Source organism: Chelonia mydas, chromosome 6 (genome assembly GCF_015237465.2).
Source record: "Chelonia mydas isolate rCheMyd1 chromosome 6, rCheMyd1.pri.v2, whole genome shotgun sequence".
NCBI classification, from domain to species: Eukaryota; Metazoa; Chordata; order Testudines; family Cheloniidae; genus Chelonia; species Chelonia mydas.
Window position 1 is genome coordinate 110,006,483 of NC_051246.2, and position 288,358 is coordinate 110,294,840.

A 288,358-nucleotide genomic window follows, 5' to 3' on the forward strand; every position below is an offset into this window, starting at 1 on the left:
TTGGTTCCATTATTAGTTTGCAATTTAGCCCATAGTAAGGGGCAGTACATTGTTGCACTGCCCTGGGAGCAGCCTGGGAGGAAGACTGTCACTTGGGGAATCACAGGCTCCCTTCTGGTCTTCCTGCTGCTCTATGGAGGGAATCAACTGTGAGGGGTCTATTGTAGTGTATGCCACCTGCTGTCTTGGTGTAGCAATGCTGCTGGGTGCAATATGGAAGGTGGAGTCAAGGCGCCACCCACTCCCTGCCTCCTCTTTTCCCTTCCCACCAGCTCTGCAGAACCTGCTTCCTCCATGCACGGGAAGAGGTGGTGTGGTGCACTGGTGCTAGACAGTAATGAGGCACCTTTCACCCTTTCTACTTCCTTTTGCCAGTGGACAGGATGGACCACTATCCAACCCAATGATAGCTGTAAAAATATAAAGAAAAAGAGGGAGACCTCTCTGCAACTATATTGATGGCAGATTTTCAAGATACACATTTTTAAAGTCATTAACATACAAGATGCAGTGGTTGGCATTAAAAAGTCAACATTTCCCAAGAGTTACTTACCACACAGTGTAATCTGAAATTATCACAGTTTCCCTCTAAATTTAGAACTGGTGATGTCTCAATAAGGTTCCTGTATGGTAAAGACGGTCTACCCACACCCTGCTCCTCCCAACCACTGGTTAATTTTAACAGGTGAATGGATGAGGTAGGCAGCCACTGTACTGTGTCTGAATTTCCATCTACCATACGTTAGTTAACTGAAATCTTCTCACTATCATTTGACACATTTAGCATACTGTGCTTAAATCCTTTAAGAGCATTTGTTCTTTATGAGAATCTCATTTAGCTGCACAGATTTTTATTTTCCCTATAATTCATTTGACATCTATGCCTTCATATTTGTAGTTAACCTTTTGGATGCCAGTATAAATCTATTTGTCTTACTGGAGTGTTTCTTATTTCTCAGGTGGATTTCTGTTTTCTTAACTACTTTGAGCACACATTTTCTTGTAACTCACTTTTGGTTCATTCCAGTCCTCTGTGAGTCTTGTACTTATTAGTGTCCTGCCCCATTAACTGCTCTGGCTTCAATTTCCATTTGCCATGATGACTTTTTTGCATGTCCTGCTCTACTATACTGTTGAACGCTCCAATTTGTTTCTCCACCATTATTGCCTGTGGTGATTTGAAAGTATTAATCAAAGTGAAAAGCCTGATCTACGTACATACAAGTCTTTCATGCAAGCTTGAATTCCCTGAACCTTTGCCATAAAAGAGTCTGTGCTGTTTGATGGCTTCCCACATTAGCAATTCTATTTCCTGTGGTAGAAAATTAGGTTCACGCCTAGCTTGGAAGGAGCCACTTTGGAACAAATCCTCTGCTATTGGACTTCAACAGAGCTTTGTATGCACACAATGTACACCAGCTGAGGAGCTGCCCCTTTGTGTCTCTGGATTCACATGATCTTGCAGTTGTAGCAGGAACACCATGCCCAACAAAAATACCAGTCAAAATCAGATTTGCAATAATAAAAGGATGAAAATAAGATGCTTCAGGAGTTATTCTTTTTTTAGAGACCATCCTGACTTGTAAGTGTCCTTGAGAGAGCGAGCACTACATGTATTGTGGACCCTGTTTATAGCAAACTAGTTGAATATCCATTTAAGTTCAATATGAGGAGATACACCATGACCTCACAAAGTACTAAGCATGCACCTCTCATAGCCTACTCTATTTTAGCTAGTGTTAAAAATACTTCGCCTTCTAAACCCTTAGCAGCTCTTAGGTCTACATTTAAGTCATGTTCTTTGTGTGATGAGAAAGCACAGCATTGCTAATATCATAGTGCATCTGATGAACTGAGTAATTAATCTGTAGCAAAACCTACGAAGAAAGAGTTTTGAAAGCAGCATAAAGAAAGTTGTTCAGTTACCTTTAGTGACCTCTAACTGCATACACCAACGATCTGTTCATTGATAAGGGGTTCTCAGGTGATTTGATTCCAAGCTAAAATAAATAAGAAGTGAAAATATGCAAAAAACAAAACAAACAAATGAACATAAAGAAAAACCACCAAGCAGGCATTTCCTGGCATCCCAACCTTCTTACATCTTAGACTTGTCATGGATCAATTGCTAGAGAAGGGAACCTCTTAGTCAAAACTAGAGTTGGTAGAAAAATGAAAAAATAGTTTCATGAAAAAAATGCAATTTTTGACGAGTTTGAAATCGACCCATTTTATATTAAAAAAGATACTGAATTTTTAATTTTGTTCTCAATTTTTTTATTTAAAATTTGATCAAAATGGTTATCAACATTTTCTATTTACTAAAAATCTGGTTTTCAAGAAATGAAAAATGGCAGGAAACTTTTTGGCAACATTTTTGATATACATTTGATAAATTCAGCTGAAAATACCAGAATTTTGTTTTTGCAAAAATAAGAAAAATGTTGATAGTACTGACAATTTTGCATGAAAACATTTGTTTTAAGAAAAAAGGTTATTTTATAATGAAAAAAATATTTTGTTCAAAATACGTTGCCCAAAACTAGTCTACAGTCTTGCATACTAGCATGTATAAACTGTGACCAAATATGTTGGAGGCTCCTATAACACATTTGAATGAGGTATGTAAGCAAGCATTGACACCGCATTAGAGTGAAAGAACAGTAAAATCTTTTAAACAAGCAAGCACATAAAAGCTTGCATAGTATAAACCTAATTGTCCATAAATTGCTAAGGGTAGTAGTTACATAAGTATCAAATGATGAATGATAGTAATGAGGAATTAATAAACTCCTGGCTTCTGATTCAGTGAACATGAAGATTTATTGGCCTGAGAATTAAATATCGACTTGACACAATGTAGAGGTCAATTTTTACCTCTTGCACTAAATCTTCATATTCACTGAACCAAGAAATCAATATATTGTCTCATTCAAATATGTTATCACCATTTTTAAAGACTGGCTGCAATCCTATATCTCTGAATGAGCTTGCAGTAAGAATTTTTTTCAGTTTCCATTAGCCTTTTAAGGTTAGAGGGTTAGAAAACTTATTATTCACCTTGGGCCTAAGTCTGTCACACTTATTCATACTGGTCACAGGGTACATTATGCCATGAGCAATTTGGTGGACTTCAATAGGCCTATTCTCAGAATAAGGTGCTAGTCAATATGAGTAAAGGTGGCAAGATATGACAGCCCCCAACAGCAATATTCTTGACCTTCAAAGAACAATGGGAACTTAGTGCCAGATTTTCTAAAGAGCTCAGCAAATACTTAGGCACATAAATAAGGGGCAGTTTTAAAGAGCTGAGAACACAGAGAACAATGGGGGCTGTTGGTGCTGCGTGCTTGAAAACCTGGCCTTGAGTGACTCATCAGTTTTCAGCCAGCCGAGACAATATTTTCTTCTAGTATGTAATATGAATTACATTGTTAGTTAAGTTACCCGAGAAGTATTTTAGCTTTCCACTCTTAGCACATTGGGTATTGGGTCTATATTACACTAAATAAGGGTCCTCTATTCAGGGGCACCATAAAAGTGTGTGGGGTTATACACCATATGAGATGAAGTCCGTGGATATGACTGGGTGACATAAGGACGTAGAGCCACATTCTGCCACCCTTACTACAGCATCGAGTCATATCTTATTCCATGAGTACTTCCATTAAAGACGAAGGTGAAGTCCATGGGACCCACTTTCATGAATCCTTTTCCTCTTCTTGTTTCTTCTATCTCCCTTCTGCTACTCTATGAACAGTACATTGTTAAGTGGAGGGATTGCAACAAAAAGAAAATTCTTAGGGACAAATGCAAAAATTACGAGTGAAATCCTGGCTCCATTGAAGTCAATGGCAAAACTCCCATTGACTTCAATGAGCCAGGATTTTACTGTATGTCTTTAAATGTTTCTATCTTTGAAAAATACTGAACCACACAAGAAAAAAATATTACCTTTGGGTTGCATCCAGTCATGGAACATGCCATCCCCAAAGGAATTGGTTTGAGAAAGTCGTAATTACTGAAGTAGGTGTTTGAAGGGGGGGGGAGGCGGGGTTGGTTTTCACCACTAACTACAGTGCTCATTATCAGTGCACACTGCACTATCCATCAAATCCTATTTGTTCAATTCAAATGAATATTAAGGACCAAATTCTCCTCTTCAGCGTGTACATCGTCTCCCACAGCTGTTTTGTCTTGTCCTCTTTCAGGCCGTTTTCTGCTGCTTATAATGAAATCACCCTTGCTGCAGTCATCCCTATTTTGTGGAATAACTCATCTGTGCCTGAGACTTTCATTCTTATAATTAAAAAAGGAAAACAAAGAGAGAGCGCCACAAAAGCAACTGGTGAGGCATACATTTATTGGATTTTATATTATCTGGAGATTTTCCTTCTTTAGGGTTAAATAGGGCCTGATTCTCTGATACTTTAAGGTGTTGAGTAACCCCAGCAGGGTGCTGGGTGCCCTCAACTCCCACTGAATTTAATGGGGAACCCCTTTCAGGATTGATCCCACAGAGAACAAATGTGAATAATTGCATCCCCCAGGATATATTTTAAAGAGGACAAAATCAAAATATTTCCACTGGTGTCTTTTATTAAGTAATGCAAAATACAGTACTAATTATGACACTTCATGCATTTTAGACAATATAAATGCAAGCCTACAGAAAATATGTGACCAAGAAACCCTCAATTACTTTGAGGTAGTATACAAGGGAAAGTAGGAAAGCAGAAACACAATGGAATAAAAGAAGAAAATAACTGTATTATTTTGTGTGTACATTTTTCACTCAAATACATTTGTATGAAAGAACTTAGGGTTCATTTCTGTTCTCATTTAAAAATATACTTTTTTAAATTCACCATTTTCATACACTTCAGCTTCACTTGACACAGAGTTGATGGTATCTTATCGAGTGGGTTTGACTTTTGTCATCACAAGGATGATTTTACCCTCTTCCTCCAAGAGTACAGGCACTGATGGCCTCATGCACAAAAATAAATAAGAAACCTGCTTGAAGGAAAAAGGTTGCTGCTCAAATAGCTTAGATTAAGGATAATCTAATAAATACCATTTTGTTTATAAAAATATTTCAGGTTTATAAAAGGGGGGAAAGGATGGTCTTCCAGGGGGAAAGGATGTTGTGTGAAAAATGCTGTGCAATGGTTTTGTACAGATTGTTGTTTTAAACATACAGTACCATTTTGAATATATACTTTATAATAATCCTGTTTCTTAGACCCTGTCATTCAAAAGAAATGTCAAACGTTGTTTGTTTTTTTCTTATTGCAGTTTTGGAAGCTATTTAATTTAGAAGGGTTCCATATAACTGTGCTTTTGTAAGACTGTCCTTCCGACTCAAACCCGTACTCCCAGTCCGTTGAAACTGCTGCTGTTTGCTGTGAAGACCTGAATGGCTTCCTTGCTCCTTGGAAGACTGATGGATCTCTGAAGCCTCCATTGAACTCTGATTGAGGGATTCTGCTGAGCTGTTTGGGCTTACATCAACGTATTCTCTTTTCAACACGGGGCTACTGTCGATGTTTTTGCTACTGCACAACTGCATTGTGATCCTGTCATTTTTTGGGTCTCTTGGTTCTTTTGTTTTGTAAGAGGGCAACTTGTCCTGTTTACAGCTAGTGCAGATGTCAACGTTCAGGCCACTGTCTGTTCTGAGGAAGCAAGAATCCACAAGTCTATTTTGACAGATATCTTCTCCCTCTGAGAAGCTATCTCCTTTGTAACCAGCATAGATGGGGCTTGTTCGGCTCTCTGTTTTTTTTACAGGGCTGCTGTAGTACTGCTCCGAAAAGCTACAGGGTGATAGTCTGCCAGCGTTCCTATAAGAATATGCACCAATGTCCTCTACGCTCAGCTGCCTCCACCGCCCGGGTAAGTCTTCTTCTGAAAGATGGGTGCTCAAGCAGTCGTTACGCATTTTCTGAGTTGCCAATGCCTGTTGCGTCGTTATGGCTGAGAAATGAAAAGGCTCATTAGCATAAGGTGGCAGAGTCCTAGTAAAAGTGGGAGAGTTCTCATTGTTATCAGCAAGTTCCATTTGCTGTACGGACTTCGACTTGGCAAACCTAGGACTTCCCTGATGTTCATAACTAGAACATGACTTTCTTTCAAACATTTCATCTCTGCTGCCCAGGTAGATTGCTTGCTGGGAGGCAGTCAGAGTGCTGGCCTGGGCATTCTCTTTTTCCTCAGAGGTAACGCTGAAACTGGAGTAGGAGCTTGAGGTTGGTAAAGAGGTAACATATTCCGGGAAGGCTTCATGAGAGAAGCTAGAATGGAAGCCATCTTCTTCTACAGTGCTGTCAGTAGAGTTCTGGGACCTCAAAAACCCCACATCTTTTACTTGCATATCAACACTTTGTCTCCTCTCCCTCCTCCTCTCCTCAGGGCAATAAAGGGCAGTGTCACTGCAGTAGATGTCAGACTTATATTGGGGCCTTTGGCCAAGCTTCCCAACAGAATCTTGAAAAGAGTGATCCCTTGCAGATGTACTTGACAAATGTGAAGACAAGCTGTTTGGGTCTGGTTTCTCCAGTACCTTAGCGATGACGCAAGTTGGTATGTTGTCAGCAAATGATGTGTGACACAAGGGTACAGAAAGGCTGCATCCGTGCTTTTCCAGATGGAGGCTGACTCTCTCCTGAAAGTCAGATGGCAGCTGTAACATAGAGAAGTGGTAGGGGGAAGGAAAATAGGAAGAAAGTCATTAATGGTGTCTAGCTGCGCTTATGGAACACAGGTGAATGAGTGAACCAGACAGTATTATTTATTTCAGTGTGTACAAGGTGTAAATCATTGTAGCTCCATTGATGTCAATGAGCTGTGCCAGTTTATGCCAACTAAGAATCTAGCCCTTGGATTCTTACTTGATCCCCAAACACTGAACCTTTTGAGATTCACACATCACTATTCACCCATACTTTTTTACAACCACGACCAAATACCAGAAATAAAATTCTTCTGCTCCTTTATATCAATTATACAGTGGTCACTCTTAAAAGCTTACCAGTTGCATTATATCATTACATAAGGTCATTACTAAATAAAGAGCCGTATTTCCTACAGTACCATAAAGAGTACTGCAAGTATTGAAGTAAGCATCCCTATTACTCTATGGCAAAAAGCTTTTAAGGGTGAGCACTGTGGATAATGATTCCACATTGTATAATATATGGTTCCTCATTTTCCAGCTTCACTTGAGAGCTTTTATACTTGGTTTAACCCAGAGACCTTAAAGCATTCAAAATATGATGTGATGTGAAATGGCAAGCCTGTTAGTTTGGCGTAAGATGACCGTCCTTTTTAATCTATACACCTTCCATGATATTTTAAGTTAATTCACATGTTGTTAATTTAATCCATGTATCCTCCATTTGAAATAAGGTCTGTAATATTGCTGTTACTCTGGCAGATAGAAATATTAGTAATAGTATTTACAGATGCAACAAAGATTGAAAGAACAAGTTGTAAAATAAGATCATGTAAATCACCATAAAGGTGTGGTTACTATTGCAAAAGAAACAGATCATTTAGCGTGAAACTACTATGCTGGATAGGTGCCATTTTTGTGAGAGCATACTGCAATAATTACACTACTGTTTGATCTATTTTATGCATTATTTATATATTTATATCCTGAAATATTTCAAGGAAAAAAAGAACTATTGACCCCTTTTTGGCTATCATTCACTGAGGCTGGAATTACTAAAACGGTATTGATATCATGTTAGTGGTACGCCATACCACAGCTCACATTCTTGTGTCATCTAAAATTGCTTGTTCATGGATTTGTCAAGGTATTCAATGTTTTGCAATGAATCCACTTATTTCATCTTTTTAAAGAAATAATTGTTCCTCACAATATACTCAGAGTTGCTGAGTAATAAATGCTTGCAGTGATAAATGGAATATTTGCCTCTTCAGCTGAATAGATGACAGAGCTTTTGGAAACTAGGAGGGAAAAAACAAACAAAAACCCAACTAACCAACCAACAAAGCCTCCACCACAACACACCACCCTGGATACTTTTCAGTAAGTGTTGGGTATATGTGGGGCCCAGTCCTGGAAATGCTTGGGACCATATACAGTGCTCACCACATTGTTCTCAGCTGCAATCATTTGCAGGGTCAGGACATTGGAGAATTTGGAAGCTCTGCCTCTGTTCCAGTAAGTCATTGTCCTTATTGACCAGATAGCCTCAGTTACCAGATGTGTTTAATATCTCTCAGCATTATACTGATATTGAAATAGTCAGTACATTTAGTATTTAGTTTTGCGCTAGTCTATCAAAGAACTGCATAAATGAGGCAATTTGAGAGCACTGTGCTAATGAAACTGCTAGAAGAAGTTGGTGTGTTAGTAGCAATAACGTCTGCCATACAAACATACATCTTGGCGGTGCTGCCCAGCGTAAGACCATTCCAAAAGTTGGTCTAGAAAAAGACCAATCTCCTGCATTGAGATACCCATCCATAAGAATGAAGACTAGACCGGTAAGTGCCTGATCCAGTGCCTGTTAAATCCCATTGATCTCAGTGAGAGTAGGATCAGGCCGACAGTGTCTCAGAGGTCATGAGATGATTTAAAACCCTGGGGTGAAATCCTGTCACCACTGAAGTCAATGACAATCTCATTGACTTTAGTGATTGGGGCCAGGATTTCACCTTAGGTTGTGGACATGTGGCTAAATGTTCATATTTTTTTCCTTATGTTTTGCTGTGATTTGTACCATGCCATGACACAAATATAGCCCTAATCACGATTTTTTTAAACCATTTGCCTCAACTTGAAAGGGTCAGTTTCTCAAACTTCTGCTGCTTGGAAAGTTTAGGGATAAGTCTAATTTAACCAAAGTTTACACTCTGGAAATCAAAGAGGGTTTTCTGTTTGCCTTAGAAAAAGATATCCTTTCCCATTAGCTTGTTTTAAAATTGATTTTTGGAATATAGTTGCAGGTGCTGGGCAATAGCTTCATGGGGAAAATTGATCCTGGAAAGATACCTTGATGGAAAGACACCTTGATGCCAGCAGGATCTCATTGTTTCTTTTATCATTTTACATTATAGTAGCCTGAACATTCTTAGCGCTTTGATTATGCTAACATTTTTCTTTTTGCACAAGATCAATGCAGGCCCATTCCAATCCATACCAGCGCTTTTGGAAAAGAATATATCATCAATTTCATCTGAAGCTGGGATTTTGTTAACAATTCCCTCAACTGAAGTGGTGTTGGAACAATTTGTATAGTGGGGGTGCTGAGAGCCATTGAACAAAACTGTAAATCCTGTATATGATGGAAACCACTTCAAGCCAGGGGGTGCTGCCGTGCCTCCAGCACCATTAGTTCCAGCACCTCTGCTCAGCTGTACAGAAAACCGACAGATATATACATCCCTTTCTGTTTCTTAAAGGAGAAAAAATCAGAGCTATAAAGGCAAACAGGTTTTGGGACTGATCACGCATGAATATTCTGTTTTCCAAGAAACATTATTTCTTTGCATATTCATTAAGTTTGATCACATTACCTCAGAAAGCTTATGTGCCCTGTCGTAATTCTTGCTGCCCTGGAGCAGCTGAGCAGCTAAATTGCAGTCCTTTCTATAGAGCTCCTAAAAAACAAAAAAAGCCTGATTTTTATGGCTTGCAACTAACCTAAGGCTTTGATTCTTGTTCCCATTTCTGGACAAACTTTGTATGTTTTACTCTGGGAAAATGCAGAGCACATTTTATTTTTCTAATTCATTAGGTTTCTGTTTTTCTTACATGCTCCTGAAATGTTGCTCTGTTGGTTATCAAAGGAAATGTTGGAGGGAAAAATGGATCAGAAAGAGAAATTTTAAACAGTATTACTTAAAAAACACCAGTCTGCAACTTAGTGTATTGGGTGAATACTTACCATGGGGAACTCAGCATTACATAGTAAGCATGCCTGAGAGACTGAGTACTATAATAAAGGTGAACTCTACAATGAAAAGGAAATTTGACTTAAGCATAAATATTCTGTACTGAATATCCCCCCAAATCACTTACATACCATTTTAGAGATACTTAGAATAGTCTCATCAGGTTGTAGGGGGGAATTCATCACAGATATTGTTTTAACGTTTTTTTTTTATATTTTTGTTGTCTCTTTCTTCCTTGTGTGAATTCCCCTTGGTACTTCCTGGTTCACTAAAGATATCCCAAAATGCCTCATTTGGTGACATCAAATACTATGGCTTGCAATGAGACTTAAGATATTTGCAATTTCGTTACATTCTGCACTACATTTAATGAACCAGGAAGTAGCAAGAGGATTTCACACTGAGGAGAAATAAATGGGTTAGTTATGTTCTTTCTGTGCTGATTGGCTCGTTCAGCCTGTTTAGTGGGGGAATCCAGAACAGAAATCTGTGCTTAACTCCATATTCAGTCTTGCTTTGTACTATTTTAGCACACGGCTATCCTCTGATGCAGCATCTATAGGGCCACTGATATACAACCTATGCAATGTTCCACTCTGTTAAGGTGTGATTACTGATGAAGCTTATTTTCAGAAGTAAGCCTTATAGTTGTGCAAAGATGTGTCACAGAAAGGATTAAGAACCCTACAGACGCCAGGCCATGCAAAACTTGTAAACATTTTATAATGTTTAGAGAGAAAACGTATTTGTGATTAAAATAGCTTCATTTGTTTTTCTGGTGCTAATTCTGTAATTTCATTGCACGCAGACTTCTCCTTTCTATTTATTCTCTTAAAAAACGTCAATTTTCTATAAAAGAACAAGGGGCAAAAGTCTCTTTTCTGAATACCTCTTTTGAGAAAATATAGTTAATATGCAGAATCAGTTCCACAAGAAGCTCCTGGGATCACCTTGCTATGAATGTGGGAAAAACCAAAGTAGATTTTCTTTGGTCCTGTTGGATCTACATTGGCAGACTCAAATGCCCTTAAACAATATTTGCAAACTATGATGCTTTATTTTATTTGGCTTTCTATATACCTCTCACTGTCTACCTCAAATATAAAGACTATCATATATGAGTAAACAACAGTTACCAGGTAATTCTGTTTTTAATTGGATGTTAGTGACTCAGACCCTGACTCTGGAAAACAGATGCAAACAGTAGGAATCCAAACATTTAATTTAAAAACAAAATCTCTGTTGCATGTGCATATGGTTCTGACATATTTTACGTACGTACCATACTTCCAGCATATTGCTGCACAATATAAAACCAAAGACAGCTACTTTAGATTCCTAATGGCATAATTTGGCACTCAAGAATGAAATCGTTCTATGTCTCATCCTTTATTTCAAGACTGGCTGCTTTACTGTCTGTGAAGACATGGCCATAGAAAGTGTAGAACACATTTTTGAGACTTTTTTTTATATTAAACATCTTCAAAAAAATGTCTGAAGAATGTATGTAGAAAATTGCATTAGTTGAATGTAGTGGATGTACCTTATCCCCAGCATGATGGGATACACTATCTGACTGGGATCAATCATCTCTTTGAATACAATATTAATCTGGATGCGAACAAGCCAAGAGTGCAGCAAGTAGAGCAATAATCAATAAGTGGCATCGGAGGGTGTCTCATATTCCATCACATATTTTCTGAATTTAAGGTATTGTTCACTAGTGATCCCCATAGTGTGGGGGGAAATATCATCCATTTAAGAAATGTCAGCAGGGCAAGGATACGCTCTTTGTCTCATAAGGTGCTCGACAGCTTCTCTAGTTAACAATTATGTATAATATGGAAGATCTATGTGGTAGTTCTTGAGCACAGTACACTGGACCAAATTCATCCCTCAGGTTCACCAATGCAGCTCCGTTACCAGAGGGCAGGATTTTGCCCAACGTGACTCATAGGGTATGAGGAGATGAGTACAGGCCTCAGTCTTGTCTGGGGCCTATAGGCTCTGATATAATACAAATACTGAATAATAATAGTGATAACAACAACAGCAGCTTCTTGGAGGATGCTCCATATTCTAGTTCAATCCAATATGACTATTTTTAAATCACCACAATTGAAAACTGCAATTGGTTCACATGTGGGATCAAATCCTGCTCTCATGCAATCCCATGGATGTCAGTGGAGTTGCAGGGGTATAACTGTGGGCAGATGTTTACCCAATTTCATTTATACCAGTGTAAATCTGGAAAAATTCCATTGACTTCAGTGGAATTACACCATATTTACATCACTATACTTGTAACCAGAATTAAGCCTATTGCACTTACAGGGTTCTTTTAGTTACAGGTATTAGAATAGTGGGAATAACAAATGTATTCCATTTTTCTGACACCCTTATTGCGGTACAAATTAAGGGCCAGATTTTGAACTCCTTGCTCCCATTAGTAAGATGTTACTTGTATGAGTGGTCCTATGAAACTTAATAGGGCTATCTGTGGAATAAGATACTCTCAAATATGACTAAGGGTTCATAAGTACACATATGGGACCATACAAGAATGTCCTAAAAAGACTAGAATGCCTTCTCTAGTATAAGAATTTTTTTTAATATCTCCATCTGGGGAGTGGGATTATAATGAACTAAACACATGCAATCTGTCTGTCTCTGCCAGATATTTTGAAGTTTGTACAGGAGAACAATTTCATGAGCTTGTTTGCCAGTTTCAAAATGCATGATAATTTTCAGCAATATTTAATGAGATGCATGACAGTTGCAAAGGACATTTCATGTTTCATTTCATACAGAGATAGATACAACACTACACCATGAGCTAGCAGGGGAAAACCTAAATTCTGGGTCTAAGGTGGGTCAGTCCTGCAACATTCCTTGTGCGAACAGCGCTTACTAATGCTAGGAGTCCCATTCCAATGAGTAAAGATTTGCTGATCTGATCCCTTTTGTGAGATGAAAAGATCAAATGAAAGGTAGCAACATTTAGGGCCATATATCGAGACCATAATCATCTGTAGAATTCTCTTTGACGCTCATGTGCAATGCAGGACCTTCACCATACAGGACCTAGGGACATATGCTTCCATCAGTCTGCCCAGTGACCTCCGCTGAATCTTACATAAAACCCAATAGCAGAATAACACCTTTTAAAAGTATTTAGAAAGCTGCATTATAGCTTTATTTAAATTTAGTGTCCCTAAATCCTTATAATTTTTTGCATAGAGGAAAAACCTGAAGGAACAGTCATAGCAACACAGTAATTGAATTGTAAGAAAAGCTAAAATTATACAGTGAAAGAAATTCCAAACATAGTAATGTTTCTGATCCTAGAATTGACAAGTCACATTTACTGTAAATAATAGGTAATGATTCTATAATTACATATAAAATGTACTGCCTAATTCACTTTCACACATAATCTTGAGACGTATCCATAATTAAATACTTACATTATCTTCTGATAACTTATCTATTGTCACCTTGGCTTCTATTAAATGATTATTGAGCGCTATTATTTCGTGGCTTAAAGCCCTTTTTTCCTCTTCATAATGTTGACCCTGTGTATAAAAAATGGATTGGTCAGTATTTTTTCCCCCTGTGATATAATTCCTGAAAAATACTCATAGCATGACGCCATTTTCAAAGCCAGAGGGATGCACAACATAAACCAAGTATGTTCCCTATCGGCTGCCAGATAAGCTGCTACTTTCACTCAGCACACTAGGTGATCTGCTGTGTAAATATGAAGGCCAAATGTATTCAGAAAAAAAAATTTAGACAATGGGAAATAAATTGCAAATGAAAGACCATCTGGATTGATCATCCTCTACTATCCATAGGCTGCACTTGGGTTTCCAACCTGGAGAGGTGGATCAACCCTGGCTTTCACGCTAACAAATTCTCCAAAAAAAATGTTCCAATCACACCATTTTCTTCTATCTTCACCAAGCAGGAGGAGCAAATAGTCACAGAAAATAACAGGACCATTTACTTTTCTGGGAGGTCCCAGAGATAGACAAATCAGGTTGTTTGTTTCTAAAGTTCATTTCCAAGATGAGTGGTTTACCTGATGAGCGGAGAGTGGAACATCTGGAGTAAGAGAAAAAAATTTGAAATGATGGGAACTTTTTTCTCCCCACTTTCTTTTCTTCCCACTGGGCTGATCACATTGCAAGGATACCCATGATGTTTATAGCAACATTTTGTGATTGAAAACAAATCAGCACAAAAGATGAGGTGCAAATGGCCCGTAACCTATTGTGTCACCTCTTAATACTTCAGCATTTCTTCTACTATGTAGAATAAAAATACTATCTTAATTCTATAGATGGGGCACACAGATTAAGTGACTTGCCCAAAGCCACATAGATTCTGTGGCAGAGATGGTAACTGTGAACCCAGATTTCTGAGTCCCAGTCCAGTGGGCCTTTCGCCCTTCCTCACTAAGGCTCTGAGTCAAAGCCCACTCAAGGCAATATAGGTATGTCTTCACTGCATCGGGAGTGAGCCTGCCAGCCCGGGCCCACAGACTTGTGCTAACGGGGCTTGCACTAGTGTGCAAAAATAGCTGTACAGACGGTGCTTTGACATTGCAGCTTGGGCTCTGAAGCACATCCGCTCCCTCCCCCCCGCCTCCAGACTTCAGAGCCCAAACTCCAGCCCGAGCCACAACATCTACACAGCTATTTTTAGCTCACTAGACTGAGTCCTGTTAGCACAAGTCTGTGGAGCTGGGCTGGGAGACTTTCCAATGACTTCAATAGACTATGGCTCAGACTCTAACGCAGACAAAACTGACTTCAAAGTGAGCTTCGCCTGTGTAAGGACTGCTAGGTTAGGCTCTTGAAGCGGTGGGGTGAGAGATTCCAATCACAGGAAGTTAGCTCTTTTGTTGTGATCCCTTCAGCATAGCTGCCTGGGAGAAACATGCAAGACAAACCTGAGATGTTGGGTTGGGGACACTGCTCCTTCACCAAAATACTGCTCACAGCAATTATCTAGTAAGATCTTTTTTAAAAAGCCACACAGCAAATCAGAATACCAAGCAAGTTAACCATTGACCTACTTCTTTTCTGCTTTGACTCCTCACTCTAGCCATGGGTCCAGGACCTGACTTTTCACTCTAGATTTCTTTTAAAAAGTTGTGAAGGGTTTTCTCCAACAGGCAAACTGTATTAGATAGTTAAATTTCCCAAGTGCCATGTGTGTCAGTGTGACAGAGTCAAGGAAAAGGCTTCCATCACTACAGGCTCCGCGTTGTCTGATAATTGACAGCAGTGGGAGTTAGGTGTCCTGAGGGCACCGAACAAATAGCAAGGTTAATTATCTGGTTGTGGAGCAGGTGGCTACCATAAAAAGAGCTTATAAAAGCAGAGAGTGGCGAACTTTACATACTAAGCAGCACTTCAAAGAAAAGCACATTCTAAAATCATCAAAGGGAACTTGGTTCTTGTTTTAAAAAGTGTCAGGCTGACTGAAGCTCCCTTCTTATCAACAAACAGGGACAGGACAGGCAACGAGAGTCCAAGAGTCTCCAGACTATGTCGGCTTCTTCGGACTGTCCCATCCCCCTGACCTGGAATGGTCATTTATGGGTAAAAAAGGGTAGTTCAGTCTCCAGGACCATTCTGGCCTTGGCCTCGCCGAGCAGACCGCCAGTCAGACCGGCAACTAGTGCCAGTGTTGGTGATGGCTTGTACATATGCCGTGGAAAAGCCAAAGGATAAAAAGCTCCTACATCTTATTTTTCAAAAGAGACTAAGGCCGGTAGGAGCCTGAGTCCCACTGTCTTTCCATTAGTCGTAGGCTCCTAAGGGACAGATTTTAAAAGATATTTAGGTGCCTAGCTCAACGGAAGCATGGTGCCTAGGTGCTTTTGTAAATCCCACTAAGTACCTTTACAGATCTGGTCCTTAGTCACTTTAGGGTTAGATTTTCAAAGACATTTAGATGTCTAAAGATGCATTAGGCATCTGGTGGAACTTGCAAATCTGACCAGAAAATCAATGGGAGTGAAGTGCCTAACCTGCTTTGGCATTTTTTAAAATCACAGTAGGTGCCTATCTGCATTTTTAGGCATCTAAATACCTTTGAAAATCTGGCCTTCGGCTCCTAAGTCACTTAGGTGCTTTTGAAAATTTTACCCAAGGTCTATTGTATGCAGATTTAATTTTTAAGATATCCCAGTGTACTATAGACACATTGCACTGAATACCGCTTGCAGCTGATGAATTCTTAACCAGCTGGGCTTCCATTTGCTCTCAGTCTCCCTGAATTCAGTAGTTGCTACTTCTGTGCAATAGAACTGAATTGGGCCCCATTATATTTTCCAATGTTGGAAGGTTGTGGACAAACTAGGATTTATATCCTGTATCGATGGCTGCATATGAAAAGGACTGGAAGATTAAAGTGGTCTGGCAGCAATACCTTCCGCTACATTGAATAATACTGAATACGGTTGAATAACGGTTTCCATTTTAATTTAGTTACTGATAGCTTGTCATTCTGACATTTTCCAGCTTTGGTGTCTGCCCAAATGCGACTGATTTATTAAAAAAGTTTCATAGATTCTCATAATTAGAAATGACATTATTAATGTCAGCAGTCCTGACGCAGAGAGATAGGGACAAATTCTCTGCTGGTGTCAGTTGGCACAGCTCTATTGAAGTCAATGGTGTTTACACTAAAAGGGGATTTGGTCCATAATATCAACACAACACAGTGTCAGGGTTAGCAAAGAGGTGTGAGGTGTGGTGTTTTAAGTATGCTGATGACACCAAATTCTGCATGTGGGACTTGGACAATGCAGTTCAGTGCCTCAGCCAGCATCCAGCTGTGATTGGGGCATGAATAAAAACAAGCTGGTTGAAGCTCAATCCCAACAAGACTGAAGTGATGCTGGTACCACTGGAAGAGATGGCGGAGGTATTATCAAAGCCTTTGACTGAGAGAGTATGTCCACTATTTGTTACGGCAAGTTGCAACTTAGTGGTGATTTCAGACCCCCAGCTGCTGTTCGATGATCATTGTGCACCAGTAACGCAATCAGCTTTTTACCACTGAATCTAGTTAAGAGATTGTGACTTTTCCTTTCAGACATGGACCTTGCCACTGGTATCCAGGCCCTTCATAGAATCATAGAAGATTAGAGTTGGAAGAGACCTCAGGAGGTCATCTAGTCCAACCCCATGCGCAAAGCAGGACCCACCCCAACTAACTCATCCCAACCAGGGCGTTGTCAAGCTGAGCGTTAAAAACCTCTAAAGATTCCACCACCTCCCTAGGTAACCCATTCCAGTGCCTCACCACCTTCCTAGTGAAATAGTTTTTCCTAATATCCAACCTAGATCTCCCGCACTGCAACTTGAGACCATTACTCCTTGTTCTGTCATCTGCCACCACTGAGAACAGCTGAGCTCCATCCTCTCTGGAACCCCCCTTCAGGTAGTTGAAGGCTGCTATCAAATTCCCCCTCACTCTTCTCTTCTGCAGACTAAATAAGTTCCCTCAGCCTATCCTCATAAGTCATGTGCCCCAGCCCCCTAATCATTTTCTTTGCCCTCCACTGGAATCTCCAATTTGTCCACGTCCTTTCTGTAGTGGGAGCCTAAAACTGGATGTAATACTCCAGATGTGGCCGCACCAGTGCCAAATAGAGGGGAATAATCACTTCCATTGATCTGCTGGCAATGCTCCTACTAATGCAGCTCAATATGCCATTAGCCTTCTTGGCAACAAGGGCGCACTGCTGACTCATATCCAGCTTCTTGTCCACTGTACCCTCAGGTCCTTTTCTGCAGAACTGCTGCTTAGCCAGTTGATCCCCAGCCTGTAGCAGTGCATGGGATTCTTCCATCCTAAGTGCAGAACTCTGCACTTGTCCTTGTTGAAGCTCATCAGATTTCTTGTGGCCCAATCCTCCAATTTGTCTAGGTTACTCTGGACCCTAATCCCTACCCTCCAGGGTATCTACCTCTTCCCCCAGCTTAGTGTCATCTGCAAACTTGCTGAGGGTGCAATCCATCTCATCATCCAGATCATTAATGAAGATGTTGATCAAAACCGGCCCCAGGACTGACCTCTGGGGCACTCCGCTTGATACCGGCTGCCAACTTGACATTGATCCATTGATCATTACCCGTTGAGCCTGACGATCTAGCCAGCTGTCTATCCACCTTATAGTCCAGTCATCCAATCCATACTTTTTCAACTTACTGGCAAGAATACTATAGGAGACCATATCAAAATCCTTGCTAAAGTCAAGGTATATCACGTCCACTGCTTTCCCCATATCCACAGAGCCAGTTATCTCATCATAGAAGGCAATCAGGTTGGTCAGGCATGACTTGCCCATGATGAATCCATGTTGACTGTTCCTTATCACCTTCCAGTGCTTCAAAATGGATTCCTTGAGGACCTGCACCATGATTTTTCCAGGGACAGAGGTGAGGCTGACTGGTCTGTAGTTCCCTTTTTTAAAGATGGGCACTATATTTGCCTTTTCCCAATCATCTGGGACCTCCCCCGATTGTCACGAGTATTCAGAGATAATGGCCAATGGCTCTGCAATCACATTATCCAACTCCATCAGCGCCCTCAAATGCATTGCATCCGGCCCCATGGACTTGTGCATGTTCAGCTTTTCTAAATAGTCCTTAACCTGTTCTTTCACCACTGAGGGCTGCTCACCTCCTCCCCATACTGTGCTGCCCAGTGCAGCAGTCTGGGAGCTGATCTTTTCTGTGAAGACCAAGGCAAAAAAAGCATTGAGTACTTCAGCTTTTTCCATATCATCTGTCACTAGGTTGCATCCCCCATTCATTAAGGGTCCCACACTTCCCCTGACCTTTTTCTTGTTGCTAACATACCTGTAGAAACCCTTCTTGTTACCCTTCACATGCCATGCTAGCTGCAACTCCAATTGTGCTTTGGCCTTCCCCATCCCTGCATGTTTGAGCAATATTTTTATATTCCTCCCTAGTCATCTGTCCAAATTTCCACTTCTTGTAAGCTTCCTTTTTGTGTTTAAGCTCACTGAAGATTTCTCTGTTAAGCCAGGCTGGTCTCCTGCCATATTTGCTATTCTTTCTGCACATCGGGATGGTTTGTTCCTGCGCCCTCAATAAGGCTTCTTTAAAATACAGTCAGCTCTCCTGGATTCCTTTCCCCCCCCATAATAGCCTCCCGGGACTCTGCCCATCAGTTCCCTGAGGGAGTCAAAGTCTGCTTTTCTGAAGTCCAGGGTCCATATTCTGCTGCTCTCCTTTCTTCCTTTTGTCAGGATCCTGAACTTGACCATCTCATGGTCACTGCTACCCAGGTTGCCACCCACTTCTACTTCTCCTACCAATTCTTCCCTGTTTGTGAGCAGCAGGTCAAGAGGAGCATGGCCCCTAGTTGGTTCCTCCAGCACTTGCACCAGGAAGTTGTCCCAAACACTCTCCAAAAACTTCCTAGATTGTCTGTGCATTGCTGTATTGCTCTCCCAGCAGATGTCAGGGTGATTGAAGTCCCCCATGAGAACCAGGGCCTGTGATCTGGAAACTTCTGTTAGTTGTCCGAAGAAAGCCTCATTTACCTCATCCTCCTTGTCTGGTGGTCTATAGAAGATGCCCACCACGACACCACTCTTGTTGCTCTCGCCTGTAAACTTTGGGTTATTTACTCTAACCCAAAGACTCTCAACAGGCTTTTCTCCAGTTTCGTACTGGAGCTCTGAGCAATCATACTGCTCTCTTACATACAGTGCAGCTCCTCCACCTTTTCTCCTCTGCCTGTCCTTCCTGAACAGTTTATACCCATCCATGACAGTGCTCCAGTCATGTGAGTTATCCCACCAAGTCTCTGTTATTCCAATCACATCACAGTTATATCAAGAGTATCCTACTGCACTGCACTTTCATGGGTCCATTCCTTTAAATCATTTGGAGGTTCAGGCTGGTGCAGAACTCAGTGGGTTGTTTCTTGAGTGGGACACTTCACTGGGAACATGACACCAATGCTCTGGGACCTGCACTGGCTGCCTATTGGTATCTGGGTAGAAGTTATGGTGCTGGTTATGACCTATAAAGTCCTAAAATGGCCTAGGGATGGCCTCCCTGTGCCATAATGCCACTGCTGCCATCAGCAGGGGTGTTCAAATTGCATCCCTTTTATTAAAAAAGGGAAGGGGTACCTGGCAAATCATTCTTGGTGAGGGTGCCGAGACTCTGGAACTTGCTTCTTCTTGGTCCAAAATAGAGAGAATTTGGTACCTCTGTTGGCATGCTGCAAAAGACACCTGTTCCACAGGGTTTTTGAAAGGGCTTTCCCTAACAATAAAGGGGTGGAAATGAGTTTCTGTAGGTGTCTGACTGGCTGAGTTCATCACATTGTATAATTAGCAAAGGTGCTAAAGTGCCTAGAGCTGTGGATAGACATCTTATTTTTTAATAAAAAATAGTTTAAAATACAAATAAATAAAAATCATTCATCCAAGTATGGAGCTGGTCAGTCTACTGTCATGGCCTGGAGGTTCCTGTTCTCAGCTCTTAATTCTTCTGCTCCTGACCAGCAGCTTCAGTCTCCTGATTTGGAGAGCTGAGGTGATGCCCTAGGTAAGAGTTGCTCTAGGCAGGATTTCTATGGTTACAGCCTGAGACCCCAACCGGGAGGGTTCTAACTCATAGTCTCCCAAATCACCCATGGCCATAGACTCAGAGCTATGCCTGGAGCAGCATCGGACAGTGTTCTGGCCATGGGAACCTATGACCAGTAACGATGAGTCAGCAACCAGAGACTCACCCCAGCCAAGGGATAGCAGGCGGGGAGCCAGAGCCCTCACCACCAGAAATCAAGGGGCAAGAAGCAGCCAGAACTTGACCCTCTTAGAATCTGGCAGCCCAGACAGAGCATCCTCAGCAGATGACAGGATGCAGCCAGATCCCCCTTCCAACCCAGAGCAAGCAGCAGGCAGTACGAGGGCTAGCAATCTGACTGCAGTCCTCCACCCAGTGCAGGACAAGGAACAATCAAGGGCAGAAGTCTTAAAGAGCAGCCTGAGTTATCAGGGCACCAACCCAAAGAGATTGCAGAATCAGCCAGGAACACCACATTTCCTGTGTCTCTAAAGCTTGTTTCATGGCGCAGCCATGTCAGACTTAAATTCTGCTATCTAGGACATTTGCTGTCACTTACATAAATGAGGCAGTGCATAATAATAAAACATGCAAATTTTCAAATTAAGGCATTGAGTCATTTGCATATAATCTTCAGATTTCTGGACCCTGAGCCTTAATAGGTATGAAAATACACTTTGTGAGGCAGAAGTACAACATACCACATCCTTGTTATAGTTTGATAGATTGTTACAGTGTATGGTGGGAATTTCAAAAACACTCACCGTTAGCCTAATTATGCAGTGGGAGCAAAGATAGATCAGTTCTGAGAGTTTTTGAAAATCTCATCCATATTATTCATAGGTTATGAAGTGGCCAATTAATTATGTAAATGGAAAGCAAACCTTAATAGACATATAACTGTCAGTCATTGTGCAGCAGAGACCTTAGACTACAAAGGGACTGGAACCACTTCAGGTTATAAATAAGCAAGAGCCTTCAGGTCAAAGCCCAGCTCACAGTATGTGCAAGGCAACCTCACAACTACCAGTGAGCATTAAATCTGGCTTCTAGCATCACTGTGCAGTGCATAAATGATTGTGGCAAATAAAAAACCCCAAAACAGTGTTTGGGTTTGTCTTCAGATTAATGAACCATTTATGTTTGGTGGGTTAGAATAAGGACCACTATATTTAGACTATCTGCTTCTGGCTTTTCATGTGCATAACTGTGAACGGGCATAAAGAATTCAAGGGATTAAGAATATAAATGAGTATCAAAAGCTGAACAAAATGACCTACTTAATACTCTAATTGTTTGTCAGTGGATCTGTGAAGGCTCATACTATTGTCCTTCAAAGTAAGTGAAGTCAGCCAAAAAGTTATCTCTTTGATACTAACTTTTAGACTCACTTCAGTGCTTTGAAGGACAACGATTTCAGCTGTTGGAGGAATTCCTCCAATAAAGTTCTGTCATCCTCAGAGTCAAGATCACTTGCTGACTTCCTTGCCATCCATGGAGAGCTTTGAGGTGTGCACAGACCCTTTGAAATCAGTCTCATTGATGCAAATGAAAGGGCTGGCTTGTGGAAATGTCACATTCAGTTTGGCAGGTATGAAAATCCTGTTCTTGATGTTCCCTTAAGGGGATCATGTTGCAAACCTCATTTGTGCAGGCATTCTACCATCTCTCAAAACTGAGCAGTGATTGATGATGTCCAAAGCTTGCTAAAACTTTAACTGCATAAAATGAGATGAAGAAAGGCAGCTGGTCAACAGCCTGCTCTTTAGCCTAGTGCTTAGGTAAACGGGGTCAATCGTTGTGGATTTCTTCTGAAGCATTTGAACATTTTCTTAAAAACAGCTTGGGGTTTAGGCTGTAAGACGTTAGAATGAGCTGGCCATCACTACATAACAATCTATGATTGGCTTTTCCAGAGGGTGACAGGTTGAACCCTGATAAATCTTGTTGTGTGTTATTAATATTCAATTACTTTTATATTGCACATAGAGATGGTATTGGGTAACTACTGATTTACTTACACAGAATGAGTCTTTGTAGGAGGAAATTTGCAGAGGCACAGATGACAGATAAGCATCTTAACTCTAATTGACTTTCAAGGGGAATTAAACACCTAACTGCCTTTTGTCTTGAAAATCTCCAGCATAATTATTAATAGGGGTAAAACACTTTGTTCGTGCAAATAATTTGCAGTAATGTTTAGAAAGTGAAAAAACAGTCTCTAGCAAGTAACTACCAATCAATTCACTTAGGGCCAGTTTCTAATACATTTACTTATACTTTGAAGTTAATGGGTCTTGCACTCTTAAGACACTTAGGCACTTCTGAAAATCCCACACTCTGGTGCCTTCAGAGCCTAAGTACCAGCATGGACTTCAGAGCCTAAGTACAAGGCTCCTATTTTGAAAAATTTGGCTGATGAATACATGGAATAAGGTTGTGGCTGAACATGAGTGAGGGTCTAAGTTGTGATGATGTCTAGCAGGTTGCCTGTGTTAGATCAGTTCAAAGGGAATGTTAATGGCATTGTCTTCACTTATCTATAAACCTGTTGATTGCCATCACATTACATTATGTATAAAGAAAAGGAGTACTTGTGGCACCTTAAAGACTAACAAATTTATTTGAGCATAAGCTTTCGTGAGCTACAGCTCACGATGCATTCAGACATTACATTATGTATGTCCCTGGACTTAAATAACCCTAGATCAAAATGTGAGTATATTCAGGTGTTAGAACTTCATGAATACTAATGAATGATAGTCGAATTGCTTCACTTATCTATCCCTCTTATAATGTATTGGCAGGCAATTGCATTATGTATATCACTGTAAATGAATTACTTGTGAATGCCAGAAAAAAGAACGCTAACTTCAAAGCAAGGGTCGTTGTGTGAAATTCACAGACTCAATCTGCAATTGCTATTCATCAAAACCCATGTGGGTAAAGACACTGTTCAGATTCTAGATTATAGAGCAGGATCTATAAATACTGGTTTAAGGGAATTATCCTGCATCTCCGGACTGATGGATTCTGACAGGGTAGAATACTGAGCAAGTGGACAGAGATCCCCAAGCTTAATTTGGGTAGCCCTGAGAGACTTATGGAAAACTAGCAGATCACTACATTTCTGCTATCAGAGTGGATTTATAAACTTTGACTCACCTGTTAAGGTATTTTATCTGCGGTAGCCTCTCAATAACTTTCATTTCTTTTTCTTAGTTAATAAGAAGTTAGTTTACTAGAGAAACTAGTTAGTAACTTTCTAGTTAGTTTACTAGAGAAATTGACTGTCAGCGTTTTCTTTGATATCAGATCCAGAGTTATCTATTGACCTGGGGAAAGTGACTGACCCTTTGGGGTTGGAAGTAACCTAATGTGAGGTGATTTTTGGTTTTAATAAGCTTTCATCACAAAACCCAGTTCATCTAGGTAGTAAGGAGGGGTTGAAGAGCTTCAGGGGATTGTCTATGTCTCCATGGTAAGACTAATAAAGTAATCCAGGAGCACACATTTGTTACTGGCTTGGTGAAATCTAATTATAGAATATACCAGCAGTTTGGAGTGTCTGCCCTGTTTTCTGACAGTCTGACCTGAGATTGGCACTCTTGGGTAAGCTATACCAGGGTGACATAAGTATTGGGCCCTTTCTGAGCAATTCTTCTATTTACTGCATGATATTTAGATGCACTAACTTACAAATGGCAGCATTACTTTAATTAAATAATAAAAATGGATCAACAAATTTCCAATTATGTTTTTTAACATTAAGTAATTTTTAGGAAGCACAGTTAAACAACAATAGAATTGTTTTACTTTGCCTCCGTGGCTATGAATCACTAATATTTTTAGTGTAGTTGTACATTTGTAGGCGATAACTAAATGCCCCATTCCCACCCTCCACTCCTAAATATTTTCAAATATCAGCAGTTACTCCCTAGTTTCAGATGTCAAATAGTCCGCAGAAGCATATAAAGTATATTAAATTAACCTACTGTTCTTTCACCTCTAGAGACCTGGATTTGACCTTAAGTCCAGATCTTGAATATATTTACCACCAGTCAATGGGACTATTTATAGTATTAAGAACTATGCCTGGTGGCAAATGTCTGTAGAATCAAGCCCTTGGTTAACAAAGGGAAATGGTTTGCCAGCTGGCATTAATAACCGCTCCCTTTTATATGCACTATGGGTCTGATCCTGGTCTCATTGAAGTTGTTTGCAAAACTCTTATTGACTTCATGGAAGTAGGACTAAGCCATAAATACAACAATGTTACTTAGAACTTAGTGCTTTCATCCTAAGACTTCAGACAAAAGTGAGGAAGTACCATTATCCCCATTTTACTGAAGCAGAAACTGTGATGCAGAGAGGTTCAGTGAATTCCCTCAGACCACACAGCGAGTCAGTGGCAGAGCTGGGACACTTAACTCCCATTCCCTTGCCCTTCCCAGTGGACCATTCAAAAGGAACAACAACAAAATGTCCATATTTTTGTGGAAATTATGATCAGTTTTTCAAGGAGCCCTAATCTGGTGTCATCTGAACCAGCCATTCATTGTGGATTGGATTGCACAGGGTCACCCATAGTCAGTCACTACCTGGGCCATTCAAACTTTTTGCCACTCCCACAGGGCATGTCACAATATAATTTCTGAGAAGGAGGAATCTGGGATATCAATTTGGGAGATCAGTGGGACTTCATTTGTGATATTCAAAGAATCTTTATAGTATTTCCACAGTTCACTCATCAGCCCTTTTGTTGAAATCATCCTCAATCCAGCCATCTGTTTTTATGGAAAAATATAGGCTCTCCTTCTCACTCTGCTCTGTATTATATTTTAGTGCAGTGATTGTAGCAACTAAAATAGCCTCCTCTTTGAATAGTTACTATTTTCGTATTTTAATTCTATATAAGGAGCCCATTAAGTGGGATATAAGGTGACAGAGCAATAGCTTCATTTCCTGAAATACAGACTGAGCAAGGAAATCTGTGAATTTGTTGTAATAAATATGTCAACCTCCTGGAAGCATTTGCCAACATCTCACTGAACTGGGGGATGGATTAGTAGAGAGTTGGGAGTACATATATTAGTCATAGGAAGATTATAAAAGCAACATTACGTCAGACAAAATATATTGTAGATGCACTGCGTGAAATCCTGGCCTGACAGAAGTCAATGGATATTTTACCACTGATTTTAATAGGCAGAGATTTCACTATGGGTCTGTGCAAAGTCAGGTCACAGGAATTTGTGTGAACTCTTTTTTCCTTTTTTGTTTGCATGGTTTTGCAATCGTTGAGTTATGCTTAGACTTTAAGGGATTGACTACACTTGGAAATCACATTGTGTTAGATCACAGCCTTAAGCAGTCATGGTAGCTAACCCTGTGTCAAATATTCAGTGTAAACAAGGACTCAGATGGCCATGATTAACCTGAATTCTTAAGAGGACAATGTTAAGCATGAGAACACTCAGTGTTGACAGGGACTGAATCACGTTTAATATTGTGCTACATACCATAATTCTCAGGTTTGTGTTCTAACATGATGCAAATTTTCCAGTGTAGACAAGTCCCTAGATTCATATAAAATCCTGCTTCATTCAGACTTTCAAAAGAAAACAAATAGCCAGTATTCTGTCTTGTGTGGAAACCAGAAAAAAACATTGAGTTTCATGTAATTTCTACTTGGAAACATAAATCAATCCAGAATCCCCCTAATCAAATGCCAAACTCTCTGGGCCTGGTATCTTATTGGGCCTCTTTCTTTGAGACTATAGGTGCAGAAAAGACTCTGTCAGGTGGTAACAATTGTTAAAGTACACTGGGATGAAAAAGTTTCTGATCACCTTATCTAATATAAAACTGGACCTAATATAATTCCTACTAATATAGATTTAAAAAAATTCTTGGCAAGATCCTTACCTCGTATAATTTGACATAGCTCAATTAAAGATAATGGAAATACACCAGTTTACAGCAGCTGAGAATCGGGCCCCCATATTTAAAGTATGAATATGAAATAAAGCTGGAAACAGCTTGATGACATCTATCAAGTCTGGACATCAAACACGGGAGACAAAGGGAACAGAAGGAGTTTTCAGCAGCTCTTTTTAGATAAGCTCTGTATTTTTTCTGTGGTTTAAAAAGATGTCATTTTAGTATGTATGTTCATCTTGTGAAAACCAGATGTCCAAGGGTAACCAAAAGAGCTGTAGAAAAATCCTGCTAATCTCCATGTGTCTGATTTTAGCTCTGATCTTCCTGCTCTGATATACACCATCAAAGTGTACTTCCTGTTGCTATTATCATAAAAATGGCAGCCCTGGGGATTACACAGCTGCCCATCTCATATTAATAGAGCTTTTGAAACATTTTCAGGGAATTTTAAACACTGTTTTGAAGTTTCTTTGTTCAGTTTACATATCCTGAATAAGTACAATTTTCTGTAGCTACCAAGAAGGAAGAACTAAAAATCACTGTACTGACTCACTAACTTAATTCATTAGGACAATGGGAGAGTCACTCATAATGAGTTTAAGGTTAGCCCTTCTATGGGGATCCTCCCTTGCTTAAACTCAATATAATTTGTAGCAATACAAGTGTGTCTTAACTCATTTTCCTTGTGGTTGTTGATGCCTCTGCATGCTACATAATACACATAATGACCACTGAGGCAAATCAACAGCATTCCTGCTAATAGCCACAAAAAGCACTAAGCAGATGTAGTTCTTTCCAGGGGAGAGAGATACACAAGCTTTGACAAAAAGTATAGTCCATGTTGCCTTCATGTAATATGTACCCTGCAACCTGCACATGCTGGCAGAACTAATATCACTTACTTGATGGGGAATGTAAGTGGGATTCTTTTTTTGGCCTTCACTATTGGCTTTTTTGTGTGTTAAGAAAGAACGAAGCTCTGACAGAAGAACTGTTCCCTAAAGGCGACATTTTAAAAACCGTGTGTACATTTTTAGCATGTTTCCCATTAAAATCATGGGGACTGTGAAGGACCTAGAGAGAGCTGCTCTGTAATGTTTTATGAACATGATATATGACTTTACTATTGGGATAGTAACTGTATGGCTATAAGAAAAGGAGTACTTGTGGCACCTTAGAGACTAACCAATTTATCTGAGCATAAGCTTTCGTGAGGTACAGCTCACTTCATCAGATGCATACTGTGGAAACTGCAGAAGACATTATATACACAGAGACCATGAAACAATACCTCCTCCCACCCCACTCTCCTGCTGGTAATAGCTTATCTAAAGTGATCACTCTCCTTACAATGTGTATGATAATCAAGTTGGGCCATTTCCAGCACAAATCCAGGTTTTCTCACCCCCGCCCCCCCCAACCCCACTCTCCTGCTGGTAATAGCTTATCTAAAGTGACCACTCTCCTTACAATGTGTATGATAATCAAGGTGGGCCATTTCCAGCACAAATCCAGGGTTTAACAAGAACGTCTGGGGGGGGGGGGGAGGTAGGAAAAAACAAGGGGAAATAGGTTACCTTGCATAATGACTTAGCCACTCCCAGTCTCTATTCAAGCCTAAGTTAATTGTATCCAATTTGCAAATGAATTCCAATTCAGCTCATGAAAGCTTATGCTCAAATAAATTGGTTAGTCTCTAAGGTGCCACAAGTACTTCTTTTCTTTTTGCGAATACAGACTAACACGGCTGTTACTCTGAAACCTTTTTTTTTATAGATGCTGTTAATACAGCTCTCTCTTATCAAGGTGAAATCTAAAGGAAAACAGTAATCACTCAGTGAATTGTCCGTTGGTAGAGTATATGTGTGCTCTCTCAGAAGCTCCACCCACCAGATTTGTATACATTCCAAAAGTGGAGGGGCAATAAAGTAGTTCAGTTCAAACTTGTGCACCCTCTAATTCCCATCCAGGTGCACCGTAATCTCAGTCTGAGCACAGCACAACTTTGAAATGCTCTGTTTGAATCAAGGGACAGCCTAGCTAACTGGCAAAGACTTAAAAACAAACAGAGAAGGGGAAAAAAAAGAAAAGAAAAGAAACAGGCAGGCCAGGGGCATATCTTGCAATCTAAACAGAACAAGAACAAAATCTAGTGGTGGAAATAAAACCTCTTTTTATTGTAACTCTTTAAGTTAACAGAGATTCTATTCACGATGCTTCCCTAAAGGCCACATGCCTAGTGTATGTGTTACTATTTTACGCATAATCAAAATATTGTTTAGATTTGTATATTTTACTGAGTATTCACTGCAGTAATTCAGTTTTACTGGGTATTTGCTGCAGTAAGTCAGTTTATACCAGTTGAGGATCTAGCACTGAATATCCCCCAACCCCATACACACAGAAATTGTAATAAAAATATGGTGACCTGAGAGACTGAAACCAACAAATAATGACAAAAGTATTTTTAATGAACATCGGAGTTATGTCAATTTATACCAGCTAGCGATCTGGCTCTTGGAATGTGAGATTCACTATTGGTCATTTATACACTGACATTCAAAAAGCATTTTTTTTACTTCTTTGTCTAATATTTTTCTATGGGATTGCAGCAAAATTGGTACCCAGAAAATCTGTGTATTTACAAGTGCATTCAACCAGCAGGGGTCTAGTTAAAGAATACACATCTTCACTGGCAATTGAAAAAACACAGTCAAATTGGTCTATTCATTTACTGGGTATTTGTCAAGTTACAAACAGCAAAGCGAGAACTTGTAGAGACCGGTACACAGAACGTGACAGCCTCCTGCTTGCGCTTTTTGATGTATCACTGTGTCATCTTGGCTTCCCCCTGCAATAATTCCCAGGACATTGATCCTTATTTCAACACCTCTTCATAATGCTAATAAAGCCTGGCTTTCAGAAATACCATTACAATTACGGCAAAGAGTAATTAGTAATTCATTATATTTGTTCTGCGGCATATCAGATATTTGTCTGAAGTGGTTTACTATTTTCAGACTGCCAAAGCCACAGGCAAGGCTGTATTCTGTGGAGACGAATTTACAGCATTAAAGATGTTAAAATATTCACTTTCTGGGAGGGTCAGAGAAAATAAATTGTTAATCTGTCTTGTGCCAGAGGGCCCTACCTGTTGCAGAAATTGAGTTTTTCCACTTAAAGACGACAGGGGCAAGAACTGTGTTTCAAGATAAACAGTCTTTGTTGTGATGGGGAGATGCCAGGGCAAACAGGTGAAGGGAGAGATGGCAGCCATATCTAAACTGGATGGGCTGAGATGAAATGTACTTGCTGTTTGTTTTTCTTTGGATTTTCAACAGTGTACCCATCCAATGCTCAATAGCTAAATATACTTACATAGCTATAGTCAAATGAATATAGCTCTCTGTGTGTGGATCTTTGAACAGACCAAAGTAAGTTATAACTATTATGCTTTTTTCCTACTTTATGTTTAATAAAATCAAAAACCTGTGCACAGTTTAGCTTCACTTTGATGGATGGCATGGCTGGAAGATTCAGGGAGCTAGGGCTGAAGTTGGTTCTTCCAAAACGCCAAGAAAATAGGTCTCCAAGTCCACTATAGCTGCAAAAGTTTTTGAGATTTCAAAGATTTTTCCATTCCACATCAGAACCTTTAAAAATGTTGATAACATGCTGAATCAAGGACTTGAACCTGGTCTCCCACATCCTAGCTGAATACCCTTACCATTGAACTATCAGGTATTCTGGGGTGTGGCTTCTCCCCCTCCCTTGTTTTATTAGAAAATTCCCAACCATTTCTACTATGCACCCTGCCAGGCATCTTGGGTATCTGCCCTTAGTAGTATCTTCAGGGGGAAGGTCTGGTGGCCTGACAACCACTAATAGTTGTCTGCTGGGGCTGGGGGCTTCTGAATATGAAAGACGGTTTCATGCCCAATTTTCATTCCATCTACCAGCCAGCTAACTGGAGTCTTGTTTGCATAGAGCCCATTTAACTGAGCCCTGCAACTCACAGTTCCTTGTGTAGTACATGTCCTCTTTCTTATTATAAAATATGTTGTCATGGCAATGAACAGAAAAAAAGGAGAGAGTGAGTACTACACCGGGCTACTGCAGGGTCTGCACATCCACATTTTGCAGCTTTAACTATCTTTATAATGGCTGAATTACCAAAAATGTGGGGTTCAGCTACAGAGTTACATCTGACAAGTTTGGGAGTCCTTGCAGCTGAGGTTTTGGCTTGAGACTTTGCTTATGTGGGGATGTGGAGAGAGATTTGGCCGTTTCTCTGAATAAAGAAGTGAATGAATTCGGAAGGAACTGTGAAATACTGAACTTTGGAACTTGCAATTCATTAATATTTATCACAGATCTCGTTAATATGCAAATACATTTTAATTAGATTCAGCTACAACAACAAGGGTCAACCTCCCATTCTAACTAAACAAAACCAAACCCAGAATATTTACCACACTTTGTTCTGCTGTGCGGCTGTTTGGATTCTCATTTCCCAGCCCCTTTTTGACATATATTTTTACTAAGCAGGTGGGCAACAGGCAAATGAAGCTCTCCCCTGATTTTTCCTCTAACTGCTGCCTCAAAATAGACTGTTTAGCTGAACGCTCTCTTTGATGGCAGAGATATTTATTGTTCAGCAAGCACTTTTCTCTTGTGCTATGGCTGATGTCAATCTGCAGTAGATCCCACGCTGAAATTTCCTCCCCATCTATGGACTCTCTCTACATCCAAACTCAAAGGGCCACTGTTAGAAGAAGAAGGATGATCTTGTGGGTAAGGCATTGCATGGTACCTGGGAGATCTAAGTTCATATTCTTGATTCTGCCACAGACTTCCTGTGTGATCTTGGGCAAGTTAATCACTCTCTGCCTCAGTTCCTTGCATATAAGATGAGAATAATAGTGCTTCCTTTCTTCCACCATCTAGATTGTAACCTCTTCGAGGCAGGGAATAGCTGTTACTATGTATACGTGTATAGCATGCTAGCATGAAACTGCTAGGTGCTGTTGCAATATTATCATCAAGTTGTTTATTTCTGCCTTTAGACGACACATAAATACACCTTCAGAAACCATCCTTTCTTGAAACAGGCTCATATGCATATGTATAAACCTTTGCATGTGCCAATATCACCCATGTATTTAATATAAATTTGAATATCCAGTGGAAAGATTTCAAATCTAGTTTACATATTAGCAGTGTGAATGGATGTAGAATCTCCAGGCTGCTTAGTACAGGGAACATGCTAGATGCATTTATGAGTCTTTTCTGTGTGAATTAGCCCCTCAAGTTTTATTTTTGTTTTTTGTTTTTTCCAATCTCAGTTATCTATTTTGAACAGCCTCACTTCAGATAGTACTGTTTAAGATTCCCCCCCTCATCAACTTAAGCTCCTTAGAATACATAGAACAAATCCCCATAACCAGTTGTTTTTCAGTGGAGAGCAAGGAAAGTTCATTAAGGTAAACTGTTCCATTGAAACCTCCAGGCTCCGCCAGACCCTTCTAAACATAGTAGCTTTTTTTTAGCATTGCTCCCATTCAAACCTCCCATTGCCAAGTGTAATAATGTTAAATAACTAATGTGGAATGTAACAGTGTAAAAAAGGAAAAAGCCTCATTATGTAAATTGCTTGAGTGTAGAGAGAATTTTGCTCTGAAGTCTGTTAATACATTACCCATGTCTCATTTTTCTCCTAATTCAGCTTTCCCCAGAGCTGTTTCAGATTTAGCTGTCTGTAATATTTTTCCATGGCTTTAATGCTGGCACTTAGCTGCTGCTGGGTGGATGGACTGATTAAACCAATCTCGCAGAAGACTGATGATATAGATTAGGTTATCAGTCACATGGGGCTTTGCTGGATATAGCAATACAGTAACATTGCAGCCACATTTCAGGATCACTGCTTTTGCTGAATGCTATTCTTGTATAAATGTGTTCTTCGTATCCTAAAGGAAAGTTGCAGAATTGGACACTTGGTAGGTTAAGTCTTGCTACAAAGGAAATAGAACATGTTTTCTGGCCTGAATACTGGAACCCAAGTCCAGAGAAAACAAAATGCTGGACCCATTTATGCATAGGTTTGCATTGCATGTGGAAGCCAATTTTCATATCTGCTCCTAAAGTTATACAGACCAACACCTAGTTCTGTCTACTCTTTGGGCAGTTGTCTGAATTTCTTATAAAAGCTTTTTACTTTGACAGAGCTGTGACTTAGGAATACCTTCCTCTCTGTGTTTTGCCCCCTTTCCTTTGCCACAATGACTTGTAACTGTGTTGAAATGGGGTGGAATGAAGATTTACCTGCATTTATTTGTGCATCTGACCGTAAGAACACAAGAACAGCCATACTGGGTCAGACCAAAGATCCATCTAGCCCAGTATCCTGTCTTCTGACAGTGGCCAATGCCAGGTGCTTCCAGAGGGAATGAACAGAACAGGTAATCATCAAGTGATCCATTCCCTGTTGCTCATTCCCAGCTTCTGGCAAACAGATGCTAGGGACACCATCCCTGATCATCCTGGCTAATAGCCATTGATGGACCTATCCTCCATGAATTTATCTAGTTCTTTTTTGAACCCTGTTACAGTCTTGGCCTTCACAACATCCTCTGGCAAAGAGTTCCACAGGTGGACTGTATGTTGTGTGAAGAAATACTTCCTTTTGTTTGTTTTAAACCTGCTGCCTATTAATTTCATTTGGAGATCCCAAGTTCTTGTGTTATGAGAAGGAGTAAATAATACTTCCTTATTTACTTTCTCCACACCAGTCATGATTTTATAGACCTCTATCATATCCCCCCTTAGTTGTCTCTTTTCCAAGGTGAAAAGTCTTATTAATCTCTCCTCATATGGAAGCTGTTTCATACCCCTAATAATTTTTGGTGCCCTTTTCTGTACCTTTTCCAATTCCAATATATCTTTTTTGAGATGGGGCGACCACATCTGCATGCAGTAGTCAAGATGTGGGCATACTATGGATTTATATAGAGGCAATATGATACTTTCTGTCCTATTATCTATCCATTTCCTAATGATTCCCAACATTCTGTTAGCTTTTTTGACTGCCTCTACACATTGAGTAGATGTTTTCAGAGAACTATCCACAATGACTCCAAGATCTCTTTCTTGAGTGGTAACAGCTAATTTAGACCCCATCATTTTATATGTATAGTTGGGATTATGTTTTCCAATGTGCATTACTTTGCATTTATCAACATTGAATTTCATCTGCCATTTTGTTGCTCAGTCATCCAGTTTTGTAAGATCCCTTTGTAACTCTTTGCAGTCTGCTTTGGACTTAACTATCTTGAGTAATTTTGTATCATCTGAAAATTTTCCTACCTCACTGTTTACTCCTTTTCCCAGATCATTTATGAATATGTTGAACAGTACTAGTCCCAGTAGAGACTCCTGTGGGACACCACTATTAAATGCTCTCCATTCTGAAAACTGACCATTTATTCCCCCCCCACACACCCCATGGGATGTTAGATTTAATAATGTTATGGCCACTATTACCAAGTGGTTCAGCTATATTCACCTCTTGGACCAGAACCTGTGCTCCATTTAGGATTAAATGTAGAATTGTCTCTCCTCTTGTGAGTTCCATAAATAGCTGCTCCAAAAAGCAGTCATTTGAGGTGTCCAGAAACTTTATTTCTGTATCTTGTTGTGATGGGGTAGTTGCCCCTCACTGGCAGAAAATGGGCTAAAAGCAGCTCTAGGGAGGCTGCGCAAGGGGCAGCCAATCAGGACCAAGCAGGCCCATATAAAAAGGGAGATGCAAGGCAGAGGAGTTCAGTTCTCTGCTGGGAGCCCAGGGAGGAAGGACTGTGTCTCTGGAGGGTTGAGAGAATTGTCAGCACCCTGGATACAGCAGTGCTGCTAGCAGGAACCGGGGGAGTGAGAGACAGCTCCTGGCTGGCTGTTGGGGTTTGCAGGCAGAGGCCCTGAGGAAGGGCAAAGAGGATGCTGGGGCCACGAGGAAGTGGCCAGACAACTTGCTGCAGTAGCCACTAAGGGAAATGGTTGAACAATGGACTGCAGGTCCCCGGGAAGGGGGGAGCACATTGTGTGGCATGGCTGGAGTACTGTGTTGCTGAAAAGGACACCACGGTCCTTGGAGAGACATGGATCCTAGAGCAGGAGTGATGGCAGCGAGGCACTACCCGAAGAGGGCGCACTAACACGTAGAGCTAATTCCCAAGACAGCCAGCAGGAGGTGCCACAGTGGTGAGTGAACTCTGTTACACCTGTCCTGAGGTGACATGTATGCAGTCTATATGGGTATAGTTGAAATCCCCCATTATTATTGAGTTTTTTATTTTAGTAGCCTCTGTAATCTCCCTGAGCATTTCACACTCAGTATCACTATCCTGGTCAGGTGGTCGGTAATATATCCTTACTGTTATATTTTTATTATTAAAGCACAGAATTACTATCCAGGGAGATTCTCTAGTACAGTTTGGTTCATTTAAGATTTTTACTTCATTTGACTCTATGCTTTTTTTCACATATAGTGCCACTCCCCCATCAGCATGACCTGTTCTGTCCTTCCAATATATTTTGTGTCCTGGTATTACTGTGTCCCAGTGATTATCCTCATTCCACCAAGTTTCTGTGACAACTATTATGTCAATATTCTCATTTAATATGAGGCACTCAAGTTCACACATCTTACTATTTAGGCTTCTAGCATTTGTATATAAGCAGAGTCCGAATGAGCTCTCCCCTGACATATAGTGATGAGCTGCGGAAGAAGACTTCAGGAGCTGATCTCATTTGCATGGGCACACCCACCCTGTCTAGATGCTCAGTATGATGGGATTGCTTGCCCAAATGATCACTGGTGTTGGATCCCCAGTCTCCTTTGTTACTGAGGCAGAAGTAATAAAGCGTTGTTATCCTTGTTGTGTGGCTCAAGGGCAGTAGGATTGTACTTGGCACATCCTGATTAAGGGACTCATCCTCAACTAAATGACACTCCCTAGGTAGGGGACATGGGTTCCAAAGCCCAGTGAGCTGAGAGAGGATGGGCCTTGCCTAAGGGTTCCAGACACCATTTGGCCTGTCCCCTCATCACTGTATAATAACAGAGCTAATTTAGACTCAATTGAGAGTCTTGTTACACACCGCAGAGATGAAATCACTGATACCGGCAGCATAGGTGCAGGAACTAGGTGTGCAGGGAGGTGCTGCAGAATCCCCAGGTCTCCACTTCCCAGACCAGAGCTTGGGTCCTGCTCCCCAGCCACTGCTCCCAGGGGCCCAGCCACTGGCCCTGCAGCTTGGGCTCTGCTACTGGCCTTGCATGCGGGGTCCTGGCTGCGGGCCCCATGTCTGGGTCTCTGCTCCTGGCCGTGTGCCCACCCTCAGCCTTTGCCCCCTTACTCCTGTCTGTGTCCCCTCTCCTGGAGACAAGGCACTGCTTCCAGGCCCAGCTGGGTGGGGGTTGCGGACAGGGATAAGGGAGCTGGCTTTCAGTACCCCCACTATTAAAAGGGTTCCAGGACCACTGCCTGGCAGGGCAGATGGTGAAGGGGAGTGCCTAGCAAGTGTCTGGGCAGTGGAGCAAGTAAGGTGCCTTCTTACCTCCCCCCTCCACCGAGGGCGGGAGGTGAACTCTGCAGATGCACCTCTGGGTCTGCACTGACCAAAGACAACAACTGTGAGTGGGGTTCAGAGAAGGGACGGACATGTTAAAAGGACTTTTGGTTGCTGGATTTAAGAACCTGAGCGACCAGGACACTGCCCAACTTACTTGGGGTGAGTCTTTTGCTCATGGCTTTTGAACCCTGTTTGTGGTGTTTTCACAAATTAATGCTGCGTTACTTCCATCCTTTTATTAAAAGTTTCTTTTCTACACTCAGACTCTGCTTACGAGAGGGGAAATATTGCCTCTTAGAGACACCCAGGAACCAATCCCTGTAACAAACCCTGTTGCCTACTCTGTCCCCATATCTACTCTAGTGACACCATCAGAGGACCCAACGACATGAGCCACACCATCAGGGGCTCATTCACCTTCACATTCACAATGTGACATATGTCATCATGTGCCAGCAATGCCCCTCTGCCGTGTACTTTGGCGAAACTGGACAGTCTCTACCTAAAAGAATAAATGGACACAGATCAGACATCAGGAATGGTAACATACAAAAGCCAGTAGGAGAACAAACTTCAGTCTCCCTGGACATTCTATAACAGATTTAAAAGTAGTCATACTTCAACAAAAAAACTTCAAAAACAGACTTCAAAGAGAAACTGCAGAGCTACAATTCATATGCAAATTTAACACCATTAATTTGGGCTTAAATAGGGACTGGGAGTGGCTGGCTCACTGCAAAAGCAATTTTCCCTCTCTTGGTATTGACACCTCCTCATCAGTTATTAGGAGTGGACCACATCCACCCTGCCTGAATTGGCCGTGTCAACACTGGTTCTCCACCTGTAAGGTAACTCCCTTCTCTTCAGTATATTTATACTTGCATCTGAAATTTTTACTCCATGCATCTGAAGAAGTGGGTTTTTTACCCATGAAAGCTTATGCCCAAATAAATCTGTTAGTCTTTAAGGTGCCATTGGACTCCTTGTTGTTTTTCCAGGGTGTGTGTGTAATTGCCCCAGGTTACTGAGTGGGGGCTCAATCTGTTTTTGTGTTGTATTGTTGAAGAGGAACCCCTAGATATTGAAACCGGCCCTTGTTGCTGCCAATTCCAACGGGCAGAAGGGTTTCATGAAAATAAGCACTTTAAAAAATTGTCACTTTTTAGCTGTCTGCCATATAAGTTTGATTTGATTAATAGCTGTACTTGAAAGGGAGCTGTTTTAGAATCAAACAATAGTATTATTAAAAAGAAAAGGAGTACTTGTGGCACCTTAGAGACTAACCAATTTATTTGAGCATGAGCTTTCGTGAGCTACAGCTCACTTCATCGGATACAGACTAACACGGCTGTTACTCTGAAATAGTATTATTGACAGTTTAAATCCAGCATGAAGGGAATAAAATCTCCTAGATCTATTATTTAGTTGGCAGATCTGACAGTGTCTTTGTAAGCTGGTGGGCTATATCGCAAACCTAGGAAAGTACAAGTACTACTCCTGCATCCATTTCAGGGCCTTACAGCAGGGCTCAATTTATTGTTTAAGCACAGAAACTTATAAGTTGCACAAAACCAAAGAGATTCCCTTGCACAGAGGCTATTCCCCTTGCCTCTCTCCTCCATGGAACGAGGACCTACCCCATCTTTAAATCCTCCGCTGAGGCATGTGTGGGGAAGGTAGCCTTTAACCTTTTTCTGTATGCTTTACCCTGCCATTTTCTCTCAGTAAAAAAGCCATTTAACTGTTTTAGATCTAGAGCTGGTCATTACCATTCTATTCTCCTCATTGCAGTGATATGAATAGAGCATGTGCCTGAGCCAGTACTATTGAATGGGATTTGAAAAACATCCTTTTTACAGAAAACTAAGGGGTTCCAATGCACTGGTATGGGTGTGTTCACCTTGCAACCATTGTTGGGCGGCTATCAGCAGGGGAAGCAAAGAAAGCAGAGTGGGCAATTCAGCAGTGTATCTTCTAGAATAGCGGTTCTCAACCGGGTATCCGCAGCCCCCTGCGGCTCCATGAGCCCTTTCAAGGCGGCTGCAGGGCCCTGCGGGGCTGAAGCCCTGATCCCTGGCGTCCCCCTGTGTGACTGAAGCCGGGAAGCATGGGGCTAAATCCTAGAGCCCTGAGCCCTGGTGCTCCCCCTCCCTGAGGTACTCCCCTGCCTGCACACAGCTCCTAATACCCCTCTCCCTACACGCTGAGCTACGCCCTGCCTCCACACAGCCCCTAGCCACTTCCCTCCCTGCACCCTGAGCTACACCCCAGCCCCCATACAGCCCCCGCTACCCCCTCCCTGTACCCTGAGCTACCCCCGTGCCTGCACACAGCTTCTAGCCCACCCCCTCCTTGCACCCACAGCCACCCCTGTATATGCACAGAGCCCCAGCTACCCCCTCCATGCACCCTAAGCTGTTTTCAAACTTTTTGAGCTAAGTTCCTCACCTGCGTTATAATTTTTAGTTGTGGCCCTGCCCCCCAAACCAGACAGGCGGGTGGCCTGCTGAGGTGAGTCAGGGTGTGGAGCTGGCACTCCCGCCCTGGACCCCACCATGTGGAGGTGGCTCAAGTCCTGCTGACCCCCGCCCAATAGAAGTCAAACCACACCTATGCCTAAGGCCCCTGCCGGGCCCTGGAGTTTTTATATCATGTCGAGGGGGGGCCTCAGAGAGAAAAGTTGAGAACCCCTGCTCTAGGAAAGGTTCAGGATTCGGTCACTAGAGAGGTGGGCTTCCTCCTTTGAGCAGCAGACACGCCTTCCCCAAAACAAGCTTATGAGGATGCAGGTAACTGGAGAGGTCAAAGAGAGAACAGGGATCCTGGTCCATCTTCCCTATTTGATGCTCAACAAAGTGTGTGTATTAGTATTGGTCACAAGCTGCCCCAAAAAATACTGTGGCAAGGTACCTTCTTGGCCTCACCAGCCTCAGCTGTTTTTACCCTGTGAGATGGGCTTGGGTAAAACAGTCCTCCTAAGAGGCACGGGGCAGTCCGTTCCTTCTCTCAGCCAGTCTTTTGGGCTTGTTTTTCTTCCCTTATGGGAGGGAATGCAGCCTCCCCTCCTGGTGAGGCTTGCTGTCTTGCTGCTCCTAGCCTACTGGCAGCTTGACTCCTTCTCTCTCTCATCCTCCCCTCTTCTTCCAAAATGGGAGGGTTTAAAAAGGTCTCAGGCAGCCCTTAGTTCGAATCAGCTGATCCTAACTGACCTCAGGTAACTCCCTCGCAGCTGATCCTAATTGATTTTCTGGTAACCCCCTCTCAGCTGTACCTGATTGACCTGTAGTTACCCCTCCTCAGTTGATAGGGAGGAGGGCCTTTTAACCTTCTGGGACTGTTTTCTCCCTGTCCCTCCCTTGCAGCTGTCTGTCCTGAGTTTATCACAATACCCATATGTCAATCCCACAGCCCAGCTGGCTTCAGGTCTTGATGTTTTCTGTCTTGGTCAGTATAAATGCTTTAGTGACATATTTTACTAGTTGAGGAAAGTTCATAGGCCTCAGGTTCCTCTTTCTCCATCTCAGCTCCCATTCAAACAAGAGGGGAAAACCTTAAAATTTTCCTCCAGGACACTGGATAGGAAGATTTCCATGTTCCAATTCTCCCCGTGTCCGATGACTCCTGCTGACATCAATGGAAGTGAGCCTGCAGTGGGGGGATATCCCATCCCCTCTCACACGTTTCCCAAAGTGTCCTGAAATTACTTCAGATCCTGGGCCAAGGGTTTTAGAACGCTCCAGGATATAAAACAATGTTCGCCTTATCTACATTTTTAACTTGGCCCCTCTCATTCTGGTTGGAAATATATTTAACCAGCACAAAAACAGTTGCAGCACCAGTATTCATAGTGGTTTGGGTTAGAATAAAAGCATTGTGTTTGTGACATCTGATTTAGGCCTTTTGATTTTTATCTTCATTTCATGGTTCACTAAGTGTGTTAGTCACGTCCCTGCCTCGCTAATAAATTTATGCAACTTGCACTGGTCACATCATTGTTTTTTTGTGCTTGTTAGCCAGCTGTGATGATGGATGGAAGTTTCTTCCAAACAGTTAAAAAGGACGAGTTCAAAGAAACTAAAAGGGGAACAAAGAGAGAGACAGTAAATGCTCCTAGTGAAGAGCTGCTGGCAATTAACTGTGCATTTTGCATAATGTGCAGGAATAACGCTCTAATTTCTGGATGGCTTCTAGACCTTGAGCCTACAGAATGAACTTTTTAAGGATGACCAGTGCTATGGTAAGAAGTGGAGGTTTATGAGCCCATCCCTTTGGGAGTGTGCTCATGTTTTGGAGCACACAAAGGCAACACTGCAAAATGTCAAGTCTTATCTACGAGGTCTGCAGCTAGAAGATTCGAGGTGCTCCATGGAGTCAGTCCAATGATGCCCTATAGGCCATACCTGAGACCCAAGGATGAGCTATGTGGGTGGACCTTGGAATAGGTTAACCAATGTGTATCTAAGAAGGTCTATCTGAGACAATGTAGTGAGCCTTAAATGGATTGATTGGCAGTAGCTCTGATGATTCTTGAGGCTGAGACTCTTTTATCTCTCACAAGGGTTATTCTGAGACAACCTGGTCTGATCTCTCTCTTGCCTGCCCTTTTATTGAACAGTGGGAGCCTGATGGATCCATACACCTTCCTGTGTTGGACCACAACTGACAGCAAAAGAGAAATCAGTCTCCAGAAGGGAGTGTCCCAAGAACTCTGCCTTTTCATTGCAATGAGTAGACTATATCTGCCTGACTTATGTGGAGAGTGAGATTCTCACCCACACTCCAGCTGATGTACACCAGGTAAAGGGGATGGAGTGTTGTAGCGGAGATCAAAAAGCCCCAGCTCTGTCTGACAGAGAATATCCCTAGCATAGGGACTGAGCAAGGTAGTGGCAAGCAGTCTCTGAAGTCAGTCAGGCAGGGGGTACATCTGAGTGGGAGTTGGCAGGGCCACAGCACACAGAGCTGCAGAAATTTCAGGTGAAATTATTGGGGCTTCTCAGTGCTGTAGCAGTAGTGTGCTAGATGTACTGTGACGCAGAGGCAAATGCGATAGGTGATTCAGCAGCTAGGCCTTGCGTGCACTAGCCCTGGTGGGTCCCAGTAACCACTCAAATGCATGGCTAAGAGAGAGGGTATTTTACTAAGGTTGGCAGGAAAAGGATAGGTTGCAAATACCCTTGGATACAAAGGCTTAAAAAGTTATAGTTCAAAGTGAGCCGTAGCTGTTAGACTTCTGTAGGACGTTTGATTTTTGTACCTCACAGCACCTTGATTAAAAAAACTAGAATGATATAAAATTAACATGGCACCCGTTAAATGGATTAAAAACCAGCTAACTGATAGGTCTCAAAATTAATTGTGAACAGGGAATTGTCACTGGGTGAATGTAATTCCAGTGGAGTCCTGCAGGGGTCAGTTCTTGGTCCTATGCTATTTAACATTTTTATCAATGACCTGCAAGAAAACATAAAATCATCACTGAAAGTTTGAAGATGATACAAAAATTGGGGGAGAGGTAAATAAGGAAGAGGCTTGGTCACTGATTCAGAGTTATCTGGATCTCTTGGTAAACTGGGCACAAGCTAACAATATGTGTTTTAATATGGCTAAATATAAACGTACAACAAAGAATGTAAGCCTACTAATAGGATGGGTGGGGGGACACTATCTTGGGAAGCAGTACTTTGAAAAAGATTTGGAGGTTGTGGTGAATAATCAGCTGAACATGATCTCCCGGTGTGACCCTGTGGCCAAAATGGCTAATGTGATCCTAGGATGCATAAACAGGGGAGTCTCAAGTAGGAATCGAGAGGTTAATTTACCTTTATGTTTGACACGGATATGACCACTATTAGTCTAGTTCTTGTGGCCACAATTCAAGAAGGATGTTCATAAATTGGCGAGGATTCAGAGAAGAGCCATGAGAATGATAAGAAAACAAGCCTTATGGTGATAGACTCAAAGAGGTTAGTCTGTTTAGCTTAATTGCGAGATTACAGTCTATAAGGATCTACATGGGGAACAAATATTTAATAATGGCCTCCTCAATCTAGCAGAAAAAGGTATAACATGATCCAGTGACTGGAAGTTGAAGACAGACAAATTCAGACTGAAAATAAGGCGTAAACTTTTAATGGTGAGAGTAATTAACCACTGGCACAATTTACCAAGGGTCATGGTGAATTCTCCATCACTGACCATTTTTAAAATCAACACTGGATGTTTTTCTAAAATCTGCTCTAGGAATTCTTTTGGGGAAGTTCTATGGCTTGTGTTATGCAGGAGGTCAGACTAAATGATCACAAGGGTCCCTTCTGGCTTTGGAATCTATGAATCAATTCTTGTTTGGGCCCCGGGACTCTACTCAAAAGTCAGGGGTCTTCAGGCCTAGTGCCTCGGGTGCCCTCTTCAGTCCTTTCTCTATTGTGGCAAAAAGGAGCTTCAAGGTTTCTGAGTCAGGCTCAGTTAGTGTCTCTCACTGGAGCTTTCTGCACCGTCTCTCCACTGCTGCACCCCCAAAGCCTCAGGCAGACCTGCACCCAGCTGTTATGTCCAGCAACCACAACCAGTTCCACAGGCAGCTCTGCATACAGTTTCTGGGAGATCCTCTGTGTAGTTTCTGCCTTACTATCTGGTTGCTGCTTTCCAGCAGAGCTCAGCCTCTTCCTGGTTCAGGACCTTTCCCTTGCCTGGCCAGAGAAAGGGGAAGTGCAGTGGGGTGGTGCTGTTGGGACCTCTAGTCCCCTGCTTAGCAAAACCACCACACTGTTGTTGTTGTTGCCCATAGCCAGCCAGGGACCCTAATACTACAAGGATCTTGTAAGTCTCCACTGTGAAGTGTATAATATACTTTCAATATATGTCTCTGCGAAGCATAGAAGAGATAATGGAAACCATATTTATAATAAGCTTTTCACTATCATTTTTATATTCATGAATTCTTTTTTAACCACAGTGTGTGTTTAGTGACATCACTCTGAGGGTTAATTACTGCTTTCAGCTGATTCATTTATTTCCAGACAGCTCTTCAGGGGAGATGGGGGGGAATGTAACTTCCCAGGTATACACACTGTGTTAATTGAATTGTTGTTCATTTGTTCTCAGTGTAATCTGTTGTTTCCTTTCTGTACAGTACATGCACTTCAGTTACAAATGCTAAAATCATTTAACAGATTCTCTCTCTCTTCCTACAGAGGTAAGGCGAGGCTGCGTGTAGGCTGTAGTATATCCTCTGGCTTCCGGAAAATGCAGTTTAGATACAATAATCACCCCAGAGGCAAGTCCAGGCTGTTGAAAATAAAACCTTTTTAGAAAATTGCTTACTGAAATATGTAAGTACTGTAAGAGCTACTGAGGCCCTCTGAATCAATCATGGAAAAGGTAGGAAAGCTTTGTCAAATTGGCTTGACAGAAAATCTTGCAGTTAAGAAATGCTTTGGTAGCTGTCTATGGTTTTACTCTCAGTACAAAAGTGCACATAAACTCTGCTTAGTGTGAGCTATTCTAATGATGATGTTTTGGGCAAAATGATTGAATATAAAAAAGGCAAGTTTTTGAACCAGTCAGTGTAAATTGCCACAGGTTCGTTGGAGTCAATGAGCTACCCTGATATATAACAACTGGGGTCTGGACCTGCAAATGAAACCCCTACATTTCTCATAAAAGGGGCTGCCCAGATATTGACCATATAGCAAATCCTGCACAGTTTGTCACAGGAAAGGAAGCCTTTAGGGATAGTGCTCTTGCTTACTGTTTGAAGTCCACCTTTCACCCTATAAGTGTCTGCACGTCACTGAGGTGTGGAGTGATCCCTGTATGTTGCTTGAAATCAACTTTGTGGACAAAAGACATTATTCTAGTGTCAAGTTATTATTAATAAGTGAAGTGCTGTGTGTTTGTGTTCATGTTAGATGCCAGCTACAGGCTCTTAACTTATTATCCCTTTTTGAGATCCCACCTAGGGGAGCCAAGAGCTGAAGGAGGAGGGTCATAGCAGAGCTTTGGAGCTCCTATATGTGCCTTTTGTTAGCAATATCTCCCGATTCCCTTCCACGGTATGGGTTGGCTATGTGCAGCCCTTGAGAAACCTAGAGCCTTAGTCTTAACCTCAGCCATACCCTGGTATCTACTCCAATCTGTCTGGCTTCATATACCTCACCCATTAGCAGTATGTCATAGGTAGACTGCAGTATCCGTTATTTTTCCTTTATCCCTCTGTATTGTGGGCTGGGTATATGCATCTCTTTGGAAACACAGAGACATTGAGCTCAGAGAAACCTTATTATCTAATCTAATTTAATCTAATTTAATCTAATCAATCTGGCTTCTCCCATCACCTTGGCATCTGTCTGCCTGTTATGGCTTCTTTTCCTCTGCCTCTTTGTACTTTCAAAATGGTCTGTCTTGGGGTGGGATGTGCCAGCTTGTGCAGCCTGGAGCGCTGCATTCTATTTTCGTACCCAGAGGTTGTACCCAGTTTGCGGGTCCTTTTTCTGGCTTCTTGTAATTTAATTTCCTGTCTAAAGTGCTGAGACACCATTTGCTTTTCAGCCTTTCAAATCTCTGTATTGAAGTAAATGTGCTAGTGTGGAGGGGTGTTTAAGCACTGTAATGACCGTGACTTGTCATAAGTAATTTGTGTGACAAGGGTTTAGGCAGTCATCGATTGTCCAATCTATTATTTTATTCTTCTGTCAGCTACATCTGAGAATCCTACCTTATGTCCTATTCTAGTCTGTCACTCTAAATAAGAGAGTGAATACATTCTACATGTGTGGATATATCGATCAGGTGAATGAGAGGCTAACCTCCAGATGACCTAACAGCGTAGGAGCAACAATGCACGTTGCTGCACAGGTGCCAAAGTTCAGGAGCAGCCATAGGTCTCACTATCAGGGCTGTTGGGTTGTCAAGTGTGGTCTGGATCAAAACAAGTTTAAATGTCACTCAAACACTTGAAGTCCTGCAGTGTCTGGCTGCCCTGAGTTACATGATGCAAATTCTGCTGCATTATGTCGCATAAAGTGGTTTGGGGCAATCAACAACAATATGTTCCTCTTTCCGTCTTACCTCACCTGCTATTGCTTTAGGTAAAAATAAGCTAATATAGATTTTTTTTTGTTCGTTGTGGGCTGGGAGGGAGTGTCACTCTAGGTAATCCATAGCTTATGGTATCCATATGCCTTCAGGGGTCTAGTTTGAGCTGCTTGCTGCAGTGAGGCTAGGCAATGCAGTGAGATGCCATGGGCATTTTCTTCCAGAAACATTTTCTTCTTTTGTCTGGTTTCTTTCAATGTGGGCATTGATTTCAAAACCCATACTTTCCAGTTGGTTGAAAACACCAGGATGATTTTGAAATAATGGCCTAATTGTCATAGGAAACACAAAAGGAATGCAACTTGTGAACAAATCACGGAAGTCTGGGTTAGATTTAGGACCTCTTGACCCCTCTGGCACAGAAATCCACCTTTCAGGGATATTTTGGAACGAAACCTCTCACTTTTTAGAGATCTAGTAACAACAAGAAGTTGGGCTTGTTTTTCACAATTTTTTTTTTTAAGGGCAGAAGGGACTGTTGTAATCGTCCAGTCTGAGCTTCTGCATAACACAGGCCATTGAATGTTACCCAGTTACTCCTGTAGTGGAGGCATTCATTCTTTCCTGACAATGCTGAGGATCCTTGTAAGTTAGAAACTGATCTGACATTTCATCAGGTGGTTGTTACCACCCTGAAGGCTGATCCTATATCTGCATATTCAGGGTGCAGATGCAATAAGCTGTGTTTCTCTGTGTGAGTAGCTGAAGATGGTCATCTGAACACCTTGTGCTCCTTGGGCTGGGTATGCTGTGAAAGCGGTGCACGTAGCCTCTCTGTAGAATAGAACCCTTTGGTTGCTTGAGGGACCACCCTCTGATCATCTTTTGGAAAAGCTTTCAGAGGTGCCAGAAGACAGACAGGTTGTCATGAAGCAGGGCCCTAAATGAGGTCAACAATGGAGTGGGGAATGGGAGTGGAGGGGAGGGAGAAGAGGGGAAATGGAGCTGAGACACGATAGTTATGTAGAAAGGTGTCTAAATACATGTTAATTTTCACTATTCATCACCACTGAATGATCACAGACTTGCTACAGATTCAGAATTGAGAGCCTGAAAGCCTTCTCTGTAGGAACAAAAGCAGTTGAATAGTGCCTCAGTCTAAATGGTTCCTTCCACAGTTGACTCTCTTTTGCTATTCATTACATAAAGGGACCTATGATATCAGCCTGCTAGTATACAATCATAATCTATACTGACCTATTTAATTTGAGTTTTTACAAATCCCTAATTAGAATTGGTAACCTCTGGGAACAGCCATTCCAAAGGCACTTCAGCAGCGATGCTCATCTACATCTAAGCTTGTGGCCCTCGCCAGCAGCCCATTAAATGTACATCAGAAAAGATGGCAGCTGATTTTTAATTTTGGATAATGAACATTAGAATCGTATTTGCATGACTAATTTAAGTAATGACATTTCAAGAGCATCTGAGCTCTACTTTACGGAATTGTCTCAAAGAGCAGGAGCAGAGTCAGACCTGCAGGTTAAGAAGCTGTTCAAGTGTTCTGTGAGTAGGAAAGGATAGATCAGACCAGCACAATACAAAGACCTGGATCAGCTGCTAAAAGAGACCAGGCTTCATCCCTGTCAACACTTTAAATAGAACTGTGTTTTTGTAACCAGCTTGTGGCACCCATGTAACCCAGTTGCAAGAAATGTGGTTGAGTTGTGGCCACACAGCAGACTGTTTTCACAACACCACCATATAGCTACTGTGCCTTCTGCAACACTGAGGGCTTTTTTCAAGCTATGGAAGTTTTGTGCTTCTTTTTCCTGTAGCTAGCCAGGTTTAAAAAAATGTGGTCAGAACATTTAACAGTGAGAAGGGTCTTATCCTCTTTGCACTCTACTTGTCCATAATGCAAAAACAGCTGAAGAGATTTTGCTCAAACTTCTAAAAGCTTCCTTTCAGGTAGAGAATAAACATGAAAAACTGCAGGTCCAAGGATGAATGTTTCAAAAAGTTACGAGCAGGCAAAACAGGGGACAACAGTAGGATCAGTGTTGCAAACTTAACTTTAGAGGGGACTAGTAAGTGCCTGCTATACAAACTAGTTGCACAGCACTTCTTTGAAAGAGAATTACTTAAAAAAAATCTCCATTGTAAGTATTAAAATGTCACTGCACAGATAGTGAGTAAACTAACTTATCAATCCTGTTCTTTTGAAAATGAACAGGATTTTTCAAATAAACATGCAATAGAAATAAAAATTATACAAGATGATATATAAACGCACACACGCCTATATACAGAATATATGTATGTGACATTGTGTTCAATCCCCACACACTGATGTGCTGCATTCACACTTGTTCTCCCAGTGGCCATGATTCAGGAAAGCACTCAAGCATGTACTTAAGTCTATCTTTATTGAGTACTTAGGCACAGGATTGAGACCCAGTCAGACGTAAGCATATGCCTAAAGTTAAGCATATGCTTAAGTGTGTTGCTGGATAGCAAGGGACTGCTAAATTGGGGTTAGTGTGCATATAGCCCTGTGATGCTAGCATTAGTCCTACAGATATTTTTTAGCATTGGAGGTAATGAGAGCAGAGAGGCAGAAAAGTATGAATGGGGGTAGTACAGGGGCACAGTAATGGGAAGAGAGGCTCTTGACTGACATTTTAAAATTTCACTTTGGCCCTTCGCATCTTTTATCTACGCAGATCCCAAATGGAAAAATATAGGCAACTCTTAACCAAAAAGCAGGTAAGCCTGCTCACAGCAGAGATGGAAATCCAAACTGATCTGGCTCGCCTCTGTACCACATTGATATATATGAATCCTCTCTCAATTGTAGCTCTCATGGAGGGCCAGGAACCCCATGGTTCTAGAACAAGCCATAGCATCAGGGGAAGATCCATTGCCCGCCCCTTCCATGAACATATGTGTCACAGTGGACATGGTAGGCACACAAACCTGCTCACCAAAATACCAATGTTCAGATACCTGCCTAAGACCTGTAATATGAACCGATACTAAATGGCGGGAACTAATGTCATCTGTTGAGGGTGAGGAACCCCAGTGGGCAACTCTAGTCCCTTGGTCCACCAGGGCTATCAGCTGGCGGCTCCTCCATGGAGCCGTGAACACGGGGATGTATTTTGTGCAGTTCACTCCTGTCCCTGAAACCTGCCCCTTCTGCAGCATGAGGGAGACCCTGGTGCACGTTTACCTTGAGTGCGCCAGGTTGCAGCCCCTTTTCCAGATCTTCCTCGACCTCCTTTCATGTTTTTGGCTGCACTTCTCCCTCCATCTCCTTATATACGCACACCCTATCCATGGCCCCACAAAGTTGTGGGACCTCCTCGTCAACTTCCTCCTAGCGATGGCCAAGGTGGGCGTCTATAACACCAGGGAGAGGAGGTTGGCTGAGGGGGTTCTCTGCAACTTTGGAGTCTATTTCTGATCCTCCCTCCATTCACGCATCCAGGCAGAGTTCCTCTGGGCGGCGTCCACTGGCTCCCTTGACACTTTTGAGGAGCAGTGGGCACTGTCCGGGGTTCTCTGCTTGGTGCCCCCTTCAGGTTCCCTATTTTTGACCTTTTGACCTTCACACCCATCCTTGTTGGGTTTTTTTCATTGTCCCCATAATTTCTTGAATTTTCAGGCCCTGTGGCTTATCCCCATAGGCTGGGGGAGGGTCCTTTAGCCTGTGGCCGCCCACCTCCTTGGAACCCAGTAGGACCTGTAATATGAAATGATGTAGTTCAGTATGGGATGTTGCTTTCTCCCTTTATCTTCTGTTCTTTTGACATCACTTAAGCAAGGAAGGCTCCAACTGTAGCTGTGTATCAGGGACAATATTTGAGTTTTACGCAGGAATAGTTGCCAGCAACAAAGACTCTTTTCGGACCAAAGACTTCCATGAGATTACAAAAACCACCCGTGTCCTTTGAAAACCAGGGAGCATGTGAGAGCTGCAATGGGGGATACCAACCCCAAACTGAGCCAGCAAGGGTTAACAAGGTGCTGTAGGCCTACTCAGCTGTGCCCTGCTATGCTGGGACTTGCTGTCAGGTGATGAAGGGGCAGTTAAAAAGGGGGAAGAGAGCAGCTCTCTAGTTGGTAGATAGTTGAGTAGGAAGGAGAACAAACCTATTATTCCTCCTTTCTTGGGGGAAAGGATCAGCTTAGAAGATCTGCAGAGACTGCTTGCTGCCTGAGCCCCTCTGGAGAAAGGTAGGCCTGGCAGTAGACTGTTGAGTTTGTTTTCTGCATGGGACTTTTTCTGTATTTTATTATAAAAAGACTATAGGGCTTCCTGGGAGAGCCCTGAGGAGCCTAATCAGCCTGTTACAAGGAACCCCTGCCCAGGGTAGGTGTGGGGCACTCCCTCAGTAAACTCTGTGGACTCCTGTACTCTACTCAAGTCTCCTCTTAGTTTGTCTGGACCCTGAAGAGCATGGTCACACAACCGTGGGAACCCGTTTCCTCATCAACAAAGTTACCACTGTCCCGAACAGTGGGAGACAGTCTGCAGTAGTATGGCACAGGCAATAAAATACAATAACCTGTGGAGATGAAACACTGTTCTAAATAAAAAGGCGTTTATGAAGTGCTCTTGCACTGAGACCTCAAATAGAAAAACACAATGTATGTGAATGAGCAGGAAGGCGACAGCAAGGACAAAAATAGGATTCAAGATTCTATTCTACATGGCACCCAGATCTGAATTAAATTTCCATCAGTATCACTCATGGATGGGTGGCATTTCTCAGGTCATTGTCCAGATAACTGCTTATATCTAGAGGAGGTTGATAAGCAATTTTGCCAAAGGTTTACAAATGGTTTCCATTTCACAAGGTTTAAACTAGATCCATTTCCCATTTTGACAATTTCCATGACCTTTTAACTGTAAAGTTAACCCATACTTCTATTGAAATCACTTAAACTTTGTTTCCCAAACTGCCTTCCAGTGAGAAAACACTGGTTTTAGTAAATAAAAAATTTCAATTAAAATAAGGGTAAAATTTTTGATAAAAAACAAAGCAGAAAAATTCCCCGGAAGCTGAACCCTTTAAAATGTCAAGATTCTTTTTCTAAAGTTTTTTTGGAAAAAGGTCACTTTTTATGACATCCCTCAAACAAATATTCGCTGCCCCATTTTTCAAAAGAATAGTTGAATAGGTATTTCCTTTAGACTGTTATACAGGCTTTTGCTTGAACGTATGGGAACTTGAGTGACATAGCCTTGGATTGCTGTGAAGGAAAAGGTTAGTGCTTCTTAAACCTCTTTTCCGAAAACTGGTTCTTATATGAAATCAAGACAATTAAAATTCTCACTCTGCCTTTTGGAAAGCTTAAAATAATGCCAATAATGATCAAAAATGCAAACAGAGAAAATAGAGATACAATAGAGTGTTGCAGCCCTGCAGGTGCAGTATGGGTCTAATCCAAAGCTCACTGAACTTAATAGGAAAACTCCCACTGACTTATTCTTTTATTGTTTATTTGTATTGCAGTAGTACCTAGAAGCCTCAGTCATGGTCTAGGACCCCATTGTCCTAGGATCTGTAAAAACACAGCAAAAGAGATGGTCTCTGCCCTAAAGAGCTTGCCATTGGTTTTGGATCCGGCTCTAAATCACTCATAGTATGTATGTTGGAGGGAGGGTTACATGTAAATTACTCTTTTGCTAAAATTAAAAACCTTTCAAATTCTCTTTTGCTTTTTTTGTTTACTGAATCTATGTGGCACTCCCTACACCTGGAACAGCTTTTCTGACACTGGTCTATCTTCTTCCCCTTCAAATTCCTCCTTAAAACGCACTTCTGCCAAAAAAATCGGTAAGCTCTTGTCCTTTCCATAACAAAGTATAAGCGTTAACAAAACATCATACACAACTCAAAAATTAAAACAACATATGAATAAAAGCCATGTAACTTTTTATGAGATGTGCTAAATCTGACCACTCAATTGCTTTGCTTTTCATTGCATCCCTACCCCCATGTTTCCGCAGCATGCTGTTTAGATTGTAAGCTCTTTGGGGCAGGGACTGTATCTTTTTTACTGATGCCCTGGGCCTGATTTTCAGCACACACAAGCAGGGCTAGATTTTCAAAAAAGATCAGCCCACATATAGACCCCAAAATGTAAAGCCATATTTTCCAAAGAGCTTAGCACACTGGTAATAGAGGGCAGGGAGGGGGCAGAGTTGGGGTGGGGACTTTGGGGAAGGGGTTGGAATGGGGGCGGCGAACGGGTGGGTAGGAGCAGGGCGGGGCCAGGGTCAGCGTGGGGTGTGTGTGTCAGTGATGTGGCCCTCGGGCCAATGTACTAGTCCTCATGTCGCCTTTATGGTGATTTGAGTTTGAGATCCCTACACCAGACAATAAACTGGGGATCTCTGGAGCTGAGAGCCTGAGATGGAGAAACAGGCCCTGTAGTTAGGGTTATACCTCCTCCAAGGACACACACTGACCAGAGATTGTTACACATAGTCAGTTGGGATTATTTAGATCAGAGGTGGGCAAACTACGGCCCACGGGCCACATCCGGCCCACAGGACCGTCCTGCCTGGCCCCTGAGCTCCTGGCTGGGGAGGCTACCCCGGGTCCCTCCCCCACTGTCCCCCCTTCCCTGCAGCCTCAGCGCACTACGCTGCCAGCGCTCTGGCCCGCCGCTCCTGCTGCTCTGAGTGGCATGGTAAGAGAGTGGGGAGAGGGTGGGTTGGATAAGGGGCAGGGGATGCCAGGGGGCAGTCAGGGGACAGGGAACAGGGGGCAGTTGGATGGGGTGGAGGTTGGGGGGGGGAGTCAGGGTACGGGGAACAGGGGGCGTTGGATAGGTGTGGGAATCCCGGGGTGGGGGTTTGTCAGGGGGCAGGGGTGAGGATAGAGGTCAGGGCAGTCAGGGGACAGGAAGCAGGGGGGGTTGGGTAGAGGGTGGGGTCCTGGGGACAGTTAGGGGCAGGGATCCCGGATGGGGGTGGTCAGGGGACAAGGAGCGGGGAGGGGGTTGGATGAGTTGGCAGTTCTGAAGGGGGCAGTCAGGAGGTGGGAAGTAGGAGGGGGCGGGGGCCAGGCTGTTTGGGGAGGCACATCCTTCCCTACCCAGCCCTCCATACAGTTTTGCACCCCCAATGTGGCCCTTGGGCCAAAAAGTTTGCCCACCCCTGATTTAGATGCTTAAAACGAGGCATGAGCCGGAGTACTTTGTTGACTGTAGAATCATAGGGTTAGAAGGGACTGCAAGGGTCATCTAGTTTCTAGTCTATTCCCCTGCCAAGATGCACGGTTGTTGTGTCTAAACCACAGAAGACAGATGGCTATCCAGCCTCCTTTCGAAAACCTTCAGTGAAAGTGAGCTTTCACAACCTCCCTAGGCAGTCTGTTCCATTGTCCCAGTTATTACAGTTAAGAAGTTTTAACTACTGACAAGCTCACCATTCCTTCTTTCTTACCACAGATGGTAAAGCAGCACATTGGAGGCTTCTCCTTCATAGTGTAGGATTAGCTAAACCTGAATGAGACCTTTTTTCCCTCTCACCATATTCTGAGCTGGTTTTAGCTGGTTGTACTATATTAAAACTGTACTGGGACTCCAACTAGCTTTATAGGAACTAATTAACAGGCAGTGTTTCATAAACATGCCACTGAAAGCAAATATTTATCCTTAACTTTGTTTCTTTGACAAAATTTTCTTTTATCCTGATTGTGGGGGGAGGAGGGAGACTCAGTTACTAACTGATTCCCTGCATCTCTTAATTAGGCTTCTGAAGGTTTAGATCAAAAGCATTCTCTTCCATAGTACAGTCTATAGGGATTCATCAAGATGAGATTAAACCTTCTACGGATAACTAGCAGCACTAGCTTTGAGGCTTGTAATGAAGGATGATCTCTTAAACTACCTGGAAAATTCCCTTAAGAGATGCTTCACAATCTGAGGATTAATTTGGACCACATATTTCTAGCCCACTTGAATTCTTTAACCCTTTGCTCACCAGACTAGAAAATAACTTTCTGTTCAATTATGGGGGCGCATAATAACACACTTTAAAATTAGGCACTTCCCTCATTTGGAGGGCCTTTACAGTTCTTTTACAGCCTCTGTGGGCTTCAAGCTCATAGGAACTTATGTACAGTACAATCTGGTAGTTTAAGTAGGGTTGTGGGAATAGTGGTGGGAAAGACTGAACAAATAAAATGGAACTAGTTCGTTCATCAGTTTAATAGCACTTATCTTGCCTCATAAAGAAAACTGCAGCTTTTATTGCTCAGCAGAGAACTTATGCCATTGTTAAAGATGGATGCTTCAGCTGCTTCCTCTATCTACTGCGGATTGCATGGAAAACTTCAGTGTCCTGTATTCTATTTACTACCTTCCTGGTACCATCTAAATACTAACTGAGAGAGCAAAGGGTAAGGGCAATGTTTGGAAACAGGAATTTTAATATTTAAAATGTGCTGATAGAAAAGGGACTGTGCATAAACGGCACCTTCTTGCTCAGCAAGTCTGGCTCCTGTATGTCTTTTGAGCCAAAGGTCCCACTTAGGATAAGGGTTTCACTGTACATGGTTTTGTACAAACTAAGATATGAGCACTACTGTGAAAAGCTTATCAACTAAATGGATAATGCAGACAAACAATAGTGGACAACATATAAACAAAATATCAATGAAATATCTTGTTAGTTACATTCCTCCCCCAATCCCTCTGTCTATGTGCCTCAGCAAAAATGCTGCCCTGGTTTTTAACTTGCCCTCCGTACACAAATAGATTCAGGGTCAATGTTGTGGGGGTGGAGAGAAAAAAAAGTGAAAACCAAGAACTTTGGGCTGAAAACTTTAAATTTAAAACTTTACTTCAGACATGCCGTTGTGGTGCCTTCTGGGAACTGCAGTTCAAATGCCACAAGCTGCCATTGTCTTCCATGAATTGGGCTCCAGGGCTGGAGTACATCTCCCATGGTGCACTATGATATCCCTTGCTGATATCCTACTGCAGTGCACCATGGGACACCCTGGTCATGGTGCATCATGGGAGATGTAGTTCAGCTGGGGAACCCAGCCAATTGAGGAGAATGGGGGCGTGACACACCCAAAGAATTCCACTGAGGCACAGTGGTGGGATTTTTTGATTCAGAAGTTTTTTGGTTTTTCAGCTGAAAATAAAAATCTTGTTGGCTTTGGGGTGTTTGATTTTTTTTTCCTTAAAAAGTTGAAAGTTTCCTGGAAAGTGGATACCTTTTGCAAACATTTTCCTTTTGTCAAAAATTTCCTATTTGAAAAACACTTTAGACAGAATTTTTTTCACCAGCCCTACTAAAGGTCTCATGGCCTCTCCTGCCCTTCTGCAGTGTTTAGTAGGGGGAAGCACAGATGCAGTTGCTAGGGAGTGGCTGGGGATGGGGAAAGGCAGTTCCCTGGATTGCTTCCTGGCATAGCCTCTCCTGACCCTCTGCAAACCTTACTGGCATATGCACCTTTTCTCTATCTCTGAAGGAGCTAGCGTGGTTCCAAATTCCATTGCGAGGGCTACCATGATCCATAGTAGGGACTAGCATGGCCTCTGCTGTCCTTGCCAGCAGTTCCAGCCTCTCTTCCTCCCCATCCCCACTCCTCCCCATGTAGGGTTGGAGACTCCCATCTCAGCCCTTCTTAGCTTGTGGATCTTTTTCAGGCTTGTGCATCAACAGAATTTGTGAAATTCCCCTGGTATATTTTCTTATAGCAAATTCTTTTTTTTTTTTTTGAATGTAAGGTGCTTTGGGGGCAAGGAACCTGAGCCAAACGAAGGGGTTACTGTGGTGGATGTAGCTATAGGTATGACTTCATTTTCTCTGTACTGGTTCCTTGTATTTCTAAGGAGTGTCTGCATGGAAATTTATCATGATGTAAGGCAGAGTTGGTGGAGCACATTAGAGGAGAGACATGCATGGTGCTCTCTCATACAGGTTTAAATTTCCTGTTCTTATTTTCCCATAAGAATGGCCATACTGGGTCAGACCAATAGCCCATCTAGCCCCGTATCCCATTTTTCAACAGAGGCCAGTGCCAGATGCTTCAGAGGAAATTAACAGAATGGGGCAATTTCGAGTGATCTATCCCATGTCATCCAGTCGCACCTTCAGGCAGTTGGAGGTTTAGGGACACCAAGAGCATCGGGTTGCATCCCTGACCCTGTTGCCTAATAGCCACTGATGGACCTATCCTCCATGAATTTATCTAAGGCATTGGCTACACTACAGCTTCAATCGGCATAACTTATGTCACTCCGGAGTGTGAATCAACCATCCCCCTGAGCAACGTAAGTTACACTGACATAAGTGCTGGTGTGGACAGCGCTATGGCAGTGGGAGAGCTGTCTCCTGTTGGCTTAGAGCAGCTACATTAGAGAGCTTACAGCGGCAACTCTCTAGTGTAGCGTGCCCTAATTATTTTTTGAACCCAGTTATACTTTCGGCCTTCACAACATCCCTTGGAATCAAGTTGCACAGATTGATTTTGTGTTGTGTGAAGTATTTCCTTATGTTAATTTTAAACCTTCTGCCTATTAATTTCATTTGGTGAACCCCAGTTTTTGTGTTATGTGAAGGGGTAAGTAACACTTCCCTGTTCCTTTTTTCCACATCAGATTTTTATAGACCTCTATCATATCGCTCCTTAGTCATCTCTTTTCTAAGTAGAACAATCCTAGTCGTCTTAGGGCATGTTTTAGTCTCTCCTTGTATGGAAGACCAGGCCTTAGTCTCTCCTTGTATGGAAGCTGTTCCATACCCATAATCACTTTCATTGCCTTTGTCTGTATCTTTTCCAGTTCTCATACCTCTTTTTGAAATGGGGCAATGAGAACTGCATGCGGTATTCAAGGTGTAGGCATACCATGGATTTACTTATTGGCATGATGATATTTCATTATCTGTCCTTTTCCTAATGGTTCCTAAGATTCTGTTAGCTTTTTTGACTGCTGCTGAGTGGATGTTTTCAGAGAACTATCCATGATGACTCCAAGATCTTTCTTGAGTGGTAACAGCTAACTTAGACCCCATTGTTTTGTACGTATAGCTGGGATTGTTTTTTCTGGTATGCATTACTTTGTATTTATCAACATTGATTTTCATCTGTCATTTTGTTGCCCAGTCACCCAGTTTAGGAAGATCCCTTTGTAACTGTTTATAGTCTGCTTTGGACTTAACTATCTTGAATAATTTTGTATCATCTGAAGTGTCAGGAGAGTAAGGTTGTGTGAGGAAAAGCAACCAATGAGAAGGGAGCAAATAGTCTCTTCTACAGCTCCTGCTGCTTAGTTTTCCTGATTAATCCCCTTTGGCATGCAAGTTATCCAGCTTGCGCTTACTGGGCTAAACTTTTGTCCCATTGAAGTTGGGGAGTTTTGGCATTGGCTTAAATGGGAACAGGATTTGGCTCAGTGGCACCAATTTACTGATACAACATGTATCATCATTTATACCACACTGTAGATTTAACCCCAAAACTTTAAGTTCCCTATAGCATTGGACAAATTATTAGAGTTCAGCAAATGTATAATAATACCTAACTGGAGAATCTCTATTGTGGGTGATGATGGGGTGAGCCAGAAAGGACACACCTTGGCCTTCAGATCACAGGTTGGGTTTGCAGGGCTGGCAGTTAGAAAAAATACACCTTAGACTGAGAAAATTAGTCTAGAAACCACTTAAAGTTAGTGAAGATTAAGCCCCAGGATGTTATTTTTAAATGTTTTCCCCTTAGTTGAAAAATTGCAAATTTCATTTTGTAGGGAAGGTGTGAGGCTACCTCTGGCTTCATAGGTCAAGACCAACTTGTTTAAACTCCACCTGGAAGCCAGCTGGCTGTCAGTGCAGGTCCTGGGGGCGAGAGGGGGTTGGTCCCAGAGTCATGAGCTTCATTGAAGAGTACAAAGAAGAGATGTGTACACCTAACTTCCATTCCTTTTTGATGGTTTTCATTTTCATTTTCACTTAATATTGGGAAAATGAACAAATGGCAATAAGAAACTTATAACACACCTTTCCCTTTAGGGACCGGTGTATAAATTCATAGGTTCACTTCCTATGGTTGATAGTGCAGGCTGATCTGGCCAAGCTGATTTTCAGTGGAAGCTTCTTTTTAGGTTAGAAATCTTCCTGTGAGAGGAAAAAATAATAAAGCCTAAGCAATTAGGATGATATTCACCCCAGGGCAAAGAGCATGCACAAGGTTCTACTTAGCACTTAAGCTCCTGAATTAATGACTTACAGGGTTATTAATGGTGCACAGGGCTTTGTTTGGACTCTCTCTATATAGTGGTGAATTATCCCCATTAAGTGTGTGAGTGCTTGCATTGCACTACAGAGCTCTTGAATCATATAACAGACATTTCCTGTACCAGAATAGCTGATGGCATCATCTCGGTTCCTGATGATATGAAACTTTTTAGCAACAAGGAATGGATTAGCTGTGGAGTATTGAAGTTCAGAGGTTTATAAGACTGTGCAATAATTCCGTTTAAAAAAAAAACTTTCTCCTTTAATTTTTTTCTTAAACATTGGGTAAGCACGGTAGCTGAGAGATGATGGAGAATCAAAGGCTTTTAAAAATTAGCTGCACAGTGAAAAACCCCATGGGAATCAATATACTACTGGGACTTTCCTCTTAGTATTTTAATATCTTAAGTAATGGAAGCTTCTTCCATTAGCCCGTACTTCTACTACAAAAGCTACTTCACACTCAGTCACTTGAGGGTTTTGTAAAGTTTCACAGAAAATTTTTGCATGTGTTACTAAAATTCACCATAATCACTTGTTTGTCTTTCTCACTGTGTGTGCTAAAAAGTCAGTGCACAAACTAAGCTAATTCTCTGTTTAGGTTTGTATTAGCGGTGGCTTGAAGGGGTTTCAGACAATGAGTCCTATAATATTCTATAAAAAGAAAAGGAGGACTTGTGGCACCTTAGAGACTAACAAATTTATTTGAGCATAAGCTTTCGTGAGCTACAGCTCACTTCATCGGATGCATTCAGTGGAAAATACAGTAGGGGGATTTTATATACACAGAGAACATGAAATAATGGGTGTTACCATACACACTGTAAGGAGAGTGATCAGGTAAGGTGAGCTATTACCAGCAGGAGAGCGGGGCGGGGTGGGGGAACCTTTTGTAGTGATAATCAAGGTGGGCCATTTCCAGCAGTTGACAAGAACGTCTGAGGAACAGCAGCGGGGAGCGGAATTGGCACCCTGACAGCAGGATTGTCTGGCTATGTAGACTCCCTCCTCAGGCCCTACCCTACCAGCACTCCCAGCTATCTTCGAGACACCACTGACTTCCTGAGGAAACTACAATCCATCGGTGATCTGAAAACACCATCCTAGCCACTATGGATGTAGAAGCTCTCTACACCAACATTCCACACAAAGATGGACTACAAGCCGTCAGGAACAGTATCCCGATAATGTCACGGCAAACCTGGTGGCTGAACTTTGTGACTTTGTCCTCACCCATAACTACTTCACATTTGGGGACAATGTATACCTTCAGATCAGCAGCACTGCTATGGGTACCCATATAGCCCCACAGTATGCCAACATTTTTATGGCTGACTTAGAACAACGCTTCCTCAGCTCGCATCCCCTAATGCCCCTACTCTACTTGCACTATATTGATGACATCTTCATCATCTGGACCCATGGAAAAGAAGCTCTTGAGGAATTCCACCATGATTTCAACAATTTCCATCCCACCATCAACCTCAGCCTGGACCAGTCCACACAAGAGATCCACTTCCTGGACACTACGGTGTTACCAACTACAGGACAGGCCCAACAAAGAAAACAACAGAACGCCACTAGCCATCACCTTCAGCCCCCAACTAAAACCTCTCCAACGCATCATTAAGGATCTACACCCTATTCTGAAGGATGACCCATCACTCTCACAGATCTTGGGAGACAGGCCAGTCCTTGCTTACTGAAGCAAAAACTCACCAGCAACCATATACCACACAACAAAAACACTAACCCAGGAACCTATCCTTGCAACAAAGCCCCTTGCCAACTGTGTCCACATATCTATTCAGGAGACACCATCATAGGGCCTAATCACATCAGCCACACTATCAGAGGCTTGTTCACCTGCACATCTACCAATGTGATATGTGCCAGCAATGCCCCTCTGCCACGTACATTGGCCAAACTGGACAATCTCTACGTAAAAGAATAAATGACACAAATCAGACATCAAGAATTATAACATTCAAAAACCAGTCGGAGAACAATTCAATCTCTTTGGTCACTCGATTACAGACCTAAACGTGGCAATTCTTCAACAAAAAAAACTTCAAAAACAGACTCCAATGAGAGACTGCTGAATTGGAATTAATTTGCAAACTGGATACAATTAACTTAGGCTTGAATAAAGACTGGGAGTGGATGGGTCATTACACAAAGTAAAACTGTTTCCCTGTGTTTATCCCCCCTCCCCCCCGGCTGTTCCTCAGACGTTCTTGTCAACTGCTGGAAATGGCCCACCTTGATTATCACTGCAAAAGGTTTTTTCCCCCCTGCTCTCCTGCTGGTAATAGCTCACCTTACCTGATCCCTCTCCTTACAGTGTGTATGGTAACACCCATTGTTTCATGTTCTCTGTGTATATAAATCTCCCCACTGTATTTTCCACTGAATGCATCCGATGAAGTGAGCTGTAGCTCACGAAAGCTTATGCTCAAATAAATTTGTTGGTCTCTAAGGTGCCACAAGTCCTCCTTTTCTTTTTGTGGATACAGACTAACACGGCTGCTACTCTGAAACCTGTCATAATATGCTGTGCACCCCCAACCTCTTTCTTTATGAGCAAGACTAAACACAAGGTTATTCAGCTGAAGGTTGTAATTTCTGGAGAACTCCAGCCACAGAGCAATTTGTCATCTATAAAGGAAGACTGAAATATAAGCAAATATTTGGGTTGTGTGCATTTATTTTTTATTTTAAAATATATAAAATTAAATATAATGAGGTCTTTTGGCCTTAAAGTCTATAGTCTGATTTCCTGTAAAACATAGGCTATAAAATTTCAACCCTGTATTGAGCCCAATAACTTGTGTCTGACTCAAGCATATCTAAACTATAGGCAAAATGTGTTATGCCTCTGTCAAGATGTTAGAGTGGCTCTTGGTGTCCCAAAGTATGTTCCAGGCAATATGTCCCTGAGCTTGTTCCCGTTGAAGTCAATGGTGACAATCCTATTTACTTCAACAGAGCAGGATCGGGCCCTATGAGAATAACAATATTGCTGATTTAGGTTCAGTCACTTACCTCCTGCATACCCAATTTTGTTTGCAATTGAATGTGCACCTATTTCCCTGGACCATGGATAGTCCTTTTGGAAGCTTCAGTTTTAGCAAGACTTAAAGCTTATATTCACTTGCATTTCCTGGAGTTGCGTTTCCAATTATGTCTGTCCTCTCTCTTTCACCTACCCCCTCAATATCTTTTCATGGAGGAAAAAATAAATTATACACCTCTACAATGTGTGAATTCCAGTTAGCTATATTTTTAAATTCCTTTACATGGTGCCACTCTTCAACTAATGTTCTCTTTCTGAGACCGATATGTGGGAGGTTAGTGGCAGGGGTCAGGAATCAGAGCTGAGAGTCAGAGCCAGATTACTGGAGTGAGGCAAGGCAGGAGAAGGGCTGGAACAAGCAGACACAGGAGATATTGCAGCTGGTGAACAACTCCTGCTGCTTTTTATATTTTATGGCAAAGCAGACTCATCACGGGGAGGGACAGCTCAGTGGTTTGAGCATTGGCCTGCTAAACCCAGGGTTGTGAGTTCAATCCTTGAGGGGGCCATTTAGGGATCAGGGCAAAAATTGGGGATTGGCCCACTTTGAGCAGGGGGTTGGACTAGATGACCTCTGGAGCTCCCTTCCAACCATGATATTCTATGATCTACTGCATCGATAACTGCCACCGACTATATTCTTCGAACATTCATGTCACTACACTCTCACCCTGCTCTAGGACCTTAAAAAATACAATAGACCTTTTTTTAAATTTTACCACACTTTCCAGATACTCTCACTAAACTTCTTATAGTATATTCTGTCACCTTAAAGTATCTAAATTGCATAACAATGATATCTTTCCTGGGAATACTCCCTGCATTCTCATATCAGGTGATCAACATTTTTTTTTTAACCTTACCTATGTCTCATAACTAAGGCTAAGATTTTGTCATGCATATTTTTAGTAAAAATCACAGACAGGTCACAGGCAGTAAAGAAAAATTCACAGAAGCCCTGTGACCGATCCATGACTTTTACTAAAAATATGCATGACTATCCCTGGGGGCCTGGCTCTGAGCTGCAAGGCATCCCCACCACCACCCATGGCTCCGAGTTGCAGGACACCCCCGCTGACTGCTGCGGCCAGGGGGCACCGGCTGGGAACTGCAGAGCACTCCTAGGGCACTCTCTCCCCAGACTGCAGCAGCTATGAGCTCAGGGTCCCACAATTCCCGGCCACTATGGGCAATGGGGGGACCCTGCAGCTCCCAGCCGCTGCAGGCTCAGGTCATGGAGGTCTCTGGAAGTCATGGATTCTGTGACCTCTGTGACAAAATCATAGCCCTATTCATAACCCATCTTTGTGCCTATTCAATCAATATAAATTATTATGCAAACACAATGACCAGTTAAGTCTAAATATGAGAACTTCTCTGATCCTTTTATAGCTTTGGAGTAGTGCATCTTCCTCTATTTTGGGGCATACTTTGTAGAATCTTCTTCCCCTTTTCTCCTTAGTCCACAATTCTTGCCATTCCTTTTAAAATCCTTTTAAAACTAAACTTCTAAGTTCCTGTGTACTCAAAGGAATCTTTATATCAACTTCATTTTTTTAAAAAGCATTTTTCGCTTCCTTATCCACCATTTCATTGCCAGGTATCCCAGTATGTGCTGGAATCCAGGCTAGTACTATGATCACAGCTGAGCATACTAACTCTCTTGTCAAAAACCGTATTTCATTGATTAGAGCACTCCTGCTTTCTGAGGCACCCCTTGTAATTGTCAGTAGAACTGATAATGAATCCAAAAAGATATTCACTGTGGTAGGCTGTACATCCCTCCTCTAGTTCAATTCTAACATTATTTCCACCAATTCAGCTGTCATAATGGCTACGCAATTCGATATTCTTCTAACTCCCATCTCAGGGATGCAAAAGCCTGCTCCCACTCTACCTGTTTTTTCATCTTTAGATCTGTCAGTATATATTTGGCAACGGTGACTCTATTTACCATATATAAACCTTATCTGTCATATAGGATGACTTTCTTTCCCTTCATTTTATTATACAATTCTAAATCCACGTCCACAGAGACTATTTCCAGGTATAATTTACTGTCCCATAACCATAAATTTTAGTCTCTCCTAGTTCTTCCTCTTCAGTTAAGATTTTTTGTTAAAACCCACCCACATTTTAACCCTAAGAGCATGAGGGACTTTATTGTGCCTGGCTATGTTTTGCTCGCTTAATTCCCAACATTCCTCATATACCTGTCCAATATTCTTGTCTCCACTATTTCCTTTGACTTTAGCCCAGAATGTCAGATCTAACGTTTATGCTCTTAAATTGATAGGCATTTCTCTGGAAGCTACCTGCATTACACTCAATGGTGTCATAAGAAATGCACCACATGCCATCTGTAGCACTTGAGCATGAATTGATTAAGCTCCAATCTGGATTCAGAACTAAAGGCTTGAGACCCATAATCTATGACTGATCTCTCTAACGCTGTACATGCTTTACTGCTGGGCTTAAGAGCTGGTTTGCTGACTCTGGCTGCACTACCTGATTAGTAGGAAATCAGGCAGCCTACAGGTTAGCTGTGCTCATTAGGTTGCCTAGAGACTGGTTTTGCTGCAGGCCCTGATTCCTGACACTGTTCTGTCAATGCACGAGTTCTGCTGTTTATGGGAGGGATACAGTCAAGGCTGAATGTATGCTATAGGCTTTCTGCACAGGGGAATACAGAGTAAACTATACATTTGTTGACACCACTGAATTCAACAGGGTTCAGATACCACAGAAGAGCTCTGTGAAAGCTCAAAAGCTTGTATCTCTCACCAACAGAAGTTGGTCCTATAAAAGATATTGCCTCACCAACCTTGTCTCTGTAGATATGTTCCTAGACCAGGGGTGGCCAACCTCTGGCTCTGGAGCCACATGCGGCTCTTCAGAAGTTAATATGCGGCTCCTTGTATAGGCATCGACTCCGGGGCTGGAGCTACAGGCGCCAACTTTCCAGTGTGCTGGAGGGTGCTCACTGCTCAACCCCTGGATCTGCCACAGGCCCTGCCCCCCCTCCCCTGAGTCTGCCGTACCCTCACTTCCCCCCCCTTCCCCCCAGAGCCTCCTGCATGCCATGAAACAGCTGATCAGGAGGTGTGGGGAGGAAGGGAGAGGCACTGATTGGCGCGGCTGCTGGTGGGTGGGAGACACTGGGAGAGCGTGGTGGGAGCTGCTGGAGGGCTGCTCACATATTACTGTGGCTCTTTGGCAATGTACATTGGTAAATTCTGGCTCCTTCTCAGGCTCAGGTTGGCCACCCCTGTCCTAGACTTTCTTCCTCCTCCTGCCTAAGTTGGGAGCTACTGTGATGATTCATGCTTTGATCACTTCAGGGCTTCATTATCATCATTACTAATTTTACAGGCTTCCTAAAAGAGGTCAGTCCAGACTGCATCCTGTATACAATGTTGCCTTGAATGTTTCCTACTGATTATTAGCATTTCCAAGATATTTCTCTAGTCCTGCAGTTCTTGCATTGATTCTACCAATCCCTATAATAACTATATATGTATTTAAAAATCTCAGCACCCCCAAATTCACTATCATTCAGAATTTCTTATGTACTCTAATGAGTCTTGCTTTAATGTCTAATTATATTGGCCTTTGGTGATCCTTAACACTAGTGATTAAGTCTTTTTGGTCAAGAGCTTTTATCCCAAGACTCAAAATTCCTTCTTGTGTAGCACAGTCCTCCTGAGAAGCTTATGATTTAAATCCTCTGTTTAATTTGACTCTTATGTAAATATCTGTGCTGTTGAATTTTAATTCTTTGTACAGTATCTTGCCTGAAAGACATTGTAGAGCGGTAATCTGAATGATTCATTTGGCTTCTATAAAATTGCCATACACAAATGTTTTATATAAAATTCTAAGAGAACCTGTTATGATCATATTAAATTGTCCTGGTTTCTTCAAAAAATCATGTCAAAAATTGACAGTAATTAAACACATTAGAACTACAAGATAACAAAAATTAGCATGTTCTCTTCCCCTTGGCACCTTTCTTTGGGATAGGATGGGGTTCAGATTATGGCTGATGCCCATGTCAGGAATTTTAGCAAACCCATGCCAACAGACCCTGACCACATTCTTCAATTTCACCATCATAGAACTGTAGAGCATATACAGCAGTTTATAACATCATTCTATTCCTGCCTCATTCCTACTGGCAATTCCCTGCCTTTCCAACTTTCCTTCAAATTCTCAATCTGTTGTGCTTTCCCCCCACTTGAGACCAGCCTTCCTACTAACAAACTTAGTGTGGACATCTTTTCATGGCAAAACTATTGCCTATTTCCTTTGTGGCCATCATTCCTCCATGTTGGAGGGTAATATGTGTGACGCTGGCAAACCAGGGGCCAGCTCATGTCAAGGACTTTAGGTCTCAACTGAACACTGACAAATGCATAGCTGGAAACCAGCCTGTCTGACTTGTGTGCTAGTATTATTAAGATAGGTACTGGACTTATATCAATGTGTTTATGTAACCCACACGCCTCCTGGGTGTGGTGTTCTGTCCCATCTAGTGGTGTGGGGAGGGAGAGAGAGGCGGAGGGAAGAGAGAGAAGAAAAAAAAATCTGCTCTACAACCTTAGCTAACAGCCAATTGGCTTTGAGCTCATGCGGTAGAGGCTCATGCACTAAGCTCCAGAGGTCCCCAGTTTGATCCTGCCCACTGATGACCAGGGTCTGTTGGCATTACATTTAGACTTTATGAAATGCTTGTAAATTGCTGCATTCATGAATGTCACTTAAAACCTCTCTATCCCATGCTATAAAGTAATAATTAAATGTTTGTTCTATAACTGTAAAATATTTGTTCTGAAACTAAGTAACTCACCAAACAGGAAAAAAAAACCAAACTTCACCTAATGCAACATACTGGATTCCTACAGAAAGTGTGATCTCCTGCCCATCAGGAAGGATTACTGAATCCAAATGGGCCTTTGTGGAACCAACACTTTGTTGATTGCTTTGACCAGAACCCTGCAGAGGTTATGTACCCACGCCCTCTTCCCATCACAGATTGAATGCTGGGGGAAGAGAATAAAAATGTCTGTTAAGGAGAATGTATCATTCCTATGCTGTTGAACCCTGAGGGGCAAGGATTTCTAAGCATAAGCAGGGAGTCCCCAACTGTTTAGCTTGGGATAGCCCTAAAAAACAGATAGAGTTTGCTTATTATAAAAATTTCTATTATTATTTGGAATGTAAGACTGTAACTCATTTGTGTGTGTGTTGCCTGCTTTAATCTTGTAAATAACTCCTATTTCCTAGTTAATAAAGCTTTGTTAGCTTGTTACAGGATTGGCTACTATCCTTGTCTTTAAGCTGTCTAGGTACAAATTGACCTGGGGTAAGTGACTGGTCCTTTGGGGCTGGGAGCAACCTGAATATAGCTGTATGCAGTGTTGTTGTATCCATGTTGGTCCCAGGATATTAGAGAAACAAGGACCAATTTCTGTTTGTGAGACAAGCTTTTGAGTAGTTCAGAGGCATAGACTCTCTAAGGAGATCTTTGCAGGGATTGTCTCCTTCTGAGCTCCCTCCTGAAGGTTTACCCATGGGAGAGGATGATCCAGGCCCTAAACCACTTGCAAATCAGAGCTCATCAGATTTTGCTTTACAAACCACAGGGCCTGACTACTTTCAGTTTCATGCCACTGAGTCACCTTCCAAGTTCTGCAGAGCCTTTGTACAATTAGAGTTAAGTCTGATCTCTCCTTTAATAATGGAACAAAGATTTTTATACTCCCAGATCTAGCTACAGTAGCTTTTTTTACTTTAAAAGCCCTGCTGGAATTACATACAGGAGGCAAAGCATGGGATTTTGCACCCTGCTAAGCTGAAAGTGACTTTTAGTAATGATACTCGTATACTCACAGTTCTGGGGCCCTATACTCTTACCCAGAGGTGGAAGTAAGCCGGTACGCCCCGGTACGGCATACCGGCAAGAGCCGGTGCGCCGTACTGGGACCGCCTTTCCCAGATGGCAATTTAAAGCCCTGGGGTAGCAGCGGCGGCGCTCCGGTGGGGATTTAAAGGCCCCTGGAGCTCCAGCTGCCGCTACTGCCCTGACCCTTTAAATCCCCTCCGGAGCCATGCTGCCGAAGCCCGGGGGTAGCGGCGGTGGGGCTCCAGAGGGGATTTAAAGGGCTGGGGCGATAGTGGCGGCTGGAGCCCTGGGGCCCTTTAAATTCCTGACGGACCCCGGCCGCCGCTACCCCAAGGCTCGGGCAGCAGGGCTTAGGCAGGGATTTAAAGGGCTTGGGGCTCCAGCAGACACTACCACAGTGGAGCCTCAGGCCCTTTAAAGCTCTGCCAGAGCCCTGGGGTAAGCCGTGGCAGCCGGGAGCCCACAGGGCTCCTCAGTGATTTAAAGGGCCCAGGGCTCCACTGTGGGAGCAGCAGCTGGAGCCCTGGGCCCTTTAAATCACCTCCAAGCCCTAGGGCTCCCAGCCGCCTCTGCAGCTGGTAGCTCGGGGGTGATTTAAAGGGCCCGGGGCTCTCAGCTGCCACTACCGCAGCTGGAGCCCAGGGCCCTTTAAATCAAGATTTAAAAGGCTCAGGGATTTAAGGCCCTGCCTCTTCCGGTTCAGGCCATGCCTCTTCTGGTTGAGGCCATGCCCCCTGCTCAGGACTCCGGTGTACTGGTAAGTCCTTTAACTTACTTTCACCCCTGCTCTTACCACAGGGTACTACCCTGTAGCAACTCTTATTGAGGTCAGTAGGAGCTACTCATACCTCCAGAGATGGATAATTGCCCATTGTACAAGCACAAATATTTAGACAAACTGTATAAAGAAAAAACTACTCCCCTCTCATCATGAGCAATATTGGCTCACAGAAAGAACAGCTCGTTATCTTCATACAGCTTCTGATTTAATAGTGCTTGACTATATATCCAGTAAATATAAAAAACATATTGTAGGAAAAGGAGAGACAGTTCTGTCCTTTGACGAAAGTTGGCATCCTCTGCCTGTACATTTTGATAATGATTCTTAGATTGTTTTTAATAATTACTCTAAAATATTTCCCAATTTAATTACATTGTTTAGGAGTAAAGTTACAATCAGTCTTTTCTTCTCAAACTATCAACCAATAACTGTATTTTGAACACGTCTTGGATACCACTAGATAGTTAACTGAGTAGTTTATTTGAATCATCTTAATATCCAGAAGCTTCAAAGTAGACATGTGGGGTGGGATATTTCCAAAGACCTCAGTCAATGGTAAAACTCCCAGTGATATGAGGTCAACATTGAGCCCTTTTGATAATCCCAATCCAGCTCTTCATAATAATACCTGGCTCGTATATAGCACTTTTCATCAGTAGCTCTCAAAGTGCTTTTCAAAGTAGGTTAGTATCATTATCTCTATATTACAGATGGGGAAACTGAGGCAGGGGCAGTGATGTGAATTACCCATGGTCACCCAGAAGGCCAGGGGCAGAGCCAGGAATAGAATGCAGTTCTCCTGAATCTTAGTCCAATGTGCTTTCCACTAGGCCAAAACTTCCTCAGATAACCAAAGACCATTTTCTTAAAAACACAGAGGCACACGATTGTGTGCCTAAAACAAAGTGTGTATTTCAGACCTCCTTTTGAGAAAAAGCCCTTGGTGTCTAGTCTTGTTGTTCCTCTTGGTAGCCATCTCATTAAGGGTTTACATAAGTTATAATTGGGCCGGAATCTCAGCTGGTGTAAATCAGGAAGTCAGTGAAGCTATGAGAAAAGGAGTACTTGTGGCACCTTAGAGACTAAAAAATTTATTTGAGCATAAGCTTTCGTGAGCTACAGCTCACTTCATCGGATGCATGCAGTGGAAAATACAGTAGGGGGATTTTATATACACAGAGAACATGAAACAATGGGTGTTACCATACACACTGTAAGGAGAGTGATCAGGTAAGGTGAGCTATTACCAGCAGGAGAGAAAAAAAGCCTTTTGTAGCGATGATCAAGGTGGGCCATTTCCAGCAGTTGACAAGAACGTGTGAGGAACAGTGGGGGCGGGGGAACATGGGGCAGCTGAGATTCTATTCCCTGTGCAGTGTCTGCTGCACAGAACACATATTAACTATCTGATGCTTGAACCTCATTTCTCTTGCTTTGCACATCATGTTAGACTCCTGTTTGACAGAACACACTGCTTTGAGTTAGGAAGAGAATATGTATTAAAAATTCATCAGCTAGATCATGCCAAAAAAAAAAAAGCCTTATTCTTCTATTCAACCCCTTGGCTATAGAGTTAAAAATGCATCTGCACACATATAAAGCCACTCTCTATGGCCTGCTCTTTGTCCTCGCCTGTCTTTTGGTCCAATTAGCTCTTGTGTTTAGAATTTTTCAAATGCTGCAAGTCTTTGGGTTTTTACCCTTTTGAGTTGGCAGTGTGCAAGGAAACGGATCCAATTCATTTGTTAGAGTCAAAGCTTCCAAGCTTTCCTCCTCCAAAAGTGTAAGCTCATTCTTCACTTCCTTAGCACATTAAGATTTTGCTTCCTGCAATATACTTCAGTGCTTCAAAATATGAGTGATTTTTTTTAAAGAGGATGTTCATAATGCTATAGCATTTTGTAACTTGTGTAGCGTTGGGTGTTCATTACAACGGGGCAAATCCCTCCCTCCCAGGCACCAAGCGTGGGTAGCTAGGTTTAATATGAGGAAGACCGATGAGGCTTAGGGTTGCCAGTTTTGTTGGATGTATTCCTGGAGATTTCATCACATGACATAAGCTTTAATTAAAGACTAATCTTTAATTCCTGGACACTCCAGACCAATCCCAGAGGACTGGCAACCCTAATGAGATTTGAGAGATAAACCACTCTCCTCCCAGGTCCAGACAGAACCATTTTGGGATTTTAACTAAATTTCTAGGCTGCAGTGATACTTGCAGCACCAGGGCACCTTACGTGGTGGAGAATGACCAGCAAATCCCTGAGGTCAGACACTCCTCTAATTCCGCTCTGTGGCTATGAACAGGAAGACTTAGTGGAGCTGAGCTCCTTGCTGCACATGTGACACCTTATACACGCTACCGCTCGTGTCGGTATAACTTATGCCACTCAGAGGTGCGAATAGGCCACACCCCCTGAGCGACGTAAATTACACCAACCTAAGCACCGGTACGGACAGCACTATGTCTGCGGAAGAGTTTCTCCCACTGATGTGGCTACCACCTCTCGCGGACAGGAGAGCTCTCTCCTGTTGGCAGAGCATCTTCACCAGACTGGCTGCACTTTTAGTGTAGACTAGCCCTAAAACAGACCCTCTTAATGGAAAAATCTAATCCTGTCTCCCAACCTTGTGTAGCAGAGGAGCACTGGTTCTAGTGCAGTCAGAGTCCTGCAAGAAAGCAGGATACTAATCTGTTTTCAGACAATCCAATGAAGGTAGGTAATGTATCAAATCCTCCTTATTTCTATTCTCTTCATCCTTATAATTGCACTAAATCAGCTCAAAGGAGAGTAAATTTAGAAACTCAATATGTACATGAACTGTCACTAGTGGAAATAGCTAGCAAATCTACATCCCTCTTGCAGTCTGACCAATATATGCTGAGCTAATATCTATCTGTCACATTATCAATATGTATTATTCGCACCTCATATAGTAATATGCATTAAGCACATAATATCAATATAAATGTGGTGTGTGTGGGGGTGTGGGGGTGTGTGTGTATATATATATATATATCTATATATATTTCTAGCAGTTACATGGCCTGAATTGGCCTATGTCTTTCTATAATCCTGTTCACTTATGCTAAGCATCCCATAACACATTGCAAAGCTGAAGTCAACTTTGGTATTAGAAAATAAGAAACTTGTCAAAGGCAAAATACATTTAATGTTCTGCCCTAGTACGAGATGGGGAGGTACCTTCAAAGACCTGCAGCTGGAATGCATGTGCTCAAAACAAAGAGATAAGGTATACACCGGGGTCCAACAGAAAGAAGGCAGAAAGATAATTGGTTAAATCTAGCCCCAGATGATGCATTCAGTACTTTGTTACTTATAAACAGGTTGGGTGTAAAAAGGCTAGATTTATGGGTGTATGTCTGGAAGCACAACTCCTGCATAAGGTGAATTTAACAATGCTACATAAGACTGCTTCCTGGAAATTGATTTTTCCTGTACTTCCCTGTGGTCAAGCATCTGACTACAGAATTTACCAACAAGTCTTTTCTCGAGGTCTCCTGGCTCCTCTTTTCTTTTCCACATGGAGCATTTTCTAGCTCTTGTTTTTTCATCTTTGGCTATTTATTCAGAGGGATGAATTCCTAGAAGCTGAGAAAGAGGAAGCCTGAAGTAAGGGTTTCATCAAAACCTTATTTGAAGAGAGAAAATGAATTGCTTTTTTCATCAGCAGGTAAAACAAGCCTCATTCAGAGGAATATCCTGTCTCATAATGTTCTTTTTAAAAAATGGTACTTTCCACTGCTAAAATGACGGTGAGAACTGGTAGTAGAACAAAACAGGCAGTGCGGAGGCCTCTGACAGGGGACACTTCTCCAATTGTGAATGAGCAAGGGGGCAGCGTTTATCCTTGGCCTAAGTGCCTTTGAGCTAGGTCTGTTGGTGCCTTTCATTTGGCTCTTACCATTGCAGGCACCAGCAGCAGGATATTCCCCATGCCCACTCCTCTCACACATGTCCAAAGAGGACACATGCAGGCAATAGGAGACGAGTGGATGAGCTGAGACACTCGGCCTAAGAGTGGAGCAGGGGATGTGCTTTTATCCTTAGCCTGGCTAAGGATCAAAAGCTCCTCCCCTGCTCCACTCTCACTGTGGAGCCATGGGAGCGGCATTGATGTGGCCCTCACACCTTGCACCAGTGGTGCCAGAAGGAGGCTGCAGCCAATATTCCAGCCATAGACTGGAGTAATGCCTGCATCTGGTCCTAGTTGGAGTAGATGGTTTTTACCTCTCTTGCACTTCATCTGCATAAAGGTAGATTACTTGAGCTTTATGTGGAGGAAACAAATGTTACCATAAAACATTCACCATGGCAATCCTTTCCTATGTCATTGTTCTAAAGAGACTGTTGCCTGTATTCTGGATAAAGCAGAAATCCCCTCTTCCTGTGACAATGTGTGTGTCATAAAAATAAAGGGAAGGGTAAACACCTTTAAAATCCCTCCTGGCCAGAGTAAAAACCCTTTCACCTGTAAAGGGTTAAGAAGATAGGATAACCTTGCTGGCACCTGACCAAAATGACCAATGAGGAGAGAAGATACTTTCAAAGCTGGAGGGGGGAGAAACAAAGGTTCTCTCTGTCTGTGTGATGCTTTTGCCCGGAACAGAAAAGGAATGGAGTCTTAGAACTTAGTAAGTAATCTAGCTAGATATGCGTTAGATTCTGTTTTGTTTAAATGGCTGATAAAATAAGGTGTGCTGAACGGAATGTATCTTCCTGTTTTTGTGTCCTTTTTGTAACTTAAGGTTTTGCCTAGAGGGATTCTTTATGTTTTGAATCTGATTACCCTGTAAGGTATTTACCATCCTGATTTTACAGAGGTGATTCTTTTATTTTTTCTTCAATTAAAATTCTTCTTTTAAGAACCTGATTGCTTTTTTATTGTTCTTAAGATCCAGGGGTTTGGGTCTGTGTTTACCTATGCAAATTGGTGAGGATTTTTATTAAGCCTTCCCCAGGAAAGGGGGTGTAGTGTTTGGGAGGATTTTTGGGGGAAAGATGTTTCCAAGTGGGCTCTTTCCCTGTTATATATTTGTTAGACGCTTGGTGGTAGCAGCAATAAAGTCCAAGGGCAAAAGGTAAAATAGTTTGTACCTTGGGGAAGTTTTAACCTAAGCTGGTAAAAATAAGCTTAGGGGGTTTTCATGCAGGTCCCCACATCTGTACCCTAGAGTTCAGAGTGGGGAAGGAACCTTGAAAGTGTGACTCTCTGATCCCAGGAGATTAGTATATATGCAATGGTGTCCCCTCAGCTTCTTACTGTTCAACAGACTCAGATGTCTAGGCTGCCCTATAAACATTTCTGAAATTCAACCAGTTCTTTCCTTCTCACTTAATTTGCTGGGGGGAAAATTCCATTATTCCAAAGCAGAAAAAATCTGCGAAGCATACAAATGGTGCGTTTCAGTACTGCCAGTTGGTCTGTGTATCCAGTGGTGTTCCCAGGATATTAGACACCCAAGATGGGTGAAGTAATATCTTTTACTGGACCAGCTTCAGTTGGTGAGAGACAAGCTTTCGAGTGTCACAGAGCTCTTCTTCAGATCTGGGAAATTAAATCAGAGTGACACAGCTAAATACAAAGTAGAACACTTTGTTTAGCATAAGTAGTTAACACAATTCAAGGGACCATTCTAGGTAAAGTGGCCTGTTAGCACCCCTCCAGTCAGGGGGAGGAAACTGGGGGGGGGGGTTTGTAAGTGGCTACAGATTTTTATAATAAGCCATAAATCCAGTTTCTCTGTTCAGTCCATAATTTTTAGTGTCTAGCAAAGTGATAGAGTGCTGCGGCCTGACAGGTGGGTTGGCATGCTGATTACTGAAGCCTCAATTAGCTTCTCCAGTGACTGCCAACTGAGCAATGAGCTAATCAGTAGGAGAGGCTGGGGAGGTAAGGAACTAATTAGCCCTCCGCTGGCTAACCTGATAAAAGCCAGGAAGGAAGCATGATAAGTGGGGAGGACAAGGCTAGCTGAGTCTACCAAAAGAGCCCAGGCTAGAGAGATCTTTAGGCTAGGGCACTAGTAAAGAAGGACTGAGTGATGTAGGGATTTAAAACTGTGAGGCACTGGTGGAAGGGTTTGGCATAAAATGCAGACTGAACCCTACAAGAAAGTGGGTCTGAGCAGTTTCTGGGGTATCAGAAGATGGGGACTGAGCACTGCCACATCCCAGTCTGACTGGGATACTTAATGGGACTTGTTTAGGGGAGGTGGCTCAAGGGCCTGATTCCCCCTGTAACATTTCTTAGATGAATTGAGCCAAGGGTGGTGCTAGTCAGGAGATTGGTAGAGCTGAAGATCCTCTAAATGTTAGCTGGTGTGAGACTTCAGTGTCCCCATGATGGATTGCTGTAGTGTGTTGCCTCCTGCAGTGGGAGAGACTCAAACTAGAAGAAAACCTTAGTTTGCCCAATCCCACGAGTGTATTTCCTGCAGAAGTGTTTGGGGCATGTTGGGACCAGGATGAGTGTTTGAGGGCAAAACCCCAAAGTGGGTAATTAGGGCTATCGGTGCCTAGAAGTTTAGGCCTGCATTTTCAAAAATGTTTAATGCTGACTACCTTGATTTTTTTTGGATGTCCAGTTTGATATATCCAGTCTTCAACAATGTTAATCAGCATAATTCCAGCTGGAGTTCTTCAGGCCTGAGATAGCTGAAGCATCCCAAATCTGGAGCAACCAACATCAGTGGCAACTTTTGAAGACTTAGACACTTGCTTCCCCTTCGCTCCCACAAAATATGAAATCATCTCTGCCTTTAATTATCTTTTTAAAATAGATAGGCCCAATAGATAGACCCAGCAAACCTTGACCATAGTCTTTTTTAATTTAATTTTATTTTTTTTAAATGTCTCAAGAATTTGTGGCCCTGATCATTGAGTCCATCTGAAGTGTGGTTGGCGTAGAACCCTGGTATGTTGATGGGAGGCAGGAAGGAACACACAGTTGATTTTACACTATCTTCCTCCTCTTTCAATCGCTGGGTTGCCAGGAGCAGAGAGCCCCCAGCATAATTCAGAGCACCCTGAAACTCACAGGAGGCTGCAGGCTCTGGGGATTCCTAGCAGCTTCAACCAGACCACAGAATGTACCACAAACCAGGGACTATGGGGAAAGGTAGGGTGTGGCTCTACATCCCCAAGAGAGCTCCTGTGTCATGGGAATTTCAATGGAACTGTCTAAACTGGTTTTTAGACTACTTTGCACTGCTGGAGCAGAGTTCATTTAGCCCCATCTCTTTATTTTTGGAGATCTAATAAAACTGAAATCATCCTTCTGTCTGCTCATTAGTGATCTGATTAGGGGATTGATTCCACCTTATTTAAAGGAATTTAATAGTAAATTCATTTGATGACTTGGACATCTCTGATAGCATTTGATCTGCTTTCCTTACATCTTGTGTAGGAATGATATTTTTACTTCATTTGATGTCTCTTATTTTTGCATGCACTCATGTTTCTGTATACTTGCTCTGTGAAATTGAAAGAAAATCATTAGAATTAAATAGAAAATTATGCAAACTTTTTAAAAAGTAGCGTTTAAATATCAGGACAGAACAAGTGTCAGTTGCATTGTGCCATATTAAGTTCAGTTAGTTCTGCAAAATGTAACATTAACTTTTGTGGCAAAACAACCAATAACTGCTAGTTAGATCACCTAATATTAGAGTAAGAGTTATACAACCCGCTAGTGCATAAGATTCATTCTGTAAATAAATTTCAGTTTACATCTTCTATTGAGAGACCTGAGCTAAATTTGTTAGGGATTTTCATTGATATTTTTTTGGCCAGTACTTGGATAGCTTCTTTATCGTTATGTATGTATTTGATGCTTACACACTTGACTGACACCCACTAATGTGTTTTTGTTTTAATAATCACATCATCCTTAATTGAATTTTATTTAGTCAGACAGAACATATAATTAAATCATGTCTTTTCTGATCCCCATCCCGCCAGATGGTGCAGTGCTATGTTTACAAAGGTAGAGTCAAAAAATATAAACCCCCAGTAAACTGGTTTAAGTTAATTAATTTTTAAGTCCTCCATTATATTGTGAGTTCTTTTAGGATGAATTTGGAATCACTACCATACATTTGTTTGAACGTGGGTTTTCATTCTGAAAACGACTGTTGAACTTTTGGGATATACTTACTTACTTATTTATCAAAATAAAGAGAATATTTTCACTTGAGTATGCCCTGCAATGATTAGGAAGTGCAGCATTGCTGCAAATAGGAAGGCAAAGATTTTGAGACTGCCATTACACAGCTGCTTGTGAAATCAATATACTTCATGACCACAAAATAATTAGGCAAGTTACTTTAGAGGTGATTCAGAAAGGGAAGTAATTCTAGGAGTTGTTGAGATGAGTGGGGATAGTATGGAGATATGTTAGGGGGATTTAACCATTGTAGTTTTGAGTTGTAGAGTGTCTTGGTCAGGGGTGGGCAAACTCCTTGGCCCGAGGGCCACATCTGGGTAGGGAAATTGTATAGTGGGCCAAGAATGATCATGAAATTGGGGGTTGGGGTCTGGGAGAGGGTGAGGGCTCTGGCTGGGGGTGTGGGCTCTGGGGTGGGGCCAGAAATTAGGAGTTCAGGGTGCAGGAGAGGGCTCCGGGCTGGGGCAGGGTGTTGGGGTGTGACGGAGAGGGCTCTGGGCTGGAACCAAGCAGTTTGGAGGGTGGGAGGGGGATCAGGGCTGGGGCAAGGGGTTGGGGCATGGGAGAAGGCCAGGGGTGCAGGCTCCGGTTGGTGTTTACCTCAAGCAGCTCCCGGAAGCAGCAGCACGTCCCCACTTTGGCTCCCATATGAAGGTATGGTCGGGTGGTATGCTGCCCTGTCCACAGGCGCCACCCCTGCAGCTCCCATTGGCTGTGCTTCCAGGTCAATGGGAGGTGTGGGGGCAGCGCTTGGGGCCGGGGCAGCGTGTAGAACCCCCTGGCTGCCCCTACGCATAGGAGCTGGAGGGGGGACATGCCACTGCTTCCGGGAGCCACGCAGAGCCACAGCATGTGCGGAGTGGGGCAAGCCCCTGACCCCATTCCCTGGTTGAAGCTCGAGGGCCATATTAAAAGGTCTGATGGGCCGCATGTGGCCCACAGGCTGTAGTTTGCCCACCCCTGGTCTATATCCTTAACAAAGAGAAACAAATGGCTGTGTGCATGGGCTTTCAATAACCATTGTATTAGGGAACCATACTGTAGCTTGAAAATGTTACTCGGATGATCTCATGTGTAAACATTGGTAACTTCTTATTCAAAAGAGAATGCTAGCAATTTCAACAGAATTGCTCTCTGAAGGCCACTTTTTTAAAACCTTGCACAAGGGGTCAGTGCACTTCCCATTGCATAGGAATAAATCTGTATTTAAGCAAGTAAATCAGGTAAATGCAAGTGCAAATACGTAGTTGTCCATACAGTTTGCACAGCTTATCTGATATATGTAGCTTTAAAATCTGTTTTCCTTAATGTTATACAGCAGCATGGAGTTATTGAACTACTTGTCCAAATCTGTGTTCATTAGAGATTCAAGCTACAAAGTTGGAATTCTGATCTAGAGTGAAAACCCCATGGACTATGGGCATGTTCAGGTGTACCATACTTGAAAATCTTTATTAATAATAGGAGGACCTGGATGGAGTAGATTTGATACAAGTTCACTTTCTATATCCCTAACGCATACTATTTTGCAACATAGAGACATGTAAACAAAGAAGGAAATAATGCCTCAAATCTGAGTTACTGACCCAATCTAATTGTGGGACAGGGTGAGTGAGGTAATCTCTTATTGGACCAGCATCTGTTCGTGAGTGAGAGAAGCTGCAAGCTCAAAATCTTGTCTCTCTCACCAACAGACATTGCTTCAATAAAAGTGATTACCTCACCTACCTTGACTCTAATATCCTGGGACCGACACAGCTACAACAGCACTGCATACACCAATCTAATTGTGTCCATCAGAGTTAAATTATAGAATTTAATCTTCTTAATAATAACCAGTATGTCATTTGTTTAAAAATGACCTTGGGCACAGTCTGATTTATGTTCTCTATATCTAAACAGTACAGCATTATTTAAAGGTAACTTGGAAGGGTCTTAGTGATTTATCTAAGGCTTTGGCTCTCATGCTCTGACACTTTAGTGGAAGAATTACTTGCTCTTCACTTCATATTTAACTACATACTAGAAAAGGCCTCAAAGGTTTGTTTCCTTGACTACCAAATGTCACAGATTCAAAAGTTAATTTGCATGGTGTATGGTTAAAAAATTGTGTATAATTAATAACATATAACAGAAAGAAATGGTGTTATGGAAGTGCTAAGATGCAGCTTGTTAAGCAAGGAGCTTGAATAATATTGGGTCACTGTTTGTTTGTCCTTGTTCTGTAGAGAAGTAGTGGTGGTCAGTATTTTTCCCATAGGGTGCAAGCCTGCTTGTACTGAAGTCAAATAGGAGCTTTGTCATTCAGGAGTTGGATCTGGTCCACTTAGTTTAGTTCAGTTACAGAGAAATAATCCTACACTGATAATCCTAATACACTGATCTCATCAGGAAAATAGAAATATTTCATGTTAGATCAGGTCTGCTTGAATTGAAACACTTTGTTTTGTCACCTCTTCTCAGGCCATCCAGAGTTTGGGTGTGCAAGACAAAATAGGCCCTGTACCCAGTTTTCTCTACTCCTGTGGGCCAGTTGTCTCCACCTCCTGGAGAAGGATATGTGGAAAGGTGATGTAGAACAAGCAGCAATTAAATGGTGCAAAATAAGGAAACGTGTGCACCCACTGAAAGTCCACTGGAGGTTGGTTTTTTTTTTTTTTTTTTCCTACACTCTTCTGTTTTTCCCCAATCCTAGATTAAGACTGTAGCATTCTGTTAAAAGTTCCTTTCCTGTTTATAACTGTTTTGGCCTGTTCTCACAGGGCTATTTCTCTGCAGAACTAGCTGTTTCCAGCTTTAGTTATGTTTATAACTGGATGTAATTCTATTTTCTATCCTACATAATTTTTTATACCACACGTATCACTGTGGTATCTGGGTGCCTTCCAATACTGCATTAAGCAACCTGACAACACATCTGGAATGTCTTTCTCCTATCTTTTATTGGACCAGCTTCTGTTTGGGGAAAGACAAGATTGCTTCTCTCACCAGCAGAAGCTGGTCTAATAAAAGATATTACCTCACTCATCTTGACTCATATCCTGAGACCAACCCAGTGACAAAGTACTGCAAATACCTTTCTTGTCTTCTCCTCTCTGCAGAAGGAGAAGCATGTGTCTTATTTTGATTTTTTTTTCTTTTGCATGCAAACTATACCTACTGCCATGTGCTTATAGTACAGAAAGAAAGGTCAAATTGCCTAACCTTGCCCTTAGCCACACCATCCAGATAAAACCATACATATAGTTTTCATCTGACATCACCTTCCCACCATTGTTACTCTGCTTGAAGAAAGACGTACCCTAATTTTCATCTTATTAGTAAGAGTCTTTTCTTGAACCAGCTGGTCTACCTCCTGGTCTATGCGGCCACTGCTTCTAATTACAAGCAAATTTTGTTAATTTCACTTTAATCTCCCTGCATATCAGTGAATTTAAATGAACAGCCTGGATTCCTAGGGTAGAGCAGTGTTGGGTAATAATGTACTAAATGCATTTTAGCTGGAGGGACGAGAGATGGTGCTGATTCATGATAATCCCCTTGTGTCAATTTAATAACATCTTCCGAGAATGTTACAATGACACTAGCTTGAAAGAAGAAATATTTGTTTCCTGTAAAAGAGGCAAGTAACTAAGTCTATAGTGAACAGAGAGGATGCTGCTGGAGACAGTCACTGTAATAATAAAACTGACAAATGTCATAACAATAATGATTCTATATACGATTCTGAGTGTACAGGATTCAATTATTAGAGATCCAATATTCAAGCTAACCTTTCTCCCTCTTTTTTTATATGTGCCCCCCCAAGTCATTATCTTCTTCCTATCTCGATTAATTTCATACTCCCTCCTGTGCAGTCAAAATTACATTGTTTTGAACTCTGTAGCTGCTGGGCTGTCTGTTTCTGTGAGGTGTTTCTTCTTTCATTGAAAAATAGATTTTTTGGAAACAATTGGTAGAAACCACTTCTAGAGACAGGGAACCAGACTAAATGGATTCCATTCAGGTATGTTCTTAGGCTATGACAAACACTGCCTGTCTATTTTTCATCTGTATTTAAAAAAATAGTGATTAAAAACTGGTGGAAAGCTGTCTCATCTCCAACTGTGCCTGTCATCTATCAATATCCTAGAGGCTATGTGGTCCAGTAGATAGGAGACATGATTTATATTCCCAGTTCTGCCACTGGACTGCTGGGTGACCTTGGTCAATTCACTTCACCTTCCTGAATCTTAGTTTCCACATCTGTAAAAACTGGGTTGCTGATTCTTGTCTTCCTTTGTGAAGCATTTGAGATGACAAGTGCTACATTAGAACTAGGTATTATTCTTAGGTTTTATTCTGGGATGAGGTGCACAAACATTTGCTGGCAGCCAGTCTCCTCCTAGTCAAGAACAATGGGCAAACATCCATACTCGGGGATTTTTCTGAGCTCTAGAAGGGGTCAGCAGTTGCCCATTCAGTTGGTTATGATCCTTCAGCAGAGGCTGACCCTGGATGATCACAATGGGCAAACACACCTTTGCCTCCAGAACTCTCACTCCTGGAATCCCACAAGACTCCATTCGCTCCCCCATATAATTCAATGTGTACATCAAACTACTGGACATGGTGACTGTAAGACATCAAAGCCTTTAACATCAGCTATATTCATGTGGCAGCCATCACTTTAAATGCAAGCAACAGGTTCATGAATGAAAAGAGAACCTGGATGATGAGTACTGGCTGAAGATAAAGCTAGGTAAGACACAGGTGATCCTAGCAGGAAGAGGAAACCTAATATCACTTTCACTAAAGAGTATTTGCCCCCTTTCCTTTATCAAAATGTTATACAGCCTAAAGGTCTTCCTGGACTCCTCACTAATAATGGATTCACAAATAATGACAATGGACCCAGGTTGGTGTTTTTAAAGGAGCCTAAGCGTGTTCGATGCCTAACCCCTATTTCATGGGATTTGGGCACATAACTCTCTCATGCTTCTTTTGGAAATTCCAGCTGAAATTACCTTCCACCTGCTGGCCAGGAGACAGGCCCTGTATTCTGACACAGACAGACATGGCCATGGAAATTCAGGTACCAGGATGAAATGGATGGCTTGAAAAACTCAGTAAACAGGAACATATCCCAGGATACTTAAAAACAACTGTTACTAGAATATTCCCTGAAAATTGGAACCGTCTGGTCATTTAGTACCTGGAAGCAGAGAGAGTCCAAAACCCAGGCAGATGCTTAGTAAATATAGAGCAATCACAAACTGGAAATAGAAACCAGGAGACATGCAGCATGTTGGAAAGCAAGGAGGACCTGCTCTGTAATCAGTGTTACAAAAAGAAAATTGAAAGTGAGATGTCTTCTGTCGCCATACAAAACGGTGACGAGAGAGGTTCTGTACGTCCTCAGGCTGTCAGAATTAGTGAAAGATTTCCTACTGGGGATGGGGAGAGGAAGAAAAGTTCTGACTTTGGGAGAAAGGAAGGAGACTTTAGAAACAGCCTTCCATTTTGTTATTTTCAGCCACTGAGTCAGAACTAGCAAGTGCTGCAATATGAAATGGACATGTGGGATCAATCCATCTACTGTGTCCAGTTTTGGGCCCCACACTACAAGAAGGATGTGGAAAAACTGGAAAACGTCCAGCAGAGTGCAACAAAAATGATTAGGGGACTGGAACACATGACTTATGAGGAGAGGCTGAGGGAACTGGGATTGTTTAGTCTGCGGAAGAGAAGAATGAGGGGGGATTTGATAGCTGCTTTCAACTACCTGAAAGGGGGTTCCAAAGAGGATGGATCTAGACTGTTCTCAGTGGTAGCAGATGACAGAACAAGGAGTAATGGTCTCAAGTTGCAGTGGGGGAGGTTTAGGTTGGATATTAGGAAAAACTTTTTCACTAGGAGGGTGGTAGAGCACTGGAATGCGTTACGTAGGGAGGTGGTGGAACCTCCTTCCTTAGAGGTTTTTAAGGTCAGGCTTGACAAAGCCCGATTTAGTTGGGGATTGGTCCTGCTTTGAGCAGGGGGTGGACTAGATGACCTCCTGAGGTCCCTTCCAACCCTGATATTCTATGATTCATCTATGCCATTACTAGTGGAAAACTAACTCCTGTACACACACACAGAGAATGAAAAATGAATCTGTGCCTACTCAAATCATGTGCACAGAACAGCTGATGTGTACGCAAGTCTCAGATTTGTGCATGGATATGCATTTACATCTCCACAATGCTGACAAGTGCATGCAGCTTGGGCCTGGGTAATTCATGTGTGCAAAAATGCAATTTCGGGCCTGGGCTTTTAAAAGTTTGGTCTTGTGTGTATTCATCTTTGGCAACCAGGGCCGGTTCCAGGCACCAGCTAAGGAAGCACATGCCTGGGGTGGCCCCTGTGAAGGGGCGGCACTTCGGCGGCTCACCGGCCACCTTTTTTTTTTTTTTTTGGCTTGGGGCGGCAAAAAAGCTTGAGCCAGTCCTGTTGGCAACAGCTGAACACTTTGTCATGCTGGTGAGGTTACTGAAAAGGATTTGGACAGAGAAAAATTGAATGCAGAGTGAATTTGTGGGGAGAAGAAGGTGTGTGAGAGCAATAGATAGACATGGGTTTTGGGAGTAAAGAAAAGTGGCTCTAAGATAAAAAGAAAAGGTCTTAAATCATCTAGGAAATTTTCAATAGCTATTTTTATAAATTATTTGGCATTTAGAGTAATTTCGTCCCAAGAAGAAGATTTTTAGGAATTTTTCTTGGCTCTCAGAAACACACGCTTTCTCTGGATTCTGCCCTGACTAACTATCCCTCTAAATGTCTCTGAAAATTTCACAACTGTCCTCACTGAATGTGAGAAAATGAGCCTGTCAGGTAGCGCGGACTCTAAATTTTCTTGTCTTTGGGATGCAAATCCCTTAAAGTATATTTAGGTCACCTCCATTTCACTTTCATCAGGCATTCAGCAAAAAGAAAAAATGCAAGTGCTGCTTAGTGCAGAAAAAAGAGGTGCTCTAAATCACTCCAACTGCTCAAAGTCACCTTCAAAGTCGTCATTCTTTATGCAGGAGCAAAATCACATGCTGGGTTTTCGGAGTCCTTAGGTATAAGTCAGAAATAGCCTGACATTTCCTAGTTGTATCCATCTTCCACGTTTTTTTATCTAAATACTAATGGCTGATTGGTAGCTGTCATGGGAAAACCAGGTACAGATTTTTATTCTAAAGTCAATGCCTTGGCTCACCCAGAGAGACAAGGTGGGTGAAGTCATAATACTTTTTTACTGGTTTATTGCCTTGGTTGAATCCGTTTGTTAGACGTTTATGCAAAAACTGAGGTTTCCAACCAGATTCACCAACCCTTCCCCTGACTCTTCAGTTCCATTGCCCTGGCCTCTCACAAGTTGAGCTGTTTTGGGGATTCTCTGGCAATTCTCAAAAACTGGGGAGGGGAGAAAAATCATTTCAGGTCAAATGAAATGTTGAATGCTTTATTTTTGACCATTTTAAAACATTTAATTTAGTTTTTAAAAACTAAAAGGAAATGTTGAAATGAATTGTTTTGAACTGAAAATTGAAATGCTTTATTTAAAAAAGTCAACTTTTTCTAACTTTTTTTTTCCATTTTTTCTCCCAACTGAAACGATTCTGTGAAACCAGAGCTGTAACTAGGCATTTAGGCATTCTGGGTGAACAAGTATATTTGCACCCACTACCGTTTTTTTGAGTTAGGATATTATAGAGTAATAGCGCATTTATTTTTGCGTATTGGTACAGTAGGTAGACAATAAAAGCTACTGTATGATTCTTTTAGGTGCCACATTCATTTTCACATCCTTTAACATCCTTATAGCATCCTATATATCCTGTAAGTAAACTCATTGTTGGGTACCGAAAAACAACATGGACTGAAAATAATCATAACATAAATATGGATTCTGCAATGACTTAATAGCATAAAACATATTCAGAAAGACAAAAAGTTGCTTTTCTGTTTATAAAAGAAGCAATACTGGTGGTTTTCCATCACCCCGCAGCGAGACTGTGGCTAGAATAAACAGCCACTTCTCTCAGTGACACAGTGGAGAATAAAAGGGGCTCAAGAGTAAACAAAGAATGAATCTACCATGGAGGAGGATTATCTAGCAATTGAATTCCCACCATAGCATCTGACTCTGTATAAGCAGAAGCCATCCTTTCTCTGGCCTTTATATGATAGAGTCAGCCATTTTAGGGTGGGGGAGGTTATAAGATTTGCTTTTTACCTTTTGCATTGTGATTTTATTTTTCTAAGAAGAGTATTGATTATTGTTTGCTTCCTAGTACAATATTATGGTTCGTTTATACCTGATCATTTCTCCTGCTGAATCCTGCCAAGCAAATTGTGATTATGTCCCTTTAAAGGTAAAGGATTATAGCAGCATGGCTTGTTTGTATAAGGCCAGTGTGGGAAGTATCATTCAGTTGTGGAAGCTATGTTGTGATAGCTGATAAGAGGCATCATACATCCTGCATCTTGGCAAGAGGTTAGATTAGATGACAGTTTGGGGTCCCTTCTAACCCTATGGTTCTATGGCATTTAAATTCTGGCCAGGCAAGGCCCCTCACACCTAAGTGTGGGGACAGAAGAGAGTATATGGCTGTGGTGATTGTGAAATCAGATTATGCGGTGCTTCAGTGTAAGACCATGCCAGTGCCATGGTGTAGCGGGGTGGTCACCTGCTCCAGGCCTGAAAGGGTTACAGCCAGCCCTGGGAGAGGGCTGGGGCTGTGAGCCAAAGACTAGGCTGATGCGGAAGGCAGCCACAGCTGGGGCCACGCCCCAATGAGGCCACAGCTGGCCCTATAAAAGGCTGAGAGCCAGGCACTCAGGCAGTCTCTTTCTAACTGTGGAGAGAGGTGGGACTGGCTGCTTGGGAGCTCACTAGGGTACCTAGAGTGAAGCAGGGCTGGGGAAAGGCCAGAGGAGCTGGGGAGCTCCAGGCTGGAAAACCCCCAGCGTGCAGGCCTTGCTGAAGGCCTAAAGCAGGTACTGGGGTTGCAGAGGGGCAGCCTAAGGGTAGGCAAAGGCAGCAGGTCCAAACCCTCCTTGCCGATGATGAGTGGTACAGACTGCAGTCTGCCCCAGTGTGTGGGAGCTAGATGAGGACTGGCAGTAGCCGCTGAGGCAAGGTGGGGATTCCCCGGGGCGGGGAGACCCAGAGACTGCCAGGAGACTGCAGAGGGCAGAACACTGAGGGAAGGGGCACCGGGGTCTGGGAGGGACACTGGGGCCTGAAGCAAGTGGGACACCAGCCTGCAGAGGGCACTCTGGAGGCTGGAGAGCTAATTCCCAGGATGACCAGCGGGAGGCACTGTGCTGGTGAGTCATGTCTTGCCACACATGGTTATAGTGAGTAGATGGACATATCACCAAGGTGATGGCGCTGGTCTCATAGAGAAGGGTGTCAGGAACAGACTGGCTGGATCACAGCCTAGAATGCTACAAGGACCGGTCACAGTGGACCTGTTCCTTTGCTAGTGCATATCTCACCAGCAGCCCCAATCCAGATTTGCACCTAGTGCAGATTTCCCTATTGGTCTCTTCACCTGTGCAGTGAATGGCCTGCATTTTTATCTGTCCGGGCACAACTGAAAATTGTCCGTAGCCCAAAAGTAGAGACCTTCTAAAAGAAAAGCCAAGGTGTGTTCAGCATCCTTGGCCAGTTTGCCCTGAAGGTGTCAATTCCCTGATGTGTGAGTGCACCTTGCTGGCCAAGGGATGGAGCATTATAACAATGGGTCAGAGGGAGGCTTCTTATTCTGTTCTCTGTAATAACAATTGAATCAGGCTGGGGCAGCAACAGGCAAGGGTAGGTAACAGTAACAGGAAGACACAGCTCAAGGAGGGAGCAGGGCATGTTTTACCCCTTCTGAGGGCTGACTAAAAGGGCATGTTTTACTTGTGCAGTGTTTACTTTCTTTATTTCTACTGTTGCTTCCCCTAACTGCAAATCACAAGTGGCCCAGGAGGTCTTCGTTTTTCTTGTCTGAACATTTTCTCCTAAGCATGGAAGATCCCCTCTGTCCTCCCTCCCCTTTTTTGCCAAGCAGGGCAGGTGGCTCATCCCATCGGGGTAACTGTTACCCACTCTGCCCCATCCTGTGCCGGGGCTTTGTCCTCTGCCACTATGTGGCAGCGCCTCACCCCTGGATGAACCCTGGCTCCTAACCCCTGCTATTTTGCTCCTTTGCCCCTCCCCTGCCTCTACTTCCAGCTGTTTGCCCCCCACCCCCATGCAGTCAGTTTCCACCCACTGCTCAGACCCTACCTACTCCCGCATTTGCTCCCTTTGCCCCCCTTTAACTTTTTAAATCCCCAGAGAGGGCAGCGGCTTCAGCAGACATTACTGCGCAATGAGCATGCTCAGTAGGAGCCAAGCAGCACTCAGCGCACTGCCTGCCTGCCACCCCGCCCAGGGTCCTAGTGCCTGGGAGCCTGATCCAGCTGGGATCACTGGGCCTGCAACCTTGCGGGCAGAGGAGGCCCTGAGCATCCTGGGCTCCAGCCAGACGCTGCTGGGCCCAATCCTATGGGGGTCCCTGATGCTGCTGGGCCTGATCCTGAGGGCTTCCCCATTTCGTGCCCCTGGCGGCTCAGCGCCCCTGGTCCGCTGCCCCACTCACCTTGCCCTAATTATGGCCCTGTATGAAACTGACACTAATTTGCAAAATGTTGCAGTATCACGGAATCTACTTTTTTGACACGAAATGTCTTCCAAAAATGTTTGTCCAACGAGACCTGTTTCTTTTAAGTGATATCTCCATGACAGACTCACCTATCCTTGAGCTCTGGACATTGCTAAACTGTAGTCATATTTCATTCATCTGGAGGTTTCCCCTGTTGGAAATGTTGGAGAATGAATTATGGACATGAGACTAGATAAGCCCCAGAACATGCAAGATTTGAATAAAGCAGTGTCTGGAACCCCAGAGCTCTGCTCCTCACTCATAGACAGGAATCAGAATAACAATCAGTGGAGTGCTCAAGTGTCTTAACACATTTTGTGGCCTGACACTCATTTATACTGATCTCTCTTTACAATGGGTATAAATGTAACTTCTCTCTATTTTACATTGCAAGAGTCGCCATAATATAAATGAGAATCGGGCCCTCATGGCATACTAGTACCTGAAACCCTAACCCCACTCCCTGAAAATGGCTGAGAACTTAAAAATTGGACAGAAGCAGACTGCAGTTCCCAGTGATGATTGAATCTGGTGATATTCTAAACCAGTGTTTCCCAAATTTGGGATGCCGCTTGTTCAGGGAAAGCCCCTGGCGGGCCGGGCCGGTTTGTTTTCCTGGTGCGTCCGCAGGTTCGGCCGATCACGGCTCCCGCTGGCCGCGGTTCGCTGTGCCCAGCCAATGGGGGCTGCAGGAAGTGGCGCAGGCCGAGGGACGTGGTGGTGGTTGGTTGAGTTTCCTCTGATATCCCAATGTATGGCATAGATAGATACATGCCTTGCTATAGCTGTAGACCACCTGGGTGTAATTTCTGAAGTCAAAATGGTGAAGAACTTAAAAATTGGACAATAAAGACTGAAAATCCCAATGATTTGAACCTTGTGATATTGTTTGTATTTTACTTCTCTACAAGTTGATGATGACAGGAGCATGCAAATCTTCTCCAAATCCAGATCTTGACTATGCTATGAACAGATGTTTGTAGCACCAGAAGCTGAAGTTCTTAATCTGTTAGCTTTTGGTGTAACATGAATTTAGTATGGCAGTGCTTATTTAGACCATACTAACATTGATTTTTTTATCTGAATAAGGACCGCATGTTACAAACCTTTAGCCACGTTCAGCAGGGATACTATGGATTACGTTTTGTTTTTGGACTTTCAGTTGGGCAACAATACTTGGCTAGAGTCACAAGGTTGTTAAAGTTTTTTTTTTAAAAAATGTTTTATAGGTCAGTATTTAAAAGCAGGCACAGGTTAGGAGAAAAACAACTGATACATAAAGAAAAATCTCAGTTTTTTTCTATTTAATGGAACTAATTTTTACGCCACTTTCAACAGTAGGCACAAGTGAATTTAAAATTCCGGATTCCTCCAAAATAGGGCAGTTACTAGATTTGGTTTTTTTTGCCTTGTCCACCTAATACTTTTCTTTTCTGTTTTTTTTTTTTTGAGGGGGGAGGGTAGATGCAAAAACAAAGCAAATTTAGGCTCCAATCCTGCACCAGCAGAGAAGCGTTCAGAGTCCTTTGTCTGAGCAGCATTCCTTTAACTTCAATGGGACTCCACCTGCAGACATGCTGTTGTAGGACTAGGACTGTAAAAGTATTGCCTTTGTTCCCCAACCACCTCCCTGTTCATTCCATTTGGATATGTTAACTGTTCAGTACCCAAATATGAACCAAAATATATAGGCAAAGGTAAAGCAAGGCTTGCATGAGTTTTTTTTGCCTATTTTTTAAGTTTATTGGGATTTCTATAAAATATAAAACAGCACCATCCATCCAGAGGCTTTAAATGCTTTTGAAATACAGTGAAAAACAAACTGACCTAGACAACAAAAATCCGTCCCGCTGCTTCCCCAACACAGAAAGTGGGGAGAGAGAGACCTCTGTGATCCAAGCCTACAATAATAGCCAGCTCAGCTTTTAATTCACCCCACTCTTCCCAAAAGCTTGGGCTTTGCAATGTGCCCTGAAAATCAAATGATTTGGGCCATTTGAATCAAGCATGGAACACTATCTGCTACACTCCTCCTTGTTTTTATTAGTTTCCATTTGATTTTGTCTGGTTTTGCCAACAGGTTCTCCTGTCTCAGTGTTCCAGAAGACAAAGCAACTCTGAGATTAAGTGCTCCATAAAGCCTTGGAGATCCTCTTCAGTTCCTGTGAATCAGTCTTCACTTCCTCTCATGCTGGAAGGAATAAAGAAAGGTGAGGGTCTCCACTGGGACCATGTCCTGTTCCACTCACTGCGAGATTCTCTTCTCATGCTTTAAAGCACAGATTCTCTTGTGGGTCTGAGAGCTCATGTTTATTCCAAAGTATCTGATATGACCTAGAAAACTGTTACTTCCTATGAGTGCCTGGAGTTACCTCTTTCTTTTTGTTTACCAATTGGGATTTTGAAGTGTCATTATTTAGTTGCATTGTGGTCGCAATGACAACGTGCTAGATGCTGTCCGAACGCAGCTGGAGACACAATCCCTGTTCCAAGGATCTTACAATAAAAGAAGAAATGAGCATATCATGGGTGGGGGACAAGGATATAATCAAATATATATAACTTAAAAACAAATCTGCTCACTGTCTCCATCATTGCCCCTCACTTTATCCATTGTTTTCCAGTTACTAATGTCCTGATGTTTTATTAACTATGGATCACATCTTGCATCCTTTATTTGCCCAAAATTCCTGGGATACGAATGGGTCCAAGGATATTTGGAGCCTGGAAGAGAAATCTTCAGATTTAAGGTTCTGTTTCCAATTTCCTGTTTAGGGCTGGGGGCGGGGGGGACTTTAAATTGTGCATTCCTGGATTCCCTCCCTATTTCACCCTCCAATGTCTAACAATCCATTTCCTGTCGTCCTCTTTTTCTAAATCTGAAATTCCCCCATCTTCATCAGGCACATTGTCAAGCCCAGATTGTTTTGCATAGCTCCAGTCTGCCTCTTCATTCAACTGTTATATGCTATTCTGTGCAATATGCCCCAGGTGCTGCACTAGCATCCTTAAAGGGCTGTGTCTGCGTTAAGTATGTATGTGCACGCATGAGGGATTGTTAAAGGACCAGAAAGGAAGGTGAGTTGGGAATGGATGGTTACAAGGTCGATGTGAAGGGTCCAGGAAGGGTAAAGACCTGAAGACCTTCTGAGATCCAGGCACTGCAACAGAATTCCTCACAACACAATGTTTACAATTGTTGTTCCATGCATATCCCTCCTCAACATCACACCCACATTTCTCTTTAAAATCTTCCTAGAAATGAATATTATGTTAAAAGTGCATTAACAAATAAGCATCACCACTAATGAAATTACAGGGTATTTTTACAGCTCCTAGCAGAGTGTGACTGTATGTTCATGTGGTTTATTCATAATGCTTATAAACCCAGAGGCCCATACCTGGTGCAATAATTTCTCCCCTCTTAGTTACTAACTGGCCTATGGCAGTAGGACCAATGTTGACACAGAAATGAATATACTGAGACTGACTGATAGTTATGACAGAATATGAAAAGACTCTCCACGCTCAATTAAATCACTTGATAAAGCTGAATGAATGTACCAAAGAGCCACGAAAAATTTTTCAGTTTGGTCATTTGGATTGCCTCATTTAAATCTTTTTTTCTTAATTAAAACCTAAATATTACAAACCTAAGGAAAAAGAAGATATTAGCCAAATTAACCAGAATTCTTTTAAAGCCAAAATTGTCCAGCCAGATCATCAACTGATATAAATTGACACATCTTTGTTGAAGTTAATAGCACTATGCAGATATACGCCAGCTACAGGGCCGGCTCATTAGATTGATAAAGTCATGCTCCCTGGTTTAGTATCCCCTTGTGTACAGCACAAGCTTAATCATACCGGTTATGCAGCCATTTGTCCTGTAACTTAAGAACCATAAAAATATATTTAATTTTTTTTAAAAAACTTACCATCCTGTAAAGTTTATCTTCCAAGTCCTGATTAATTCTTTGTAAGGCTAGGTAATTGTTTTGTATCCTAAAACAAAGATGATATAATATAATTAGAAGTGTTTGCATATTTCTTTTTACCTGTATTTTTGCACCTCAGCATAAACTTGGGCTCCCATTAATATTAAAGTATATTTACTTCTGCTGCCTATCAATGGTTAGGAGTTTAATGACTGGAAGATAGCTAATGTAACCCCAAAGGGCTCTAGAGGTGATCCCCGGCAATTACAGACCAGTAAGTCTAATGTCCGTACTGGGAAAATTAGTTGAAACAATAGTAAAGAATAAAATTGTCAGACACGTAGAAGAACATAAATTGTTGGGCAAAAGTCAACATGGTTTCTGTGAAGGGAAATCATGTTTTACTAATCTATTAGAGTTCTTTGAAGGCGGTCAACAAACGGGTGGACAAAGGGGATCCTGTGGACATAGTGTACTTAGATTTCCAGAAAGCCTTTGACAAGATCCCTCACCAAAGGCTCTTATGTAAATGAAGTTGTCATGGGATAAGAGAGAAGATCCTTTCATGGATTGAGAACTGGTTAAAAGACAGGGAACAAAGGGTAGGAATAAATGGTAAATTTTCAGAATGGAGAGGGGTAACCAGTGGTGTTCCCCAAGGGTCAGTCCTAGGACCAATCCTATTCAACTTATCCATAATTGATCTGGAGAAAGGGGTAAACAGTGAGGTGGCAAAGTTTGCAGGTGATACTAAACTGCTCAAGATAGTTAAGACCAAAGCAGACTGTGAAGATCTTCAGAAAGATCTCACAAAACTAAGTGATTGGGCAACAAAATGGCAAAAGAAATTTAATGTGGATAAATGTAAAGTAATGCACACTGGAAAAAATAACCTCAACTATACATACAATATGATAGGAGCTAGTTTAGCTACAACTAATCAGGAAAGAGATCTTGGAGTCATCGTGGATAGTTCTCTGAAGACGTCCGCACAGTGTGCAGCAGCAGTCAAAAAAACAAGCAAGATGTTAGGAATCATTAAAAAAGGGATAGAGAATAAGATGGAGAATATCTTATTGCCCTTATATAAATCCATGGTATGCCCACATCTTGAATACTGCGTACAGATGTGGTCTCCTCATCTCAAAAAAGATATACTGGCATTAGAATAGGTTCAGAGAAGGACAACTAAAATGATTATGGGTTTGGAATGGTCCCATGTGAGGAGAGATTAAAGAGGCTAGGACTTTTCATCTTGGAAAAGAGGAGACTAAGGGGGATATGACAGAGGTATTTAAAATCATGAGTGGTGTGGAGAAAGTGAATAAAGAAAAGTTATTTACTTGTTCCCATAATATAAGAACTAGGGGCCACCAAATGAAATTAATGGGCAGCAGGTTTAAAACAAATAAAAGGAAGTTCTTCTTCACGCAGAGCACAGTCAACCTGTGGAACTCCTTGCCTGAGGAGGTTGGGAAGGCTAGGACTAAGACAGGGTTTAAAAGAGAACTAGATAAATTCATGGAGATTAAGTCCATTAATGGCTATTAGCCAGGATGGGTAAGGAATGGTGTCCCTAGCCCCTGTTTGTCAGAAGGTGGAGCTGGATGGCAGGAGAGAGATCACTTGATCATTATCTGTTGGGTTCACTCCCTCTGGGGCATCTGGCATTGGCCGCTGTCAGCAGACAGGATGCTGGGCTGGATGGACCTTTGGTCTGAGCCAGTATGGCCATTCTTATGTTAAAGCCCAAGGCTTTAGCAATATATTTACCATCCACTTCTTGAGAGAACCACTTTGTCATATTTTCTTACTATATTTAGAGGCAAATTGTGCCAGAAGCCCTGAAAGTCAGTGCCATTCCCGGGCATAAGTATGCATAGAGCACCAGAATGTGAGAACCTGAACAGAGGGACTGTATCCTGTGCACCATGCTAAGGAATTTTGGTGGTGGAGCTGGGGAAGAGGCATGGTCTGCAGATTATCAACTGCATGGATTCACAAACTTTTCAAACCTGATCATTAAGTTCCCAATGGCCCCTACCTGCATAAAGAAGGGGCCACTGGCAACTTAATGTTCAGGTTTGAAAAGTTAATCTAAATGCCTGTCAAATCTCTGCATTGGACATCTTATGGGAACAGACCTAAGGCCTTCTTCACTATGATGTCCTAGGCAATGGACCCTGCTAATAGTGCACTTGGATATAATGAACAACTGGGCCTAGGCTGAGAAGTCTGAATCTGAATTCAGCTTCCCCAAAGTACAGTGGGCCTAGAGCCAATGGTTTTGGTTTGACCGATTATAGAGATAGGGAAAAGCTTTGAAATGAGGACTGAACTGTGGATTCAAACTGCCCTAGAGTTGGGTGAGGGGATGGTCAGGCCTATCTCTGATTTAGAATGAAACAGAATGGCATCTCAGACCTATTTCCACTGCTTTGTGCTGTAAAGATTTTCCTTCCAATTATATGGCAAAATTCCCCATTTAGAGACTGCACCAGCAGGTCATAATTCTGGGATTGTGCTTTCCCTATGTGCCCAGAATTATTCTGGGGTTGCAGGGTAGGGAGAATAGAATCTAGGTGTTAAGATCTGTGAGGAAAAATTTTGCCCCTAGTAAAGCCGTGGAAAAAGAAGGACTTCCCTTTGGGGGAAATTGCCACCGGGGGGGGGAGGGGTCAACTCAAGGCCCTTGAGCCCTATTTTGAGAGCCTAAAGAGGGCTAAGGTGCTGTACAGAACTTTTGCTGGCCAGCTACACAGAGGTGAACTTCACCCTAGAAAAGGGTTCTGTGGTAATGCTGTCTGCCAAGTGGATGACCAAATTGGTGAGAGAGCGTGTACAACGAGCCCTTGTACAGGACTAGAGGTCAGTTCATGAAATCACCAGCTGAACTGATTACATGTCTTGATGTCATTGTTACAAATTTCTAGGTGATTAAATGGCTTGGCTGGAGTTCACAGATCTCTGTATCTTCTCTATTCCTATCACATGCAGCAATTCATATTAAGCCTCCATATAGATGTCTGCTTCTGCAGCCACTATATATGCTGTCACTGCTAGCCAGATTCAGCATGACAAAGAAAAGTCTGAGGCTGTATTACACCCTACCCACCTTCCTCCAGCAAAAGCAATAGAAGAGAGAGAGAACAAATGCTACAGGTATGTCTACATAGCAAAGAGAAATCTGTGGTTGGCCTGTGCCAGCCGACTCGGGTTTGGACTGTGGGGCTGTTTCATTGCTGTGCAGACTTCCAGGTTCAGGCTGGAGCCCGAGCCCAAGCCCTAGGACCCTCCCATCCTGCAGGGTCCTAGAGCCCAGGCTCCATCCCGAGCCCAGAAGTCTACACAGCAATGAAACAGCCCAGCAACCCGAGCTTGAGTCAGCTGACATGGGTTTTTCTTTACTGTGTAGACATACCCTAAGAGGCTGCCTGTCTACACCCTTAAGAAAGTTGCAGGCATAGAACATGACCTAATGCTTCTCTAGCTTGTTAGTTATCTATGCTGTTCAGATGGGGGCATATGATGGAGAGTAGCTGATCCCTGTGGCTTTGCTCCTAATCGATCACAGGCCTGATTCTGCACTGTTTTGCTATTGACTTCAAAGAGCACAGGAGCACATTAACACAACTCTTCCTGTGCCACATAATAGTCTCCTGTGGGCTGTAATATTTTGGTCTAATTTTAGTTGTTGGGCTTAGTGTGGATGCTGGGTGGTGTTGGTGGCCTGTGATATACAGGAGGTCAGCATAGGGCCTGGTCTACACTAAGAATTGACACTTCTGAGCAATGCACTTAAACCAACCCCCCGGGGTAGGCAGTGTTAGGCCGACAGGAGAATTCTCCCATCGACTGAGCTACTGTCTCTTGGGGAGGTGGATTGCCTACACTGATGGGAGGGTTTCTCCTGTTGGTGTAGAGTCTTCACTGGAGCGCTATAGAGGCACTGCTTTGGTCGCACCACTGTGCTGCAGTAGCGGTTTCTGTGTAGACAAGCCCTAGGTGATCTGGTGGGCCCTTCTAATATTAAACTCTTCACTCTGACAGTGCCTCCACTCCATGGGGTTCAGTAGGGATGTGCCATGGGCCACTGCTCCCTGCTTCTCCTACTCTTAAATCCCTATTTCATTTCCATCCAGTTTTGCTCTATCCACATGAGTTAGTGGACTGTAGCATATAAACCCTAGTTCTCTGAAGTACTCCTTTTCAAATCAAATTTTTAGAAAATTAACAAAGCTCACTAAACAAGAGCCAAACCTCAACAAAACAGTGACAGCTGAGGTGTTTAATGCCAATTTTGTTCAGTCTTCACTAAAAAGATAAACTGTGACTAGTTATGATAAACTGTTACAATTAATGTTAATGACAAGGGGGAAGGAACACAAGCCAAAACAGGGAAAGAACAGGTTAAAGGATACTTAGATAAGTGAGATGTATTTGAGTCAACAAGGCCTGATGAAATTCACCCAAAGGTATTTGAAGGAACTAACTGAAACAATTTTAGAATCATTAGTGATGATCTTTGAAAGCTCATGGAGGATGTGTGAAGTCCCTGAGGACTGGAGAAAGGTACTTAAAAAGGGGAACCAAGAGCATCTGGAGAAGTATAGACCAGTAAACCTAACTTCAATACCTGGAAAGATACTGGAACAAATTATTAAACAATCATTTTGTCAAGTCCTAGAGGATCATAGGGCTATAAATAAAAGCCAACATGGATTTGTCAAGAAGAAATCATACCAAACCACTTTAATTTCCTTCTTTTGCAGGATTACTAGCGAGTGGATGGGGAGAAAGCAAGAGATGTGATACATTTTTATTTTAGTAAGGCTTTTGACAGGGGACACATGAACTTCTCATAAGCAAATTAGGGAAATGTGGTTTAGATAAAATTACTACAAGGAAGGTGCATAACTTGTTGAAAGACCAGAGTAATTATCAAGAGTTCACCAGCAAACTGTGGGGATGTGTCCGGGGTTGGGAAGGGGGCTTGCAGAGGTCTGTCCTTGGTCTGGTACAATTCAATGCTTCTATTCATGACTTGAATAATGGAGTAGAGATTACGCTTATGAAATCTGTGGAAGACATCAAGCTGGAAAGGGTTGCAAGCACTTTGGAGGACAGGATTAGAATTCAAAACAACCAATGAGAACTTAGAGAACTAGTCTGAAATCAACATTATGAAATTGAATAAGGTGCAGAATACTGTACTTCGGAAGGAAAAATCAAACGCACGACTACAAAAAGGGGAATAATTGGCTAGGCAGTAGTGCTGCTAAAAAGTATCTGGGATTACAGTGGATCACAAATTGCATATGAGTGAATATTGTGATGCAATTCTGAAGAAAGGCTAATGTAATTCTGGGGTGTATTAACAGAATGTTGTATGTAAGACATGGGAGGTAATTATCTTGCTGTATTTGACACTGGTGAAGTCTCAGCTGGAATACTGTGTCCAGTTCTGGGAACCACACGTTAGAAAAGATGTAGACAAATTGGAGAGTTCAGAGGAAGAGATACAAAAATGATAAAAGGTTTAGAAAGTCTGACCAATAAAGAAATGATAAAAACACTGGACATGTTTAGTCTTGAGAAAAGAAGATGGACTGGGGGAGAGGAGGAACCTAATAACAGTCTTCACATATGTTCCCTATGTCCACAGAAGGTAGGATAAGAAGTGATTTGGAATAATCTTAATCAAAGGAGATTTCCCTAATATCTAAGATAAAACTTTCTATCTATAAGGATAGTTAAATACTGGAATAAGCTTCTAAGGGAGGTTGTGGAATCCCCATCACTGGAGGTTTTTAAGAAGAGGTCAGACAAATACCTGTCAGGGTAGTGTAGGTATACTGGGTCCTGCCTCAGTGAAGAGGGCTGGACTAGATGACCTCTCAAGGTCTCTTCCAGCCTTACATTTTTATGAAACCCCCCACAATATAGAAGGAGCTGAGCTTCAGAAAGTGTTTCTATTGAGAACTGTATGCAAAGGTAGTCAAAATAAAGTAGATAAACACACACACGCACAAAACCCAAACTGGAAAAATAAAAGACCCACGGGGCCAAAAGAAGTGTCAGTACTGTGAATGGGGAAGGGGAAATGGACCCAGAAATATATATGGAAAAAAGCATTAAAGGTATGAAAGGAAAAGAATATAATATTAAATAAAATCTTTTGGCAATACATTTAAAAATAAAGCAGGAGTGGGGAAAATTAATCTGAGCTGCAATGAACAAATGGTAACATAACCCCACTTGTAGAAAACGCATTCACCCAGATTGTCTGAATTTTGCAGTGCCTAAGACTTTTAAATTGTAAATCTGGCAGCTTTGTAAATTTCAGTGGTAATTGCGTTGACTGAGCTGTGAATTCCTTTTACAAAGAATGAATTATTTGATGTGACCCTGTTCATTTATTATGTTTTTGGTGCCTTCTCTGTGTCCTGTAGTAAATTCAAATTGTACGGCCCCATTATGCTCTGTATGTGTGGGTATGTGCACCCATGCAGTGCAACTGCTCATATGTTTCTGAGGGTCTAACAAAAAGAATTCTGATCATCACTATCATTAAATATCTATGTGGTCTAATGTAGCAGAAAATACCTTCCCCTTGCAAGATAAAATTCACCCCTGTGCAGAGAGCTCATACAAAGCATGTGCACTGAGACCTCAAAATGTTCGTTAAATGGAGCATAGGCCTTGTTCCTCTGCGCAGGAGGAAATTTCACCTAGATAGCAATACTGCTTTGAAGAGTGACTGTACAAATGGCACCTTCTTATTCAACAGGTTTGTTCCTTGTCTGTTCTCTAAAGTTTTATCTACTTTCTTACAAATATAAGATGCTTTTTCTCCTACTAGCGCTGCAGAGGAGCCAACACAGCTGTGAGGCCCCTGTTTAGGAACCCACTTAAATACATGCGGAAGTCCATCCCTTTATAGTGAAGCACTTAAACACATATGTTTAAGTGGATTTTACTCCTTGTGCAGCAACAAATTCTATTCTAAATTCCAACTGGAGATGATGGGTTTTGCACAGTTGTTACTGAAGACATAATCTGAGAGTTGTACAGGTGTGGGCGTGGGCCTAATTTGACCAGCAGAACCTTTATTACTGGTAGGAGTACAAAAGAAGAAATGATTCCAGCAGGGCTCCTTGAGCTCAGTTTGAGTTTTCAGGACTGGTAGTCAAAATGCATGGTTGTTTTTTCTTTTTTTTTTTTTTTTGCTCTTAAACTGAGCACGCTCTTAAATACAACACAGGTTAGATATTGGGAAAACCTTTCTAACTATAAGGGTAGTTAAGCTCTGGAATAGGCTTTCAAGGGAAGTAATGGAGTTCCCATCATTGGAAGCTTTTAAAAACAAGTTGGACAAACACCTCTCAGGGATGGTCAAGGTTTACTTGGTCCTGCCACGGCACAAGGGGCTCGACTTGATGACTTCTCGAGGTCCCTTCCAGCCCTACATTTCTATGATTCTGATATGGAAATCATTGCGAGGCACACGGAACCCCACAATGCCATTTCAGCCACTTTTCAAAGCAGAACTATAGTGTAAGGGTGGGAATTTCAAAATTGCTCAGCACTGGCCAAACTCCGCTCCCTCTGATGTCAATGGAAGTTTTACCATTGAATTCAGTGGGAGCAGTTTAGGTCAACATGGTGTGCTTAGAAAATCCTACTCCTTTAGAGAATGATAGGCCACCAAATCATCTAAATGTGCCCTCCCTAAACAGGAGATCGTTGTCTTTAAAACAAACAAAAAAGACAGTTTGTTTTGGCATTACTATAGATTAAATGAAGGATGTGGGAGGCTTTTGAAGCAATGGCTAATGGAGCTTCCAGCCTTCAAGGAGAATGCTGCTCAGAGCAGCAGTACGAGTTTAATGACTGAAATGTTTTTTAGTGTACAAGTGGGACCATGTTACTCTGTGCTTATCTAGAACAGTTGTTCGCATTTATCTTTCTCTTCCTTTAGAAATGAACAACGTGGGAGATAAATTCTTGGTGGTGTTATATTGCTCTTACTGTTCTTTACACACTGATCTTCATACAGTTATTTTTACATGTTGCTGACACTCTTTTTGGATCATACTTTTGATTAAAATGTTTGTTTCCAGTTTGGGGATTTCTAGGTGTTTATCTTGCCTCTTTTTTTTTAATGTTTTTGCTATTCTCAATAGAAACAATTTTTAAAGCTCACCTTGTAAAGTATTTTGGGCTTCCCACATGATAAGTCTTCGGAGGAGAAAGCACCTGCCTGGAACATAATTTTTTTTGCATAAATTTTCTTCGTAATAAAAAACCAACTACCAAGTAGAGTATTAGAAAAGCTCTTAGTCATTTGATTTTAATACTTTCCATTGATAATGTTCTTTGCAATAAATGAAACACTTTATGGGCCTGATTTTCAGAGGTTCTGAACATCCACAGCATCCACTGAACCTGATCCATTGTGCACTGATGTCAACAGCAGTCTTTCTATTGATTTCAACAGGCACTGGATCTGGCTCATTGACCTGAACTGAAGTATTAGGTGCTCAGTGTGACCTTACACCCCATATTCTTCATAGAAATATTGTTATGATATGAATATGGCATAACTAAGATGTTTTATGCAAGATGGGTCATGCAAGGTATCGTTGGAAAGGTTATGATTTACTGAATGTGATTATCCAATTTGTATGCATGTATCATTTACGTAACTGAAGCTAGAAATGTTGACTATGTAATAATTACAACTGTGTTTTCACTGTGTGCCCACCAGAAATATGCAAACAGCCTGGACGGGCCATTAGAAAGGATAATAGGACTTTGAAGATACTAATCTCCCTCCTTCCTGAGAAGTTTCCTGGGATGCTGCTTTGACACTGCAGGGTCATGTGATCATGTCACCTGGTACAGGATACCATTCTGACACGCTGGTACTTTTTCATGGGAAGGGGGTGGGAGTCAAACTGGTAAACAAAGGATTCCTGCCATATACAAATCCTATTTAAGTCTCAGGAGTGAGTTAATCTAGACTCTTCTCCACTGCCTCCCCACCCAAGAAGGAAGACTGCTGAAAACACCTGAAGCAACAAAGGAATTAAGCTGGGGGAGGCAGGCGCTGAGCACAGGGAAGAAAGGTCAGCCTGTGAAGGGTATACCTGGAGATTTAAACTGCAAGCAGTGCAGTTTACCTTCAAGAAACTCTGCAACCTGCATAAAACAACATTTAGGGTGAGAAATTACTATTTGTAGCCAATTTCTTTAATGGATTCAGTCTAGTTTGCGTGTTTTGTTCTATTTGCTCAGTAATGTGCATTGTTCTCTTTGCTATACCTTATAATCACTTAAAATTTACCTTTTGTAGTTAATAAACTTGTTTTTTGTTTGTTCTAAAACCCACTTTGTGCAATTCATAACTGGAGGGGCAAAAAACTGTGCATATCTTCCTTCACATTGAGGGAGGGGGCGAATTTCATGAGCTTACAACGTATAGATCTCTATACAATGCAAGACACTATAATTTTGGGTTTACACTCCAGAGCAGTAGTGGGCAACCTGCTATCCATGGGCCGCATGCAATCCATCAGGGTAATCCACTGGCAGGCCCCCAGACAGTTTGTTTAAATTTGAATGGCTGACCGCAGCTCCTAGTTCGCCATTCCCAGCCAATGGGAGCTGTGGGAAGTGGTGTGGGCCACAGGGATGGGCTGGCCGCTACTTCCCGCAGCTCCCGTTGGCCAGGAATGGTGAACCACGGCCACTGGGAACTGAGGGTGGCCGTGCAAATATAAACAGTCTGTCTGGCGACCCGCCAATGAATTACCCTGATGGGTCGCATGTGGCCCACCACTGCTCCAGAGGGTATGCGCACAGGAGTGCGGGGCAATTTCCCAAGCTGAGTCTTCCCACACAGAGCTGATTGCAGACTGTGTGATTCTACAGCTGGGTGTCTCCCTACCTGTGTGTGTGTGTGCTGGAAGGAGGCTTGAGAGCCTGTTACAGCAGCACAGAGTAAGGAGCACCCTGGCTGGTGGGACAGGCAGGCTCAGTGAGACCCCAGTACATCAGCTGGTGGCCCAGAAGCGGGGTCCAACCCATCACACTCAGAACTTCTGAAAATCAGACCCTACCTTTATAAACAACCTGTCTACAGACCTAATATTGCAGTTTGTACTCTGGCAAAACTCCCACTGACTGCATGATTAGTCTTTTTATAATGTTCATGGCTCCTTCTGAGATCCAAATGTATATTATAAATAAGCAGAGATGGTAGGGAAGAAATTATATAGTCCTGATGGAAGGTTTATTGCACATTTTCTAAAAAGCAAAGTTGAAGCGGGTTTTATGGCAGAAGATGGTTACTATGCTTAAATACAGAGGCATGTTCCTGTAAGTATTCCAAGCATAGTGAACGAGTTACCTGGATGCGCTTTTAAAAGTTGCATCAAAAGGGAGCATCTCCGATTAATTTCAAGTCTGAATACACATTTTGTGGGAGTTTTTGATAACATGACTGAAATATCTGACTTACGCTTTAAGCAGGATGTGCCTGAAGTAAAATATTATTTCAAATCCAGAAAGTCCCAAATATTCCCTGTTCTATACCTGCGCCTTTCACTTGCCCTGCAAAATGTACTTCTTCAGGAAAAGTAATTTAATGTACAGTCAGAAGGATGGTTAACATGGCAATTTATTGGAAAACAGTGTGAAAGGGTTTGGAGAAAACCGCACTGAGAATGGAGTTACTTTGAACGGCTCCGATGTAAATGAAGCGATAGGAGAGAGGGGGAAAAATGTGCTGTAGACAGAAGTAGTGTGGACAGCTGACTGCCTGCTCTACGTAGAAGCCAGTAGATGGCAAAATTATGTAAAGCAGTCTATGCTGTATCTCTTGATTTAGGCCTTGATTCAGGAAATCATTTTTCTTAATTTTAAGCATGTGCTAACCTGATTTCCTGTACTGGTGTCTTAAAATTCAACCTGTTAAAAATTCTTTATTTATAGCAATTACCTGTTATCACTTTTATTAATGCTACAGTCCAATTAAGAAACGTTATGCACAATTTCTGTTTCTACTTGGAAAGGTACTTTTGTACCTGCATTAGGTGTGATTCACTGTCCATTTTCCTACATGATGATGCCTTCAGTAAAAGTTCAGCTGCATTTTTTCATAAATAAATGAATCTTTTGGTTCAGAGTTTTTCAAAAGTAATGATTTTAAGAGTCATGTACACACTTAAGGCTAGAGCCTGCTCCCTTTTAAGTCAATGGGGACTAGATTATTACGATTATTTATACTGATTGGGCCCTAAATTTAGAACAGGCCTGTGCCTTATTTTCTGCACAGTTTGTATTATTTTTAAATAGAAGGCTTTTTGTTTCACGTCATACTTTTTGGAAGTAAATGTAACATGTTTTACCATGCCATGATATGAAACTTCATAACATTTCATACACTGAACATAAACTTTTCTCAGCTTTGAAAAACAGGGCCTAATTCTGCTCTCACCAGCGTAAATGCAGAATAACTCAACTAATGTCAATGCAGTTACACTGTACTTACTAAAGAGAATATAAATATCCTTTGTGTTTATGATAGGTGTGTGTGTATATAATAATACACACACACACAATGTATATGTCATTAATTATATAAAGATTATATAACATACAATACACCCTATGCACACACAAATATACACACACATGTGTAACACACATAGACATATATCTCTATATATATGTGGTATGTAACAAATATATGTGTGTGTGCAATGTGTACTATAAACATGTTTATATAATGAATGGAGTGCATATCTATACATTGTTAAGTACAGCAGTTTGTATATTCCCAATGCAGTTTATTTATTAAAAAAAAATACCTTCTCAATTTTTCGGTTACTTTTTCAAGTTCTTCCTGAGCACGTCTCAGTTCAATTTCAAGATATTGGCGTGTAGAATCAAATTCTGTTTCAAGCATTTCCAGTTTGTGGGTAGTGTAGGATAGGCGCTTCCGTAATTCCCCCTTCTGTTCTTGCAAAGTACTGGAAGAACAAACACTGCAGTTATAGCATTTAGAAGTTCTGGAAGACTCTTTAATGATCCACTATTTTCAAGTGGCCTCATTATCCATATTTCCAAAAAAATATGGCTTTTGTAGCAAGAAAGAGAACAGTACTTATTCATTTGTTAACTAATTTTTGTTATTTTATTTAAAATAATCACGTTGACAATCTCTCTCCATCCATCCTTTCTAGGACACCCATCACTGGTATCCAAATGCCATCACAGGACATTTTGTGGAAGTATCCTCAATAAAAATATAATACATTTTAGAATACATTAAAAACCAAATTTTGGTTTTATGTGATGTCTTTCATTCTGAAATGATTTAAAACTACTTTACGTAATGCTATGTACAAACAGCTTCAATTCCCCATCTGTAAAACAATAATAATAATAATAATCTGGCTTTGTCTATTTAGATTACAAACTCTTCATGTCAGGGATTGTCTCTTACTTTGTCTGTACGGTGTACAGCAAAATGAGGTCCCGATAAAAAGCTGTTATGCCTAGCTGCAACTGTAATGTAATAATAATACAGACTCTGCTAGTACTTCATTGCTATGTTGGCTTTGAGTATGAGCTCAGGTCCTGATATGGTACTTGAATCCACTATGACATAGTGGCATGAATGTTACCAAATGAATCACATTGTCACCGTAATAAGGCATCTTGCCCCTTTAAGAGCCCAGGCCCTTGGGCCAGTCAGCCCTGTTCAATCAGCCCTGCCCTGCTACACCTGCACTAGGTGTTGGAGGTAAGAGGAAGGAAGCCCAGCGTGGGAAACAAACTGGAGAAGAGCGCAGAAGGCAGGTAGAGGCCTGTGGAGGACTCCAGGTAAGGAAGCCTAGGAGTGGGTCCTCAAGAAAGAGCAGGGAGTAACCTAAAGGAGCCCAGGGGGCCTGAGGGCAGAGAGGGTAAGCTGCCCACGGAGGACAAAAGCTGAGCGCAGAGGGTGGGCAGAAAAGTGAGCCCTGTACGGTCACCTTGCTTACTTTTGATATATGCTAAATATAACATTAGATAAAATAAGGGCCAAATCCTGATTCCTTTGATGTCAATGGCAAAACTACCATGGATGTCAAAGGAGCAAGGTTTTGAACGTAAACACAGCTTATGCCTGTACCTAAACTTAGTGTGCTGGGGCCTGAAAGAGTGTCAAGGGGCTACATACCATTGGTTAAAGGCCACATATAGAATTACCAGTCTCGAGAACAGAATCACCCAAAATCACGAGAGTGGAGCCCAAAATTTTGATTTTAAAAGCTATCAAATCATGTTTTTTAGGCTGTCTTTTGACTTTTTTTTTTAAACTCCCCTCCAGTCCTCTGCTAATGTGTCTAAGATGATTTAGGTTGAAAAGTCAACCTTAAAGGTATACAAAAATGTGTCTCCTGGTTGGTCAGATGGAGACTCCACTCACCCTCTCCTCACCCCTGAGGTTGGGGACCCGCCATCTGCTATCAATCCCACTCCAAGCTTATTTTCTTTGGGGAAAAAATGGGCTGGCTTGAGACAAACTGACCTAATATGAGTCACACTCACACAGAGAATTTGTTAATATGTAGGGTTGATGAGTTACAGATACGCAGATTAAAGAACTTTTTAATTTATATCAATCACTCATAAGTGATAATGTCTCAATAGAGAGACAAGATGAGTGAGGTAATTTTACTGGACCAACTTCTGTTGGTGAGAGAGACAAGCTTTTGAGCTTACACAGAGCTCTTCTTCAAGTCACGTTAAAAGAAAAGGAGGACTTGTGGCACCTTAGAGACTAACAAATTCATATGAGCATAAGCTTTCGTGAGCTAAAGCTTGTTTAGCATAAGTAGTTCACTCATATTTCATGGGAGCATTCAAGATGAAGTGACCCATTAACATCCTTACAGTCATGGGTGGGGAAGGAAAGGAGGCGTTGGAAAGGCAGCTGTGGGAGGACTTGGAGGGTTGTTACTGGGTTATAGAGTGTTGTAATAGGTGATAAATCCAGTCTCTGTTGTGTCCATGATTTTTAGTGTCTACCAAAGTTATGAATTTAAGATCCCAGGCTTGTCTTTTGAAAGTGTTGTGCAGGTTTCCTTGAGGATGGGGACTGATAGGTCAGATATGGAATGATTGCTTTGTGAATAGTAAAGGAGTACTTGTGGCACCTTAGAGACTAACAAATTTATTTGAGCTCAAATAAATTTGTTAGTCTCTAAGGTGCCACAAGTACTCCTTTTCTTTTTGCGAATACAGACTAACACGGCTGCTACTCTGAAATTTGTGAATAGTGTTCACCCACAGGTGATATCGTGTTCAAGCACACTATGGCTTTGTTATGGGATTGGGTCAGCTTTTGCAAGAAGCAACAATTCCCTGAATCTCCCCGCTACTACTTCTCTGCCCAAGACTGGGCAGTTCTCTCTGCCTCCCACCCACCCCCAATCTCCACCCCTCCCTACTGCCCCTGACATCCCCTGCAACCCATTCCCCTGTAACTCCTAAATTGCCTCCTGTTCCCCCATGCCAACCCTCTCTCACTTGTCCCATCCACCTTTCATAGTATCCATACTGCTCCTCACAGTCTATGTCCCATCAAGCCCCCTGAACCAAGAGGCAGCCATTTTGCCTGTGGGTGTGTCTTCAATCTCATTGCAAATAGAGGGGGGTGGCAGCCTCACTTCCACAAACAGGTAGACAGTAGGGAACGATGGCCATCTTCAGCCCCATTGACAGTAATAGGAGATGGTGGCCAAACTAAATCAAGGAAAATTCATGAGTTGGTGCCTTTCATCGTATTTTCATGAGACAGGTAAAATCTATTCCAGAATTGTTAGAGTCCAGATAAAATTTTGAGAGTTGGCAATATGGTACTTATTTGACTTGTCTTTTATACACTGGCTCTCATTAGTATCTCTTCTTTTTTGTTACAAAAAGAACCTACGTATATTAAAGGAAAAAGCTTTAAAATTCCTGCTTACTGTAACAGAGTAACCTAGACCTTGGAAATAGCCTAATATTTTGCCAACACTGTTTCTATTTTTATTACTTTTTTTTTGCACGATTACAGTTGTACTCGGCTTACCTCTAGTAGTTACTCTATTTTAAAAATAATATATCTTAATTCAGAGAACAAATGCTTCTCGGCTTAACACAGTGATCTGGATTTCTATTTTTCCTTTTCTTACTAAAGGAACAGTACCTTGAAGGAACTATAAACCAAATATAGGGCTGGATCCAAAGTGCATAGTGAATCTTTCCATGGACTCCAGTGCATTTTGGAACAGGTCCATAGTGGTTGCTTATAGGAAAGTATCTTTAGAATTATGCATACAGTTATAGTCGGCCTTATAATTATTACTATGATTCATTACTCTATGAGCATGTTAGGAAGACGAAAGGAGAAGAAGCAGGAATACTGTGTTAAATGGAGACCCATTTGTTGCTTATGGCCTCAGTTCAGCAAAGCATTCAAACATGTGCTTAATTTTTTGACAGATGCTTTAGTCCCCAAGAAGTCAGCTTTGAAGGGTATAAGTACTTTTGCCAAATAGGGTGGGTTATTCACTTGCTTAAAGTTAAGTACATGCTTGAATGCTTGGCTGACTTAGTACCATAGGCAACAACTATAACTATGTAAAATTGAATAGGAAGTGTTGATAGAACATATTTAAGCTACTTTCAAGACCAGGGTTACTCTGTTTCAGTAAGCAGTGATTCTGAAACGTGGGGCTGTCCATACACTGAGAAAAGGAGAGGACCATTTCTAGAGACATAACCCAGTGACCACCTTTTTGACTAGAAAGACAAAATTGTCCAACATTTACCTTCTAGTATCAACATTTAAAAATGAATTAAAAATTAACAACTCCTATTTAACATCCATTTTAACTCATTCAGATAGATAAACTGTATTGTTTTTTAAGATTTTTTTAGGAGTTAAAAAGTATACAAGAGAGTTTGCTTTAGTAACATGCAGTATATAATATATTACATTCAGGTTAAAAAATTGATGATAGGGTCAAAGGTGTGTGTGTAAAATATATATATAATTTAAAATAAAATCTATTATTAAAAACTTACAAAAAGTTTGAAAGCTGAGAAATATAGAAATAAGATTTGGGGGTGGGTGGGCAGGAAGAGAGGGAAGGGAAGAGAGAGAAAGAGGGAATGCTGAAAACCAGGAAACTCTGCCAAATGTTCACAAACAAATACACCAATAAAGCCCCAATTCAGGAAAGCACTTGAGCATGTGATTAAGTCTATCCTGATTCAGGACAACATAATGTACATAACTTTAAGTGTGTGCTTAAGTCCTATTGATTTCAATGGGATTTAAACACATGCTTAATTCTCTTGAATAGGGATTTTTTCCTGAATCGGGGTCTAATAAATCTCCAGTATTGGGATTAATAATGAAAACAGTGATGGATCCTAACGTGTGGTAGCATGGAGAAGGATTATCTCTGGCTGTATATTTCTGCATGAATGAATCACCATACACACACCTTACCAGTTTCAAGTAAAGGCCATTGCTTTTTTTTTTTTTTTTTGGCTGATTACACGCAGGCTTTACTTTGCTTCCGGTTGTCCATGGAAAAACACAGGAAGCAACGGTAAAACAAGAGACAGAAACAATGCTAGATAAGGGAAGAATATTTTCTTTCAGAAAGAAAATGTAATAGGTCAAGTTCAGAACTCGCATAACTCCAAGAGAGTCAGTGGAGTTCAGGGATGAATTTGGCACAAATTTTCTTTTTCACAATTTTAAGAATACTTGACATGCTTTCCTGCATTCTACATGTGGGGTGCAGTTCTGAAACCATTTCCCCTCACTACTGAGCACTTGTAATCCTACACAGTTTACTGCTATAATTCTTTTTCCTTCTGCTTGGTGATATAATGTTTTTGCTCTACAAATCTGGTGTCTATAAAAATAAATGTATCTTTTTGGATAGTTTCCATTGTGTATCACTCTGATTTTTTTTGAATGGTAACCCATACAATGTTGGAAAGGGTTCACTCTGTTTTGATATAGCACTGTCAAGAAGGTTTGAGAGAGAGATTGATCAAAGGTGGATTTTCAAGCAGCCATGTCAATTACGTTGCATTTTTTCTTTCCTCCTAAACAATGACCTTCCAAAAGCTCGTTCCATTTAATACAAAAGTGCCTTTCTTTTCCAGTTGTCATACACCAGTTCTGCAGAGGCATGATGACCATACCCTCTTAACTATAGAGAATCACTACATTTTAATTCAGGATTTACCTACTATTGCCAACATGCATTCACAGTTCTTCATCGCATGGCATATATTCTATATTATAATTAAAAACACAGGAAAATGATTTAGTGGGGAAAATAATTGAATGGACTTATCTCTTTCTCTCCCCCCCCCCCTTACATTAAAGCATCAGGACAAAGATTTAAAAAAAGAAAAGGCAGGAAAGGCACATTTGCTAACAACTTCAAAGACCATGACCATGTTTACACTACAAAATTATGTTGACCTAAGTTACCTCAGCATACAGCTGCTGAACTTATTAAATCACTTGTGTGTGTGAGTGTGTGTGTGCGCGCACTTGGCTCCTTGAGTTGGCAGCATGCTTCCTTACCAGGAACACTTGCATCAATGCAGAATGCAGTGCAGTGTGGGTAGGTATCCCACTGTGCAATTTGCCATATTCCAGTGCAACTTTTGGGAAGTTCTTGCAATGCCTGATGGGGCCAAAATGAGTTGCACAGGGGTGACTGGGAGCATGGGGTCAATTTCCCATAATACACTGTTCTCCATCCCATAATTTCATCTGCCGCCCATAATATTTCATGCTTTCTTTTCAAAGTCCCACAAACCCGCACATCTGTCTTTGCTGTCCACCATCTCTGACAGGAGTACTATTGTCATGAGTGTTGCAAGCACAGGGCACCTGATCCTGCAGTATTTGCAGAGCTGTAAGAGGAACTGCGGGAAACATAATGACTCCTTGGAGGCTAGATTGCTGTGGGACATAGGAAGAAACAATACAAGGCTGTTGGTGGCATTCATGAAGCAGCTGGAGATGGTGGAGCACTGGGCTCAAGAAACAAGCCCCAACTGGTGGGATTGCATTGTCATGGAGGTTTGGGAGGACAAGCAGCGGCTGCAGGACTTTTGGGCGCACAGGCCATATTCTTGGGTCCGTATGTCAAACTTGCCCCAGCCCTCCAGTGCAGGGACACCAAAATGAGAGCTGCACTGACAGCTGAGAAGAGAGTGCTGATTGCACTGTGGAAACTTGCAATGTCAGAGTCGGGAATCAATTTGGAGTTGGAAATCCACCCCATGGGCTGTCGTCATTCACGTGTGCAGGGCCATTAATCACCTCCGGCTACACAGGACTCTGACTCTGGGCTATGTGCAGGACATAGTGGATGGTTTTGAAGTAATGAGGTTCCCGAACTAGGGTGGGGAGGAGTGATAGATGGCACACATATCCCTATTTTAGCACCAGACCACCTTGCCACAGAGTACATTAACAGACAGGCTGCTTTTCTATGGTTATGCACATGCTGGTGGATCACTGGGGATGCTTTTACCAACATCATTGTGGGCTGGTCAGCAAAGGTGCATGACACGTGTCTTTGCAAACACAGGACTGTTCAGAAAGCTGCAAGCAGGAACTTTCTTTCCCAACTGGCAGATTACCATTGGGAATGTTGAAATGCCAGTAGTGATCTTGGGGGACCCAGCCTACCCCTTGTTCCCCTGGTTTATGAAGCCATACACCAGCCATCTCGACAGCACCAAGGAGCGCTTCAACTGCAGGCTCAGCAGGTGCAGAATGACAGCTGAATATGCCTTTGGTCATTTGAAGGGTCATTGGCATTGTTTACTTAAAAGGTTGGACCTCAGTGAGAAAAATATCCCAATGGTTATAGTTGCCTGCTGTGTCCTGCATAATATATGTGAAGCAAAAGGGGAAAAGTTTCTGCTGGGGTGCAGGGCAGAGGTGGAGCGGCTGTCTGCTGAATTTGAATAGCCAGATACAAGGGCTATACGAAGAGCTCAACATGGAGCTATATGGCTCAGGGAAGCTTTGAAAGACCATTTTTATAGTGAGCCAGAGTACTGTGTGTTGCTGTAGTATGCTCTACCTGGCCTTGCTCTTTTGTGGCCCAGAATAAATTGTGTAGGGATTGTTATGTATGTAGGAATCTAACATTGTCAATACACCTATTAATATTGTTTGTGAATGATGTTATGAGTTCTGTGGCACCATGCAGTAACAGGAAATGATCACTGTCAGACCTGCTCCTCACCAGCCAGCATATGTTGTGAACTAATGAAGATGAATTATGTTCCAAAAAAATAGACTTTTATTGTGTAACATGAACCAGGCAAATAAAAAAGACACTTAGCACTTAATAAATTAAGGGAACAGAACTTACGAAGGGGAAAGAACAGTCTTTTTCATTTCAGGTACAAAAAACAAGCTGTGTCTTTCACAGTAATGTCTGTAAAGCTGTTATTTTCTTTAGTGTCCCCCTGGGTGGAGGCAAGCCAGCTTACGTCAACCTAGCTGTGGAAGTGTCTTCACATAAATTGCATAAACCCCTTATGCCACATGGAATGTTGAGGGGGTGTATAGAGAGGTCCCAATGCAGAGTTTTATATGGGCTGCAGAGGAAGGTGAGCATGGGATTTTTGAACCTGCAGGTCTAACAGAGTCTGAAGCATCTCTCTTTGCTGTCTGAGAAGCGCAAGCATCTCCTGCTAAATGTCTCTCTCCTTTTCCTGAACCTTTCTCCTCTCCACCCTCTTTGTCCAGGCTTTTCTGCAAGGATGATCCTCCAGGCCCTGTGCTTGTTCTCTGATGCAGCACTGGTTTTCAGGATCTCCTGGAACATGTCATCCTGAGTCCTTTTCTTTCTCCTCCTTATCTGGCTCAAGTGTTCTGCAGGTGTAGAGAGGGAGATCCTGACTGCCGCAATGGCAGCAGCTGCAGATACAACACACAGATGTACCATTGTCAGTGTATTCACACTGGAAATCAAAACTTAAGATGCTGATCTCACTCCCCTTGTTCCTCAAAATGTAAGCACTACATTTTCACTTCTGCTTGGGACTGATAGATGTGAGTCACAGCACCAGCCATGGTGAGTATGGCCCATAAGGGGGTGAGGGAAATGAGGGGTGAATAGCTTGCGAGCATGATTATAGTTGTATAGGGCAATGGAACTGAATACCGGCACCATTTTCCACCGGTGGTGGTGATTTTAGCTGATATCTCACTCCTGAGGATAACAGAGGCAGAGAGAGCACAGCTGCTGCTGGAGTCCCAATGCCGCCTGTGCTCATATGCTGCTAGCCTGTGTATGGCAATGGTGCCTGCTGAAGTTATTGCTGAGTGGCTTGGGAAAGTGTCCTACCATGGAGGAAGATATAAGGCAGCCCTCCCCAGAAACCTTCGGCAGAGGCTTGCAGAGTCCTTCCATGGAAGTTTCTTCGAGATCTCTACGGAGGATTCACGGGGCATTCCACTGCATATAACAAACTGCTCCATGTAGCTCCCACTTCCTAACTCTAGAGGGGAATGAAAAGCAAAGAGCAACTCTACCTCTCGGTTGTTTCACTACCTCTTCTAGCACAGGTTTAAATGGGCAAATCAAAAGATGTGTCCTGCTACTTTGGGGGTGCCATCCCTGTAATTTCAAAATAAACAGCACACTTACCAGAGGTTCCTTCCCTTGCATCAGACTCGCCAGTGCTCGACTGTCGGGACAGGCTGGATTGTGGTGGTGTCAAGAACAGGTCCTGGTTTGCTGCACAGCTGGATTTCCCAGTCACCTGTCCTCCATACTCCTCCTCCACCCCCTCCTCCTTGCTGTTCATGGCAGGGGCCTGGGACTCAGGCTCCTCAGAAGAATTTATGGTGCTCTTGGAGGTGGTGGTAGTGTCTCTGCCAAGGATGGCACGTAGGTTTTTGTAAAAGTGGCAGGTCTGCGGTTCTGTACCAGATCAATTGTTGGCCTTCTGGTATTCCGGCCACAGCACCTTGGCTTTCACTCAGCACTGATGTTGGTCCCTGTTGTTGCCCTTTTTCCTTCATCCCCTGAGCAATCTGCTCATAGATGTCAGCGTTTCTATGGCTGGTTCGAGCTCTGTCTGCAAAGCCTTTTCTCCCTACAGGTCCAGGAGATCCAACACCTCCTGTGTACTCCAGGCAGGAGCGCCTCTGGAGCATGTAGCAGGCATGGTCAGGTGGGCAGTTCCACTCAACAGTGGAGAACTATTAGGTGTGCTTGCCAAGCCAGGCAACCAGGAAAAGGAATTTCAAAAATTTGCAGGGCTTTAAAGTGGAGGGGAGCTTCCTGTCTACCTGGCCAGTGAAGTACATAATGGTGCCTGAAGCGGTCAGTATGGGACATTGTGGGACAGCTCCTGGAGGCCAGTAACAGTCGATGTAAGTAATGCAGTGTCTACACTGGCACTGTGTCAATCTAATTACATTGACCCTGACTCTCTGCCACTCGAGGAGGTGATGGTATTAAGTTGGCATAGCAGGGCACTTACGTTGGCGGGAGCCAAATTTATGTGAAGACACTTCCAGAGCTAGGTTGATGTAAGCTGCCTTGCATTGACCTAACCATGTGGTGCAGACCAGGCCTAAGTGGAAATATGTAGCCCCTTGTGCAGTACAGCTCAGAAAGGGTCTAATCCTGCATTTCCTCACTTCCCAAAACTCACATCTTCTTCAGTAATAAGTTTCAAAGGAGCAAGGAATGGCAGGATAGGACCCAAAATCCAACAAAGAAATAACTTTTGCATCAGTGGTTCTTCATTTCTTCTAATGATCTCTAAAGCACTTCTGCTGTGACAACTAATGGTTTTTAAGCTATTATCCATTTTGATTAACTAAAATCTCTCTCTAAAAATATGGACAGTCAATAAGATTCTAAATATTTATCCTATCTTCAGGGAACCTCTCACTGCAGGATGTTTTCACTTTGCCTCATTAAAAATATGTTTGCAGACCTTTCATCATGTTGTTCTCTGCAAATTGATCTGTTCCAAAATTTAATACATATTTTATTGGTTTGCTTATATGACTGTAAAGCGACATGAAAAACTACTTTAGCACTGTCATCTGTGTCCATAAACAGTGTGACTACCCATACGTGCCAGTATTGGATCAGGCCTTTTGGGTACCCTAGAGGAGACAATGAATCATAGAATATCTGGGTTGGAAGGGACCTCAGGAAGTCATCTAGTCCAACAACCTGCTCCAAGCAGGACCAATCCCCAATTTTTGCCCCAGATCCCTAAATGGCCCCCTCAAGGATTGAACTCACAACCCTGGGTTTAGCAGGCCAATGCTCAAACCACTGAGCTCTGTCATTCTCCTCTCCAATATCTGCAAAGTCATACTATTGCCTGGGGTTTCACAGGTTAATTCCTAGCCAAGATCCTGAGACAACTCAGGGACGCAATAACGACTGGGAGCTGACTGCGTAGAAGGGTGTCTTACTCTAGAGGAGAAAGATGAGGGTTGTACAGACCATGGCAGAAAGCTCTGAGGGAATGCAGGAGCTGCTGTATGGTCTCTACTTGTCTGGTGGTTACATTTTTAAATGTTCTGCTTGCAGAGCTGCAGGGAAGGAAGACATTTTTGCAAAGCTAATGTCAATCTGGGTTAAGCCCACTCGGGGACATAAACTGGTAGCTCCTTCATAGGGACATGAACACATGCATGGTGTTGGCATGGTTCATGGAGTCCCAACATTTTCCTCTTCTGTGGCATGGGAAAGCCATGGTGCACATCTGCCAAGACTTGAAGCCCCTTTTCCTGCGCCTCCAGAATCTCATATTCTGGCTGCACTTTCCCCCACATCTCTGTATTTACGCACAGCCTACCTGTGGCCCCACAACATTGCAACCCCCCCTTGTCAACTTCCTTCTAGTGCTGGCTGAGATGACTATCCATCAATTGAGGAGGAAAAGGCTCAACAGGGTGGGGAGGAGTGCTGTGTGACTGTGGGGCCTGCTTCTGTTTCCCTATTGTTTCATGCATCTGTGAGCTAAAATGCCAACCAGTCACAGGGGAACTGGATAGTGAGACACAAACTACCAACCAGCACAGGAAGACTGCAGACCAGCAAGGGGAAACTGAGGTACAGGAAAGCCTGACTAATGAGAGGGAAAAGCAAATGCCTACAGTGCCTATCCTAATACAAATATTAAACAGCGCAAATGGGGGCAGTGTAGCCATTCAAGCCTGAGGTGGTGAAGAGAAGGCAGAAAACCTCTGACTGGGATCAGAGATGTGCCAGTGCATTCTGGTTGTATTGGGAACAGGGGCATTCTGGCTGTGTCAGCAACACAACATTGTTGAGAACTTTACTCTGAAAGAAAACGCTCAAGATTTTTCCAAATGTTCTTCAGGTTATTAAAAAGGTCCCAAATGAAACAGCAATTGTATTACTGTGTTGGGCAGGTTTTTTGGGAATAGAATATCCTATCTCACCAAGTATCAAATGATCAAGATGTTATTTTGGATACTAAGAGGAACACTTGCAAAAGGGGAATGCAAAAACCAAGCTGCGATGTCTGCACTTTTGTGAACAAACTGATTTGTGCACATGTTAAGTGGAGAGATGGGCCCAAACTGCAAAGTTTGGATCCACATCTGAACTTTGCCTCATTCAGGAGGATTGAGATATGGGATTCGTTTCAGCCCATTCTAGAAACAGAGGACTACTCTGTAGTTTAGATCTGGAACCCAATCCATACATCCCCAAAGATTTGAGGTGTTCAGATTAGGTTGTTTGGACCCAAGTATAATTAACTGCATGCTCAAATTGGTATTTGAACAGGTAAATATCCAGTATGCCCCCTACCCCCTCAGACCTGAATGTTGGTGTGCACAGACTTGAGCTCCTCACAAATTCAGTCCTTGATGATGGAGGGCCTTTTCCTACATATGACCTTGTGACAATCAGGGTCCAGACACCCTGAGTGGAGAACAGGGGGGTCTGAACTTCAAAGAATAAGCAATTTTCATACAACCAGTTGATTCGATGTTCGTGTATATAAAAATAGGTCAAGTAAGTTCTTTTATGAAAGCTTGACATGCTCTGAACTTGATGGTCATTATGAGATGTATACAGACAGTATTTATGTAGATATAAAACTGTGCTCATAATTTGTGCTGCAACAGTCAGCTCCACCTCACAACAGCGAGCTGCCTCCCCAACCAGCTCCAAGCCCCTAGCATTGTACATACCCAGGAAGAGACAAACCACGGGCGGTGGTGGTAATGGGAAAACATTAAGACATCCTGGCTAGAATTTCCCCACCCTAAATAACCATGAGTTGCCATGCCAGGCAAAAATAAAATAAAAGGGAAAAAAGCCCATAAGAGGGAGACTTGAAACTGACCTTATTTGACATATTTTACACACAATAACACTGTATACATCCAGTTGATTCAATTGCTTACTCTTTGGGGTTCAGACTCCCTGTTCTTTTCCTAGGGTGTCTGGACCCTAACTGTCATAGGCCCTTCTTTGTCCAGTCTGATAGGCCTATGTTTTTCAAAGGGTTTGAGCATCAGAGAGTGTATTGTGCATTTGCTGAATTACGTGCTGATTTTTCCATTCATGTATGGAAAGCTGCTGACAAGTGAGTGTTTGTGTGGGTAGGAGGAAATGTATGTGCTTTAGAATAAATGCTTGAGTGAGCTCGATTTGGATGTCAAGTTGCTTTTACAGCTCCCAGTCCCCATCCATACACACACACAAATGGAAGGGGTCCCTGATTGTAGTTCCAACTATACCTAAAGAGCTCAAGCTGGCGTACCAACAGCCATCAAACACTAAGGGGTCACATGAAAGGGGAGACAGAAAGGAGAGCAAGAGATCTTTTTATTTATTTATATCTATAAGTACTATAGTATTTATGGTCCTAAGCACTATGAGCCAGATGTAAATGGCCCCACTTATGTGAGTTGAAGATCTGGACCAATATCTTACAATAGGACTACTGCGGCATTGGGGTGATTACTTTACTTTTGTTCTTTGTCCCCCAGGGTACAGACAACTAATGCAGAATTTCTCTTTCTGGGTTATAATTGTGTTAATTCTGCTAAATATACCTGTCTGAACCCTGCTGAAATCATGGACTAGCTCCTACGAGGGCAGAACTGTTGCATCCCCTAACTTAAAATAACTTGGAGTCACGTTTTGATTGCATCAGCCTAACACTCTCTGGATTAAATGGGAATTATTCCTATCCCAGTGTACAGAGGCAATGCGGGGGAGGGAGGGAAGGTGTGAAGGGTGGAGGTGGCTTGTGGGGTCACATCCCCCTCCCCCCCCCCAGATTTCTGCCAGGGTTTGCTGGCCATATTCAAACACTTGGTGCGGCCAGGCCCCCTCCCTGCATGGTAGCTGCTGGAGTCAGCAAGCTACAAGCTGCGCCCAATGGGGAGAGGCAGGAGCAACAGCTGGGAGCTGCAGGGAGGGGCTGTGCGTTCCAGGTGGGGAAACTGAGGGTAAGTGGAGGGGCTGTCGTGGGGGGGGGCATGACTGAAGCTGTTCTGGGGGTGGCTGAACCTTTAAATTGTGCCCCCTGAACTATCAGCAGGTATGGGTCATCTCTGCTGTGGCAAGTGTGTGAAGGCCGCAATATGCAGGTTAGTGGAGAGAACATAAATTCTGAAAGCCTAGAACTTCCCAACACATTGAATTCAATACAAATATCATATGAAAAGATGATATGAAGATGAATAGCTAACCTTAGATGTGCAAAAAATCCTTAGAGGATCAGCTGCCAGCTGTTATGTGCGGTGAATGCCATTATTCTCTGTAGAAAATGGTGTGTTTCTTGGCATATGTTCATACTATGGCTATACAACATCTCCTCTCTTCCAGTGGTATCCAACCTTTTCTCTGCCACGGCACACCTCACATTCCAGAGGTTCTTTCCCCCTGCCTCCCGCTAGCGGCTGCAAGAGGGAAGGGGAGGGGCAGAGGAGCTGACCCCCTGGCTCACACAGGAGGGGCCGGGGAGAAGAAAGGGAGATCGAGCTCTGATCGGTCGCTCTGCCTCTGGAGGAGGCGGGGCAGTACGGCAGATGGCCAATCAGAAAGCAGCTTTCCTCCCCTTGTTCTCACATCTACTTTTCAAAAAATTCCATGGCACACCTGTTCAGGCCGGACAGCACACCAATGTGTCGAGGCACACTGGTTGGGAATCACTGCTCTATTCTGAATGTACTATCAGTAACCAAAGGCTCTTTTTGGGTCAAATTGAAACATAATGAATAAAATTACAGCTTTCAGGAATAGATTAAAACTCCCAAGTTATTAAATGAAGTCTCTTCACCAGGCAGTCTGGTTTCCCTGAGGTGCTGAAAACTGCAGAGGACATGACTTACACAAATAACAGTGAACAGTGGGGAACCCAAACCTCTATTTTGGGGAATATTCTATTCTGCCGAACACGAGGAATCCAGGATGCAGCATAGCTGATGGGAAGGAAATAACTTATTGCTATAAATCAGGATACCCATACTGTAACATAAGCAGCACCGCTAGCTATGCCAACCTCTGCAGTTTATATAATTCTCCTGCATAGAAAATCTCAGTCAGATCTCTGAAGAGTGATTTAATATTTCTGTTAACTTGATTTGTATCCAGAGTCTTCAAAATGCATTTGCAGCTCTTATTAACAAGATAGCCAATTTTGCTGAAGAGACACTTTTGAGGGGTAAATACCTGAGCGAGATGAGGCTATACATATGAGAGAGAAAAATAAATGTGCCACACACAAAAATCAGAAGACTAGTGGCTTAAGTCAAAAGTGACTAAAAACATCTAATTAGAGAGACAAAGTGGGTGAGGTAATATTTTTATTGGACCAGCTTCTGTTGGGAAAGAGACAAGCTTTCAAGCTTTCTTTTGAAGAAGAGCTCTGTGTAGCAAAGCTGCTCTCTTTTCCCTGTGTGACAGGGTATACAAACACCACAGTAGGAGTAAAAGGGTAAAGGAACAACTCTAGGCCCAAACAACCCCACCCCACCGCCCCTGCAGAGCATGCTCCAGGTGGAGGTGGGGCTTAAAAGGCACCCAGACAGCTCAGAAGGCAGGGAGAAGGACCTTCCCTGGGAGCTTCTGAGGAAGGACACAGAAGCTGCTCCTCTAAGCCCTGGTCTACACTGGGGGGATCGATCTAAGTTATGCAACTTCAGCTACGTGAATAACGTAGCTGAAGTCGACGTAATTAGATCAACTTACCGTGGTGTCTTTACCACGGTGAGTCGACTGCTGCTGCTTCCATATTCTGACTCTGCCTGCACCTCTCATGGTGCTGGAGTACAGGAGTCGACGGGAGAGCGCTTGTGGGAGGTTGATTTATCGCATCTAGACTAGACGCAATAAATCGATCCCCACTGGATTGATCGCTGTCCGCCAATCTGGCGGGTAGTCAAGACATACCCAAGAAGAGAGGAACTGCTCCGCTAGAAGCCAGACTGACTAAAGGCACTATGTTTGTTCTACATTATTTTGGTTACAGACTGAAAAAGCTTGAATTATAGAGTGGAGGGGTAAGAAGTGGTCCAGGGAGGACTGTCTTAAGGTGCTCGAGGGTGCCTGACCTTGGCTACCCCCACAGGGCTCTGGGCCAAATCCTGATGGAGCAGGAGAGCCTAAGCTCCCATACCGCTCTCTAACCACTAGCTGCCACTCCTGCAAAGTGCCAGCCATTGCACCCCAACAGAAGTTGATCCAATAAAATATATTATCTCACTCACTTTGTCGCTAATCTCCTGGGATCAACACAGCTACAACAACACTGCAAACAATAAGGAAGTCTTAGTCAGTATAGAGGAAGTCTAAACTATCATAATCTATACTTTCTTTTGCCCCCCACCGCCAAGCTATCCTAATTAGATTCTCTTTCGAGTCTAGACTGACTTACTTATCTAGACGCAGCAATTTTTAGAGCAACTGACATATTTAAATAGACATTAGCAAAGGGTTGTAAGTAGAGCGGGTCAAACTTTCTATCAAATGTGAAACTTGATGGAAACTTTTTTCCACCAAAAATGCTATTATGACAAAACTGAAATGTTTTGTGGAAACATTTAGATTTCAGTGGAGACATTGCTGAGCTCCAGGATGGGATTTCTTTAGGGAAGGTGTGAAGAGACTATTCTACTGCAGAGTAGCCAATAGCCTAGTGTACCTGGCTGAGAACTGGAAGACCCATGTTCAAGTCCCTTTCCTCCCTGATTAGGAGCAGGGCCTTTAACTTGATTTCCCACATTGCAAGTGAGAACCTTAACCACTAGGCTATTTGCTAGTTTGAGATCTCTCTTGCCTTTTCATGAAAAATGTCAAAAGCTCTTGTTTTTGTTCCACATTGGAATAAAACTGTACTGCAAAACCTAGAAATTTCTCATGAAATGGAATTGTTTCCTAGTTACACATAGGTCTAATAGAGTTTGAGTAAAGGCGTTTAATTTATATCACTTTTGATTTGTCTGTGTGTTTGGGGAAAACATAAGGGTGAACAGCTAGAAAAGATGCAAGAGAAGAACAAAATGCAGAGCAAAGAGGTGAGCCTGCTTCCTATCTCTTACTAACACTCTGTGAACATGCATTCAGATTGTGAGTGGTTGTTTGTTTTGCCCATTTGCAAATATTTGTGTAACTGGAGAACGACTACACTTTGTTCATGTGTGATATTGGGTTTTGTACAAAGGTATTCTCTTCTTGTTGTTTACTCTTCTCTATTCTCCTGTCTTAAAAGTTCCAGTCATCCAATCAGGGAGAAAAAAATATCCATGTGACTTAGATGACCAATCACACACTGAGCATCACAACTGTTCACTTCAGTTATTTGCTAATATACCAAAGGCTGATATATGTTTGCATAAACTATTTAGTAAAAGCCTGTGAAAAACAAAAATACATTTGCAGTCATAAGCATGATTCAGAAAAAGGTCAAATCATTTATTTGTAACAAATAGCTCAACTTGCCTAACAAAGACTGTTGAGAAGTTGCCTGTCAGTGTAGCAAGTCATTTTAAGTTGTGGCATGAACATTGACTACTTTTTATATCCTGCAATGTCAGAGAAAGACCCAATGATCTGCCCTCTATTTTTCTGGGGAATCCAGGCTAGTAAGTCATGAATAATAATAAAAAAATATCAAGGGAATAAGAAATGGGGATAGCAAAATTAGAGGTAGACCTCTATTTTACCACTACAGTTTGGAAGCAAAGTGGAAGCTCTCTAGGCAGTTCATAAAGCATCCCTAAATCACACCAAATCACCTTAACACAACTTCTGGGAGGGGGGAGAGGGGGTGTCAATGATTGCTTTGGCTTGCAGTTAAGAATAAATACTTCCTCCACTCCCTCAGGCTATTACTAAGGAAGACCTGCCACATCAGCTCTCATACATATAACAGGTTTCAGAGTAGCAGCTGTGTTAGTCTGTATTCGCAAAAAGAAAAGGAGGACTTGTGGCACCTTAGAGACTAGCTTATGCTCAAGTAAATTGGTTAGTCTCTAAGGTGCCACAAGTACTCCTTTTCTTCATACATATAGCACTATATTCTAATAATGTTGGTTCCTGCTTCTTCATCTACTTTCTTTTCTTTTTTGTTTATTCTTGATCCATCTAGAATAGTGTGACAGCCACATTCAAACACTATTATGGCTTTGCTAAGAGGAAGCTCATTTGATCACCCACACACTGCCCCATTTTGTTTTGTGCCTGTCTTAAATGTTCATTTTCAGTATCAGAAAGGTGCGTGGCTGTCAGAATACAGCACATAGAAAGGATCAGTGAAGTGCCATGTACAGAAGCACATTGAATCTTTTTTTATCACTTCCTTTAAAAGGACAAGGAAGACCTATGGAAAGATGATGTGGCATAAGGAAAGAGAATCAGCTCCTGTCCTACTTCAGATAAAGCAGTCAGATTCAAAGAACTTGCTAGATGGAGGGGTACAATCTCTCTCTTCATATTTGGCAATTTCTTTCCCCTCTGTTTTTTCTCCTTCTTGTTCCTGCTTTCTTTCTTTTGGTTTAAAGCTCACCTGCATCGGGCTGTTTCTCTAGGAGCTGTTGGTTTCATGACAAGATGGGTGAGGTTGTATCTTTTATTGGACCAGCTTCTGTTGGTAAGAGACAAGCTGTGGAGCTTACACAGAGCTCTTCTTCAGGTCTGGGAAACGTTCTCACTGTCCAGACTCGAAGAAGAGCTCCGTGTGAGCTCAAAAGCTTGTCTCTGTCACCAACAGAAGTTGGTCCAATAAGATATTACCTGACCCACCTTGTCTCTCTAATAGCCTGGGACCAACACAGCTACAATGACACTGCATACAACAATGGAAGATATCAAATTTTTTTTCATGCCAGGCATTTACAGAGGGTTTGTGTTAACTGAATGGAACAACTATGTATATATTCTTCTGGCTCTGGGAGAAGACATCTTAGGTTGGTTCTGGAAGGAGGAGTTAGAAAGAGCAATGTTTCCCCCTCCCCATACTCTGTATGTAGTGTGTATCTATATATTAACAAGTTTCATTAACTGATTGTCCTTTTTTTATGCACACTTGCACTCTGGTCATCTTTCATGGCGAAAGTCACACAAGCAATTTGTGTTGTACCCAAAATGGGAATATACAGGGGCCAACCTTTAGAAAGTAAACATCTGCCAACAGTAATGGGATCAGAGACAATACAGCTGTTACCTATAATGGGAAATAGCAGTGGCATTTCAGATACCTTGGGTGGTAACTGCTGAAATTCTACTGGCAGCTGCTATAGGACTGTTCTTTGTCATTCTATACTGTCTATCACACAATGGCTGTGTTCTATAGTCAGAGCAGCATGCTGTGAGAAAGAGGATGAATAATAATAGGGATTTTTGTGCAAGGTTTTTGGCAACACAATATATCTCCAGTGTGTAGATGCCAGGAACACCAACGCTTGATGGGGTGAGTTAAAGAACATCATTTAGCCTGAACAATCTATGTCCTGTAAATGTAATTCAGATTCCTTGGGAACTAATGCTGCTCTCAGTTACATGTGCACAATACTTATTGAGTGGAATGGGAGTACTGAGAGCTTTACCTGAGGGCAGAAATGGCCCCTAATGTTACCTGAATGAAATTTGTGTAGCTGAGTATTTAAAAATATCTTCAGTTTTCTGACATTTGCAAATGATTTTCAGCTGGGTGATTAACTTGCTATTATGGCAAATCAGATATGTGCTGTCGTCATTAGCTCTTTATTTTGATCCTCACCTCTTTGTTTGAGATGCTGCGCGGCACTATTTTAGGACTTGCAAACTGAGAAGTTTCCTATTCCGCAAGAATCTAAATGAGTACACCTCTAGCAAGTCTGCCATTGCTCAGCATGTTGTGAAATCAGTTCAAACAACTGTTCTCCCAGTTCCAGTGTCATGACTTATTAGTTGAGCAGAGGGTGGTTTTATTCTACACACTCAGCTCAGCTGGCTTTTCAGCATAGGGCTAAATTCTGTCTTCTCCTTTGTGGGTACACTAGGGAGAAGGAGGAGCAGGAAACCTCCTCCCCTGCCCCCAAAACTCCTACACAGGGACTAGTCAATAGCTCTCCCTTAGCAGTGGAGAGAGCCAGGCTAGGAGCAGGGGATTGTTGTACAGCATCAGAAGGGCTAACATCTGGCAGCAGCTGCTCAGGTGAGCACCTGCAGCACTGTTCATCAGCAGCTGTGAAAAGCACGGTACGACAAGCTCCTGCGCAGGGATTCTGTCTGCATCAGCCCTGCACAGCCAGCGGCTGCAAGAACTCATTTACGGATTAAAGTGGCTTTAATTTTTTAACAGGTTTTTATTAGAGACTGACTGAAATGGCCTGAATTTGCCTTTTGCAAAGAGATACTTATTACTTAACTGCAGCCTACAGTACTGTACCTAGTACAGGGGCCACTTTTATGATCTCTGAAGTGAGAAAGAGATTTTTCTTTATGAAGTGACTGGAGTGGGGGTTTTTTGGTTTTTTTTTTAAATCATGGAGGAACCAGATTGGATAAAATTCAGTCTGCCCACATTTTACATTTTCTGAAAACTTTTATAGGCAGTATCTTTCATTTTAACACACCTGTGCACTTCCTGGTCCCACCCAGAAGCAGAACTCCTAAAATACAGCCAGAAAGCCAATTCTGGTGAGATTTCCAGATACGTTTTGAAGAACTAAGAATTTTGAACAGTTTGCATATAGTTTGGGTGTATTTACCTTGGAACTCATAATTATTTTTAGATTTTATCATCACAAAATTATTTTTGCATGGTTGGTTCATTTTGCAGTTCTTTCAGCTGCTCATGCAATAATATTAGCATAATCTTTTAAGCTTACTCTGCTCCATTTAAAAGTTGGTAAACACTTTTGCAGGAACTAGTAATGCCTGATCCAAAATTCAGGATCTGAATACCCTAAAACTTTGGAGTGTTTGAAATCCAGCTGTGATATTTTTTCCCTAAATGCAAGCTCATTTTTATTAGAAACTAAGGACTACAAATGGACAGTGAATGAATTTCAGGTGTGCTTAGCAGGCATTATTAAGAATAAAACCATTTAGCTGGTCATAAACCAAGACTACTATATACTGTACCTTATACCATAGTCAAGCCCTCCAAACTCCATGATAGTAATCCATTTAAAAAGAAACACATGTAAGATCACACTGAATGGTTACACTATGGGAGGGCAAACTAGTTCTGATTAAAATGAATTCCCAAACATCAAGCCAAATTGAAACGCAAACTCTTTTTGTAAGGGTGGAAATATATTGCTTTATCTTGGTTCCATTGGTCACTTCCTGGTTTCAGCCAGGACAGGAAGCAGAGATGCCATGAAGCAAAGTTATTCTCATATCTGGACCATGGTAAAAATAGAAGTCATTTGCAGTTAATTTAAGGATTAGAAAATATGTACTGTAATTTAAACCATTTTCCCAGTACATGACATGTTCGCTGCTCATGGAAGTCTATTTCTCTCCAAATGTCGAATGACTCTTCCCCCTCTTCAGCACACTCTGTAATATACAGTGTGCCAAGAAGTATCTGAAGAATCCTATATATATATATTCTTTCTTGTACTAAGATCTCTGTAAGGGTGGGAAACCACAACATTTCTCGGAGGAAAATCTGCATATTGCAACAAGACACCCTAAGGGCAAGCCTACCATTATTTTGTTGTCTTATGAATTTTCCACTTTGAATATTTGTCCCAGTGAAAATTTTATAGGATGAGTGAACAGTATCACTTCTAGGTACCTGCAACTTTTAATGATGTTGGGTGGATACCAGCAAAAGGAACAAAGGAGAAATCCGTGGAGATAGTAGGAGAAAATGAAAGACAAGTATGGGAAAAAAATGGAAAAAGTCATTAGTTTAGTTTACTTTATACTACGTGCTACACAGGAACATCAAGCTAAAATTAATCATGACTGTTCCATGTAAGCCTGTCTCCAGCATAACCTTTCATCATCTATGCACCTATTACTTTGAGAGAACCTGATTCATGGAGCCCAAGGAAAAAAAGAACAAAAGAGATCTAGAAATATATAAACATTGGCAATTAAGAAATGTAACCTGGTCAAATTACTGTTACATCAATAATGGATGAAATGTGTATGTATTTTCATAACCACAGTGACTGAAAAGCTAACAACTAATAGTAGGAATCTGAAAATACTGCAGCTTTTATACATACTGGTAATAATTACTACAAGCTGCCACGAGACAATCATCTAGAATACTATCAAATAGATTTGCTGCTACTTCCCTGATTCAGAAATATTGTATAGCATTGTATAGATGTGAGTAACTAAAGACTGATGTGAAGAATAGAAACAAACGATTGACATGAGAAAGTTAGAAAGAAAGCATAACTTAACAAAACATCACTTTTTAATTACCTGTCCCAGAGGGTAGGTGAAGATTTTGCGAGCCTGCCCTGGAGAATTCTAGGTTGCCATAGGCAGGTTGGCACCCAGGAATTTCGTACCCTGCAGCATGAATAGAGGATAAACCATGGCTAGGTATGGCTCATAAGACATCTGAGTGGAAACCTAGCTAGACAACCTGCTTACTAGCAGGTTACGACATAATTTAGATATTCAAGTAATGTATTGAAATTCACACTATATTACTTTAAAGCAATACTAAATCTACACACAAGATGTTGTTTCAACCCACATCTTTGTTGGTTATCTTACATGAGACCTGTTGTAGGTCACAAAAAAGATTTGTAGGACCAAATTCACCCTGGGTCTAAATGGGTGCATCCTCATTGACTTCACTAGAGCAGCACCCGCTCAGTAATTAGGTCTTTATAGTTGCACTGTACCACATCAAGTTAAACAGATTTATATTTAGTATCAATTGGGCCATCAAAGTAACTTTTGTGCACTGTGGCAGTAGTACATTTAATTAAATCTGGGCTGAGATTCAAGTTCTGCATTCCATGTACTGTGCACATCCAACAGCAGCAGAAAAATAGCTGTAAAAAGTTTGCTGAAAATGAAAAACACAAAAGCGAATAAACCCGAACAAGCAACATAAACCATAATTAACACTCAGCAGAAGCGGACTCAGAGCCAACAAAAGGATAGCAGGTAGGCATATCATCAACAGGAACTCCTGTACAATAGTTAATCACTGCCCAACATTAACATCAAGCAGTACTGGGAAGACTGGATATTTCCCAGAATTCTATTCAGTCCTTGTTTAGGCAAATTCCTACTCAAGTCAATGGCAGGTTTTCCTGAGTAACACCTGAGTAAGAACTATTGGCTCTGGCCCTACAAGCTGAATTCAGATTGTTTTCCCGCATGCCTTAAAAATGCAGCCTAATACTTCTTGGCATGGAAACAAAGACCGTAATTTTGTTCACCTAATTACTATTCATATTTAACAAGCAAGAATGTTTATATAGCTTGTAATGTATCTGATGGCTAATGACAACGTGTACAGGATATCCTACTTTCCAGTGTTCATAATTAATGAGTACTTAGTCTTATAAGGAACAACCCATCAGCATGTGTTTGTATAGGCTTCTCTAGACATAGTGGGATGCATATTCAGAACAGGGTGTAATTGCTGCACCTGCATAACCCTGCACTGAGAATATCTGAACAGAACTGGAACAATGATGTAAAGGACAACCTTACTGATTGCTGCAGTTACGGTAAAGTGAAGTTGGCAACAGCTACATCTCAAACGCAAGGGATACCTAGATGATGCACTTTGACTACCCTGATGAACAGCACTGTGTAAGTGCACTTTATTACTATAGTAGTAGCTTTGTGCCAAATCCTGAGGATCTAAACCCTTCCTCAGATAACTCCCAATGAGGACCACAGCAAAATTTTGCTCAGTCAAGTCAGTGAAATCATTCCAGATTAACGTAGATATATCTGAGAACAGAATTTGGCCCAACGGGATGTTGCCAAAGCAAATAATATAATTAAAGAAAATAATCCCTCTGGATTATAATACCCATTAAAGATACTACTATAAGATTTACCCACATTGACTAATACCCTATGATAATAATAATAATTAATACCCATTGTTTGAGTGTGTGGGTAGCAGAATGATGCCTTTACTTGGGAAAATAAGGGCCACAGCCTGCCATTTAACTTAGAATTTAAATGAAAATTCCCCTTTTGAAATTGAAGAATTGTGCAAAACATCTGTTAACCCCTATACAAAAATGCCAACTATGCATCACCATTTACAAGAATCCGATCGGAGAGTGCTTTAAAAGAACCCTGAAAAATCTATATGATCCATAGATGAGGGAATAATCTTACTGATGTTCTAATGTAACCAATGCACCACAGGACAGGTTTATATGCACCTCACAATTAACAACTGATAGCAAAACTACAAGCGGTTTCTTCAATCTTGTGATGAGGTCTGGTCTGCTTCCAATACTCTAGCATCTTAATGAATAATAACTCAAATGATGCCTTGCTGGAGTGTTAAAAATTAAATACCCTAGTGTAAATAAGAGAAGAGCTTATTAGTTTCTAGATATCATCATGCTTCAGCTGTTGATTAATCATTGAGAAGTTTATCATTTTAAAAGATCAGCTGAGGTTTCTTCTTTGAGATAAGTGTTCGGGTGCTATGTCTTAGCCACCAGTAACGCATTTCAGGCAAACTTTCCTGTTTCTCTGAAATCTTGTTGTGATTAGTTAGGGATAGATGATGCTTTAGGCACAGCCCTGAGCAGATGGTGATACATAAGCTGCTCTACCCCAGGACTGACTAGCACTGGAGATCTTGAACCTCAGAGACATCCCTCTGAGGCACAATTGAACCCTGCTCCCCTCTTGTTCTGAAAGGGGGAGGGGACTGAGGAGAAAGAGGGGAAATGGGGTAAATTACAGCAGCCTTTGAAAGGGTGTAATTTACATTCCTTCCCTCTCCTCTCTGCACATGGCTGGACATCTACTCTGGCCAGCAAGAGGGTGGAGCCACAGGAATGTCCCCTCTCCACCTCTTTGCTCAAAAAAGGAAGTATTCAAGACTTATGCACTGGTTCTGCACCAGACCCAAGATCAGGGTATGTCTGTCTTGGCTGAGCAGGATTGTATGTATGCCGGAGAGGGGGCTTATATACCTTGTTTCCCTGCTCGACTGAGTAGGAGACGAGCACAGTCTACTACTTACTTGACAGTAACAGGGTTTATAAAAAGAGCAAAGCTCACCGCCTCTGAGAAGCTTGTTTTCTCTCAGTTTGGCGTCTGACATGGATCATGTGTGGGCAGATATCCATGAGGATGTAAAAATAAGGGACAGGCTGAGATTCAGTGGATTTTTCTCCATCACACTAACTTACAGGTTAGATAAACCTGAAAATTAAAAAAGGAGGCAAGGAAAAATGTCTAATTTCTACTGTACATTTGTGCTGAGTGCTTTTTTAGTGAGCTGTCAATCTTATGTTTGATAGTTTCTGTCCTTGCCTTCCTGCTGTGATTATCCAGCCCATTCTGTGCCTCCTAATTAATTAACATATGTGTAATTAATTACTTTATATACACCAACACTTATGGTACTTCTTTCTGTGCTCACCTTCTTATCAAGTGGTGACTGGAAAAAAAAAAACCTGTAGAGTACAAATTAACTTCCTGAATTTCAAAGAGGTCTCAGTGCAACCTCCATTTTGTATCTGCAGATCTATAGGTACATAACTGGAGACTGCATCTAAATAACTAGCTCCTTAATGTCTTCCAAAGGCAACAAAGAGAATTCAGTCAAAGATTTTTCCAAAACTAGTGAAACTTGTTAAAACTAATGAGTTTAATAAAAAAACAACAACCCAACAAACCCAAGCAAAAAACCCCACAAACGTTTTTCTAATGAAAGAGCAAGTCTTGCAAGCTTCACAAGGGATCACACAAAAGCAATGGGCTGGATTCTCCAGTTCACAAAGTGAACTTAAACTAGCCAGAGATTCAGACTGGAGAATTCTCCCTGAGTAGGGAATCCCCTCGCCTGCCTCAACGGGTGGCGGAACTCAGTGAGGCTGGCGGTGAAAGGGGGACAGCCTCAGCAGTGAGGGAAGGAGACACTTGCTGTGGGACATCAGACAGCATAGGGCAGTGGAGGAGTGTGGAATGGCTAGTATTACTTAACTCCCAGCATTACCTAGCTCCCAAGGGCCACGTGGAACTTCTTCTGGCTGTCAGTAACCCTGGGAAAGGCTCCTTCTCCAATTAAGAGATGGATTATGGAATTTGTTACTGAACCACCCCAACAAAAAAGATGCAACTTATTTATAAAATGGATTTTTTGTCTGGTTTTCAAATCCTATGTGGGAATGAGGTGCCATTGCAGGGCAGAGAACTCGAAGTCCATTAAAGGCTTTGAGCATATCGTAAGGGCAGAGAGAACCACAGAAGTGGCAGCAGGAAGAGTGGCAGGCCCCTTCCCAGGCTGGAATTGTGCATATCTCCCCGAGGTGTGGTATTGAAGAAGGTGAAGGGGGAATACAGGTTTATTCACTACTTGTCCTACCCTTGGGGCTTATTGGTAAATCACTATATAGACTCCCAACTGTGTTGGACGAGCTACTTCTCATCTTATACAGCGGTAGCCACAGTCAAGGTGTGTGGCCCTGGGATGATGTTAGCTAAATGCGACATCAAGTCTGCATTCAGATTGCTTCCAGTGCATCTCAGAGACTGTAATTTGCTTGGGTTTCAGTTTGAAGGTGATTACTATTTTGATAAAGCCATGCCCATGGGGTGCACAGTGTCATGCGCTGCTTACAAAAGAGACATCTCCATGTTGGAGTGGGCAATTGTATATAAGATTGGCCAGAATCACGTAGTGCACTATCTCAATTACTTATTATTTGCAGGAAAACTTGGGACAGACAATGGTGAGTACATGCTTCAGGCATTTCTGAACCTAGCTGAGTGCCTCAGAGTTCCCCCTCACCACTGAAAAAACAGAAGTTGTAACGTACCTGGGCATTGAACTGGACATAGTTTGTTGTGTTTCTAGGTTCCCTGCAGAGAAGCTGGAATTGGTCAGGGCACTGATAGAGGCTCTTAAAGAGGCAAAAGAAATTACACTGACGGAACTTCAGGTGGTCATGAGGCCACCTGAGCTTTGTGTTCTGGGTAGTGGCTTCTGGTTATATGTCACAATTTAGGGCAACTGCACCTATATTTCCCTTTAGGAGTTCAGCAAAGGTACCCACACCTAGGCTTCTGGTTCCGCAGTCATTGCCTCTCTTGGGTGGAGTGTCTCACTCCATTTGGACTGGGATATAGTCTGGCCGATCAGTTCCCTGCCTTCACTGTGTTACTTCTGGCAGAGACAGACTGCTGAAACAGACTTGCTTGAAGCAGATGCTTTTCCCTCGGTACTTTGTGGGAAATCCACTTCACACATATTGTTCCAAAGAGTCATTTGGGGTTCCTCACACTTACATTAGGCAAGTCCATAAGGCTGGCTTGGATATAGCAGGATCACTGTCAGACTGATGCATCACCTCCCCTTCAGCAGTGGGTGTAACTAGGGTGCTGATCGGCATCCTAGGGAAACACACTGACTTATTGCCTAGACAGGTTTATTCTCTGGATAGCCCTTCTGCCATTACCTTTCATAAATTCATATGTCAACTATGCACTGGGTAAACATTCTGTTTGCAATCCAGTACACATCCTTCAAAAATCCATACAAAGTCATTTTAACCTATGGAACTGAGCTTTTACGTGCCCCCCTCCTCCCTCGCAGCTACCTCATTACAACCCAAAATGTTTGGGTGTAAACTTGAGACTTGGTTCTCCCACGCCCATCTCCCTCCCAGTTTCTAGGGAGTGTGTTTGTGGTATCCCCGTGGCCCCAGGGAGTTAGCTGCCTCCATGATGAATTGAGCCCTGTTCCACCCCAGGATACTACAAGCAGCCATTCTTTGGCACAAAGGAAGAAATATGTCTGGGCTGCCTCCCTGTGGAACAGCTCTCAACCATGCACGGATCCATGGTCCATATTCTAAATAGACAGTTGGCTAACTTGGGTAAGGAGACTGCCAAGGGCCTCCATTTTACAGTGACTCTGTTTTAACATCCTTTTTCTTGCAAGTGCCAGTCCCAGGAGTGGATAATGGTGTCTGCCGATGCTTCATCTTGATTTCAGATTGACAGATTCTGGGGGCTCACCTGTTGTCAATAGGGATCTGCTTGTGATGGCCCCAACAAGTCTGTAACCCAGGCTTGTGACAGCTGAAGGACTAACTGTGGGCTTGGTAGCCCCTTGTAGTAGGCCCTCTGAGTCTGATTTGCCTGGCGTGCATTTGTCAAATGGAGGTGCTGTCATATGGGGATGGAATGTGTGGGAAAGGAATGGGCAGGAATTGTGATACCAGGTGGCTGGTTAGGGGTGTGTGTGACCAAGCTAGTTGCTGGTGCCCCCTTTTGGCCAGTTCACAATGTGGTTAAAAGGATAAAATAAATGATTCCCAGATGGATTTAAGAAAAATAGATTTCTTTTATTTTAATCCCAGAAATAAAAGAACTGGGATTTTGCTGAGGGGCCTTAGGCTCAAGAGATTGGGTGAGACCTCATGGCCCTTGCGGGCTTGGGTGAGACCTTGGAGCCCTCATGGGCTGAGGTCACCATCTTTCTGGCTGCGGGGAGGGTGGTAGGACTCAGAACAAGGTGGGTTCTGGGGGGTATGCTGAGGAGAGCCTACCCTGAGTTATGGGTTATATGATAGGGGCCCTGTCTCCCTTGCATGAGTTACAGGTTATATGATAGGAACCCTGTAACCCCCAAACTAGTTACGGGTTATATGGTAGGACCCTGTAACTCCCAACCTAGTTACGGGTTATATGGTAGGTCCCTGTAACTCCTAACCTAGTTACAGGTTATATGGTAGGAGCCCTGTAATCGTTGTACTGGAACCACCTAAATGCTTGGTATAGGAGATTACAGGTGATGGACAGGTAGTGCCCCTCTCCTGTATTTAAATTTAATAAAAGTTGCAGCCTGCCACTTAAAATTCATCCATGTGTCTGCATGAAAGCTGCTATGCCAGTGTATGGAACAATCATGCTGGGAGTGTGCTGTGGTGGGATTGGGACAGGGGCTTGGTGGAACAGAGCTCTACTGTGCCTGCTCCCCAGGTGACCCTGTGCCTGCCCTTGGAGTTTATGCCTGCAGGGAAAGTTGGACTAACTTCCACTGTGGCTGGGTAACCAATGATCAGACGGCTATAACTGGCTTCCTGCATCCTCCTGTGCTTGAATGCAGTGGAGAACTGGGGTATGACACGGTGTACAAACTCCGCATTGACAGGGAAGGGGCTAGGGAGGCGCTATGTGCTGAGGTCACCCCACCCCTCCAGTCCTGCCAATCGTGCTTGGTCGGGAGGAGGGCTTTAGAAAGAGGAAGCTGCAGTCCACAAAATACGGAAACCCTGAGCAGGGAGAAACTAGAATGGCTCCTGACACAGCAGGAGGAACCCTCATGCCAGGAACCACCCCAGCTCTGCGAGGAGTCCAGCAACTGCAGGGGCAAGCCCGATGGGATGGGGCTGACTTGGTTAACCAGTGTCTTGGACTTTTTTTGCCTTTCTATTGACCCCAGGAGGGGCTTGGTTTGCGTTGATCTGAACGTTTGCTTTCCCCCAACCCAGAAGCAAAGTAAGCAGCTCCACAAAGGCGAGGCCACTATTATGACTAAGAGGTTGTGGCCTGTACTAGGCCAACCCTGTAGTGGAAAGTGGGTGCAGCGAGGAGTCCCAGCCCAGCTAGGGAGGTGCCCCAGAGGGACTCTTTTTACAAAGTGATGGAGAGTGCAGGCAGTTGGTTGGCCCTGCTGAAGGGGAAAAGGGGGAGGGGAAAGAGGTTCGAAGTTGAGAGGTGCCTGACCAAAACAACCTTAGAATGGATCTGGAACAACTGTTTCAATGGCTCACAGAAAACTAGCAGCAGCAGGCCACCCAGCCACAGCTGGTACAGCAGCAGCAACTGATGATGACGGAATTAGCCGTGCACCAACAGGCATAACAACAGAACCCGGTGCAACAGATGCAACAGTGCTTCAGCCCCAAGGGACACTTAGGGTTCAGAGGCCGTGAACTCTGCCCCCCCTCATGCCCATCGCTGTGAAGCTGGCTAAGATGGGCACCCTGATTGACTCTAAGGCACTTCTCACGGCTTTTGAGCAGAAGGCTTCCTCTGCAGGAGCACTGGGCCACACTATTCGCACCCCAGCTGTTGGGATCCATTCAAGCTGCATACTGTGAACTTGACTCAGCAGGGGTGCAGGATTATATGAGGGTCAAAGAGCCATCCTCAGATACTTAGATATATCCCAGGAGACCCACCATAGGCATTCCCAGGAGGAGAGGTACTCACTGGGCACATGCCCTCGGGCAATAGCCCAGAAGTTAAAGGACCACTGCTGGCAGTAGCTGAGGCTGGAGTCCCGGATGGGAGAATAGGTGGTGGAATTCATACTCACTGAGCAAGATCTTGCCTGCTTCAGGTTGGGTGTTAAGGCATAGGCCTGAGACCTTGAAGGAGGCAGTGGGTCTTATGGAGAATTATCTAGTTGCTGATAACCCTATTGAGACACCCAGAGGCTGAGCGTTGGCAGACAAAGGAACTCACTGTGAGACAGTGATGTGTGGCATAAGACCCGACTCACCCCCACTAGGACCCAGATTCCTGGAAAGGAGGCTGGGTCCCCACACAGCAGGACAGCAAGGAAGGGAGACAATCTGAGAAGAAATCCCCCTCCCTCGACCCTATAATCTCTGCCCAGTAGGGATCATGTTGAGACCCAAGCGAAGTCAGGCTGACAGAAGAGCCTCCCGCAGTGCCTGCCTCCAATGTCTGCACTGTCGGGTGGGAAGTGTTTGTCCTGTGGATAGGCAGGTCATTGTTGCAGAGACTGCCCCAGCATGTAGTGTGACTAGGGGGAAGCATGGACTGTAGAGGCTAAGGCATGCAAGAAAAGCCCCACTAAAGTAGTGGTCCCAGTGTGGGTAGATGGAAAGGAGGTGATGGGACTGGTGTTCTTGGGATTTAGCCAATGTTGGTGAGCTCCCAGTCCAAGTTATTGGCCCAATGGCAAAAGGTTTTTGAGGTATTGTGTCAGATAGGCCCCGTAGATTATGAGGTATGGCACCCAGGGAAAAGGAGAGAAACCCAAATCTATCATGTCAACTTACTCAAGGTCTGGCATGATAGGGAGGCCCTTTTTATCACTCCCCTTGCCACAGACCCTGAGTTAGGCCCTGAGATCCCAACAATGGTAAAGACCAGCTCTGTTGAGATTGGGGAGACACTAGGGACAAGCCAACTCAAGACACTCAGCTGGACCAGCTGATAGAAGCAGTGTTTTCAAGTCTACTGTGATACACTCACTTGACATACCATTATACTGAGATACAAACTGGACAAACAGTAAGAGAGACTGCTTGACCCTTACGGGAGGATGTGGGACACTGTCAAGACTGAACTCCAAACTATGCTGGTCCTGGGTGTGGTGGAGGAGTCACTCAGTGAGTGTTGAAGCCCCACAGTTCTCATCCCAAAACCTGATGGCATAATGAGATTTTGCATGGATTTCCATAAAGTCAATGCAATTTCCAAGTTTGATGTATATTCCGTGCCTACGATAGATAAGCTACTGGAATGTCTCGGGGCAGCAAGGTACATATCTACATTTGATTTTGCAAAAGGGTACTGGTAGATTCCTTTCATTCCGGAGTCCAGAGAGAAGACTGCATTCACCACACCATTCAGGCTGTATTACTTTTGAATGATGTGTTCGGGCTGCATCGTGTGGCAGTGATCTTTCAAAGACTAATAGACCGGGTTCTCCTTCTGCATGGGCGATACTCTGCTGCCTATTTAGGTGACATAGTTATATATAAAACCAAGATTGGGACAGTCATTCCAGCCACATTACCACAGTAGTACAGTTCATCGCCAGCACCAGCCTAACTACCAACCCAGTTTAGTGCAGGACCGGAAACCATGAAGCTACATACTTGGGATACATGGTGGGAGGTGGGCAGACAAGGTGCAGGCTTTGGCCAACTACTTGATGCCCATGAGCAAGAAGCAAGATAGACAGTTCCTGGGTTTGGCTAGGTAACACAGTGCTTAATGTCAAACTTCGCAACTATTGCAGCCCCTCTTACTGACCACATGAAGGATGGAAGACAATGGAAGATACAGTGGTCTGATGCTTGTAATAAGGCCTTGTGAACATTAAAAGAGAGCTTATGTTGTGAACCAGTGCTCTGCAACCCTCACTTTTCAAAGAAGTCCATACTCCAGACAGGCACATCAGATGTGGGGCTTGGGGCTGTACTCACAGACCTTCAAAGGAGAGGAACACCACATCTTGTATCTGTGTTGAAAATGATTGCTGTGTGAAAAGGCATACTCAGTAATAGAAAAGGAAGTGGATGCGAGGATCATGCACTGGTACCTACCTCTACAACCACACAGGTTCTAGGTGTCCCACAGAGTCAGCAAGACCCAGAAAAACGCCTGTTTCTTTTCTCAGAGGGCAGACACTACAGCTGCCAAGGACAGCATGCCCACCACAGAACACAACTCCCTGGGGTCATTTTTGAGGGGCAGGGTATGTGATGAGGTATTTAAACCCAGCACTGACTGGGAAGGGGCTTGGGAGATTCTGTGGGCTGAGGTAGCCCTGCAAATCATGCATGGTAAGAAGGAGGGCTTTAAAAGGAGGAAGCTGCAGTATGCAAGGCGGAGAAGCCCTGAGAAGGGCGTGACTAGAGTGGCTCCTGAAACAGCAGGAGGAATCCTTATGCCAGAAACCACCCCAGCTTTGTGACGAGTCCAGCGAACCCAAGGGGCAAGCCACATAGAGAGGGACTGACTTGGCTACCCAGCCATAAGGACTCCAGCAAAGCTGCTACCCAGGCATCCCTGAAGTAAGGTGGTACCTTGCAGTTGTTGACCCCAGGAGGGGCTTGGTTTATGTTGACCTATACTTTTTCTTTTCCCCCACTCAGAAGCAAAGTAAGCAGACCCACAAAGGCGAGGCCACTACCACGAGTAGGAGGCTGTGGCTTGTACTAGGCCAACCCTATGGTGGAAAGTGGGCATAGCGAGGGGCCCCAGCCCAGCTAGGGAGGCGCCCCAGAGGGACACTCTTTACATGGGGCCTTTGAGTTTTGCAATTCATATGAACCCAAAACTCGGAAAAATCTGACTGCCAGAAATCTATCTATATAGCTAAAATGCACTGGTAAGTTTTGCCAAACCTGGTGTAAAATGAAAGTGATATAGCATTAGCATCCATGTGGGAAGATATCCTACCCTAGGAATGCTAGGTCCATGCATTCTGTACTGCATACAGCTAGCAGTTTTCGTGCAGATATGCTTGCCAAAGCATATTAAGGAAATAAGCAAATTAATGTTCTGGTACACAATGGAGAAATATTAATTTTACTCTCTCTTATTGCTTCTCAGTGCCTGTTGTTTCTTGCTTTGCTAGTAAGTCCTGCATAATTGCTCATACACAAGTTAATATAGAGAAATGCTCTCTGCTCCAAATGTGACAGATCTCAGCTTACAAAACTCCCCAAAAGGGATTTAATAACATCCTGTCTCAGATAATCAGTGTCAGTTGTAGTCACTCTAATCCAATTCGCAAGTGCAAGGTTGAGAGATAATGAGTGATTATACAATTTATTTATTTGCCTGGCATATAAATATGAAAATGAATTTAGCAGCATTCCTGACTTACGTGGGAAATTGTGTGCTTTTCTAGTCTGCCAGTGATAACACATACATATGTTATCTGTCATGCATTAGAAATTATAATTTAGGGGGGGGGGGAATGGAAAATGTTATCAGTTCAGTGACCATTTTTTTCTCCATAAAGGACTAGCTGCTAAAATAATATAACCAGCATGGCCTGCTTAAAAGTAATATTTTTATAGTTATAGTATACAGCCAGTGTTATTTCCTGCATGAAAAATGTCCTCCTCTATAAATAGCCTGATTAAATGCCGATAAAACCTCCTGATTGCTATTTTGGAATACTGTATTATTATACTGTATGCTGACAATATCATTCAACTTTCTGAGCTTTCTCTTTTTTCATATCTTTATTGATTCTTAATGTCTTCAGGCTCTTCACACAACAGTTTCCTTAGCATCCTGCTCTGTGGGTGATGGAACGGAAACAAATTCTGATGTCAAGTGAGGTCTTACTCCATGCATACTACTGTAATAACCTGTTTTCACTTATTCTACAAGGCAAACTATTGGCCTGGTATATTCAATATATTACTTTGAATTTAGTCTCCAACCAAGCTGCCAGGAACCACATGAATTACTTTGAGACCAAAAGTCACTTTGCAAACAAGTCCAAGATACTTGCTCGTTAACTATGCACAATACATCAATTCACTGTCCTGCAAGAACAAATAGCTGCTTTTCCGTTTATTGAGGGTGGCAGATGACAGATCCTTTTATGACTGGGACAGACGCAGAAGAGCTGCTTTGCAGCTAGCATATTTAAGTAATAATGTTTTGGGAGAGGAAAACACAATGGAAAAGAAAAAGAAATCCCCAGTTTTTGCAGATGGGTAAAAGCTGAAGCAAAAGCGGAGGCTTCTGCTAAGCATAAATTTGGCTCATACACTCTTCTTCCAAAGACACTATTCCTGGTACACAAGAAGAGATGTGAAGATTTTTACAAGCCACAGAGAAGATGATAGTGTTTCTCCTGCCTCCTGAGGGTTGGACATTTCACAGCTGTTGCTTTCTCAGACTTTCCAAGGCTTAGGTGAATAACTGTTTGAGCAGACATACCCAAAGTGAATAATTCTTGGCCTGATTTTACCACCCTTGCTCTTGCTCTTGAAAGGAATAGGGAAGTAAGGTACTAGTCACCAGGAGTAAAGATGTCAAAATCAGGCTGTATATTAGGGCAGGGTTAAACTGACTACTTTTTTGAAGGGTGTCTTGAAATGAAGGGGCTGTGAATGGACACATACATTATCGGGAGACATATGCTACTAGGATTATCCAAGCTCTGACATTGTTATTTATATACTTTTTATACAGCACTATTTATGTCCCGTAAGACAAGTTAAAGCATAATTTCTGCCATTTTTGCTTTAACTAACACTGGTCTGCTACTTTAAGTGAATTTATTCAATTTGATACAGCATGTTAGATCTGTTTCCAAATTTTAATACAAACTTGAATCTTAAAATGACTTAAATAGTAGATATGCCAAGTTGTGGACACCTAGGCCCAGATCCACAAAGTTTCAATGGAAATTAGGAGACCAACTACCTTTCTGGATCTGGGCCCTAGTTTCAAGTGTTAATGTTTGTTCTGTTTTCTGGAGCTGTCTAAAAGCTATGAAAGTAGAATAGTTTAGTTTAAGATCAAAGGTCTTCTGAGGTGTTATGGGGAAAGCTACTGTGATGACGAGCTGTAATGAGTCACCAGCAGGCAATGTGGAAATTTGCTAATGCTGAATCTGCTTGTTTCCTCCTGCGAGGAGGGTTCTGAGTTGTGAGGTACAGAGGATTCCAGGGAAGTTGCGAGAAGTGGTACTTAGCATTTTTCTAGTACTGTATATTGTTCATAGCACAGCGCCAACTAACTTCAGTTGCAGTTGTGAGCGCTCAGCACTTCTGCAGATCTGGTCCCAGATGTCTCACATTGTGCACCCAGAAAATAAAGACCATTCAGTTTAGTGACCTGCTGTGGAAGATTTTGGTTTAAAGGCTCAGCTTAAGTGGTTATGCTCAGAATCTTATAGGAACTCTGTGGCAGGGATAGAATCCAATTCTCCAGCACGGCAATCAACTGCCTTAACTATCCTTTCTCTTCGTGCAGCGTCTTGCCTCATTCACTACATACCTTCCAAGTGTCACTGTGTCTATGGCCGATCAGCAAGAATTCCTGGGCAGCAAGTTCCCTTCTGCCTGGAGCTCGACTGGAGTGTGTCTCCAAGCCCCAGTCAGACAACTGCTTCGTGTGAAGTCAACCAGTCCAATTCCAACAAGATTGTTTGAATATAGATTGTAGGTATGGACAGGTTTGGGTAGCCAAATCCAGAGCCTGCAAGAGGGGATAGGAGAAACTGGTGGTTCTAGTATAGGTTAATGGGGTCAGTGTCCAAAACTTAATAGACATGGGCTGTAGTCAGACAATGGTCAGAGAGAGCTGGGGTGAGAAAGAACCTTTGGGCACTATACTCCTTCAGTACATCCATGGGGATGTACATCCATACCCACAAGGTAAGTCCAGGTAATGCTACAGAACCATACAGCTACCACTGACATACAGGTGGCCCCGAATTTAGTCTACCCTGTGATAACTGGGCGAGACTGGCAGTTCTTCTGGGAACTGATGGGATTAGGATGAGGGGAGAGGTCCCAGAGGGGAAAGAGGGAGGGAGGGATAGCTCAGGGGTTTGAGCATTGGCCTGCTAAACCCAGGGTTTTGAGTTCAATCCTTGAGGGGGCCATTTAGGGATCTGGGGCAAAAACTGGGGATTGGTCCTGCTTTGAGCAGGAGGTTGGACTAGATGACCTCCTGTGGTCCCTTCCAACCCTGATATTCTCTGATTCTATGAAGAGGGAGAAGCAGATGACACAATGAGAGGATGCCCCCAGGGTTGGTCAGCTTTGGTGGACACAGTGACCCCGGGGAAGGAATATCAGCGTCCTCAGGTAATGGTCCCATGTCACCAGTCAATGACCCTGCTCACGTCCTGCAGGGGCTTGAGCTAAGGACCACATACTCCACCCCCTGACACAGACCTACTTTTTGAGCCAACCTGACTTCATCGCCGAGTAACAAAGTGATTTGACATTGAGTCAGGCCTACGAACGGCTCACCCAGGTCAGTGATGAAGTACAAGACCCATGATTATTGAAACAATGGCCACACTTTAAATTACAAAAGAAAAAAATCTACCAGGTGGTGAGAGACCCACAGACAGGGCAAGTCTGGATGTAACTCCTTATTCCCCAAAAGTTTTGAAGGGAGGTGTTAAAGCTGGCCCATGTGATACTCTGTGGAGGACATCTTGGGTGGGGAAAATCATTGGAAAGGGTGACCCTAAGATTCTGTTGGTATGATGTCCACCAGGAAGCGTGGGACTAATGCGCTTCAAGCCCCAAATGTCAGTGGGAAAGCCGGAGGAAGGTCTCTTAGGCCCCTCTAGTACTTCTTCCCTATGGTAGGTCCCCACTCCAAAGAGTAGGAATGGATTTAATAGGCCCTTTGAAAAAAAGCATAGCAGGATACCAACATATCTTAGTGATAATGCACTATACTACACACTACCCTTAGGTGATACCTCTCCATTCCACGAAGGTGGCAGTCATCACCACCAAGTTGATGAAAGTATTCACTTGGATAGGGATTCCTAAAGGAATAATCACATACCAGGGAATCAATTTTATTTCACAATTACTGAAGAAGCTATGCAACTTGCTGAAGGTGAAACCCCTAAGAACATCTGTTTATCACCCACAGATTGCCAAGCTGGTGGAGCACTTTTAATAAAACTTAAAAGTGATGCTAAATAAGTTCATGACCTTCCATCCTTGTTACTGGGATCAGCTCCTAACCTCCCTTCTGTTCTCCATACAGGAAGATTGCCATGCTTCTACAGGATTTTCCCCGTTTGAGTTTTTGTATGGGAGACAACCCTGGGAAATATTAGATCTGATTCGTTAAATGTGGGAGGGGCAGGAGTCAAAGTCCACCAACTCAATAGAGTATGTATTACGATTCAGAGAGAAGCTAAAATCCCTGGGCGAGTTTGCAAAGGAGAACTTGCTGAAGGAGCAACACAACAAGAAGAAGAATTACAACAAAGGCGCCTGTATCTGAGAATTCCAACTGGGGGACCAAGAGCTATTTCTGCTACCTACCACTGAATCCAAGCTGTTGGCCCACTTTGAAATAGTGAAGTTATAAACTTTGCCAGCCTCGGAAGAGGAAAGCAACCCAAATATATCATGTCAGCTTACTGAAGGTATGGAAAGAATGGGAGGGACTCTTCATCATTCCGTTCCCTCCTGAGCCTGAATGTGGCCCCCATGCCATGATGGTTTCTCAGTTGGGGGACCAAATCAATTGGGGAAGGCTTATGACCTTAGCAGGAAGAGAAGATACACAAACTCATCAGCACATTCATCTCTGTGTTTTTGGCAACTACCAGGCCACATGTACCCAGTGTTCCACTGTATAGAGACTGAACGCAGCCAGGAAGTGTGAGAAAGCATGCAACCATTAACCAGAAAAACGGTGGGAGACTGTGTGACAAGAGCTGCGGAACATGTTGGTCACGGGGATCATCGAGGAGTGACACAGTGAGTGGCAAAGTCTGATAGTGCTTGTGTCCAAACAGGATGGCTCAATGTGGGTCTGTATTGACTTTTGAAAAATGAATACAATATCCAAATTCAACCCCTATGCTGTGCCACAGGTCGATGAATTGCTGGAGAGTCTGGAGGCTACCCAGGCACATATCCACCCTTGACCTAACCTGAGGGGAACTGGCAGAGCCCCCTTGCTCCTGAATCCAGGGAAAAGATGACCTTCTCTAGCCCTGGGGCTTATTCAAGTTTAGAATCACGCCCTGCAGTCTGCATGGGTCGCGGCTACATGGGTCGTGGCTACATTCCAGAGGTTAATGGATAAGGTATTGTGCCAACCTAGCATGCAGCTGCTTGTGTTGATGATACCATCATCTACAGCGGGACATGGGTCAACCACATAAAACACCTCACAACAGTTCTACAAGCATTCTACGAGGCTGGGCTGATGGCTAACCCAGATAAATGTCAATTAGCCAACTGGGAAGTGAACTACCTGGGATACACCATGGGTGGGGCATGGCGACACCTATTAGTAGAGAAGGTAAAAGGCCTTGTCAAAATACCCGATCCCCTCTATAAAGAAACAAGTATGATGCTTCTGGGGCTAGTGGGGCACAATAGGTGGTTCATATCCAATTTTGCCACCATAGCCACACCCTTGATGACCTAGTAAAATATGTTTCACTTGGACAGATCTGGTGGACCAAGGCCTGTGCCAAGACCTTCCAGGGATTAAAAAAACACAGCTGATGAAGGAACCCGTTTTATTTCACCCCGACTTTTCAGAACTTTTCACTTTACAATGGACACATTGGATGTTGGCCTTGGAGCCATACTATTGCAAGAAATAGGGGGAGAGGAACATCCCATCCTATATCTCAGCAAGAAGCTGTTGTCCCTGAAGATGCCTATTCGGTGTCAGAGAATAAGGCTCTTGTGGTAAAGTGGGCTGTGGAGACCTTACATTATTCCCTGTGGGGCCAACCATTCCAGCTAGTGACAGATCACATGCCCCCACAATGGCTACAATCCATGAAGGACCATAACCCCGGAGTCATCTGGTGGTATTGGTCCCTGCAGCCATACCACTTTGAAGGACAGCATCAAGCCAATAAAGATCATACAAATGTGGACTTCTTTTCACGAGACCGGGGAGACTGTCAACCCAAGTAGACCTGGTGACTCGGAAACTGAGTGGGAGGGTATGAGATGGGGTCTAGAGGCCCCGCACTGAACCAGGGCTGGGCTAAGGAGGCCCCACCTTTCAACAGGTGCAGGGCATGCTCCTAGTGGAGGAACAGTTTAAAAGAACACTGGGAGGCCAGGAATGAGCTGCATATGGCACTGGGAAGCAAAGTTGATGCTGAGAGCTGTGCCAGGAGCGGCAACAGCTTTGTAAAGGCTGCTCTAGCAGGAGAGACTTGATAGCTTTGCTAGCTGGAAACCCTAAATGAGATTGATTGAACAGGACACTAAAAGTATGTTTCCTTCCCCTTCCCCACCAAACACATACATCTACACAGGGATAAAAGACCTGTGGCACAGCCACAGCTGGCCCGGGTGAGATGACTTGGGTTTGTGGGGCTAAAAAATTGCTGTACTGATGTTCGGACTTGGGCTGGAGCCTGAGCGCTGGGACCCTTCACCATCGCAGGGTCACAGACCTTGAGCTCCAGCCCAAGCCTGAACATCTACACAGTGATTTATCAGCTCCAAACCCTGAGCCTCATGAGCCAAAGTCAGCTGGCCCAGGCCATACGTGGATCTATTTATCCCTGTGTAGACATACCATAAGAGACCCAGGAGAATTTACTAAGCCAGTGACCACACCCCAAACTGAGGCATTCCAGACTGGTAAGAAGTGTCCCAGGGGAAAACATAATTTGGAGTAGTTCAATAACTGAGTCGGATGGGTGCAATGGATGGGCTTGGGTCACGCTGCCCCACCTCCACCTGGTAGTGACCGAACCTCTGGAGGAGCAATCAGAGCACATGGGGTTGATTCAGGGGCCCTCTCTGAGATGTCTAGCCTGGCAGAAACTGTAAATCCATGAACTGATCACTAGGCCAGTTGGCCAAAACAGACCTTCTGACCAAAACATCCAATCTCGATTTTAAAATTTCCACTAGTGGAGAATCCACCACAACTCTTGGACAGTTGTTCCAATAGTTAATTACCTTCACTTTTAACAATTTGCACCTTATTTTCAGTCTGAATTGTCTTGCTTCAAATTCTAGTCATTGGATATGTTATACATTTGTCTGCTAGACTGAAGAGCAAATTATCTAATTTCTGTTCCCCATGTAGGTACTTATAGACTGTGATCAAGTCACCCCTAACTTTCTCTTTGGTAGATTGAGGGTGTGATCCACCAAGGTACTTAGGCACCTAAGTCATGTTTTTAGGCACCACTGTGATCCACAAAACTCCTGGCTGGCTGCCTCCTCACCATGTAGGTGCCTAAATTAATTAAGCACCTGCTTTTTTTCCTCTGGGCATTTGCACTCCAGCCTTTCTCTAGGCACCCAGCCACCTATCTCCAGCCTGAGTATGTGCACTGCTGCCTCATGATAGGCATCCAGATGGCTATCTGCCGCCTAAAGCCCAGAGCAATTCACAAACCGGGAAAGACAGGCATTCATCCGCCTCAGTTGTGTACAGGGGCCTGATCCGCAATGTGGTCTCTGAGAATGCCTATGGGATCAGGCACCTCAGGTGAGCCTACACGAAACAACCAATGAGGGGAGAGAGAAAAAAGAAGGAGGACACCCCCCTCCCCCATAACCTTTCACCTACTGCTTAGGGTATTCACCCAGGATGTGGGAGACCACAGTTCAAGTCTTCTCCTGAGATGGAGAAGGGAGTTGAATGGGTATCAGTCATCTTATAGATAAGTGCCCTAACCAGTAAATGATGGAATAGTCTGATGTGAGGCTCTGTCATTCTCTCCTACTGAAATTCTTTCACTTTAATTAGACAATTACATATTAATTGAGCCAGTGAAAGAGTTAGAAGGACTCTATAGCTTAGTGGTTAGGGCACTTACCGAAGAGGTAGCATGTTGACTGTTCATACCCATTCTCTCCCTGAGACAGCAGGGGGACTTAACCTGGGGGCCTCCCACACTCTAAGTGAGTACCACAAACACTAGGCTAAAGGTCATAAGGGAATTGCTCCTTCCTGCCCCTTTTGTTTTGTGCCTCACATGAAACATAGGTGCTGAGCACCTGCTTTCCTGCAGTTCATGGATCGCTAGCAAAGCTAGGTGCCTCCCTGCAGCCTGGACTTAGGTGCCTATCGCCAAAAGAGGGGGAGGCTTAGGAAACTCCTTTGGTTAGCATTCCCATTGCCTAGTTTAGGCAGGTCCCCACCTAGGGTGCTGGCTTTGTAGATTACAGTCTAAGGCATCTACTTCTCCCCATTCATTTTATAGGGATCCTAACAGTCTAATTCAAGTTTTGTGGTGCAGAGTTGTTCCTGTGACCTTTGTATATCCCACGCTGAGCTCCTTGAGTCTTTCATGATAAGGTATGTGTGGTAGGGTGTGTAAACCCCACACTCATTAATCAGGGTCTAACAGGTGCCTGAGTACAATTAGGCCACTGGGAGGCACATGGAAGGGGTGATAGGCATAATTAGTGATGAAACACAGCTGGGGAGGAGTTGGGACTTCTTAAAGGAAGGAGCAGAGGGTAATGGGAAAAAGAAGGCCAGGAAGGTGATCCTAGAAAGCAGGTTTTGGTCCTTAAGCTAAAGGTAGAGAGATGCCTGGGAGGCCTGGTATTGGAACTGGAGGGTTTTGCGCCAGGAGGCCACCTCAGAACAGTGAAGCCTGTGGCTGGAGGAAGGTTGGTGTGAGGTAGTAGGAAGCTGGAAGTGGTGATGCCTAACAGGGAGTGACAGTAAAGTCTAAGGGGTGTTTGGGCTAGAGTTTTAGGGACTGCAGGGAGAGATGTGTACCTAGTCAATGTCTGGAGCCCTGTGTGCGTTCCAGTCGGGAATAGAAATTAGTGGTAATTAAGCTTTTTTTTTATGTAGCTTTGCTTAATTTCAAAAAATGTACCAGATCTTTTCTCTGAATGCAGAAGGACTCAAATAGCAGGAGACAACTTATTTTGCTCCCAACATCAAGAGCACACTCTTCAGCCTGCATCCCTGACACAAAAACTTCCCCCTAGGTTTCTTCCAGGGTCCTGTGCTTTTAGCTACTCTTTTTGGCACGTGTGTGTGTGTGTGTGTGTGTGTGTGCGCGCGCACTCTCTCCTGTCTCTTCTCAGTTTCTTTGTTATGCCTGCACAAACGCTCCTATCCAAAACAATACTCAGCAAAAACTCCTGGGTGGGTTCACACAGCCCTTTTGTCTTAGAGGCGGTTTATGCTTACAGTTATGTTAGGTGTGAACTCACTCTTCAATTATCAGTCTTAATCCTATAACAAGGTTTCACCCAACTCATAAGAGAGGGAAGAACTCTGCTGTCTCTCTCTTGGCCCTAGAAAGTAGAGACACCTGGAAGGTGCAGGACTGGAGAAAGCTCCTGACGCAAGAATAGGAAGCAGACCTCTGGCAGAAGCCCTGGGAGGTGCTACTTGCTACAAAGAGCCCAGGGAGGGACTGGGGGAAAAGGCCTGAAGAAAGACTAATGGTAGGCAAGAGTCCAGGTGGGCTAGCGGCAAGGCATGTGACAAGCAACCTTACCAGCTGCTTTGAGAGTCACTGGAGAGGAACACATTGTCAAAGGTGGGCCTGGGTTCCCCTACCAGCTAAGGGAAGGTGGTGTGAAGTCCCCTAATAAGAGGGGATAAGGGAAATTCAGAGCCTAGAGAGAAGGGTGTAAGGACTTCGGGGGCCGGAGACCTGATGCAAGCCTGAGAAAGTCCAACAAATAATTCTGTCCCCCTAGAAGTAGAGAGATTTTAAAGTGACCTGACCTGGAGGGCTGAATCTTGAGAACAGGCAGACCACCACAGACCAGAGTGACCTTGACATGAGGTGCTGGACAGGAAAGAGCGGCTACGCTATGACTGGTCTGAGGGGTGCACCAGTAGAGAGTCCACCATTCTATAGCATGTTTTACAATCCTTTAATATTACTTTTGGCTCTTCTCTGAACTCTCTTCAATTTATCAATATCCTTGAATTGTGGACACAGGAATTAGACACAGTATTCCTGTAGTGTCTGCACTAGTGCAGACACAAAGAGAATGTAACCTCTCTCCTACTCAAGATTTCTCTGTTCACGCATCTAAGGATTACATTAACCCTTTCGGGCACAGTGTCACAGTGAAAACTCATGTTCAGCTGATTAATCAACATGGGCCCCAAATCTTCTTGAGAATCACTGCTTTCCAGGATAATCTCCTATCCTGTAAGTATAGCCTACACTCCTTAGATTTAGCTCGAGCAAAATGCATATTGTTCGATTGTATCCAGCGTGCCAAATGATCCAGATTGCTCTGTATCAGTGACCTCTGTCATCTTCATTTATTACTCTCCCCATCTTTGTGTTGTCTATAAACTTTCTCAGTAATGAATTTTTGTCCCAGGTCACTGATTAAAAAAAATTTGAATACCGTAATAGCCCTGCTTTGAATCTTGCTAGAGGTTATCATTAGGGTAACCAGGTGTCCAGTTTTTGACAGGAACACCTAGTCAAAAATGGATCCTGGTGGCTCCAGTCAGCACTGCTGACCGGACTGTTGACTGTCCGGTCGGTGCAGCAGGGCTGGCAGACTCCCTGCTAGCCTTGGTGCCGTGGCACAGCTCCCAGGATGCAGCTGGCATGTCGTCCCCCCTCCCCACCCCCCAGCTCCTATGCATAGGGGTAACCAGGGAGCTCTGCACCCTGCCCCTGCCCCAAGCGCCACCTCCTCAGCCCCCATTGGCCGGGAACCGTGGCCAATGGGAGCTGTGGGGGCAGCGCCTGTGGATGGGGCAGGGCGCAGAGCTGCCTGTCTGTGCCTCCGTGTAGGAGCCAGAGGGGGGACATGCCACTGCTTCTGGGAGCTACTTGAGGTAAGCGTCACCTGGAGCCTGCACCCCTGATCCCCCTCCTGGGCCCCAACCCTCTGCCCCATTCCTGATCCCCCCCTCCCACGCTCCTGCACCCCTCGGTCCCAGCCCAGAACACCCTCCTGCACCCCAAACCCCTTATCCCCAGCCCCACCCCAGAGTCTGCATCCCCAGCCAGAGCCCTCACACTCCAATCCTCTGCCCCAGCCCAGAGCCCCCTCCTGCACCTCAAACCACTCAGCACCAGCCTGGAGCCCCCTCCTGCCCCCCAAACCTCTCACCCCAGAGCCCACACCCCCAAGCTGGAACCATCACCCCCCCACACACACCCAAGCCCCCTGAGCCAGCCTGGTGAAAGTGAGTGAGGGTGGGGAGAGCAAGTGACAGAGGGAGGGGAGATGGAGTAAGGTGGGTGGGGCCTTGAAGGGGTGGGGCATGGGTGAGGCGGGGCAGGGCAAGGGCAAGGGTGTTCGGTTTTGTGTGAGTAGAAAGTTGGCAACCCTAGTTATCACTATGCATCAGGACTGAGGCACACTGGTAGGGAGATGTGGAGCGCTTAGGGACACATTCTTTTGTGGTGTCCAACACCGAACCTTTTTCTGTGGCTAAATAGGTTCCAGGTTGTCCATCTGGAACCTTTAGGTGCACCAGATTTACTAGTAGACCTGAAGAGAAGTGGAATTTAACAGCTAGCTGAGTACAATTTGATTAAATTTGGAGGAAAAGAAACAAGTTCAGAAAACCATGCAGCTATAGAAAAATGTGGTGAAAACCCTAGTCATACCCTGTATCTGATTATTTCTAGGCAGATACTATTAATATTCTCTTTTGAGTATTGTACTTGTAAAGCTGATCTTTTGCATACTATGAAAAGCAATAGCTAGTTCACTTTGCTTATAGCAAAGAAGTCTTTATTTTATACTTGCTGGCACTGTGGAGTAAGGATCTCCAGTCTCTTAAGTAATCATAGATCATTTCAGAGCTATCTTTTCAACAAGACACTGTACTCTTGACAGTTCACTTAAGCCAGTGGTGGGCAACCTATGGCCCGTCGGGTAATCCACTGGCTGGGCCATGAGACAGTTTGTTTACATTGACAATTGGCAGGCACAGCCGGCCACTGGGAGCTGCAGGCGGCCATGCCTGCGGACGGTCAATGTAAACAAACTGTCTCGTGGCCCACGAGCAGATTACCCTGATGGGTGGCAGGTTGCCCACCACTGACATAAGCAGTTAATTCTTAGACTCTATACTAAATAACATATCTTAATGGTTATCTAGAACCCTACAGTACCACTTAAGAAATACGCTATTGTGACAAAGAAATAACAATGTTAATTATATAATACTGAGCTATTTTTTTATTACTCAGATTTTACTTTTACTTCAGCAAAATCTCAAAGTGAATAATCATTTTGGGATTTAATCCATTTGCTGGTTAGAGCCTGTTCACATATTATTTTAATATTCTCAGTAATTTCTTGTGAGTAGCATATTGTTGGTGCTGTAGTTAAAATACTGTATATAGGTAGGGGTGTGTGTGTGTGTGATCTGTGGACAATTTCCACTGGAATTGCACTTAGGTGTTTGATACCTCCTCAAAATCTTTCACACTTTCTATATATATAAGTGGATATGTGGGTAGTTTGTAAGCTCTTCTGGACAGGGCCTCTTTTTGGTTTGTTTGTCCCCTAGCACAATGGGACCCTTGCTCAAGATTGGGTACTCATAGGTGCTACTGCAATGCATAACACAAATAACTGCTAAAGATCTGTTTTTAAAACACTAGTTTTAAAATTTAGCTAATATTTGAGGCTGGAATCATATGCCACCCAAACAAATGGAGATAGCTTTAAGTTAGCAGGGTCTGTTTCCTGTGGAAGGTTTTTAATTTGAAAATCAGTTTGTCCCTTGATTGCATAGAGTATAGAATGATTGATTGATATCTGTTGTCTGGGTAGTAACAGTAAGTTTGTTTTTTTTAGTCCAACTATAACCATCTGCAATCCAGTCTTAATACACTTGACCTGCCATGTAGCCTTGGGCAAGACATTTCACCTCTGTATCCTCTTCCACCTTTTGTTTGTCTTGACTATTTAGATTGTAAATTCATCAGGGCAAGGACCGTGTCTCACCAGGTGTTGTGACATATGGTTCTTCATACTGCACAGTCTCAGTTGGAGACTCCGGCTACTATTATACAAAGAAATAATTACACAGGAAAAAGTTCTAGAAGAGTCACTGTGATGTGTGGGAGACAGATTCTTCTGAGGAAGCAGTGGGCAAAGCTAGATTGGAGAACGTCTGAGAGAGGGTAGTCCTGGAGATGTCTAGGGGGAAAAGTTTTGGAAGCATCATGGGTCAAATTGATCCCCAAGGAGCATGAAGACTGGGTGGTGGAGGAATTTGAAATGATTCTGGATACTTTCCTAAACTAGATGAAGTGGTTGGTGGTGGATGTATTCAGATGAATAACAAGCCTGTAGGCCACTTATATCAGGGGCTGAACCACTTACTGTATCTGGATAAAGGCCAATACTCTCTGAAAGAACTTCAGCAAAAACTTTCACAAAAAACCACCAGGTGTGAGCAATCAGTGCACAATTAAATCTATTATGAACTGCCTGAATTATCCGCCTTTTTTAAAAAAAACCAAACAAACCAGCTGTTGTGGAACACCTCTTATTTAGCAATTACAAAAAATCTGTGGTCAAGTGGGACTTACTACTGCTTGGTTAACTCCTGTCATGCTGATTTGTAAGCTATCTTGAACAACAGAACTATATTTGCAGTAGAAAAGAGTTTCAATCTTTATCTTGATATAAATTGTGGAGCTCATGGATGGCAGGCAGTTTATCTGTTTGGACAATATCTAACTAAAACTACATTAAGAAGATGTAAACTGTTAAAATATTTAAACACACCTTTCCAACAGCAGCTGCCAAAGATTAAATGCTAGGTGCTATTTTAGGTACAACACGCTATTATTAACAAATCTTGCATTTTAGAGAGAATCTTTAAATGTGAAGGATTTCCGGAGCACGCTACTAACTACACTTCAGGGTAGTATATGCCATGGGAGTTTGGATCCTGCAAAGTGCTGAGCACCACTCAGGAGAAGCTCAGCCATTTACATGCTCAAGCCCTAAACTCAGACTGAGTTTTCAGGATTCTGAGCATTGGTCTAACTTTTGCTTCCATTGAAGCCAATGGCACTTCTTACGGTTGACTTCACTGGGAGCATATTTAGGCCAACACTGAACACTACTGAAGACCCCATCCTTAAATTCCATACTGCTGCCCCTTCATGCTTTTTAGTTCCTTGGCTTTCTCCAACACACGCAGTTTGCTCTGAAATTCTCCAGGTTTTGCCTCAGTCTGAAGATTTTGAAAAAAAAAAAAAACCTGGGTTCAGCTGCTAATGTATTCACACATGAAGATAACACACTGCTCCAAATGACATTTTTGCAGTCCAATAACTCAAAAGAATGGCTGTAGTTGGAAACATCAAAACGGGCTTGCTCTTGTACTCTTGCTCTTTCAGAAAAGAGAAAAGTTTAAGGTCAGAAGAAAATTTGTTTAGTGTTTCTAAAAGGTACTAATCTCTGAGATCAGGGTTATAACTGACGCCCTGCAGAGTGGGTTGTAGTACATCAGCCCCCAGTAGGTGTCTGGTAGCATGCTCACAGGCAAGTGCTGTAGATGTTCCAAGTGTAACCTCCACTTCTGGAACTCTGGACTGAGCCTCTCGGGGGGGGGGGGGGGGGGGGTCTTATGGATTACAACAATACCAACTAACAGAACCATCTGATACCATTTCCCAGCATGCTTGGAGTCAGGAGTGAGGGCAGAATGGACCAGAAATGCCTGCAGAGTCCAGTAGGGAGGCTTCTGCATGGGATGATATGGACAAGTAGTTTACTGGGCCAATGATGAGCCAGGGCTGCTCAGCCCCTCAGTGGCAGGGGACTGCCTGACTCAAATTAAACCTTGTCTGTGTCTGAGTTTGGAGTGGAGAGGAAGCTGAACAGCTCAAGGAGTCTGTCTGACTCCCCACAAAGTGAGTCTTGGAACTGCTGTGGGATCTAGTGCTTGGGCCAGGCAGTTGGGCTACCGAGAGCCACAGATCTCCAAACCAGGGAGACAGGAGAGGACGCTGCTCCAGCCATGGTCAAAGATTCTGTAAGAGGACCCCTTTTTTTTGTTTAAGCTGGCTGATGTTCACAGTGCTGCAACACTCATCTCTGAACTCATCCTGAGCCTTCCATGTGCCTGGGAAGATGCCAGACAGGGAGCTGGTGGCTGGGAAGAGTTGTGAGCGGTGAGAAATTTGTTCAGGTTTTAGTACTTATTAGTTAACACTAACTCTGTCCTTATTGGGAGCAGGAAGATAGAATTTTGGTAATCATTTCTTCGCTGGGACTTTTGTTGATGTACCCTGTTTTGTATGTACTGGATTTTATACTCCTTGTCAGGAGTGGTAGTATTACTCATTTCCCAAGGGACAGCATCCCTTGTGTCTTGGACACAGAGAGGCATCACCTTGGGTGGAGGCACCTGATGCTGCACAAGAACCCAGGACCCAGCAAAAGGGAGAAGCCACTCCAAATAACATGTACTGGGAAGGAGACTTGAGCCACACCATGGAGAGAGGCTGCACAAGCACTAACGGTCAGATTTTTAATGGTATCTAGGTGCCTAACTCCCATTGAAATCCATTGAAGTCGGGAGTTTAAATATTTTTGAGGATCTGGGCCTAGATCCTTTCTTTCAACTCAGCTGTGATTAAGAGAAGGTATGCACTAACAAACCAGCTGGTTTATTACTGTATGTTTAAGCTCACATCTTAAAAATATAGTCTGCTATATTGTGTAGTTCTTAAAGTTAGTATTAGAGAGAGTTAACAAATGGCAAAAACAATTTTGATACTATTTCCATTTCATAGATTTTAAAATGAAACACTTTTTTCACTTATTCTTGGGGAACTTTACATGAAATAGTTGAGACAATCTAAAATTTTGAAGTGTTGTCATTTCCTCCTGTTTTGCTAGTAAATGCAGTAAGATAGGTGGGGTCCTGACTGTATGTATTTTTACACCTCCCTGTCCCCTTCCTTTCTGCAACTCTGTTTCCAATCATCTCCACGTTTCGGAAAAGTAGAATGGGAAAGTTGGTGTTTCATTCCTCCAGTCTGTCACTTTTTTCAAAGATGGAGAAGTTTTAAAAACGTACAAAGTGAAAAGAGGAAAAATGAGAGAAAACAGTGTCTGGGGGGAAGGCATTAGACACGCAATCTATAGCGCATTCAGTAGCAACAAACAAAAGCTTTTCAAAAACCAAAATAAATTTCAAATTTGAAACAACTTGAAAATTATCATTTTTTCCCTGTGGGAAAAATTTAATTTGGACAATTTTTTTGACTGTTCAGACTCTGCAACCTCTCACCCCCACTTTCCCTATGTGAGTTCTTAGTCCCAGCCAGACTGCATGGGAGAAGGAGCAATCGGCGATGACTCCCACATTGCAGTCCTGAGTTGCAGTGAAGATAGGGTGGTGGTAGTCATGAAAAGACCCCTCCCTACTATCCAGCCTCCTTAGGAAGGAACATCACATTTGCTAGGCTTTCCAAAGGTAATCAACTCTGGGGTGTGTCAGACCCAAGGAGGAAGTGAGAAAAGAGTTCAGGGCCCTCTGAGAATGCTGACTCAAGGGCGCAAATGTAGAAAGCGTAAGTCCTCAGTTATGTAGTTGTTATAGAGTAGTTTTTGCCATGCGTTAAACGTTAGTTTTCGAATAATCCAGTAGATTGCATTTCTGTTCTGGAAAGAGTATCTGGAGGCGGTGGGTTACCCCTCTTCCCCAGTTTCTCAGACTTTGGTGGTGTGCTATATATGATGGATACAAATAATTCCTATTTTTGGCTTACAATACCCTGTGACCTCTTATGTTTTGTTTAAAAGTGCTCCTATAAGACTGAGTGACCTAACTTTCATCTGTCCTCTCATGTTATGCCTAAACTATATAGGAAGGATCAGAGTTTTCCACTCTGCCTGAACAGCAACATACCTACAACAATGAATTCTGGCATAGAGTAAAATGTTACAATAGCCATTTTAGGAACCTCATTGTTATGACAGATGCTGCTGTCAAGGGGACTTCTCTGTGAGAAGCCAAGTGTAAAGTGGGGTAATAGTCCCGCTCTTGTGGGGAACTTTCCTGGCTTCTGCACTATCCCCGTGAAGTGGGCTAGCGAAAGGATCTGAGTCCTCGCTCCCACTTCCTTTACCCAGTGGCTCCCTGCCCTTGAGGACTCCCCTTCCACTCTCCTGTCTGGCAGAGTCCTCATAACCCCAACAAGGCTGGGCCCAGGATTCCTGGGGGGCTCAACCCCCAACCCTGCTGTGGTCACCTAGGACAGGGGCTAGGGTGTCCCCACTCCGGGGTACTCTCTCTGCACTGGGCACTTCTCTGATCCACTGACCATTACATACAATTTAAAGCAAATGCAAGTTATTTAATCAACAATTAATTTTAAAAAGAATAAGGAAAAATGGGAAAGGTTAAAGGAAACACATCACCCTGCTCTGTGGCAGGGAACATCACATACAGTGTCTCTGGAATGTCAGGACAGTTCACAGTCTGTTCCTTGTAAGTCCCAGGCCTTCTTCTCAGGCCCTGGCTTTGCTGCAGGGATGCTGTGGGTTGGACACTTGCTCTGGTGGTGGCCACACGCTCTCAGGCTCTAAGTGGTAGGACCCTTCTTCCCAGTGTCGCCCCCGCCCTGTCGGGGTTACAATCCAAGCCTGGCCTGCAGAGCCCCTTGGCTGAGGCGTCTCCCTGTGCTGAGCCTGCTGCCCAGGGTCCCTCTCGCTCTTCCCAGCTGCTCACCACACCCAGCTCCAGACTGCTCCAGCCCCAGCTCCACCACTCTGTCTCTGCTGCTGCTCTGCTGCCAGCTCCCTGGGCTGCTTCTTTGGCCCCTCTGGCTCTGGTTGCTGCAGCTCTGCTCCCAGGGCAAGTCTGCTCTCTCTGGGCTGTGCCTCTGGCTTTGGGGCTGCAGCTCTGCTCCCAGGACAGGGTCTGCTCTCTCTGGGCTGCTTTTCTGGTCCCTCTGGATCCAGCACAGCTCCGCTCCCTAGCTTAGCTTGGGCCCCTGCTTTCTCCTTAGCTCGGCCCCACTCTGTGTGACCCAGGCAAATCCAGCTCACACGGAGGACAGGACCTCCCTGGCCTCCTGACTCCCTGATTAGCCTGCCTGCCCTGTCATTCAGGCTGACCTGGAGCATTAGCCTCTCCTCATTGTTCCTGGGGGCTGTCAGTCTCAGGGTCCTGATTCCCCATTGACCCTTCCCCCTTTTTAGTACTGGGAGCCAGCCAACCAAAACACCCCCACTGAACAGTCCCCTTTCACAAGCACCCTCTCTTGCCACTGAAGTCAGTGGGAGATAAAGGTGCTAAGCACCTTGTGGGATCAAGCCCCAAGTGAAATATCCTTTTGATTTACTCACATCACATTAGGGTATTAATAGCCCAGGCTGGGAAAGTTCCTTTGTCAGAAGGCAAACCACTGCGAAATGTGATTGAAATGAAGGTGAATTAAAACCAGCATTTCTGAGTCTCTTGCTGATAACTACAATCTTGCTGAGAAGTGACATCCATGTGTGGTACAGGGCTCAGAGTCCACTTGTCCTGTTCCTATGTGATCCATTTTAACTGTCAGAATCAAATTGGCAGCAAGGCAGAGCCTAGCTCCGAATCCAGTGCATACGTGTCTTGGCTTTGTCTAATTGTGCCCTTCTGCTTCGTGGGTGAGCAATTTGGGGGAGGGTACAAGAAACCCCCTCTGTTCTCTACCTTCCTTTTCCCATTAAGCTCCCATACAGCAGCCAGCTACAACTAATTCCTGAACTCCCTTGAACACAGAGACTGCTCCCTCCATGTAGACCCTGGTGTGCAAAATGCTCCGTGCAGTCAGGGAGAATACAGGGTGAGAGCCCTCCCTCTACTATACAACACTGGCCACCATTCTGGGGAACTCTGGGAAGAATTCTGTATTTAGGATCTATAACTGGCCTTACGTTGGCCTGTGCCTTAAAGGTGTAATTGAAGCGATAGGGTAAAATCCTGGCTCTAGGGAGGTCAGTGACAAAACTCCCATTGACTTCAATCTGTCAGGATTTCACCCTTGACTTTTATTTCTTTCAGTCCCTGTGTGACTTTGAAACAGAGCTATAACCACGCTCACAAGCTTTCCTGGCTTATATTTTTGATAATTGGACAAACTGTCCTCTCAACACTAAAAGGATCACTTCTTTCAACTCTTATTCCCAGCTAGAAACTGCTTTTTCTTCTCCCCCCATTTCTTGCTCCACCAACCCAGCCAGCATCCGTGAGGCCAATCCTGGAGGTTCCCAGCACTCTCACCTCCTTCTGATGTATTGAAAACTGTTTAATATTACAGCTATCACTTTAAGAGTAAGGGGGTGCCTGGTCCTGCTTACAGCAAGGGCTCTGCAGGGAAATATATGATCAAAGTCAGTCTACAGAGAGCCAGCATAGAGTCAGGTGGAGGGGAGTTGTAGCTTTCTGTTTCAAAGAGTAGCCTGCTTTGTCTCTTTCTGCTGTGAAGTTCTTGTGTGGTGGTCTGAATTCTAAGAAATAAAGTAGTTACATCCAGCCTTTCAGATGGAATATTCTACATTTTTATAGGTTTCAGAGTAACAGCCGTGTTAGTCTGTATTCGCAAAAAGAAAAGGAGTACTTGCGGCACCTTAGAGACTAACCAATTTATTTGAGCATAAGCTTTCGTGAGCTACAGCTCACTTCATCAGATGCATACTGTGGAAAGTATAGAAGATCTTTTATACACACACAGCATGAAAAAATGGGTGTTTACCACTACAAAAGGTTTTCTCTCCCCCCACCCCACTCTCCTGCTGGTAATAGCTTATCTAAAGTGATCACTCTCCTTACAATGTGTATGATAATCAAGTTGGGCCATCAAGGTAACCTATTTCCCCCTTGTTTTTTCCAACCCCCCCCCCCCACGTTCTTGTTAAACCCTGGATTTGTGCTGGAAATGGCCCAACTTGATTATCATACACATTATAAGGAGAGTGATCACTTTAGATAAGCTATTACCAGCAGGAGAGTGGGGTCGGGGGAGAGAAAACCTTTTTGTAGTGGTAAACACCCATTTTTTCATGCTGTGTGTGTATAAAAGATCTTCTATACTTTCCACAGTATGCATCCGATGAAGTGAGCTGTAGCTGACTTCAAGCTTATGCTCAAATAAATTGGTTAGTCTCTAAGGTGCCACAAGTACTCCTTTTCTTTCTACATTTTTATCTAACTTCTGTTTTTATGCTAAGAACACAACATCAACCAGGCCCCATATTGCTAAAAGAAACATCTGAATTGTCACTGAGGTTGATGTCATGCGGAACGTTGATATTTTTAGACAGGGAAAACAAAATGGAAAGGTTTTCAGCCCAAGCTCTTGTCTCAGAATCAGGCTAAGAAGGATCAGAGATAAAAGTCAAGGAGATGGAGGGAGGGGGACTAATTGATGGGAGAGGAAAACTAAATAACATTTAATGAAGTGTTCAGCTGATCATTAGCTTCACACAGTTCTAGTTTAAAGTGAGTTTCAAAGTTGAAGATCAATGCCTTGTGTTGTAGTAGGGAGCAGGAATAGCTCACAATACACAAGCCTGTATTCTGTAAATCTTCTAAAATGCTGTGCTGTCATTTCAAGCATCACTAAATATTTCATTAAATTTTATGTACATACAAATAGAAATGAAATGTTGAGAAAGTTTATCCTCCTTATACTAGAAGGCTTTTTATTTCAGTGTGGTCTGTCTTGTCAATTTCGATGGCTATGGTGAAACTGATATAATTCTTCCTTTTTGCCTCCAATGTTCAACTTCAGGTTCTTGTCAGTACTTTTTTAAAAGAAGACAGTAATTTGCGGCGGGAGTTCTTACCAAGCTGATGTCAGTCAGGTTACAATTAACCATATATCTTTCCCTGGGGGATGAATGGAGACAGCACAAGTGAATACACAGGTTTAAAACAAGCTGAGGTCTCACTAAGATCCTGTAAATACAAGGTTCATTCTGGGAAGCTCGGTGGCAATTTTACCAAGTGTTCCACCACTTTTCTGGTCATTTTGACCTGGCAAGGTAAACAAGGATTAAAAATCAAACAGGAAATATACAAGAACATATGTAATCACCCAGCCTTATTGAGCACAGTTGATAGGGCTGGAATGATGTTTGTTTGTTTGTTTAAAGTCCATTCTGTTCAGGCATGCCATGATACATCTCCCAAAGTCCATATAAATGAGTAAAAGAGCAAGACCTTTCTTCACTGTGTATGGGAACAGTGTATCCTAAAACTAGTTTGCCTGTTGCAATGCAGATGATCATGTACATTGAAGAGCTCACTCTCTCAAGTGAAGTTAAATATCAGCTGAAATTGACAGTCCTCTTAGTTCAGAGAACAGCAGTGCAAAGTTTTTCAAAGCTCTATCCTTACCTGGAGAGGTGACTGTTTTTAGGAATGGGAAAATAGGTCACCACACATGTTCCGCAGCCCTTGGCCTCTGCTTAATTATGTGTGGGCACCTCCTGGGGAACTCTGTTGTGCATGCACAGTCCCACCGTTGTCATCCTCTGGTGACAGGAGTGGGGCTTATTATAACTGTTCGGTTTAGGAAGGCTCAAAGCTGGATACAGGGACAGGCAGGCTGTGGGGGTCAGGGAGACAGTGCTCAAAGAGAGCATGTATGGGGAGAGGGAGCTGGAGGAAGCCTGTAATGGATACAGTATCAGCAGCTGCTGGAGGGGAAAAGTAGCCTGGAAGAAGCCCCTGGCAAAGGCTATGAAAGCCAGGGGAAATAGGAAGGGCCTGGAGCGCTGAGCTGCTGCTGGGAAGAGAGGAGGGCTCAGACAAGGCAGCTGAAAGGGGTGATAGTAGCCTCAGCATCCTAGATGAGTCCCTTGTGCGTGGGCAGTTGGTGAGAGAGAGGGTAGGCAGTTGGTGACTGAGAAGATCCCTATGGGACACACAAACATTAAGGGAGGGGAGCCATGACCTGAAAAGGAAAGGAGTGCACAGATACCCAACCCGTCAACATTTCACTAAGTACTTATGCTCCTCATATTGTATGGTGGGGTGTTCACAGCACAGGGCACTCTAGACAGCCAGCGAACTCCCAGATGACTCCACGTGTGATATGGAGAGTGAGCAGCAGGTGCACAGAGCTCTCATTCTCTCTACCTCCCTGCAAGGGATCCTACCAAAGGAAGGCCCCTGCAACTCTAGGATGTCAGAACTAGCATTGTTCAATTCCTCTCAGCATGAGGTGCTATGAGCCATATCCTCAGCTGGTGTAAATGGCTCCATTGGAGTCCATGGTATCGTGCACCATTTAGAAATATGAAGGGGCCAGGTAGCCCCACCTCTGCCACTGATTTTGTGCAGAAGAAATCAACACAAACCATGGGGAAACAATTCAGCTATGTGAGGTTGCATAGAAGTTCTTGGGGAGGAGCGCAAGGCAGGAAGAATTCATGGGAGGAAGTGGGTTTTAAGGAGAAATTTGAAAAAAGAGGGTGCTTGGAAAACCTGAAATTTGACTTCCCCCCTCACCTCTTATTTACACCAGTGTAAGCGAGGAATACATCCTTTGTAATTGGGGTTACAGCAGTAGATGAGGTAATTCAGGCCCATGAAGTGAAAGCCTGCCTCAAGCATAGGGGACAGCACAAAGCCGGGAAAACAGGAGCGATTGACGGAGTGAAGGGAGCAAGAACAGTGATTTGGTGGGGGGTCAGTTCATGAAGGGCTTTGCCGGTGTGTGTGTGTGTGTGTGTGAGAGAGAGAGCTTGAATGTGAAGAGAGGAGAGGCAAGAAGCCAACAGAAGGATTCTAGAAGGGATGTGTGAGGCATAATCAGAGCAAAGGAGTTCTCTACCGAGAATACTGATCTTTTCTATTTGGGATCCAGGAATTAGCTGCTCACTGGAAGTAGAATATGTAGGATATACATATATCTCTTTCCTGGAAAATCAGCAGTTTTGGTAGCTTTTACTCAAGGTTTTTGTACAGCATTTTTCATCTTCAGAACACACTAGAGAAATTAACTCATTCATTCTCCCAATACCAATATGATCTAAGTTTTTAAAAAAATCTTCTCCATATACAGATGAGGGAACCAAGGCAGAAATATTCCCTGACTTGGCAAGGCCGCTGTCAGACCCAGGATAAGAATGAAAGCCCAGCTCCTCAAAGGTATCTAGGTGCCTAACTCCCATTAATTTCAAATGGCGTTGGGTGCCTAGTACCTTTGAGGATCTGGACCTAAAACTTCCTGCCCCCAGTCCTGTATTCAGCCCTGGTACACTCCTTTTCCTAGCCATTCTTCTTTGTCATGCTTTGCAAGTAGGCCTGGAGGCCAGCCACAGTGAAGTTCAGTCTGTTTTAAAAAGGCATCTCATAGAAATTATTCCCCTTAGCCTGTAACACATCCTCTGTACCACAAGCCCAAGTGCTCACACAAAGGACAGATGGGGAAATGTATTCACTTTTTAGGTTTTGTGTGTGTGTTTAGTTACGGTTATTTAAAGTTTTAGTTTAATGAAGGAGGTAGCAGCACAGAACAAACTCATATTGCATCTCCTATGAGGTTTTATGCTTTGCTCTTAATAAATACACAATACATTTACAGCACAGGGTTCAACTTGTATAACTTGAAGGTAGGTGGGTTGGGTGAGGACCTCAGAAGAAGGGCCTCGGGCATGGCCCCTGCAAAAAAGCTTTTGAAAGTAATTCCCACTTGATTATAAATCAGTCCAATCCAAGGTAAAACTCTGATTTCCTGAAGTATTTTTGGGAGCCCCACAGATTGATTAATCTCTGATAATGTTGCTGTAGCAGAATCAAGACAGGCGGATTCAAACACAGAGAAATCATCCCGATCCTTCTTTACGTTTGCTGTTGGAATTCTAACAAAGGAGATTTCATGGAACCTCTCTAGCACAACACTGGCATGGCCACAGTTTCCTTGGTCAATGGGAATGCCTGGGGGTCGGTGGGGTGTGCTCTGGCAGTCCTGGAGTGTAGTTATTTGTTCCCAGCAGTTTCATTGATTGCTAGGGTTTATTGACAAGATGTTCTCTCCAGTCAATGCATGTTATTTTTAGACTGATCTTTGAATCTCAGTGGGCTTGTTTTGACAGTACATTTCGTAATGCATGTGCGCAGAAGCTTGTAGTAATGCTATTGCAGGGTAAAGCACTTATGTCTCCACTTCACCTACTGTAAGGTGAATTTAGAATCAGGTTTTTCTGGATTATGGAAATGAAACTTTTCTCATTCTTGGAAAAAGGCAGTTTTGTATTAAGGCATAAGAGCAGATTGGATCCACAGTAAACTAAATCCAAATTAAGACTTGATCAAAGGAAAAGATTCTACCATCCTAGGCTTTTCTTGAAGGGGAGCATTGATTGGTGTCAAGGAGGGACACCTGCAAATGTTTTAAATTTTTTTTCTTACTCTCAGGTTTTTCAGTTGAAAATTGAACTTCCAAGGAAAAAAAATTCAAACTTAAAATATGGAAATTGTTGACCTACTCTCATTAGACCCTTTAGAAGATGAGGTAAAACTTCAGTGATGCATCCAGAATAAATATGCAAAGCTATATCATGGGGGTGCATTTCTGAGCCCAGCTGATGATCGTGTGTCATAATAACTCTTATAGTAGCAGTCTAAGTGCAACTTTTGGACCAGTCAAGGAGAACACGTTTACTACTATCCTCCAATCTTGAGCTGTTTGTTTAGTTCCTCACTCAGTGTGGCTGCAGGATTTATTCATTCTCCTTCTTGGTTCCATCTCTTTCAACTTCTTAACTGGCTGCACTGTTGATCACATGCACTTGTTGCTGATGTGTCTCCTGCTAGAGCAAAACACCACATGCACACAAGGAGGCAGCCTATTAAAAAACAAGGGTTGATGCTAGCAGAGCTGAACTGCACTCACACCAATCATTCCATATTGGACTGCCCCAGAAAGACACTTCTCCTATCCCACCATTTAAGAGGTGGTGGGGCAGGGCTCCCTGCTAGTGCTGCAGAGCTAGACTACCAGAATGCCGGCTGTTGCTCTGCACTCTGGCTTTGAAGTGGGCTTGGGGGATCTCTTTCAAAAATGTATTTTTAAAGGAGCCTGGAGGCAGTTAGAAATGGAGGGATGTGTGTGTGTGATACATCTCTACTTGTGACCTCATTTTGGTATCCAATGAGAATCCATTAATGTCTACCTTGAAGTCAAAAAATTTTAGGATACAAGTAGGTGTCTTTATAGAAAACAGCTGAAGGTTGGGAGGGGCTGGGTATGTACACACATGGGAAGGGAGGTTGCAGTGTCACTCATCAATGGGTCCTTAGAGCAGCAACCTTGTTCTTACAGGCTGGTCCTCTATGTGTGCAGGGTTCTGTCTACCAGCAGTGACAGCAACTTGCGTGGAACTACCATATATATACTGTACAATCAGTCTAGTTTTTAGGCTAATCTATGCCAGTGCAACTGCAGATACTGCTCTAATTCATATAAATGTGCAACACTATTTTTGTTTTAAATTCCATGCCTAAAATGCTCCATTTTGAATCTGTTCCAGGCAAACTTACCAAGACTAATTTCCTAAAATGGCAACTGATATCCTTTTATTTTAGAATTAGCACTCAAACAGTATTGCTCTCTGGCTGAAGAGTCCCTTGAACCATCAGAACTCCTATATATTGGAGTACCATATCAATAATGGCTTTTGATCTTTCTGATATCTCACTCCTGTTCTTGAGCATTTCTTGGAATTTTTAAGAAGTTCTCTATTGTATGCAACAATCAGAGTAAAGCTTATTGTTTCTCAACTAAGTATTTGTAAGAAGAGAACTCATAGCTCAAACCTACTTTGTCAGTGTATGGAGTGCAGAGAGCATTGTGATATTTCTGACAGATATAACATCATTATATATGTTACATCAGTATCATGTGCCATCCTCACTTAATGATGCAATGTAATAGCCTAAATGTTAGGTCATTGTACCATGACTATTTAGATTCTTATGCCACACCCATGTACCTAAGATATTTATATGACTGTAGCATGTGAGTGACTCCCAAACTTTAATGTATTTCTTGTCACAACACCCCTGTGAGGTAGGGAAGTGCTATTATCTTCATTTTATAGATAGTCTCTGTGCCTCAGTTCCCCAAATGACTTGTCTAAGGTCACACAGGAAGAAGGGGGTAGAGCCAGGAATTGAACCCATTGTCTCCCACTGCCCAGATTAACACCCTAAATACTGGGTCATCCTTCCTCTCTGCCACCCATTGACCACCATAACTGTCTTCTCTTCTTAGCTGGCTAGCATCAGACTTCAGCAGAATTGCTTAGGCCCCTAGGACTGAATTCAAATTCTGCACCACAGCTGTGCATGATACGTGTCCCATAGCTGTGGTGGTGCAGCTAAGAGAGTGCCCTCAGGTAGAATATATGAGGGGACATGGAGTCACACAAGTCAGATCAAAACCATTTGTTGAAGGTCCCCATTGTCCACATCCCTTTAAGTCAGGAGAATCATAAGTAGATCGGAAGAATTGTTAACAATTTGACATGTGACTATTTTTTTCAAATGGGCTCCATCCAAACTTCCTGCTGGGATAGGATGTTTTTAGCCCATCTAATGTTCTTGAGAAGGTGGAAGGCTGCTGGGTAGATCTTCCTCCTGTAAGCTGAGACAATGGTTCCCAGTGAGGAATTCCTCAGGGCAGGGAGTAACTGACCCTTGGGGCTCTCCACATTGCCAGCATCTCCATGGGGAGCTCTGCCTGATATGATGTCATATCTGCCATGTTCATGATATAATGCACAGGTTAACCACTATTGTAAGTTGTTGGTGTTCCTCTTTTGCCCCGAAGAGAATCAACACACATAGTATTAGTCCCGCACCCCCTTCCTGGGGTTTGGCTTTGTTGAGAAATGAAATAAAAACCTCAGCCTAACCTTTCGTCCCTAGCTTGGCTGTTTCTAGAGGTTTCCCTGAAGACATCTGTACCAAGCCCTCATTCCCATTGACCAAACAGCTCCTCCCACCTGTCTTATATGCAGGGTGGAGGTAATGAGCTATATGTGTCACAGTGAGTCAGCATTTTCTGCAAGATTTCAGTGCCTTTTTAAAGGGCAGCATGCTCCAACGGTGCAACCCCAGTGCAGCTGCAGTCCCCTGTTACTGTAGGAGAGCCCTGCCCTACCTTGTTACACAATCTAAATCTACATCCTACCTGTCACCCTCTATTGAAGAAGGTATGATGATGAAAGTTGCATTTTATTAATATCTTAGTCTGCCCAGCAGTCCTTTATCATTGGCTCCTCTTGAAGCAGCCCATTTCATCTAGCTCCTGTCACTAACAATTATCCACTTTCCTAGGAACGGATCAATAGACTAGATAAGCTTCAAAACTTGTCTTTTGTCCAAATTTTTAACCAATAACCCTGGCCTTTCAGCACCCCAGTGGCTGAGAAGTTAAGGTTTTGTTTAATATGCACTTGCAAATTAAACCTTTGGATGGTGTGCGGCTCTAACATGTTGAAATATCTTAAGCCCTAAACACACAAAAATCTAGAGACAGTTCACGCAGCTGTTGCTGCTGCTTGAATGTGGGGTCAGGATCATGGTAGACACAAGCCGTGTGCTGCCAGATACAACAGCAATTAGAGAGGTATAAATACATCAGGGAGAGAGGAGTATGGAAAAGGGATAGCTTGAGCAGGGCAATTCTAATTTTTTGAAGTGATGTGAAAGGAAAGTGTATGTAACTACACTCATAACATTACATCACCTTCATCACATGGTATTTCTTCTATTCCCTGATTGGTTGACTATAAATTTAGTACACAGGAAGAGGCAGGAATAAATCCTTAGGGCTTCAGCTGTGTTAGAGAGCAAGAGGGTGCCTAGTTCACCACTGAAATAAACAGGAGTAACTTTATTGGCATTAGTAGCGTAGTGCCCATTTACATCAGCAACTTGGCCCTTTGAAAAACTACAGAATAGTTATGAGCTTTCCCATTAAACAGTTTGAGCCTAGTCCTGTATTCCTTACAGCTGTGAGTAGCCCTTACTCTTACAAGGGTTCCCATTGGGTTCACAGGGACTACTCACCTCCAGGGATGGATTAAGGAAGGGTGTATGCACCTGGGCCTTGGCTGAATTGGTGCCAGTAACCCACAACATTTGGAAACAAAGATCAATAGGGGAGGAGTCTATTGCCATAAGAAAGTGTTGGAGTCTATCATGAAAGGAGCCGGGGGGGGGAAAGGAGCCGGGGGAAAGGAGCCAGGAATGCCAAGAGCATTACTATTTACTCTTAGGGGAAGCTTTGTTTGGTGTGGGTCTGAGCTCTATTTACCAGCGTAATGTGGCATTGCTCATTTCAGTAAGGATTACTCTCATTAGTAAGGTTGGATTTTTATTTCTCTCCTTCAGATACAGTGGCAGCGAAGTTAGAACCAGAAACTCCTGAATTCTAATCTTGGGTCTGACCCAAACTCCCTGTATGATCTTGGACAAGTCACTTAAAGCTTCTCTGCCTCAGTTTCCCTATCTTTAAAATGGAGGAAAATAAGTGCATGAGTCAGAGAGGAGTCTTGAGGGGTGGCTGACGGTTTTTAAAGTGTCGTGAAACTTTCTAGATAAGTGCTAAACATTATTGTGTCTACCAAACAATCCAATCCATGCTGCATATTTATTTAAAATTGCAATGGCAATACTTCATGTAACATCTACACTTAAATATCATCTTACTTCTTACTTATTCTGCTACTACTCTGCACGCTGATGACTGTCAAAGCACTTTACCAGCATTGATTAGGTAAGCTTCCCATCACCCTTGTATTGTATGTAAGTATTATCTACACAGTAGAGGTGGATAAACTGAACACAACAGCTGACTGGGCTTTAGAATCCTTAATAACTTGACCTTGCTGTCTTTTGTTCATACATCTGAATCTGATATGTTGAAAAGTCAATAAGGAAAAAATGTAGCACTGTTCTGTTAGTGCCCCATTTCAACAGAATAAACTACAAGAAGTATTTCAGTAATTCACTGTGGTAAAGGTTCTCAATAGCTCCCATACTTGAGGTATTTTGTGCTCCAGAATGAATATAATAATCTCACTAATTTGTCTTTGGACTATTAAAAATAAAACTCTGTTATACACTCTTCAACTTGTCAGGGAATGAACCTTCACAAAAAGGTCTGTCCAACATTTCCCAGAAACAGATTTTTTTTTCCTGTTAGTTTTTCCCCCCAGAAACCCCTGAATGGGATCAGGTGGTGATGGGGGTGGGAACGCAAGGAGATTCTCTCAACTCTTTTTTATCTCTCGGTAATAGGTGGCTGGAATCCTCTCAGCAATAATAGTTCCCATTGCTTCCTAATATCTCTCTGGGTAGCCATGCAAAATCAGGCAGGATGAGACATGGTCTGAGTTGTACAAATAGGAAACTAATGAACCACTTCCTCAGAGCTGGATTCCTTTCTCCCTCTCCATCAAGCCTCAGGATGCTTGTAAAGGTGTATAAGGTAAGAAGATTAGGAACAGTGCTGAGTAATGGGAGGTGATGAGGGTAGTGAACGTTCACCTTTGAAGTTTGATTACAATGAACCCTAGTTAGAGTTCCATGAACTAGCAGTGCTAGGCTTGCAAATTTCGACTCTAGTTTGTTTCAATGGCATTACAGTGGCACAGAACAGAAGTAATAAAGCAGCGAATCCAGACCCATTGTTCAAAAATATAATTCCCGCTTTTATTCACAGTTAGAAATATCTTGCAGTTTTGAGCTTTCAGAGTGCTAGGCTGTGCATAATGGCTCCGCTTTTCCTTTCAAACAATTCCTGTATGCACTATAGTTCTACCAGTCAAGGTTGGTTCTTCTTCTTTTTGACTGCAAACAAGTTTTACGTCCATTTACATGATTTAAACTACAAGCAGGAGCTTTGCTACCTCTAGTTAGCAGATCCAAATCCCATTGTACTTCCAGGTTGTAAATACAAGTTTTGAAGACATGCTCATGGCAAGGACTTTTGCTGGTTACCATGGCAATATGTTAAAATGTCAGATGCAGAATTAACAATTCAGAAAAAACACAATTATAGATAATATTTGCACTTTGACAGAGCTTTCCATTCAAAGATCTGCAAGTGCTTTAAAAGCATTGATGGATTTAAGGCTCTTCAGTGCCCCAGTGAAGTTGGTAAACGTTTTCACCTGGAGAAACACAGAATTTTTGTGACTTGCCTGAGGTTGCACAAATTTTTTTTGCCAGAACTTGGGAGTGAATCCCAATCACCTGACTTCTAGTATTTTGCTTTAACCACAAGACCATCGTAGTCTTTATAGTATAAAACATTGGTTCACATTTTCCAGTGTCCAGCTGAAGTCAATGGGTCCTGTGGATCCTCAGCACCTATGAAAATCAGGCCCTAAGTGATTAAAGTGGGCAAACTCAGTGGACATTTTGCTTATACTAGCATCCTTTACACTTTTTTGCTATTACATGATTGGTCTTAATTTCAGTAATTAAAGCACGACTGCAAGCCAATGCCCTAATGTGCCAGTGCTGAAGAAAACTGGCAGAGTAAGAATGGAAAGTGCAATCAATTGCTTTATGTAAAAGAGCTTCCCCAAGTAAATGGATGGCATCTCCTCTGTTTGCTGATTCTGCCTGCTGGCTATAAGGTCTTCTGTCTTAGTTCACTTTAATTTAACTAACCTCTAGATAAATCTGGTGACCAATAACAAAGAAATTAGTTAACTATGGTCTTGAGAGTGCATAAATTATTTAGCAGACTTGCCATACAAAACTCAGATTGGTTTGGGCATACTTTAGTGTGAGTTCCAATTCATACATACACTTAACAGGCAAGACTTCAAACTGAACAGCCGTTATAGATACAGATGACAGAATTACTATATAGAAACGAATACTCTTTATTTTTGCATTTTTAGACAGTGATATCACACTGAAGCCTCAGATTTTGTAGTAACTTTTCTTTTAGATTAGGAAATAACTTGGTTTCTGGAGTCCTTTTCACCTTATGTTCTGCACAACTGTAGTTTGCTGATCTCAGATTAATTTTGTGTGGTCTGCACAAGCCAATAATTTATTGTTTGTTTGTTTTTTTAGCTAATTTGTACATAATGAGCTAGATATCCCACGATAAGTAGCTGTCATTCTAGGAAATAATGCGGAAGGCATCTGAGGATGTGGGAATGATGAATCATGATTCTACTATTTTGAATACAGCACAGTCAGGATACCAATATATAATAAAAGATAAATAAGGAGCAGGGACACTTTCAATCCACATTGGCATCTGAGTCAGAAATGCTAGCTCTGCCTGTCATCATTATTAGCTCACAGCTGTAGGAACTACAAACAGAAAAACATTGGCAAATCTCATTTTTATATTGTAGCGAGATTTAGGGATTATTTCATGGGATGGAGATGGAAATGCAAAGACTCAATAAGGTAGTCAGGTCCACCCACCCACCCAGCATTTCCAGAAGTGCATTCAATGGAATTTTAACTACAAAACTATTGCCAAAGTCAATTTACAGTCACAATATCTACAGTCTTACTTGAGGGTTTCCTTCTAGTCCCACCAACCAGTGACAATTAATTGTTGTCTGCCACGTGTTTCTGGATTATAATGATTTTTTTTAGCTAACCTTTTTCTTAACTGTTTTAAACACCTGTACAACAGATTTCAGTTTCTGAAGGAAAATGCTTCCAGAGTGGAAATCCACAGCAATATACATACAGTTCCGCTAAAAAAGGATAGGCACCTTTTTCTGATGAAAGCTCCAACACCACCACAGAAGATATGCCAGAGTTAAGGAGACACCTGTCCTGAGGAATGCTTTCATTTTTATATTTAGACAGATAACATGCAGCTTTATAGTCTATGAAGGAAAACCTTTAGAAACTCCTGGCATGTAAAAACAATCTGTGTTTTCCTAACTAAATGTCTTGAGACTTTGCCAAGTTTACAGGTAGGCTACAGTAAAAGGCTAGCAAATGAGTCTATCGTTACAGAAACAGGAACATCAAACTGTAAAAGGATACATTCCTATTAACAGGATGTACCTATTACCCAGAATTGCTTGCAATATATAGAGTATGCAAGACCCACTACTTCTTAGGTGGGGCTGATCTAGATGAATGGCACTTATTAGCAATATCCCTCTGAAGTGCTGTAGCCTCATATGTATTTGCTTTACCTGGAAAGGATATTGAGCTACAGTTTCTCTTGTGGGCTCAGTGCAGGAAAGCATGGAGGGAGTAGGGGTTTGGGAGCCAGCTGTAACTCTAATATCCTAGGCTAGTCTGTACTGGCCCTGGCTTGGAGTTAGGGGTTTTTCTAAGTTACTCCAACTGCATATAGTCCCTAAATGGCCATACACCAACTGAGAATCCAGGAGCCCTGCCCTGCCTGCTGTCTTCCCCAACACACTCCTTAAATGCGGTGTAGGAGCCAGCTCCACCACCTCCGCACCAAATGAGAGCTGTGCTTACTGGGAAGTTCCAGATCTGGCTCCTCTTCACCACCTGAGCTGTGCAAAGGAGTGTGATCAAAAACGAGAATCTGGTCCAAAACATCAAATTAATTCATCTCCTCCCTCACAGACTAGCCATGACATTTGAGTTTGGCTGTTCCCTCCCCATCACATGGGAGCTGTGATAAAATGCTCAACAATATTATACTGGCAGGTTTCAGAGTAGCAGCCGTGTTAGTCTGTATTCACAAAAAGAAAAATGAAGTGAACTGTAGCTCACGAATGCTTATGCTCAAATAAATTGGTTAGTCTCTAAGGTGCCACAAGTACTCCTTTTCTTTTTTCAGTACATTGAGGTATCTTAAAGAGAACACACATTCATACGTCTCTGGGATGGAAGCTCTGTAACCAGTTCATATCTGGTACGTGACATATCATCAGAAATAAAGGTAATTTAACTGCCAGAGGAGCACAGAAAGAGAAGGAAAGCTACAACAAAGGTTGCAAGAGGAAGGGGAAAAAAGGGAACAAAGGTTGCAGGGTAGCTCTCATCAATATGCCACTCTTCAATGCCCCAGAGAACTTCAGCTTTCACAGACTTTCAGAATGAACACCTTGAAAGCAACATTTTTTGCAAGATTTCTCATTGCAACCAAACTCCATAAGGAAACTGGAGACATCCAGGTATGCTCTTTAATTTATGCTATGGGGAAGCAGGCAGAGCATATCTTTAAATATTTTACTTTTTTTACTGAAGACCTCCAAAGATGACTGTGAAAGGGTTCTGGCTAGGTTTGATGCATACTTTATACCGCTGAGAAATGTGGTTTATGAAAGAGCATGTTTTCACCAGAGAATTCAACAAGCTGGGGAATATGAATCTTTTATCAAAGCTTTATATGCATTGTCTGAAAACTGATTTTTGGGCCTGCAAAACATGAAAATACTAGCAATACATTAGCCATATGGCTTGCAGATGATACTCTAAAACAGCCTTACCCCCTGCACATAGCTATTCAAATAGCAAAAAGCAGTCTGAGCTGGTGAAACAGGAAAATTAAGAGCAACTTGCCCAACTTGAAAAATCAGAAACTTAGACGCTGTAAACAAACAGAGGAAATGCTAAAAGTAAGTATCATAAGACCCTTGAGGCTAAGAGGGACAAATTCCAGGCTAACTACAAAAGCTTTCAGACTAAATGCACAAGATATGGGAAGATTCACAGCCCAAGTAATGCATGTCCAGCCAAAGGTACAATATGGTAATAAATGCACAAAATATGGATTTTTGCAGCTGTTTACTGCACAAAAGCTGTCAGGGAGTTGACTCATTACAAGCAATCAAAAGGCATTGTTTCTGTGATCTATCACATGTGGTAATGGAGCCTGCCTGGACAATGAAACTGAATATTCACAGACTAGTAACTTCAAAATTTACTCAGGAACAGTGACAGTCCTCTCACAAGGGACTTACAATCACCATCAACCCCTCTGAGCTGAAGTCACCTGACAGCCCTGACTAGCCCTTGAGGTATTCTGAACTGCATGAGCCAGTTCACCACAGAAACAACTTAAAGACAAATCTTTGCATTCAGAGTTCAGCAAAACTCCTGAAGGGAAGACGACTCAGATTCTTTTCTAATGTTGGAACAATAGTACTCCTCTCTAAAGTGGTCAGGCATAAAGCGAGTAGCCAAACTGGATAAAAAGCCCCCTATCCAAGCTTACAAACACTTTTTCAACAGACATCACTTGGAGAACTTCTGGCTCTAGAATCTGGTGACTGCTTTGTGTCACACTGGATGGAGGAAAAAGGATAGAGAACTCCAGCTGTTTTAAAGAAAAATAATTAGTCGTGCAGATCATATGACCTTTGAGACAGACAGTGGAAAGTTCAACAGAAACAGTCGACATCGACAGTTTGTTCCTCAGAACAAACAGTCAACAGAGAACTTTACAAGTGGCTAATGCAGGAAAAAAAAGATGACTCGAAGATTTCAAGCCAGCCACAGCCAGTTGTAATGAACGGGCAGCCAAATGACCAAGCTGTTAGGCGTTTGGGTTATATAATTAGAAAACCAATATGTTTCAGAGATGCATAACAGACTGAATCATACTGAACTTCAAAGATAGTGGGATAATTAAGTTTTACATTCCTACTATTTATAAAATTTAAAGGGCGAGATGTAATGCTAAACTGTTTTGTACTGTTCCACCATTAGGTGGAACAGTGTGCAACATGCTTTACCTGATCTGGTAATAGCTGGAGTGATGAGTACATTGTCTTAAAGAGAATACACCTTCATGTGTGTCTCTGGGGCAGGAGCTCTGTAATCAGTCCATATCCAGTACATGACAGGAACACTAGATCTCTCACATCAGGACTGATTCTGGGACTTCCCTGCTATAGGCTTGTCTGGTAGGAAGATAAAAAGGTTCCCAGGTGAATGGGTCAACAGAAAGGGGAACAACAAATAGCTCACAGTTGCTCTGCAACTTGAGAAGAGAAAAGCTATGATGGGGCTGGGACAGCACAGGGGTGGGCTGCAAGAGAATTGACAAGAAGGTGGGAATGTCTGTCTAGGTCAGTGGTTTTCAGCCTGTGTCCACTTGCATTTGAAAATTTTTAGGGGTGCTCAAATGAAAAAAGGTTGAAAAGCATTAGTCTAAGTACCTGTGGCCCCCATTTCCATAGCCCATAAGCACCTCACAAACTTTGATCCATTTTTCCTCAACACCCATGTGAGGTAGCAAAGTAGTATGATTCCTATTTTACAAAGGGGAAAGGGAGAGACACAGAGATTAAGGACCAGATTTTTAAAGCTATTTAGGCTTCTGAAGATGCAGATGGGTGCTTTTGAAAATCCCACTAGGCACCTAGGTGTCCACTCCCATTGGGAGTTTGAAATCCCACTATTGGCATCTTTAAAAACGCCTTTGAAAAATCTGCCCCTCAGCACTTTGCTGAAGGTCACACAAGAAAGAACAGAACCCTGGTCTCCCGAGACCCAGCGCCTTAACCACAGAACCGCCCTTCTCTCTCAATGGTATTCAACCTGTCACTGTTGAAAGCGCTTGTGTTAAGGGAGCCTGTCAACATAGTGAAGAACCTGCAGGTGATAAAATCCTTCAGGGGACCAGGAGCACAGAATACAGTTGAACTGCTGTATGGGAGGAAGGACTGAGAATAGGAGAGCTCATGCACTGCTTATGGCAGGGATCTCAAACTCAGATTACCAGGAGGGCCGCATGAAGACTAATATATTGGCCCAAGGGCCGCACCACTGACACTGCCCCGCTGCCCCTGGCCCTGCCCCCGCTCCATCCCTTCCATGAGGCCCTGCCCCCATTCCAACCCCTTCCCCAAAGTCCCCACCCCAACTCCCCCCCCACCCCTATTCCAACCTCTTCCCCAAATCCCCACCCCTGCCCCACCTCTTCTCCTCCTCCTCCCCTGAGCACGCGGCTCCCCGCTCCTCCCTCCTGGAAACTGCTAAGTGCCACCAAACAGCTGTTTGGCAGCGGGAAGCGCCTGGAGGTAGGTAGAGGAGGAGGGATGAGGCGTGCTGGGGGGGCGGTGGGGGAAGGGAGCTTGGTGGCTGCAGGAAATAACTGGGAGGGGGCGCAGGGAGCTTGGCGGGCCACAGCAAATAGCTCTGCCCGCGGCCCGCGTGTTTGAGACCCTTGGCTTATGGTCTGCTGAGGACTGTGTTGGAATTCCAATCGATCACTTTGAGTGGGAGGGTTTCCTTGTCTTGCTTGCAGGTTAGGAGGCTCTGGAGCAAGGTGTGCTAGCAGAGTCAGTCTGCAAAGAGTCATCTTAAAGAAAGGTAGCGTGAATTATGCCTTAGAGAGCAGCCTGCATTATCATTTTCAATTCTAAGAAATAAAGCAGAGTTAGGTTGCAACCTTCCAGGAAGAGTATTTCTGTTTTTATCTAACTTGTGTGTGCTGTGAACATAACAGTGCTATCTATGTGCTGAGGAGCTAAACTCTGCAGTGGCTCTGTACAGGAGTGTGGATGGAAGACAGTGGGAACACTACAGGATGGTGAGATTGGGGCCAAGTACAGCACAGAGCTTCTGGCCTAAACCTTGTATAGAAAGGAAGTAGACTAGAAATTATATTTATCATCACTTATCCCTCGGTGGGACAAGGGCTTGGTCCAGCAATGTAACTCACGTCAGCGAATCCCTACATCCGTGTAAAGGCCCCACTGATTTCAAAAGGACTGCAAAGAGGTGCACCCGTACATTGCAGGTTCTGGGCCTTGGATTTCATACGTAGCGTTCTCATGGGGAAAATGTGGTTGTCCCAGCTTTTAAGCTGTGGTCTCATTTCCCCCGAGTAAGTCAATGTGAGAGACAATTGCCTCCATGGCTTGGATTATTATACCAGTGTTTCTCATTTTTATTCTCCTGCTTTCAGTGTGTCTGGCTCTTACTTGATCTTTCATATTTAGGTTTGCCCTCATGTCAATGTAAATCAAAATGATAAAGTGCCATTACTGATAGCAGTCTGAGACTGTGAATCAAAACTGAGAATATGTAACTTATTTAAAATCAATGAAAATCTCCCCACTTTAATAACACTCTGGATTATAGCATCATAGAAATGTAGGGCTGGAAGGGACCTCAAGAGGTCATCTAGTGCACTGAGGCAGGGCCAAGTGTACCTAGACCTTCCCTGACAGCTGTTTGTCTAACCTGTTCTTAAAAACCTCCGATGATGGGGGATTATACAACCTCCCCTTGAATCCTCTTCCAGTACTTAACTAGCATTATAGTTAACTTTCCACCCCCTGATATCTAACCTAAATCTCCCTTGCTGCAGATTAAGCCTATTACTTCTCCTCCACCTTCACTGGACATGAAGGGTAATCGATTATCATCCTCATTGTAAATTTGAAGACTATTAAGTGTGATTAGATACAGCAACTTCCTGTAATATCCTTTGCAAGGCCTTATTGGATTGTGGGCTGGGATTGTAGGTAACCTCTCTAGGGGGCAGAGATGATAGATATGAGATCTGAGTTCAAAAGACTATATGGAAAATGTGCCAGACAGTATGTGTTAAGGGACAGTAAGTGTTAAGTGGACTTTCTGGGGAATCTCTATGGAGAGGTTAATGCAAATTCTCCAACTTTGATTATGCAATAACCCAGCCTTTTGAAGCTCTACCTTGAGGAGAGGGCCATTGTCTGCTGATTACCTGTTACAGGAGGCCAAGATTCAAGGCCCGAGCAGTATAAAGATATGGGTGATCTGCCCAGTCTTTGGTCTGGTTCTGGATCTAAGACAGAAGAATTTGTAACCATGGAGGAAACCGAGTTGGGGGTTTTGAAGGACTAAAGTCTACCACAGCCCTAGGCTGGAGTTGGGAATGATCTTGGGTAAACTGTCTAGCTTGCATGTAGGTTCCTTTATTATTTAAATGTTTTCTTTGTAATACTTCTACCTTAAGAGAAAACGTGCTTGCTTAGAAGAACCTGTGTGGTAACTTATAACTATGGACGCTACATTGGTCATGGCCCTCAGAGAGAAAGCAAAGTGAAGGCATTAGCCTTTTTAGGCAGCCTGGCTTGCTGAGGATATCACAATGTAAGGCAGGGAGCTGTGTAGCCATAAGATTTCTGGTCAGGCAGGAGAGACACACAGATCTCCACCCAAGAGAGATGACAGCTGGGAGCTGGAAACCTAAAGTGGATGCCCTTAGTGGACCACGGTGGGGAGTCCAGCTGCAGTTGCCCTGAAACTGTGACAATCAGGCTTCCCCCCTCAATCTTTTCTCAACACTAAACGTGCCCAGTTTTTTAACCTTTCCTCATAGGCCAGGTTTTTTAAACCTTTATTTTTGTTGCTCTCTTCTGGACTTTCTCCAGTTTGTCCACATCTTTCCTAAAGTGTGGTGCCTAGAACTGGACACAGTATTCCAGCTGAGGCCTCACTAGTACTGAATACAGAAATACAATTACCCACTGTGTCTTACATACAACATTTCTGTTAATATACCCCAGAATATTAGCCTTTTTAACAACTGCATCACATTGCTGACTCATACTCAATTTGTGTTCCACTATAATCCCCAGATCCTTTTCAGCTGCACTACCACCTAGCCAGTTATTCCCCATTTTGTAGTTGTGCATTTTATTTTTCCCCTTAACTTTGAACCTTATTTAATTTCATCTTGATTTCAGACCAATTCTCAATTTGTCAAGCTCACTCTGAATTCTAATCTTGTCCTCCAGCATGCTATCAACCCTACCAATCTTAGTGTCACCCACAGATTTTATTAGCATACTATTCCCTCCATTATCCAAGTCATTAATGAATATATTAAATAGTACTATACCCAGGACAGACTCCTGCTGGACCCCATTAGATACATCCTCCCAGTTTGACAGCCAACTGTTGATAACTACAACGATATAGTCTTTCAACCAGTTTATGCATTCCATTTATGTTTTATATCCATCAACTTTGAAATCCAGCTCTGATCATGCAAAACAGTCCTTGCCTAAGTCCTCCACTACTGTTGCTTGCTATTGGGTACTCACTGTGCCTGGGTTCATGAATAATTTTTTTTTTTTTTTTACTACTCCCACTTCTGGTCACTAGAGAATAACCCAGTGGGGTTGTAAAGCATTTATACTTGGGTTGTCCACATACATCTGTATGAAATCTTGGAATATGCTTTGTGTGGATGTGTATGCACTTGTTTTTTATTAAATTCATTGTGGAAAAACCCATGTTCTACCACTTCATTGCTACAGAATGAGAACCATATTTATACCACGAGTAATGCATCCTGATGGGCAGGTGTCCTGGTGGTTAGAAATTCTGTTTAAAGATACATGTGTAATGTCCTTTCTAGTGCATCTGAGTGCCTCTGAAGTTATATTTAAATGCTACCACTGATGTAGCACTTTCTCGTCTTCCTCCTTACTTATTATCTACATTAAGTGGCCTAGCAAATTGTCTGTGTACTTTACTGTAACTGCTCAGTGTTCTCTATCTTGTAGGCCACTCTGGAAGCCAGGTTAGTGTTGGCTATAGCCTAGAAAATCTAGCATCTACATGTTAAATGCTACATTAAGCATAAAGATGTGGGGGGTTTTCCTGCAGATTTGTCGCTAAAACCCCAAAAATAATGTTTAGCCCTTCAAATTTCCCATACCTAAAGCTAATTTTTGAGAAGGAAGAAAGGATCAGGATAGGCATTCAGTACTGCATGGCACCTTCTAGCTTTTACAACATCTCTAAGAAGAGATAATCTCCTTGAGATAGAGACATCTGTCAAAATGGTGATAAACTCCATCATGAAGTAAAACATGCTCACCAATTTGCCTGTTTGAATCTCCGAAGAATGCCCCTAAATTAAGCTACTTCCTGACTCAGTTACTGCAATATGGTGGTTCCAAATGGAGGACTGCCAAATGATCATTTTTGATACGTGGTAGATACCTTTGAGGCATGTGTGACCTATTTTCAGAGCTATCAGCAAAAGCTTGAAGATAGCATAGTATTTTGGGACTTAAATGGTAAAATTTAAATGTTTCAAAATAAATTCCAACTTTTAAAGGTATAGTCTTTTGAGATCAGAATAGCAAGCCCAACTTATAGTTGATGAACTTCACAAATTCCACTTGTGGAGTGTCTTGTTCAAACTTGACCTTTATGCCACTTCACGTGGCAGTCAAGAAGGGCTCTTCAGCTAAATTCAGATCAATCAGTTTTCATTTGAGCTTTTCTCCCTAGATCACCAGCACTCCTAAGTGGTTTCCTGTCTTTTGTATACTAGCCACCCCCGATTCCAAGTATATAGCAACAGAGTACAAGTCCCATTTTGCACAAATCTGATGTACGCTGATTCTTGCTCAGCTATAGAGCTGTCAGTGGATCCATCAGCAAGTGCAGTAAGAAACCTAAGAACCTTTGAAAATGCTTCTATAAAGAATTTCACACCATGAGTTAGTATACAGTGATCTGAGATGAAGGCCATTTTTAGCTGGTTAGCAGTAAGACTGTAGAACTAAAATCATGAGTGGTGTTAAACAAGTTGGGAAAACCTTTTGGTATCCTTATTTTTAGAGTAATGTAGTAACAAGAGCTTTGTCTGGCCAAAGTGACACACACCACCTGAGCAGCAGAATGGTCACATACTTGCAGGGAATCAACTTTAAAGGTCCTATAGCCACTTACAAGAGTGCTGCCCTTAGTGAAAAAAACATTTCATGCTTTGTTCAGTTTTACACACACTATTTCATCTTTCAGACATGAATTCTGGAAAGTGTGTCTATACCTGATTCCTTAGAATACTCTCCTGTGCTGTGTACTATACCCTTATTTGGCCTTGAGCCTTCATTATAACCTTAAATAATTTCAGTCCTGTTTGGATTTTATTTTAACCCTCCCCCATCCCAAAAAATGGGGGGTGGGGGGTGGGTGGGTTGCTGTATTCTGGACTAAAAAAAGAAAAAAAGTCAGTCAATGTGGACATATTCAACTGTATTTTAACAGTTGGTCTGTAAATCATAGATCAGTTTGCAAATTGAATTGCCTAACCCTTGCCAGTGACAACTAGAACCATGTCTACGCTGCTCCTCCACAGTTCAGATTTTGGGAGCGTGAACAGCAATGCGCAGCAAAGGGCTGCATTGTAACTCCCTCGTGTGGACACTGCGAGTGCAAATGAAAAGTTTCCTAGCTCACATTAATGGAGTCCGGTTTGAAGAGGATTCTGTTAATGCGAACTAGGAACCTTTTTAGTTTGTGCTGGCAGCATCTGCTCACGGGAATTACAGCACAATACTCTGGTGAGTGCTGCTATTCACATGCCCATAGAGCAAACTGGGGGGTAGCGGAGAGGTACCTTTAAAGTTGCAAATGTCGATGGCTGTAACAAAGTAGTAGAGCCTCTCCCGCTTCTAATCAAATTGTTTTGTAGCAGCAACAAGTAATTACATCATGGTTAACAGTATAACAGCCTACTTTGTCTTGGTTAGCAAACTGGACTGTTACTGCCTTTGAACTGACTGTGGGCCAGAGTTTGCAATTTTTTCCTTAATAATGTTCAGTTGTGTACCTTCCCACTCCTCTATCCCCAGGCATTACCTGTAAGGCTGTATCAAGGAGGCACACCCCTTTCCTCTGTGACTCACTGTAGTGCTCCACTTGATAGGAGATTAGCAGTACAAAGCTCACCCCTGAATCAGTTCAGTTCTTTGTTCTACTCCCAGTCATTTCCTGTGGCCACCCTCCCCTGTTCTACCTCGTATCATTCAACCTGGCCCCATCCTGTCCTGTTCTCTCTGTCAACTTTTCTGCTGGACGCTTCTAATTGCCTTTCATCACTTCTGCTTGTTCCATGTTTCCGGGCAATAGGATTTTTCCCAGCCATAGAGCAACAAACTGCAACTGCTATCTCAGCAGAGAGGGTAATTAACCATTTGAAAAATTTGTCAGTCCTGGAGAATCCACAATCCTCAGTGATTTTTAAATCCAGATTGGGTGTTTTTTTTCTAAAAGCTGTGCTCTAGGAATCATTTGGGGGAAGCTCTATGGCCTGTGTTCTACAGGACCTTGGGCTTAGATGATCAAAATCATCCCTTCTGGCCTTGGAGTCTATGGGGAAAAAAAACTGTCTGCAGCAGTGACCGTGTAACAGCTTAATACATTCTGTTCCTTCATCCCTGTGAGGCTTTCCCCGAGTTCTCAGCCTGTTTAATGTCTGTCATGTCTCCTTGAGGATTTGGTTATAAGGGGGATAGTTGTGTCAGGGATGAGACTGAGAGAATGGAGTAGTTCAGAACTCCTGTGAGCAGGATTAAATGACAGCATTAGGAACACCAGTGGCTTCAGAAGCTTGTCTACACTAGGTCTCTCACTGTTGCTATTGCTGCTGGTGCTGCCCGATGGGAAAATTCTTATTGTTTTTAAAAAAATGAGGGGGGGAAGTGAGAGAAAGAGCAAACCATAGAGGAGTCAAGGCAGACTGGAAGGAACTTAGTGGCAGGCAGGCGTATGCATTACCATGTGAAGAGAGCTGTAACAAGTGCTGGGAATGCAGCATGGTCGAGTGGACATGCACGTGTGTTCAGTTTTTTTACTCAACGACAATAACAGCGTTCCTCCAGTGCTCTGGGTGTCTTTGCCTATCTTTTAAAATTGCACTAATCAATAAGCAGACCCATCAGTTATCCCAGATCAGCTCAAATATCCAGCTACGAAGCACAGTATGAGAATTCAAGAGAGAGGTTCTATCACTGGCTCTGTAACTGTGAACTTTGGGCAAATCCGTTCATCTCATTTTTGTCATCTTTAACATGAGGATCAGACCTGCTCCCATCACAGGGTTGTCAAGACTTTAGGCAGTTTACAGAAATGATTGACTTGAGTTCCTTTGATGAATTGTCATTGAAGTCCTATTACTTTTATAATTATTACAACTAACACTAAAAAGAATGTAAACACCTCAATAGGGAACCAACCACTGCTCCATGCACTATGATTAAACTAATTACTTGTCATGATCTTGCTATACCACTGATGTGAATAGGAGATGCAAAAAAGGAATTAGCAGGGGGAGTCATCTATTTAAACTTCCATATAGGGAGATACAATAAATCCTGTTTCTGCATTGTGTGGGTCTAGAACTGATTCCTGGTATGTCTGGATTGCCATTTTAAATTTAGGGATATACTTTGATATTTTTACTCAGGTTGAACAGAACCCGACTGAACAAATAGTCCTATTGACCTCACTAGGATTACCTGGAGAGAAAAATAGCTTTTCCCACACAGGATAGTATCAAAAAATGAATTAGGGTTGAAAACAGATAAAATAACTTTGTATTCTGAGGTGGTCATCTTCTATCCAAGGATCTGAAAGGACTTTTTAGACTCAACTTCACAACCATTTCCTTGCAAAGTAGGAAAATATTATTACCCTATAATTTGAAGGGGGATGAATCTGTAGCTTACTAGGCAGTAGAATCCCCAAGTCCTGGCTCCCTGTCCTGGTCATACTGTCTATCAGTTTTGACCTCTGGATCTGCGTGCACAATCTTTTGAGCGGCCACATTTTGGTGCACCAAAAAACATTGATGTGCAAGGCTGGAAGCATGAAAAAACCAACTACTTAAGTAATACTAAATACAATTGTATTTAATTTATGCTAAATTTTCTAGATCACCCGGAAAATCTGGCACTCAGCTCCCATATCAGTAACCTAAATAGAACAGAACATAATGTACATTTCAAAACTCTACTTTGTTACATACCATAGGTCTGAAACTTTCATCCCTTCTTGGTAGACACATTTGAGCAATGAATCCAAAAACTGTGCTTTAAAAGGTTGTACTCAGTAGTAATTAATGTTTTAAAGTGTCTGGATAAACATGCACACCCAACCTAGATAAATGCTGATCCCCAAGAGGTTTGTGATTAGTAGTTAGCCTTAATTCCTGCCTAATATATTGGTACCTCTAGCTATTGTAAACACTACTCTATACTGCTAAGAATTAGTCACAGCATGAAGATTTCATTTAGCAATTATTTTTCTAGCTGAAATTTTACAGAAAAATAGCATGCTTCTACTTCTGTAGGAAGTTCTCCACATGCCAGAATAAATTCTGAAAATCTCCCACTCTCCCCTCCTCCTCCCCCTGTGCAAAAGGACTCTGGAGCACCCCTGCTAGTCAAGTGCTCTGGGCCAATAGAACACCGCAATAATTCCAAAGTGTGGTAGATCCCTGGGTCAGCAGTTGTCTGTCTTATGGAACCTACTGCACCATTCCTCAAGGCCACTTCAGATGCATCGGGTTTGCTCAAATACAGTAGGACTTCTATAAGAACAGGTTTTAAAATCTTCAGATATTTGGCCCTGTGGCCTCCCAAGGGCTGCCGTTTGAGTGGGCCATATGAAATGTGGAGTCCCTGTGCTTATTTTTGATACTTAAAAGGCTCATTTTTTAAATGGAGAACAGAATGCAAGAACCTTTTTTAACCTTTAGCTCTCACCCTGTGGAAGCTCAGACAGATGAGATCCAGATGAATGTGATTCTCTCTCTGTGTCCTGGTGTAAGCCCCTTCCTCCTGCTTTCTCAAGTCTTAGCTCTCTCAGTCACCCTAGTTCCAAAAAAGTGCAAGTGGCCTGAGGCTCTTATTCTCGTCTCTTGCCTTATCTCAGCTGCTGTTCACATGGCCACCAGCCCTTCCCAGCTGCTGATGTGTATGACACCTCCCTCTGCAGCTTACCACCCAGTGGATGTGGCAGGAGCTGCTAGCAGAAGAGACAGAGCACATCGAGAGTTCAGTGTGTGCACAAGCCAGATAGGATAGGAATGGCTCCCACCAGGATACTGTACTTGTCCCCACATGCCAGCCATCAGAAACCCTCCCAGCCTCAAGCAGTACTGCCTTTTAGTCCGGATGAAACCAAAGGCACTGGCCTTAAGGTGTTGAGCACACTCCACCTGTGTGTGTGTGAGAGAGACTTTTACAGCTCCTGAAGGCAAGATCTTACAGGGCTGGTGAGTTCACCAAACCTTTAAAGTGATGGTACTGTAGTATTTTAACGTTTCATTTTTCAAAATGCTGAAGGTGGATTTAGTTTGTGTTCAGGTGTGAGACAACTATGATTGGCATGAGCCAAGCAAAGTTCAGGTTGCAGCAGTGCAGCTTACCCCCAAGTAGCTCTGCCAATGACCACCTAGCTTGGCCTACTGTCCTACTCCTGAGCCCCTCTTGGGCAGAGAATGCTTATGATGAGATATGGAATGGGAACAAATGTCTGCTTTGTAAAATACTGTATACAGCAAGTATAAACAACAAGCTATAAATATCAAGATGCTAGCATACAGGCTGACCCTGTTCCCACTGAAGTCAATAGTAAAACACCCATTTACTTCAGTGCGGTGACATTGGGCTGCTACGGTTTGACTTTGTAGCAGATCCATGCACAGAGTAACTAACTTCAGTGGAATTCTATCTGGATAGCAGCTGCAACATCCGTTCCCCAAATGTTTATATCCTTATGTTAATATTTTCTAGTCAGCTGCTAAGTATCTCTTGTCAGAGCAAAATTTTGCCCTTGTTGCATATATTTCTGAATTCATTCTTCTCCTAGGCTCCACAGCCTATTATTGCAAATACAGCCAGAGCTGTGTTTGTTAAAAGCAGACACCAAGACCACTGGGGGTGGGAGTATTTGTAGAGGTTCCCATTATCGGTGCACACAAGTACATAAACAATTATTTGCTTGCACTGTGAACCAAGTTGTGCATGAAAATATGGGTGTGCATAGTCACAGATGTTTGTTTCAATACAGTCAAAGTTTTGTTTAATACTGAGCCAAATCCCAAGGTTCTTACTCAGTCTTTACTCAGGCCAAACTCGCATTGACTTGAGGATTTGTGCCGTTTATTTATATTCTTTTGTATACAAATAACCCCACTATATCACACGAGTGTCTTATCAAGCTGATAAATTATACCACTTTGATTCCCATGAGACAACACTGCACAGAAATGTAAAATCAGCACTAACTTAATTAATAAATTATACCAGGAACTTCCAAAACGTGCATCTTGATCAAGTGTACTGTAAGAGTTAATCTTTCCCACTCTTTTCCAACTAAACTCCAGCAAGGGACTGGTTTGTGCTTCCTGCCCAGAAGTCTCCAAATGCTAACTTCAAACCTCTGGGTTCTCTTACAACTGAGCACTACTGCCTTTCCCTAGCTGTTCCCAGAGTACTGCAACTTCCCTTCATTTGCTTAACAAACTTAGTAGCCTTTTTAAAGTTAATAAATCTAAGATGTGTGCTTTATCAGTTAGCCCTGCTGTTCAAACTGCTTCAGTAGGTCCTGAGAAGGAATTTGGGCTTGCTAACTGAAAACAAATTGAGAGTCTAGTAGATATAACTGGACATGAAAATAAGCCTTATAAAAATACTTTAAGGATAATCAATAGTTAAGCATTTCCATATATCGGTTGATAAGGTTTGTGGATTGTATTTAGCAGACTGTATTTGATTAAAAATGGCTACAATTCATGCTCTTTTTTCTTTGCAACATGTACAAAAGCAATACCCCCCCAAAGCAGGCTTACACTCAGACATGAGATGGGGCTACTTATGTATTTATAAAAGCCATCTCCCTTTGCTTAAAGCAGAGAGCTGTGCTCAGAAACTGTACAGTATAGCAACATTTGAAACACAGAAGAGACCAGATTTATCTGGGTAGTCAAGAAATGAAATAAACACCACTATTACAGCATTACACAGAAACAAACCACAGTAATTAGATGCTTTGAATTCAAGCCTATATTTTCTTTAGATTTTTCATAAATTATTGATCCACCTTTCTCATGAAAACAGAATGGCATACTTTTGCAGTAAATGGACAAGTGACTACAACATTTATATTATCAAATATACTCTGCATCTGATAATGAAAACATGTTTGTGTGTAGAATACCCCTTCTGAATTAACATGTCTGCAAAACAAATTTACTAGCCAAACCACATTCACTTCCTATTGTCTCTAAACCACGGCTCTCCTCTGCCACATTATCATGCAATCCAATATTTCACACCCATCATATTAAGCAAAATATTTTTTCAAGACCCTATATCACCTATTGTGCAATAGAATATTTCTTGACTATAATGAGATGTACATAAACTGTCTGACTTACCTTATTTTCTCCATTTCTGTCGCAGAGGCCTACAAGAAATCAAATAATAGGAGCAAATGAATAAAGGAAAACATTCACTCTGCAGATTTATGCATAGTTTAGGCTTTCCAAATGGCTTTCGACAAGTGTCTACAAAGCATCAGAAAGCGAACCCCGCAACTGCATTAGCAGAAAATAACGTGGACGGATTAACTCAGATATAATGCAGCACGCTGCAGAAACACTGTATACCCAGGAGCCATAGGCAACAGAATGACTCAGTTGTAGCGCTGAGGCAGAAAATGAAAAAGCAAGTAACAGGTTACTGTGCCTATTGGATTTCATAGGAAAAAGTTGAAATGCAGAGCTAGTCTGTGCATGGTAAGCGCTATGGAAGGATTCTGCTGGCTGTTGAAATCAAGTGATTTTATCTTACGCTAATTTGAGTTCAATTAATCTGTTTCACAGATATCTTGCCAGATGGAATGGCCACAAGCATAGCATCCTTAGCAGGAGTTTTGAGTAATCAAATTTAGTTTTTCCAAGTAATATTCTGTCTTTACAGTTAGCAGCTCCGTACATGTATCTTGGACATTAACCCTTTCATACCTGCTGAGAACTCCTTTAGATCCTTGATTCCCATTTACCATATTTCTAGCACAGAATTCTATTAACCCTTTGATTTCTCTTTACCATAGCTGTAGCATAGAACCTGTTTGTTAACACTTTGATTCCTGCTTACCATATCTGTAGCCTTGAACCATATAAAAATGTGATTCATGCTTACTACATCAGTAGCCTATAATTTCATTAACCCTTTTGATTTCTGTTTACAATATATATGCTCTAGGACATTGTTAACCCTTTGACTCCTGCTTATTCATAGCATAGAATCTCATTAACCTCTGATTTCTTTTATTATCTATAGCATAGAATGTCATTAGCCCTCTGGTTTTCTAGTCATCATTATCTAGTATTCGACCTTCAATAACTGCTTTGAATCCTACTTGCCATACCAATAGCACTGAACCTCATTAACCCTTTGGGCTCATGTTTATTGTAACTAGGGAATGAAAACTCGGAGCAGTTCTGCAATCCTAAAGTTCTGAGATTAATTTTACTTAAATTTCAGTATCCCACAATTTCACACTGAAAGCATTACCTATTAATCATGAGTTCTTTAAACATTACTGAGTAACCGTTGTATTAAATATAAAATAGATAAAAATTTAAAATGGGTAAATGCAAATCTAACGGTTAGATGGATTTACTTGTCAAATAGCCAGGAAAACATTCAAAGTGGCAAACTGTTGGTTACTCTGTGTTACTCTCCCCCCCCTTCTGCTCATATACTTTTGATTTGCCCATTACATGAAGCCATTAGTCATGTCCATGGATACATAATAATCTCTGATGAAATGTATGAAGAATCATAGCGAATCCAGTGATTCATTCTTGACTATATCCTGGTGTACAAGATGCCAGCTGCAGGAAAAGCCCTTTCTAGCTACATTCTCATGGATGTAATGCACATAATGCAATCACAGCATGTTTCCTGGAAGCCTGGGACAGTCAGTGGTAAATCCCAGATTGTGAGATTAAAAAATTACCTTGGGGTCCAGAATTGCTTTTTTGTAATCATATCTTATTAATAGCCCTATGATTTTTCAGTTTGCAAGAACTGGGTAGTTTAAGTGGCACTGGTTTAAAGATTAACCTCTGGGGTTTTTCTTTGGGTGCGGAATGCTGGTGTATGGGGTGGTGTCATATGGGGTATCACGTGATTTCCCACACCACTACCTCAAAAAAAGACCCTGCAGACAAGGGAGACTGGACGCAGCTCCTTTCAGGGCTATTCAGTGCTGCTGTGAGTGTGAGCTGGAAGGGTCACTGCATGCCACAAGGGGCTGAGTTCATTGCTTCCATTATGCTTCTAGTTTTTGCCGGCATCAGGGGAAAATGACTGACCTTCAGACACTTGTCTGGTACTTTGTTTTCTAGTTTTATTCAAGAGGCTGGGGGGATGGTTTGTGTAGTTTAAAATGAAGGACTGAAAATAAAGAGTTCTGGGCTCTCTTTCTGGCTGCGCTACTGAGCTAATGTGTGAATTTAGGTGAGAGACTTACTTACTTTGTTGTGTCCCAGTTTCCCTCATCTGTAAAGTGGGAATAATTACATTTAGAACATAAGAGCATCCATACTGGGTCAGACCAAAGGTCCATCTAGCCCAGTATCCTGTCTTCCGACTGGCCAATGCCAGGTGCCCCAGAGGGAATGAACAAAACAGGTAATGATCAAGTGATTCATCCCCTGTCGTCCATTCCCAGCTTCTGGCTAACAGAGGCTAGAGACACATCCCTGCCCATCCTGGCTAATAGCCATTGATGGACGTATCCTCCATGATCTTTAGTTCTTTTTTGAACCCTGTTATAGTCTTGGCCTTCACAACATCCTCTGGCAAAGAGTTCCACAGACTGACTGACTGCGTTGTGTGGGAAAAATACTTCCTTTTGTTTTTTAAACCTTCTGCCTATTAACTTCATTTGGTGACCCCTAGTTCTTGTGTTATGAGAAGGACTAAATAATACTTCCTTATTTACTTTCTCCACACCAGTCGTCATGATTTTATAGACTTCAATCATATCCCCCCTCAGTTGTCTCTTTTCCAAGCTGAAAAGTCACAGTCTTATTAATCTCTCCTCATATGGAGGTCGTTCCGTACCCCCTATAGTTTTTGTTGCCCTTTTCTGAACCTTTTCCAATTCCAATATACCTTTTTTGAGATGAAGCAACCACATCTGCACACAGTATTCAAGATGTGGGCGTACCATGGATTTATATATTTTTCTGTCTTTTTACCTATCCCTTTCTTAATGATTCCCAACATTCTGTTTGCTTTTTTGACTGCCGTTGCACACTGAGTGGATGTTGTCAGAGAACTATCCACAATGACTCCAAGATCTCTTTCTTGAATGGTAACCGCTAATTTAGCCCCCATCATTTTATACATATGGTTGAGATTATGTTTTCCTCTGTGCATTGCTTTGCATTTATCAACTATCTTGAGAAGTTTTGTATCATCTGCAAATTTTGCCGCCTCACTATTTACCCCCCTTTCCAGATGATTTATGATTATGTTGAATAGGGCTGGGCCCAGTACAGACCCATGGGGGAACACTAGTGTTTACCTCTCTGCTTTCTGAAAACTGACCATTTATTCCTACCCTTTGTTTCCTATCTTTTAACCAGTTACCAATCCATGAGAGGACCTTTTCTCCCGTGACAGCTTACCTACTGTCCCTCATCAGAAGTGCCATAAGGCTTAATCTGATACTTTTGTGAGCCAGTTTTGAGATGCTCAGACGGAAGGGAACAGAAAAAGCACCAAATATGTATGTATGTATTTATTTATTTATTATGATGCATTTCAAATTACATAGTAAACTTTGTGAATTCATGTCCCCTCGTGTGTTTGTATAATGTCAACCACAACTGGCCCTGATACTGACTTCTGGAGCTGTGGTTGCTACCACATTACTACTGGTGAGAATAGTAGTCATCATTTAAATCCAAATTGTTGAAAAGCTTTTATGCATGGAAATTAGGGCGGGTTGCTGCAGACCTTCCATGTTAGCAAGGAGGTTTGTATTAGAAGGTCAATAACAAAGATGACATTTAGGTTAGACTATTGCAATGTCCTCTGCATGGAGCTAAAAATTAAATTGATTGGCAAGTTGGAACTGATGCAGAATATGGCTGCCCCCTAAGGAGCCTGATAGAGAACACACAACACCTATGTTTAGGGACCTGCTCTGGTTACCTGTGAGTGCCTGTAGGGTAGGTTTTAAGATGTTGGTTTTCAATTAGAAGGCCTGGGTCCTCAGCATTGCAATGCCTAACTTCTAGGCACCTAGGAAATCACAGGAATAAAATCGTGATACAAAAAGCCTGATTTAGGTGCCTAAACTCCTACAATGAATGGCGACTAAGAATGGGGGATCCACAAAAGGCAGCACACTCGGTGTGGAAACTGCCCAACTAGCCAATGGGCGATGTGGACCACACAGCTGGGTGCTAAACCCCACCCCCTCACAGAGTTGGGTGCCTGTCTGTGCTTGCAGATCCAGAGCTGGGAACCCCTCTATTGTAGTCAGGCAGCTTAGGGTGTATGTAGGTGTGTACGTTCCGCATTGGGTGCCACTGCAATCTACAACAATACTGCTGGGCTGCCGCCTAACCCTGTAGGTGCCTAAACTCACTTGGCACCTACATTTTCACTGTCAAAGTTCCCTAGGTGCCTAAATTTCTGCCTCTGGGCATGCACGCTGCAGCCTCATTCTAGGCATCTGGACACCTTATCTCCTGCCTAAGCCCCAGAGCGATCTAGGTGGGCGAATGCCTATCTCACCCATGTTGCTCAGAAGCTGCCTAGCAGGGTCCCTGCCAGATTTTGAATGTAGGAGGAGGTGCCCACCTTATTACTTCATGGCTAGATCACTCACCTGTGAGGCCTACATTCAATTCCCTCTTCAGGCAGAGGGCCTTTTGGGCCACCTTTTCATCTGAATGTGGCATCTCACTGTAGGACTGGGAGAGGAGGAGAAGTGGGGAGGAGGAGATATTCTCTTTTGGGGGGGAGAGAGGGATAATATAGGGCATAATTCAACACCCACTGAAGTCCATGGGGGAAAAACTCCCTTTCCAATTTAAGGGACATAGGATCAGAGATATAGTCTGAGTTGCTGCCTGAGTGACAAGAGCACAGCGCTGGGGGGAAGAGGGAGAGAAGCTCCCTTAAATGGGCCAATATTTGTCTGATGGTTGTTTGTTGAGGAGGACACTGGATTTTATTTCTGTGGTAGTGAGAGTAGTAAACAAGGCGCCACTGACAGACCTTCCTAGCACATCATCTGTTAGGATGTTAAACCTGTGGGCAACTATCAATTTAATTTCAGCATTTCCATTGTGCCCATAGTCGGAATAAAGATTTAGAGAAGCCAGTGTAGCCTTTTTTTTTAGTTTTGTTTCTATGGGGCATTAGTGTCACAAGGTTTAACCCTATCTGATTATAGACAGTCTGTGTATTGTGTATATATCAATTTCCAGAGAATTATCTATTCAGACTACAAAGTACCATTCAAAATGTCCTCAGGACTAGACTGAACTTTAATCCATGTTAATTTTAATAGAACCAGATGAAGTATACAGTTGCATTTGATTGGTCTCACCATACTGAATGCAATGGATGAATCTGTACCACAGAAAAAATATTCCCATGAGATTTTCAAGGGAAAATATTAAGAAAATTCAGCTTTTAAGTGTGATATTTTGGGCACATCCAACAAGAATTGATTTCTTCATCTCTTTGTGAGCTAGGAGATATCACATTGTATAAGAATTCTTTGCCACCAAAAGTTTATTTCTGTTATGACTGAATAATTTAAGGATCGAATTCCTCTCCGAAGAGAAAACGAGGATATCTGAAGCTTTCCTCTTGAAACTTGGGAAGGTCTAGGAATTCCCACAGCATCATAAGGTAAAAATGAATTTCCAGTATAATTCTCACTTTATAAACCTTTCTGTCTTCCAAACCAAGTACCTCAAATCTATATGAGTGTCAAAGAAATCCGAAGGGAGATCATCAATATTTTTCAAATGTAACCTACGGTTCTCCCCCTGAATACTTAGAAAAACTGTAACATTTTCAGGTTGTTTTAGCGCACAATGTTCTCGGGATTTTTGTCTTGCTTTCTTAATGGAACATAATCTAGACGGGACAAATTGACCCTCGAGCACTCTCCTGTCGACTCCTGAACTCCACCGCCTACGAGAAGCGCAGGCGGAGTCGACAGGGGAGTGGCAGCAGTCGACTCACCGCGGTGAAGACACCATGGTAAGTCGATCTAAGTACGTCCACTTCAGCTACGTTATTCACGTAGCTGAAGTTATGTAACTTAGATCAATTTCCCTCTTCCCCCCTCCACCCCCACCCCCCCCCAAGTGTAGACCAGGGCTTTAAGTCTCAGGGCCAGATCATCAGCAGGTATATATCAATATAGCTCCTGTGAAGTTGAGCTTTGCTGATCTATGCCAGCTGAGGGTCTGCTCAGTGGTGACTCACTCAGTGAGTTCAACTCATTCCCTTGTTACACTGTACTCTCTCTTTTCCTCATTGTTTTCAATCTGGGTTATTACTGAGCAGATCCTCAGCTGGTGTAAATTGTGCTCCATTGACTTCAGTTAAACTATATGCCAATTTATGCTAGCTGAGGATCTGCCCCTGTGTTTCTGGTTTTACTTAGCAAACAATCCAGGGAAACCTGCACAAGAGGCAACCCGTATTAGACAATCAGCAAGTAGTGCCCTCTTAGGAGGCCACTTTAGGGGCCCCAAAGGTTTTGAGTACAATTATGCTTCACCTTATAAGCAGACCATCTCAGTTAATCAGCTTTTATACATGCTGTACACTCTCTTCCCAAACTCAGACTTCATCTGTGCTGTATTTGCCTTCTCTGGCTTGTTAATCATTTATTATTTGGATTACACTAGCACCAAGAGGGCCCAGTTGAGACTGGTGCCCCACTGTGCTAGGAGGTGTACAAATATCAAGTAAGAGGTATTTCCTTCCCTGAAGAGCTTGTAATCTAAAATGTCACCACAAACAGATGTACACTTACACTGTTTTCACTTTCTCTACCATGCTGGGATACAACAACAAAGCTTGCATTTGGTTTGTTTACTGTGATTCAGTGTCCTCCTATGCTCCAGGACTACAAAAGGTTAAAATCAAAAGGTGTAACAGCATTACATATCCCAGTCACCATTCTACAGTGCATTTGCAGCAAGCTTGGTTTCAGATTGACCCCACAAGGTACAATGCATCTGAAAATATTGTGAGTAGATGCCAAGGACCAAGACGGAAATGAAATCAAATAGACCACTTGAAGTACTTTATCTCTTAAGCTAGTACTTGACATTATTTACCTACATTGCTAATATAGTTGTGTGGTTGTATATAATGTGTACATTGTTAACCCAGAAGTGAAGTCTATAATTACATCAAGGTATTTCAGCACAGCAGTTTAAAACATTTTAAAAGTTTGCATTTGACAGAAGGTGTACAAAGGGGTGTCTGAGAAGTGACTAGGAAGTAACTATGGCATTGCAAGTACCACTGTGCAGTAACTCTGGGCAGATATTGACTTTATGGGTGGCCATTATAATATCCTCTGTGAGCAAAGTCTGGGTGAAGCATAGCAACATATGAGTCCTAAGATCGTTGAAGTAAACTCATTTATGTACATGTACATATATATGATTACATACTGGAGATGAATATAGTGGAATAACTTATTTTCCCTATTTGTAGATAGCACTACAAAAATTCTGCACCCTATATTCTTAAATTCTTGGCTAATACAAAGTATACATTTTCTTATTTATCTATAAGTGTACTCACATCATAGTATTGTTATGGTATGAGTCACTATGTGCTGCTGTTGAACATAGTCTAAAAAGTTATTTTTCTTAGCACATGAACACTGTTCAGTCTTTTAAGAAATATTTGTATTGTTTTGTAATGTTCGTTTTGGGGGGAAGCTGTGGCAAGCAGCAAGAGAATTTGTTTTTTGACTTAAATTCCTAAGCAGAATCCGTTCTCAAGGCAAAGTAGCTTCCAGGGAACTGTGCAGCGGTGTTTTAGCTGAGATTCCTGGAAGAGGGGGATTGCCTGTGGGCTATTTGTGACACACCTGTTCAAGGACTAGTGTTTATAGTGCAATATAAACAACTTGCACTAATAATATATCTGGATGCTATGTCACTGATGTCTCCTCTAAAAGGAATCTGACGTGCAAGGACGCAACACCTACTGTCACACAGCAGAGGGGTAACAATATGCATTTGATTCACATTCTCTTTATCCCAGTCCCAACCAACATTTATCATACTTCAAAGCCACGCCAATGATGCTATGCTTATTTCTGGAGCAGTGGGTGCTCTATTTAATTAAAAAGCCATTGGCCTGTGATACACCATTTGGTTTGTTCCTGCAATTGTTTTAAGAAAAAACCTTACTTAACAGATGAAAGAATGAGATCAGAGATTTAATATTAAGGAGATCTTTGATCTTCTTCTTCCAATCAGTTTCTGCTGGTGGTGGTGTGTTTTGTTTGTTTGTTTAGATATGCTCTAGTTCAAAAGGAATCATTTTGGAGAAGTACTATAGCCTGCGTTTGTATGGGAAATTAGACTAGACAATCATAATGGGCCCTTCAGGCCCTGGAATCTACAAAAGGGAACAGCATTATTGTCCAGACACTATGGAAGAGATTTAAAACAAAAAACCTCTCCAATTCTGCAATTAACTGGGAGGCAGAAGTGCTAGGTTACCTTAATTAAGGGAAATGGTTCAAATTACCTCTCTGGCAAATGTATCGGTAGCATGAGGTAGAAAACAGAGGATCAAATTCCTAGAAGTGCTGTCAGTTGATGCCAGCACTGTTTTCACTTGTAGAAGTCAATCCTTTTATGTATATGGTTGCCTGCGAAAGCCGGGGGCTGGACTCAATAACCCAGAAGTCCCTTCCAGTCCTGTGTCCCTCTGTTTTGTACATGTAATCCCCATTAACATTAAAGAGAGTAGATGTGTGCAAAAAGGAGAGAACAGGCTGGTTGTTCATTAAGATGGTTAATATGATATTTGTAGTCTTAACTGTGTGAGTAACATCCAGTGTTAAAACTTGAAACTTCAAAACTCATTTGGAGGCTTTATATCAAGACTAGGTCTGCCTGGTTCTATTTTGGACTCTGCCACTGACTAACAATTTGAATGTGTGTAACCACACTGGCCCCAATTCAGCATACCACCCCTATTTAGAAAAACTTTAAACCTATTCAAATCAATGGGACTGAAGCATGTGCTTAGTTCTGCAAGCATGTGGGCTTCTGTGCCTTGGTATACTCAGTTGTAAAATAGGTTTTAATAATACCCACCTCAGTGGGTCGTTGATGCTCATAAGACCGATTTACTAAAGTTACTAAAGTTTGTCTTTCCCTACCCACTTGAAGGTGTCTGGATGCCTAGGGAACATACAGCTACTTATAGGACTCCATCGCTGTAGTGTCTGAGCACCTCACAATCTTTACAGTATTGTTCCTCACTACGCTCCTGCGAGGTAGGGAAGTGCTCTTATTCCCATTTTACAGATGGGGAGCTGTGGCACAGAGAGGCTAAGTGACTTGCCCAGGGTCATACAGGAAGCCTGTAGCAGAAGAGGGACATGAAGCTAGGTCTCCCAAATCTTAAACTAGTGTCTTGATCACTGGACCATCCTTTCTCTTCATCTCACTTTAGGTAGGCTGTGCAAGTGAGAGATGGTCTTCCTGCCCTCTTCCCCATACACTCTCTCTCAAGGGTCAGCCACAATCTAGCCCTAATGTTCTAGTAAATCATGTGCTATCTGTTTAGAATGCACAAAAGTCTGAAACCCGCACACGTTAATTAGCAAGGATTTTTGGCCTTTTGCAAAGCTGCAAGGCTAGTCATTGAGTCCTGTAGTGTCTTTGTGAAATGTTTGAGTAAGGTGAGCTCTGTGCTGGACTTAGATGGTATCTTAATTACTACAAGGTCATAAGAGGTCTTTTCTCTTCATATTCAGTATGTTCTGCATCAATGTTCTTCAGTGGTGCTTTTTTCCTGTAAGTTTAAAGGAGTCTGTTCTTACTCTTACACTAGAGTTGTTAAGTTTTATTGTGGATACATGAAATCAGACTCTGGAGATTCCTTTGTCAAAAAGGAAGCTGTATTGTTAAAATTACATCTGGTTTCTCACACATGTCACGTTTCTCAGGAACATTTAGCCAGTATTATCTAGCAGTTTCACTTGCCTGTCTTTCCTTATGCACCGCTATTTTTGGATAGTTTTGATCCAGTTAGATTTAAATAGTCTAGTTTTCAAGGCAAGAAAAAGAAGATGGTTAAGGTTGAATTTGTCAATGATTCAGCCATGCTTGTTGTCACTAATGCTATTCACAGTCCCCACAGTGGGGGACAGATTGCACATTCAGAATGGGGGACACAGCTGTAGTATAATAGTTGTATTGTACTATGGGATTTGAGAACTAAATATATATCCAATATAATTATAAACCAGCCAGGATCATTAACTGTTTGAGAGGCATTGTCAAGTGAGTTTCTCTGAATACTGTGAGGAAAATCTTGCCTCCTTTGCAGTCAGTGACAAAATTCCCATTGACTTCAATGGGGTCAGGATTTTATCCCATATCACATTTTTCATTCAGCTTCAGAGTTTTTGCATCTAACAAGCATAAAACTACGTGAGTAACTTAAGATAAGCACAGTATCCAGGGCCCAATCCAAAGCCTAAAGATAGGAAGTCAATGGAAAGACTGACCTCATTGGGTTTTGGATGGTGTGAAATCATAGAATATCAGGGTTGGAAGGGACCTCAGGAGGTCATCTAGTCCAACCCCCTGCTCAAAGCAGAACCAATCCCCAACTAAATCATCCCAGCCAGGGCTTTGTCAAGCCTGACCTTAAAAACTTCTAAGGAAGGAGATTATGTTGAGAAATCAAAAAGTCTAACTCCTAGAGTAATAAAAGCTCTTTTATGCCTTTCTGGTCCATGTGGAACAAAGAATCTTCACCACTTCCTTCCTTCTTTGGTGGTGGTCTCCTGCTGCAGTCCTAGCTTCTTCCTGGGTCATTCTGATAGTTTTCAAATATGCTTTTATTGTGCATTTCCATGTCATTCTTGGTCTTATCGCCTCTTGCCCTCAGGGTTCCAGTCTAATCCTTGTCTTATTATGTTGTTCAGATCTTTCCTCCATACATGTCCAAGCCATCCCCATTTTTGTTCTGTAATTCTCTGTCCTATCAGTTTCTGTTTTGTCCTCCTCCAAAATTCTTCATTTGTGATTTTTTTTCTGGACATCTGATATTGAGGATTTGTCTAAGGCAGCTGTTTATGAGAACATAGAGTTTAGATAGTAAGGTCTTAATAAGTCTCCAAGTTTCAGTGCCATATAGTAAGACCGACTTTACAATGGAGTTAAATATTCAAAACTTTATTTGGAGGGCAAGATTTCTGTTTCTCCAGATTGGCTTTAGAGTTGCGAAGGCATGTCTGGCTTTCACTATTCTGGCTTTAATATCTTCATCCGTTCCCTCTGTTGTACTTACAATGCTGCCAAGATAAGTGAACTATCAGACCTCTTTCATGCCAGTCCCAGATAGTGTTCTTGGTGAGTCTTGTTGGTGTGTTGATTCTCACTGTTTTAGTTTTCTTGGTGTTGATTTTTTCCATCCTGGAGATCATTTTTTTTAGCTTGGATGTTTCTCTGGGTATGGGATAGCATGATGATGTCATCTGCAAAGTCAAGATCCTCAGACTTCTCTGTGGAAGGCCATTGTATGCCCTTTGGTTGTTCTGTACTCTCTCTCTCTGTGTCTCTCTCTCTCTCATATTATCCAATCTATTACCAGTAAACAGATAATGGGTGACATAAGATGTTGTCTGACACTGAAGTAACATCAAATGGCTTAGTCAGTTCACTGTTATGTATTACTTGGCATGTTTATATTTTCATAGAAGCACTGAATGATGTTCACAAATATAGGAGTGATTTCATGCAGTGTAGCAACTTCCATAAAACTGTTCTATCCCCTGTATCAGAGGCTTTTTGGAAATATATAAAATTCATATAAAGCTATTGGTTTGACAGTCCTGTGATGATACGTAGGGTTAGTATTTGATCTATGCATGATTTCTCATGTCTGAACCCTGCCTGTTCTTGTCATAACCTTGAATCTATCACTTTCTTTTTGTCTAGAATAATATGTATAAATATGTTACTTGGGATAGACAGCAATTGAATGCCCCTCCAGTTTTCACACTGACAAAGGTCGTCTTTCTTTGGCAGCTTCACTATGACTCTTTTCCTTCTTCCCATATCTTTTGTAGAGACCTATCAAATGTCTACTTAAGTTTGCTTTAAGAACCTCCACTGAAATATTATCTGGATCTTTCCAGACTCCTAGAGAAATAAAAGCTATATGTCCCTTATTAGGTAAAGAACACATTATCTACTCCATTAACATATAGGTCTCCAAAGTAGTCCTAAAGTCACAGTACAGCACATAGGCACATGCATAACTTTTGAGCGCATGAGTTGTGCCACTGAAGTTAATGGGTTCTCATGTTTAGCACAATTTGTCAGAATCACAAAGAACACACAATCATCAGAAACCTAGCATCAAATCTTAAACATGAATTCTGAGGGGAAAAAAAATCTTTGTGATTAAGGGAACCAGGTAATAGAAAGCTCTGATTTAGAAGGCATTTGACTCCACTACTTCAGCGAACCTAAAAAATAGGAAATGTGGTCAGTTAGAGCACAGAGCTCCATAATGGCAACTGAAAAAATTTCAGTGGCATTAGTCTGCATATGCTAGGACCTGTATCTGCATGGAAAGAAATGCATTTACTGCCTTGGTGGTAATAACTAGCGAGGCACATTGAATCTTGCAATGAGCTCTGTGTGGGTGAACCCCCTGCAGGATCAGGGCCATGGTATGTAACATGGGAGTTGATATTGCAATTCTGATGCAGGTGAAACTCTCATTGAAGCCAGTTGCTCCTAGCTGACTTCAGTGGGACTCTGTCTCCATGAGTACTGCAGAATCCAGCTCAATATGATTAAACAAAGCTTGCTACGCCTCGCTAAATCAAATATCAGTGAACAAACAAATAATAGTCAAGTATGGATCATTTAAAGAATGTAAACAAATATGCACTTGGTGAAATTAAACTAATCTGGCATTTGTAGAATGCCTGTTTGTTAAAGTTTCTTTTCTAGTTCTGCCAGACTTGAGTCTAATTTTTTTTGCCAGGGTATTATATGCAACCTGGAAGATTTACAGGATTGAAGTAACAGTCTCCTAGCAACAACATGTCCTCTGACTCTCTTCTTTGATAACCATTAAAATATATGTTAATGGCACTAGATATTACAAAATGAAATGCTGAGTTCCATAACTAATGAAATGAAGAATTTTGATTTACATCTTCAGTTCAGAATAACAATGCATTGGGCTAGAACTACAACATGGTTACTAAGATACCTCCATGTAGTTTATATTGCCAGCAATTTGCTTAGTTACTCATTACTGGGTCCCAATACTGCAAACACTTAGGCACCTAAGTACACACATGAGGAGCCCCATTGAACTTGGCAAGACTACTCATGTGTTTAAGTGTTTGGAGAATTAGGGTCTTAATGTCTGCACGTTGGCTTGTATGAATTCTAACCCCCCACCCCCCGCCGCCGCCTCTCTCTTAATAGGAAATCCTTTTTTGACAACCTGAGAACAGGGAGTCAAAGAATTTAAATCCTAATGGCAAAATTCTGTGCTCAGATCCTCATGGGAAATTTTGACTGATATAATGCTCTCCCCTGGAATTCACAGGAGTGCCTCAACCCTATGAAGTGCAGTATATCACTCAAAATGCAGCTATGAGATCAGGAGTGCAGAAAAGAAGGAAGAGACATGTTAACTGAAAAAAAAATCTGCAAACTAAGTCAGTCTATACAAGGAGCAGCTACAGTAGCTTGCCAGTAGACTTCAAAAGGGGTGCACAGATGTAAGCCAGCACAGAATGCAGGACTCTGCATTTAGGGTAGGATCAAAAGAGCATGATGAATTACTGTTTTTAATAGGGTGAAGCAAGAAGGCCCATGACTCCAGGGAGTACTGGTCAAAATGTTTTGAAATCAAAGATTGACACCCCTCCCAAAAAAAAGTGGGGGAGTGGGGGGGGGGGGAGAAAGGAGAGGGGAAGTTTTCTTCATGAAAACTTCAGCAAAGATTTTTCTCCTGTATTTTGACCATCTATTTCTAACTGAGGAGCCCAGACAAGGAAGTATTGAAAGGAAGAAACAAAAGAAAATTGGGTTTTCATAAGTGTAGATTTTAGAAAAATTGATTATTCCTGTGGAAAAGGGCTACAGAACTTAAAATAAAATATCTGCTATAGAATTGTATAGGAGGTTTCCAAAAATTATTCAAAAGGTACCACAGAGAGGAAGGATGGTCTAGGTCTAGGCAATAGCTGATCGCCATATTTGGGGTCGGGAAGGAATTTACGTCCAGGGCAGATTGGAAGAGGCCCTGGAGGTTGTGTGTCTTCCTCCATAGCATGGGGCACGGGTCAGTTGCTGGAGGATTCTCTGCTCTTTGAAGTCTTTAAACCATGATTTGAGGACTTCAATAGCTCAGACATAGGTGAGAGGTTTATCGCAGGAGTGGGTGGGTGAGATTCTGTGGCCTGCGTTGTGCAGGTCGTCAGACTAGATGATGATGATTATGGTCCCTTCTGACCTTAATATCTATGAATCTATGAATAGCCTAGGACCTAGGAGATTCATGTTCAAGCCCCTGCTCCATCACAGACTTTCTAAGTAACTTCGGGTAAGTCACTTAATCTATCCGTGCCTCAGTTTCCCATATGTAAAATGGGGGATAATAGGACTTCCCTACCTCACAGGGGTGTTGGAAGGATAATTAAGAACATAAGAATGGCCATACAACGACAGACTAATGGTCCATCAAGCCCTGTCTTCCGACAGTGGCTGCTGCCAGATGCTTGAGAGGGAATGAACGGAACTGGGCAATTTATCATGTGATCCATCACCTATCATCCAGTCTCACCTGCTAGTAATCAGAGGTTTAGGGACACCCAAAACATGGAGTTGCATCCCTGACCATCTTGGCTAATAGCCATTGATAGACCTATCTTCCAGGAACTTCTCTAATTCGTTTTTGAATCCAGTTATACTTTTGGCTTTCACAACATCCCCTGGCAATGAGCTCCACATGTTGACTGTGTGTTGTGTAAAGAAGTACTTTGTTTATTTTAAACCTGCTCCATATTAATTTCACAGGGTGACCCCTGGTTTGTGTGTTCTAGGAAGGATTAAATAGCACTTCCTTGTTCACTTTCTCCGCACCACTCATGATTTTATAGCCCTCTCTCATATTTCCCCTCGGTCATCTCTTTTCTAAGTTCAACAGTCCCCATCTTTTTAATTTCTCCTATGTGGAAGCTGTTTCATACCCCTAGTCATTTTTGTTGCCCTTGTCTATACTTTTTCCAATTCTAATTATCTTTTTTTGAGATGGGTCGACCAGAACTGCATGCGGTACTCAAGGTATGGATTCATATAGCAGCATTATGATATTTTCTGTCTTAACTATTCCTTTCCTAATGGTCCCTAATGTTCTGTTAGCTTTTTTGACCACTGCTGCATCTAAATACCCAAGATAGATTCTATAGGTTTTAGAGTAATTTTTACAGAACCCCATTAAGTATCTGCAGAGTCCCGTTAGGTTCATCCTTATTAAATTCTGTAGGACTTTTTTTTTCTGTGAGGAGCTGTCCTGCAAAGAAGATGGATCTGTTGTTTTTCTTACACAGAAAGAGTAACCATACGTTTTTGGTCAGAAAAGACAGAGCAAATGTAAAGTCTCCATGACAGAGCACAATTTGTTTGCCCCAGAGTGGGCTGCATCTGACCACAGAATGACAGCTGCCTCAGCAGCAGGTATTTAAAGGTGCAGTATATAGAAAAGAGTCTGAACTGAGTTATACACACTGCAATGTACATAATTAGTAAGTGTGGTTCAAGTAAAATGGACTGGTATTATCCAGGCAAACAAAGTCCAATAAAATGTCTAATAGAGATATGTCATTATTGTTCTGCTGTAGGTAGGTCCTAGAAAGATCACAAGCACATCTACCCTGCCAAAAAAACCCGCCACCAACCCGAAACAAATCACAGCAGCGAGTCTGAGACCAGGTCAATTGATTCGGGCAGGCGCTAAGGGGCAAAAATAGCAGTGTAGACATTCCTGCTTGAGCTCTGAGACCTGCCCCCTCCCGGCAGTTTTCAGAGCCTAAGCTCCAGCCCAAGCTGGAACGTTTCCAATGCTTAGCCCCATAGCATGAGTCTGAGTCAGAGGACACGTGCTCTGAGACCCACTGCCGTGTGTGGGTTGTTGGGTTTTTTTTTCCTCACAGTGTAGACGTGCCAGATCCTTACCACTGTAAAGAAGTAGAGTACCTATGTCTGATCATGTGCTGGCAGGGCATTTTGCCATTCAATATCCTGTTACAATAAAATTGTAAGGGAAAGTAAATTTTCCTTTCGTCAGCTCTTTTGAGTATGCTGTCAATAGACTCAGCCTGCCAACCGATTACTGTAATAGTGTAAGAGGAAAGCTACTTACAAATTGGATTTGTAGGTATTAAAACAAGACCATAAACAGGCCTAAAATGTTCCTGACTCTGTATCCTACTGCTAAAATAGCTAAAACGATGGAATTCCATGACTTTGAGCAAGTTCTTTTCTTCCCCATTCAGAGATTCTTCCCTCCTTTAATGCCTATACCATTATTTGATTCAAAAGTAAGATTTGTTTCTGCATCATGGAAGCAGTGTGATTTCTTTAGATACATCGTTAGTCACATGCCAGACACTATGCACACACTCTCCTTTGGGTCTCTGCCTTACCTAGACTTTGAGTGACATCTGAGCCACAGACCATATGTGAATCGATGCAGGTGCAAGAGATCGTTTTTCCATTCACATCTCACAGGGCTGCAATAGAGAGAACTGGAACAGAAGGCTGAAACTTAAGTAGAGGCCATAAGGAGGCTACGGAGAGAAGAATGGGAAATTTCATATGATGACCTATACCAGAAACTAACATTCTGTTGTGCTTGTGAACTGTGTGTGTTAGTGTTACGTTAGCCCCTTAGTGACGCATCTCCCAGCACCTTGTTGGGCTAATGGATTCTGATGTGTGCCAGCTTTGGCATGGAATGTGGCGTGAGAGGATCTGCATTTGCTGCAGGTACAGGAGCTGCAAAACCATTGGAAGGGAAGGATTCTGGGAGTTGCTCTGCATGAAGTCGATGACCCCCCACCCCCAAACGGGCCTTTATATCCTAACCCTCTTTCCCTCCTCCTGAAATTGCAGAAGGTTCTGCCATTATCGCTCCTTTTGTGGTGAGTGAGAGGGACTGGATTGCACTCCCTGAAGTTGTTTATTTGTAAGGAGGGGAGAGGGCGTGGTGTCACTGGAATTGTTTTTCTCCCACAGCCACCTGCTCCTCGCTGCCTATTGAGGATGGGCTCCGGTTTGGTTCAATCCTGTGAGCTCTCTTATTGGAGTTGTCAGCAGGGGGTTGCTCTCTGGGTGATGGCTTCAGTGTGGCCCATATGATCTCCTCAGTTGCTACTCCAGTAGGAAGGAACCTGTGCCCTCTGCCAACACATTATAGAGTCACTTCCTCTCGTGTCAGCATGGGCTGGGGCCCTAAGTGCAATATAGCAGCTGGTAGGATGGAGTCACAGAGGAGATGAGGTTGGGTGTCTGCACATTTCTGAGCACCTGATCAGGATCTATGCAGGCATTCACATCTGCAGTGCCTATTTTACAGATGGGGAATTGAGGCACAGAAAGGCTAAGTGACTGGCCCAAGGTCACACAGGAAGTCTGTGGCAGAACTGAGAATTGAACCCAGGTTTCCCACAGGCAGATTTGATGGAGGAGAGACATTAAATTAGGTTAGATCTGAGAAAATGGTTTTCTCTCTATTAAATATTGTTGGATAGCAATTCAATATCTTCATAGAAACTACTCTCAATTACTATTGAATTTAGTAGAGGATGGGCTCATGGCTTTTTGGACCATCCTGTACAATCTGACAACATGGCAATCTCTCCTACATTCTGTAGGATACTTCTAAAAGAGACCTATAGAATGATTATTGTTTCCTATTAAATTCCATAGGGCCTTTCCACAATGATATTGCACCTCTAGAAATTTAAGGGCATTAATGTGAAAATACCTGGATATTTTCAGAACAGGCCCTGACCTAGTGCCATTGACTTCAGTGGTGCAGGGTCAGACACTTGGCTTGGACAACACAGCTGCTTTCATTTGGAGGGGTGGTGAATATCTTTAGAACTGTACTGTATTCAGCATCACCACGAGACTGGCTCTGGGCATCAAAACAATAGGTGCGCACAGAAGAACAGGAATAACTCGTTCCCAAGATCCCAGCACAATGCACAGGTTTGGGGAATAGGCAATGTTTGACTGGGAAGCTAGTAAACTAATAAATATTTAAGTAACACTGTTTATTTTTTGTTGCCACTCGCTTTCAGTTAAAGGTGAAATCAAGGAATGTTTAAAAAAAAAAAAGTTTCTCATTTGAGAACCCAAATTGGAGGAAGAATCAGAGGATGGTCCTATGGCTAAGGCAGCACAGAGGCTCAAGAATCTGGGTTCAGTTCTTGGATCTTCCCCAGATCTCCTGTGTGATCTCTAGCACCCCAATCCTGCCAACACTTATGTATATGCTTAACTTTACTCACATGAGAGGTCTCACTGAAGTTAAGTGTTTGCTGGTCGAGGCCTTACTCTGTACCGCAGTTCCCCATCTGTAAGATGGGATACTCCCTCTCTCCTGCCCTTTCTTGTATGTTTACCTGCCCCAAATAGTTTGCAGTCTCCTACTATAGGCTTATAAAGCATCTTGCACAACGGTGCTCCAATCTCAGGATACATCTACTCCTTAGAGCAGTGTGTAGATTACATACACTGCATGCTCCCCTGGCATGGTTATAAGCAGCAGCATAGGCCGTGAGGCAGTGCTTGGGCAAGTAAAGATACACCTGAACACTGTGGAGGACATACCCTACATGGCTCTCCACACACCCAAACAGTGCCTCCCCTGTCTGCACCGTGTAGTGTCAGCTCCCTGCTGCCAGAGCCTTTCCCCACTGCCTCCCAACTGCTAGAGTCTTTCACTGATGCATCTGGCTACAGACCATAGTGTTGCACAGATTACTTTTCACTGTGGCATGTAGCTATATGTACCCACCAGTGGTATGCAGTGTAGACATACCTTCAGTTAAACTACTGTAATAATAATTTGAGGTCAGATTCCAAGAGGAATGATGGTCCAGTAGTTCATATCCCTGCTCCACCTGGTTTCAATTTCCTGCTCTGCCACAGATTTCCTATGTAACCTTGGGAAAGTCATCAAGTCTCTCTGTCTCAGTTCCCCATTTGTAAAATGGGGATAACAGTACTTACCTACCTTCCAGGGGAGTAATGAGGATAAATACTTTTAAAGATTGTGAGACAGGAATGTCATATAAATATTTCAGATAGATTCACTAAGCCTCCTTTTACACTACTCCAGCATGGTAAAGGGACCTTAATTTGGGTGTAAAGTGCATTGAAGGCCCCTTTACAATACCAAAGGCATGTAAGGATCCTTAGTATAAATAAGAATCAAGCCCTGAATCTCAAACAGTGAAATATAATTAGTTTGCTCCTGCACTAAAATAAACAAAGCACATTAATTTGCTGAACAATTTGTATCAAAGCTACAAAGGATCAAACTGAAGTTCAATGCTGAAAAACTCACTGACAAATGAATCAGCCTTCTAAAGCAGGAAATGCAGGCTGCAGACAATAAATAAGTAAAACAGATACACAACCATGTAATACATGACTATATTTACATTAAATTCTTTTGCTGGTGTCCAAACCCAGGAACAGAGAGCGGAAGCCCAAGGTGGAATTTAGTCATATAGTTCAGCTGTGAAATCTGTTGTTTGTTCATTTTAACAATAGGTGTGTGAGGCACTGAAGCACAGCACCAGGGAGATCAGAGTTGTCACCAACATGACAAGATAATGAATCCAGCAAGACACAAAGTTTCAGGTGAAGGTTAAAAGTAAGGGAGAGAAACAAATGGAAACAACAGAACTCAAATAGTCAAAGAAAAAAAGACACGCAGATTTTCCATGAGTAAGCCAGAAAAAAGACTTATGGCAGTCAGTGCTGATTATACATACATATATATATGTAGGGCTGGAACATATCCTGATTCTTTGACCTCTGTGGGGCCAGGATTTCACCCTACAAATTTAGGGCCCTCCCCAGTTGTCAATATGAGTTTTACCATTGACTGCTGTAGAGCCTGGACTTCACCACCAGTACACAGGAACTTCCTCCTTCCAGGCCACTTCCTGGAGGGATGGACATGATTTAGCCATCCCTATGCAGTCTCACATTCAAACAAACATACTCCTATACAACTGAGGTAGGGAGGAGTACTGCTGGCTCCTAACATCTCACTTGCTATTAGTATAAAGTAAAATGTAATAATAATATACATACTTGGTACTTTAATAGGGCCAATTTCACCACGTTGAAAAGAATTGAGCCAAATCAGCTGGGAGGGAGAATTTTAGCCAGAAAAATGTGAATGATGATTGGGAATCATTTAAGAACACTTTATTAGATGCCACAGTCCCACAACAGAAGAAGACTGTACTGGTTAAAAAACCAACCTGGTTTGAAGGGGAAGTGAAGACCACTGTAAATTTTTTTTTTTTTTTACAAATGTAACAAATGGAAGAAAGGGGATTTCTTCCATTTGTTACATTTGTAAAATGTTACATCTGATAGTAATGAATACAAATCAGAAGTTAGGAATTGCAGAAAATTGCTAAAGGAAGTAAAGGGACATGAGGAGAAATCTAGGCCCAGCAGACTTAAAGACTATAAGTAAAAAGTTTTAAAAAATATATTGGGAACAAAAGAATCCTGACAATGGTATTGGTCCATTACTAGATGGAAATTATAGAATTATCAATAACAAATATAGAAAAGGCAAACCTGTTCAATAAATATTTCTGTTCTATATATCATATGATGATAAAACTCTTTCTGTTCCATTAGTATGGCTGGAGCATGTTAAACAGAAGCTACTAAAGTAGACATTTTAAAATCAGCAGGTCCGGATCACTTGCATCCAAGAGTTTTAAAAGAGCTGGTTGAGGAGCTTGCTGGACCATTAACGTTGATTTTTTTTCAGTAAGTCTTGGTGTGGTGGGGAAGTTCCAGAAGACTGGAAGAAAGCTAACGTCGTGCCAATTTTTTAAAAAGGGTAAATGAGATTAGTCAGGTAATTAAAGGCCTGTCAGCCTGACATCGATCCTAGGCAAGATGGTGGAGCTGCTGATACAGGACCTGATTAATAAAAATTAAAGGAGAATATTGTAATTAATGCAAATCAACATGGGTTTATGAAAAACTGATCCTGTCAAAGTAACTTTATCTTTTTTTTGGATGAGATTACAAGTTTGGTGATAAAGGCAATAGTGTCGATGTAGCATACTTAGACTTATGTAGGACCTTTGTCTGGAACATACCATTAATTTATAGAGTTACATAAGATCAGATAGTGACTTTCTTACTTCATGAGAAGTCCCACTGAAATCAACAAGACAACTTGCAGAGTAAGAGACTATGCAACATAAATAAGCTGGCCCATGGTGTCTTTCATATTATACTTCCCCCTTTTTTAGTACAGCTGAATATCTTCTTAATTCCTTGTGACTGCCTTGTGAGAAGATGGTTTAGAGGAGACAAGAAAGGATGCCACAGAAGTATACAAATCAATGAACAGCATAAAGGTGATCTGTTGGTGACCAACTTGATAACCCTGGTTCTGCAGCCTTCAGTGCTTCATGTGCCTATAGTTAAACAACAAATTTATAAGCAAGTTATAGAACAACCACCAAGTTAAGATCCATGCCACGCTGAATCACACCATCTAAACCAGTCTCCCAGAATGGTCTATACTAGATGTGTCAGGAAAGTACAAGAAATGCTGTAGTGAATGTGTGGAAGAACTTTTCCATGAGGAATGTTTCTTCTTAACTTGTCAGTCCACAGTTGGCTTATGGTTTGAGGGTATGTAGTCCTTCTAAACAAACATTTTAGTCTATCTACCATAAATGTGGATTTTTTCACCCTCCAAATAAATGCCCAATTGTGTTCTATATCCTACTAATCTCATTGGTCTCCGTATTATATTGTGGCAGAGAGTTCCACAGGGAAGTTATACATTGAATAAAATGTTTCCTTTTAGCAGTTTTAAATTTAGTGCCTTTCAGTTTTACTGAAGGTTTCATTATTCTTGTACCTTATTTACAGCTCTAAACCATTCATTGTTTTCTGTCCCACTCTGATGTTTCCTCTAAACTAAACAGTCTCAACCCCATCAGTCTCTCCCCAAACAGAAGTCTTTCCAAACTTTTACTAGGTTTCATTGCTCATATCTGAAATCTATTTCTGCACTGCCATTTTTGAAATAAGGTGACCAAAACATACCCAGTGTCAAGACTGGGAGGTGGGCAATTTGACCTAATGGTCAGATCAGGGATGGTCAGAGCCAGAGTCAGGAAGCAAGGATCAAGCAAGACTCAGGTCCAGTGCAGCTGCCAGTCAGGAAGTGTCTCAGGCATTCAGACAACTTCCCGTGCCTCCTTTTAGCTTAAATAATATGGTTAGGCCAATCAGTAGAGCTGGTCATCATCCCAATCAGGATCGTCATGGGCGATACCTCTGGGAGGGGGGTCAGATTTCTGCTAGCTCATCACTTCCAGTAGTTCTGGATGAGTTGCCCAGTGGTGGCCAGGGTGTGAGGGCTGCCTGGGAACCCGGGGGCCCTTACACCAGATATTCGAGGTGAGGGTGAACCACTGACTTATAGAATATTGTCAGTATATTTTCCATCCTAATCTTTATATGTAGTAAGTAACATGTTCTCTACTTTTCTGACTACCCCACCATGTTGAGTGGCATGGTTTCCATTGAGCTGTCCACAAAGATATTCTGGTCTATTCCCTGCATTTTTTTTCCAGTTAATTTAGAGCACAGCTGAAATTATTCTTTCCAACATGTTACTTTGCATTTGTAAACAGTGAGTTTCATCTGCCGTTCTGCTACCCTTTCACCTAGCTTTGTTAGTTCCCTTTGAAGCTTCTCACTGTCTTCTCTAGTCTAACCCAAACAGCTTTGTGCCTTCTTCAAATATTGCCACTTCTTTCTTTACCCCCTTTTTTCACATCATCATTTGAAGCCCTTCTCTATGCCCAATCTTCTCACCTACACATTGATACCACAGAGTTTCCGTTGTCTAGCTGGCCGTATGCATGGTACTGGAGATATTTCAAAGAAAGCTACCACAGGTGCCCTAAAAAGACATCTTTGCTCTAGAAATCGAAACTCTGCTTCCAGGACCTCTCTTCTGTATATTAACCATGGCCACTGCTTCATCCACAGCACACTCTGGAAGTCTTGTGAGCGCTACCAGTTTATACCTCATAGGCAAGCTACTGAATAGGTTCTCATGAACGTTATATGCCCAGCTATTAGAATTTCTGATGATCATATCGCCTGTCACCACAGCTTGTCTACATCTAACAACTGTAGCCCCATCTCTTGGAGAGTCATCTTCTCAGAATGGGAGGAGCCTTCAGCTTCCTTAAGGCACTTATTCAGACATCATCAATATGTATGAGTTGTTTAGAGTTCATTGCTCTTGTCTGCACTGAACTCCCTCAGCCAGCATGGAATACAAGAAAACTTATTTAATCAGAACTACTGATAGGCGACAGCATGTTGTTTTTTAACACAAGGATCAGTATCAGTTACAGCATCTACTTCCCTCATGTTTTGTAACCATGTGCCTTTTATACTGTGGGATACCTGTAATAACAACATGTATTTGAACAGGCCAGGAGGCATCTTCAGTTAAATAAGAAACAACATATTTGAGTTCAGAGTGGAAAGTTATTCTAAGGATGGCAGGTTGTTTTAATCTAATAGAGATAGGTAAGGCAGAAAGGCTAAGGGATGGCTATTTCACAGCCATTGAGAAAGATTACACTACTAAATATTATTTGTGACAATAGAGAGGAATCTTAGAGTAGACAGCCATGGCATTTCCAGTGGGGCAGAATAAGGTTAAATCAATAGGCCATTACACCTAATGTTAAATCAATACTCTCTTATCAACGTCTCTTCTTATTTTTTGGCCAACTAGAATAAATCCTGCTAAAAACACATTAAGAACAGCAACAACTAAAACAGCTATTGATTGGATTGTTGAAAAGTTGAAGTTTGTTGCAATTATAAACACTGCAATATGTTTTCCAGGTACACTATTCGTGCCGAATGGGCAAACCCCCATAAACTAATAAGGCCAAGATTTAAAAAAAGTATCTAGTGATTGTGGTTGCTTCAATTTTTGGGTACTCAACTTGAGACACTGTAAGGAACTGCGGAAGACTTTGTTACAGCCTAGCTAGGGAACATCCGCTTTCTCGAGGCCGCCCGGTCACTGGAGGACATGGAGAACCAACTCAAACCGGTTTTAGGCGGTTTTGTTTGCCTTACATGGCCCGTTGCCAGGTAGCGGAAAGCCCCCTTAGGAAAGTACCTAATTATATATTTATGAGCTGTTTCTGTGCACTGCTTATTATGGCTCGCTGGTCGCCCCTTCGTTGGACTCCGTCCCAGGCAAAGCTCCGGTGTGCTGGGTTCTCCGCCTCCGTGACAGTAACGCTTGGAGTCCCCATTGCGGGTGTGTCACTAACCTTCAATAAAGCCAATAACTCACTGCTTAGCTGCGTGTGGGTCTCGTTTTTCAGAGTGCCTCTGCCGGCCTGTGGTCTTCGAACACCTTGGCCCAGAACAGACACATTAAAGGGGTCTTATTTTCACAAATTGCTGAGCATACATCTATCCTCTGAAAATCAGGTCCCTTTAGTGTGTCTGAAGATGGGTGCTCAAATATTGGGATATCTAAAATCATTCATCCCTTCTGAAAAATTTGGCCTGAGTGGGAATGGGGAAAAGCAGAACATTTCACATAAAAGTTGCTGAGCTTTGATACAATAGTGAAAACAGACATTTGCTTTTCAATAATTTGTCCCTACCTCCCACTCCTTACAGCGATTCAAAGGGATTCCCATTGGGAATGAGTAATTGCAACCTGTAGGCAATGTACATCAAGGCACAATGTAACAATAAATAAATAATTTAAAAACTACCCAATTAAACATGAAGCCAAGTCAGAAGGAAAAGAGGGCAGAAAATGTTGCTCCATTTGATCAACAGCCTGAAGATAAAATCCTCTAAAGGAGAAACTGCTGCACACCTTCCATTCAGAATTCTTGAGGAAACAACTTACTTGAAATGATAGCAAATAGAGATCCCATAAAAGCAAAAGTGCATAAAGGAAAGAGGCATTTTCATGTGACTATAGAAAAGAAAATGGTAACATGACTGCTCGTTAAAAAACAAAGTGATTAAGCATGGTTCTTTGAAATGTTAAAAAAATCCTTTTATAGCAAGCAAGATATTACAAATCAGGTCAAATTAATAACTTATGCAGATGGAATTTTAAACAAGCTGTTGCTTTGAAGAAATTGCTACCTGTATACTAAGTAGTTGAGTTAAATAAATTATCATGTGTGAGGCTTTGAAGTTTTGAAAATTTATCAAACTATATTTAAAATCAGGCCTGGGCAAACTATTAATAAACCAGACACTCACAGAAACAAATTATTTATGACTAAAGACAATTGTTGGCATTCTTCATTATCAGAAATGTAGCAGTCTAGTTCTTGGTAAAAATTAATGCACTATATTTTGTCCATGTAAGTTGTCATCAAGCTATGATTTTTCCCAAAGCTTCAAAATAGGGAAGCTAAATAATTTCCTGTTAAGAAAATAAAGGGCCAAATCATCAAAAATTGGTACCACAAAATGTGGATGGGTAAATTCTGTGTTTCCTGTGTACATTCCACATGTGTGCAAAAAGAATCCACAATAGGCATATGCCAATATGGCATATGCAACTATTTGCTAGTGCACACTGTTCCTACATGTTTGTTACTTTCAGTTTGGCTACTCACAATAATAAGCACTGCGCACCAAAGTAAGTGTTTCCAGGATTACATTCTAAGACCCACTACTCTGACCTTGACTTCAGGTTCTCCGTAAAGAGCAGCTCCAAAGTGCACATAATATTGTATTTTACCTTAGTGACAACAACAGCAAACGAATCTCCAGTCTAATCCCTGTTCATGGAAACCATCATCATCTTCAAACTGTGTTTCTTCCAAAAGTGAGGAAGTAGCTGTTTATTCAGACCCATTAAACTTAAAACTCAGTGGTTACCTCAGTTGTACCTTTTTGCTAACAGCATGCATTCAAAACCCCCCGCCCCCCAAAATAATGAGATTGTCTTAATAATCATGAGATTTTTTTAAAAAGTACATTTCAGATTATGTTTGCCTTCTGCTTTCTGAGCCTTTTGGGTGCATTCACTTAATGTTTTCAAGGTTTTCTCCACAATAATGATGGCTAGAAATATACTTCTTTTTAATGAAAGCTAAGATTCTCATGTATTCTCTTGATCCAGCAGCTGAGGCTTTAAGAAAAACATCTAAATATTGCAAGTGTTGGTAACTCTGTTTGTAGTTAGCGTGGAGCATTAAGAGAGGAAATAAATTAGTGTAGCAAGAAGACAACGACAATGATGAGTTACATTAAGAATGAAGTTGGCCAGCTGCTTAACAGTTCTTTAAACACTCACTTGATTGGAGCCCCTCTTCATTGCCACTTAAAATCCTCTTCCACAACAGAATCAATGAAGTCTGAGTTACAGCCTCCTTAATTAATTATGCATGTACTGCTGGGAGTCCAGGACTGGCAGAAGTCACAGCACGCAATATGTGCAGGGATCCCTATGTTCTGTTTCTGTGGTGCTAATCAGAATTAGGTGCAATGAGGCCGATTATCTCTGCTCTGTGCTGACTGTCTATCCGGAGAACACCTTCAGCTCCTGCCCTTCTTGGAGTCCCTTGGTGGCAGAAGGGGTTCTGTACCTTGCACTGCATAAGCCTCTTAAAGATAATGCACAGCATCTCAGTGTCACTGTCTACCGGGGCATTATTCGCTCCATCACACCCAAATAACCAGTTACCCCAATTAATACTGCTGAAATTTTTTTAAATGTTCTAAACTTCCCTATACAATATTTCTGTGTACTTCTGTCACAGTTACCAGGATAACTACACCTCTGATCTGACCCTCCCACATACCCTGTCTCTCCAGTTCTCTCTCTCTCTCTCTCTCAGACAGTGCCTGGGGCTGCAGTACTGTGGTACTACTTGTAATTTTCTTAGCAGGTTTGTCTTAGACACCGAGCCTGCAGTTCTGTTCCCCCTGGGAGCAATGACAGTGGTATCTAGACACCAGAGAGATTTCTTAAAGCCAAGTATTATTTATTTAGAACAAAAGCATGTAAGAGAAAATATCTTAAAAACAATAAGCCAGTCTATACATATGCCAGCCTTTCCCTAAGGCTTACCACTCCCTGGATTTAGGAAGGCCCAACTTCTTTGGACTCCCTCCGTGTCAGCCTGTCTTCCTACACCAGTGGTTTTCAGCCTGTAGTCTGCAGACCACCGGGGGTCAACAGACTATGTTTTAGATCAGCATTTCTCAATCTGGGGTCTGTGGACCCCTGGGGTCTACAAGGGTACTCCAGGGGGTCCGTGGACCCCACTGATCAACTCCTCTCCCTCCCTCCGTCCCTCCCAGCGCTTCCTGCTCACCGGGGAACAGCTGTTCAGTGGCATGCAGGAGGCACTGGGAAGGAGCGGGGAGGAGGAACGGGGATGGAGTGCGCTTGAGGGAGGGGGCGGAATCCTGTCCAGAGTCACCAGCCCTGCTGATCAACTCCTCCCCTTCCCTCCCAGTGCCTCCTGCAGGCCAGGGAACAGCTGTTCAGCGGCGTGCAGGAGATGCTGGGAGGGAGGGGGGAAGGGGTGGGAAGAGGTGGGATGGGGGTGGAGTGGGGGCAGGGCCTGGGGCTGAACAGGGCACTTGAGGGTCTGTGGAAATTTTAAAATCAAAATGGGGGTCCTCGGGTTGCTAAAGTTTGAGACCCGCTGTCTTAGATTTTCAAAGGGGTCTATACCTCCACTGGAAATTTTTTAGGGGACTGCAAATGAAAAAAAGATTGAAAACTACTGCCCTAGGCAGTTTCTGACAAGTGACCACCACCTCCTTCAAAAGTTGTTTTTTAACTGTTCAGTGTTCTTTTGATCCCTTCATTCCCAGCATTAGCAAAACAGCTAAGTCATTTCAGCCTGGGGCCTGGAAGCATGCCATTGCCCTGTAATTGCCTTCCCAATATTTGCTGAGGTTGCTTATAGGTTGCTTATCACTCATTATTGCATTGCTTCTCTGGCTGTTATTCCTGTAGCCCCTTATTAAGCTAGAACAATACAGTCACATAGGAAAGTCTTATAACCCCATATACAATAACTTCATCTCACTGACCAGGTCACGTACAACGTTCATAAAATTATTACATCTCAGTGTTCTTAAATAATTACATTGCATCTCCACATCCACCACAACTTCCTTTTCTACTATACAGTTAAAAACAAAGGTACAGTATTGACAATTACAGGCTATATCACAAATGTTTTGAACAGACCCCAAATAAGATAGAACCATTTACTATGAAAGTCAGAATCAGAATACTCCTAGGAAACAATAAAGCCAGATATTTTGGTTTGCTTTTCAATAAGGCATCCACAATGGATTCAATAAAAAATTACTTTGTGTGATAAAATAAGGGTAATCCAACTGTGATTTAGGGAATAGGCTGATCCCCATATGGGTCAGGAATTGCAGATTTATTGGGTATGTTATACAATAGGCACTCACATTGCACTTTTTATGTGAAGATCTCCAAGCACTTTACAAAAATTTTTATCCCTATTTTATAAATGGAGAAATTGAGGCAGAGAGGTTAGAGCCCAGATTTTTAAATTTAATCCAGTTGAATCTAATTCCAGTTGAAATCAAAGTCACATGGCAAGTCAGTGGAGGAAGCACAGAATAAAACCCAGTCTGATGTCCTGTTCCCTACGTAGACCATCTGATTATGGGAAGGATTTGCCTTCCTCTGATGCTTCCTCATATGCTCTCCACTGTAGGATACCAGAATTCATGGACTGATGTCTGATATGAAATGGAAAATTGTATATTTCTACAACCAGTCTGAGCTACATTTGACAACAAAGCTTTCCCATAAAGCAAGATTAAAAGAATAATCAGCAGTGAAGCAGCTAACAATTGCTTCTCAACAGAAAGAAAGGATTTAAAAGCTGACTGCTTGCTAGCTCTGTCTTCTTGTCACATTAAAGCAACACACGTATACCTTTGTAAAATTCCATTACAGCTAAAAGGACACACAGTAACATTTATTACCACTATAATGGATTCATAGTTTTGAGAAATGTATAGAGCAAAGTGCTGATCTATTGTACTTAAATAGCCAAGTCACCAGTAGAGGTGACCAATAGCTTTCCTTCTGCTACTAGAAATCCAATTAGAGTGGAAAATACCTATTATCTAATTGTCATGATGTCTAATTAATTATTATTATTAAATAATGACTCAGCTATAGGTGTCTTTTTTGTTTGATTCCCTTTCATGGGAGAGGAACCTTAGCTGTTCTGCAAAGTGAGAACTAAAACTTTCTTCCCAGCATCACACCAGTTGTCTGTAACATTTCCTTTTCTTTTTTTATGGCAAAGCAGACTTGACTCAATAGTCTATAGCCTCCACCAACTATAATTCCTCAGTACTTAGCAGTTTAGGTCCTCTCCTTCTGCCCTGTGTTGTTCAGGTAAAGTAACAGCATCTTTTTAATAAGTCTCCATTTTCCCCAATGGTTTTACTATATCACATAATGTAATTTTTTTGCCTTGACATTTGAATTTCTCAAAAATCTTTCCCCTTTCTTTATCAAAGCTCTTGCACACCCATAAAAGGTGGTCAATTATTTCTTCCACCTTACAGAGTGCAAATAGTCTGTTTTTCTGTCTTTTTACTGGAAAAATATTTTTGTTTAAGCCACAGTGGCCAGTTAGTACATCAAACAAAAGCACCTCATTCGTGTTATCCGGTCCCTGAAGTAAGTCGTAATCCTCAACTCTAGGGCAAAAAAATCTTTTTTGCATAAATCCATTTTTTTTTGGTTATTCCTCTTTTACATTTTTCTGTACTAGGCTTTTGAATTCCTGTTGACTCAAGGGCATGTCTATGTCAATCCTTGCATTTCTTACAGCACTTTTAGCTGCTTTGTGTGCCATTTTGTTCCCTGTTCTCCCAATATGCGCTGGGATCCAAGCTAATGCTACATGTATCCCCATCTGCACTAAGTCTGTTATTAGAAATTTAACTTCTCTGATTAAATCACTTCTACATACTGAGACACCCTTTTTGATCACCGTAAGCCCTGAGATTGAATCAGAAAAAATAACTGCTGCTGCTGGGCGTACATCCCAGATCCAATTTAATGCTAGCATTATTGCTACTAGTTCGGCTGCCATGTCAGCTAGCTAATCAGATATTCTTTCAGATATACGAATTCCCAATTTTGGTATACAGTATGCCTTCCCTGCTCTTCCTGGTTTTTTCTTTTTTAGACCCGTCTGTATATATTTGACAAAACTGGCTCAACTTTTTAGCTATATATGGTACACTTCATTTTTAATACCTACTGTCTCTTTTTTACCGCAAAGTTTATAAAAGAAATCTAAATTCACGTTTAGACATGCAACTTCCCATCCATAACTGGTTTTCCCATGATTAGAAGTGTTTTGACTTCATTCAGCTTTGCCTTGTCTTTCAACTCCTGCATCCACTTTAACTTGAATGGCATGTGGAGTTCTAATGTTGTGTGTTACAGTTCACCTATAAAATTCCCAACAATCCTCATGAATTTGTTTGATACTTTCAGCATTGTAATTCCTATTAACTTTTGCCTGGAAAGTTAGGTTCAGTAGTTTTTCATAGTGTAACTGGCATTTCACTAGAAGCGACCAGTAGTGCACATATAGGTATTGTAATAAATGCACCACATGCAATTTGTAGTGCCTGGGCTTGTATTAAACATACTTTTTTATTTCTGATTTTGATGCTGACCCAAAAGCTTGGCAGCCATAGTTAATAACTGGTCTGATTAAAGCTGTGTGTACCATCAGCAGTGTTTTCTTATTTGTCCTCAAGTCCCACCAAGACTTTTAAGCGGGTTAATCCTTCCTGTACATTTATCTTGAACATAGTTTATATGATCTTTCCAAAGTAATTTAGTATCAAATATAACCCCTAAGAATTTGACCCTTTTAAACTATATCTATTATTCTCCATACAGATACAGTTTACATTCCTTTGTAGCTTTCTTTTTTGTAAAGATCAGTCCTTTGATTTTAGTAATGGATTTCCCCATGCATTTCCAAAGTCAGGGGTCTTTTGTAATGCTTTGTTGATTCTCTTTTCTGCCACCTCAATATTCCTACTCCTAACCCACAGAGCACAATCATCTGCAAACAGTGTGACACTTATCCCAGCACTTATTTGATTTAGGAGATCATTTATTATAATTTTAAATAAGGTTGAGCTGATACTTCCCTGTGGTATACCATTTTAAATATATATAAAGACATAACTTTTCCAACCTGCATGGTCCTTTCACTCAAAAATTCTGTATTCCTTCCAGACATTCTTCTCATTAGCCCTTGTGCACCTACATTGTACAATAAGCCTTCCCTCCATAGCATGTCATATGCCTGTTCAGTATCTCGAAAGACAGCTGTCATGAAACCCTTGTGCCTCATACTTCTTTGTATTTCAGTTTCTAATTTAGCAATGTGATCAATGATATGTCTTCCTCTCCTAAAACCACTCTGCACCTTATCTATAATGCCATTGTTTTCCAAATAGGCAGACATCTTTCATTCACCATTCTCTCCATAATTTTACACAAGCAGGACATAAGGGCAATTGGTCTATAGGCATCCATTTTTGTGGATAGTTTGCCTGGCTTTTGTAGTGAAATTACTACTGCATGTTTCCACCCTACTGGTATCACTCCATTTCCCCCATATAGTGTTAAATATTTCCAAGATAACCCTCAAACTGCTGTCAGAGAGAGATTTAAACATTATGTTACACATATTATCTTTACGTGGGGATGTATTCTTGCTAATATCAATAGCTTTCTCAAGTTCTTGCATACAAAACCATTAATTCAGTATAGTATCTTCATGTTTACCCAAGCTACGTAATAGATCATGATTCTCTTCAATGAATTGTCTTTTAATTTAGTGGAAAACTTCACTTTGGTTTTCATCATTACATGTTCCTCGGAAAGGTTTTGTCAAACTTCTGCTTTCACGTTATCAGAAGTTCCCACTATGTTGTCAATCCCAGTAGGACCCGGGATGTGGTTATTCTTAGTCTGAATTCTGTTCATTCTTCCAATTGGCCTTTATATTTCGGATGTCTTGGTGTCTCTGTTTATGCACTCACAGTACTTCCTCCTACTCACTTTCTTTGCTTTTTTCTTTTTTTTTTCTTTTATAATTCTTTGTGCTATTCCCTTATTTTGGTTATACTTCATTAGGTCTTTACAGTTCATTGTACTTTTCACTTTTTTATAGACTTTGTTCCATTCCTTAACAGCCATTTCCCACTCCTTATTACACATGGAAGTGAATTTTTAGTTTTGGGGTACTTCAATATCTAGCTACAATAGCTGCTGCTATTAATCCCTTTGTTGCATTGTCATTGGAATTCTCTATGTGATCACTCACACAATGGTTGTTCACTAATTCAGTACATTTACTTGTAAATAGCTCCCAGTTAGCTTTCTTAAAATTCCAGGAGGGTAATTTTCCCTTACCTTCAATCTTACCTTGCCCTTGAAAAGTAATGTATATTACTTATATATTTCCCAGTTGCATTTACTTGTTATAATTCCCAGGACTAAGCACAAAAAGCTACCATCTGCTGCATTAAATCTAGTTGCGGTGCTATCATTTAAAATGAGTAGATTGTTTTCATCAATGAACTTCTCTAAGCATGCACCATTTTAATCAGTTGTCTGTCTTCCGCACAATTTATTGTGACTGTTTAGGTCGCTGCATATAATATATGGGCTTTTAGCATTTTTCACTATTTCTTGTAGCTCCGAACTTCCTGAATTCCCATGTGGGTTATAGATATTATAAATCCCTAAAGAAATATTCGTAAAAAGAAAAGGAGTACTTGTGGCACCTTAGAGACTAACCAGTTTATTTGAGCATGAGCTTTCGTGAGCTACAGCTCACTTCATCGGATGCATAGCATATCGTGGAAACTGCAGAAGACATTATATACACACAGAGACCATGAAACAAAACTTCCTCCCACCCCACTCTCCTGCTGGTAACAGCTTATCTAAAGTGATCATCAAGTAGGGCCATTTCCAGCACAAATCCAGGTTTTCTCACCCTTCCCCCCCCCCCCGCCACACACACAAACAAACTCACTCTCCTGCTGGTAATAGCCCATCCCTCTTTGAAACCTCTCTTTATAATGCGCATGATAATCAAGGTGGGTCATTTCCAGCACTAATCCAGGTTTTCTCACCCCCCCCCCACACACCCCCCTCCAAAAACCACACACACAAACTCACTCTCCTGCTGGCAATAGCTCATCCACACTGACCACTCTCCTTACAATGTGCACAGCAATCAGGGTGGGCCATTTCCAGCATAAATCCAAGTTTAACCAGAACGTCTTGGGGGGGGGTTTGTAGGAAAAAAACAAGGGGAGATAGGCTACCTTGCATAATGACTTAGCCACTCCCAGTCTCTATTCAAGCCCAAATTAATAGTATCCAATTTGCAAATGAATTCCAATTCAGCAGTTTCTCGCTGGAGTCTGGATTTGAAGTTTTTTTGCTTTAAGATAGCGACCCTCATGTCTGTGATTGCGTGACCAGAGAGATTGAAGTGTTCTCCGACTGGTTTATGAATGTTATAATTCTTAACATCTGATTTGTGTCCATTTATTCTTTTACGTAGAGACTGTCCAGTTTGACCAATGTACATGGCAGAGGGGCATTGCTGGCACATGATGGCATATATCACATTGGTGGATGTGCAGGTGAACGAGCCTCTGATAGTGTGGCTGATGTTGTTAGGCCCTGTGATGGTGTCCCCTGAATAGATATGTGGGCACAGTTGGCAACGGGCTTTGTTGCAAGGATAGGTTCCTGGGTTAGTGGTTCTGTTGTGTGGTATGTGGTTGTTGGTGAGTATTCGCTTCAGGTTGGGGGGCTGTCTGTAGGCAAGGACTGGCCTTTCTCCCAAGATTTGTGAGAGTGTTGGGTCATCCTTCAGGATAGGTTGTAGATCCTTAATAATGCGTTGGAGGGGTTTTAGTTGGGGGCTGAAGGTGACGGCTAGTGGCGTTCTGTTATTTTCTTTGTTAGGCCTGTCCTGTAGTAGGTGACTTCTGGGAACTCTTCTGGCTCTATCAATCTGTTTCTTCACTTCCGCAGGTGGGTATTGTAGTTGTAAGAATGCTTGATAGAGATCTTGTAGGTGTTTGTCTCTGCCTGAGGGGTTGGAGCAAATGCGGTTGTATCGCAGAGCTTGGCTGTAGACGATGGATCGTGTGGTGTGGTCAGGGTGAAAGCTGGAGGCATGTAGGTAGGAATAGCGGTCAGTATTACTCTTCTGCATTGGGCTCTCAACAGCATTATATTCTAGGTGTCCTTCTTCATTCTCTACGGCAGGGGCTCAAACTCAGTTTACCTTAGGGCCAGTGCCAGTCCTCAAATCCTCCCAGCGGGCCAGTAATGTCACTGAAGATGGTGTTCAGAAAAGAAAACGTTTATATTGTATTTTTTATTTCGAATTTCTTAGAAATAATAAAACTGTTGTACAAGTTTATACCATTCTTCACCTGCCAGAGAGTTTTTAGTGTTTGCCGGACACCTGGCAACGCTTCAGTTCCGTCAGTTTGTTGATGTTTGGCTGCAGGGACTGAGCAGTTGAAACCTTCAGGATTGCAGCCAGATGTGCATCAGATAGTTGTGTTTGGTATTTTCACTTGTTTATAGGCATCACTTGTTTCCACAATGACGCCTCCATGGCTGACTCTGCCTGACAACTAATAATGCTGCCTCCATGGCTGACTCTGCCTGGTGACTAGTGATGGTACCTCTGTCCCTCTCCCCCAGCCAATGGGAGCTGCGGGGGGTGGTACCTGCAGCCGACTGTGGGCAGCGTATCTGCATGCGTCTCTCCTCTGCGGGCCAGAGTGGGGAGGTTCTTGGGCCGCAGATGGCCCGCGGGCCGGGACTTTGAGACCCCTGCTCTATGGCTATGTAGTTTAATCTTTCCCTTATGCTGCCTCTTCATCCTGCTTTTTAGTCTTGCCTCAAGGGAATATACCCTGGAATTTTAAAAGTGAGCTTTTCAACCAACCTTATTTCCAGGATGTATGTACATCTGGTTTAGTTTTCATTGCCAGGATATTTTCTTTTAGTTTTTGACCACGTGCTATCAGACTGTGTGCATTCCAACTCCAGACTGAGATCCCCATACCAGTCGTATTTCACCATTAACGTCATTCAAAATTGCTTGAGTACGGTCCATTGGCAAACTGCTAATATACAAGTAATTTTCTGCTGCATTTGTTTTAATTTCAATTTTTTTTGCTTTTTGCCCAGTTTATAATGTACAATTTAACACTTCTATCAAAAATGCAATAAATCTTTCTTTTTTGTGACTGGTAGATCACCTATTCTTTCTGCAGTGTTTATTATATTCTTTATAGAATGAGGCTACGCCTGCCGTTCCCCTTTTCCTTTGCTGATTGTATCTCCTTCTCCAACTGATGCTTTGAGAGTCACTTTACAGCTTCCGCATAAGACATGTTGTTAATAATTTTTTTCTTTTGTATCTCTTTAGCTTGCTTTGCCACAATACACCCTCTATATACCCGATTGTGGTTACAACTGCAGTTCTACATTTGTCTTCTGTCCCTTCTATACAATTTTCATAGGAATGCTCTCCCCCACATTTGCCACATCTTGTTTTCCCTTTACAAACAGCTGCTACATGCCCATACTGTTGGCACTTATAACACCTTAAGGAAGGGAGGGTTATATGGCTTGGTTCTGAGTATGTGAAACTCTAATGGTACTTTCTCGGGTACAGTCCCTCCCTTAAATGACCTCAGTACAGCAGTTGATGGCTTGCTTTCTCTTCTTCTTTTATTAATTAGTCTCTTACTACTACACTTCATCTTCACCTGTGCTTTTTAGTGCTCTCATCATTGGTGAGCTCTAATGGCACTCTATATATTACCCTCTATAGTTCAGTCAAGCAGTTTGGTAGCTGGCAACTTATTTTAACTTTCCCTAGCATTTTACTTTTTATCAGTTTATCAGCTTGCTCTTCGTTTTTACATTCAACTAAAACAGGGGTTCTCAAACTTCATTGCACCGCGACCCCCTTCTGACAACAAAAATTACTACATGACCCCAGGAGGGGGACCAAAGCCTGAGCCCACCTGAGCCTCATTGCCCCAAGTGTGGGGACCAAAGCCAAAGCCTAAGCCCCACTACCCTGGGTGGGTGGGGAAGCAAAGCCCAAGGACTTCAGCCCCAGGCAGGGGACTTGTAACCTGAGCCCTGAAGCCCTCGGGCTTTGGCTTCAGCCCCGTGTGATGGGGCTCAGGCATCAGCAAGTCTAAGCCAACCCTGGTGACCCCATTAAATTGAGGTCCCGACCCACAGTTTGAGAACTGCTGAACTAAAAGATCACCATCTTGCAGCCTCCCAGCTCTTACACTAACCCCCACACTTTTTTTCCAATCCAGGCAGCTACTTTCACAGGGTTAACATCACTTAATCTTATTTCTTTGGCTAGAGATCGTACAATTATAACATTTTGCTTTATTTCCTTCCACAGCTTTGCTTTTTTGCTGATATCATCATCATCTGATTCTGCTTCTACTCTGCACTGGCTTACTGTCCATTTTCCATTTGCCACTAAAAGACAGTGAAAGAGATCAGACCTCGATATAACAAAATGTGAATAAGAGTTGTGTATGCAATACAACTGAAGAGTCTAATCCCCATTAGAGCTCCACAGCTAAATACAGACACTTGGGGGGAGTTTCAGTACAGTCTCTGTTATCTCACCCTTTCATGTAAATCCCTAATGAGCAGGGACTTTTTGAGGCTTTTCATTTTTTTGTAGCATAATGATTCTCAAAGTCCTCTTTTTTTTAAAAAAAAAACACACTTCCAAGTACATTTCCTGGCCTAGTTGTCTAGGGAGAGGGCTATAAGAATTTTGCTGCTAGAGTGGTAGAAAGAGATGATTACCTGGAGAAGAAAGGGCCTTTATCCAGACTGCTTGCTTATGATCCCTTGTTTTTGATTTGTATTGATAAAGATTCTCTAATGCTGAGCATGTCTTGCTGCTTGTTGCTATGTTTTGTTTCTGCTCAGTCATCCCACCAGTTTCTTGTTGCCTGACTATGGTTCAGCTTTGGATCTCCAGAAATAGGCTGTGTCTAGTACACTGTGTGAGTTTCTGTTGCAAAGGAAGTTGGTTGACTTCTGCAAAAGTAAAGGTTTGTAGGCACTAGTATGAATTCTGAAAGACTATTCAGTTGGATCATGTTCACACTATCGGTTTTTGTGAGTACAAATATCAGGAATAGCTATTTTGGGGGTGAGCGTCTTTATTCTCAGGGGGAATAAAAGAGTATGTGTGTTGGAACAAGACTCTTATTTATTTGTTCAATATTCTCATTTAAAAAGCTGCAGGTAGCCAGTCAGGGAGAGCCTACCATGAGACTTAAGGGACTAATCTCACACCTCCAGTGTTGAACATCAAAAAACACACAGTTCATGAACACTGCATAGGCTGACATTTGTTTAAATAAACTCTTTAGCAAACGCTTGCAAATAACTAATGCAGTCTCAGAAATCAAGAACCATTTGCAAAATACTTGCAAACAGAAATTTGTTAGCTAGCTCATTGGTGAAGACTAATTAAACTCTGTTAGACACTATTTATCTGAGGCTTTGTCACTTTAAATTCCAACAAGTTCTGGAATGCTCTTTGTGGTAGAGAACAGAAAAGACTTGGTTATAATACTACAATAACTTTTTTCTTTTCCTATTTTTATTCAGGCTGCAGGTAACCCTGTACTTACTGGCTCTTAAACACAGCTTATTACCATAGAAAGTTCTTCCTTATGGCTTCCCTAGACTCCCCTTCTGTGACTGTTTCCTAAATCACACCTCCTTTATATTATTTAGACTGAGGGCTAGATGCATAAGGAGGAGTGAGGTGCATAAATTCAACATCTAGGTGCCACTGCTATTCACAGAGCTCCCACACATCTGCTACTTAGGCACCTAAATTTCTGACAGTAGGCAAGCGCAAAGCCACCTAAGTCCTGGCAGTGCCAAGCTGCTAGGCACCTAGCTCACAGCTAAAAGTTCCCCTGCCTATTTCACCTGTGGGGCCTGATCCCATAGGCATGCTCAGAGCACACCCAACTCACTTGAAAGACCGCCAGGAGGAACAGGTGGTAGTGGGGGTGCACCCCTCCATTTTACTGAATATCCCAGAGATTAGAGCAGTCACCCAGGATGTGGGAGACCTCCGTTCAAATCCCCATCTTACCTGATTCACAGAGACAGAGACATGACCCCCAGGTTTCCCATCTCCCAGGTGAATGCCCTAACCACTGAACTATTGAGGATAAGGGGGTACTCCACAATCTTATCATTGTTTTTCATGAAAAATGACTGACTTGGCTTAGACCACTAAATCCACAAGAAGATTTGCAGACATTTCTCCAAATGGGAGACAAATGTGGGTGCTGGAACAATTTTTATAGCAGGAGTGCTGATGATGGAAACCATGTATTTGGTTTTTATTACTACTTCCAGCTAGCACCCCCATACCCCTAGTTCCAGCACCACTGGAGATGAATGCTAAGTACATCTGAGTGACAGGGCTTAGGCCACTCCCTTCTCCTTGGCATTGTCTATTGGTTACCATAGACAGCTCCCCACTCAGTGTGCTGGCTTCAGTGAATCCCTCTTTTAAGCATCTGAGACTCCCCATGTGTTGTGTAGGGAGCCTGGATTCCTAACTCGGGGCTGTGGGTGTCAGGGTTAGATGTTGCAATGTTCACTATTACCCTAAGTCCTCCTTAGGACTCTAGCCCTAAATTATAAGCTGCTGTGCGTCCATCTTCACCTTGTGCATTCACTCGCTCCCCACAAGCTCCAGGAGGTTTCCTTTCCTTGTTTTGAGAAGGTTAAACAATTTCCTTCCAATCAAAATAACGAATGGGTTTTGTTTCTTTAATATGTGGTTCTGGGCAGCAGTTGCAGAAGAGCTGGTCTCTTCCATTTTTCTGCTGGCTACAGTAGAGAGACCTCTGACATTGGAGGCAAACTCCCCTCTGGATCTAGAAGCACAGGAGAGGCCAGCAGTGCCTGCTTATTGCTGGGAGATACTCTTTGGGAATTGCGTGTGTGTGTGGGGAGAGGAAATGTAGCTCTTCGTAGCATTGCAAAGTGATAAAAATATAGTATTGTAGTTACCCATCAAGACAAAGAGGAAATGGTAAATTTAGGCTTGTGCATCTTTCCTCCTTTACTTCTGATTTCTGCTCTTGTGGAGACACCATTACCAGCTGTCCACAGAGACAATAACCAGACAGGTTATAGAGGTTTTTTTGCTTGACCAATGAAATCCGAGAAAATAAGAACGGAAAAATGAAAGGGGCTAATTGGCTGAAAACATATGCAAGCACAGCCAGGGGCCTTGTAGCGGGGCAGTTGCCCCACTCGGGTGGAAAAAGGCTAGGCGGATTGGGGAAGCAGCCATAGCTGGGCCACGCCCCAATCAGGCCACACCTGGCCCCGTTATAAGGGCTCAGGGAGGCGCTGGGTCAGTCTCTCTCCAGCCTTGGAGGGAGAAGGACTTAGCTGCCTGGGAATAGGGTACCTGAAGCAGAGCAGGGCTGGGGAAAGGCAAGGGGAGCTCCAGCCTGGCAACTTCCCAGGCTGTCAGCCTTGTTAAAGGCCCAAGGCAGGTACTGGGGCTAAAGAGGTGTAGCCTGGGAATAGGCAGAGGCAGCTGGTCCTACCCCCTTGCCAATGATGAGTGGCCATTACAGACTGCAGTTTGCCCCAGTGAGAGGGGGCTAGATGACAACTGGCAGTAGTCACTGAGGCAAGGAGGGCATAGGAGGAGGGGATTCCCCTGGGAGGGGAGACCCAGAGTGGGGTACTGCTGCAGCAGAACCCCAAGGCAAAGGGCACTGGGGTCCGGGAGGGACATGGGGGGCCTGAGGCAGGTGAGACACTGGCCAGCAGAGGGCGCTCCGAGGCTAGAAAAGTGCTAATTCCCACGACGACAGCCCTGCCAGTGAGTCTTTGCTTTGTTATAGGCCTATAAACCTGGGATGTAATCCTAGCCCTGCAAAACTCCCGTTGACCTCAGTATTGTCAGGTTTTTATCTGTGAATGCTAAATCTTAAGCAAGGTCCTTTAGAATCACGATGGTGTCAATTCAGAGCTCCGAAGCAAAGGGATGCTTGCTGAAACAAATACCTGAGCTTGGCTGTGGCTATTCCATCCCCTTCTGATAGAACTGAATATAAAAAGCATCCTTTTAAAAGACCAAATGGTCTCTCTCCTGCTCCCTCCTCCCATACCAAGCCGTCCAAAGACTACATCCCCATGATTCCTATGCTGTAATAATAATGCAACAAGGTGTTGCGGAGTGCAGGACGGAAGGTAGGGAGCATGGTTGGTGTCAGAATTATCCACACTTTATATAATCACTCCAGTCTCTAGTCTAACTCCTCAAGGCTTCTGCTCTTGAACTGTCAATGCTTCATTGAGCATTAGAGTTTTAAGACTAAGGTTTCCTATACAATTCTGAAATCTGCACAGCACTGAGGCCTTGATGTGTCAGACTACAGAGAAGATGGATTACTTAAAATCCAACTGTTGCTGAAAGTACAGGAGTATCAATCTCTCTCTCTCCCCCTGATTCTCCACAAATACCTGTTGTGATGGATTCAGTTTTGGAAGTAAACCTTTATTTTGCTCACGGAGGAATGGTAAGAAGTTACTTCTATATTTCAGTTAATTGCATTCAGTAAGACACTGATTGGAATTCTTAAAATTCTAATAGCCAGAGAATGAGTTGGACAAAAAAGTCAATACCTCATTCGAATGGCACAGCGGAGTGAGCTTTCCCTCTGGGGATTTCCCTTGCACTCTAAACAAGAAGAGTGCCACCTCTGGCACCACTCGGAGGTTTTCACTGTGCAGGCCAGGGTAAGTTATTGTGATAACGATTCCCTCTGGTCCTAACAGATTCATCACACACGGCAATCCATCTGCTTGTGTGTACCAAATGGCCATACCATAGTAGGATAAGGTGTCAGCTCAGTCACTGAATATGCGCTGAAAGCGGGTAGTGACATCTTCAAAAACTGTTCTCTCTCATAAGTTATACAGGAAGGTTTTTACACAAAAGAGGAAAATCTGAGCTGGAGAATACTGATCAGTGCTCCTTCTGTATCTGATCAGTATCAAAAATCAACGATTCATCATATTTGCTGTCCCATCCCTCCTTCCTATCTTCCTTTGGTTAGCTGTCTCTTCAGTTTGCAGAGAGACCAGGTGGGTACATGGTTACACCAACACTGCATATCTTCAGTTTCCAGTCATGTCTGGCAACAGTCAGCTACACAGGCCAGTAGCGCTTATTTTGCTATAAAAGTACAGCACCATCTCAAAAGTATATGCACCGTCTCAGCCAAAGGCAAACTACACAATTGGGAAATGCTTGTCAGTAAGAGGTGGGCTAAATATCTTTAACAAAATAGCAGTAGAATCCCACCAAACATAGGTTCTCATTACATTGCTTTCCTGAGAGCCAGATGTTTAGAGATACTGAAATCAATGTGAATTGTAAGGGCTTGGTATCACTCAATCTAGTGCAAGATTTTCCCTTTACTAAGTGCCCCTCTGGAGCTAAACATTAGACCTAGTAGGAAAATGGTTTGTTTTCTCTCTCCCCACCCCCAATTTAGTTAAGTCAAAACTCCAATTTTCGATTGCCAAGCATCTTAGACAGAGAACTTCTTGGCCAGCATCAGGAAATTGCCCACTATGCTGTGTACTGGCTTATAGCTATCCATGCATTTTAGAATAGCTGCTGATCTAGTCTTTATCTGACAGCCAGATAAACTATAATTGACCACATACATCTTATTGTGAATCCTTCAGCTTTTTGCATTGTAGTCAGGTAGGCACAGTTCCGTTAGTAAACAACAGAGAGGTTTTAGAGCAGCCAAGGAGAACTCTCAAAACACAATCTGTTTATCTTGTTTCTTTGTAGAACTGGGCCACATCTGCTGCTCTAAAAACTTTACATTGGTCTCTCCTGCAATGCATGATGGTTGCACAGTTCTTGACAATGGGCAAAGGAGCTGATTCTGGCTTTATCATGACAAGAGGAATTGGTTTAACTCTATTCCTCAAAAGATGGAATTGCACATAGGCTGCATGGCAGTGCCAGTACTTACGTCACCATTGTCACAGACAAAGCAATAGGAGACGATCTAGTGCTCCGTATTTGAGTCATGCTTAGAAGTGCAAGGGTGGCGGGAGTTTAACAACTACCTGTTCAGTTAAATAGGAACAGAAAACAATCAGTCACAGGTTTGATTTCATAGCTAGCAAGTGAGTCACTGAGAGGTTACACAGCAGGAATCCCTACTTTTGGTCATAAGTTCCTATAACTTATGGTATTGTGCTCTAGGCCCTCCTACCATAAGGCCTTGTGTATAAAGTTAACCTGTATATACCTGAGGTCACAAGAGACTATATTGTGAATGCATAAGATATGTGGAAAACTATTCATTAGTGCTTCATTGGGTATTAGCCATACCATACTGGCAGTTTTACAGGGAGCACTGTAGGGAAAACACTGATTAGAGAAAACAGTTCAAAATTTTCTGATTCTGCACTTACTGCTTCTGAAGATTGTTAGGTCAGTGGGATCAGGCCATAAGTTCAGGTGCATAACTTTAAGCACCCAAATTTGATGATTTTGACATATGGCTCTTGTGTGATATTACAGGACAATGTAAGATAATATTGTACAGTATGCAGGGATAGGCAGATGAAGAGACCATATCAAAGGCTGAGGCATTGTGCATCAAATTCATTGTCTTAAGAGGACAACAAAGATGCCAATTTTAACAAAATTGGAAAGGTGGTCTCACTTCCTATATTGTGAAGGGCATCAGCCATTTCCTTTTTACATTGTAGTATTTGACAGAAGGAAGAAGCCACAATCCTGCATACACTGATCTGTGTTTTGACAAAGCTAGAAATTACCAAGAGCCCTGTGGTCACCTCTGAGAGATGAAGCAGAGGGGAGCAAAACTCTCTGCAATTTACCACCTCTCTTTATAATGCGCATGATAATCAAGGTGGGTCATTTCCAGCACTAATCCAGGTTTTCTCACCCCCCCCCACACCCCCCTCCAAAAACCACACACACAAACTCACTCTCCTGCTGGCAATAGCTCATCTTACAATGTGCACAGCAATAATCCAAGTTTAACCAGAAACCCCCCCCCCCCCAAGACGTTCTGGTTAAACTTCTGTCCGGAGAAGTGCTTTTTAATTGTTTGTAGCCCTCTGATCCGTTGTTTCCCAGCCTGGCAAAACAGCTACGTCACTTCAGCCTTGGAAGTATACTATTGTCTCGCAAGGTTTACTTATTGTGTTGCTTTTCTGCAAGTTCGTCTAATAGCCCCATATTAAATTAGAGCAATATATTCAGTTAGGAAATTCTAATAACCCACCATAGTTATACAGTAACTTTATCTCACATGAAAGCCCCAGTCCAGTGAATGGGGCTGTATGTAAGGTTTTTCCTCCCCCAACATTCCTTCCTTTTCACATATGGATCTTTTCAGGCTGGAGCATGGCTTGCTGCTATAAGATGCACGTTAAACTTTAAATGACTAGATTTAGAACAGGCTGATGCTTAAATTGAATAATTAAAATGTAAAGTAGGCTGATGCTTACATTAACTGATTGGAATTATAAAGCACTCAACGAACATTTAGTCAGTCATACCTCTCGGTTGGCTGAACGTTCCTAGCCTCTCAGGTCTGTACAGAGCGTGGTTTTGTGCGGTGGAAAAGATGATGTGACAAGTGGCTAATTGAACCCTCAAAGAAAACATGATTCCTGCAATAGAACCGGATCTGAGGCCCAGTGAGGTTACCTCTATTCATGAGAAGGTGCTTGCGTTTTCTGTGTAGGGGTTGTGACCTGCGACGGAACATGCAGCTTCTCTTTGTTTCATTATCTCCCACCCCTCAGGCCCTCTTTGATAGACAGTAGATAGATAACATCCAAGGGCACCCTATAAAATCCTTAGCCTGGGTTGCTGATACTTACATTAAATGACCAGAGTTAGAATGAGCGCATAGGGAAGCACAGGGGGGTGTTGTCTGCTGCATGGAATAGGCAGATCTACTGTATTCATCAAATGCGAGCCTCTTGTGAGCAACACTTGATCTGAAAGTGATCTTTTGAGAGCACATTGCTTTAATAGCTGTCTTCACGTAAGGTCACAGCTTGGAGATCTGTGTGTTTAAAAAGTACAGTCTCTGGGCTAATGTTTTTAGCAGGCCCACAATTAATAATCCTGGAGCATAACTATTTTATGGATCGGTTCAGAGTTCTGCAACATAGGATGCCTGACAACTCTATGCAATAACAATAATAATAATTAAAAAGCTACTGCAACCAAGATTTAAAAATAAGACATTACATCAATTTAATTTGTTGCCAGTCAGTGTCAAGAGCCTCAGCCCAGAGCAATTTCCCTCCCTGTTCTTAATCTAGCTTTTAAAAATAGCCAGATAGGAATCTCTTCTGCTAGACCTGTTAATGCCAGACACTTAATCCTAGGGAGGTTTTCAGACGATAGGATCTGCCACAAAGGTATAAACATACTGAATTTTGTATCACCCAGTCCTGCTTTCAGAGTGGCTGAGGAAAGGGTTGGTAGGATGCATAGTGCCTTCATTGTCTTTCCCCCTACCCCCACCCCGTATTTCTTGTAGATAGTGCCTTCAGCTTCTGAAAAGGAAACCTCTATTGGTATGTCTCCAATGCAGCAGGAAGTGACCCTCCTGTCCTGGGTAGACAGACTTGTGCAAGCATTCCTGGGTCAGTGCTGAAGTGGCTAGCCCGAGTTGCAACATCCACACCGCTGAGGTTTGCTCCCTGCTGCAGTGTAGACATACCCTATGTCTTGCTCTACTTGGGTAATAAGGTTCTGTATACAATTAGGGCCCACCCAAGGGAGACAATTACCATAGTCATGTCAATATTCAGTACTGCTAAATCTACATAGCCAAAAGAATTGGTTTGAGAGAGGCTCACCGTGCTTGTACTTCGAGGTAGAGAAGCAGACTTTCCGGCCGGCATTTCACTGATTTGAGAAATCCTGGTTTCTGCAGGCAGGACAGGACTTCTTCTACATGAGACACCATTGCCAAATGGTCCTGTATCCAGAGACAAAGACTTCTCTAACTTGAGTATTTGTGCCCCACCCACAGCGTCATCGCTTTTTAAGCTTTCTAGGTCTGTCTTCTGAAGGTCTTTCCTGACTAATGTGTTCTCTTTCCAGCTTTCAGGAGACTTCTTAATACGTACGTCTTCCAGGCTTCTCCCACCGGCCACACAGGTGTTTTTCAGCTTAGCAGCTCTAAACGCCCTCATGCTCATGGGATCGAGCACTCTGAGAGTAACTTCATTAAGAAACTGAGAGAACTTGAGCTTCGCTTCAATTTTTTCTTCCACGATAGAGACAGAGCTCAATGATCCTTGACTCACAACACTCAAGTCAGACGCAGATGAGCTGCTTTTGGTTTGCACCTTCCTCTGCCTATGGCGCTTTTGGCTGGTGTTTCCCACTGGATATAGAGAAGAGTGCTCCCAACCAGGGTTTTTTTCACCCCCCTTCTGACAGTGCTTTAATCGATGGGATTGATAGCCTTCAGCCTTATTTTTGCTGTTAACAAAGTTTTCAGTTTCTGACCTGGTGCTGCTCTGTAACTCAAAGCTTTCCTCGCTGGAGCTGCGGAGTTTAGCGTAACTGTCCGTTGTTAAAACTCCCGAGCATCTCCCCTCAAGGTCGCTTCCTGCTCCAGGTGCATGTGCAAAGGCAGAGGCACAGCATGCTCTTTCTTCGGCCATCGCTCCAGGCCCCTCCTGCTTAGTGGGTCTGCCATGCGCAAAGCTTTCTGAACCCTTTGACAATGCCTCCATTTCTCTTTATGCATTGGTGTGTAAGCTGTCACCAGTAAAGGGACAGTCCCCTACATCCTTGCCTAGCCACACAAAACAGAAGCTTCTCTGTGACCCACATAGCCATCCAGCCTCCACATTTTATCACACATCCTTCAGAACTGGATCAATAGCACATTTGCATTGTTTTAATTAGTCCTGCTGATCAACCTAAATCTATAGCACATGTAAATTTTCCAGGGTATTGAGTGCATGGGCTCTCATTGATCCAGAGTAGCACATGATATATTCCTGTTTGCTGAACTGTGAACCAATCTACAATGATGTAAATCAATTCTTACCAAGTAAGATCTGGAGTGATTCTGTTGGAGGGCTTTTTAAAATCAGATAACAGAATGTCATGGTATAGTTCCCCCGTCCTAATACTAAAGTGCTCTGTTCCATTAGAAGGCCAGTCGCAGATCTGTAAGGGTCCCTAACGGCAAAGAGAGAAAGGTATTCTTAATTTTCTGCCTGCTTTCCCTCTAGATTAAAATTTAATGGCCCTTTATTTTTAAATAAAAACATTAAAGGCAAGGTTCCATATTGTGAACAGGAGAGGAGGTAATAGAAGAATTGGCACTTTTAGAGCACCTTTCACTTGAGGCTCTAAGTTCTTTTACAGATGTTCACAATTTATGGAAGTCTGAATAGCCCTGGGAGGAAGGGAAGCCTGATGCTGATTTTTACATATGTGCAAACTGAGGTTAAGGGCTATGTTCTAACCTTATAATCTGCCCTAAGTATGTCAGTTCAGAAGCACTTCTTCTCCCTACCATTTCAAGATGAAATGTGCTGGTTTGGTGGAAAGGCGAGAGAACTTCTTACTGTTGACAGTAGTACAATCATTTTCATGACACTTTCAGCAGCATTTCCTATTAGAGATGAGAGAACTCACTATGCAACCTAAATTTAGGCCCAAATTTAATTATCTACTAACACAGATCTCTGCATATTTATTGTGGTCCACTAGAGGAAGTGGGAGTGTCCAAAGCTTCAGAGGTCTGGCCTAATGCATCCCAGCACTTCTGAGTCTCAGGTTCCATTAGTGTCTGACAAAATGGAAGTTCTGGTCTGCTGCAATTTAAAACATTTATTTACCTATTAGTTCCAGAAATGGAGCAAAACTCTCACTCATGATGGACTCTTTAACAGCAACTCACGTGTGTTTGGAGAGGAGCTGTTATTCATGTGGGATTGAGACCCTTGCTCATGCATGACAGTGATCTGCATGAGAAGCGCTAATTCAGCTATCCATAGTGTGAATGTGGAAAAAGCTGTTAACAACCAACAAACTTAAGTGATCTTTCTCCCTTCCTCAGTCACAAAGGAGCCCATTTGCTTTGCAATCTGTGGCCATGTATGAAGTCAGATATAATGTTCTTTGTGTGTGCAAAAGAGAACAGGAAAAGATGTTGGGGTTCCTAAAGGTTTGTAGTCCTGCTTATCACCTGACTTATTTCCCTAAACTGCTCCTCATCTTGTCTCTGAGAAATTCAACATCCCAATGACTTCTTCAGGCACTGCTTCTTTGATAAAAGTTACCTTGTCCAATCAGGAAAGAGTCCCCACATCATGTGACCTGGTGGCCAACTGCACAGAACAAATGCTCAGTTTTGAATATTCTGTAGACTACTAGCTACAAGCTGTTCATTAAAATCCAACAGATTCAAATATGTTGTTAGTAGTATTTTGCAATTACAAATAACATATTCATGCTTGATCGATGGACAGCCCTAGACAGGGAAAAGGGACAAATACAAAGAATAAAATGTTTGCTACTTTGCTTCTGACAATTTGGCCTGATCTGCATTGGGTTGAATGGGTCTTTAGCATTTCATACCAGGACAGAGGTCCTTTGAAATGACAGACGACTTTTACTTGAGTGGCACTGGAATGGCTTGGGAATTCATAAGACAGATCTTTTCACATCCACCCGCCTAAAATTTTGGCTAAGTCAGCTTTTACCCAAAGGTGACACCATACAATGACTTTCCACGTGAAATCAGTTTCTCAGTCAAGTCCCTCCTGAGCAAGTATCTGCATCACAAAAATAATTGCAACCAGTGACACTCCACATAGAGAAGCCCAATATTAAATTAGCATGTACATAAGTGCCTGCAGGATTGAACCCTTATCCTGTTTCACACTATCATAATGGAATAACTTCAGTTACTTAATTTCCATATGGTACATGATCTTTTCTCTAAAGCGTTCTGCTCTTAATGCCATGTAGAGTTAAATCTTCATAAGCATTTGAATGCCTTTGAAGACTTTGCTCATAAAGAGGATTTCTTTCTCCTGTGCAAGTGGATACATCTGTGAATAGTAATGTGTTGTTGTAGCAATCCAGGCAATATTTTCAAAAGAAATAACATCAGAGAGCTCTATTAACAGTTTAAATGTTGTACTATTTCTTGTTCTAATATTCCTTTGCTAGAGGGATGATTGCCTGGTTTCTAATAGCTTTAGAATAGCTCGTATAGAGATCTTAATAAGTGCAGACAGTATTTTAAGTGAGAACTGAAGGTATCACCTTAAAACACTTTCAGATGCCGGAACCAAATTCTCAGTTGCTGTATGTTAGTGTAGCCCTGTTGACATCAGTTGGCTGGGATGATTTAGTTGGGGATTGGTCCTGCTTTGAGCAGGGAGTTGGACTAGATGACCTCCTGAGGTCCCTTCCAACCCTGATATTCTATGATTCTATGAATCACTGAGTAAGTTGGAAGCCATGTGGGCTAAGTGGAACAGGAATGCACTGGGAATAAAAAGACATGTTTTCTACTCCCAGCTCTGCCACTGATCTGCTGTGTGACCTTGGCCATGTCACTTCACCTCTTTCTCCTGCCACCCATTGTTTGTCTTAACGATTTAGATGGTAGTATATCTGGGGCAGACACTCTTGTTATGTGTTTGTACAGAGCCCTGTGCAATGGTGGCCTAATCTCAATGGTGGCCTTTAGGCACTATTGTAATGCAAATAGTACCGATAACTGAAATACTGAACCGGGCTCAGGTGTGTCCAGTTTGTATCTTACCTATGGAGTTGTTTAAACTTTCATCTTTTTTCCCTTTTATATTAACAAAATAAAGCAAGGGTGGCCAACCTGTGGCTTCGGAGCCACATGCGGCTCTTCAGAAGTTTAATATGTGGCTCCTTATATCGGCACCGACTCCAGGACTGGAGCTACAGGTGCCAACTTTCTAATGTGCCGGGAGGGTGCTCGCTGCTCAACCCCTGGCTCTGCCCCCACTCCATCCCTTCCCGCCCCCCTCCCCTTAGCCTGCTATGCCCTCAATTCTCCCACTCCCCCGCCTAGCCTCCTGCACACCACGAAACAGCTGATCGGGGGTGTGGGGAGGGATGGGGAGGCGCTGATCTGCAGGGCTGCCGGTGGGCGGGATGTGCTGGGACGGGAGGGAGGGGGAGCTGATTGGGGGCTGCTGACATATTACTGTGGCTCTTTGGCACTGTACATTGGTAAACTCTGGCTCCTTCTCAGGCTCAGGTTGCCTACCCCAATAAAAGGCAACGCTTAGCTATCTTTCTTTCATACCTGTTTCTAATACACCATTCACTGTAGTATCTGAGGTTTGTTTGTTTTTTTTCAATGAGCCTCTCAAAATTAGATATTCTATTGGACTAGTCTGATATCTCAGATGCCCCAGAATAATGACTTCTGGAGCACATCTAGTGAACCTGCTCTGAGCAGACGGGCTTAGCAAGGCATATTAATTTTTTTTGATAAAGGTTAATTTACGCTTATTTATGTGGTGAATGCCATTTTACCCAGACGCTTTGCACACCTGCAGGTTTTGGATGAAGGTGGAGCAGGACAGAGTAGCTATCTCAAAGATTAATTGATTCAGAGTAAATCTCTACAGACCACAGTTCAAAGAGCTGGAAATGGAAATCTCATTTTTATTTGAGAATTTTTTTCTACGTGTGTGTGTGTATATATATATATATTTAAACAACAGTAATGGTTTTTTAACCTTCGGGAGGCTTTATTTTCCTGCTAATGGTATCAAAAGCCAATGGAAGTTCTCCTTTGTAGCAGTACTAAAAGAACTGCAGCAGGTTGTTATGACAACTGGAAGTTTCTCAGAGTAGCGCTCGGGAAAATGTTTTCATTTTGGGGTCTCGGCTGTTAAATGTTGTTTCCATTAACTCTTGTGAGATTCTTATTTGATCTTTAGCACCACAAAGGTTGTGCATGCTTGAAACTATGCATTTTTAGTGCCTGATTAAAAATATTCTCTATCAAACAACATTTTTTTTTGTGTAAACAAATCTAAAAGTTTCACTGATAACAAGTTGCTAAGAAATACTGCATTGATTCATGTGATTAAGTTTTTTAAACAGATTATAAACAATAACTGATTTTTTTTTCATTCCAAATAAAGTAACTCAATGCACTATACCATATGCTGGTGATTTCATCTCTGTAGAGTACTTGTCCCCGCTAATAGGATCCAGGGAAAAAGGACAGGGACTTAAATAAAACTACTAGGAGTTCCTTCCAGTTACTGCAACCTGAGCCTGTAGCCTTCAGAATTTTAGTATGTCCATTGCCATCAGCATCACTTTTCTCCTTTTTTATTTCATCTGTGGCATCAGCACAATCCTTCTTGCCTCTCACCAAACTCTCCGCTCTTTCTCCAGTGCCACCAACTACACTTTACTGTCCTTCAATTGTCTGTTTTCCTTTTCTCTCCATCTCTGCTCTTATGATCTGTACATCTTTCTATTCCTATCCTTCTGCATCCTTGTCCTTATCTCCTGCTCACCCATGCTTTCCCCCCTCTTTTCCCGGTCTATTCTTCCAACCTGCTACATTCAATGTAATGAACTGAAGGTTACACTGAACAAATATCTTCATATTTACTCTACTGCACACTACACCCCACTAAGGCTGCTTGAAGGCTGGATCCCCTGAAATTCCATAGACTTCAGGGCTCTGGATCAGATCCTAAATGCACCATTCTTTGAAGCAACTGTCAGTAGAACTATGCAGTTCTTCCCATCGCACAATTAAGCATGCCCCTCCAAGTAATACAGATGTTCCTCTTCTATTGCCCTGGGTTTGGGGATGGTTTCTTGCTCTAATGGCTTCCAAAATACTGATGTGCATTTAGACAAGAAAGCTTTGTATTAATTTCTTAAACTATGCCGGGTTGGCATAAAAACTCATCAGCCTGGTTTCCTTTTAACATCTTTTTGGAAAGTATTCCCATTTGCTTGTTAATGAGAGACAACTCCTGTTTCTAGGCAGGCTAGATATTACATGGCATAAATTCCACACCACTAAAATCTAACCATCTTTTATAGAGCAGGTATTCATAATGGACAGGATATGAAATGAACTTCAGCTGTGGTCATCTACCATAAGGCATCATAATTCACTACCCTCTCACTGAAAGTCTTTAATCCCTAGTGAAAACTCCAATACACCTTGGTCACTTTCTCATTATTTTACAGGGTCCCGTAGACCTCTGAACCAATATAATGGTAGGCTTGTTGATCTCTTCCAAAGCTGGGCTGCCAAATAGAACCAGTTAACATGTTAAACTGGAATTTCCTTTAGGGACATGAATTATTGATAGTTAGTATTTGCTAGAATGAAAAAATAGAAAATTGTCACTGATAGTGAATGAAACCATCCTGGATTCTGAAAATTACTGATATGCAAATTAAATGACTCCATATATAGAAGACACTCAACCATGGGTTGTAATATACTTCTTCCTTACTTGCATCGAGGCCTGGCAGGATTCAATTTAAATCGATACACATTGGTAACAGCTGGCAGGAGTGCAGCTTTCCCCCCTCTCTGCCCCTGTCTTCCCAGTGTGGGCGACTGAGTGTTACTGGCTCTGCAGCAGCTCAGGTCTTAGCCCTGGCTGGGGTTTCTGCACTGCCCCACCAGGACTTCAGTCTTCCCTGCACCTTGCATCTGTAAGGCTCAGGTCATCAGCTCTACAGCCACGCAGGGAGCCCTCTGCAGCTGTGTTGTCATAGCCCTGCTTCCTCACTCACCAGCCAGGGATGTGGGAACCGTGCCTGGGCAAGAACTGTTCAGCAGCACCCTGTTGTCAGGGGCTCATCCTCCTCCTTGCATTCCTGGTAGAGGATCTCTGCTCCATGGGGCCGGGACCACAGCCTCCTTGTGCCCTGGTGTCTTAGGGCCCCACTGTCAGTGCTAGGAGACCCTCTGCAGCTCCAGTGTCCGTGCTGTCCAAATGCCAATCCTATCCCCTCATCCTTAATTTCCAGAAACTGTAAAAATCATAAAAGATGAAAATAAAAAAATTCTTAAATAAAAATCGAAATCAAAATTAGGAAAAAAAATGAAAATCAAATTCTGCCAAGCCTGCTTACATCCTAGTAGATGAAAATGGACTGGGAGTGGGGGCTTTCAACAGCCGTCCATCCTAAGAATGTAGAATCTTAATTGTTTGGTCAATAATTGATCCATTTAGCTATTTTTCTCCATTCATATTAGTCATTCTGAATCTGACAGAGGTTAAACTGGCCTAAATGTACCTGCCATGGTCTCTGAAAGCACAGAATACCATCAGTGTTGTGAGGCGAACACTATATAAAATTCTGTACAATCCTAGAAAACGACAAACTTGCAATTCAATTATGAAAAGGCTTCTCACAGCCCCAACTTTTCAACGTGTTCATTGGTGCACGAATAGCACGCCACTCAAACAAACAAATCATAGCAGGGGAAAGCAATCTAAGTCTGACTTTTCCACACTGCTTTAATTATAGTAATGATGGAACAAATTGCAGGTCTTGAAGAAGGGGGCCTGACCTACTTGCCTGTTCACTCAGTCTCAAGCAGACACTGATGTGCAAGTCATGGTCCATTTCATATGACTACCCCAGTCAGTATCTGTATAAATTGATAGCCAGTTATGTTGTTTGAAGTATATTATAATTTTGCTTAGAAAGAAAATTTCAGGGATGAGTTACTCTTTTGTCTGCCTCCTGAATGTACTTTGAGTATTTTTAGTACTGAACACTAAAACTAGCTTCAGTATCTTCTGAACTTAAATGCCTTTGGTAAAGGTGTAGCCCACTTCCCAACCACAATAATGAAAATGTTACACAGGAATGAGGTAGGGGCCTAAAAAAGTTGCGGTACTGCATAGCTGAGCTGAGTAATTTTAGAAATGTTTGCTTCAGAGTTAGGAATCTGCACAATTAATATTCTCTTTGCTCTGCCCTAAAACCCAACCTTCATGTTCTGCATAGAATCAGGCCCACTGTACGTTATACTGTCTTTGGTAGAGCCGGCCATGGGGACAGTGGCTCCTTAAAGGCAGTATAAAGATTTTCCCTCTGCTACAGGGATTCTGCATTGTGCAGATTATACTGGAGCAAAGAAGCCAGTTTCTCTCTGCAGGGGACAGGCCTATCTACTCCCCAGATGCACCTTCTGCTGCAGCCTCCACTCCTTGGTGCAGACTTCGCAGTCAATCAAGTACTACTTTCTGTAGCTGCTGCTGGCCCCTCCTAGCTTCCCTCCATTCACATGAGTACAGAACACACTCAGGCAAATATTTCTGTGCCTCACCACAACTCCATGGAGACCAAATCCAGTGTCATCTTCTGTGTGCAAGCAAAACCATCTCCCTCATTTCATTTATTATCTATATCTTTGCACAACACTTATACACATCCAGTATGCTCATTCCCAGAAGCCAGGCTGGGATGGTGTGGTGGCTGCTTTCTGGCAAATATTAGAGCTGCAGCAGGGCTACTCTGAATTACGTGGAAACCTATTGAAAGCCACTTGTTTGTTGCAGGGCTTGGTTTTAGAGTTGGTCAAAAAAGTTGAATGAAAAAATGTTTGAAAAATTTCCTTTTTTTGTTTAAATTGTATGCATATATATTATAGTCATAAACATACAGCTAAGGGTAGCATAAAATCCCTCCTTTACCTGTAAAGGGTTAAGAAACTCAGATAATCTGATTTGAACCTGACCAAAAGAACCAATAAGGGGAGAAGATACTTTTCAAATGTTTGTTTTGTTTTGTGTTTCTTTGTGTTCTCTCTGGGACAGTGAGGAACCAGGGCAGGGAAAATACATCTACTAAAGCCATACCTAAAACTAAGCATCTAAGATTACAAATTGTAAGTAATAGGAAGGAAATGCGTTCGAGTATCTTTTGTTTTAGCTTGTGAATTTTCCCTAGGCTAAGAGGGAGGTTTATTCCTGTTTTTTTTTTAACTTTAAAGTTTTGCCAAGAGAGGAATCCTCTGTGTTTTGATTCTGATTACCCTGTCAAATTACCTTCCATCCTGATTTTACAGAGGTTCTTCTTTTACTTTTTCTTTATTATAGAGTTCTGCTTTTAAGAACCTGATTGGTTTTTAGTGTCCAAGGGGCTGGTCTGTGCTCACCTTGTTTACTCTCAAGCCTCCCCAGGAAAGGGGGTGAAGGGGCTGGGGGGGATATTTTGGGGAAACAGGAACTCCAAGTGGTCCTTTTCCTAAATCTTTGTCTAACTCACTTGGTGGTGGCAGCGATACTGTTCCAAGGACGAGGAAGAATTTGTGCCTTGGGGAAGTTTTTAACCTAAGCTGGTAGAGATAAGCTGAGGGGGTCTTTCTTTCATGCGGGTCCCCACATCTGTACTCTAGAGTTCAGAGTGGGGAGGGAACCCTGACATAATATATATATTGTTTAAATTTGGTATATCATTCATTTTTTCTTATCTTTCCAACACCTTTGTCTCCATCTTCTCTTGTTTTCCCCCTACTGCCCAACACTTATTTTCATTAATGAAATGAGGGGGAAAAAAGAGGAGGGAAGTGGCTGGCTGAGGGGCTGGGAGGGAAAAAAGGAGGAGGACGGGTGGGTGAGAGGGACAAAAGACACTTAAAAGGAAACAACTATTCAAAAATGAAAATTTGAAATCAAAACTTCTTGATGGATTTTTGTGTACATTTTTGCATAAATCATTTTCCCCAATGCCTGTGGGGTGTTAAATCTTTGTAACTGTTGTCCATTGTTTGAGCTCTACTTATTACCATGGATACTCCTTCTTTCCTATCCACACGCACTTTTTTCCTGTGCTGAGGTTCTCCCCTGGTAACTCTACAACTGTCCAGTCTAGATGACCTGCAGAATCAGCACTACAGACCACTTAATGTACAGACCTGCAAAAGGAACCTATTTTATTATGTGAATCTGTCTTAACAATGAAATTAACATGACCTGGATCTAGTCCAGTGACTTTTGGAAAGTCTTCCTGGTACTGTTATAGACATTCAGTGTATCCTCTTTATTTTTTAATGTTTCCATACTTCTTTACAACTGCAAAAATCAGTAAGTCCAACAATTAAATGTTTCAGGACAGGGATATCTGTCAAAGGCAGAAGCCACAAAAGAATAAGATGTCACTACAATACTCTTATTTTGACTGAGTCCATTCAAATTAATACAAGCATGTGTTCTAAAGCCTGTTATCCATAGTTGCCCATGAATGTCGTGTAACGACTCAAAACCATTTGTGCCATATCAAGTCACTGTGGGACTTTAACCGTTAACTCTAAAAAATACAATTGACCTGGGGGGCCTCACTGTAATCTAGCCTATAGGATGGGGACAGAAAATTCTGTAAGACAAAGCTCGTAGAGTTTAATTTACTTGTTTCCATCAGAGGAGATGGCTTTTGGGGGCTGAAAAGGAAGCAGAAGGCTTGGGCCTTAAAATACAGGAAACTCTTCTCCCCACCCCTTGATCCTGGAGCCTCCATGCGCATTGGGGTGGAGGGAGTCCTTCCACCACAGCAACCTTGTTCTCAAATGCCCCCACCCCTCAAAAAATTACCCCAACCATTTAGCAGTTACTTCAGAGGCCAAGCTACCATGTGGTGCTTTCCCTGTGGCTAAATGGCAAAGGCCATGGAGAAGACCATGGAGGGGGGCATGCTGCTTTAAATGTGTTTAATTCCTATTTGTATATCTATTTGGGTGTAGTGGGGAACATGCCACAAGTTTCCATTGCTTCCTGGACCCATTGATCCCACCCAGAATTTTCGTAAGTCCTTGTCTCCAGGGAGCATCTGTTGAGGTTCTGTGATGAGCCAAGCAGCAGTTGAGCATGTTCAGAAGTGGGGTTTGTGTGTGTGTGTGAGAGCTGGTATGTCACTTCTAATTTACCTGTCCTGAAGAAAATGGAGGGTAGGACAGGAGGCTATGTACAATAACTGCTAATACCCCAGAATTAATTTTATGCCAACAAAAGGAACAACAACAGTTCCAAGCTGGAGATGGAAACTGCAACACACTTGAGCCTGTCTCCTACAGCGAGGTGATTAAAATATATTATAATTGGCACTGTGGATAAATTTTAATAATGAATACAAATAGAATGTGTCTTCTGGCAGCATGCAATGCAGCTGCCTTACAGTGAAACCACTCAGCTAACATCTCTCATAAAACAATAAATAGCTAGAAAGGCTGACACCCATCTCAAGGCTCTACCAAAGGTTTTTTCAAAATCTTGAGCCCCAATTAACAATAACACACAATTCTCAAGCCCATCTGAGGTCAGAAGGCTGGGTGTTCTTCTGAAGCAAAACTCTGTGTTCCCAAGTAAAACCTCATGATAATTCATGCTTTCCTTTAAGCTCCAGCTCCTGCAGTCATGCTGACTATGTGAGAATCTCTACTTTCTACTTTTTTAAATGAAAGTTTCTAGCCCTCTTAATCGCAGAGAAAAGCATGGAAATGTGTCCTACATGCATCTGAAAGACACAGAAATCATGAGGCAAATAAAAATGCCAGTGTTTTTCTTATTTTTAAAAGTCTCACAATGTTTTGGAAGAATGATCATTTTTGACCAACCTGGGTTGGTGATACCATGTTATTTGCCTACAAGACTCCCAGGTGTAGAAAGGCAGTTTCTTCTGACTGAAAAGGAATGGCAATACGAATAACAGAAATGCAATGCCTATATGCCACCTGAGATTGTAATACCTTCTCTTGGCTGTCTTATCACACTGAAATTGCATGTCCTGAGTCTAAGTTATGTTGAACTATCAGCAGCTGAGAGAACCCCTGTGGCACAGCTGTCAGAGTTCAGCCCATTTGTGTGCTATCATAGGGTTCACTCAAACTCTGTCAAAATTTCTCTTATCCCAAGAATTCACTACAGACCCTAATTTTCTGATCCCAGGATGCTTGTTCTTGTTTCCAGAGGAAATAGGTATTGTTCACCATAGTCCTATGCCGGTGGTTTTGTTCCTCCTCTTCACATGTATTCGTTATCTCTCTGTGCATAATCCTCCAAAGATTTTCCATCTCTATTATACAGTAAATAAGGAAATGGCTGCTCTAGTTCCATTCTTCAGCATATTCTGAAAAAAGGTGCTCAAAATCATGTCTGCATATAAATGAGTTGGCCTGATGTTGTGTGTCTCTTGAAAAGGTATTGTTATGAACAATCTGAAAATAACCCAGAGAAATACATGTACCTCTTTCCTATTGGTCTTGCAGTAGGCTAGGGGGCTGGCTGGAATCAGAGGAAAGTATTTGGATATTTTCCCTATGACAAACGAGTTATTTGAATAGTTGACTTATACAGGTAATATATTTTCCCATACATAAAATGTTGTGTTGCTGAAGGATGGTGGAAGAAAATGTTGTGTTAAAAGTGTAATTGGACATTACTAGCAGAGACGCAGCATGTTGTATGCTTATGTAGTTACAGTGAATTTCTACACTACACATATTGCTCATTCACTGTTGGTGGATCACGTGCTACGTTAACGGAACCTAAGCAGCTAGTAAAGCAGCTACTAAGTGAAGAAGTATATGTATGTTACAGCAATCGTATGTAGAGACCCTTGGGCTATCCGCTGCAATGACCTCCTTTCTTAACTTCCCACTACAACGGTTGTGACTTAAACAGTAAAAACTGCTCCTTTTCCCTTTATCTTTCCTGACCCCCCTCACTTCATCAGGTCCTGATGAACCTGTCTGGTGAGCTGTACAAATACTCTTGTGAAAGGCAGGCTACCATACGTGCCATTTGTTTTGGCAAGTGGAATTGGATTTATGCTGTCTCGCATACAAATAAGTTCTTTGATACATGAAAGCTAATGTTAAGATTTAGCAACAATTGACTAATATCTTGTATAATTCAACAATCATCCACTATAAACATTCTCCTCCAATATTTAGTACAAATCACTAAGTATTGCTTAATATGTATGCATCAGCTTTAGTATTATTTGGGTAGAATGCCAGAATGACTTTTTTCCCTTTTGCAGATAAAAAAATCACTTTCCTAATTTCATACTTGATGGCCAGCAGCATATTCTTGATGCACATTCCATTTATCATGAGAGCAAATAGGCTTGTTCCATGATGTGCATTATGCAAATGAAAGGTGAATTCTTTTTTCCCCAAAAAACCTATTATGACAGTCAAGTATAAATCATTCAATTAGCTTTCTAGCATTGCAGCTCTGGGCAGCTGCACCCATGTAATTTGCCATCTTGCACCATAATATATTAAATGTTTCCTTTTTTAAAGGCAGTAATGTCTGCCAAATTAAACAACAGGATACATTAAATCACATTAAAACAGGAAATTCAGATATCAGATTGCAGCATGATGGGTCTTGTGCTGAAGAGTTTGGCTGCCTGTTATACATTTTAAATGAAGAAATATGCATGCTGTACATTAAAGGAAAAGACTTACTTGAGAAGGATTCTGCAGCTTCTGGTCTGCTAGTCCACAGACTGAAATGATGAAGCCAGATTTAGAAGTAGCTTATTAAGTGCATGCTGCTTCAACAGTTGCAGCTTTTTTCTTAAACTGAAAGACAGGATCACTTTGTTTTAAGGAAACCAGCTGAGAATGAATTCCTGTGAGTGCTGCAGAGCCAAATCAGCAATCTCCAAAGCACTTAAGTCATTCACAATTTACTGGTTGGGGCTTTCCTATGTTGTCACAAACTTTAATGGCATCAAGCAGGGTCACAGCATACCACCAATGAAAGAAATCACTAGTTAATCACATACAAGCGAGACTGACACTGAGTCAATGCTATATATGACTTTAATTGGATAATTGTATAAAGTTTAATCTTTCAGTCCTTACATAGTCAAAATACCCATTGACTAAGTGTTGAGATCTTCGTTCTTAGTGGAAGTGGTTCTGGCTGGGCACTTGGATACTTATCCAGATCAGACCTTGAGCAAACAATACAGGAACTGCCCTATCAAGATTATATTACTGTATACAGCATGTGGAACACAATTAAGAAACATAGCATCCTGCTGCATCTTTAATCTTCAGGGGTGAAATTTTTCAATGGCCTCAATCCAGCCTCTGTTTGTACATGCATAAATCATTGGTACACACAACTTTGCAGTTCATATGCAAACCCAACTGTGCTTTAATTGTGTCCACAACATAACATTTGCCTGTGTAATCTGTTAACCACACATAAGTGCACAAAAACGGACATCACACTCCAGTGACTTGGGCTTCAGAGGGAGCGAAAGAACAGCGTGATTTATTGAGTGATTCATCCCCTGTCATCCAGTTCCAGCTTCTAGCAGTCAGAGGTTTAGGGACACCTAGAGTATGGGGTTGTGTCCCCGACCATCTTGGCTAATAGTCATTGATGGACCTATCCTCTCTAAACTTATCTAATTCTCTTGTTTGTTTTGAACCCAGTTATAATTTTGGCCTTCACATCATCCCTTGACAACGAGTTCCACAGGTTGACTCTGCGATGTGTAAAGGAATACTTCCTTATGTTTGTTTTAAACCCTCTGCCTATTAATTTCATTGGGTGACCCATGATTCTTGTGTTACGTGAATGGCTAAATAACACTTCTCTACACCATTCATGATTTTATAGACTTCTATCATATCTCCGCTCAGTCATCTCTTTTCTAATCTGAATAGTCCTGTTTTTTTAAATGTCTCCTTATATGGAAGCTGTTCCATGTCCCTAATCATTTGTCTTTCTCTGTAGCTTTTCCAATTCTAGTATATCTTTTCTGAAACAAGCAGTACTCAAGGTGTGGGCATACTGTAGATTTATATAGTATGATATAGTAGATTTATATCATGTTTTCTGTCTGATTAGCTATCCCTTTTCTAACAGTTCCTAACATTCTGTTAGCTTTTGTTGATTGGTGCTGCACATTGAGCAGGTGTTTTCAGAGAACTATCCACAATGTCTCCAAGATCTCTTCCTTGAGTGGTAACAGCTAATTTAGGCCCCATCATTTTGTATATTTTACAATGCGCATTACTTTGAACTTATCAACAACTGAATTTCTTCTGCCATTTTCTTGCCCAGTCACCAGTTTAGTGAGATCCCTTTGAAACTCTTCACAGTCAGCTTTGGACTTAACTATCTTGAGTAATTTTGTATCATCCGCAAACTTTGCTAACTCACTGTTCATCCCTTTTTCTACATCATTTATGAACATGTTGAACAGCACAGGTCCCAGTACAGATCCTTGGGCGACTCTATTTACCCCTCTCCGTTGTGAGAACTGACCATTTATTCCTACCCTTTGTTTTCTATCTTTTAACCAGTCAGTGATCCATAAAAGGACCTTCACTCTTTCTCACGACTGCTTACCTTGCTTAAGAACCTTTGGTGTGGGACCTTATCAAAGGTTTTCTGAAAGTACAAGTACACTATATCCACTGGATCACCCTGGTCCACGTGTTTGCTGACCCACTCAAAGAATTCTAATAGATCACTGAAGCATGATTTCCCTTTACAAATGCTGTGTTGATTCTTCCCCAACATATTATGTTCTTCTATGTGTCTGGTCATTCTGTTCTTTACTATAGTTTCAATCAATTTACCTGGTACTGAAGTTAGGCTTACCAACCTGTAATTGCCAGGATTGCCTCTCGAGACTTTTAAAAAAAATTGGTGTGTAGATTAGCTACCCTCCAGTCGTCTGGTCCAGAAACTGATTTAAGTGATAGGTTACATACCACAGTTAGTAGCTCTGCAATTTCCTACGTGAGTTCCTTCAGAACACTTGGGTGAATACCATCTGTGCCTGGTGACTTATTACTGTTTAATTTATCAATTTGTTCCAAAACCACCTCTACTGACACCTCAATCAGGGACAGTTCCTCAGATCTGTCACCTTAAAAACCGATCAGGTGTGGGGATCTCCAATATCTGCTGCAGTGAAGATGGATGCAAAGAATTCATTTAACTTCTCTGCAATGGTCTTGTCTTCCTTGAGTGGTCTTTTAGCGTCTTGACCCCACTCATTTGTTTGCCAGGCTTCCTGCTTCTGATGTACTTTAAAAATTGCTATTAGGTTTTGTGTGTTTTGCTAGCTGCTTTTTGGCCTGCCTAATTATACTTTCATACTTGACTTGCTAGACTTTATTCTTTCTATTTTCCTCACTAGGATTTGACTTCCAATATTTAAAGAGGGCCTTTGTGCCTCTTACACCTCTTTTACTCTGTTTAGCCATGGTAGCACTTCCCCTCCCCCCTTCACATTTGGAGTACACATTTAGTTTCAGCCTCTATTATGGTGTTTTAAAATAGTTTCCATGCAGCTTGCAGGCATTCACTCGTGTGACTGTTCCTTTTAATTTCCATTTAACTCCACAGTAGCTCTGATTAAAGAAGCATCTCATGTAGACCTCAGTTGGACCTGGGCTGGGGAGACCCTTCCTGTAAAATGGGCTCAGTCAGTAGACAGTGCCTCTCCATGCACAAACTCAGGAGCTGAGGCTAGAACAAAGAATTTGTTTCTGAGGGCATCTGATGAGAGTAAAGGGCACTGTCTCAAACTCAAGGACAGATCTTCTAAACTGCTCAGAGATTAAAAGATCCCTCCCTGATTCCACCCAAGTCAGATGAGTCCTCATGTGTTGTCCCTAAGGGTTTAGGTCCTCTCAAACCTCCTGAACATGAAGGTATGATGCAACTAAGTAAGGATCTGTCAGTACTGAATTCAGTTCCAACCCATAAGCCAAGGATTGGCACCTGCTGATACCATCTAGAGTTCCAGGCTAGACTCTGCTCTGGACCAGTCTGCCCCCCCAAGGATTCACCATCCATGATAACCAGGGATGCACCAGATCTGTTGGTCCAAACTACCTGGACGCACTGAAACCTACACCTCTGGAGACTCTTTGCCCTACCTTACCCACAATCTCCTTTTCTTTTGGGTCCAACCTTGCTTGGGGACATTGCGACACCAGAAGAAGAAACCAACTTGAGGAGACGGGAATGTTCCCCTCTCCCATCCTGCCGGATCATTCATTGACTGAGACTGACAGTTCCAAAAGGGGTATCCTCCTCCTTGCTAGATGAGGCAATTGCCCATCTTTGCTATCCCCATCTGATGACCACAGACAGTACCAAGAGCTCCTGCAGAGGCTGATGACTGAGTTCCAGATCCAACTTAAGGAGGTCCTGGATACTCAGCATAGACTACTGGATATTCTACAACCTTCTGGTACTAGAAGGTAGTCCTTCCAGTGAACAAGGCCATTATGCAACCAGCCAGGGTAGTTTAGCATACTCTTGCATCCGCACCCCCAGAAAGGTCTTAGAGATGTTATTTTGTACCAGCCAAGGGAATGGAGCCCCTGTTTATACATCCATCACCCAACTTCCTGGTGGTCCAAGCAGTCACGGAGAGGTCTAGCTGCAACATGCCAAGGTAACACCCATGGATGACAGTGCTAAAAGCCTTGACCTCTTAGGCAGAAAGGTATTTTCTTCCACCAGCTTTCAGTTTTGAATTGATAACTACCAGGCCCTGTTAACAAAGTACAGTTTCACCAACTACTCCAAATTCTTAGACTCTAAGAACAAAGTCCCTCGGAAGGACTGGGCCCAATTCCAAGTTCTGATTGATGAGTGAAGACTGGTAGATAAAACATCTCTTCAAGCTGTAGTGGATGTTGCTGATACTGCCTTGAGAGGGACAGCTATAGCAATTGTAAGGAGGTGCTGGTTCTGGTCCTTGGGGTTTCCCAGGGAGGTACAAAATACCATTGAGGCTGCACCTTTAGACTAGGCTAAATTATTCAGTGGAAAAACTGTTGCATCACTTTACTCAGTCAAAGACACCAGAACAACCCCCCTGTTCCCTGGTTATTTTTACCTAGCTCCATAGAGGAAACACCACAAACAAGTGTAGTGGCCAAGACCGTTCCCATAACCATTGTATCACAAGTGCTGTTATGAACTGCCGTACAAATTGCAGAGAGTAAAAAGACTCAGGTACTTGGCCTCCTCCACCTCTACTGTCACTGCTCAACTCCACCCACCACCTGGGGGCTACTACTGATGAGGATGTTTGAGAATCATGTTCCTATATTGATGTCATCCTACACTCCCCCCACATTTTGATGGCCACCTCACCCACTTCACTCACAACTGGAGGGCAGTAACAATGGACAAGAGGGTGCTAGAGATCATTCACTCTACACAGTCACGTTTTTCTCACCTCCACATTACAAACCTTCTTTCCGTCCCCCTTCAGGGACTACTCTCATGAGGACATCCTCTGTCAGGAGGTAGACTCTTTCTTTGAGCAAGGGGCTATAGAGCAAATGCTACCTCAGCAACAAAGGGGAAAGGCTTTTACTCCCCATATTTCTTAGTCCTAGGAAAAATGGAGGATGGAAGCCAATTTTCAATCTATGCCCACTGAATGTCTTTATTCAAAAATTGGTATCAATCCACTTTCTGCAGGAGGGTGGCTATACTGTCTTTCTGTATCTGGAGCACTGGCTCCAGATTGGATCTCCTTGCTGATTCTGCCTGTCAGTGACCCTGTTCCTGCTATGTCTGCTAACTTCCTTGTGAATCTGTGTCAACAAAGAAAAATCCACTTTGACTCCCCAGAGACCATATAGGAGTGACCCTAGTCTCGACTGCAGCATGACCTACATTCCTAGGGAAAGATTCCAAACCATGAACTTGATAAGACAGGTTATCCTCAGACCACAGTCAAGATCTGTCTTTCCCTATTGGGCTACATGTACTTACATAACACCGTTTGCCAAGCTTCATCTCTATTGCCTACAGGCCTAGCTCTGGTCTGTTTGCTTACCCTGGTATTCTTCTTGTCTGTCTGGTAACAATTCTCACCGAAGTCATGGCTTCTTTTGTTTGGCAGATGAACCTGGAACAAGTGCATGTGGGAGTCCCTTTTACATCCATGCCCGACATGACCATTATCATGGACACTTCCCTCATAGGATGGGGAGCCCACCTGGACGGTCATACTGCACAGGGCACTTGAACTCTTTGGGAGACCAGGATTCATATTAGCCTACTAGAACTCAGAGCAGTCTGTCTAGCCTGCAGTGCATTCCTCCCACTCATTCGGTCCTGCCATATCCAGATAATGTCAGACAACATGACTGTTTTCTGCACAAATGGGATGGAGCAAAATACCTTCCTTTCTGTGTGAAGGCAATCAGCTTATAGAACTGGTGCATCAGGAACAACATAACACTCTTGGTGACATACCTACCAGGTGTGCAGAACTCTCTGGTGGACAATCTCAGCAGGCACTTCTCCACAGATCACGAATGCGAGATGCACAATTCAGCTCTGAACAAGATATTCACCCAGTGGGGAACACTATCCTGGGACCTGTTCACTTCCCATACAAGAAATTTCTCATGTAGTGCTCCAGAGCAGCTCTAGGCCGGGGGTCCATGGGTGATGCTCTTTTGCTACATTGGACAGACCACCTCAGGTATGTCTTTGCTCCCACCTCACTGCTACCACACGTTCTGTGAAAGATATGTCATGACAAAGCTCAGATCATTCCCATACAATTCTGGTTTCCAGACCTTCTATGAATGTGTGAGGTGACACAGCTGCACTTCTTAAGGGTCTTGAGTGCATGCTCCCCTCTCCAGTCAGCTGATGGGGGAAGAAGTGTGAGCATGGGCCATTTTGGAGCTCTTGCTCTAGCCTGGAGCCATACTCCGATTCAGGGGGAATATGGACTGAAACTGTAGCCAGTCCCCTGTACGCGTACTCTTCCTTCCTTGTGCTCCTGTGCAGGGGGCAGCCAGACTCTGGGTTCTTAGTGAACAATTCTGTTAACATGTAATGAAGTGAAGCAAAACAAATAACTTCTCTGGGACTAACAAATCAAAAGCACTGCAATTAACCAACAATAAACCACCCCTCCCTCTGCCGCCTTTGTACTTCCACCTTCTCTTCTCACCTTGTTTTTCCATTTGCAGGGAGCCAAGGCTTTTCAGCTCAGACCCAGACATGGATTCTTTCACTTTGTGCCTCTCCCTGCACACATTCATTCCACTGTAAATGCCTGTGCAGGAAAAATGAAGCAATTCAAAGGGTGTAAAGTGAACAGTTTGCACAGCCAGTGAGCTGGGGAAAGCTGTACAATTTACGATCACTAGCCTGGCTGAACAAACTGCAATATGATTGATTCTAAATATATCTTGCAGAGCACAGCCGTCTAACCATTCATTGCTTCTCATTTCCCTCTCCACATGTTCCTCTTCTCTCAATCAAATAATCACTAACAATAGTCCCAAGTAGCAGTAGGAAGTGAAAATGTAGGTGAGCCCCACTCTTTATTTTCAATAATAATGCAACTAGAATCGTTACTCTTGTCCACTCAAAAAAATTAGTATTTAGTGTGTGAGTTAAAATGTCCCCTTTAAAGGGAGGTGGGTGGGACTGGATGATTCAGGGGACTGATCTCATGGAGCATTTAATCTGTAATGGCCCCAGCCTGCTCTCACTGAGCTCAATAGCAAAACCTTAAGCCCAGACTAATATTCTTATTCACATTGAGTAGTTGTGAAGTTCCATTGAAGTTAATGGGATGATTAGTGGAGTAATTTACTACCAAATGTGAATAAGGGTATTGCAATATGATGTTTACTGACCCCAGTGGGAGAAGGATTGAAAGTTGGATCATGTGCTGAAGTTCAGCATGCTGTTGCTAATAAACAAAAGTTATAATTTAAAGACAGTGAGCAGGAAATTAGTTAGAGATCTTAGTTCAATTCCTTGTGAAGAAGTGAGCACATCACTTATTACTGGTGACTGGTTGTGTCTTGTGATGCTCCTATTAAATCTGCCAGTCATACTGTTTAGAAAATAATAGAAGTTTTGGAATCTTTAATATTTATTAATAGAGTTTGCTTTAGTGTTTGGTATTGGAAGTCTGTACTATAGTAACACTGGCTTCAAACCCAAATGTAGACATATAAAGATCCAATGGCTAGACGCTAAGGTTAGGAAAACATTCAACTCCACATGAGCTGCAACTTTTTAACAGTAAATGGATTAATCATGGAAGAATTGACTAAAGGATGCGATAAATTCTCCATCACCTGGAGTCTTCAAGTTAAGACTGGATATTTTTCTAAAAAATATCATCTAGTTCAGCCACAAGATTACTGGGCCTTGTGCAGGAAGTACTGGGTTGTGTTGCGCTGAACATCAGACTATGTGATCATAATGGTGCCATCTGGTCTTGGAAATCTATTAATTAGTTTTAAGAAACACTGTTGTGAAGTGATGAGTAGCTCCTGTGCAAGGCTCCCACCAATTCACAAGCCAGGAACTGGTTTGGTGACACGCAGGGCAGGTATATAAGCCCCATGAGAGGAACAGCAATTCAGTCTGCTCAGTTACACTCCAGGGCTTACCCTCTCTCCTGCCTGACAGTGGTTGCAAACTCCTCAAGCCTTGCTCTTGTTCCTGCTTTGCTCCAATCCTGCTATGGACTCCTGATTCTGGCTCTGACCCCATGGCTCCAACCACTAGGCCTGACTGCCATGGCTCCAACCACTAGCCCTGACCATCCCCATGATGGCTTCTGACAACTGATTTAAAATTATTAGCTTGTCTGCAGAAGTGCCTTCGTTTATACTGCATGTAACTGGAGTGAAAAACTCCTCCCCTGCCTCTGACCTGTGCTTACTTTTGAGACTAGGTGCTTGTTTTCACTGCAGTGTTAGCTTGAGATGTTGCTTAACTGTTGCCAGGGGTGCTGGAACAATTTATATAGTGGGGGTGCTGAGAGCCATTGAACCAACCTGTAAACCCTGTATATGATGGAAACCACTTCAAGCCAGGGGGTGTGGGAGCATCGTTAGTTCCAGCACCTATGATTGTTACTCCCAACCTGATTCCCGTCCACACGCACAAATCGCTAGCTTCAGTTAGGTGGTGCTTTAAACTCAAGCTAGCTGGCCCATCGGGATGGGAAGCTGAAGCTCAAGTGCTGCTGGCACTGATGGAGCTCGCAGTGCAGTGGGGATGCGGCAGCTTGAGTTGCAACATGTTAATTGCAAATCCAGTCGCTCTGTGCTTCTGAGCAAATCACTCGGTAGCTTGAGTGGCTGCGTAGCTGCTCTCACTCAAGAAGCTAGCTCAACTGCAGTAATGTTCCTTACCAGGCCCTATTCATGAAAATAGGGAGAAGATTCAGTGCTTAGACATCAAGGGGATTAGGCACCTTTTTAAAACCAAAGTCACCATGACCATCTCCAGTCACTGCTGACCATTGTGTCAGGGCTTGTTTTCAAGGCAGCAGTTAGCTCAGGTTAGTACACTTGAGTTTTCTTGCTGTTTATTCCTATGCCATGTGAAGCATGTTTTAAATGAAAACGAGGGGTTATTTATATTTAACCCCCAACCCCCAACTTTAGGACTAGTCACCAAATCTTAAGGTGAAACTCACTTCAGTGCATGAGGCCGTCTGCACACTGAAGCCCTGCTCATGCCCTTAATGCGAGGCTTAGAGCCTTGTGCTAGATGTGTGCACTGGGGGGGTTTCATCCATTACTGATGCAGGAGACTAAGATTTGAATTCTGCACATGGTTTCACTTATTCTCTCCACATGGGATGGCAGAAGCTGGGAGTGTGGAGGAGGAAGATGACTCAACCGGTGGGTCTGGAAGGGTTTTCTATTGCTAAACATGTTTATGCAAGACTTAAATAAGGCAGCAGTAAAGTAGGGAAATAGGGGTGGGAGGCACTGGAGCACCTTCAGAAATTGTAGATTTTCTGAGGAGAAACTTGAAAAAACCCTCAGTGTTTGGAGACCTATACTGCAAGCAGCGTTTTTTTTCCCCATTGGTTCTCAGCTGCTTTACACTTAGTTTTATGTTACCTTTATATCACAAAAATCCATTAAAAAAAATCCCTTTTTGGCATCAGCGGAATGAATGGGTTCCACTGTGGCATCACATAAACACAAGAGCTGCGTGAAATTCACTGACCTTTTTATGAAGCATTCAGCTGTAGGTTTTGTCCAAACCTGAAAATTTAATTTCTAAGGATTCACCTGTGTAACCCCCATCCAAGGTGGCAGAGTGTCTTGTTCTTGCCTCCTCAGGGACTCTCTGAACCCTCCCCGCCACCATAGGACCAATGGGCTTGGGTCAGTTTCAGGCCTTTTTACCAGGAAAGTCCCAAAATGGCTGCCTCTCTTTCTGCTGAGGAGAGCTATCCTCCACCTCCTCCTCCCCCCAAGGGGCTTTGCAGGGGACAGCACGGCATGCCAATCAAGTTCCTGGGTGTGGTAGTTACGGCATACTGCAGACAATGTATAACAAGCTACCATTCACATGTGGACTAATCCTTTCCTCCCCTGTATTTATCATTCTCCACACATAGCCTGCTATCTCCACATCAGTCACACTCAACTTTTAGCAGCTTGGCTGTTGTACACCTACACACAACTTCCCACAGTTTTCATTCATTTCACATATGTACCAGAATCTAAACAACTCTGTGAACATTACAGAGTACACAAGAAACGAGTTATTAATGAAAGCAGTTGTTAGGAGGCATTTGGTTTTTTGGGGTAGTATCATTCTTTACCCCAGAAGTTTAGGGCCTGGCTTTTGATATATATTGGTTAATTACCTGGGTTGTTTTGCTGCTGTTGCCACCGCCACCACCTCCAGCTTTGAAGATATACATATTTTATTAAAAGCAATACAAAGTGAGCTCACTGGTGTCCAACTAAATCTACAGAAACTTGTGAAAAAGTCTGTATTCGCAAAAAGAAAAGGAGTACTTGTGGCACCTTAGAGACTAACCAATTTATTTGAGCATAAGCTTTCGTGAGCGACAGCTCACTTCATTCGATGTGAAAGCTTATGCTCAAATAAATTGGTTAGTCTCTAAGGTGCCACAAGTACTCCTTTTCTTTTTGCGAATACAGACTAACACGGCTGTTACTCTGAAACTTGTGAAAAATGGGAGATCTGGAAAAAACCACACTAAAGCAATTGATTTGGAAAAACTTGGACCCAAAAGGACTTGACTTGTGTTCAGTTCTGCCAGCCATGTGCCCTCTTACTTATCTCCACCTTGCATTTTAAATAGAGTAGGTTAACGCTGGAAATAAACCTGTTAAGGAAACTGGTATGATTATATAATCTATGAACTATTTATCTTATATAGTCTTTTATTTGTTGTTTTAAGACTTTATGGCTATTCAACCAGATTGTACTCCTTCCACCATCTGTAACAAACTCTCTACTCAATATGTTGTGAGCTTTTCTGGCGCTCTCTCCAGAAATGTAACAGTATCTCTTTTAATTTTACACCCCAGTATAAAAAGTTTCAAATTCTTGAGTAGGCTAGGCATGTCTAAGACTACTTCCACAGAATGTTAGCTGGTATTTGGTAAGAAGAGCAACTGAATAATTGACTCTACCGATGCCAACTCTATTTTCACAAAGGGGTATGCCTTCCTGCTTCTACCTACCCAGTCTCTTCTGAAGCCAAGTTGACATGATGTTATAAAAGCTTGACTCAAGGAAAAGCAAGCTCTCCCTTTTTCTAGCCATCTTGAGATTGAATAGGTGCATGTGTGGGTATGCACCATGTCAGATGAAGCGGAACAAGATGTCCAAGCGGTACATGTGTATTTTGGTTATAACGGGAGGAAGCATATGCAGTAAATATGGTATTTCATGGACTATTGCCATTCTAAGTACATTAATCCTACTGAGAGAGAGAAGGAAGAACCACCTGAAGAGGCCCTCTTTGATTTTCTTAAACAGTAAAATTTGTAATAGTATGAAGACCAGAATGTTAACTTGGGCTGTAGACCCAAAGATAGTAGAACAACTCCCTAGAATCATGAGAAGAAGAAAATGACTCACTGGGTCAGGGGATCCCAGGAGATTGGCCAGCTAATGCTTAGGTATCCAAGTTAATTTTGAAACCTGAAAGTTGATCAGTTTGGTTGATTTTGAGAAAATTAAATTTGAGATGTTTCGGGAGAAGCATAAAAACTAGCATCACACTAGCATTTTAAAGACATCTTTTGAGCAGCCTCATGTCTTTCAGTGCCTAGAATGGAATATGAAGAGCAAACTGCTTCCACTAGGAGTGTTAACTCCCTAAACCTTTGAAAACCCCAACCTTGTTCATCTCTTCCCTCCAGTCCAGGATCAGAATGCAGAAAAAAAGTTCACAAATCCATTCACTGGGATAGAAGTTTGAATGATCTGCGCTGAACAGATTTTTTTATAAAGATCCAAAGGAAGCATTGTTGGTTTTTAAATATTATTTTTAGATCTCTGATCTTTTATGCTATCTGCAGGGATTAATGTAGGTGCAGTACAGCCCTGAGCCTACTTTGCTAACAATCTCCCTGGAGTATTACCTTCATGGAATAAAATCTGTGTCTAGCTGGAACTAATCTATTTGGAGCTCCCTCTGTCAATCAGAGCATTAAATCTCAGCCTGGTGGCATCTAGATTGTCTTTGATGTGTAAATTGAGCCAAGTTCTTTTTATTAAGTTCTAAAAGACTCTTGTTTAGTTCATGTTTTGGAGAGGGATGCAAAATTATAGATCCTTTTTGAAATATCTCGTCTTCCAGATAAAGGAGGTTGCTGTCACTAACAGGGTTTGTCCCTGCAAGCACTTTGTACTGTTGTTTCTTTTTCTAAATAAGCTTTGGAATGAAAAACTTCAATTTTCACTCCAGAGTGGGTTGTTCCCCCTGAGTTTTTATTTTAGATAAAGTAACTGAAAGTGCAGCCTGGTCTGAATTGCCCATTATGCGCATCAACCACTTGGTGAACTAAAGCCCTTGACGTAAAAATATAGTATATTAACTAAAAAGAATGACAAGGGAATGGGGGTGGCGGACAAAAGGGTTATTGGTAGGGCTGCCGATTAATTGCAGTTAACTCATGCAATCAACTCAAAAAAAGTAATCACAATTAAAAAAAATTAATCATGATTAATCACACGATTAATTAATAGATTACCAATTGAAATTATTAAATATTTTTGGATGTTTTTCTACATTTTCAAGTACACTGATTTCTATTACAACACAGAATACAAAGTATACAGTGCTCACTTTAGATTATTTTTATTACAAATATTTGCACTGTAAAAATAATAAAAGAAATAGTATTTTTCAATTCACCTCATACAAGTACTGTAGTACAATCTGTTTATTGGGAAAGTGTAACTTACAAATGTAGATTTTTTTAATTTTTTTTTGTTACATAACTGCACTCAAAAACAAAACAATGTAAAACTTTAGAGACTACAAGTCCACTCGGTCCTACTTCTTATTCAGCCAATCACTAAGAGAAACAAGTTTGTTTACATTTACAGGAGATACTGCTGCCTGCTTCTTATTTATAATGTGAGAAAGTGAGAACAGGCATTCGCATGGCACTTTTGTGGCTGGCGTGGTAAGGTATTTACATGCCAGATATGCTAAACATTGTATGCCCCTTCATGCTTCGGCCACAATTCCAGAGGACATGCCTCTATGCAGATAATACTCATTAGAAAAATAATGAATTAATTAAATTTGTGAGAGAGAATTGTATGTCCTTGGGATCCTTGGGAGAGAATTGTATGTCCCCTGCTCTGTTTTACCCGCATTCTGTCATAAATTTCATGTTATAGCAAGCTCAGATGATGACCTAGCAAATGTTCATTTTAAGAACACTTTCACAGCAGATTTGACAAAACGCAAAGAAGGTACCAATGTGAGATTTCTAAAAATAGCTACAGCACTCGACCCAAGGTTTACGAATCTGAAGTGCCCTCCAAAATCTGAGAGGGATGAGGAGCAACAAAAGAGCAACATTCCAAGGCGGAAACTACAGAACCCGAGCCAGCAAAAAAGAAAATCAACCTTCTTCTGGTGGCATCTGACTCAGATGACGAAAATGAACATGCTTTGGATCAGTATCCAGCAGAACCCATCATCAGCACAGACACATGTTCTCTGGAATGGTGATTGAAGCATGAAGGGACATATGAATCTTTAGTGCATCTGGCACGTAAATTTCTTGTGACGCTGGCTACAACAGTGCCATGCGAACACCTGTTCTCACTTTCAGGTGACTTTGTAAACAAGAAGCGGGCAGCATTATCTCCTGCAAATTGCAACCAAACTTGTTTTGTCTGAGAGATTGGCTGAAGTAGGACTGAGTGGACTTGTAGGCTCTACAGTTTTACATTGTTTTATTTTTGAATGCGGTTATTTTTGGTACATAATTCTACATTTGTAAGTTCAACTTTCATGATAGAGATTGCACTACAGTACTTGTAATGGGGGAATTGAAAAATACTATTTATTTTGTTTTTTTTTACAGAGCAAATATATGAAATAAAAATAATGTGAGCACTGTAGACTTTGTATTCTGTGTTGTAATTACAATCAATATATTTGAAAATGTAGAAAACATCCAAAAATATTTAAAGAAATGGTATTCTGTTCTTGTTTAACAGCTCGATTAAAAGCTTAAAAAGATTAATTGCACGCTTGATAGCTCTAGTTATTGGTAATCCTTTTAAATGTCAGAGAGTCCACTAGTTTAAAGTCTTGATTAAGCTCATTAGAGGCTTTCCTGAGTGCTCTTAAGACTGGAGGACCTATGCATGAAGGTGACTTTACATTGTTAAAGTCATCCTCTAGGACAATATGCACAGTGACTGATGTACCAACTGGGTCATTCTCTTCTGCGAACTCTCCTGTGAGCTGCACTGCATCACTAGCTTTGGACTGTTTCTGAATCTTTTTCATGAGCTGCCAACCAGATTTCACCAATCTTGGAAGCTGGTATCACTCCAAGTATATACTTTGCTGGATAATTATTTCTGATTATCACCAGATGTGATTAAAAATCCTTTTTTGAACACACAGGATTTGAGGTTGAATTTGGGCTGTGAAGTCCTGCATTCTATGTTAGGTGCCCCTCTTAATTTGATGCTCTTACAACTGAGGTTCCACAGAGAGAATAGGACAAAAGCAAAACAACCTCAGACATAAATGATGAAAGCTCTGGCAATCTCTTGTTCTGTGGTCCTGAGGCTATTCTGCTGCTGGTGGTGGTTGGGGGCAAGGAAGGGAATGTTATGGCTTTTGCTGTGGTAGGAGGTTGGGTGCACTGAGAAACTCTGCTTCCAGATGCTGACACTGGTTCTGAGGCTCCTCTGCTAACAGATATAGGGTCTATATTTTCATCTTTTGTCTAGAAAAAGCAACTAAGTCATTTTTAGTAGAATCCAGTATGAGTGGATCTTCCAGGGTGAATTGGCTGACATCCAACATTGATTCTCTTCTTGTTGAGGGTAATCATATGCAATACTCTTTATCATGTTTAGGGTCCACAGTCATTTCACACCACCTCAGTGGTATCTGTCTGCTGACAGATCTAAAATATTGAACTTGGATCTTCTGGAAAGGAATTGGCAGGATGATCTCCTTTGTCCGTCCGTAGGAGGAAGTCTCTTTATTATCCAGCAATAGCACTGCATGTGTATCTACACCCTTCAGGATGCAAACATGATTGACAAAGATTAAGGAAATCTGAAGAAACCTGGTGCTTGCCTTGCTACCACCTCCTCAGTGACTTTATCTTGGAAACAGGGCAACATAAGCACAGTCATCAGCTTCAAAAATATGGGTTGAAATGCTGTTTCAGGGGTTCTTTACCTGTGGGTTGCAACCTTCAGGGGAGCACAAACTTTTGTCAGAGGGTCACCCTGCCTCAAACATATTACTGTGTAGGAAGGGTTGTCTGCTAGATCCTGGCTAGATGAGAGGCGAGATGCAGGATGGTTCTGGTGTGTGGAAAAGCTGAGTCAATGGGCTATTTATTTGAAGAAAACTGGCATCCTGCTTTCCTTTAGGAAGTGTTAAACTATCTCTGTCAGCAGTGGACACAATCATCATCCTTTGATACGCTGTTGCCAATTTTCATGATAAAATCATGAGTCGCTCGATACTGGTAATTCCTCTTTGGGCTAGGAATTGTTTGTCATATATATGTATAAAGCCTAGCACAATGGGGCCCAATCTGTGGCCTATAAATGCTACCACACTATAAATGTTTAATAATGTACGCGTTTTTCTTAAAGCCCTCCTCCCTCCCGCTCTAAAGACTCAAAATATAGATGGCAAATAAAAAAAAATCCAAAATGTATTTTAAAGCCTCAGGATTTTGTGGAGCCTGACTCATACCAGTATTGGTATCACTAGCTGTAAGGGGCACCATGTCCAAGTCACAGTCCTAACCTCGTCCGGGACATCAAGTAAAGAAATTGGCTGCAATTTAGCAAGACACAGTATGGTCTGACTCCAAATATAGATCTGGTCCTTTGGAAGCGGCTAATCAGGGCGGCTTCCAATCAACCTTAGTGATGATTGATCTAGTTATTAACTAGTTCTACTGAAGAAAAGAGATTCAAATAATCCTCCAAAGCACAAGTTCTGTGTCATCCATAATGGAGATGGGCCTGAGCAAAACAAACTGGAATTTTCAAAGTGGCCTAAGGCAATTAGGTGTCCTGAAAATCCCACCCAAAGTTTGGATCCAGATCTGAACCTTGGCAGTAAAGGCAGGCTGTGATGATCAGATTTGGATTTGAACCTTCCCCAATGTTGGAGGTGTTCATATTTGGGGGCATTCCATCCTCAGTCTGTACCTTGGATTTATTGTCAAATATCCCATCAATACGACTTGAACATTCTATTTTTCTCAAGACATTTTAGAATATTACAGAATAGGCTCTTCCTCCACACAGGCTGCCATTTCAGACTTCCATATGGGTCTTAGTAAAGCTGCACTTCACAGGATATTTCCACAGCTATATTTTTCAGATCTTAGCTACTGGAGACGGAGTATTACTTCTCTCATCCTAGCTGAATTTCCCTTTAGAAATCTATTATTTGGAGAAGATTTTTTCTTAAGGAATAAATATTTTTTTCTGTAGGCTAATAAAACCACCTAATTCTCTATCGTCAAGGGGATTATAATGCGGCTAACTGCACTAAAAGATGCAGAACAGAAATTCAGAATCAGGGTGGCAAAAGCCAGGGCATATGTTGATGTTGGTGAAGTAGGAAGGGTAGATGAGTAGTTACTGCTCTACTGGTCCAGCCATGACCATGCCATGAAAGTTATTCATGCTACACAAATATGGTATGGCTGTTGAGGTGCTTTACATGTTGAGGTGCTTTACTAAAGTTCTCCAGTTTAGAACAATACCACCTTCAGAGAGGTCATTTTGTTACTGCTCATTTAACAATAGCAAACAAGGAGTCCTACAAAGGTAGGGAACTGGAAGTATATGAAAAGCCAACAGGAAATATAACTAGGTGAATGATGATGATTTTGTGGTAGATGACAGGTCAAATAATGCTTTTATTTGTTTTGCTACTTTTTTAAAAGCAGCTTTAAAAATTCACATTCTATGTAGTGAGTTGTTAGCCTTTTTAAAATTAAGCTTTACTGTGCAATAACAAAGAGGATTTGAAAATTATAGACAAGTCAGCCTAACTTTGATATCTGGATGATACTGGAACAAATTCTCAATCAGTTTGTAAGCACCTACAGCATAATACGGTTTAAGGAACAGCCAGCATGGATTTGTCAAAAACAAATTATGCTAAACCAACATAATTTCCTTCTTTGTCAGGGTTACTCAGCTAGTGGATATGGGAGATGCAGTAGATGTGATTATATCGTGATTTTAGTAAGACTTTTGACATAGTCCTACATGACATTCTCATGAACAAACTGGAGAAATGTGGCCTAGTAGAATAAATCACTGTAAAGTTGGGTGTACATCTGATTGAAAGACAGCACTCAGACTCGTTATCAATGGTTTGCTGTCAAACTGGAAGGGTGTGTCTAGTGGGGTCCTGCAGGGATTAGTTCTGGGTCTGGTACCATTCAATATTGTCATTAGTGGATAATGGAGTGGAGAGTATGCTCATAAAATTTACAGATGACACCAATGGGAGATGTTGCAAGCACTTTGGAGGACAGGATTAGAATTCAAAATGACCTTGATAAATTGGAGACTTGGTCTGAATTCAACAAGATGAAATTCAGTAAAGACAAGTGCAAAGTACTTCACTGAGGAAGCAAAAGTCAAATGCACAACTATAAAATGTGAATCACTGGCTAGACGGTGGTATTGCTGAACAGGATCCGGGGGTTCTAGTGAATCACAAATTGAATATGAATTAACAATGTGATGCCGTTGCAAAAAAGGCTAATGTCATTCTGGGTGTATTAACAGGAGTGTTGTGTGTAAAACATGGGAGGTAATTGTCCACTCCACTCAGCCCTGGTGAGGACTCCCCATTTGTACTGCCTGCTCATCCAAATCATGAGGCTATCAGAAAACTTCAGAGAGAAAAGAGATCTTATATTCATAGCAGACATTTAGATCTATGCTCTAATACGATGTATTGCTCTAGAAAGGGTTAATGATCTCTGAATTCATTGCTAGTGTGATAATTAAAACACCTACTTCTATCTTGATTGACTAAAGGTGCCAGAACACAGACCAAGCGGTATAGTTGCAAATAATTTTCTGTCTAGGACCTGTGTTTAATTATATTAATCTGTTTTTTTTTCTGAGAGCAGACAAAGATCTACCCAGCAATGAACTGAAGACAGGATACAGGAGATATTTTGATCTCTCCTACAGTAGAATTTCCTTTCTATGTTTTAAGTACATTTTGTTAGAAAATCCCAGTGGGCGCTTTGATTCTTCAGTACACAATGCTATATCTATTTAAAAGAGAGAGAGGGAGGGAGCGAGCAAGCTTAGGGATGATGGTGTGACCATGATCTTAAAAGTAGTCCTTTCAACTCATGCAGGGAACATTAAGCATTTTATATGAGAGGACAAGAGTTACCAGATCATGTAGCTGCTATGGTGACAGGCACCTAGAGAACAGAATAAGAAATATATTGACAAGTCTATATATTTCAGATTAACTGTCTTCAAAATTCCATTTGCTTTAAATCACCCAATGAGCCAAAGCCATGATGTAATGAGAAGAGAGGAGAACTTACTGCAACCTATCTCTAGTCAGTGTGGGTTTTTTGTCCCCGACTAGTGGCTTGGCCATGTATTGAGTCAACTTCTGCCTGTAAGCCGATTTATCTATTTAGCTCAAGCAGTGGAGACATAGGTATTTAAACCCAGAGTTCACCATTACAGTCCTTTCAAATGACCCAGCCAGAGGCATTGTCACGTTCACACAGTGTCTCTGGTTTTGATTTCATTCTATTTCCCTGGTAATATACTGTTATAAAAACATGTTTAATTATGACAAGACACAACCTATGCACAGTACTGTACATTTCCTATATTGGTTGATGGTATTATTATTACTGTTATGTATTGGGTTACATAATTTGCAGCTCTATTAAAGAGGCATGTACTGTATATGGATTTTGGGAGAGTGGGGAATGAACACTCAGAATGCTAATAAAGTAAACTACTCATTCAAAAATCAATTATTTCAGTTACTCCATAAAGGATGTAGTTAGCAGTTACCATTTTCTCTCTTTCTCCCTAGTATCTGTTACAAGATAAATTTAAGAAATTGATGGTTAAAAGGAAGGGTGAGAAAGCTGGAGGCAAATTGGAACTGCACAGAAGGATTAATATAGGTGTGTTGTAATTTTGTGTTAAAAGACAACAAAGGCCAAGGACAGTTGATTTGTGGAGCCAATGAATGACATGATGCATAAATGTTGGTCAAATCTAATGTACTTATGTGGTTTTTTTGAATTTCTTAAATTTTTTGCATGAGATCTATTGCTGGGATATGAAAGTAAGTTTTAAAGTGTCTTGTACAGCTGTATGAAAATATCACATGGTGATTTTTCAGGTGTTCTCAGTACTGGCTTAACTCTGCTCCCACTGAAGCCCAATGAGAATTTAATATTCTTGTGGTAATGCCCAGGAGTCCCAGTCATAGACCAAGTCCCCGTTGTGCTAGGTGCTGTACAAATACAGAACAAAATGACTGTCCTGTTAACCAGCAGGCACAGAGTTAGGCCAATACAGGCCTACTGAAAATCCTACAATTGGGACCCTAAATTTTATGGTATAAACTGATGTCAATCTGCATTTTGTAACTAAATTAGGGCTGTCAATTAATTGCAGTTAACACCTGCAATTAATGCAAAACAAATTAATGTTTTTTTAATTAGCATTAATCGCACACCAGTGTGCTGTACTTGGGGGGCACCACTGCATGGCTCCAAGACAGGGATTCCATTGCTGCTCCTGCCTCCACCCATGGAGCAGCCCCTGGCCAAGCTGCTTTGGACTGGGAGCCTCCTGTCTGCTGCACAGAGCGGAGGTGGGGCTAGAGAGGGCTGATATTGAGGTGAACCCCTTCCACCACCCATGTAGCCAGTCTTTGCTGAGCCCCACCCCTTCCACCCAAGGTCCTGCCCCCCACACTATGGAGCCCCGAAACCCCCCTCCCACCCTGTAAAAGGAGAAGCCCTGACTCTGAGGAGCCCCGCGACTGGCGGAGCCCTGGCCCGCCCACCCCAGCCACATTGGGCTGATCCACCACCGCTGGCCCCCCTGACCCCCTCCCCCCCAAGCGCCAAGCCAAGCCGCTGGCCCCCCACTCCTGATGGCCTCCTTCCCAAGTGCAGGCGTGGCTCTACCAATTTTGCAACCCCAAGCAGTCGCCACTGAATTGCTTGGGCGGAGCTGCCGCCCAAAAGCTGCCGTGGCGGGAAGAGCAGCGGAGCTGCCGCCAAATTGCTGCCGCGGGACATGGGCTGCTGCCCCATTCTAAATGCCGCCCCAAGCACCTGCTTGGAAAGCTGGCGCCTGGAGCCGGCCCTGCCCAAGCGCCAGGCCAAGCAGCCGCCCTTCCCACCCCTAACGCAACCACCTCCTCCCCTCGCCAGCATTGGGCCGGCCCTGAGCACCCGGCCGAGCTGCCGGCCTCCCCCAGCGCAAGCTCCTCCCGCCCCTGAATGCCCCACCTCCCCTGCCGAGCTGCTGGCTCCAGCACCCGGCTGAGCCTCCTCAGTCCACCAGCTGCTGGCCCTCTGCGTCCCTCCTCACTCCCCTGTCCCGAGAAGGAGGGACGCAGCGAGCAGTGGGGACCTGGGGGTGGAGTGGAGGAGGCAGTAGGGGTCTCAGGGAAGGGCTGGGGCCACCGCAGCCCAGGTCCTATTATACCCGCCGCCCATGGTGGGGTCCCTGGCCAGGCTGCTCAGGACCTGGAGCCTCTGGTCACTCTCACACACTCTGCCAACACACACAGACTCTATCTCTCTCACACATATGCACACTCTGTCTCTCTCTCTCTCTCGCACACACTCCCCCAACACACTCTCACACACTTCCTACTCAACATCCACAAATATTTAAATAAATTGTATTCTATTATTAACAGTGTGATTAAAACTGTGATTAGTCGCAACTTTTTTTAATCTCATGATTATTTTTTGTAATCATTTGACAGCCCTAAACTAAATCAAGGGTTTTTAATCTGTCACACTAGAGGGCAATGTCTTTAAATGTAATCCAGAAAAATGCTAGTACACGGTTATTTTGAATGTGTTGGTAATGCAGAAAGAGCTCACTAAACTCTACTGACAGTGAGGCTATTAAATTCAGCTCGGCACAACTGTATTATTTCTGCTCAGTACACAAACTGAATATTATACGGCGATAAATTAGCTATCAGAATATTAACCTGCACATTCATGTTTACAGACTGGTAGCCCAAAAAGCTTAGTGTTATATTTTTAGAAAAACTACACAATATGTTACCATTGTGTGCAGAAATAATGTCAATGTTAAAAAGACCAAATCCTCATGCTTCAGGCAAGTAGAGCTCTGCACACGCATCTACTCTGTCTGCTCTGAAATCTCGTGATGTTTTGATTAACCTAGCATAGGGTTGTTTGCAGAGTTAATAACAATAATAAGCCTATAGACTACCAGTGGCAATTTAAACAAGCTGGAGTGTGTGATGTGATACTTCCAAGTCTAAAAACCATAGTTTCTGACCCCCTAAGCCTTATATGCCAGACTTACACCAAAACTGTTCTGATTGGCACATTCCCATGGCATCCTGGCTTCACAGATTAAAGCTACCACTCCCCTGGAGGAACAGATACGAAGGTCAGTGGTGAGAGTACTACTTGCCCTTGAGGAGAGGCAAATGTCCATATTGGGGCAGCTGTCCCATTTTGTACAAAGGGTAAAAAACTCCTTTTGGAGGAAGGATGATCCAGTGTGGGGGTTAGGGGCCTTGGGAAACTCCTTTTCAATTCTTGCTCTGTGTGACTCTGGGCAAATCACTTAGCCTCTCAGTGCCTCATCTGTAAATTGGGGATAACAGAACTTATCCCTCACAACACCCCCTTTGAGGTAGATAAATGTATTCAAGATTATGAGGTGCTTGGATGGTACATTGAAGGGTCCATAGAGATAATATAGATAAGAATATACTCCCATGGGACCATGTGGGGTTAACTGTGTCCAGTAAGTCTGGGTCAGAATTTATTTTAAAAAAACCTACCAAAGAAGGGATAAAAGAATTGATATTAATAACTCTTTTGTTACCATTTATGCCATGTCACATTACTGTACTCAGATACACTATGGGTGAGGTTCTGAGTCCTGCTCTGGCCACTTTACAGCAGGGAGAATTCTCTCAGAGCAGGAACGGAGGTAGACAGACACAGGCTCTTTTCTAAGGACTCCCTGAGAAGCCTTTGCATAAGAGAGTCTCAGGGAAGAATAAACTTGGGGAAATAGTTTTACTTTGTGTAATGACAACAAAGTAAAACTAATTTCCCCATGTTTATTCTTCCCCCTACTGTTCCTCACACGTTCTTCTCAACTGCTGGAAATGGCCCACCTTGATTATCACTACAAAAGGTTTTTTTTTCTTTCCTGCTGGTAATAGCTCACCTTAACTGACACTCTCCTTATAGGTTTCAGAGTAAGAGCCGTGTTAGTCTGTATTCGCAAAAAGAAAAGGAGTACTTGTGGCACCTCAGAGACTAACCAATTTATTTGAGCATAAGCTTTCGTGAGCTACAGCTCACTTCATCGGATGAAGTGAGCTGTAGCTCACGAAAGCTTGTGCTCAAATAAATTGGTTAGTCTCTAAGGTGCCACAAGTACTCCTTTTCTTTTTACTCTCCTTATAATGTGCATGGTAACACCCATTGTTTCATGTTCTCTGTGTCTATAAAATTGTCCTACTGTATTTTTCACTGCATGCATCGATGAAGTAGGCTGTAGCCCATGAAAGCTTATGCTCAAATAAATTTGTTAGTTTCTTAGGTGCCATAAGTATTCCTGTTCTTTTTTCTCTAGATAGAGGCACCATTCACTTATTTTCCTATGTGTAGGGCTGGTTGGAAAATGCTGAGTATTTTCCATTAAAATGTTGAAGAAAATGAAGAGAAAATTGTATTTTTAAAAAATTTCCATACACTGAAATGTATTGAAATGAAAACTTTTCAATATTTGTTGTTTTTTTAATAATAATTCAATGTCCATTTTGATCCAAATTGAAATGAGAAATTTTTGAACAATATGGAAATCAATTGTGAAAACTTCTGTACTGTTCCAATAAGCTTTCTATTCACAGATAAAGCTTTTCATTGAAAAACATTTTGACCAGCTCTACTCTTAGGAATTTTTGATTTTTATCTTTTTCTAAAATCAGAAAATGCCACAGAGTATTCCAGAATGATCCCCACTGGACATGTGAGCTATCGGCAAATCCTTTAAAACTGGCAAGGATCTGCATTTCAAAGCTTATAATGTTCTTTTTCTAAGCTTTGTGCTCAACTATGCCAAATTCTCATAGCCAAAGTAAAGGTCATGGAAGGTCCCAAATGCAGTGGAACCAGTATAATTCCGCTGCATTATGTGGGTGGATAGGATATGTAGATCCTCCAGAAGAGGTCTGTACTCCCTGAATACTGTTTGTCTCTGTGTCAACAGTGTGCCCTTGTTGCCAAGAAGGCCAATGGCATTTTGGGATGTATAAGTAGGGGCATTGCCAGCAGATCAAGGGACGTGATCGTTCCCCTCTATTCGACACTGGTGAGGCCTCATCTGGAGTACTGTGTCCAGTTTTGGGCCCCACACTACAAGAAGGATGTGGAAAAATTGGAAAGAGTCCAGCGGAGGGCAACAAAAATGATTAGGAGACTGGAATACGTGAGTTATGAGGAGAGGCTGAGGGAACTGGGGATGTTTAGTCTACGGAAGAGAAGAAGGGCGGGGGCGCGGGATTTGATAGCTGCTTTCAACTACCTGAAAGGGGGTTCCAAAGAGGATGGCTCTAGACTGTTCTCAGTGGTAGCAGATGACAGAACAAGGAGTAATGGTCTCAAGTTGCAGTGGGGGAGATTTAGGTTGGATATTAGGAAAAACTTTTTCACTAGGAGGGTGGTGAAACACTGGAATGCGTTACCTAGGGAGGTGGTGGAATCTCCTTCCTTAGAAGTTTTTAAGGTCAGGCTTGACAAAGCCCTGGCTGGGATGATTTAATTGGGGATTGGTCCTGCTTTGAGCAGGGGGTTGGACTAGATGACCTCCTGAGGTCCCTTCCAACCCTGATATTCTATGATTCTATGTGTGTCATTTGTTCATGCATAGAATACTCCTGAGAGACTTCTGTGCCAAAAAATAAAACAAGTTGTAAACAATATTTTAAAATTCTGCATATTTTTTGTCAAAATAACACAATGTAATCACGTCAGCCACGTGGTGGCTGGGGCTCCTGCCTGAGGCTGCCAACAGGAGCCCACATGGCTGGGCTGTCATTATTTTTTCATGCAGAAATCACAAATTCTGCGGGGGTGGGGGGGGAATCGGTGGAAAAAATTAATTCTGCATTGCACAGTGGTGCAGAATTCCAGCAGTAGTAGTAGAAGGCTGAGGGGCAGAACAATGGAACTATACTATGGTATATCTTAGTTGCAGAGTTAACTTGGGTGACTGGCAGTCAGGTTTAGGTTGGCCTAGCTCGGGTATGAGCAGCCACACTGCAAAGTCATACCTGAGTTACTATGTCCTCACTGGTGCTGCACTCCCCTCTGTTTGTCGCTGTGATGTCTGGAGGCATATTCCACAGTTCTTTGTGCTGAAGTAAGCTGGTTGGTTCTGCTTCTTTCCCAATGACTTGTGGGAGAACAAGTCTGTCCTTTTGGGCACATGGGAGGGAATTGTGGGATGGCATTGGAGGACTATCAGCATCTTCATTGCAAAGTGGGCAGGTTGCCAGCCTGAATGAAAACAGCACCTTGGTATTACCCTATGGCTCCAGACAAGTCAGTTAACCCAGATGGAAAGCACCACCAAAATCGGGTGAGACTGTCTTGTGAGTGGATTGGAGGAGGGTTAGTGGTAACATCCAAGTAAGAGACTGAATTAACAATCTGTGAAGACATTCCATATGGATGTATATTCACAGCAAAAGCTGGGTGTGGGTCAGCTTACATGAGCTAGCTTGAATCTAGCTAGGGTGGGTAACCACAACCATGAAGACCCGTGTAGCATGGGCTTTTCAGAGCGGGTAGTAAAGCCCGGCATGGGCCTTGGGTATGTACATGGCTTGCTAGCCCACTCAGCCAGTGTTGCACTGTCTTCTGTTACCCGCACTGTGTTACCCACACTAGCTGGATTCTAGCTAGCTCAGGTCATCTAACCTGTACAGTGCACTGCATGGGTAGGCTAGCCCATGCACTGCTTTTGCTGTGCAGACGCATCCTGTGACTCTCTGCATCCACTGGTGAAAGACCACTGCATGTATAGGAGAGAGGCATAACAGCCATGGAGACTACTGCACCACTGAGGATGATGCTGGTCATGGAGTAACTCCATCACCATTCCACAACCTGGGAGGAGGAGGAAGGATTGCATCTCTCTTGGTTTGGAATTGTGAGCCCTCTCACCATGCTTACTGAGCATACTTCAGAGTGAGGAAGAGGATATAGTCCCTCAAGCAATATGTTTCTCTAGTCTGTCTGAGCCCATGAAGTCTGTCTTATACACCAGAGCCTGTTTTTAATTTATGGTGAGCGGTTACATAAGGCTGTACCAGGTCAGCACCTAATCTTATGATTTTTATAAATCCAGATATGAATTATTCTGTTGACTATTACATAACATTCTGCTGTGCTAGAAGAATTCGGGTAATGGTTCTGTTTGTAGTGGGTGCCAAGTAAGTACAATGTGAGGGGTAAGGAGGTGGGGAAGGAGGGAAGAACCTGAGTTTTTCCGGAACGCAGACTATTCCATGTATGCACTTACCAGCAGGAGAAAAGCCCTCAGTCATAGCATGAGAGACAGAAAAACAAGAGTACTAATTATTGGAGCCACATACTACATTCAGAACATGAAGAATATGATTGCAAGAAGACTGGTTCATCAAGCAGTCTCACCAGGAATCATTTAGGTTAATCCTGATGTCATGATCAAATTCCAACGAGGGTCAGTTCATTTTGCCTGTGTAAAACTTTTCCTTTCTAATTTCAGTTTAATAAGGAATTGCTTGGATAGTGCTGTGCTGTTTAACAGTTGCTGCATTCTGTCCCCCAGGTGCCTGCATTGTAGTGATGGATGAAATGATCTCTATATAAAAAAAGGTGTATTTTAGTGTGTAAACTGGCTTGGGATCCTTATTAATTGAGTGCCATCACTGGCTCAACACAGTATAAACATACATTTTGTTCCAAAGGAATGAAAGCCATTAATATAAAAGCAAGATGCTGTTGTTACTGTCTTGAGCTAATAAGTGGCTCTAACCACACCTTTTACTGTTCTTTCACCAGTCCATCTCTGGCCTCCATTATCATGTGGCAGCACACCCCCTGTCTCCCTACAGGGAACAGTCTTTGGCCAATAATTAATATTGCCCTCTCCTGCATATCTTTATTTATCATATTTTGTGAAATGAGCTCTGCTGTCACCATTCTGGGTGTTTGGAGCTCCTCTACATGGACTCTGTTTACAGCTTCTTCTTGCCTTGCGTGGATACACTTCAGCAATCCTGTCGATGGTGTCCCAAACAAATTCCTTCTTCCCCTCAGCACATGCACAAGATCAAGACAGGTCAGATCAAAGCAAAGGATGAATTGTTGTTATACTAACTAGCTGCCACTTGACTAAGCTACTGTAAGTAAGTTTATTACAAAACATGGCCTTCCCTTTTCTGGGTGTTTGCACCTCTTGAAATGTTATACCATATGGAGGAATCTATCTAACCTATATATATATATATTCCACAGCGTTGAGTTATTAAAATTCCTAGGAAATCAGGATCCCTCTCAAAAACCTACTTCACTGAAAACCTGATTCAGGCTTCTTTTAATGATGCAGTTATGGCACATTACTCAACCCCATCTAGGTAAACCCTTGACATACAATCACAGAAAATGGCTCCTTCACAAATCTGTTTTATTATCACGCTCTACAAGGCCATCCCCAAGTCTCAGACACACACAGGTCCAGATCCTACTTTCATTGAAGTAATGAGCAAAGCAAGATAGATAAACCTTCTTAGAAGGTCATTTGTTATGACTACATCTTGATGTATACCAAAAGCCACAGGAGTCCTACTCAGTCACATTTCAGTCTCCTCTCTGAGGCAGTACAGCTATCAAAACCTGACTGGAGTAACAGCTTTGTAGTTATCATTAAATGTTGTTTTTTTTCCCCAGTAAACATCCCATCGCAACCTGTTTTCATTATTCTTGAGTCTTGGATAATCAATAGACTTTTGTACAGAATCAAAATCAAAAGCCGGTTTTCATTTTTCTCTTCTTTGCTGACCTAATTTAGCTTAGATACAATCCCATGCTCCAACAAATTAGGCCCCTGTGAGTGTTGTTTTCCTGAGCTCCAAGAAGGAAAAAGATTATCTGAGTATTTCTTCCCTGAGTGGCCTTTTAGAGCTCAAAAGAACAGCCATACTGGGTCAGACCAAAGGGCCATCTAGCCCAGTAGCCTGTCTTCGACAGTGTCCAGTGCCAGGTGCCCCAGAGGGAATGAACAGAACAGGTAATCATCAAGTGATCCATCCCCTGTTGCCCATTCCCAGCTTCTGGTAAACAGGCTAGGGACACCATCCCTGCCCATCCTGGCTAATAGCCATCGATGGACCTATCCTCCATGAATGGACCTATCCTATCATGTAATATTACCCCCCCCCCCCCAGTAAATACCATTACCTCAAATATCTTAAATGCTTTTGAAGGAATAATTTAATCTCCTCCCCCCCACTCCCCCATTTTGTGTTCTGTTCTGTTTTTCATTTTGCCTTATATTTAAAATCAGACCTCTTTTATTTAAGATCCTTCGTATGGATTAGGAATATGGATTGAATATTTTGGCTTTCTAGGTAGCATAAACCGTGCCTAGAGACATAGAATAGTATGCAACAGCAGTGATAAGTGGAGCTTGACAAATCACTCTACAGTTTGGATGTTGATATGAACCTCATGGGACTGAAAAAATAGGCTGGACCTCTCAAGACTACTGGCCTCCTTATGAAATGTTCAGGGTTTCTTGCTTCCATTCTCAGCCAGAAAAGTTATATTCACACTGCAATTTAAGGGTGAATGAATTCTAGGATGTATGCATGTAGGCTAAACTGAAGTTCATTACCTTTATTTTGCAAATACTTGGGTCATTGCTTAATTTTAAGCATGCAAGTGATCGCGGAGATGTTTGCAGGACTGGTGCCTACAGGAGCGGCTCTGCTTACATTTGCTAGAAGTTGATGAGGTCACTGAAAAGTGAAAGTTGTCGGCATCTTTGTTTACTCCTCTCTCCATTATACTAGTCTGAACCAGTGTCAGCTGGAAATCTGTTTCTGTTACAGCATGTGTATGATAGAGAGCTTTGTAGTTCAGGTTACAAAAACAGTTTCAAATATAATCCTGTTTTCAGTCACTCATAACTATATGAAAAATTCTCCCTTGGGGCTGAAATTTGATGATTAGCCATTAGCCTACTTTAAAGTTATATAAAATGGGAAATAATCTTTTCTACAGGGAAAAATACTGCCGTACCTACAGTAATTTCACACAGGTAACTCAACGGTGTCAGAACTTTTGAAACTCTGCCCCGATCCATCAGCTGACTATGGAGCTGATTAATTGATTTCAGTCATGCTCTGTGGGAACAGGGGTCCAGCTGCATGGAGCCCAGGTACAGGACTGGTGCCTTGGTTTGTAAATGGTGCTCATTTTGGATTATATCCATGGGCAAGGTTGTAAAATATTAGTAGATAATACAATATTACCATCCCTAAGCACTGAAAAATCATGAGATTGCCTTAATAACCATGAGATTTTCCAACTTTAGGCTCTTCTTAGTTGCCTTCTGGTTTTTGAGCCTTTAGCCTTCACATTTCCAAGCTTTCCTCTGCAACCCTTTGGGCTGAACACTTACTTTTAATTTTCAGATGAAAGCTGAGTTTTGCACAAAATCACAAGACTCCTGAGGACAGAGCTTTAAGAAAATACCAGAGTTTGCAAGGCTTTCCATAAAACAGTGAAAGTTGGTAGCACTGATTAATAAGGAAAGCAATTTAAAAATGTGTTTCAACCTGGCCAATGAGTACCAGCCAAGATTATTAGCAGAATCAGTTCAGCATTTTCTGACTGAAAACTGTTTTGTCAGAAAATTTTGATTGAACAATCTAAATGTTCTTCAGGAACATGTTGATCCTGTTAGATGCTGGCTGGCTGGTAGCCTGCTTGGTTTCATGCCAGTTTGGCCACCCATCTCCCCAGGAGGCGTCAACTCCTCAGCAGTCTGGATTTTTGGCAGCACACCTGAAGGTCTACTTCGACTCTCAGCCTCCACAGGCTACTTGTTTGGTAGGCAACCAGGGAGTGCCACAACCAGGCAGCCCTCTTGCTTGTCAGGTGGGCTGTCATGGAGCCAAAATACTCCATTTAGATCCTCGCCAAATGAAATTTTTCTAGCCTTTCCTTCCTGTCTCCTCATCCCCCCAATTAACAACAATCAAGATTATGAAAATTGGAAACAAACCATTTTCTTTTCTGTTCCAATTTGGAATTTTTTTTTCTAAAAGCCCAATTTTTTTGTGGACTGGCAAATCCTGTTCCCACACAGCTCTGATGTAAAGAGATTTTAAATGTCTGTTTGAAGCAGGGTTTGTGTACATGCAGTTTTTGTGCAACTTTAACTGGGTTTGAAACCGCTGAAGTTGAAACAGTACAATGCCCCTGGTGTGGACACAGTTTTACCAGTATAAAAGTGCTATGTATACTGGTGTAACTGGGGATTGTGCTGTTTGAACTATATTAATAAAAATTCACGCCCCAACCAAAATAGTTAAATTGGTACAAAAAGCATGTCTGTGATCTGAGCTACACACAGCACAATCTTCCAAAAAATCAGGAACAAGATAAAATTGTAGGCGGGGTAGGAGTGGGGGAGAAAAATCTGTGGATCGCAGGAATGCAGGGTCTCTCCACAACCTCTGCTGCATTCTTTATTATGCAAATTTGATGCTTTCATTTACTAATCATTAAGTTTCTCCTTTTTTTGGTTGCCAAGATAGTGTTTGCCTAATGTCCTGTTAACCCAGACTTGTAGAAAAATATTTCCAGCTATATAATAGAAATGGCAAAAGTGTAAACACACCCTTAACAATTCCATTTTCCTCCCATGAGGAAGGAACTTCAGTTCAGTGCATGCTAATGTGAATAGTCATGGGAAATTTAACTCACCCCCCCTTTTTTTTAAAAAGAGGGAAGATGTGGGGGAGGGGGAGAGGGAGAGGTATCATTCCTATTGTGTGTGTGGATCTACCCTCTTCTTACATGAGAAGATGACTCAGATATCTCAGTGGCATCTCCCCCATGCCCCTCCTGTTGACCCTCTGGAATCCCTTCCAAGGAATTAGATATCCATATGGGGGAAGGGGACAGGGAATGGCTGGGGCAGGGAAAGGCAGGAATGAACATTGTCTCCCTTTGGAGATGAGGCAGGAAAAGTTACACAGCTTAGGGCATTAGGATCCAAAGTTTTGGATCCGCCTTCTATAGAAATAGGAACATAGGAATTGCCATAATGAATCAAAACAATGGTCCGAGACAAGCAGCCTGATTTGACAGTAACCAATACACCTGGAGTTTCAGAGAAAGGTGCAGGAAGCTTGATAATGGATGAGTATGGAATAATGTGCCAATAGGAGAAGTTTTATCCTAGCCCACCTTCCCGTCACTTAGTGTTTGGCTTAGTAGAAAATGGCCATCAAGTTCATATCCAGATCTGAACATCCTGAAGGCTTGGGGGTATCTGAGTCCAAAGTTTTGATTTGGGTCCATCTCTAGTAATTAATTTGGACCCATCTTGCTAATTAATATAGTTATTGCATGTGTTGCACTGTGTTTAGTACAGCAATTTGTACCTCATAGTTACATATTTCTCCAAGGAGGAACAGGGTTGTTATTGACCAGCCAAAGTTAAAGGTGCTTATTTATCATTTGATAAAATGCAAAAATGAATGGCTTCTCACTGTAGCTCCTGAACTTTTCAGAAAGGTCTCTTATTGCAAGGGAAATATTTTCCCTTCAGTCAAACCATCTTCCTATCCTGCCTTGATTTATAACTGATGATTGTGAACATCATCTGGAAATGACAAATAATACAATGCCATAAAGCTTTTACTAGAAGTGTACAGAATAAAATGACGCCCATGACTGCTGACAGGAAGACAGACTGATCTGTGAATAAAAGCATCATAACTGATCAAGAGCTCTCGTTTTACAGCCAGTACCAAAGAGGCTTCTCAAAATACTTTTTCTCTTTGTGGTTACTTACTTTATTCCACTATATTACTTGCAAAAAGTCTTCAATGGTTCAGGGGGAAAAGCTAAGGTCAGTAACATAACCAAACCCAATTTCTCAGCTCTGGCAAGAAAATTGACATTGGAGAGATTTGGAAAAAGACAATGTGAGACATGGGAAGTAATAAGCCCTTCGAAGCTTCCAGGGAGCATGAAGGAGGAAGAGAAGGTGAGATCAAGAGAAGTGAAGGAAGCAGTTAGCAATGGAGATGAAGGGTGGTCTATTGGTTAAGCTGCCATTAGCCTAGGACTTGAGACTGCCACAGACTTCCTTTGTGACCCTAAGGCAAGTCACTTAGGTGTAGATTTTTAGGTATAGGTATCTGGGTGTTGTTGCACTCTGCATTGCAATGCCTAACTGATTTAGGAGCCAAAATCTCATGTTCAAAAGGGATTTAGGCAGTTAAGAGCGATTTAGGCTCTTAAATCTATTATGCATTGCAATGATGAGCACGGCAAACCTAAATACCTTTTAAAAACCTGGGCCTTAGCCTCTCTGTGCCTCCATTCCCCATCTGGGGGTGACTGCACTTCCCTACCTCACAGAGGAGTGATGAGGATAAATACATTAGAGATTGTGAGGGGCTCTGATACCATGGTGATGGGCATCGTGTAACTACCTAGGATCGATAAATATAGTAGAGTATAAAGCATGGAATGGAAGAGTGTGTGCTAGACTGAGATTAGAGATGTAGGAAGAAGCAGAGGATTATTATTTATGATTATTTTATTATAGGTTCTCTTGATTTATTATTCATTGTAAGAGGGAAGAAACCTAATGAGCAAGTATGTATGCTGTCTGCATATTGTCCATGTATATTTCTAGTATGTCAACCAGTTGTAACTACGTGCCTAAATATAGATAATGTTAACATTTTAAAAGGGAAAATCTGAGATAAAATCAGTGTAAGTCATTAATTTTCAGAGCAGTGTGGGATTTTAGCTGGTAGGCACTCATTGACTTTAATAGAATTCATGTTGGTAAAAACACTGCACAACATTTTAAAAATGTACCCCTGATTGGAAATACTCTGAACACTTGGCTGCCCACACAATCCTGTATCTCTACAGCACTGTATCCAACCCAATAAAACATCCTGGATCCAGGATGAGTGTATTCACAGCCCATTTGGAATGGACAAAACCACCACACAAGTGTCAAAACTCACTCAGGTCTCACTCCCAAAAGTCACCCCATCAATCAGTGGTGATTTCCACTAAAGGCCACATTTCCCAAATGTTGTCGGAGTATTTTAACAATTTCATTACCATTCCTTTCATTCTCGGTAAGATTCTGATACTATATTCCAGGGATCGGCAACCTTTGGCACGTGGCCTGTCAGGGAAATCTCCTGGCAGGCTGGGACAGTTTGTTTACCTGCAGCTTCCGCAGGTTTGGCCGATCGCAGCTCCCACTGGCTGCGGTTCGCTGCTCCAGGCCAATGGGGGCCGCAGGAAGCGGCGTGGACTGAGGGATGTGCTGGCCGCTGCTTCCCGCAGCCCCCATTGGCCTGGAACCACGAACCGCAGCCAGTGGGAGCTGTGATCGGCCAAATCTGCGGATGCTGCAGGTAAACAAACTGTCCCGGCCCGCCAGCGGATTTCCCTGACGGGCTGCGTGCCAAAGGTTGCTGATCCCTGCATAATACATGTAGTCACACATGACTGGGGCTGTTGGTGGAGTAAGGCAGTACTGTGAAACATGAGTTAGGGTATCCAAATCCATCTCCCAGGAACAAGTTAAAGCTCTGGATTCTAAAATGAGCTGAATATTCTTAACTCCCACTAAAGTCAATGGGAGCTGGGGATGTTCAGAATCTTTGAATCTTTGGCCCAATTCTGCTTTCATTAATTTCGATGAGATCAAGACAGGGTCCCAAGTAGATGTGTAGTTTGCTTTTGATCTGATACTGCTGCCACAGACTGGAATTCTGGCCTGGATCTGTATCCTATATAGTTCCCCCCTCCCCACAAAGTTTGGGGGTGTTTGGGTCTGAGCTTCTCATTCATACCAAATTATATTATAAACATTGGCAGAGAACCCTGGTCCTTTTCCTGACTCTGTCACTGACTAGCTGTGTGACCCAGGGCTAATGAATTATCCCATCTGTAAAATGGAGATGAGGGCTCTTACTCACCTCTGCAAAGTGCTTTGAGATCTGTGGATCAGATTTGCCATATAAATGTGCATTGTTTTTAGTGTCTGATTCCCAAGCAAGCAACTGCAAGAGGACAAACTCTAGCATCCTCCTTTATAGCATGATTCTGTCATGTCCTCCAGCACAGAACAAAGGGTCAGCAGGCTTTTTACATGACAATAAAATACCAGCAGTATGGGAAGGTCTCCTTACACCCTGGCTTTGGAAGAGAAAAAGGGACCTGCCATGATTAAAATCAATGTCAGGTATCCAAGCTGTCTTCCTTCCAATGTTTATTCCGGATGCATTTTCAGTGCAGCTGGGAAAGCAGTTACTCACTGACGAAAAAGGCTGGCTGGACGTTGAAAAAATAGATGATTTGACAGACTTAGCTTCAAATACGGATAATTTTTATCCAGAAGGTGCAGTTGATGATACAAATGCTGACAGAAAATCTGACATCGTGATGATGGCTTGGTAATGACAGCTCATGATGAGGGGCTGCAATATGGTGAAATTCAGTCTTCTGAACATGAATTCCTTGGAACAAAAGCAGCACTTAAAACTCCACCTTCTTTGATTTGAAGAAGACAACCAAAAGGCGAGGCAACAATGATACTGCTATAGAGTAAAAATGGTTATCTAGCTTTATTTTAAGCTATTACTTTAAAACTTTCTTTTTGGGTTGAGGAAATGCTTCCCATTATGGCTAGAAAGAAGAAAGTGGCTAGACAGAGCTTTGCAAATGTAGGGGAAGATATTATAACTGAATTTCTGTGTGCTGCACTTACAAACTTTGTCTCCCTGCTTGCCAGCTCAGAGACAGTGCTATGACTCAGTTCAAAATGAAGGGTTTTGTACATTTGTGCTCTGTTTAATTTAAAGATCCGTGTAACCTAGACTGAAAATGCATGTTTGATTTCTTGGGTAGGGTGTCCAGTTTTCGACCAGAAAGTCCAGTCGAAAAAAGGACCTGATGGTGTCTGGTCATATCTACTGACCGGACACCCAAAATCTGGTTACTGCAGGTGCGGGAGGTGGGGAGGCACTGAGTCATCACCTGTGCGAGTCCCTACTCAGCTAGGGCCGCCCCCTACCTGCATGGGGTGGCTCCAGCTCTGGCTGAGCAGGCAAGTCCCTCCTGACCCACACAGGGAGGGGGCAAGAGGGGAAGAGCAGCAAGCGATGGGTGGAGAGGGAAAGAGGACCAAGAGGGACGGTGGGGTCTCAGGGGGAACAAGGTGGGACAGGGGCAGGGCAGGGCAGGAGAGGTTCCGGCATTCCTGCTGAAGTGTCCAGTTTTTATATATTACGAAGTTCGCAACCCTAGTGTTTGAAAACTAACAGGAGGGGGAGAATTTTATCCTAGGACACTTAGGAGGGGATTATGTTTGGTATTCTTGCTGTAAACTTTACCAAAAGTGTCTGTACGTGCTCTCAGCTTGCATTTACAAATGATCATACTTTATTTATACAATACAAGATGCATAGCTGGACACTAATCCTTCTGATTCTTGACAGTCCTACAATGACACTGAAACACATGAGCTATTTACAGGACTGGAAAAGCGCTACATGAAAGTGGAGTTATCAACACCCTGACTTTCTTGGGGTTGAAAAGCTCAGTGACATGACTTTAATGTAAATGATGCAGTGATGTCTGCCTGAGTCTGTGGACAGCCTCAGACGACACCTCTTATATAAACTCTCATTCATCTCAATGGGATGTTAACTCTAGATTGCATTGTTCAGGGCAGCTCCCCTCTCTCCCCCCATGAGAGGAGAAGAGGGCAGTAGGCTGGTCCGTCCATCTATCCATCCATCCACCCACCCAAGCAGGTACACCCTGGCTTATTGGGTGAGTGCTGGGACCTCTCACCCATGCTGCTGACTAACATTACCTGTCCCGATTCCCTCAAGGAGAGAAGGGCCCTGCTGCTATTCCTGGGAGGGAAAAGAAAGCTCATGCCACTTATCCTGCTTCTCTGGGGTGAGAGGGCCCCTTAGTCACCATCACTCAAAAGTTCAGGGTGGAGCTGCAGCAGGAGGGGCCTGTGCTACAGTGTGCCTCAGGCCTCAGTTTGACTTAGTACATACAAGAAAAGTGGGCTAGGTGTTATGGCAGAGGATTATTGCATGTAAACTCTTATTGTGGGATGTTTGAAGAAGAGTACTGTTAGCTCCCCTTCTAGGTTGGCTGGGAGATGCTGGTGGTACTGAAAAGTGATGGGATTAGGACAAACAGATTGCCCTGGGAGGTCTTGGAAGCTCCTTCATTGGAGGTTTTCAAAAGGAGGCTGGAGAGCCATCTGTCCTGGATGGCTTAGACACAACAAATCCTGCATCTTGGCATTATTAATTAGACTAGATGACCCTTGCAGTCCCTGCTAACCCATGGTTCTATGATGTTTTTGCCATTTGTTGCTGGTATTCACCATGCTGGCAGGGCCAAATGGCACTAGTTTTGCTTGGCTGACTGCTCCACCTCAACCCAGAGTTGGCAGAGAAAGCTTGTGCTACGACCACAAGAAACCTCAGAGGGTGAAAACATCTGGAAAATATGAAATTATATTTTTTTCTGTAATCTATTATAGAACATGTAGGTGTGATGTATTATTTACATGGTAGCAAAATACAGGATTCCCTGGAGCCTGAATTCTGATGCTGTCATTATAGCATCTCTTGAACTACTACATTACGTTTCATTGGTATGCAAACATTGTCCTGAGCAGCTACTTAAAGGTTCCAGTTATTCCTCGTTGGCTCTGTAACATGAGCTGTCATTAAAAGCTCAATACTCTAGTGTCCAATTAGAGATCCTGTGTTTCGTTATTCATTTATGACTGTCTTTTTTTTTTTTTGGGGACACTGGCAGAGAGTGATATACGTTGGCCCTTTCACAATATCATTGGAAAAAGAAATTGGACTATATACATTCCTCGATCCTAACACTTGGATTCTTAGAGCTGAATTAACTTGATGGTAATTGCTATGTGGCGATGGCATTATGTAGAAAAGGAGGCATATATTTGTTTTCAGGCAGTTGGTTTGAAGAAACATTTTGTTGTTACTTTATATATAATATTTAAGGTAGAAAAACTGCAATTCCCGGTATTACCTCTAATTATCGGCAGCAAAAATAGAATTCACACCTAAAGCTTTGTATTTAAGTTGACATACAGTAGCCTAGGTAATCTCTGCTTTAGCAACAATAATTCCTTGGTTCTCAAATATAGAGTGCTACAGGCAGAGCTGGTAGTACCACCGATTTAGTATTAAGGTTGATCGACATTTCCCATTAGAAGGCTCTGGTTTCAATTGCTTATAGCTCTGCCACACTTTAGGTGTCTGTGTCATGTTGAACTTTTTTAGAAAATGTAATCTAAAATGGTTCTGAGCACAAAACTAGGGGGAAATATGTTCTTCTTTGAGTGATGGTCCCCATGTGGGCATGCATGCCCCTGCGTCTGGAGATTTTTAGTAAGCAGTATACTCGGTTGTTCTGCCCATGCTCTGAACTGAGGGTATAATGGGCAGTGTAGACCAGAGCCTCTCCACTTCCTTTTTACCACTGCATGGTCTGAGTCGGAATCTTCTGTATCCACAACTTTGTCCTTTAGCTGATTCAATCTGTAAATCTATTTTACACAGTCTTTATATTTTACTCTCCTAGTCTTAAATGCCAGTGTACTTAGTCAGTTAGTTGTTGTTTTTTCCCCCCTGCCCTGGTGAAATCTTCCCAGGAAGGTAGGATTGTGCCCAGAATCCTGGGGTTCAAGAATAGCTTTTCCTGCCCCTGCTCCTTTTCAGTGAGTGACAAACCCCAGTGCTGCCTTTACTGCCTAGGTGAGGCTCACATCTTGGCCAAGTGAAGCATTTGCTCCCCCTTCCCTCACAGACCACTTGAGAGTCAAGAGCTGAGACTTAAAAAACATCTAATGGAGAAGCTCATGAGGCCCTGATCAAATCTGGGTTGAGGAGACCACCTGTACATCAGCATCAATCAACAGACAGGATCCTCCGATCAGGAAGCAAGTCTAAAGGGAAGACTTCTCATGAGTGTAAGGAGCACGCTCACAAGCATAGAGACAAATCATCTTCTTCCAAAGCTTCCCTGAATAAAACACATCCCACCCTGACTCCTACAAAGTTGGGACAGTCCTCACGTATGAGTCCTAAAGAACTAGGCCTGAGTAAGCCTCCTCTGTAAGTTGCACAAAGGAGCACGAATCAGTTGGTTCTGATAAACAAACTGAAAGATAGACATCCACCTCCTCTCCCTTTGACATCCAGAACAGACCTTCTGCCAGCATTGTCACAGCACTAGAGGGATCAGACTTCCACTGTGACCAGGGAGTTTCCGGATCCAACAGTTCCACCAACTGACTCATCCAGTACCCTGGGGCAGTCCAAAACCTATGTCTCTCTGGAGGACATTTTTGCTCTCCCCTGTTCTCACTCCCCTTAGGTCTGTCTTTATTCTGAGACTGAGTTATTCCGGAGGAGGAAGCTATTCAGAGGACACGGAGCTGCTCTCCTCTCTCACCTGTGAGTCTGGGTACCCAGCCATTGGTACCATCAGTTCTGCTATTAGTTTGGGTTTCAGCTTTCGCATCCAATGAGTCAGAGATTCCAGAGGAGTCCCTGCACTATTGTACAGAAATGGGTCTGGACAGAAGCCCTAAGAGATTGGGGTTCTGTCCTCTTACCAGATATGACTTTTCAAGAGGCAGGTGGTATCCAATTCCATGAGGTCCTAGTCAGCCTGTTGATCTCTCATACTGGAGTTATTGGGGCCCTTGGAATCCCTACCAGGATCAGTACATGACCCTTACTTACTATCTCCTGGTAAACACCAACCAGCTTCATCAGAGTATGCGGAAACCAAAGTTGAGCCAGATCTGACAGTTTGGGGAGCAATTTCTTTGATTTTCCCGGATGAGGCAGTAATCCCATCTTCACTAGCTCTACCTGATGACTACAGTCACTATCAGGAGTGGTGTCTGAGCTCTAGATTCAGTTGGAAGAGGTTCAGGAGTCCCAAAATAGATTGCTGCACATCTTGCAACCCTGGGGTCCTAGTCAAGTGGCACTTCCAATCAACAAGGTCATCTGGTTCCAGCTAGAAAGTCTGGCATACTCATCCTTTTTGTGCTCCTACCCCAAAGAGGGCTCAGAAGTGCTCTTTTGTTCCATCTAAGGGGTCAGAGTTTTTATTTCTTTCTCTGGGCTTCAGTAGATGCTGCAGACTCTGCATCCAGAGGGATGGCTGTCATGAGGAGAAATTTTTGGTTACAATCCTGAGGTTTCCCTAGAGAGGTGCAGAGTACCATTCAAGACCTGCTCTTTGATTCAGTTAACCTGTTCAATGAAATGACTGGATGAATCTCTCCCCTTTCTCAAGGACTCAAGGATAATGCTTTGTTCTCTTGGTATCTATCCCAGCTTGTGATGATTCCTCTTAGGGGAAGGGGTATAAAGAGCAAGACCACCTCCTTAACCATTTTACAGCCAAAACTCCCAAGAACTACCACACAAACAGAGAGTACAAAGGCCCAGGTATACAGCTCTTATGCCATCCACTGCCATGCCTCACTCTAACCCACAGCCAAGAATTTCTTTTGATGGGACTGTCAAGACCTGCATCCCTTTACTGATGCCACGTCATCCTGCTCCTCAGTTTTTTTGGAGGTCACCATACCCAATTTGCCCACAACTGAAGTGCTTTAACAACAGACAGATGGATGCTGAAAATTATTCACTATCGTCATTCTGTCAACCCCTACCAAGAAACCTCTTCCTGGTTCCTTTTCAGAATCTCTGGAAATCCTGCATCAAGAAGTCAACCCCTTTCTCCACTGGGAGCCATAGAAAGAGTTCTACCTCACCATTCTTCTGCTGTGAGCAAAGATCTGTGAAACTCACTGGCAAAGTGTCCCATCACCTTCTAGTGCAGGTCACAAAGAGGATGACAACCTATTATTACTATCAGTTACTCCATTTGCTTAAATGGCACAGGTCTGTGTGGTGGATCTCAAAGTTCCAACACTGCTGATGAACCATGTGGTTGTCAATATGTGCCACATGGTGGAATTTCTGTTTTTGTTTTTGTCTTCAGTTTATGTGTAACTTCCTGGTTTTTGTTGTTGTTGTTTTTTTGTTTAATACTCTGTCTAAAAGAACGTTAAGGTTGCTGAGTCAAAGACTCAAAAGTTAGGAAATGCCAGAATTAATTTGGCCCCCTTATGTGTATGCATTATGATATGGTCTTTAATTACATGATCACATACCATGTTTTTCCACAGGAACCCTGCCTCATTCAGTGCACAAGATGGATGGTGCTCACTTAATGAACAGCTATTCAATATTTTGTTTTATCCCCATTGTTGAAAGCATGGTCCCAGGCCTTATTCAAACCCTGCTCTGAAGACTGAATTAATTTCCTCAGAGACTTTTCTGTTGCGCTCATCACTATGGTATGTGTAAAATGGGAACTGAGACACAGAGAGACTGAGGCTAGAAGTATTCACTCATTTTGAGTGCCCAACTTGAGATGCCTAGGACTTGATTTTTCAGAGTACTTAGTGTTTCATAGCACTTTATGTGGTCCAGGCACAGCTCCCATTGACTTCATTTGCAGCTAGGAGTACTTAGCACTTCTGCAAATCAGACCCCAGTGTATCATGTTGGGCACTCGGAAAATGAGGAACACCTGTGAAAACTTTGGTTTAAGTGACTTATCCGGGCTCACATTGCAACTTTCTGTCAGAGGCAGGAATAGAAGACAGTTGTTCAGGGAAGCATTCATCTGCTTTAAATCTGAGGCCATCCTTCTTGCAATCCTCTGCCCTCATTCACTACACATCATCCAACTCCTGCAACAAATGCTGCAGGGGTCCTACAAACAACAGCCTCCTTTACTACGTAACCCTGGTTCCTGTGCACTGCTTCCCTTTGCAGGGGATTTGCCTGGCGCAGAGGGACCAAAGAGGCCAGTGCACTGAATGAGGCAGGATTCTGTGGGGAATAATACTATGTGATCATGCAATTAAAGACTATATTGTACTGCATACACACACGGAGGATGAATTAAGGTTGCACAGGCCACTTTAATTGTAGCACTCTGAGTATCAGTTCCTCAACTGGGATAAACTAGTACAGTTTCACTGAAGTCCAGTGGAGCTTGGCTAGGTTATACCAGTTGAGGATCTGGCCATATGCAATTACCACTCCATGGGAACTGCACTACCATGGTATATCTTAAGTATAATTACTACAGGCATCTGGAGAGGTAAATATTGGGTTCTTCAAATGACGGACCCTATGTGTATGCATGGATGCTGCTCTGATAACACTGGTTCCCATCACTACAATACATCAGTGATGTTTGTCAGGGAACCTGGCTGGCTTGGTTTATTTTTTAGCTGCTCTCTGTTCTTATTTGAAACTTTGAGAGTATTAAGACCTAAATGTTTCCTCTGTTACCTGTAGGACTGAGGTCAGTCTATTATTCACTTGTTTTAATCCTGAAGCTCTTCCAACCCTATTAGTTGCTTGGATCTATATGCTGCTGTAACTTCTGTCAGTATTCTTCAACTATTTCTTTTCTACACTTTCCCATGGCTTTCTGAAAATTATCTTCTGTTATATGATGTTTATATATAGATAATTCATGATGTCTGGAAACTTTTCTTTTCATTTCTTTGGTTTACATTTGGTTATCTTCAGCAATGATAAAGATGGTATACAGTAGCATCTTCATATCTGCTGGTCTCAAGTGCTTGACAACATTTAATGAGCTTCGTCTCATAACACCTCTGTGATGAAGACAAGTATATTATTATACCCACTGCTTATGTTAGGAAACCACAGCACAGAGAGACTAAGTGACTTTCTCTAGGTCACACATGAGTCAGTGGCGGAGACAGAAATTAATACTTGGGGCATACCTAAGGGATAAATCTGACTGGTAAAAAAAACCCCAGGGCTGTTCTGATCCCTCCATGAAGATGCAGTCTATTTATGATTAAGACACAGGACTGGTTAAGTTCTATTTCTAGGAGACATATGATGAAAGATACTCCCCTTTTCCCCATCTCAGCTATCACATACTTTGCGATATTCTCTGTTCTCACCTATCTGAAAATCAGGCACCTTTAAATGTGTCACAGGTTTGGGCATTCAAAATCATTAGCCATTTTTTGAAAATCTTGGACCCAAACTTTATTTCCTGGCCACATTCTCATGGCCTGGGACAGGGTGCCAAGTGTAATTACCCTGTTAAATGACTTGGTCAGTGTCTACTGACCTCAGAAGCGAACACTGAAGTTTTATTTTTAAAATTGAATTTGGTCTCCAAAGTGTTAACCAATGTTATGGTCTATCTCTATAACTATGTCCATGGGCAGTGGGTATCATAAGACAGAGGAGGCTAAGCCACCCCTAACCCAGGCCTGATCCCGTACGCACTCTGCCCTGAGGCCCCACCCTTACACTCCCTCTCCCCAGAAGTCAGTGGGGGCTCAGCTTGGGCCAGCGGACTGGAGCTCGCAGCTCAGGCCATTGGCGGGCTTGGGCCTGGGGGTGGCGTAAGCCGACCAGCAGCCCAGGGGAAGCCAGGAGTGGCTTAGGGGTTGGGCCAGTGCTCGGGGCTGGCTGGCAGACCGGGGCTCAGGGCATTTTGACTGGGGCTTCTCTGGCCATGGTGCGGGAGACATGGGGGCAGAAGGGGTGAGGCAAGGCCTTGGACGGAAGGGGCAGGACCGGGAAGTTAATGCACCGCCCATGTCCATATCTGGCTCAGATTTGTATAGTATCTTGAATCCTCTGAAAGCAATATTTTGGCTTTATGCAAACTTTTTAATGGGAAAGAGCTGTTCAGTTCCAATAATGGACAAATTATATTGTTCTGCCATTAATATTCATGATGCTCCAAAGAACAAACAGCTAAATTGTTTTCTTTACGATATCTAGCAGAGTATGATTAGCTAAGGAATGATTCATAAACACTTGAAGGTTTTGTTTTGCCATGAAATGCTGACATGACTCTGCCTCCCCCCCCTTTTTAATCTGCCTACTCTGTTTTTTTATAATAAATGAGGTTGCATATTGTACACATTTTACAAAATGACAGAGTCACTGAATAGGAAAATTAACTCCAATACCTAGTGCAAAATGACATCCAAATTTTGATATCTTTGCAGACTGCTATGGGCTTGCAGGTTGGTTTGCAGAAGGATAGACCGTGAGGTGCTCTGGCTCATCCACACAGTTGTGAGTCAGAAGCCCCCTTACCCCTCTTCCTTACTTTCAGCAGAACACTGACATTTTATTATACAAGTCCCTGCCCTCACTGAAGGAAGCAAGCTGGTAAAAATGCGGGATCAGTGGGAAGGGGAAACAAGGCCTTCTTGAATTGGCCTGTGGAGAAGGAGTGGTAAGCTGGTGGCAGTGGGAAGCAATCAGTTCCATTCTAATGGATAGAACGGGCTGATTAGCCTGGTGAGAATTGTTATAATGGTCATGCATATGTTTGGACACAACGAGACAATGTTTGGCCTAATTTGCAGGTTGCTTGACATGAGCAAAATGTTATCTTAAGTGATCTTGTTATTGAGTAAACTTGTTTGTAACAGCTGCATAAGAGAGAGGATGTCTTTAAATTGAAGATCTCCAAATGTCCTGCCAAGAGCCAATTAGAGAAAAACAGGCAAAAAGTCCCTGTGCAGAGAAACATGTCAAAGTGACCTGGCCAGATGTGCACAATTAGTGCATAATCAGTGGTAATAAACCAATCAGAAAAGAGGAATAATGACATGAAAATAGCTTGGACAGCAAAAGATTATGCCAATTACATTTCACATGTAGATATTATCAGTTACATAAGATACTTAATATTCATGATACTGAATGGTGATTGGAAGAGAACTAATGAATATATAATTTGGACGTGTAATAAAGTGTGGTAGAGTGTAAGGGGTAGTCCGAGTTTTATAGGAGAAATCCATCATGACCCTCCTATGCTCCTGCTCCTTACTGTTTTCTGCATGTCTGTTGTTCTTATTTTCATAGTAATTGTATTGGAAAGGAATGCTTTTGGTTAAAATAAAGGTTTGAATTAATAACCTGAGTGTCTTGGATCCAAGTGTGTCCATTCTCACCCAACTACCCACACCACCACCATTACCCAGGAGCAGCACTGGAGAGACTGTAGCTAGCTGAGGTATACTCTTTCTGGCGTTTCTCTTGGGCTATTGTAGCTCGACACTGCCCCCTACTCAGGGTCTGGGTTAATAGGCACAATCAAGCCCTAAGAAAGAATCATAAGGGCAGAATCTCTGCTTTACAGCCTATTTGTGCTGCTCAGCTGGCAAATAAACAAGCGGGAAGCTCTCCTGTGACAGAAACAAATGCTGCTCGGCAAGTGGGCTGCAGCTGGGCCCTGTGCATCTTCACTTACAGCCCAGTATAGAGGCTATGTGGGTGGGCTGCGGGTCATGTGGCAGACCAGAGTTCCACTGTGCCAAGCCTATACCAATGGTGCAATTTAGATCAGCCTGTAGGTTTCTCTAAGTGGAACCAAGGTTGGAGCTGGACTGAGAATCAAACAGCTATAACCAGCTTCCCTCTCACCTCCACCTCCTGCAGAGAGTAGAGCTTAGGCACGGGAGAGAATCTTGCCCAGAAGTTATAAATCAACATCTGGCTCTGATTACACCCATGCTACACCTGTCTGTTCATTCCCTTTGGGGCACCTGCCATTGGCCACTGTCAGAGGACAGGATACTGGGCTTGATGGACCTTTGGTCTGACCCAGTATAGCCGTTCTTATGTATCCCATGTTGCCAATGCCCATTCAAACAGATTGACTTTACAGTATGCCCCAGAAGGTCAGCAAATTTGGGTTTTTTTAGCCCTTGGAGATGCAGAGCATTCCAAAAGAAGGGGCCTGTACAGACAGCACTCTGCCAGCAGCCCCTTCATTTTTATCATGAGAGGGATACAGTTTAAGAGCTTCTGTTGATCTCTTCCACATGCCATGCTACCACAGTTGCAATCAGATTAAGCAGCTTTGAGACTGAGGTCCCCGTATACCAAATACTGTCAAATAGAAATGTACTAAGGATTCATAATAGTAGGCCTTAGAGAGATTGTCTTTACATTGACTCCTGCTGAGAGAGACGAATGGACAGACGGCAGTTGGAACTTTGCCTGAATGAGGATTGAGTGAGGGCTTGTGTGTGTGTGTGTGTGTGTGTGTGTGTGTGTGTGTGTGTGTGTGTGTGGTGGTGGTGGTGGGATCAGATACTTAGGGGCACAGGGCATGTTTGAAGCTGTGTCCCCCCTGAGTCAGCAGGAGGCTGATGACTGTCAGGCATTGAAATAAGAGTTGCTTGGAGCCAATGGATGCTTTATTTGTGATGTAAAACTTAAATGATGGGTGAGCACAAAGAGGTGAAGCAATTCTGAGGACTAGCTTAGAAATGTAGAAAGAATGATTTTTATAGCAGCAGATGTAATATTTGGGGTGGAGGAGGTATGGAAGAACACTGAGATGGAGGCTGAAAGATGCTTTTTATGTTGCATGAAAACATTTGGCAATGAACCAAACCTATGTTTGGGGCGGGGGAGGGGGTGTTTTCTTTTTAAGAGGTAGGTGGGGATCTATAGAAACAGAAATGGTGAATGGGTGGCTTGTATGGGAATGAGGTCAAAAACAGTGATTTGAATATGCTAATTAAGCAGCTCTAGCAACACATCTGTAAGCCAGGATGGACAAGCAGGCCATAATTTCTCATCAATAGGGCAAGAAACGGTGTTGGGAGGTGAATGGTGGAAATGTGAAGATGTTATAGCAGTGGCCCATTGAAAGGTATCCTTGTGAGCTAAACCAGCTCTGAAGATTGCAGTGTAAGTAGCTGGATAAATCTATGCAAGCATTGATGTGATGGGTGCTATTCAGTGCAGGGACCATCTTCAGCTGGTGCTTGCAGTCATCATGGCACATCCCAGAGAGACATAGCTTCTTTGCAAGTCAAGCACACCCCCTGCAACGGTTCAGGTCAGTCGTTAAGATGGTTGGGCTGGATAGTCAGTCTACGTCCATCCATGTAGCGGCACTCCTTGATGGACGCACACTATTGTTGCATGCTGCTGCAATTGAAATACTTAATCTAAACATGGGGATGATGATTTGTTAAGCATCTTCTCCATGGTGCTCTCCTTTATTCCTCCCCCACATGCTTATTAAGAAGACCAAAGCATCTGTAAAGAGGCAGTTGCAGTGTGGGGAGCCACTTGAGAATAGGGACTCCGACTCCACTGCCACAGACGTGGGGGCCCGTTTGACCTTTGAACTGTTGCTAAAAATAAGATAAAAGTAGTGAAATTGCCCTAGCTCTCTCCATGCTCTTTTACAGATCAAATTAGCAGGATGAGCATCTTACCTCGTTAGTCATTCTTTCCCCGTTTGTTTTTCTCCCCTGGTTAGTAACATGAACTGAACTTATTTTGAGTGAAGCTAGAAGAATATGCATCTCAGAATTGGCAAGAAACAGGGCAAACAATACTTGTTTTAAAGTATCTTTGGAACAGGTATCCCAGAATTAGCACTGGGGTCACCATTTCTCAGTCTGTTCAACTTCAGTTTGGCAATTTTTTTTTTACAGCCAATCAGAGGTGATACGTGGGGGGGGGCATATGGGGGCACATGCCCCCCATGATTTCTACCAGGGTGGGAGTCAGGCTGAGTGTGGCTGAGGGGGATGTGCCTGGGAAAGGCACCAGCACCTAGTGCTCCCGCTGAGCACCACTAGGAGGCTCACGGAGCAGGGAAGAGAGACTGGGCTGGCAGCGCAGCTTCACCAGAGTGGGAACAGGGTAGCCCACTGAATCCCGTCCCTTCCTTGCTTGCAGCCGCAGTTACCGATCCTCGGCAGTAGGTGGCTGGAGCCTGCTCTGGCCTGCGCCACTCCCACAGTGGGGAGGTGATGGGAGAAGTGGGAAAGGAGCTGTGAGAGGAGTGGGGGCAAGATGGTGCTGGCTTGGAGCAGGTCTGGGAAGTGTGGGGGGAATGGGAAAGGGACCAGAGGTGATTTGTGGGGTACATGCCCCCCCCGAACCTTTAAATGGTGCCCCTCCGCCACTACCAAGAGTCATGTGTTGCTTCTGCAGACAGTAAAGAATATTAAAATCTTCCAGGCCAAATGGTCAGCCCCAACCTCCAATTCGATGCTCTTGCATTTGCCTGCATTTTGCTGATGCAGAGAGTCATTTCTGCTGTCAGTCAAGCCCAGCTGCTCATTTTTGGCCTTATTCTGAAAGGTGCAGAGCAGCAGCTGAGCACTGAAAACTGGGAAAGGGCCCAATTCTGGGCAACTGGAGTTTGGCCATTGGCTTCAATTGGTAAAAGAGACACTGGTGCGTTGGC

At 42.5% G+C, this 288,358-nt stretch overlaps 1 protein-coding gene and 1 long non-coding RNA gene across 10 annotated transcripts; one reads left to right on the forward strand and one right to left on the reverse strand.

Moving 5' to 3' along the window:
- Positions 1 to 4,584: 4,584 nt before the first annotated feature.
- BEGAIN (brain enriched guanylate kinase associated) lies at positions 4,585 to 241,521 on the reverse strand. Of its 9 annotated transcripts, none has more exons than XM_043548919.1 (9): positions 241,319 to 241,521; positions 182,342 to 182,370; positions 124,042 to 124,131; positions 101,917 to 102,078; positions 98,247 to 98,303; positions 90,041 to 90,107; positions 13,398 to 13,505; positions 9,553 to 9,636; positions 4,636 to 6,685 (listed from the first exon to the last, which is right to left on the reverse strand). In XM_043548919.1, exons 2-9 carry the CDS (start codon positions 182,353 to 182,355, stop codon positions 5,312 to 5,314), a joined length of 1,956 nt encoding a protein of 651 aa, XP_043404854.1. In that variant the 5' UTR covers positions 182,356 to 182,370; positions 241,319 to 241,521; the 3' UTR covers positions 4,636 to 5,311. The 9 variants fall into 9 exon arrangements, with proteins under 9 accessions (XP_043404859.1, XP_043404858.1, XP_043404854.1 ...); XM_043548920.1 differs by lacking the exon at positions 241,319 to 241,521 and adding an exon at positions 198,913 to 199,035; XM_043548922.1 differs by lacking the exon at positions 124,042 to 124,131 and having other exon boundaries at positions 241,319 to 241,520.
- On the forward strand, positions 143,731 to 187,845 carry LOC122466251. The gene is made up of 3 exons (XR_006291627.1): positions 143,731 to 143,855; positions 185,570 to 185,712; positions 187,766 to 187,845. It is a non-coding gene; the product is annotated as an uncharacterized LOC122466251 (long non-coding RNA).
- Positions 241,522 to 288,358: the final 46,837 nt, after the last annotated feature.

What these genes read in the sequence shown, in the direction of transcription:
- BEGAIN (XM_043548919.1), bottom strand. An exon ending in GTAACCGAAAAATTGAGAAG is followed by an intron (nt 98,304 to 101,916) that starts GTATTTTTTTTT and finishes ATTATGTTCCAG; the next exon opens with GCAGGTGCTTTCTCCTCCGA. An exon ending in AGCCCAAAATACTTTACAAG is followed by an intron (nt 90,108 to 98,246) that starts GTGAGCTTTAAA and finishes TCTTTGTTTTAG; the next exon opens with GATACAAAACAATTACCTAG.